The 288358-nt window shown below is 46.5% G+C and overlaps 1 protein-coding gene across 2 annotated transcripts; it reads left to right on the top strand.

The window, feature by feature from the left end:
* The first annotated feature begins 17954 nt into the window (after positions 1-17954).
* Positions 17955-212665, top strand: PDE6D (phosphodiesterase 6D). 2 transcript variants are annotated; one of them, XM_069617551.1, is made up of 5 exons: positions 17955-18923; positions 146091-146179; positions 168057-168182; positions 200561-200666; positions 210794-212665. In XM_069617551.1, exons 1-5 carry the CDS (start codon positions 18874-18876, stop codon positions 210873-210875), a joined length of 453 nt encoding a protein of 150 aa, XP_069473652.1. In that variant the 5' UTR covers positions 17955-18873; the 3' UTR covers positions 210876-212665. The 2 variants fall into 2 exon arrangements, with proteins under 2 accessions (XP_069473652.1, XP_069473653.1); XM_069617552.1 differs by lacking the exon at positions 17955-18923 and adding an exon at positions 145128-145199.
* The last annotated feature ends 75693 nt before the right edge of the window (positions 212666-288358 follow it).

Raw genomic sequence — 288358 nt, forward strand, 5'->3', positions numbered from 1 at the left:
GCAATAATGGGGCAGATCCTGGCTGGAGAAGGCCACACGCTTGAGCGGCGCGGATATTATTAAATAATCCGCCGCGTGTTGCCTTCAAGACGCACGCTCGTGCTGCGGCTAGGGACTCGTGACATACCTGGTGTCAGGCAGGCCTCTCAGACCTAGTCAGGCGGTCTCTGTGGGCCTCGTCTGTGCTGCTGGCTGCTTCGGGGCGGGGGAGAGGGCTCCTGCCCTCTTCCCTGGGCAGAAGATGTGGAGTGCGGAGGCACGGGCACCCAACAGGCCTTAGTGTGGCCTTTGTGAGGGCCGGCGAATCCGCCTGCCGGCGGATGCTCGTTCGAGCTAAGAGGCGGTCTCAGCCTCGTTTTGGCGCCGCGCTGCGCCCGGCATGGAGAGGTCAGGCAGGCCTCTCAGACCTAGTCAGGCGGTCTCTGTGGGCCTCGTCTGTGCTGCTGGCTGCTTCGGGGCGGGGGAGAGGGCTCCTGCCCTCTTCCCTGGGCAGAAGATGTGGAGTGCGGAGGCACGGGCACCCAACAGGCCTTAGTGTGGCCTTTGTGAGGGCCGGCGAATCCGCCTGCCGGCGGATGCTCGTTCGAGCTAAGAGGCGGTCTCAGCCTCGTTTTGGCGCCGCGCTGCGCCCGGCATGGAGAGGTCAGGCAGGCCTCTCAGACCTAGTCAGGCGGTCTCTGTGGGCCTCGTCTGTGCTGCTGGCTGCTTCGGGGCGGGGGAGAGGGCTCCTGCCCTCTTCCCTGGGCAGAAGATGTGGAGTGCGGAGGCACGGGCACCCAACAGGCCTTAGTGTGGCCTTTGTGAGGGCCGGCGAATCCGCCTGCCGGCGGATGCTCGTTCGAGCTAAGAGGCGGTCTCAGCCTCGTTTTGGCGCCGCGCTGCGCCCGGCATGGAGAGGTCAGGCAGGCCTCTCAGACCTAGTCAGGCGGTCTCTGTGGGCCTCGTCTGTGCTGCTGGCTGCTTCGGGGCGGGGGAGAGGGCTCCTGCCCTCTTCCCTGGGCAGAAGATGTGGAGTGCGGAGGCACGGGCACCCAACAGGCCTTAGTGTGGCCTTTGTGAGGGCCGGCGAAATCCGCCTGCCGGCGGATGCTCGTTCGAGCTAAGAGGCGGTCTCAGCCTCGTTTTGGCGCCGCGCTGCGCCCGGCATGGAGAGGTCAGGCAGGCCTCTCAGACCTAGTCAGGTGGTCTCTGTGGGCCTCGTCTGTGCTGCTGGCTGCTTCGGGGCGGGGGAGAGGGCTCCTGCCCTCTTCCCTGGGCAGAAGATGTGGAGTGCGGAGGCACGGGCACCCAACAGGCCTTAGTGTGGCCTTTGTGAGGGCCGGCGAATCCGCCTGCCGGCGGATGCTCGTTCGAGCTAAGAGGCGGTCTCAGCCTCGTTTTGGCGCCGCGCTGCGCCCGGCATGGAGAGGTCAGGCAGGCCTCTCAGACCTAGTCAGGCGGTCTCTGTGGGCCTCGTCTGTGCTGCTGGCTGCTTCGGGGCGGGGGAGAGGGCTCCTGCCCTCTTCCCTGGGCAGAAGATGTGAAGTTGTTCTTATTTTGTTTGTCTCTATTATCCATTGACCGATTGGTATGTATATATGTATCAAGATCACCCCTGTTATTACTACTATTATTTGTCTGATTGACACCATCGATATGTTTGCGTTTGATTTATGCTATTGCCTTAATATTGAATGCCCAACCCCTGAAGTCGGCCTTTGTCCGAAATGCATCAGCACACATTGTTGGGATATTTACCTTCTGGATGCCTATTGCCTTTTCGTGCAATTAAATAATTGAAAATCCCTTTTTGAACTTCATCTCTCTTTGAAAATCTAAGGAACATGATTTGAGTATACAAATACCATTGGCAGCTTTTCTATAAGAGCACAGCGCGAGTATACCTTGAAATGGAATTCCTTCTGTTCTCTTTCTTCTGTCTTAGTGTTAATGCCATGCCTTCCTTACATGTGCTGTCAGGAGTGGGATGTGAGTCAATTGAAACTAATTAGGGAATCCTAAAATTCCAGAGCCTCAGATCCATCTGTAAGACTTACCAGCCTTTTCAAGCCACCATTTTCTCAGCACTGCAGTTACTCTCTTCAGAGCTGCATCGGATTAGGTCAGACTGGTACTTAGCTGGTACTTTGTGCCAGCTACTGCTTATGTAGGAGAGCCACTTCCTGCTTGAACTCTATGTTCTTAAAGCACAGTAGCACACAAATGCACAAATTGGATAAACACACGTCCTCTCTGCCAAAAAGCTGGGTCAGACTGGTACTTAGCCGGTGCTTCAACCAAAACTAAGGATAACGTCGGAATGTCTGTCAAAACCAAATAGTCCACTGTCCTATGTCCCAAACCTAGTTCCGTCCCTTACACTTCAAAAGAAACCTATAAAGTAGACTACAGCCTGCTTATAACATGATGACTCCCTCCAGTAGGATGTTTTAGGCAGTTCATAAATGATGGGAGAATATCCTTCTTCCCCTAGCCATTACTATGCATTTTTATATTGTTTCCCACAGATGGAGCAGAGCTATCTTTCTCTATCCAGACCTTCTCAGATGTCAAAGTTCCAAGTTTCAAAACAAGATTGGGATGGTGTCTCCCTTTCCCAAACCTTTATCAGGATCCCTTCCAACAGCCTTATTATTGTTCAACTTTCTGCCAAAGGATATATCTTCCTTCCGCTTGTCTTCTCACGACTTGTGCCAAAGGATCTCTTTCTGTTCCCCTGGACTTCTCGTGACTTGTGCCAAAGGATCTCTTTCTGTTCCCCTGGACTTCTCGTGACTTGTGCCAAAGGATCTCATTCGATTACCCTCGACTTCTCTTCTCGTTATGTGGGTCCCAGACCCCCTTCTCAGCTCTGCAATGTGTATTACTTAAGCCCGGTTCATTAACCTGTCAGGCGTTATCTTGCATGTACAACTCTCTTGGTCTCTCAAGGATCCGGTCCCATGCCCCTCTTTCAACTTTGTAATGTCTCTTGTTTAAGCCCGGTTCACTATCCTGCCAGGCGTTATCTCGCATGTGCAACTCTCTCAGTTTCTCAGTGTTCGAGTCCCAGAACCCTCTCTCAGTTTTATAGTATCTCTTAAATAGGTCTGGTTCACTATCCTACCAGGTCTCCCTTCGAGTCTTTTGGGGTACTCTTTCACCAAATGTATTGCCAAGTGGTCTTTCTGTTTGGTCCCACTAGGACGAGGAAGATGATTCTGCACTTCCTCCCAACCACCACGTCTGAGGTTTTGCAGTGCCGTCCTGGTCTGCCTCTGCATACCTTTCCACTTGGTCCGCAAGGTTTCCAGTCCACTGCAAACCCTGTGCCCTTCTGTCGTTTCCCCATGGCTTTCGCGGTCGTCCTTCGGCTTTCAGCGGCTTGATCATGCTGGTTTCTCCCCGCACGGCGGATCTTGCCTGGACCTCTCGGGTGGCTGCCTTTCTGCTACTGGATGTCGTTGGATTCCCCCGCTTTCAGGTAAGCCGTGGCTCTTTCCTGCTTTCTGTTCCCGTCTTCCTACTCCAGGTGTTAGGGTCTGCAGCACGTCCTCTCCGTACGGCTTCACTCCGCAACACGATGCTCCACTGGTGCAGGACTGACATTGAGGAGGGTCCTTTGTTCGTTTTTATGGCAGATTGATTTTCTAGCTTCAAGCAGCTAGTATGTTCGTACCAGTTCCACGTAGGGCTTTTCATCACCCTGCTCTTCCTCGTGTCAGTAATTTTGGAGCTATTGTCATGATGCCTACCTCTAAGGAGCCAGGTCCGACCCAGCAACCCCAGAGGCAGGCATCATTCCCCCCAGGAAAGTGCCAGCGGGCCCAAGCTGGCGCCCTTTGGACACAGTCCTGGCGCCTTAGGCGCCAGGCTCATGTTGGACCCCTGTCCTGGCGCCTTAGGCGCCAGGCTCATAAAGCTAGACAAGTGTTCAAGTGTTTTAATGTGCACTTACCTGATGCAGACCATGCTGCTACATCCAGGCCCTCTTGAGGCCTGAATGGAACTACTTTACCTGTGGGACTACTTCCCCCTGGGTGTGGTCGGGGAAGGATACATACCTGATCGGTGGAAGAATACATACCTGGAACTTCTTCCAAAGCTATTTAAACCACGCCCGATCAGCAACTCACGCTTCGCGTTGTTCTGCTCCTCACAGCTGGACGCTCACCGTGTCAGCTCCTGCATCTGGACTTCAGCCACACCTGTCAGCATCCTGGGTCACCTGCTAAGTTAGAATTGGAGAGAAAGAAGACCTTACCTGCTAAAGCTGCATCACTGAGACATCACTCCGACAATCCTGAAAGGGAAGACATCATTTTAAAAGCATTTCGCTTCGATCGCTGCAGCGCTGTATTTCACTCACCTTTCCTGGGCACCTCCATCTTCAGCAGCGATCATCCGGATCCGCAGCCACTTCCCAGAGCCTAGAGAGAAAAAGACAAGAACACAAGGTGAGAGAAGGAAGGGAATAGGAAAAGCTCAGTTTCCTTCTAAGACTTACCTGTTGGGTCATTCCCATTTCATTTCGGGTCCTGCCGCTTCCTGGCATTCCGGACCCCGGCCCCTATGGGGAAAAAAGACAAAGACATTGAATGAGCGAATGCAAAGACATTACCCGAACGCTCATCCAGAACTTACCTGTCATTTACTGGAACTGCACGTTTCACTTCGGGTCAGCGCCATATCTCTGGCATTCCGAACCCCGGCCCCTAAGGGGAAAAAGACATAAGCATTAGCGCTTGCTGCAATAAGACAATGAACATTATTATTAAGCTTGAACTTTTGAACTTGCTACAGAACTCTTACAGCGCCTTACCTGAATAGTCAAGCTTATTTGAACTCCCATCAAACCTCAATCCAGTGAAGTAACTGGGTTTCAAAGCGTCCCTGCATCAGAAGCAGGATGGAGAACTCATCCTTCCAGACCCTAAGGTGAGACTTCACGGGGAATCGAGGAAGGGTATCGCGGAGGGTTGGAAGGGAGTGGGAGGCTTGAGCATTATTCCGTCAGTGGGTAATACTCCCTTTTCACGCACAGGGGAATATTCCTGCGAGCCAGAGAGTCCATCTTCAGAGCCCTGCGCTTCACCATAGAAGAAGCATCAGCACTCGAAGCCAGACATGCGCCTCCGTGGGAATCAGGTGAGCGTGACAGCTATCCATACTCACTCTTCCCTCACTCTTGCTCGTCACAGTATTATCTGCCTGACATACATAGTTGCTATGTATGAGGAAATTAGTAGAAGAAAGAGGAGACAAAGAGGGTGGGGGTGCTTGGGCCCTATTCATATGATTGGGTGAATAATTTCTGGCAGCATAATGGTCTACATACTGTATTCGCCCTTGATAGTCTTCACTTCTCCTACAGAGGGTGTCACCTCCCATGGGATCATGTCATGATCCCTGCTTCCAAGGGGTCAGGACTTGCCCCACGACCTTGGAAGCAGGCCCATAACTCTGATCCCAGGAACCAGCCAGTCCCGATTGGGACCTTTTGGACCTTGTCCTGGCGTCAGTGGCGCCAGGCTCATGATGGTGACCGGTCCCGGCACTGGAAGCGCCGGGCTCATATCTCATATTAGGTAAGAGTGCTTGGTGGACCTACCTGTAGCAGACCATGCTGCTTACTTACCAGCTAACTGGTCTCCTGATCCTTTTCTGCCTGGGACTACTTTTCTGTCTGGGTGGAGCAGGAGCCACTCCCTGGAAGCAGAACACAGGAACTCTTCTAGAAATCTGGAACTCTTTTCTTACCTGGGTGGGGCCGTGGAAGAAGACGCCTAAGCACTACGGAAGGCTATTTAAATCACACCCGATTGGTTTCACGTGCTTCGCGTTATTCTGCATCTGCAGCAGGACGCTCACCGTGTCAGCTCCAGGAAACCTCCAGCTCCAGATCCTGTGAATACGAAATAACCTGCTGGGATCCAACCTTCAGTCTTCTTCAGTCTTCTGCAGCTCCTGCAAGATAAGGGCACAGGTTAGGCTAAAGCAAAGGCAGCAAATCTACTTACCTAATCCAACGGCAGCATCCGAAGCGCCTTTTTCTGCCTTTCTCTTCCGGCATCCGACATCTGCAAAGAGAAAGAACATCGGTCAGTAATATTTAACTACAGAGCCTGCTTACCTGTGTTACGCTCATACCAACTCAGCTCGCGCTGCATTCCGGCACCTGCAAGGCAAGATACTTCGGTTAGTAACGCTTAGTTACAAGACTGCTCACCTGTGTTACGTTTGCTTCCAATCTGTTCGCGCGGCTCCTCGGCACCTGCAAAGACAAAAGAGACATTACGGTGCATTCTACAGCGCTAGAACAGTCTTTCTACTTACGTGCCATTAGAAGGATAATCTTCATCGCCACAGCATCTGAAAAGGGAAAAGACATAGACTTTAAACCTTAAGACTTTTGAAAGAGAAGAGAACAATCTAAAAGGAACTTTATTACTTACAAGGCACGCTCGTGCATTAACGGCGTCTTCGCTCTCAGCAAATCCTCTGCTATCAAGAGGCAGAGCTCGCATCCAGTGAAGCAACTGGACCCAGCGCCCCTGCACAGGACGCAGGATGGAGAGCCCGGCAATTACCTATATAAGACATCTCACTCTCCAGCTTAAACTGTCGGTGGGAAGGGGGCCCAGTCCGGGAGCAAAACGAACCCTGCGCCTAACACTGAAGACAGTATCCTCGCCAGATCAAGACCTGCGCCTCCGGGGGAACCAGGTGAGCGTTACAGAACGCGAAGCCTTACCACATAATTCCCGCCCAGGCGCAATGGAAACCTCAGACACAGACCAGTTGGCCCAATTACTCGGGGAGTTGAGGGCGGAAGTACACGCTGCACGTCAGGAAACAAATGCCCTAAGGAGGGAGTTAGTGGTCTCCAAAGAGCGAACAGACGATTTGGCTAGACAATTGCTGCAAGCCCAAGCTGGACAAACTCCTCTACCAACCCCAAGTGGGGGCCACGCTCCTCCAGCTTCCTCGAATCCGGTGCAAATCAATCTACCAGGAAATATACCTTTGGCTCCGCCCGAACGCTTTTCAGGTGATCCGAAAAGGTTTGCTGTGTTCTTCAATCAATGTCGCTTGCACTTTTTGTGCAGACCCGCCGCTTTTCCAACGGACCAGGCTAAAGTGGCCTTCGTGCTCTCTTATCTCAGTGGCAGTGCCGCAGATTGGTCTGTTCCTTTAGTGTCTCAAGATGACCCCATTCTCCATAACTTCCAGGACTTCCAAGCCAGTATGGAGAAACTGTTCGCAAGGCACTATCAGGGACAGGCCTTGGACAATGAACTTCTTTCACTACGACAGGGCAATCAAGATCTTCTGATTTATATTGCATCATTTAACAGACTAGTGGTGGAAACCGGATGGCCGGAGGATAAGAGGATCACACTGTTTTACAGAGGTCTGCGTGGGGAATTAAAAGACGTTCTGGCTCAAGTGGTAAATCCTCCACAAGACTGTTCCGAATATATCGATCTGGTAGTGCAATTGGATCATCGTCTACAGAATCAGAAAGCCGATCGATCCAGATTTGAAACCCGACTTTTTTCAAGGCCACAAAGTTCTACGAAAGGAACTGATTCTGTGGAACCCATGCAAATAGGGGGTGTAAAAGGACCTTTAACCCAAAAGGAGAGAGAAAGGAGGAGACAACTGCAATTATGCCTCTATTGCGGAAACTCAGGGCACTTTCTTCGAGATTGTCCAGTGAAGCCCAAGAAGAAGATAGTAGGGGCGTCTGATAAAGGTACCGAGAATTCTGAGCCGGGAAACGACCTCGCCTGGCAAGTGTAGAGGTCCGCTTGCCGAGCGTGAAAACCAGTTCTTTGACCTCGCATTTCATCATGCCCATGGTCCTCGTGAGTCCTGAACAACCTAATCGTATGCATGCCATTAAAGCATACATTGATAGTGGCGCAATCGGGAATTACTTGGACTGTGAACTGGCCGCCAGGATGAATCTATCTCTTTGTCCAAAGACGGTGAAAGACGTCATTACCACCGTGGATGGGACGGAAATAGCTTCCGGACCCGTAACTCACACCACCATGGAAGTAACGTTAGTAAGCCAAGATGGGCATCAAGAGAAGATCGTGTTTGATGTGATCAAGGCCCCGCACTTTCAAGTCATCTTGGGAGTTCCTTGGTTGGAGAAACACAATCCTCAAATTGATTGGCGAGCAAAGACAATCTGGTTTCCAGAATGCGCTTCTACCTGCTACCTTCAGCCCTCCACCAAACTAGCTGCAACTGTTTCTGAGAGTCCACAACTACCTCCTGAATACCAGGAATTCCAAGATGTCTTTCGGAAAGACCAAGCTAATTCTTTGCCTCCCCACAGATCATACGACTGTCAGATAGACCTGATTCCCGGATCCACTCCTCCGTGCAGTCGGATTTATGCCCTTACTGAACCTGAAAATCTCCACCTAAGGCAATATTTGGACCAGTACCTGGCTAATGGATTCATCCGTCCTTCGAAGTCCCCGGCATCCTCAGCTCTGTTCTTCGTACCAAAAAAGGAGGGAGACTTAAGAACGTGTATAGACTACCGTGCCCTGAACCAGATTACAATTAAGAACAGGTATCCATTGCCATTGATCCCAGAACTACTTGACCAAGTCAAAAACGCCTGCATATATACTAAGTTGGATCTCAGAGGAGCCTACCATTTGGTGCGAATAAAGGAGGGCGATGAATGGAAGACGGCCTTTCGTACCAAGTATGGACTGTTCGAGTATCAAGTGATGCCTTTCGGGTTGTGTAACGCACCGGCCGCATTCCAGTTCTTTATGAATGACGTGCTCCGTGAACTCATTGATGTGTGTGTAGTTGTATATATTGACGACATTCTGGTTTATTCGTCTTCTGAGGCAGAACACCAAAAACACGTCACCGCAGTACTGGAGAGGCTCCGCAAACACAAACTTTTTGCAAAATTAGAGAAGTGCGTCTTTCATGTCACGGAGGTCGAATTTTTGGGATTTATTTTGTCACCTAACGGAGTTCACATGGACTCGAGGAAAGTAGACGCAATCATCAAGTGGCCCTCACCAACATCTGTAAAAGGGGTTCAAAGTATGTTGGGCTTCGCCAACTTCTATCGCAGGTTTATTCCAGACTTCTCTCGAGTAGTCCAACCCATTACAGCTCTCCTCAGAAAAAACAAACGTTTTGAATGGTCTACCGAGGCAGAACAAGCCTTTCAGGAGCTAAAGACTAAATTTACCTCCGCCCCGATTTTAAAACATCCCCGCCCAGAACTACCTTACATCGTCGAGACCGATGCCTCCAGCCTTGCTATGGGAGCAGTGCTTTCACAAAGAGATCCAGAAACCAACCAGTTGCACCCCGTGGCATTTTGGTCTCGCAAATTATCAGCCCCAGAAATCAATTACACCATTACCGATAAGGAACTGTTGGCTATTAAGTCCGCCTTTAAGGCCTGGCGGCATTATCTCCTAGGAGCCCGACACACAGTCACTGTCATTACTGACCATCGTAATCTACAGTATCTTAAATCAGCCAAAGCTCAATCCTCCAGAAAACTTCGCTGGGCATTATTTTTTGCCAAATTTGATTTTATAATCACCTTCCGACCAGGCAATAAGAATGGTAAAGCGGATGCCCTCTCTCGAATTGGAGTAGATGAACACATGGTTAACCCTGAGCTCGTACCTATTATTCCTGAACAAAGAATCCTGGGTCTGATCGGCATGCAATCCATTAAAGAAATTGAAGCCCAGGTTAAACAACTTGTAACTCCAACAGACATACAAAAATGGCAGCTTCGGGGGGAAGACTTCACAGTAAAGAATGACTTATTATACTTCAAGGAACGACTTTATCTACCCTGTACCAGCTTACAAAATCAAGTCATCTCTTGTTATCACAACTCCTTAATGGAAGGACACCCCGGTATGGCCAAGACCTCGGAAAAGGTCAAGCGTCACTTTTGGTGGCCATCTTGGAGAAAAGACATCAGAAACTTTGTCATGTCCTGTGGAGTGTGCGCCCAGAACAAGAGTCCTAAGGAAAAACCAGCAGGCCTCTTACAACCAATTGAAATCCCACCTCATCCCTGGCATACCCTTTCCATGGACTTTATCACCGACTTACCTCCCTGTTCCGGATACAATACAATCCTGGTAATCGTAGACTTATTTTCAAAAATGGCACATTTCATCCCACTAAAGGGGTTACCGTCAGCAGCAATCCTGGCTCGAGAATTTCTTGAAAACATCGTTCGGTTGCATGGCTTTCCTTCAGTTTTAATCTCAGACAGAGGAAGTCAATTCATCTCCCACTTCTGGCGGAGTTTCTGTCGGTTGGCTCAAATTGATGTGAGGCTTTCCACCAGTCACCACCCACAAACCGATGGTCAGACCGAAAGGACCAATCAGACTTTGGAACAGTACCTACGCTGCATGCTGCAACAGACAGGAGGAACTTGGAAGGACATCCTTTGGATAGCCGAGTACGCTTACAATAACTCAGTCCACTCTGGAACCGGAAAGACCCCGTTTTTTCTTTTGTATGGTAATCATCCTCGAACCTCTAACCTGGATCCACCTCAGGATCTTGGAACACCAGCAGTTGACCACCTACATTCAACCATCACCCAAGCCTTCAAGGAAGCTACTACCCACCTTCAAAGGGCCAAGGAACAATACAAGAAAGGAGCAGATCAACATCGAAAGGAAGCCCCTCAATACCAAATAGGAGATCAAGTCTGGTTATCCACCAAATATTTACCCCTAAAGGGACCACGCACCTTTAACCCAAGATACCTAGGACCCTACTCTGTCACTGCCATAATAAATCCAGTAGCGGTCAAGTTGGATTTACCCCCTCGCATGAAAATGCACCCAGTCTTCCATGTTTCACTACTAAAACCTGTTCAACCAGAAACCCGATTGACTAAATCTCCTGAACCTATCCTAGTCGACGGAGAACTTGAGTTTGAAATCAAAAATATCCTGGATTCCAACATCTCCAAATCAAAACTACACTACCTGATTGACTGGAAAGGCTACGGCCCCCAAGAAAGATCTTGGGAACCTGCAGAACATGTACATGCACCCCGACTAATCAAGAAATTTCATCGGACATTTCCTAACAAACCAAGACCTCCGGAGAAGTCAACCTTGGAAGGGGCCTTGAGGGGGGGTGCTGTCATGATCCCTGCTTCCAAGGGGTCAGGACTTGCCCCACGACCTTGGAAGCAGGCCCATAACTCTGATCCCAGGAACCAGCCAGTCCCGATTGGGACCTTTTGGACCTTGTCCTGGCGTCAGTGGCGCCAGGCTCATGATGGTGACCGGTCCCGGCACTGGAAGCGCCGGGCTCATATCTCATATTAGGTAAGAGTGCTTGGTCGACCTACCTGTAGCAGACCATGCTGCTTACTTACCAGCTAACTGGTCTCCTGATCCTTTTCTGCCTGGGACTACTTTTCTGTCTGGGTGGAGCAGGAGCCACTCCCTGGAAGCAGAACACAGGAACTCTTCTAGAAATCTGGAACTCTTTTCTTACCTGGGTGGGGCCGTGGAAGAAGACGCCTAAGCACTACGGAAGGCTATTTAAATCACACCCGATTGGTTTCACGTGCTTCGCGTTATTCTGCATCTGAAGCAGGACGCTCACCGTGTCAGCTCCAGGAAACCTCCAGCTCCAGATCCTGTGAATACGAAATAACCTGCTGGGATCCAACCTTCAGTCTTCTTCAGTCTTCTGCAGCTCCTGCAAGATAAGGGCACAGGTTAGGCTAAAGCAAAGGCAGCGAATCTACTTACCTAATCCAACGGCAGCATCCGAAGCGCCTTTTTCTGCCTTTCTCTTCCGGCATCCGACATCTGCAAAGAGAAAGAACATCGGTCAGTAATATTTAACTACAGAGCCTGCTTACCTGTGTTACGCTCATACCAACTCAGCTCGCGCTGCATTCCGGCACCTGCAAGGCAAGATACTTCGGTTAGTAACGCTTAGTTACAAGACTGCTCACCTGTGTTACGTTTGCTTCCAATCTGTTCGCGCGGCTCCTCGGCACCTGCAAAGACAAAAGAGACATTACGGTGCATTCTACAGCGCTAGAACAGTCTTTCTACTTACGTGCCATTAGAAGGATAATCTTCATCGCCACAGCATCTGAAAAGGGAAAAGACATAGACTTTAAACCTTAAGACTTTTGAAAGAGAAGAGAACAATCTAAAAGGAACTTTATTACTTACAAGGCACGCTCGTGCATTAACGGCGTCTTCGCTCTCAGCAAATCCTCTGCTATCAAGAGGCAGAGCTCGCATCCAGTGAAGCAACTGGACCCAGCGCCCTTGCACAGGACGCAGGATGGAGAGCCCGGCAATTACCTATATAAGACATCTCACTCTCCAGCTTAAACTGTCGGTGGGAAGGGGGCCCAGTCCGGGAGCAAAACGAACCCTGCGCCTAACACTGAAGACAGTATCCTCGCCAGAACAAGACCTGCGCCTCCGGGGGAACCAGGTGAGCGTTACAGATCATCCCACTGAGTAGCAGCCCCAGGGGCACTATCAGGTAGCGGCCTCACCTTCCTGGCCCCATGGGAAGGGTCCCGCTCGTTGGGATAAGTGACGATATCGAGAGATTGATGACTGTCAGGATCCTACTCCTCTGCCAACCAGCACTGCTACATGCACACATTCAGAGACTCACTTGCAAAGTTAAAATCTGCAAACTGCCTCTGAATGTATTTACTTGTTTTACCACTGCAGTATTGGTCCAACCTAATTGCATGTTCCATTCTGACTTAAACCAGCAGATGCATTCTGGGACATGTATGCTGTCCAAAAGGCAGAGGGCTGGAGGAGACATACTAAATACATTTGTTTGCAGCAAGCTACTGAGAGCTGGAGAGAACCTGATTGCATTCACCTGTTCCAAGCTACTGCAGGCTAGGCTGCAGAGAGCTGAAGAGCCCTTAATTAGAAACCACTGCTGCAGGCTACTGAAGCCAGGGCTGGGCTTAATTGAACACAGCTGCCAGAGTCTGCAATCAGCTCCACCCTGCTGGCCTACTGGCTGGGAGGGTCTTTATAAGCTCACTTTGAACAGAAGCAGTTGTCAGTCAATTTCTTCCACTGGGAGTTTGTTCTTGTGCTCCTGTTACCAGCTTTTTTTTTTTTACCTTTCCTGGAAATCCTCTTTTGGCTTTTGAATCCTGTTGCTGTTGATGCCTGCAGCTCCCTCTCCAGTCTGCTGCTGCCTTTTGCCCTGCTCCTCTGGGCTCCTGCCTGATGGCTCTGCCACACTCCGCTGCCTTCTGCCCTGCTCCTCTGGACTTTCCTGACTGGCAGCCCTGTCGCACTGCGCTGCCTTCTGCCCTGCTTCTCTGGATTTCCCTGCCTGGCAGTCCTGGCTCACTCCTCTGCCTTCCGCCCTGCTCCTCTGGGCCTCCCGCCTGGCAATCCTGGCGCACTCTGCTGCCTTCTACCCTGCTCCTCTGGGCTTCCCTGCCTGGCAGTCCTGCCGCACTCTGCTGCCTTCTGCCCTGCTCCTCTGGATTTCCCTGCCTGGCAGTTCTGCCCTGTTCTTCTGGGCTCCTTGCCTTGCAAGCTACCTGTTTTAGCTTCTGATATCTTTTTGTCTAGCTTTTCTCTCTTCCTTGTCCAAACTCAGTCTGTTGAAGTTTTCCTGTTTGTTTCTCGCTTACAATATTTCCTGACTTCAGTCCTTAGTTCTAGTGTCTGTATCCTATCCTGTCCGGTATCAGGTAATATTTTCGCCAGCAAAAATATCGCCGTACATATGGTCGTCGGGAACGGCCGTAGGCGATATTTTTGGTGGCGAAAATATTAGGTGCGGGGGTGTCCCCCGCACATAAAAAAATGATGCGGGGGTTGCAGAGGTGTCCCCCGCAGGGACCATGTGTTATTTTCGCCGCAAAAATATGGCGATATTTTTGCATCGCGATATTTATGCGGCGAAAATATCACATGGAACCTCCTGTCCTGTACCTGGTTATTTCTTTCAATGCCGCTTTCTACTTGTATTACATCTTGGTCCACTGTGGTGCCTCCTCTTGAATCCATTTTACAGTGTGACCGTGGGTTGGTCTCCGTTCAGATCAGATAAGGGAAAGACTTCTGTTGCCTTCACCTAGTCCGTTGAAGTCGTACCTGCCTCAGTGTATGCTCTTCAATTTTACCCTTGCACTGAGTACAACAGTTTTACCCTTGCACTGAGTACAACAGTTTCCTTGGCACGCCTAAGTCATGACGCTGCTGTATGACTGCTGTTAAGAGTAACCTGCTGGTACCTATCCCAAGGGCTTTCCTTAATCCCTCGAGACCCCTTATCATATTCCAGTACACCCTTATTTCTGATCAATCAGTGTTGCCCAGTGTACTTGCTTGTCTTTCATTTTTCTCTCTTTGTTTACAGCCAGCTTCTGCTCCTGCAATTCCTGTGAATATCTGTTTCAACAGCTTGGTATGTACCCTTTTTCTGTTCTGTGCTAGCATTGCCTCCGGAATCTCCCCTAATCTACGTGCATACCGTGAGAGATAGCCTCTACCCTGTGCTCTCTGCCCAGACTTGTGACAATGAAATCCGAGAACATTAATTTTATACAGCTTTCTGAATTTCCTCTCTCCCAGCCACCATAACGCAGGGCAAGTATCTGGCATTCCAGTTTCATCCGACAAAGCACAGCACAGTGAGAAAATTATTTTATCATACACTTTATGCAAGAGTTAAATACTGATTTCGAGCCCAGTCTTTAGAAATTTGACCACACATATTCTCATTTCTACCTGATACAAACATGTTTTATTTCAGAGCTGGCATGAAAATTGTGCAAATCATTTCAAACAGGATAATATATAAATGCTTATGTTAAGCAAAAAGAGTACAACTGAAGGTCCATTTTTACCCTTATGGATACAAAACTGCAAGTATAAGCCTGCAAAGTAATGCCATCTTAAATATATCTCTATGAATTTCACAACTACTTTCAGGGCTTAGACCCACAACATCAAAAACTATGCGACAGTCATAGTTTGACTTTCAGCTCTTTATTGTCTATGATGTAGGAAACATGTGCAATTACACAAAAGAAGAAACCCCTTTTTTGTTGACGTGAAACCCGAAGACAAGACAGAAATAAGCTCCTAGCAAAAACACTCAGATCTTCATTGAAATCTGCTGCTGGTAACACAACATATGTGGAAAGGATTAGCAGGCTCTGCTTTGCATGATTTCTGTCAACATTACTCCCACAGGCAGACATCTCTGACTCCTGCATGACCCCATGAAGCAGTTAAGGAAGATTCCAGGCAGTCCCAAGGGAGCAAGGCTCTGTGCTGGGGGCAGGATAAGCCGGACAGACACCGCCCATTCCTACCCAGAGAAGGCATTCTTTTTTCCTTATTTCTGCATGAGCAGGTGGGGCACAACTAGTATTTTGTCAGCTAGGGGCTCCAAAACAGAGTCAAACTTGAGCCAGCCACTTCGTTCTGATCCCTTCTGAACTTAGCCTGGCTCACACATCTCTACTGGTGCCTCTGAAAGGACCAATTTGCTGGGCTAGGTTCATTGGCATGACAAGATCATGGATTTTGACTGACACATCCCTGTGCTTATATGCTTTTCAGGGGCACCAGTATAGCTTTCCAGTTTTCTGAAGAGATTCGCGGGTGCTCTAAGTGGGAGACTGGTGGTCAGGGTTGGGGGGGGGGGTGAAAATGAGCTTTACTTGGCGTATACTGCTTCTACTTCTTCAGTGATAATTATTTGCAGGTGCTCTTGTAATGCTGCTGTATTGATTCTCGTCTGCTGATGCAATGGAACTGTCTGGAAGACATGATGACATGCTGGATTGGGGTTAAGTAACTCAACAACCAATAGAATGACTCTGCGTGACCTAAAATCATGCCAGATGGTGCATCTTATTCACAGAATGTTTTTGTGCTTTTTTGCAAAGATATACTGGATCATACATAGGCACTGCTGTCAAAAGTATCACTTTAAACTATGCTCTTCTCGACAGAATGTGCACATCCTTTGTTTTGCTGATGTCACCCCGAGTGGCAAAAACAAAGAGGTGATAGCTGGAAGGTTTATAATGAATCTTAACCTCTGGCATTGCTCTGGGCAACCCTCTAGACCATTGTTATTTGCCTGCCAATCCATTACAGAAGGGGAAAGACCATATGCAAATCAGGCCTGGTACCACCCCAAAAGGGGCAGCCTAACCAGAACTGCTAGGTCACATACCTTCTACACGAGACCACAAACATCCCCAAACTTGTTTCAGCCTTGTTGGACCACATAATTGAGGTGTAGCTTGGGTCTCTAGGTCCAGCAGGCACAGGAACCATGTTTGGGCATGCGCGTCCCACTCTGGGTGACAAAGCAAAAAAAAAAAAGGTGATGGCTGGAAGGTTTAGAATAAATCTTAACCTCTGGCATTGCCAGAGGCGTTGCTAGGGGGGGGGCAGAGGGGGCTAAAGCCCCGGGTCTTTTGGTTGTAGCCATGGATAGAAGCTCGGGCTACAACCAAAAGGCTATAGCTAGACCGAGTCCTGCCATTAGCTTAGCCTGTGATCTTTTCCCGACCTTGCAACACCCCTGCTCTGGGCTACCCTCCAGACTATCGTTCTTCGCCTGCCAAGCCATTACAGAATCGGAAAGACCAAATGCAAATCAGGCTTGGTCCGACCCGTAAAGGGGCAGTCCAGCCCAAAGGGCTAGGTCTTGTTTTGCTTAAGTCACCCCGAGTGGGACAAGTATGCCCAGACGTGGGTCCCGAGTCTGCCGGGCCTAGAGACCCAAGCTTCTCCTCACTGATGACGCCCAACAAGGCTGAAACATGTCTGGGGATGCTTGTGGTCTCGTGCAGAAGGGATGTGACCATTCAATACGGACTGGACTGCCCCTTTCAGGGTAGGACCAAGCCTGAATTGCATATGGTCTTTCCCTTTTTGTAATGGCTTGGCACGCGTGGAACGATGGTCTCGAGGGTTGACCAGAGCAATGCCAGTGGTTAAGGTAAGACCGCTCATTCTCAGTCCTTCAGTGGGTGCTTTCAGACTTAAAGGAGAGGGTTAACTGTGTGTAACATTAAAGCTGCGCTAGAATAGTCTCATTAAGATGTGTAAAGAAGTTAGATGCCCCCACACAAAGTTTGCCCCTCCTCCACCACTTCTGAAGTTAGCGTCTCTCCCAACATTTTAACGGTTAGCCCTCCTCCCACGAAATGTATGTTTTTTTGCGCTCCTCTGCTGTGGTGTGATTTGGTCACTGGGACACAGCCGTGCAGGAAAGACGTTTGTTTACAGAGCACTTCAACACCATGGCTGGCCCAAAAACTGCTAAAATAATGTGTGAAGCTACGCGTTATAGTACTTTAGACACCCACGCGCCAAACCATGAATGTATATTAATAAATGAAATGACTATTCTGATGATTAAACAAACTTCCTGAAGACGTCTGCCTTTACCGCCGCAGCTAATGTTACAGACGTTTCTATGTGAGATCACGTTGCTAGGGTCAGGGTGCTTTCCTTGGTGACGCTTCTGAACACAACCGTCTCTGAACCCCAGCCCCGCATTTGCCCAATCCTGTCTCGGCCTTAATCCGATAGCATTATTCGGGGCAATACTATGGGCCGTACCTTCGATCAGTCAAGTAGGAGGCGGGATTTTGGGGATTCCTCAGACGGGCCCATTTGCGGTGTTTGGCCAATCATATACGACCTCTTTCACTGAGCCGCCAGTTCAGCCTGCGGATATCCTAGTCTGTTTTTTCGTTGCTTGTACATCATTGTCCGCTGTAAGTGTCCGTCAAGAAGAAGGCGGGATAAGTGAGACACAGAAAGTTGGGTATGTTCTGTCAATCCGTGCAGGCAGATCAACGATTGGTGTTTCTTTCCATCCGTCATTCGGAATGGAATATTGATTGGTTGTGGTGTCAGACCTTTAGGGGCGGGCTTATCGAAGCCAAAGTTTGGTTGTATGGTGCGAAGTGTCAGCCGTTGGCTTGTGTGCTGCCAGGGCCGGCGAGAATCAGTCTGTCAGCGGCTGACACCGGAGTGAATCTCCGCCCCGTGGATCTGCATCATCCACCCTGTGGCTCTTCTGTGAGTGGGAGCAGATCTGGGCCTCCCACTGACAACGGGGACCCGGAGCACCCCGCTCTGCTGGCAGGCAGCCTTCCACCTTAAGCTCCCGTCGGCTGAAGCTGCTTCTGCTGACCGGCACCCCCCACCCCCAATGCTGCCACTCTGACCCGACTCCTCCTAAGCGGCCCACTTCAGGTTCCCCCTCCCTCCTTTGCTGAGCGGCACCGCACCCCAGCTGTCAAGCAGAGACCCTCCCTTGCTCATCCGCCACCCTTCCTGGCAGGTGGGCTTCCACCACTTCTGGTGGCCACCTCTTTCATTCGTGCTGCCAGCTAGACCCCCAGTGCTGGTAGGTGTCCTTCGCTCACCTTGCATACTCCACCCCAATCCTCTCTATCCACCCAGGCAGCCCTGCCGGCTCTACCCCTGCCCCCTCCCTTTCATTGCTGTCCCCTGCAGCCCCTAACCCTACACACAATCAGTGCTGTCCCCTTCCTGGATATCACTCTGGCCTACCATTTACCCCCCCTTTCTCCCTAATGACAGTTGGTTTTGCGACACCCAGTACCCTTCTTGCTGTTTATTGGCACTGAAGCCCCCCTTCCCCCTCCTTGCAGGCAACTCTGAGCCCCCTCGCCACCCCTTCCCGGCTGTCCTGCACTTCGCCTTCCAGCTGCCTGTGAGTCAGCCCTGGACCCACCCTTCCTGTACACACCCTGACTGCTGGTACTTTGTCTCGGGAAGTGACCGAGGAAGTGCCACCCCGGCCCCCTCCCCTCGTGAAATGTCATCCAAGGACGAGAGAGCCACGGAGATCCTGAAGGGCTTCAAACTGTATCCCTCTGCAGAAGTAAAGTGAAAGGGTGCAGCAGTGGCCGAAGCCCGGGAGCATGTCGGAGGTGATGGGTTATGTAAAGGAATGGGGGAACTATAAGGACACTGCATAGCAGAGATGTTGTGCTGGGGGGTAAACAGCAGTGACACATTATGGGCCAAGTGATGGGTTGGGCATGAAATGGTGGCGATATAATCACTCCATGGCAGGGATGAATGATGAGGGAAGAAATTGGCTGAACATAGAGACACTGCTTGTCAAATGTAATGGGTTTGGACGTGGAGTTGTGGAGGCATACGAATATTATGCTTTGAGGGTAACTATTGGCTCCATGTCCACAGACACCATGTTTCTAGTCTTGGGCTTCCACTTAACAAGACTAGCATTGGTTTCCTCCGATTGGACTAAAGAACCAGATTATGAGTGTTTGTAGACAGAAAGCCCATAACTGGTAAATGGTGTACCATTTATGGATGGGAGGACAGGGTCGTTGTTGCTACCGTGGATTCTACAGTGGTTGTGGAAAGTGTCAGTTTAAATGTGGTAGCACTGCTTACTATGGAAGGAGCGATGCTGGGAGCAGCGTGGCAAGCAGATGTTGCAGGTATTTGGTGCTTGATCCTTGGTCGGGCGCAGTCTGGCCATTAAAGGGATCTGGCATTCGTCATGTGGGCCAGCAGCATTAATAGCTCAAAGACTGGTCTCTTGCTAGTATGGAGCAGCTTCCCTGCATGTGATCACCACTACCCCACGTGCCTTTTCAAACCAATGGCTGCTTCAACAGAGTCAAACAATTTAAAATCGCAGTGTAACTAAAGAAACTGTGACACTTTCTTCACCCCCCTCCTTCCCACAGTCATCTGTGTAAACGCAGCTGCAACTCCCCATATTACTTGGAAAACAGATGACTTTCAGTGTTTTAAGTTTTGTTCCTGAGGTTTGCGCTTAGCTGCAGATAACCTTTGCAAGTTTAGCAAAGGCCAAATCTGTTTTTTTTTTTTTTTCCCGCGGGTTGAGAAAACATGTACCATTAAAGACACCAGTGCTGTGAAGCATGGCAAGTAGTACTATATAAAACAAACTATTTTCAGGTATGTTAATTTTGACTACTGCCTTATTCAAAGCAAAAGTGTTTCTGAGCGAACATCAATCCATTAACTGATGACTTCCATGCTCGTAATCTCGAACTGGGTTAGAGTCAATTACTGCCTGGGCTGTTGGTGCACTCCCAGTATTGCAAATGCTGCTGCTACTAGTGCTCCTTAGTAGTCGGTGGTCCACAGGGGCGCTTTTGCGGTGCAAGTGTTTTTACTCCTTTCTTTGGAAGTTGGGAGTAAAAAGTAGTTCTCATGTTCACAATGGGTATTTTCAGGCAAATAAAAAATACATTTTATTTTTTAAAAACAGGTGTTTGTAACATATTTTTTTGGGTTCCCGGTAAATACCGTGCGTATTTCTATTTGGCATTTATAGAGTGCTGTACAAAAAAAGTTACAGTACAATAAAAATGAAGATTGATTCAATTAAGATTTTCAAGGAGAGAATTGGGACTGGAGAAGATGGTTACGTAGAGAAAGTACGGAAGGAAGAGTAAGAAGTACTAGAATGTAGGGGGAAAATTAGAGTTCCAAAGGGTCAAGAAGAGAAGACAAATGGAATTGGGATCGGGGATATGTGCAAGAAATAGACAAGATGGAGGATATGTGCAAGAAATAGACAAGAAAGGAAAACAAAAGGGTAAACGAAAAAGTCAGAAACCAAGAAAGGACAGAGAACCAGAAAGCAATTGGTTAGCCAATGGAACCATCAATGTAAAATCAATGAAATATTAAACATAAATTACAGTAATAATTAACACAGCAAGAGCATTTTCTAGCTACAGGGACATCACATTGTGTACAGAAAATGAAATTCAACCGTAGACCTCCAGGAACCTGTTCCAAATGTCCCAGAATTTCTCAATATCATCCGCATTCTTGTAAATTGCATTCTCATAAATTGAAACAGTCAAAAGTTCATCCACCCAATCATCAATGTTAAAGGAGCCGTTCGACTTCCATGATCTCAATATCATCCTCTTAGCGATCACACTGGCACAGAGTATCCAAGTCGCCTGCCCAAACGAGATATCATCAATCATTGACACGTCCCCCTATAATCAGCAAGGTAGCTGAGAGGGGCATCGTACAACTCAAAACCAGACCCAATCTCTCACAAATGTACTCCCAAAATTTCTTCGTTTTAGGACTAACCATATCACATGACTGAGGGATCCTCTAGCACCCTTGCACTTCCAACAGAGTTCATTGTCCATGAGTTGTCTCTTAAAAAACCTGACTGGCGTCCAGTAGGACCTAAAAGAGCAGTTTCGTTTGAGATGCTCTAAGACTCCAATCCAGACTTACCAATTGGGTATTCTCACAGCAGCGCAGCCATATTTCTTTCATTTGCAGAATTGGTTTTTATATGCGCTGTTGATTGTTTGCCTAGATAGTGTATTCATGTGCTAACTTGCGTTGTTTGTATATTGTAATGTTGGAATTAAAATTTAAACCAGAAAGAAAGGTGAAAGGGAGAGGGCTTTGAGTGGTTCAGAGGTCGAAGGTGATTATGATGGGTGTTAAGACGGCATGTCATTATTATAGGCATGGCCGACAGCTCAAAGGGAGCTTTATTATATACCTTTTAGCTGTATTCCCTTGGCCAGCCCTCCTTTTCTTTCCAACAAGGTTCATGTTCTATAAAACCCAGCGTATTCTTCCACTGGGTCAGAGGTAAAAGGTGATTAAGATGGGAATTGTTGTAGAGGTGATGGTCATAGGGTCTGAGGTGGAAAGTGTATTTACGAGCAGCAGGATTGGACTGTTGATACATCTGGAATGTGGGTATATTGTGTTCACAGGTGGACAATGATTGTCTTGGTAGAGAGTGAAAAGTGGTGTTGATTATTCTCGCAGCTAAACATTTTTTGGCCGTGCTGGGATCCCACTTAAGTGCTGGGATTATTTGGTGGTGTTTTTGGAGGCTGAAGGGTGGGGGGGGTGAAGTTGTAGCAGATTTGATAGTTGATAGGGTTCATTGGGATACGCATGGAAATGAGTTTTTGGCAATCGAACTTTAGCGGCTCGAAAATGAATTGGTGGTGGACTAGAATGAAGAATTCCAAGGACTAAACCAAATGGTGAGTGTTCTTGGTCGGAAGGTGGTGCTTCTGTGGAATTACTTTGGAGAAAATTAACTTTGGCAGGTGTGCAAAGAAAAAGGTATCCTTTGCAAGTTTATCCATGCTTTGCTCTTCACCATTGCAGCATCATGCACGGCACACATCTCCCACTTGCCTTCCACGGACAACCTGCAGATGTCGCCTACATCTAAGTACTTCCAATCCTCACACTTCACCCAGGCTGGATTCTGTAGTAAAGATATCACCTGCATCAAAAGGTGGGTCCACCCCTTAACTCAATTGGCCTTGAAAAAGACTTGGGTTGAAACGCGCGTCGGCTGTGTAGCGAGATACCATGTCAAAAACTTGTCATTCATTTCTACAATGATGTTTTCTTTGGTGCGAACTAACCAAAAATAAACAAATTAATGACTATGACCTGACTGGACCATATAATTGATCAAATCGCTCAACAGCGACCATTGGACCACCATACTCTACCAGCGCCCAACTGATCCAGAGTTTGTCATGCCCACAATTCTTACAAATAAATGGGAACCCCGGAGTTGGTTCCTCGACAAACCAGGATCCAGGCTGCTGGTCAGATACGGAAACAAGAAAGGAGGAGGCGCGCAGGAGAAAGGAAGTCCCGCCACGATCAACTCCACCCTTGCTAAAACTACAATCCTAATATACATTTTGTTCAATGCCAACACATTTCAGACAAGTGCTTTCTCAAGGCAACATGTCATTTTTGAATTGACACAAAAATGACATCTCATGTGACCTATGGTGGGGATGAGGTTTTATAGTTCTGTTGGGAAGTGCAATGTGGCGTGACACACGCTGGCATTGTATAGTGCAATGTGTATGCATTCACAAATCTGTTTGTTTTTAAAAAAACTATTTCTAAGAACTTTGGCCATCGGGATTGAGTTCCCTGCCTGACAGACCCATCCATAAGGGCATCCGATTTCTAGGGTTACTGAGATGTTTTCCTTTCATAATCCTTTGTCCAGCCAAATCCACACTATTCTGCATAGAAATCAGACGTCTCTCTGACTTTATGGCCGTTTATGTCCCAGCTACTATTCGGAGTAAATGCTCCCTTTTACTATTCTAGAGCCAATGTGCCACGTTCATAAGCATTTGTGAAATGTGTAATGCAAGACCTTTTTATATTGATTTTTCTAGCATAGTAATTAACAAAATTCACGTCTGCATAAGTTTACCTTTCTTCTTGTGACACTGCGACTTGGTGCATTGCGACCGTATTAGTGCGAAATAACAACCAGCGTCCTAGTATTTTTTTTAATGTACAGGAAATCTACTGTCCGCAACAGGAATCTTAAGAGCACACATACTCCTCCTCAAGGAAACGGAAATCAGCAAGAAGGAGTCTTATATGATTTAAAAGCAGGGGATGAATTGTAGTTAGTACCTGCAACTAAAGGGCGTTTTAGACTTTTGGAGCAACACTTAAAAGACCTCCCGTTCCAAGATTAGATAGTGTCTTAATACTATTGCAGAATAATTGCTTGCTGTTTTTGGTGTAATTCAGTTACTTGGGGCCTAAATCGTGCACCACTTCATAAGCCACCGTGGTTGGCTTCTGCATTTTACAATTAGTTGGTGTAGGTCACAGATACAATTATAGCCCACATCTGAGTAATACCTTTCTGGTGTGAGTCTTTGTGCAAAATGTACCATATTTCAGAGGTGTTTTAGGTATGCCCCTTCAGCGATATTTTCTGCATTAGTTGGTGTCTAAAAGTTCAACCTTTTGACCATTGATGGTAAAGTGAAGTCAACTAATCATTTATTTCTTGTTACTGACTGTTTTATACCTCCCCGTTTGCTCCCTGTTTTTTTCGGGGGGGGGGGTGAAAAAAAAAGATGGTGACCAAAGTATACAAATGCTCTGAAAAATCAACTCTCCCTTGAAGTTTCTTGAATTTCTTTGATGGTCCAGGGTTCGAAATTGAGAGGAGATGGGAGCTATTTAGCTCCTGCTTTTGACTTAGAAGACCTTGGTTAGCTTGACGCCAATAGCTACAAGGCGCTGCTTTTGGTTCCCCCGGCAACTGATGCAACACCAACTCTGCATTTGTGACAATATGTAAATAAGCATTGGGACACATCTACACAACATTTAAAGCATAAGGTACATAAATAATGGACAAAGTGATATGTTTGCATCTCATGCATAAGTTATATTTGAGAAATGTTACGTTCTAGCTCTAGGTTCCCTCAAGGTAGCTCCTGGTCACCGGTTAATGCTGACTACCATAGGAGCTGCTTTTAGCTCCTTCTTATCAAATCTTAATTTCGATCCATGTAGTCTTCTGCTGAATTACGTCTGTGCACCTTTCTCTATATCTGATTGGCTGTGACAGATGCAAACAGAACGTTTGATAAGCGTCCAGTAGGAAGGAATTTCGAGGCAACATGTCCCCCCCACCCCCCAGTCTGACTGCTCTGACCTCCCTAAGACTTGCCCATCACTTGACTGTAAGCCTGTGCTGGGGCCAACGCATGAATTTGGAAAGTTGAGTAACCTTTCGTGGTACCAGGTAACTCCTTCGCTGTGTCAACAGGTGGGGAGCTATATAAAAAAAAAATGGAGTGCCACATCCCTACCCCCCACCCCCCACCCCAACCACCTCTGCAATGTGCATTCCCATAAAAACATTTTTATTTGATTTATTCAAACCTTTAAAAAACAAGATAAAGAAAATCACAAGTTTCAATGGGAAACGCACTTTTTTCCCATCCCACACTTTCCCGCCATCAAGTCCCAGCGCTTAAAATTTTAGAGTGTGTAGCATTTCCAGCTTCACAAGGAATAAGTTCTTTCCCAGTTTTTAACACCGCTCAGAGCTCACTTGCTCCGCGTTTAAGCATTGTTTTAGAAGACGCAGAAAAGTTGTTAGAGCAAATAAAGCTGATTTATTGCTTTCCACCAATCTTCAGCAGAGTTTGATGTTTATTGATCACAGGGCCAAAAATGTTTGTTCTTTGGGGCTGAAATGCGGGACAGGATAGCGTTAAGTGTTTTAATATCTCCTTAGTGGCTCCACAGAAGCAACATGTGAGATCTAAGTCTGCAAACTGATTTTAGGAGCTTAGGTGTTCCTTAGTTGCCAGCACATTGAGCCTAAATTGCATATATAGTGATCTAGCTTGTTGGTCTGGAAAGCGAGTTAAGTATGCTTGGAGCTGGCCATACACTCTTGCTTCACCAGGTACCTCATTCATTAATTTTGATTTTGATTTTAGGTCACGTGTTAATCCAGTCCGATCTCCAAAGCTTCCTCTTGGCCAAATCTGGATTTTCAATCAAGTTTGTAGAGTAATTTCATGAACTTTCATCACTTCGTGACATAGGGCGTTCCATTTGAAAGGGATAGTATACTCCTTTGCCGTCTCTAGCCCATGCAATATTTGACCTTGCAGCATTGGGACCTTTAACACTGCTTTTCTGAACAAGTTTAACCGGTTCCAGCGTACTCTTGCTTGGATTGAAATGAGGCCCAGTTCTTAACGTATGCAGACCGTTGAGGTTCCCTAAGCAGGTGTAACACTCGGGTCCAAAATATGTTTTCGAGTGAGTTCCACAACTCGTGAGAGCAACCAAAGGCCTTTTCTCCACCGTAAATCAATGCTGGCACCACCTTTTGTTGAAAGAAGAGGACAGTTGACTGCAATGAAAATTTCCCATATTTTTTGTTAATCATTGCGGCTTGGCATGCCAGCTGTCGACATTTGCTCTTCGTGACCTCAGCCCAAGGGGCATCATTTCTGCTGGCACTAATCCTCATACCTAATATGTAGCATCTTTTACAGTCTTGAGGGGCTCTTTGTCAAGGCGCTAGTTGAATTTTCTTCTTTTGCCACTGTTCCCTGTCAGTTTCTCCAGGACCAATATTTCACATTTTTGTTTGTTGATGCAAAGACCGTTAGATGTTATATAGGTTTCGAGGATTGCAAGTTTGCGCTGAAGCCCGATGGGTCATAGAATGAGGTAATCCGCATGAACAAGATAGTCAATATGGGAACCATGAAATTTGGGAGGAAATGTGGCAGCTCCATTGAATATATCATTGACATCAGCTATGAACACATTGAAAATGATGGCTGCCAAAGGGCAGCCTTGTTTCACACGTGTGTGTGCTAATTGGAGCAGATAACGTGCCTTTGAAGTCTAGTCTGATCCTTATGGAGGTGTCTGAGTGTAGCTCCCTGATTGCATCCAACAGACTGAGAGTGCAGTTCCACTTGCTCAATTTTTCCCACATCAGATCTCTGTTGATGCTATCAAAAGCCTGGGAAAGATCAATTAGAGCCCGGTAGACCTTGATGTGTGTTCTTATCGCTCCCATCTTTAGCAGATTCAACAGTAACAGGTTAAGTCCACAGCCAACTCCCTTTACAAACCCTGCTTGTCTTGGGTCAACATGATTGGTTTCCGTAGACCATTTTAAGAGTTTCTGTTGTAGGAGAGTGGCGTAGACCTTTCCTAACACGTCGAAGCGCTATAGGTCTATAGTTTTTCTGATTGGTTCTGTCACCCTTTTTGAAAATGGGGACCACCACAGCACTCTTCCACGATTTTGGGGTGGCACAACTCTTGACAATTCTGTCAAATAGGATTACACAGAAATCTGCCCACAGGTCTGGGTTACGTTTGATGGTATAGTTCGTTAGACTGTCTGGGCCAGGAGCTCGAGAATCGCTCGTTGATTGCTTGTAAGATGTCTTCTCTCTGAAACATCAGATCCCAAGAAGTCAAAACCGGAGCTTTCCATTCCTTGATCGCTGCATCCTTGCAGAAAAGGTTAGTGTAGAACAACACCCACTCGGCTTCAGGGACTAAGTTAGCATGTAAAGCATGTTTGGGTGCATCAGTCTCCAGTAGTCATAGGAGTTTTTATTTTCCATTTTTGACAGCATGAGTTCTGAGTTATTTTATAGCATCGGTTGTGCGCTTTGATCCAGTTCTTATATTTCTGTTTGATCATTCAGGCAGGACTTGGGTCCTTCCTCTCCAATATCATTTTCTCTACTTGTGGCGTCCCCCAGGGTTCTAACCTTTCTCCTTGGCTGTTCAACCAATACCTGGCACTCCTTGCCCACCGCATCGCTGCTCTCTGTCCCAATTTTCAGTGCTATGCGGATGATGCCCAGCTCATTTTCAGGTTACCCTCGGCCTCCTCCTCTCCTTCCCTCATCTCTGACTGTCTGCTATCCAGGAATGTTGTGCCGCCAATGACCTCTGCCTTAATACCAGCAAGACCGAGATTCTACTCATCGGCACACCCTCTCCCTCTTTCCCTTCAACTCTCTGGCCGGCCTCTCTTGGCCCTCTTCCTGCTCCCACCTGCAAGGCTAAAAACCTCGGGTCCTCTTCGACTCCACACTCTCCTTCTCTCCTCACATCTCCGACCTCATTCTTTTGCAGTCTTGAAAGGTGGTGTTATCGAGTCCACTCTTTCTCTTTCTTTCTCGGACCAAGAGCATAACTAGATGTGGTCATGAGCTGTGTGTTTTCCGCTCTGACCAGAAGCGCACTACTCCAGAGATGAGCAAGTAATTCACGAAACGCTCATGGACGACTTGGGGAGTACCTGCCATCTAAAGACTCACACTTTCGGATGTACAGGCTTGGCTGGTATTCTGCGGTAGCCCTTTCTGCCCTTAGCTTGCAATGAGGATTGTAGCTGTCCGGAGCTCTGCTACCACTTCATACTACTGGGTCAAGTGAAGGGCAACAAAGCTTAAAGTACAGGCGTTTGCTTGATCATCTTCCACCATTATTGTTCTTTCTACATTATTATTTTTAGCTGTTTTCGCGCTACTTCCCTAACTGCAAAAGCTCAGGCTAATAGTTTAGACCACGGCACATTCTAGTTCAGTAGTAGACTTAATGGAATAACACAGTAAAGGCTCTGATTGGGCAGTTTGGTTGCCAGTTGCAGTGATTAAGAAGACCATGCTCCCATGGGGTGGCTGATGGTCGTTGTACATGGTGTAGACATGGTATGTGTTGAATAGGGTGTGTTTGTGGCTTTCCAAAAGTTCTTTTTTTTTTTTCTTTTTTCAGAGCTATTTTATGATCGGGACCGAGAAGGTCGGAAGACTAGATCACCATGCAGTATGTGGTGGTCAGAAGGCACCGATGTAAATGTGATATTTTCATATGGTGTCTTTAGTGAGTGGACAATAGAGATTCCTGAAAGTGGACCCGTGCTTTGTGAGCAGTCTCTAGCAAGCTAGCTAAATATCTTTAAAAGGTATCAATTTAAATAATTTCAATGAAATTGGATGTTCTGGAAACTGCATGTGTATCTTTTCTGTGTTTTTACTAATCAGAAACAATACTCTTGCTTATCTATTTTTGTGGACACACTTCACATTCATGTAGTGATTAATCGGGTCACACAATATGGTTGCTTCAAACTTGTTGGGAGTGCACAGTGCAACATGTGCGCTCTCCACTAGCCATTGACTAGTGATAATTGACTCTTGGCGAGTAAGAAATGGTGTGCTGTATGTGTCGAATTGAGGTGGTGAGTGACTTTTTATGGCTGGCTAGTAGCTTGCAACTTGAAACTTACTCCTGTGTTCTAGTATAGTGCCCCCTTTATTTCAATGTTTTCTTTTTTTGCTGCCTTTTTATTGAAATGTAGTAACACGCTTGTCACAGCCTTACTTTTTAGCAGCACTGCAAAGGAAGATTACTGGCGACGGAGGAGTTGAATGTGAGCTTTGTAAGCTTAAGAACTTGAGAAGATGAGGGGATAGCAGACTAGTACAGGAGGCTGAAAGCTGTGAATATAACAGGAACAGTGAGGTAAATGACGACACTGTTTGGGAGAAATTAAAGGGATGGTCTAGTAAAAAATTTTATTTAAAAAATAGATAGGCCACATAAAAAAAAATACTAGCATTCTCCGTTTTAAAACTTCCTATGTAAAATTTTGAGCTATTTAAGCTCAAAATTCAAAAAAGCAAGCACAGGGGCGCAGCCATTTTGTGAAATGGAGGCCCTCCTGTGCTGGCTTTTGCTTTTGCGGCACTAATGAAGGAAAAGCCAGCCAGCTGTAGTAAACAAAGGCTACCGCTGGGTGGCTTTCCCTTCATTAGTGCTGTAGGCGGAGGACGGGGACCGGAGACCAGAGCAGGAAAGCTGCAGCTGAATCTCGGTAAGTGCTATTTATTTTTTTTACAAAAAATAAGCACTAGCTGCAGTTTTTTTTTTCTAAGTTTTCCGGGCTGGAGGAGCCCGGAAAACTTAGAAATAAAACCGCAGCTTTAAAAACGTATTTATGTTTGCGGTCGCTTTTGAAGCGACCGCAAACATAAATACAACGTTATTGTGTTGGAAAACGCTGCGGTTTTTCTTTCCAAGTTTTTCAGGCTCCTCCGGCTTGGAGGAGCCTGAGAAACTTGGAAAGAAAAAACGCAGCGTTTTCCAACACAACCGCGTGGTTTCTGCCTGAATCTGCTTTTCCATTTGGGGCTCTCGGGCTCCTCCAAGCCGGAGGAGCCTGAGAAACTTGGAAAGTCCACGAAAATCATTAGCCCTGTAGACTGTGTGGACACTGGGCGCATCAGTGCTTTGTGCTAGTATATAAACCATCCTCTGTGTAGCTCTGCACATTGGCACTAGAGTTGTTTCACTTGATCCTTCACCTGCCTTCTGCATATGCCACTAGACTCAAGCAGGTAGGACAGATTCTTCATTCAATCTGAAGTATTCAGAGCAATGGGTGTGAGATTTCTCAGGTCTATCCTCGATTTGTGACACCACCCATGAAAGCATTCCTCCGTCTCAACTCGCATGACAAGGGTCCTAATGCGCTCTGACCTGGGGGAAATGGTAATGATGGGGCTGTGGTGAGGTGGTGGTCCAGCCCATATTTGTGCCGATATGTATTTTAACGTTGTCATTTTCAAAAGGTTTTCGTGCCACTATCTTGGTAAATGAACATGTATTGCAAGAATCAAGAAAGAAAACAGCACCCACTGAATGCTGTCCTGTTAGGATTACACGGTCAGTGGTGACTCCAACATCAGACCTTTATAATACACCAGGCAGATGAGAAACACAATGACATGGGCTTTCAGACCTCACATGAGTGACTTTTCTCCCTTTTTAATGGGATAAAGCATTATCAAAACAAAGTTTTATGACTGATCTCAGCAAGGGGTCATGATGCCCATGCCGTGTGGTTCCAAAATAATGCAGGTCGAGGCTGATTTTCAAAGCGATGAGCTGGTGACTGAGCAGCAAGCTCATTGCTCAAAATGTGCATTCCAGCACTTCCACTAGTCCCTCTTTCATTCAAGGCGATCAACGAGTGAACACCATGAAAGGCCAAATCTGCAGCCGCCTTGGATTCCTGGAGGATCAGCTAAAAATGTGCAGAGACAAGTTTCAAAATGCTGACAATTTGACGTTTTTAAGAAAATATTTGTTAAGATTAGTTAACTCTACCTGCTATACAGCGATAACCATGATATACCGTCATTTGGCAAGAAGGTTATCGTACCGCCATAAAAACAATACCGTGACACCCCTACTCTTGAATAGGGGGTATTGGACCCCAGAGAGGATGTACAAATGGGGAATGATTTATTATATGGCGTGTTAGGGTTGTAAACAAAACTGCACTTTGAAATATGTTCTTGGGTTGCCCTAAGGTACATGATTTCTGGCGTGATATTGCAGATGTGCTGACCAGGGTGCTAGAGGTGCATTTGGAATATGACTTTGACACTCTGATTTTGGGGAAGATGTTTTCATGGACGTCTTCCCCCGCAAAAGTGTCTGTGCTTTAGGGATTTGTTAGTTGCTTAAAAAAATATTCTGCGAGAATGGAAGTCTGCAATCTCTCAGCTAGATCAGTATGGCTGCAGGAGATGTATGCTCTGTCCTATGTTTAGAGGGCCTCATTGAAACAGAAAACGTGTAAAATCTTTGATTTGGGGTCGTTTTTTACATCGGGATTAACTATTTTTGGGGGGTTTGTGTGGGATTAAGGTGCTGGGATGGGATTTATTTCTTTTCTCCTTTTACTTTTTCTTCCCTCGTTCATTTTCTATTACTGGGTTGCATCATCTGTTATTACATTGTTATTGATTGTTTAAGATGCTTTGTATGATTTTGAATAAACTGCTATTAAAAAAAAAAGAGCTTGAGAGACTGGTAAGGACTGTCCTGTAAAGGAAGGTCGCTGTGTCTCTTGGGCTTGAAGAAATCGATCAGGTCTGTTATTACCATGTAAATGCAGCTTTATATGACATGTATAATGTCAGGGTGAGCTGTTTGGTTTCTAATTCTTTGGTGGGGGAAGCTGCAGGGTGTGGTCGAGATTTCTCTAAAGGAACGTTAAGAGAAGTGAGTTTCTGTCATTGAACGACTGTGGCATGGAATTGACTTTAATTTTTAATTGTCGGTAATGACTTGGTTGCAGTGCTTTGGACGGGCGTCTTTTGGGGCTAGGCCATTGTGGTAACTAGAAATTATAAATGTTGCTTCAGAGTTGGTGTTGTGCATGGTAACGAGAAGACTTAAGTAAGCCCCCTTTTGTGAGTGCACACTTGTAGTGGGTTAAACGAGATCAGGATTGGGATTTACGTTCGTTGATGGCATCTTTGTCTGGCAATAAGCTAACTGGCCTGTTAAATTGGTGGTCTCCAGTGGCTCCAGGTAATTCTAAGGAGAGGGAGGGATCCTGTGGTTGGATATTGCCTGGTTCACATGGCCAGCTTTCTTGAGTAGGCCTTTTCTGCAGTGTCTCAGTTCCACGCTTGCCCCTCTTTCTCGCATTGGAAGTTTTGGCCAATATCTTTTTTTGAAAGCATTGAGAATTTGTATCTTTCAGATTGCTTTTTCCTAAACTCGTAAGATATTTGTTTGACTTGTTGTTGTTCATTTTTTTAAAAAAATGTTTTTTTTTTTGGGGGGGGGGGGGTTATTTCTCATGAATAGTTAGTTCTATGCTGAGGAGTTTTGGTTACTGCCCCCAACGCCCTTTTGGGTTAGTCTCAATGTAGAAAATCTCTTAAGCACATGAATAATGCGTCTGCTTTAAATGAAGCAGATCTAGGATTGGAGTTGGGAGGAGGTCTTGCTTTTCACTCTGTGGATTTTATGACTGAGGTTTTGAAGTAGTTGGAATGGCTGAGGAAGGAAAGACTGGGAGTTTGGCCCCTGTATCTTAGTTTCTATATCTGTATTCGAGAAAAGGCTGCTTGTTACTACATGTGGTAGCGGGTGAACTGCCCCAAGCTTCTTGAGGAAAAATATGGCCATCACGCAAGTCTGCATGCAGGCGTTTTTCCGTTTTGGGGCCTGGACTTGCGATCAACTAGGTTGCTTCGTACTGTCTTTAGTTTTGCACTTGGCAACCTCATGATCCTAGGCAAACATATGGACGACCCTACTTTTATTGTACAACATGATGGGTTACCTTTACACAAAAGCCACAATATAAGAGAGGGGTGGAGTAGAATGCTTTATGTCTGAAAGTATGAATGCTAAGAGGCCAGGCCCGTCTCCTAATTATTTGACTTTTGGCATTCTTTCCTCGCCATTCTACACACTAGAACATTTTCTGATGAGATGCTCTGGTCTGGGGGGGGGCGGAGGGGGCGGGCGGGAGGGGGTGATTGTCATGCAGGCGCAAATCTAATAGACTTCACTTCCATTTGAATCCATTAGAATGCCATCTGCAAGTGTCATTTGCAGGCAGCACTTGGCTCTACAGAGGAAAGGTGATGCTTGCCTGCTTGTGCTCTTGACCTTTGCCCTCCGCCTGTGGTGAATGTTTCAGATTGCATGCAGGGGAACCCGGCGGCAGGTAAGACCTAACGTTGGTGGGCCTCTGCACGGAATTAGCATTTTTTTTTCCGAATGACCCCGTTGTGATTTCATGGACCACTTGCAGCGACATCTTTGACGACTCACTACATTTATATATTGGTGGTGTTGCCTTTTTGTAATCATTAAAGAGTGGCATGTTACTCTTCACCTGATGCTGGGATCTGGAAAGGTGATCTTGGCTACCGAAGCGTGTGCCAATTGGTGTAGCAGACCGTTTGTTTTGTGTTGGCTAAACACCATGTGGCAATTTTAACCAAGGGTTGCCACACATTTCTTTCTCTAATGCATAATTCTCTGATTGTATGTAGCCCGACATGCAGATGGGCTGCTTCTAAGCACTGTAATATTCCATGTTCTTATAACCCACTCGCGTTACCTACTTTATCGACCTCGGGAGGAGAGGACACAGGCTGAGCCAGCCATGATCAGGGCGTTTAACCCTTTTGCATGTTATCTTGTTGCTGAGACAAGTACGCTGCAGTTAACGCTATTCATCCGGCCATCAGTTGTGAGAAATCATCAAAGTTCTAATCCAAAAATCTAAAGAGCTGTAGATTGAGACCCTTGCATTATATGAAACAGACTTCATATTTATAAAAGCTTATGATTTTCTCAAGTGTTCCCCTTACTCTCACTCGAAGGCACAGGCCTATCGTGAATGCTCTTATTTTCCATGGAGGACAACGGACTCCGAAGGGGGCGGGGGACAAATGGTTTGACTCATTTTCTAACTAGTCAGGGCCACAAACCAGATTTAATATACGAGTATTTACTCCCTATAAGTTTTGGTCTTGTTGGTAAAACGAGTTTGTAACGTGTAAACCTAATTCCCATTGGGGATTTAAAAAAAAAGTTATTCCTAAAATGTAGGCATCCATATTAACTTAATTATTGATGCAATTTAAAAAAAAAATGTTTGATCTTCAATTTCTTTTCAGATTAGGTATTGAATAATCCTGGGGGGTGGCTTTAACTCTTATTGTGCGCAGGGTTCGCTTTGGCATGATGCCAAGACTATTCCCTCTTCTCTGCACTATAACCTAGAACGGGGATGTGTTGGATCGCTTTCTTGGTGAATGGGATATGTCTCATCTGCAGTACTGTTCTACTCAGAATTGCTTCACGTATACTTGGCTTAGAGGGGGAGAACATCAAGGATACTTTAAAAAAAATGTTTTTTATCTCTACTGAACTTAGGCCCAAATGTGGGTACCTGAATCATATAGATCTGACTTGGGTGATCATCTAATTCTGTCATTTTCCCTGACTCTTCCCTTTCCCACCTTTTTGATCTCAGACCCAACCCTGTCAGTCTATCGGTGGCTAGGGGTGGGCGTGCCCTTAAATGGAGCCAAAGGACTGTGGTGAAATTGAGTCACCTTTTGACTCTCGAACTTCAGCATAAACGCCTTCAATTTGGGCGTGGGGTCAGACTGTCTTAATGCACTCTATGAAATTATCATGTGTTGCGTAAAAAGTTATCCGAGAGTATTCCACTGCTCCTGGTGAGAACTTGAGGTATTTTCCAGACAACAAAATTCTGCTTTCAAAGAAAAATGCAAAAATCTGGCTGCTCTAAAAAAGCAGAGACTATGTTTAGCAGATTATACTGCTACTAGGAAAACTTTTTGCCAATCGCATAATAACCTAGTTAAATCACTCGTGATTGAATCAAAGTTACGTACTCATCAGTCCACACTTTGTCAACTTTGCGATGGCAGGGAAAATCCATTTTGGGCCACCATCAATCGCACCTTGGGCCAAAACGGGCAGGGCACTGATTCTCCAATAGAGGAACAATCCTGGGTAGATTTCTATGTGAAGAAATATTCTATGCGGATTGTTCTAAAGATGCCCATGATTCAGTTTTGGGACCGTTAGTTCAGGACCGTGCCCTTGGGCTGTAGCTTATGTAATGTGGGCCATTGGTAGACTTAAGCCATCTCGTGCTCCGGGCCTGACGGAATGCCTCATTTAGTATAGAAAGATGCTTACAGATCTGGTCGGGGCTTCTGAAGCCCATGTTCGATCAAATGTATCCCAACCACGTAATTCCTGCCTCCTGGGCCCAATCAATCATTAGCCCTATTTTCAAAAAGGGTGATGCTCAGGACCCTAACAACTACAGGCCGATTGCCCTCATTGATGCTACTAGCAAGGTCTTTGCTATATTGCTTCTGAGGCCCCTCAACCAATTTATCAAACGGTCCAACCATCTGAGCAGATTAGGGTGGGGTTTTGGCCCGACCTCCTTTAATGCCACCATCATGGCACATTTACACCTTCCTATCCGCCATATTCAAGTTGGGGAACTTGGGCCATATCCTGGCCTCCCTGGCTATGTCCAGCGCTTTCGACTGTGTGGTCAGATCTATGTTGTGGTCAAAACTCCTCTGTATGAATGTCCCCCGAAAGTTAGTGCAACTACTTGCTCTTCTTCATACAGATACTACTTTGCAAGTACGTCTGACCAAAGAGGGGTCGCTGTTGGCGCCGGTCAAATTATATGTGGGTCTCAAACAGGGATGTACATTGGCCCTCATTTTATTTAATCTATATGGAAGGGCTGTGGCAGGGGCCATCTATTTCACCAGCACGGCTGGGCATTCTTAAGCTGGAGTGGCTAGCTTTTGCTGATGACTTCATACTTGTTGACAGAAGGCTGGGAGCCTCCAATGCAAGATGAAACTGTTCTTTAGATTTGCACTAGCCAACAATCTTTCCCCAAATGGATCTAAATCCAATAATGTTTTTTTTAACTCCCTTCTTTTTCGGGGAGAGTTGCTTACATAATACGTGTCTGGTATGTCTGTTATCCGTAGGGCTAACTGTGTTGCCATGTCACTTTTTGGTCTGAGAGAGTCCTGATTTTGAACCTATGTCACCTGAAACCAGAGTTCACCTTAGTCGCTAAACCATAGCTGTTTAACATGGTATGGGTTTGTTGGCTTCTACAACAAGCATTTCCATTTCTCACAGCTGCTGTCTCTAAAGGGTCAATGGGGAACTATAGGACGTCTATGGGAGTCCCAGCCATACCAGCCTTGCCACATGATCCAGTCAATCTGACCCTAAATTGGAATGTATGTTAATGGTAAAGGTTTTTATACCGCAAACTGGTGCCGCTTGTGTGGTCTGCAGGTGATCAGGCGGATCTGTAATGGAGGGTAGGTGGTTAGTTGGGTTGAGCGGGAAAAGAGCAAGCAAGCTGTGATGTGCTGTTGGCAGCTTTAGTTCGGAAACACGGTTCACTGAGCATAAATGTGGAAGTTGGCCAACATGTGCTGTTGTGCGAGATTGTGTGGTTTGTTTTGTTGTGGTGCTGTGAAGTTGTGCAGACTGGTGCTGTAGAGGTCTGGTTGTGTTAAATCCAGAGTTTGAGAGGTGTATGCAAAATGGGGGCACAACAGCAAATGCAGTAACGCCCAGATTCGGGACACCTGGACAGAGGGAGAAATACCTAGAATGGGGACCAAGAGTTAATTAAATGATACTTAACGGTTGCAGTGATCAGGCTATTACTAGCTAGCAAACCTTGATAAGATATGTTATGTAGGTGAGGGGTGCGGCAGGGCTTTCCAGACTACAGCAATTGCTGTATTCCCCAACTGGACCACTCTTATCTTGTCAGTTGCTGCTGGTTGACGGCAGAAGGCTTCCCTGGCAAACACGGACTGGAGCTCCCCCTTTGCATCGAGGCCCTTAGCCGAGGGCTTCCTGGGCAGTGCTTCCCTGGGAGTGTCCTAAGGGGATCTCTGGGTCCAATCACAGGCTGAGGGAGGTGAAAGGAAGGGAGACCAACCAAAGGGTGGGGAGGGGGACTGGCAAAATGGAAGAAAGAAAGAGGAAAACAAAAAATACACAGAAATGGTGTAGGACGTGTCAACTTTAAAAACCTAACAAACACAAATGAAGCTGAAGAAAAGAAAACATGGACGTGCAGGGGGAGAGGAGGCATGGGTTACTTACCTGGCTCCCGAGCTAAAGGTGGGCATTCTGGGAGCCTAACATTCGCAGTAGCACGGTCCCAGGCCAATGGGGTGGGGTGGGGGGAGGAGGGGTGCCAAGGGGCAGGGGAAACGAGCGCAGGAGCATTAAAAAAGGAAGAATAAATTGGGAGCGTCTCCGCTCACCTGCACTCCTGGATGGAAATGTGGGTACCAAGACATATATTGGTTCAGTACCAGTGTTCATTGTGTGGCCTCTACCAATAAAGCACCATGCTGAACAATGGGCATATTCATAGGTAACCATACTATTCAGTGTGGCAAAAGGGGCAGCCCTGGTTCTAAAATGATGGAGCTGTAGGAACTGAGGTGTAAGAAGGGATAGGCGTAGACTTGCAAATGTGGTCAGTTTCGGGAGCTGGCATATTGGTAATCCGGCTTTGACTTGTGCTTGTTCTTCCACTGCCAGTCAATAGAGAAGCTTCATGGTATGGGAAGATTGATCACTTTCTTTTAGTCTACTTAAGTACATTTTGGAAGGGCCCTTATTCAGGACCTTAAAGTAATCTGTTTAATCAAATGAACAGGGTAGGCTTTGGTTGGGTATTTTAAAGAAAATGTTTTTTGAGCTCTTCAAGAAATCTTGAAACGAGATCTAGATAATGGAACTACTGTGACGTGAGAACAAAACTACAGATTGATATCTGAGGTCATGGCCGCTCTTAGGTTGACATTCCTCATCCTTATCCACTAGCAGCACTAATCCAATCATTTGGACTGATCTGCTACAATTATGCTGAAGAAATACAAAAAAACATACAGTGGGAAAAAAAAGTTGGATGCTTATCACTTTGGGGAAAAGGGAAGTCCCACCCATATCTCGAAGATAAGACGGAGACATTTGAGGAGAACAAACGTGTGAAGCCAAGAAGCCCAAACCCAAATAAGAAACTGCACCCTGGAAATTAGGGGTTCGGGGGGGGGGGGAGTTGTAATTGGAACTACTATAAAAGAGAGAAGAGTGTAATGGAGATTCAGGAACCCTTCAGTAGGGAGAAAATTAACCTAAATGGACTTGAGCTGACATGGAAGAATAAGGACCAAGGAAGCCAGTCGGCCAACATACTTTTATTCGACATCAAAATCTTCAAGTCAGTACATACAGTGTCTGTGACACTATAAGAATACAACACATAAAATCATCCCAGTCGACCGTAGTCATTTGGCATTTCTATTTTGGCAACAGCAGAAAACATGTATATTAAACAACTTTAAAATACAACCCAAGGAGGAGAGACTTACTTGCAGCCTCTATGCTTTACAGTGGGCTCAATTATATTAAGTGCTTTTTAGTTAACATCCAAGATCTGTGAGTATATCTAGCCACTGCAAAGACTACAACTTGCTTAGTACTTTGTTTTAGGAATCTCATTGCTGATATAGTGTCTCCCAATCCCGCTTCTCTCAGCACAGGCTTTAGATGCACTTTCCTCAACTGTTCAGTTGTCTTGCATAACAACATAACATTGGGCCTCATTACAAGTCCGGCGGTAAAACTGCCTGGTTGCCGCCGGACTCGTATTACCATTCCGCCTCCGTGACTCCCGGAAATACCAGGGCATTACGACCATGGTATCCCGCGAATTCCGGAGGCGGAATTCGGTAAATCCCCCATCTCGTGATCGTGCTGGTGTTTCCACGTCCGCCTGCAGGTGGGCGGTGTTAAACCCGCCAGGTCAGACTTGGCGAGAACATCACCTCTCGCCTGCAGGACTCGGGATCGGGCAGTCCGGAATTAACAGTGGCGGCGGGTTTACCGCCACTGTTATTTCCGGACCGCCCGACCTGTAATGAGGCCCATAGTGTCATTGTTTGTTTCTACTTCTCCCCCGCATAGTGTACACTTATCAGAATTCGATTATTTCTTTTTAAACGTGAAACTTTCCACTTGAGGGATCCCCAGTCTCACTTGCATATAGAGACTTTTCTCATGGGGGTTAGGGGGGGCTAGATATAGGTTTGATAAGATTTCCTACCTGGGGACCTAAGCTTAAGGTAAGCTGGACCTACTCTTGCCTTCCTCGCGCTCCCCACCAATTGATTCCTTGCTTTTTCAATTGCACATAGCCTTTGCTCCTTGCTAATACACGGCAACTGGTTTTGGGGGTTCTCCCATAGGTTAACACCACCTAGTTCCCAGAGCGTTTTCTTTACATGACGATCCCACTGTACGGATTTCCCTCCCCCAAGGACATTACATGGGTCAGAGCTTCTCTATATTTCAGCAGGCCCTCTTGATTCCAGAGTCTTAACCAGAAGAGAACTGGGCCTAGTGCAGCAAGAGAAGCCACTGGGGTTACCTCTAGCTCCAGAAACAGCAATGCAGTGGGTCTGCTTATGGGCAAAACGACAACTTTCTTTCAGGAATTTAGCCTCGTTAAAAGACTGTTTTTCTAAATTCCCATGCCCCAAGGAAGCACAAGGCCCCTAAAAGAACTGGAAAACTTACAGTGGATAAAGAGACTATTTGCAAATGGTCTACTGAGTAGGAGGGGAGAGAAGAAACGTGTGACAAAACACGATCACCAGGAGAAGGGAGTCTTTCTCCTGACCTTTTTAGTTATAATGGTGGTAGGGTCAGATATCTTGGATGAGGCTGGTGACTGATTTTTGTTTTTGGACATTCATCCTGACTGACGAGCACTGTAGCTAGAAAGATAGGCAGGGAACACCCCATAGTTATAGGGAGAGAGGCCTTATTTTACTTTCAATAAACTTCACATTAAGAACATGCCTTTACCACGCCTGTGTCCTCCTGATCCTCCAAGTGAGACAATGGACTGCGGAATGAGATGATCCCATTTGTTAGGCAACGTTTGTGTGCAGTGTCCTTTGGGACCACTACACACAACTAGGACTACAGGTGTAAGCAAAACCAACCTTTGGTACAAGTCAGTACTACAGTTTTGTGGTAGCGCTGCTGAACAGTCAGGTTTATCTCAAGAGGGAATGTGAGCTGTAAGGGTGTTACACAGAGGTCTATAATTAAAAGTATTCAAATAGACTCTTATACTCAAGGTTTCTTGGTAAAACACTGAATTATTTCAGTCATTTATAAAACATTCACTAGAAGGAGGCAATCTATATCGCACAAAAATATACTTCAATACTTCACAAGATTTGGTTCTGAGGCATTTAAACTAATTTTAAGGAGGAGCAAAATGGCATTTAGAGCGTTAGAAGTAGGAGCAAAAAGGCATAAGTTAATAAAATATATATTAAAGTTACTCTAAAACAGTGCAAATAGTTCGAGTTCACCAGAGGAGTTGATTCAATGCAACAGGTTAGGCTCGGTTCTGGAAGTTAAACGGAAAAGTCTTTGCCAAAGTTCTCGGAAGTAGTTTGTAAAAGAAAGATTCATATGTCTGGTCACAAGCTGACTAGGCCTGCAAGTTGCCAAAGTTTCACAAACTTTCGCAGTGAGAGGTAAGCTTTCTCGGTTGGGTTTTCATAGTACCTTAAAATGAAGAAAAAGATGCAGCTGAACACGTCTGTTCCTGCAGATCTCGTTGTTCATGAGCCTCAGTCGTGGGGACAAGAGGGAGGATGTTTGGGTCTCCTGCACTGCACTGGGACTGGTCAAAAAGCTGGCAAAGGCAAATCTTGGATTCCGGTAGCTGTAGTGAAGCACACCAACTGGTGTTCTTCTTCCTGGCTATTTGGTTTCCTGCAGCACTCTGAGGAAAATACAAGCAGCTCTGAGAATGGTATCCATGTGGCTTACGAGTTGATTGGTCCCACCAACTCAACGGGAAAAGGGCTTCTCTGTCAAGATGAACTTGGCAATTCGGACCTGCAGCAGGGCTTCACTGGGCAAACCAACAGTCCAGGAGTTGCAGCAGCCATCCTCTTCCAGCTCGTCTTCGGTTCTTTCGTTCCAGTGGTCAACTCTGCAGCCAGCCAATCACGCCAGAGTGCGTTTGGGTCTCCTGCGAGACTAAGCACAGGGAGTTTTGGGCACCTCCCTCACTTCCTGCCCCCACCCCCACCCCCTCCCAGACACTTGGGCACCAGAGGCGATCTTCAGTCCTGAAGCCTGCCAAAGGCGTAGGAACAAAGGGACCAAACCTGGTTTGGCGCACAGAGACAAACTCTAGAAGGACCTTTCCAAAAAGAAATGGCGAAAAAGGAAGACCGGGACCTGTTTAAACAAAGGAGGCTCAGATGCCATATTGAAAAACTTGGCTCCCGCGATTTAACGCTACCAGTGTTTGCGGTCGGGAAAAACCATGGTATTTTGTTGTAAAACCACTGCCATCAGCCATTTGAGAGGACAGGGTAGCATTTGACTGCTACATGAGCTTCTAGACGGGGGATACTAGGTAAGAGAGGCGTTGCTACAGGGGGCTTGGAGGGCTATAGCCCCGGGTCTTTTGGTTGTAGCCCCTGATAGAATCTCAGGAGCTACAACCAAAAGGCAAGCTAGCCCCGAGTCCCGACAGTCCCAACATTAGCGTAGCCCCAGATCTTTTCGAGACCTAGCAACACCCTTGCTAGGTAACCCCTCCAGCACTCTATTGTAAGATACTGTGTGCTGGGTCTAGGGATTTGGAAACGCTAGTAAAGTCAATTTCACTTTACTTTATCTGGGAAACAGTAGTTTATCTCAGAGAAGGTATTAAAACATTGGGACAGCCTAAAAGGCTTCCCTTGTGTCACTGCACTTGGTGTGCTGTGTGACACATATGAAAAGAGGATGCCTATGGAGTTGTCTAAAACTCCATATTCTAAGAACACAAGAGTAAAACGCACATCAAAATACATGAGAGAGTGGGGAAAAAAGGTTAACACTCTCTCAGATAATAAAATCAAGTCCCCTAAGGTGAAGGGGAATTGGCACATTCATGTGAATTCTGCCATATGTGTAAAAGTGTCTATAAAGGCTGACCATAAGTCTCTTAATGCAACTACGTCGCAGTCTAATGGTAACTATTATTTAACATCCGCGTTCATTCACATCTTTATCAATCAACATATTATATGTTCATGGAATTGTTATGATTTACCTACCATATGAAACTGACATTTGAGGAGGATGTATACTGTTATGTCACTGCTACAAAGACTTTTTGTGCAGGTTGGCGAAGTTATTTTTTTTAAATCAATTTATTGGTTTTACAACAATCAAAATTAAACAAAAAACCAGCAGTGCTTATCATACTTTAGCATCTTGTAAATATTGTTAAGTATCTGCTGCTTACCCTTTACCCTCCCAACTCGAGCCTACTCCACTTTTGCATTCTGCTTTTCCTTCTTCTAGGGGAATCTCCCCTTCCGTATTCTCAACAGATTCCTGGTCGCTTAAGCAGTCCTGGGTGGACCCATACAATGGGGCCACTAAGTGTTTCCAGGCCGTCATGGTTTCTGCTTCCTCCTCCCCTCCCTTACTACCCGCCTCAGGCCACACTGCTGTTTCAGCTTCGGCCCTTTTCTGAAGGTCTCTCCACCAGTCTTCTACCCTCGGTCTGTTGCATGCCTTCCACCCCATGGCAATTCTGTGCTTGGCAAGTAAATGTATGCCGAGTCCTTGAGTTTGCTCACATGTTTCAATTGGTGCGGTCTAGGGAACACCCCCTGCCATTCATCACGCACTGATACAACATTTATCTTGATTCCCTTCTCATTAAGCCGGTGGGCTACTTCTCCCCAGAACTTCCCAATTTCTGGACATGCCCAAAACGTGTGTAATACCTGCGTTTTATTCCCTGCATTTGGGGGCGCGTTTATCGTTCGGCGTTCTTAAACCGCGCTATCCTCTTGGGGGCGGGGGGGTCATGTATGCTCTGTGGGTTACATATAGCTGTACTTGTTGTAGCCTCGCGTTCCTAGACACTTTTTTATGGTACCCTTGAGCCCGTTGCCATAGCCCGTCACTCATGGGCTCCCCGACTTCTTCCCAGTCTTGTCTTAAGTGGCCCACTTCCTTTCCCACCCTGGACACCAATAGCTCATAGATTCTAGAAATCTCATGCCCTTTATCTGCTATATCCTATATCGTTTCTATGGCCCCGTCAGGTTGATCTTCTAGCGTTATTTCAGACCATGTCTCTCTGATCCGCCGTACCATTCTAGTATAAATAATATATTGCCCCACGTGTAGACCTGTTTCCTCCGCCAACACCCCAAATTCTTTTATCTCCCCATCCTGCCATGTTTCTCCCACTGTTGTGATCCCCACAGGTTCCCAGTGGCCACAAATCGTCTTCCTGAGTTGCCCGTCTCCTCCGGTCAATGCCACGAGCGGCACTTGCAGAGAACACAGGGTTGGGTTCTCCATGACCTGACGGGCTTTGCGCCAAATCTTCCATCCCAACATCAACATCCTCTTGCACTCTTTCAACTCTGGTTTGGGCAGCCATATCTCTTCTTTCAGAAAAAAAACTGGACACACTGCGATCTCAACAGTCTGGACTCTGAGGTCGAGTCTTCCGTTAACCATTTGGCCACGTATTGCAGTTGCCTGGCCAGGTAATAGATCTCAGAATTCGGTGGTTTTATACCCCCCTTTATCATACTTGTTCTGCAACTTCCATAGGGCAATTCTGTTCCTAGTTCCATGCCAAAGAAAGCCCCTGCATATGCTCTGGAGTTTGACAAAAAATCGCTTTGGTATCATATGTGGTATGTACCCAAAAAAATGTAGTAGTCTGGGTAGTACAACCATCTTCAACAGCACCCCCCTTCCCATCATGGCCAAGGGGAGCTTAGTCCAGAACCTCAGGCTATTTTCAATGTTCACTACCGCTTTCTCAGTGTTGTGTTTGCTCCACCGTGTGATAAATGTCTGTCCCCAGGTATCAAAGTGTTTGTCTCCCATGGTATTTGTAAGACTGGCAGTTGTTCCTGCGGGACACCTACATACCTCCCAGGGGGAATATACACGATAAACTGCAATTGCAGATAGCAACGCAAATCGCTCCATTATTTCTAGAATGTATTGGAGGTTTTCCTCGTTGTCTTAAGTACAGTAACATGTCGTCTGCATATAACGAAATTAAGTGCGGTCCCCCTTTGTGTAGATCCTGACTACCTCCTATTGCTGTATCAAGTATCTCGCCAGGGGTTCCAATGCTAGGGTATACAACGTCGGAGACCACAGGCATACTTGTCTGGTACCCCTACTGAGTTGCCACCTCTCTGAAATGATCGCACCTGTAATTTCACCCACTTTAAGGTTCCCGGGCCCCATCCCATATTTTATCAGAGCTGCCATCAGCCATTTGACGGAGTCAAAGGCCTTCACTGCATCAAGTGATACAATTGCAATCTCGCTTGAGTCTCCTTCCGTGTGCTCTATGACCCGGTGAAGTCGTCTAAGGTTGTCTGATATGCTTCTGCACGGGACATATCCGGACTGATCTGCTTATGACTCGTCTCATTCTATTTGCCAACACTGCCGCAAGTATATTGCTGTCTTGGTTCAGCATCGACAGCGGTCTATACGATCCGCAGTCCATGCTTGGCTTATTGGGTTTGGGGAGTGGGATAATGATCGCCTCTTTTAGGGATTCTGGTAACGTCCCTGTTTTAAATGCCTCATTTAACATTGCAAGCAGTGGGGGGGGGGGGGCACTTCATTCCTATACATTTTGTAAAACTCACTGGGGAGTCCATCAGCTCCCAGGGTCGTGCTGGTGGGTAGTTGCTCAACCACTGCTTCTAGTTCTTCTAATGTGATTGGGGCATCTAGGTCCTCTCGCTATTCAGCGCTTATTTTTGGCAGGCCAATGTCCTCCAGTGTGTCCATTATCTCCCTACTCTCGCTCCCTCCTTCGTCCCCGTACAATCGTTTATAAAATTCAAGGAACTCTCCGTTCGTGCCCTCTTGGGTATCCAATATTTTCCCCCCACTACTGCTCTCACCGTTGGTCTGGGGGTGTCACTTTTATACAACCATGCTAGCATTCTCCCCGGATTGCCTCTCCTCCTCCCCCCCCGCATGCTGCCTCTCTATGTATTTCTTATACTTGAGATTGCACAATCTCTCCCAGTGCCCTGCACATTCCTGCTGCAGTTGGCTTATGGTTTCAGCATCCTCCCCGGAGTTGCCTCCTTTGCCCAACACTGTCTCTAGTTTTGTCTCTGCCTTCTGCAGTTCCCTTAGTATACCTCCCTGCAGCCCTTTGGATTTGGCAATAGCTGATCCTCTCATTACCACTTTAAACACTCCGGCCAATTCAACACTCCCAGTGTTTTCAAAGTATTCTATAATTTCTTCTCTCAGGTCCTCCCTGAACACTGTCTTTCAATGCTTCAGCTCTGAGTCGCCACGTTGGGATCCTAGCCATTGGAGGCAGCTATTGCCATGTTAAAACCAATGGTGAGTGGTTCGAGAGGACCCTCGCCTTGTACTGTTTGCACTATTTCCGCCATCATCTCCTGTGTGGCAAACATATAGTCTAACCTCGTGTACAAGTTTTGTGGGGCAGAGTAATGCGAATACTGTCTATCGTGTGAATGGTGTAATCGCCACATATCCTCTAGCCGGAGGTCTGGTAACAGGGTCTTTAGGGCTTTGGCAGCAGGGGTGGGTTTGTCTGACCTGTCTACCCTTGGGTCTAATGTACAATTAGTCTCTTCCCCCATATCACTGCCCTCACCCCAGGTACGGGCACATTTTTCTGTTTAGGGTCTTGAAGTAACCCACTGTGTCCTAGTTCGGGGCATATGTATTGATAATGCATATTTCTTTTTCTACCAGCCCCTGTATTGCCACCATCCTCCCGACCGCATCTACTGTGGTCTGTAGCAGTTGGAAGGGGACATGTGGTGCTACCCAAGTGATCACCCCTCTGGCATAGGCCGAGTACGTTGCACCAATGATGGTCCCCTTCCATTTCCTCTGAATCACCTCTTGTTTCTCTTGCGTGAGGTATGTTTCCTGTATTAGGGCAATATCTGCCTTCTTAAGTACATCATAATCTTGTTCCTTTTCAGTTAACTGTTGAGCCCCCTGACATTCCTGGTAATTATCTTAAGGTCCCCCATATTTCAGCCATATCCAGTCCCCTACATTGTCCTTCCCCATCACCTGCCTTAAGCGCGGGGGTGCATGTGTGTAAGCTTGTTTCCCAACAAATAAACTACACCTAACAAATAACACTGCAACTCCCCAACTCCCCTCCCACCCTCCTGCCCTTCCCGTCCCCAACTGTTGACCAGCTCCATCCCTGGATCTCGGGCGATCCCGCATTTAGTCGTATCCCGGCTTACCGATACTAGGAACTCAGCAGGAGGCTACCACACTATCGGTAGCCTATCTAAACTAACTTCTGGGGTGTGAGAGTGAGTCCACTGTGTCTCCCGCATACATGCCTCATATTACATGTGCTCAAATTCTTCTACCCAAAACCTGGCTATTTTCCAGTTTATGTGCACTATACTATACTATATTCTAGTCCCAATGTCCTAGTTATACAGCACCTCAGCCTATGGAGCCACCATTTCACTTCTCTGTGCCGTCCTCCTTCTGCGTGTCTGTCCCGGGGGGGGGGGCAGTTCTGTACCTCCAGCCACTCCAGTCTCTTCCTCTGCTCCTGGAGAGTATAGTCTGCGATTATTGGCCTGGCGGGGGTGCTCGGGGGCTCCAGGCAGAGGTTTCCTCGTCCAGGCCCTGCGCTCTCCCCATAGCAAACCCTTGGTTGAGTGCCCCACCCTCTATTTCCTGCAGTAGCATGGTCTCAATGTAGTCCATGGGGTTAGGTCCTTCTCCTTCAGGGAGCCCCACGATGCGTATGTTTCTTCAGGCCCGTCCTTCCTCTGCTCTGTTTTCCAGGTTACTCACTTGCTGCCGCATGTATGTGGCTCTCCTAGGCATGTGACGTGCAGGCAGCTGTGTTTGAGCTTGCTTCCTACTCCAGTTCGCCTGTGCGTCCCGCTATTTTCTTCACGTCTTGTCTCAGTAGATTGACATCCTCTTGTACCGCTCCCATTTTAAGGTCCAATGATGCTTTGATTTCGCCCATAGCTGCCTCCAGTTTGGTTTCCCATGCAATTTTCAGGTCCGCAATCGCATCCAGGATTTGTTGATCATTTTGCGCGGGTACAGCGTCCGTTTGCAGGTTCCTGTCCTTGTTTCTGGCTCCATTGGATGATTGAGGTGTTTTTGCGAATTCATCCATTGTCGGTTGTTTCCCTTTTTTGTTTTGGGTAACTTGGACGCCATCCTAGCACCTCCCAGTGTCTGCTCACCATTATTGGGGCTAGTCTCTCAGGCCCTCCTTCCAGTCTCAGCCGTATTGTGCGCTGGTCTATTGGAGTCTGTCACCAGGAACAGCCGGATGCAGGATGCGTATTCAGATATTAGTGCTACGACAGAGGCACTGGTTTAGATGTATTGGCCCAGGATCCGCAGTGTCTAGCTGTGCCTCCCACCAGTTATATGCTTCAGGTCGCCGTTTAGACTTGCAAGGCGTGCAAGAACCTGATGGACTCTTCCAACTGCAGTGCTGTTTGGTGTGCTTGGCATGCACCGAGTAGCTTTATAGGGGTCTGTCCCGTGCCCCCTCTCTGGTCCGCTTGCTTCTGTTGCCCACTGTGCCCCATAGTATATTGGCCTCGCAGGGGGCTGTGTGTTCGTCTGTGGCGATATATCGGCCCCAGTTAGTCACGCAAGGAGACACTGCCATGATGTCCATGTGACTTGCAGCACTCTTGCATCACCATGCACCCAATTCCACTGGCAGGTCACTTGGGCAGTGTTGTCTGTTTGCACCTGTCCCCGTTGTTTGGGAGTCCCTATTAGCCCCCTCCACTTTGCTTCGGCACCCAATGCAGGGGCTGGGAACGCTGCATCGTAGGGTTATTAACTTGTGCCAGCCTTCACGGGTCTATCTCCATTGTGTTATTGTACCAGCCGGTGGTGTGCTTGTATCGAGTATCCCTCCACTTCTGGTCTGCTCTTGCGAACGTCTCGTCAGTTTCCCTGCCTTCAGAGCTTGATTTTGCTTCCAGTTGCAGTGTAGCAAGTCTGTGTGAGCCTTCCTTGTATCTCTCTGATGTGGGCGGACTATGTCCCTTTCTGAATGTGAAAGGCTTCGCTTTTCCGTGACTGCGGTTACCATGTTAATTGAATATTCTCTTGTATCTCAGATCACACCGTCTCTGCCCTCTTCGCTTGCGCTCATACAACGCTTCAGGCTCAATCCTTTGTTCTCATATGGAGGCCATTTTATATCTTCCTCTGTAGAATCTCGTGCAGCTCTCCACACTGCATCTATGTCGATGTCTCACAAATCACCTCCATAGTATGATCATGTCCTTCCTCTCCTATTGCCACAGCAGAAGTGTTGGTCGTATAACAGTGGCATCAGTTTCAGCACCAGAGTGCTCAAGGATATTGCAGGATCAGCAGGAGACACTAAGGGACACGTCCTATCCCATGGCTCCTTGGCCACGCCCCCCAGGTTGGCAAAGTTGACCTATTGAATCCTGTGAACAGTTTGCTTTTCATGCCTGCAGATTACTTTGCCTATTAGAGCCATGTGATAAAGCACACACATGACTAGCACTTTTACCTGAGCGACATATCTGCGATCACAAACGTTCTGTCTGATTCTGAAACTAAAACCGTGTCTCGCCCAATAGAACAAAAGTGCTGTGAAGGTATCCCTCTGAATTCAATGTAGCATGTAAGCGCAGGGCATTTAGTGTACCTTCTAAAGCATTCCAATAACAGCCTGCGGACCAGTCTGTCACAGGAGGCATTAATAATCCACAGAAACTGGTAGACGGTCCCAAGAGTTTTTATTATGCAAAGGACTGGTTTGGTGTTCTTTCTGTGCTGTAAATACCCCTTGTTGGCCTTCTCTAAAATGCGGCTGTCAATACAACAAACTCATCATCTCCGTTAGAGATATCCCTCCAGCCTAAGGGCTGAGGTGGTGTTAAATCTACATATTGTTGTAGAACTCTCTTGGTTGTCCTCAGAATCCTTTCTAATAGACTGGGAAAGCACCAGACTAAAACAGCCCATGTAGTGGTTGCGGCCCACACATTTTTCAACACCACGCTGACTTTGGGACCACTTAATTGGGTCTTTGAGCCTGGAAAAATGGTTCACCAAGTCTCGACCATTATGTGTTGCATAGTGCATCCAACAAGGCCTCCGTATGGGGAGGGAAAAAGATAGAAACGTATCTTGTGTCTCGAAGACTAGTCAGCCTCTCCTAAACGTTCCAGCTCCATCAAGTTCCCCTCATTTTACAAATCGGTAGTTGAAGAAAGAGGAGTCTGATTCAATTGTATTGGGAGGCCAAAGCTTTGGGTGGTTGGGACAGTCTCTATCCCGCCCTGTCCAGGGCAAATCTCGTGATGGTAGAATTGGGGTTTGGGGGAGTCTAGAGGAGACTGGGTGGGGGCGTATTGAGGGATTCTATTGATTTTAAATGGCGTAGTAAACCTGCAAAAACGGAATAATTGACATCATTATGCTGACTGGACAAGACTGGTAAAGCTCAGCAGGTGTGATACTCCTTTCCTTGTTGTAGGATTGTTGGAGGTAAAAATGCCTTTATAAAGGTATATTGCATCCAAGATTGTTTACTTCCAGTTTTTTTAGAGTTGTTTTTAATTCATAGTGTTAAAGGAGTACATAAACTATATTTTATCATGTCCTTTTGGGTTCATGTGTTTTTTTTTTTAATTTTTAAATGGTCTTTTCTTCTCAAATCAAACGTACACACGGAGGAGTGGGGTGGCGGGGGGGGTGAAGCATAGTCAGCAACTGACAGGCCGGTATTACCCCAAATTGTTTGTTTACAATTGTTCGAATGAACAATTTGACAGATTTTAAGGGTCACGATTGACCTTTTCACAATTGACCATATACATGGTTTTGGGGGCGGGGATTGCGCTGGGTGTGGGTTGCGTGGGGGGGGGGGGGTTCCGCCCCGAATATGTTACAATTGAATTTCACAATTGGGTCAATTGTGAAAAGGTCAATTGTAATTCAATCAATTGTAAAACAAATAATTTGTATACAACCGACAGGCCATCCCAAAAAAGCATTGGGATACATCTGTCAAAAATCTCCTTCTGGTTGGTTACCGGTCCACTAAATCTTTGACTGATTTGCCTTCATGTATTGAGTTTGTGTCCTTGCAAGCACCTCCCTTGTTTGGTGTGGTTTGCCACCCGAATTTCTTATCATAATCTGGTTTGATATTTGCATCCTTCAATCTTTCAAGAAGAGGTCATGGTTCTCTGTGTCGAGGCATGTGGTTGCAGATGACTTGTCATTTCTCGTACATACGGGAAGGACCATTATTGCACCGTATGAGTGGGCACGCCATGTGGGTTGCCTGGAGTACAACACATCTGGAGAGCTACTGAATGCCTGACCATCATCTTGAAGGTTGCTTGGCGCATTACTTTCAGCTGTGGAATATGGCAATAGATTTGGATTGCGGGCCTGGTTTATCCCCTTGCACGCTATAATCTCGAACACTGACCCTGCAAGCTCTTCAGCTTTACCCATGCTGATATAGTGCTAATTGGAATGTAAGTGCTTTTGAATCTTGATCCTTTCCTTAAGATGCCGTTTTGCTCAAAACCATGCTACGTTTTGCATGATTCCTCAAGTGTTTAGTTAAAATGCTGTCATACTAGCTGCCACCATTCAAGTGACCTAACCTTGAATCACACAAGATTGTGACTCCAGTACAGATGTACACGTAGTACAGCATCGCAAAAGTGTTGAGTGTGCACCTCCTCACAAGCTGTCAGCAAATGCATGCTGTGCTTTGGGCCGGATATCCTGGTTTGTTTGCTGCTTTTTATTACCTGGCAGTTGTCCCACTGCTGGATTTCACGTTAGGGTTTACGTGGGCACCTGTGTGACTCATGTACTGGCACGGTGTCTAATGTGGCGTATCCGTCTCAATGAGAGTAGGATGTTTGTTTCTGTGCCTGGGAGCACGAAAACCACACTTTTTTTTTTTTTTTTTTTTTTTTTTTTTTTTTTTTTTTTTTGCTTGCCCTTAATCTTAATGAATGACAAAATCTCCGAATTGTGCTTGTGGGCACTGTATGGCAGTATACATTGGGAGCTGTTTGGGAGGGGAACATGCCTGCATACACTTTATCGGTCCTTCCACTAAAGTAATACACAGTTCTAATTTGAAACAGCTGGTAGTGCGACCCATAATAAACATTTCCAGTGTTATTTCCAGCTTTATCATATGTTGTATCCTTGCCACTGATCATCCGAGCATGCAGCAGCCGTGAAGTTTGGTTACTTGCATGTTTCCGTTTATACGACATGGGAGGCATTAAGGGGTGGGAAGGGTAAAGTGATCAATAACGTGGACCGAGGTGTGGGAAACTCCATGCATGAAAGACTAGGCTTCAATGAAGTGAAAATATACAGGCCATTGTCATTGGTGAAACCAGCTCCTGCCTTGGACTTTGAAAGCTATTACAGGAGTACGTTTATCTTTACCAGGAGCTAAATGACGCTCGGTCAGCGCGCCTCCATGTCGATCCCTGCCTTCACATGATGGCTGGCGCGAGTGTGCGTCAGGTCACACGAGGTTATATGTGTGACCATGTTAACAAAAGAGGGCGCATGGCTCCCAGCGTGCGCCAGTGCAGTCGGAAGCAGCAGTCTGAGGCTCCCATGTATTATTTCCTGAATTAATGCGGGAGGGAAGAGATTTTTGCAGAGCCCAGCATGCCGCCCGGCAGCGCTGGTGAGCGCATCCACGAGCGGCCTCTTCGCAGTGCGCGATATAAGGTTGGGCCCGCACTGATGACTCCGGCAATGTCCCGCAGATGTGCGCATCCGGAGCCCCCGTGTGCATTTTGGCACGCTGTGTCTCGCGTGCAAGACCCTGCTGGGTCAGGGCTTCCCGAACAACCACCGACAAGGCCTACGTTCGTGCACATGCTGCAGGAGGTCCTGTTTTACATAACGCTGAATGGAAGGTGCTTGTGAAGCTGAGGCATGCCGCTAGTCCACCACTGAAGGCAGGCAGTGCTCTTGAGTGGCAGGCTACTGGTGTACCAGTCTTTTCTTGTCACAGCCCCCCTCACAAAGGATGTTTGTGCAGTGTGGCTCAGGCTCTCGGGGGTGTGTGCTGTAGCACCTTGAAGTGTTTTGTGTGCTAGATCGGACACCAGGTCAGTGTTTCTTTTGGCTTGTTTAACACAGCAATGCCACAGTACGCATACTTTTGTGGCCATTGATCTATAGATGTTTCATACACTAGCTGCACCCAGCGTTAAGAGATTTTGGTTACCCTGTTACAAATACTGCATTATGTATGTTTTACATATAGACCCAACATCGAATTTGAACAATGAAAATCCCCAAATGAGTGATCGTGGAGAAATCATGCCTCCCTTTGCCTCATGCCTCCCTCTGTGCCTCAGTTCTTCTATCTGGCTGAAACGAGTGCACCTGGAAACACGGGTACTAGATGCATCTGAAAAATCGAAGGTAGTTTGCCATTACATCCTGTGATGTCATCACAGGGTCAAGGGTTGTATGATGTCACTTATGCTACCCCTGGCATTTTGGTGAAATGATGTCCCTGCTTGTAAGCAGTTCTGTGAAGTAGCAACTGTATTAAATATTCTCCCGCCACCCCCTACCGCCCTCTACCTCCTCTTCCCCCTATTTAATGCACAGTACTTGTCCCGGAAGTTGTGCAGAAATAGTCTGACTCCTGGGGTGGATCACTGAGCTGATCTGTTCACTGTGACCTAGATCATCTTAGCACCTGCTGATCAGTATCTTCGATATCCGTGAGCGTGACGAGAAAATTCACTTCAAAGGACACTGAAGGAATGGTTATCCACCAGATGTGCTTACTCCTCCTCGCCGTACTCGACCCATCCAACACTATGTCATCTTGCTAGGAAGGGACCGCTGAAGGATACCTGTTGCTGCTGCTGCTGCTGCAGGTGGGGGTGTGAGGAAGGAACTGACTTGTCTCTTTTGTGCTCTGGTGTTGAAACATGGTAATTGGCCAGTTGGAAATGAATGGGTGGCTGACAGGAATTCTTTAACTGACAATACTCCTCACCTGCTGAGCAAATCCTAAAAAAAATGTTCTATCTTTGGAGTATCTTCTTTGCCGGAGTTCTTGGCAGGGACACTCCATGGCTTTGTTTTCCTCTTTTTGTTGCTGGGCCGGCAAACTACGTGTTTCCTTGCCGGAGCTGCTGTATCCGACAGGTCTGACCGTGCCGGATGCATCAGTCAAGGTAAGCAAACCTGTCACCGAAGCACCGGCACCATTAACGACGACAGTGCCGGTGCCTCAGTGTCCCCATTTCCATAGAGTCCTGTTGGACTCTATGGAAATGGGCATTTACAAATTTACCGGCTCCGGACTTCCCGGCCGCCAGAATCATAATGAGCCGGTGGTACCGGGAAGTCGGGTGCCAGTAAATATTTACATACGGCGGCAAACCCGCCAGTATCACCAGCGGGGTTACCACAGGGCCCGTAATGAGGCCCTATATATCTACATCTTCTACCCCGACAACCTGCACTTTCTTGTTTTCACATTCACAACGGAATGAATGCTAAAGCCCACAATTTTTCCTGAGGGAAGACCTTCTTGGTATGAAGCAAAAATGACATGTTCTAAGCAAAAATTGCTTCTTCTGACGAGTTTAGCCATGACTCGCAAATGTCATGCATTAGATGCATGGATAATTTCTGTTTTCCGTGCGTGGCATGTGGTTAAACTCCTTGACAAATAAGAACCAGAGGAAATATGATGCTGAATGATATAATCTTTTACGATTGTTAGGGTAATTCTTCTTTCATTTGTATTTATTGTGTATTTATAAAGCACCAATACATCAAATGGTGTTTCAAGGTGCCACAAGACCAAAAGGGGGGGTGGAGGGACAGGAAAAAAAACAAATTGGCCCTACTAAGTCATGTCAGGCAGATTGTGCATACAAGTGTATGATTGGAGGAGGAGAGGGAGGAGGGAGGAGGGAGGAGGGAGGAGGGAGGAGGGAGGAGGGAGGAGGGAGGAGGGAGGAGGGAGGAGGGAGGAGGGAGGCTAGGCAAGTGCCAGTGGATGCATGGAGTGAGGACCACAAGCTAAGTGAGGATGGGGGTGGACCAGCTTCGGTAGGGATGCAAATCCCGCCAAGCTAGTCAGGGTAAGGGAGGATTCCTGGGAGGGCAAGTGCAGGTTGGGGGGGGGGTGTTTAAGGTCGGGGATTCTGGGGTGGAGTGGACGAAGAGCAAGATCTACCACCCCCTCCCTTCCCCACCACCCACTCTCGGCTTGGAAAAGCATCTAATCTGCATAGAGGTGGAGCTAGAATACCGGAGGGTTCTAGCAGGGGGGTATTTGGGGAGAGGGAGTTGGATGTAGGTATGTAGCAGGGCCCCAGGCCTCAGGCCCCCCAAAGCCTCGCAAATAATGCAGAGGGTCGTGAACTTCATCCTTGCAGCCCGTGGAGAAGTTTTGGTGCTGGAGAGATAGTGTCTGGAATTGAGGCCAAGGAAAGTCTTGCAGTCCTATTCTGGATTAGCTGAAGGGGGTGGGGGGAGGATGAAAGTAGTTTGAGGAAGAGACTGCTGAAGTAGTCCATCTTAGAGAGGACCAGATCTCTGGAGACATTGAGTTTCTGAGGGAAGGTGAGGAAAGGGAGAATGCCTCTGAGGAGGTGCAGCTGAAAGTGGGCCTTCTTGGGAAGGCCTGCATTGTGAGGAGAGAAGGAGAGGGGAGTCGATGACGCCAAGGATTTTTGCCTCATGAGTGCGGGGCGGGGCAGGAACTCATGGTGGGCGGCCAGAGAGTAGAAGGAAAGGAGGGAGCAACAGAAGGATCTCCGTCTTACTGGCATTAAGGCAGAGCTTGTTAGCAGTGCACAATGCCTGAATAACAATCGGACAGTCAGGAACGACTGAGAAAGTGGAGGGAAGTTTGAAGGAGAGCTGCATGCCTTTCCGCATAGCACTGGAAGTGAGGAGAGAAGGTGGCGATCGGGAGGCCAAAGGGGTAAGGTAGATGTGTGGCTTGAGCTAATTGTAGGCCAATCATAACCTGAGCTAAACAGAAGGCCTCATCTGACCCAGTGCATGGGATGGAATGATGTCCTGTTCGGCCCGGGACTAGCTACCTTTGGCAACGGATGGCCCCAATAGGTTCAGTAGCTACAGTAGATTTGCTTGAAATTTAGCTTCTGCAGCTCAGTTGCAACTCGGTGATTTCCCTTTAGCCTTGCTCATTTTAGTCTTTATAGACTGGCTGTGGGTAAAGTAATTGAATATCTGCCAGAATTAGGATCTCTGACGGAACCCTGACCTGATTGTGGGGGGGGGGTACGGGAGATATATGCAAGTTCATCCCATATTTATAGGCCTCTGTTGGTCGTCTTAATGCAGTTTATTTTTATATATATCTAGATGCTCCCAGCTACATAGCTAGCAAGTTCAAGTGTCCCTGTTTAAGAAGGGATGTAGATAAGACCCTTCTAATGGGCTAAACGCCTTAAGTGATCGCTCCTTGAAATGGAGTAAAGTAATGATAGGTTGAATCAATGGGTGGAGGAAAACTAGTTCGGATTCTGACCAAAATCCTAATGCTACTAATAATGTTTAAACTACTGATTAATTTATTGAATCAGTATTACTGGCTCGAGGGGTAATTCATACCGTGTATTTCTTTTATTTTTGGGGGGGTGGGCAAGGGGGTCTGCTGTTTGATTATTTACAGAGTTCATAGTTGGACAGTGTGGAAGTTGCTAGTTGAGATGGTGGGGTGGGGTGGGGTTCTGTTCATTTTCTTGACACATAGTCCAACTATACACTGAAATTAAGGCCTTTGTGACCAGTACAAAGATGGGGAAAAGTACAGAAACATTTTCCATAGATTGCGATTTACGACAGAGGTGTGTGTTTGTGAGAAGAACCATGCTACTATTTAATCACTTCTTTAATAACCCAGACTGTAGGTTCTCAGTGATCACTTCAGTGTCTCCCTCTATCCCCCCTAGCAGGAAGTAGATTAATACTGTCAGAAATCTGAAGGTTTCTCACCCGCTAGTTCCCGTGGATCTGTCATCCAGGTGGCCAGGACACTGCCATCGCTTTTGGATCCAGTTCAGGCGGTGGACCAGTGTGGGAGGATCACCTGGGTAAGGGGTCTTCGGGGAGTGGAAGTGGGACTCAAACTCCCCCACCCCCTTCCCAACAGGAACACTTTCTACGGACCGCTCACTGTGAGAGAAAACGAACTAACACCTGAGCTGTATACCCGACATGTCCCAGTACAATGGTAAGGCAATTACTGATCATTACAGACACCTGACTTCCATTACACTTCCCCACACGGATAAAAGACGAAGCACAAAAGCACACTCTGAGAGGGGCAAAGCACACAAGGAAGCAGCAGTTCTAAGATGGCAGTTTAGGCGCAAGACAAGACCGAAGAGAATTGAAAGGAGGGAAGTGCCCATGACCTTTTCATCGAAAGACCGTTCCTTTCATGAACCTTCGAGAATAGGAAACGTAAGACCAGGAATCAAAGCTGAAGAATCTTGAATTGTGTGTCTGAGCTACCCAGGGTATCCAGCATCGATAGTCAAGGCGGGGAGAATAGTTTGCCGCAGTGGTACTGTCTTTGGCTCCTACAACAAAGCAGCGCCAGTAAAGACGGCACAGCAGGTGTGTTGGGGAGACTGATACCAGAGCGGTCAGTGCTGAAGCCACCAACCTTGTATAATAAACGCTGAAGAGAACAGTGTATGTGGCAAGTGACACAAATTAAACAGGAGTGATTGAACTTTGAAGCCAAGATAGGATACCAAAGTCGGAGTGGTCCGGTATCGCGTGGGTACTCTTTAGAAAGTCTGTTGGGTATCCAGCTGAAGGATGGCAATTGTGAAAGTGATCAAGAAATTGTGTAAGGTGGTCCTGCAACGGGTCAAGTGAAACCATGTGCACATTCGAAAGTCTCCAATATTTGGTGAAAAAGTATGTATATGAAGTTGGTCAAAGCATGGCAGAGGGAGATCAGCTAAAAGCTTTTGATTAAAGCAAGTTTGTGTTTAAGAATTCCAATTGAAATTGGTTTGAACCCGGTGGAGGAAGACTAATTGTGTGTAGAGGGATCCGAGTACGGCTGAGGGGGGATCCAGGGTGAACCGTGAGTCTCCTAAGAATGTCCTATTCTGTGAACATTGTATATAGCGTATCTGAGCCCGGATGAAGGGAATCCACAGTGAATAGTGAATCGCTGGAGAAATTGAGTACTTGTGAGAATCGAAAGGAACTTTTTTGTTGGTTTCGTCAGACCCTCTGGATCAAGAGACTTTGAGAGGCAAAGTGAGGCCCGAATGCTAATGTTTGAACTGTATCCTCATGCTAGAAAAGCCGGAGACTGTGCTAAGCTCGAGTGCCCCGCCTTATCCCATGCTGAAAACGTGGGGAAGGGAGGCCAATGGCCTGAACATCCTGACTTATCATTTTACTTCTTTCTTTTTCGAAACCTTGTATCCCACACTTTGTATTTAGCTGTATGGATTGGCATTAGGCAAATCAGATAAGATGAACAGCTCTTTGTGGGCTATTTGGGTCACAAATTGGGACAGGCTGTAACCAAGCAAACAATTTCCCGATGGATTCTCTTATGAATTTATGAACGCTATGGTTTGGCGGGCAAAGAGCTGCCCGATGGTTTGTGGGCGCATTCTACCCGCGTAGTGGCTGCTTCTTCGGCTCGTCAGCGTGGGGTGCCTATAGAAGACCTATGCAATGCTGCAAATTGGTGGTCTTTGCACACTTTTAGCAAGCATTACTGCCCGGATTCTGCATTACTGCCTGTATTTTGTCTGAGTCGGGGGGGGGGGGGGCGGCTAAATTCAGCAATGCTGTGCTTCACAGCATAAGCCAACCATGAATTCTCGGATTCCCACCGCTTACAAGATACTGCTTTGCCAGTCCATCAAAGATGAGGAATCCGTAGGAGGACGCAATTCATTAGAAGAACAAATGACTTACCCCTGGTAATCTTCTTTATGCTGAATTTTTCCTCCCACAAATTCCTCATCGCCCTTCCAGCCTACTGCTGTAATTAGCGAGTAGTTCTACATCTCCCTCTCTTTCAATGTCTGGTTAGTAACCGTTGAGACGGCTGAGCATGGGAGGGGGGAAAACATGAACAGAGGCAAGGGGGTGCCACATGAGCTACTTGTACTTCTGTCTATGTCACGGCCGAGAACAGGACAGAGTCCGTCGAGGGCCACACGTCGACTACGCAGAGCACCCTCTACTATGAACGTGTTTTCCGCTGCAAGCAGACTTACGAATATATCAAAGTTGAGCAATTTGTGGGAGGAACATCAGTATAAAAACCATTACCAGGGGTATGTAATTTGTTTTTCTGAAGGTGTCGGGTTTATGAATGCACACATGGGTAACGGGATAAGTCAACCATTAGTGCATTTATTCCCTCTGTTTCTTGCACATGGTTCTGATATTTACTGATGTTGTGTTCATAATAACCAAGCCCTGAAACACATAAGACTGTTCGTTTGTTTTTTGTTTTATGTTTATTGAAATATTTGAGCAGTACAATTGATATTGACTAAAATAGCATTATATTAAAGCACGTGAAATGGAATGTAGCAATTTATTTGCAAATTCATCTTAGTGGAAATTACGTTTATAAAAATGGATCAATGTAATGGAACAAGTGACAAGACGATAAACGGGGAAGACGCGTTAGGAGAGTTGACACAAATGTGAACGCATATTCCAGAAAATTCATGGTGGTTTGGGGACATTGGAATTGGCACCAAAATGTTTAACGCCAGTTGATGCAGCATTATGATTAATAAATTCAATATAAGGAGTCAATCTGCCATGCAATTTGATTATTAAATTATTAAGCTTCGTAATACCAGATTCGGTGAGTAGAACACGTTAAATGCCACCAATGTTCAATATGTAATCCCTGAGCCTTTTTCCAGTAATTGGTAATCATTTGTAACAATAGGGTAATAAATAAGTGATGAATCGATAATTGTATCAGGTGTACCGGAAGGATAAAGGGTCATCTTTGGTAAAATCTTCCATGCATGTTCCCAAAATTATTGAATACATTTGCATTAATAAAAACATTTTTTAAAAGATGCTCCAGTGCTATTGCATGACCGGCAGGTATCTGAGTGAGGATGCATTTTAGATATTCTATGAAGAGTAAACCGGGCTCTATGCATCATAACGAACATGGATTGAGTCAATTAGTAGCCATGCTTATTCTTAAAATTCTACACCATACTTTTTCCCAAAGATCTACCGATCTGTCAAGGACCAAGTATGAGCTAAATGCAGCTTCTAGGTATCCAGCATTAACCTGGCCAGGAGCTACCACTGGGGAATGAGCAGCTAGTCCAAAGCATTTTGCAAATCTAGCTTCCACATAAAATGCAAACATATCATTGTCCATGTTTTTCTTGTAACGCCTTGAAGAACTCCCTCGAACTTCAGAGAATAACTATTCCTGTAGAAAAGATTACAACGAAACCCTCCTTAATTAGTGTTCCCTAAATAAATCTAACTCTAATAAAAACAAGAAGGGAATTAGTTAAACCAACACCAGAAAAAGCTCACCTTAAATTCTTTTTTAGTGAACTCTCCATCCTGCATTCATACAGGGGCGCATGTCCCGAAGAGATGGTGTCGTGTGGATGCAAGGTAATAATTCTTATAGAATGACAAAGGGCAACGAATGGCAGGGGGGCAGGGGGGGGGGGGGGGGGAACACCCTTCATAGCAATGCCTAATATGAAATTTAACTGTGGAAGAAAAGAAAATCAATTCAGATGGTTCCTAATGAGGAAGCAACTAAAAAGTAACTGTTAAAATCAGGCAGGTGAGGCAAATAAACCGTCACAAGAAACCACTCTGTTCTGAGAGAAATCCTCAATACACTAACCTAATAGAAAACAAACTAAAAATGGTTACCAGCTGTGTGTATAAGTACAGTGTGAAATAAAAGGCCTGCCTCAGCAATGGGAGTAATCACAGGGGGGGGGGGGAATAGAGCGCTATACTTGCAAGCTGAGGCAAATGGAATTGCAAAGTGACACAAAACTACCTCAGTCAATGAATGTAACACAGAAACGCGGTGTGCTAACTCGCACAGCTGAGGTAATAGGTAAATGCACAATAAAAGGAAATGAAAACAAGTCTGTTGCTAATAATTCACTCGCAATGAAGTTCCAACTAAACCTGATTAAACATGGGAAAAACCCCGAAAAGGTACTTGCGTGAAGAAAAGCAGAACTTCTTACGGACTTCTGAGGAGGGGAACACTGGAAATTAACACTTGGAGATGGGAAGTGGAAAAGGGAACAGAAACTAACGGGCTATAATCAGACTATGGACGGAGGAGAAATAATCAAGGACAGGACTGAAAAAACTATCAAAAAAGGGCTGGAGACTCTGACTAGAATTCTGTGGCGACCGCGGTGAGCGTCCGTACTGCAAGGCAGTCAGCAACGCGAAGCGCAAGTCTCCCCAGGAAACGAGTACTTGTAACAAAGGTTGCTCAAAGACTAGACCTGCAAGATTAGTTCCTGGTTGGCACCACTAGGCGGCCATTAAGGAAACACGAATTTCACATGTCTTCCTATATGGATCTAATTGGAAACTAGACTCCCTCCCAATAACAGAGCGATATTAACCCTTAAGGAACCATTGGCTTAATCAGAAAACTGGCTAGGAATCATGACAGTTCTATGCTTTAAATGTATAGCTGTGTCCTGATATGGCTTTAACGCCCTGGAGGTGTTGTGCGGAGGGTATGGGGCGGGGACTGGACATGACCAGTAACGACGCCCAAGCAATAGTGGGTCCTTAGCTTGAGTTGTGGGGCGTCGGTGGCCATGTCAGCCAGCCAGGCCGTGAAAGCCATTCGCACCCCGGGGTTAATCCGGTGGGCAATTTGTTTTTTTTTTACACCCTCTGGCTGAGAGAGGACATTTTAAAAAGATTGCCTGCGCCATGGGGAAAAGGGACCAAGTCCCTTTTCCATTTCAATGATGGCGGATGGGATCTGAAGGAGAGCAGTGTCACTCACTTGATTTAAGATGGAGCGGTGAGGTAAGCTGATATCTCTTGAGTTTCAGCCAGGTAAATCAAGCCTGGGTTTTCCTAAACCCAGGCCTCCTCAACTTGAGAGAGCTCTTTTCTATGATACGCCCCTCTGCTGTGTATACTTAAGCAGACGGAGGAGTAAATCAAATAAGAGTGGGAGCACACACACCGCTGTGGCACCAGGCTGAAAGGAAAAAAAAGAAAGAGGTCAATTGGTGGTATGATTCCTTTTCGAATTCCTGACTATGATATCCATCTATCTAAGCACCAGAGTCCCTGTCCAGCACCCCCCACAACCCTCCCACCCCTCTGGAATTGACGATTGGCTGCACACTGGTTTCCTATGGACAGAGACAATGACACCAGATTATTCTAACCTATGAAGCTAAGGTAGTTTAAACTATCTAAGACCGGAAGAACTAAAGACTTACCAAAGTACATAAGGCTTGACCAATGATCAATGAAAGGAGAGTAGTTGATTAACCAAAAACGATAAAATAACAAAAAAGGAAAGTTAGTAGGGTAATTTTAACCCGGGCGGCATGAGGGACGCACTAGAGCCGGGAAGGTGCACGGTTCAGCAGAGCGTCTCTTGGTGCACTAGGATCGAGAAAGGATAGCAAACGACTGTGGATCCGTATTGACAAATGCTTTAGTTCAAGCTTGTGTCGGCAAGGTCCAGAACCGGGTATGCATTGAAAAGAGCTCCATCAGCAAAATAAGCAGGAGACTATGCGGTGGTAGAAGGAAGGTAGTCCTGCACCTGCATGCAGGTTTTAGCATTGTTAAAGGTGCGTGCTGTGTTGTGACTAGTGTTGGAGCAAGGCTCTGGTGAAGTGATTGTCGACACAATGGCATTTGTAACTGTATTCCCCCAGACAAGGAGATATAGGCTGTCCGAGTGGATGATCAGATTTGAAACATCGAAATCCACTTGGTACCTGGGAAGAGGCTCCGGTGTCAGCTCCGGTGTCCGTTAATGCAGGCAGAGGTCGGCAAAGGCAGATCAAAGTACTAACAAAACGACAAGCAATGGGAGCCCGTGGAGAGTAGGCAAGATCATGCAAAGACACAGAATAATACAGGTGATTAGCTACAAACGGAAGCAGCGTTTCCTGGTTTGGCGTGGCTTTTACGGCTTACCTGAAGGCAGAGTCTGCTAAGGCCAACCGCTGCCATGATCACATGACGTGTTCTACGTGCGGGAACCATGGCAACGGGTCTCTGCACTGAAGGATGCCGTGGCTTTTCTGAATGGCAATTGCCAGCACTTGAAGGGGGCAGCTGCACAGCGAATGCCACAAAAAAACGGAGGGGTTACACAGGGCTTCGAAGTCCGACCTCGGGTTGGGACCCTGAGCCATAACAAGAAGGGACTGGAGCTCAACGCTCTGGTCCCGCAGGTAAGTGGGGAGGTGAGGAGGGGGTGTGGACACAGTCGGACTGTCCTATAGGGAAATGGAGCAATGCCTGAACCAAAAAACGCAAAATGCTAGTGTAGGCTCTTCTTTAAAATGTATTCATTTTTTTTTTGGTCTAGGTGGCCCACTTTGTTGGCCCATGTGGGCAAGGTTGAGAAGTTACTTAACCATGCCGCTAGTCGTTTTAACAATGTTACTGAATAAATATTCTTTAAAATGCACAATTTGCATCGCATTTTATCACAATACCCTTCCCTTGGGTACTACTCAAAACGGTCTTTCACAAAAGTAAAGAATTGCCAGTTGAAGCTCTGGGACACATTTTCATTGGTGCATGAGACAGTTTTATGTCCCAGTCCGAGCCTCTCCACAATAAAAAAATAAAATAAAAATGCACCACCTGTAGAAGGGCCTCTGGTGGCTGGAACAGCGGGCGGATAATGTATATTCTCGCCTGCTGTTCCAGCCATCTGCTGAGCCATTACCTTTCCCCGGGTGCGAATGTTTATTTTATACACCCATTCGCATAGTTGTGTGTGTGCCATAAGTTGGTCTGGGGAGCCAAAAGTAGCTCCTTGTAGCTGTTGGTAGCAAGCTAACCAAGCTCTTCTAGACTAAAAGGGTGTTTCCGTTGCCTGATATCCCTGTATTACTAGGATATTAAGGCGTCAGAAAGGGCAGTAAATCACAATTCATGAAGGGTATTGCTGGCAGTTTTTTGCCAGTGGGGGCCTGGTTTGCCTCCAGTTCTAAGCTGGTGGAAAATCAGTGACCCCCCCTCTATTCCCCCCAAAATCTCCCGAACGGCTAACTTATTTGCCGGGTTGGGAAAAGTGGCGGTCATGGAATTACCTATCTATTTTGTAAAAGTATGGGCAAATGGGCAAATCATATTTTTTTTTTTATAGATGTATAATGCTTTTGTTAAGCTATTAAGTCTTAATCGGCTACCCTTAGCAGGGAACTCAATCGGTTGGTCCAGAACAGACTTTCTTCTTGCTAGTCAAACGAGAGGCCTGTTGAGACTAACGTGCACCTTTTTTAATGCAGATGTTATTGGATGCACAGGAAAAGCTACACGTATGCCTTCAAAATGTGTGCTTTCCACTAGGCATCAGCTTGTGATAATTGACTAATAAGACCTGATGTTTATTTGGTATTTGTATAGTGCCTACAGCCATTGTCATGGCCTTGAAGCATTATGGGGTGGAAGGCCCTTCAGAAGACTGTAGTCTGTGCAAACATGAAAATAAACAGTATTACATTGCATGTGAACAGTAATTAGAATATAGGTGATAATTCGATTGCTAGCAGAGATTACTGGTTTGAAGACATTATAAAAGCTATGCCAAACAGCGTATTCTGGTGCAGAGAGGACCGCTATGTCAGTGACTGAAAGCTGGACTGAATTTATTGTGGGACTCCTCATTCTGTGGGTTGTGGAATAAGCGGATGTATGCTCTTGCATCTGTTCCTTGCACTGAAGTCCTATTAAAACCAAATATTAACAAAGGCAAAGGTTTTGGCTTTTGTGCGAGTATTGTATGGGTATTTAGTAATGTAAGTGGTCTGGTATAGGGCCCATCTGCTACTAAGGGTGGCCTCACTGCTCTTAATTCTGTAAGAAAAAGGGGTGTGGGATGGGAGGGGTGATTTATTCGTGGGACAGGCCGCTTTGAAACCTGTGATGTTGATGGGTCTGTTTCCTGAGTGCCAATCTGTTTTCTATGGGTTTGGTGGAGAAACCTGTGAGTATTTGTTAGCCATAGAGAAGAGGCCACGATCTGATGTAATACAGCGCTTTGGGTCTGTTTAGCCGCTGATGTGTGACGGTGCTAAAGAGTTTGGTTATGGCTTGGTTAGTGTTGATGTGCTGACAGCTTGGCCTGTGGTGGCTTTCTGTGGGGAGCTTTGTGTGTGTAGTGTTATGTGGAGAATTGAGGGGGGGGAAACTGACTTTATGCCTGGCTAGAACCTTGCAACCTGGCATGTTTACCCCTGCCACATCATTTCATTGCTTCTCTTATATGTTAGGTTGCCTACTGTTCATTTTGTTAGGCCATCATAAATTGGTGGGCTGGATCTTGGATCGCTTTTTGAGATGCAGCGATAATTGAATATTTTAGCTGCCAGTTCGTTAGCGCAGTATGAGCAATCGCATCTCTTCCAAATTACACTAATTGTTTTGTATGTTTTGTTTCTTTGATTATATGTATTAACTATTTATGAATGGACCTGTTTATTGAATTTATTTGAATAACCATTTACTTAACTACTTCTCCCTTTTACGAACCAGTTTGACCATGCAGTTGTCTGCGTTTTTTCAAAGGATGTTTGCGATTGGAATGATTCACAAATGGAATTAAAATGTCTTCCAAGTTGTCGTTTGTTGATCATCTGCTGCCAAATGTTGCAGTTTAATCTGATAAATATTCATTTGTGGGCAACCTTCGCCAGTTCAGTGGTTATCCAGTGAACATATTGATGGGGGTGGGGGAATGCCTTCAGCATCAGTATTTGCAGCATTCATTTTCTGTGCCAAGAATATCCAGAAGATACTCCTGAATATTCTTGGACTGACATCGAATTAGTATAACCACTTGTATGTGGGAGTACTCTTTCTCTGTGATTAAACTGCATAATTGGAGGATAGCACCCTCCGAGGAGCCAAGAATGAGACACACAGAGGACTCCTTGTTTTTGGTTATACACTTTACTTATATTCAAATCAAGAAGAGGTTGGAAAATGCTTCACTATACCTAATTTAGGAGCTATTTCCCTACCTCAACCGCAAACTGAGCGGTCTGTCCTTTGTCAAAATGTCCAAAGCAAAATATGTCCTGTGCCGTAATCCTATTCTTGCTCTCCCACTCGAGACTATATCCTTTACACCTTAAAGTGTTCAAATCCCACATAAAGGTATGATTCAAACCAAAAAGTGCCAAATGGGTAATCCTCACAGTTCCAGGGAATGGCTCCTTGCCCCAGATTCCTTCTGCCAATATGCCAAAAGTTCAAACGAAGACTAACCAGGTTCCTTGTAATTCAAGAGGAACACTCCCTCCTTTTGGTACACCCAGACCTCCACGGTATGGTTCCCCTTCCCAGGCTTTCTTCTTCCTCGAAAATGAGTGGAAGGGGAAGAAATAGTGACCCGAGGAGAGGCTGAGGGCAAATGTGTGGAAAGCAGCTGCTGAGCTGCTCAGAAAGCGACCTCGGCCTGCGATCTGAGCAAGCTGATTGGTTGACTCCCCTGCCTTGGCTGCTAATGGCTATTGTAGCATAAACCCCCAGACAGTATTTGCAGTAGGTTTGAGTGACCTTTTTTGGGCTGGGTAGCCATTAGTCGGCCTTGTAACCTTGCTCTATTCATTGTTGCGTGCCGGCATTAGGTAGATGGCTGTGTGGATTTATCGTTGGTAAGCCTCTCCCCTGCCCCCACCTCTCGAATCTTTTTCCTGATCTGTATTGCATGAACTGTCCTTTTTAAAGCTTCTGTTTTGTGCTGTCACACAATGCGTTTCCGTTTCCTTTTGACTAGAGGCTGGCACCAAACATATTTTCTGTCACAGCTGTCAAAGATTGCTCGTTTAGAGCAATTACACATGTTTGTAAGGAGACTTTCCCGCAGATTACCTCTACAAAAAATGTATATTATGTGTATACTTTTTTGGGCTGGGGGTGGGGGGGCTGCTGCATCTTTGTTTTGTTCTAATCGGAGTTCCCCTGCGTCTCTTTTGTTTAAAAAAAAATAAAAAAATAAAAATAAAGCACGTGAGTAGTTACTCATGAGATGATCGACTTATTCATGCATTTTCGGAGAGTTTGTGTGCATCAATCTTAGTCATTTGAGTTTGTTTGCAAACCGTGCTGGACAATGATCACCAGACACAAAAGCTCCACATATATCCACGGATTAAGTGAAGCACAGACTGTCCCAGAACCTGTCCTTCACATGCACACTCGATCAGCAGGGATGGAGCTGCAAGGGAAACTGAATCCTCAGGCATACAGCCAATGTGCAATGGTTCAAATGCACCACCCTCCCCACATGTGCATATGAGAACGCAGCAGTGCAATGTTCCATCAACATGCTAAATGCACAACACTGTGTGATCATACAAGCTCCACTCAGATGTCACAGGCGGTCTTAATTTTCTTGAGTCACATAGATGGCTGAAGGTTTTTTATTAAGAGGCCTTTACAATTGAATCCATGCTTTTGAGAATGCTGTTAGAATTGACTAATGGCGGTTTCCAACTTGTCCCTCCCGTGGGCTCTGTGACGGGTCAGAAGAACACAGCCTCTGGTTTTCCATCTCACTTTAGTTATTTATTAAATGAAAGGTGAAAACTAACTTTCCTTAAGCTAGGGCATTCCCTACCTAGCAAACTAGGGTGCTCGTCGATGATAGTCCAAATCAAAATTAAAGTCCACTGTCCAAAACTCGGCTATGCTTGCCCAACCACTAATTTAATAAATAAGAGACCAGAGAATTACTCCTTTCTCCCGTGTGGCGGCTTTCTTATCCAACTCTGTTGAATAGCACAGCCACAGGTAGTTCTTGGCAATTGCAACTATTAAATCATACAATTCTGATGAGTTGTTCAAGCTTTCAACTGTCTTTCCTTCCACAAGACCTTTTTTCCTTTCTTGTCATTTAAACAAAAGATCCTCTCTCTATTCAATGTCCACTTCTTTCTGTGAGTGGGAGATGTTCGAAGACTCCAAAATTGATTTGTTTGCCTTTCATTCACTCCCAGTCTGGTATCTTGACGGGGGCTAATATGAGCCCTCCAGCAATAATGTTTTTAGTCTCCTCATGTACCCTTGACACTTTGTACTGCCTGGGATGAGCGTGAGCATTCCAGTAATGATATTCGCTCTGCTTATATACTCCTGACAGTTCGTCTTCACTGGGGTGAGTTTCAGCCTTCTTGTAACGATTCTCGCTCTCTTCATTTAGTTTTAATGCTTCGTCTTACCAGGGACACGTATGTGTGTTCCAGTAATATTTCTCGCTCTCTTCATATATTCGTGCAACTTTATCTTTACTGGGACGAGTATGAGTATCCCCGTTATCTACGATGCCTCGCCAGTTCTCCCTGTTACCTGGCTTATGCAGGGATAACATTACTGGGCTCTTCCATATGCTGTGACTCTGTCAGGATGGTTCCTGTTTTCTTCATCTCCCTGTCGGTCTGCACACTCTGCAATACCTTGGGCGAAACAGCATCCGCGCAGTTCAGGGACCTCACAATCCATGCAATGCGGTCACGCCATCAATAATTGGTCTTAAATTCGTGACGCCGTGTGACAACTTCAGTCTTCTGCATCCTCTCTCTCTTCCCTCCAGCTCCATGTGTCGGAGGTTTCACTTTGGCTTCTCTGTCTGTTCGAACACAGAGCATCCAAGATACTCTGTTTGCTCCATCCAGCTGCTTCAAGTTTCCCTGGCTCTCTCCTCTTAGGTCTCTGCCTCCTAGAGTTATGACGTGGCCGTGGGAATTCCCTGCCATAGTGTCAGTCCTTCTTTTGTGTTTCGGTTGCTCTGTACTCCTATAAAATAATCTGAGGCTTGTGGAATCTGCTTAGACCACATGCTGTGCATAGGCCGACATCTAGTGGAAGCTGCGGAGTATTACAGTTTGTTTTTTGAAACTCGAAAATGGGCGTCGACACAGGGCGTGCCAGTAATACTATCCCTAGTGTGACGTCCACTGTACCCATGATCCCTCACGCGTCTAGGACCCTCAGATTGTTTTTTTCCGCCATACTGGTTGGAAGCATCCTGCGGAGCTCCCTGGCCTCATGCTGGTACAACCTACTGTCCCAGCACCAAGGTCAGACAGTACATCCTCAACCCAACTCAATGAACCTGGCAGCATGGCTCCTGAGGTCATAGTTTGGGCATCTCAATTTACCGCAGAGATGTATGGACATCCTAAAGGAATCTAGGAAGCCAAATACGAGGTATTGCTACTTTGACAAATGGAAGAGATTCGTTATCTGGTGCCAGAATAAGCAAATCAACCCAGTTGATTGCACTCCTTCCACTATAGTCACCTACATGCTCCACCTGCTGGACGCAGGGTTGGTATTTAATTCACTGAAGGTACACCTGGCAGCTCTGTCAGCGTACACCACCTCGCATAACAAAGTATTGTGGTGGAAAGTACCAGTGGTTAAAGCCTTCATGGAAGGAGTAAAGATACTTCACCCTCCAATTTCTAACCCACCACCAGGATGGGACCTTAATGTAGTGCTTGCTAAACTCATGGGCCCTCCTTTGAACCCATGCATAAAGCTAGTCTCAAACACCTGACATATAAAACTGCCTTCTTGGTAGCCATTACGTCTATAAGAAGGGTTAGTGAAATTCAGGCTCTGTCAGTGCAGGACCCTTTCTTTACTGTCCATAAGGATAAACTGGTTTTACGAACACACCCTAGGTTCTCACCTAAGTTTATTTCCAAATATCACGTGAACCAGTCCATCGAGCTTTCGGCTTTCTTCCAAGAACCACAAAGCTCGGCTGAGGTGAAACTACACACCCTAGATGTGCGTAGGGCGGTCCTATACTATGTAAACAAAGCCAGACCGCTGAGGAAAACAGTCCAACTGTATTTCTCCGTAGCTACAGGCAAAGAGGGAGATTGCGTCTCTAAAGGTACCATCTCTAAGTGGATTATAAACTGTATCCAGCTGTGTTACTCCCTATCTGAAAAAACTCTGCCTTTCACGCCAAGAGCACAGGCATTGGGGCCACTCTGGCTTTTATTACAAATGTACCCCTTGACACCATTTGCAAAGCAGCTTCCTGGAGCACTATTCGCACTTTTTCTCAGCACTACTGCATTGACGCCCATTCCAAGAGATATACTCAAGTGGGACAAGCGGTTCTAAGACATTTATTTGCTCATGACCCTTCTCACATCCCACCTCCTTCTTCTAACACTGCTCGCTAATCTATGCACAGCATGTGATCTAAGCAGATTCCACAAGCCTCAAAAGGGATACATTACTCACCGTAATCGTATTTCTGATGCTTGTATCTGCTTAGATGCACATGCGACCCACCCTTCCTCCCCTGAGAGAAGGCGCATGGATGCTTGTAGTCTTATCTTTCTATCTGCTTGGATAATCTGTACTCGCCCTACTAGTCATGCTACCTCATGTCAGAAAAAATACAATCTGAGGGTTCTAGACGCGTGAGGGATCAGGGATCATGGGTACAGTGAGGGATCATGGGTACAGTGGACGTCACACTGGGGATAGTATTACTGGCATGCCCTGTGTTGACGCCCATTTTCGAGTTTCGAAAAACAACTAATACTCTGCAGCTTCCACTAGATGTCGGCCTATGCACAGAATGTGAATCTAAGCAGATACAAGCATCAGAAATATGATTACGGTGAGTAATGTAATATATATATATATATGACCAGAGAGCTTGCCAATCCTTACCGCTATACTACAAAAGAGTGTGGGATAATGTTCACAAGAAAAAGTGCTCACAAAAAGTCGGGATGTTATGGCCAGGGTCTCCCTTCCTGACGTTTGAAGCACAGGCCAAGACGGGACTCTCTCTCTCTCGCTGCACACTTCGAGCGCAGTTCCTTTTCCTTGCTATCCGTGCATTCTGTGCCTAAGTCTCTTTATGTAAAGTCACTTGCTTCAGAGGGCCTGGTGTATCATAAACAAAATAAAAGTTCCTTCTATCAATCTTCACATTGGGGGATTACTCTTCACCCGTGGATCCCCCTCAGCCGGGCTCTGATCCCTTTCACAACGTCGGCCTCCCTCAATTGGGCTAAGTCCAAGAACTCGCTGTGGACATCCCTCAGTCGAGTTCACGTTTGTCACCACAGTGTAATTCACTTTGCTTTTCAATTCATCATTGTGTACTACTTGGGAGTCTCAATGTCTTAGGGCTACCTTCCTTTTTTTCAGGTCCCCCTCGTCCGGGCTCAGACCGTCTTTCTCCTCCTTCCCAAAACACTTTTCAATTCACATAAGGTCGTCCAAAGGGCGGTCACGTCTCACTTGGTCACTCTGTGATTCTTTTCAATTCATCACAATTTATAAGGTGCTCCCCTCCGTAACAGTTCATTCCACAACGTGTCAAAGACTTTCGACTGTACAAGGGGTTTTAGATTGACCTTGTATGACCACTTTGGCCTCTCACACTGGCCTCCCCCTAGAACCTCTGGTTCTTGTAGTTTTCTCAGTTCAACATATTCTCCTTGTTCAGGAGTGGGGCATTTGTTAGATTCTTTCGAATGAGTGGCCACTTGGCGCCGGACCACTCTAACCCTGATATCTTGTTTGTTCACAAAAGCCTTTGTCTATTATTTTTTCTTTACGCAAAATGTTGCTACTGCAACCTTGAGCTTAATACAGTCCAGGCCATTATCAGTTTCTTCGGACTCAACGGCTGTGCTGAACTCGCTGGCTTTTCTTAGCTGGAGTCAAGGACGGTGCCATGGAAGCAAGCACTTTTACCCGCCTTGGTTATCAGTGCGGGAGGGGAGGTCCTTGTGTACCATTGACATCTGTCACACCAATCGCCATCTGCGATTCCTGGGATTATGCTTATTTTATCAAAGACTTTGGGGGTCTGGGTTGAAAAGTGCAGGGCAACACCCTCCTTGTCTTTTCGGTTTCCACCACCTTTCTCCTTTGCTTGAACTGCTGTCCGGAAATAGCTGCTTCCTCGTGCGTTCGGCCTTGCTCAAAGTGTGCTTTCGTGCTCCGCCTTTTATCCCTGTGGGAAAGGGCCGCCGGATGTGTAGTTATCGTAACTGACTCTGCCTGACCCTGGTGTTGGAACATGTCAGGTAAACGGCTCTGGTGTTAGTCCATTGTCTTTCGTGGTGTGAGAAAGTGTTTATGTAGAAAAAGGGTGGGGGTAGAATTTCTGAATATCCTACGGGGTAGGATGGGGAAAAGGTGTTATAAGGAAGGGGGTACTGCATCTTGCCCTTCAGGGTTCCGCTACCCGAAGACTCCCATCCAGGTGATCCTCCGGAACTGTATCCAATAGCGATGGCAGTGTCCTGGCCACCTTGATGACCTATCACCAGGGACTAGCAAGTGAGACACCTTCAGGTTTCTCACACTTGGCAGGCAATCCCATATTCTAATATGTTCTTCCATTAGATGTTACAGAAGATTTTGATGACCTGTTGGTTAGGGAGCTCTTTGTTATAATGGGAGTTCTTGACCCCAGAGGGGGAGTCAGCCCCCCTCCACCCCCCCGGTGATGTCCTGATTGCCTCTACTGTTAAGCAGGGTATTGCATAGTGGGCTCACTTCCCTAGCCTCACAGGCTCCCCACTCCCCCTGGAGGTGAAGCGTCAGAAATCCATGACTCGTCAGAGCTCCCTCCATCCTAGTCCAAGCTTTGATTAGCGCGAATCCTAGAGATTGGTGAACGCTGTGCTGTCTCCAGTCTAGCCTCTCTACAAGGAAAGGCGTAAAGACCAATGCCTTATCCAAATCCCTCCCCTTTCTTATGGGTGTCCTGCGCTAACAATCTCCCAAGAATGGTCTCTGATGATCTGATCGGTGCCTGCCAGGTGCATATTTTTATTTTTTTATTCTTTCCCTTTCTCTCTTATCGTGGCTTCTGTGACAGCACCCCCCCTCCCTGTGAGGCTAGGGAGGTGAGCCTGCTCCGCAATACCCTCCCTAGGGGTCGAGACAAGTGGGCCCTCATCAGGAGACTCCCCCTTTAGGGACAAGGACTCCTGTTCCTGTGAAGAACTCACTTTACCAGTAACCCTAATGGCCTACATGGGACTGTCGAGTCTTGTCAAAAATAAAGACTGCGTTGAAGATTATGCCGAAGAATATTATTCTTCAGGAAGAGAAGAAACCATCTCTTTAATGGAAACTGACCACTGAGATGAGTAGACCGAGGAGAGAAAAGGGAGATGGAGCAATACGCCTCTACACAGGGGAAGACCCCTGCTGACCTCAGCCTGGGAAGAGGGTGAGCAGTCTTGGGACACAGAACCCACGAAATCTCAATGTGCTGTTAGGCAAGTGAGCAAACGCTGAACTGTCAGTGTACTCGAGGGCTGGAGAGGAGACGAATCGATGGTGGCGTGACCCTGGAAGAGTCTGCGTGGGCAGCGGACCCATGCAATAGCGCTGAGACAATCGGAACGACCACCACTGAAGTTGATGTGGCTCCCTAGTGAAGGACCGAAGATAATGGATGAAGTATGAGGACCACAGGCGGGAGAGGCCAAAAACGGTGGTTCGCAAATGCAGCGAAGAGCAGAAACTGCTACCAGATCTTTAAGAAGCTTGGAGGGAACTGGGTAGGCACGGGAAGGATGACTATGAAAGCAAAACATAATGAATTACTCGTCCCAGTTAGAGTTTAGTAAATCTGAGCTATGATAAATAAGTGTAATATCCCTACCACTCAGTGAAGGATAATGGGATATCAAAGAATGACCTGTGTCAAAGGTGAACAGTGATCATTTATGTAAAGCAACAAGTGTATTACCTGGAAGGTGGGGGCGCAGGAAGGTAGAAATACAGTACTTTGAAGCTGAACTTCAGTGAAATAAAGAACAAAGGAATAACGAGAGGGACTCGAATGAAAGAGAAACCTTATAAATGCAAATATTAGAGATCCTCAACGAGGTGAACAACCCATGAAATATAAAACCTTTTGACTCCATATACAAGCCGCTCAGCCCGCTAGTTAAGCTGGTGCTGTGAAATGAATGGAGGAGCCTCTCCTATTGTATATAGTCACCAAGTCCTTCCGGGCAACGCAAAAAATACTTGGGTTTAATAGATTATTTTCATACTTGAATCACCAAACCATGACAGATTAAAACGCTCATTGAGCAAAATCTGCCACGCGTTCCACCCCCAATGTAGCTCCACCCCCACCGTGGCTTCGTCAGGCTATTATTTTGATTAGCAAGCTTTCTATTTAAACAGCGTGTTGTCGAGTGCATATTGACACAAATCAAACCTATAAATAACCTGTCATATTTCTGAGTCTCGGGAGGATAGCTCAAGGGGCAACGTGCTCGCCTTGGAACCAAGACGGTACGGAGCGAAGGGTCTGCGCTTAGAAACCTCTGGGTATTGAGCGCGTTATAAATAACCTATCATATTATAGAAAAGGGACTGGTACATTGCACTGGTTCCTGCAAATAACTTGAGTGCAATTTTAAACTAATGCTTGTTAGACACATTTCGTTCAGTGCTGATGATCAGCTGTTCGTCAACAAATATTACACAGTCCACTTCATACACCGTGAGTAACGCGAACAATAAAATATTCTTAACGCTTTGACGTGCAATATAATGCTAAACATTTCTAAAATACTAGGTGAACCATAGTAAAAAGCCCAATATGGTTCCCGGAAAGCACTCAAAAGCAGCAAACGAGGTGCTAATCTGACCATTCTTATTTATCGGTCTGTACAACTATATTTCTACTCAATTCTTAGCATACGGTCCCCGCCCGACATAGAAGATTTGAAAACCCTCAGATTACACAGAAAAATCCACTAACTTCAAAGCACAAGTCTGCAGATATGCAGCGTATCAATACTGTCCAAAAAGCTACCTGGATACATTAATGTTAGAAATATGGCCATAAGCTCTAGGTGGCCATTTTCAGTAGCAGCTGCATGTCACTGTCGGTCATCACACAGGTTTGCAGCTAAAATCCACATAATCATTGGAAAAATACCAAGTTCATTTCAAAACAGTAACTGGGATAATGTAGCAATACTGGCCTATAAACAAACTAAAGTGCAAGACTGTTATAAATTATTAAAGGCCATGGCCCTAAACGTATTGTCACAAATGCAGCAACTGCACAATAAATGTCTATCTGTATATATTGTCAACATCAAAAGTGTGCAACAGACAAAAATAACTACAGATGTTTCAAACCGTTTAGGGTACATAGATGTAAACAGACGCAGCTAAAATCACGAAGCTGCCCTTCATACATAAACTGCTAATGCCCCGCTAAAAACAGCATAATACTAAAGCAATAGAAAAGTGCTGACCAATACACCTACTAGAGTGCAAGAATGTAGGATGCATGGCCATGAAATTTAAAAGGTCACACATAGGACCACTGCACAAATAAATGTTCTATATTCTCAGCATCAAAGATGTGCAAAAAACAATAGCAGCTAATATTCAAACAAGTGCATTGGTGTAAGAAAACAACCTTCCATACACTGTGGTGTCACAGCCTCCATAAAGTGCTAATACATCGCTTAAACCAACATACTATTTGAAAAAGCAACGGCTACAATTCAGAGCAGCACATAAAACTGCATTCAAGTATATGATGGATATATAATCGGCACTATTAGACCTGTGAACCGGATTCCTACACAATACCCGTTAAATACATAGAAATGGTTCCTTCTATTGCTTAGCATGTCAATTCTTCATCACTTGATCAAAAAGCCACAATTCGAAGAAAACTGAAAAGGCCACTTATAGAAAAGCATGTAGTTCATTCTCCACATTATGGTCGCCTATGTGTGTCCTCGGTCTGTTGCACTTAACACCAATTGTAAACCGTGTGGAAAATTCACTTTTTGGAAAAACGAAACTAATTGCGAGGTATCCAGGATAACCCCCGATCTCACAACAAAGGAGGTTTGGGCTTCACCTCAAAACACATCCTGTGACCTGGCAGAAAGCAAGGAAGATATTGTAAACAACCAACAGAGCTTAGCAAGGACGGTTCCAATCCTAGGGTCCCATCACAAACTGGTATATGAGCTAAACCCAAAAATGTCATGATCTCCACAATGTTTTTCAGAAAAGTGCTTTGCCGGAGGATATGCCTCATCATGATTCTTGATTGCATGATGATGCCGTAGTATCCTAAGTTTAAGACTGCAAATAGTAGAGCAAATGTAAGCCAATTTGCATGGGAAAAACATAAGATACACAACACATTTGGTCATGCTTGATTTTGCATTAGATTCTTTGATTATATTTAAATTCCGAAGTACAGATTACCAGTTTGCATTCCCCACAACTATAAAAGCCACTCATTCTATGATGTTGTGTAAGCCAATTAGACATGAATTGCTCATCTTCAGGGCCACACATTTTTTTTATTTTTTATTTTTTTTTATTTAATATTCATGGCTTTCGAAAAAGTTACTAGGGCATGAGATCCAACCACCTTAACAATATCTCAATCAGATTGTAATACAGCCCAATGTTTCTGTAGCATCTTATTTACATTGCTGGCCTTTGTGCTATATTTGGTCATAAATCTGATAGATTCTCCATTTTCTATTTTCCAAGTTTTAGATCCCTTGAGTAAATCAGTACGACTGAGCTTCTGTACTTTATCAAAAGCTTGAGTAATAACCTTTTTGGAGTAACCCCTGTTAAAATGGTTACTCGTTTTACGTGATTTCTGCAGAAAGTCAACTTCCCTTGAGCAATGTTGCTTCCCTCTAATGAACTCTCCAAATAGTATACTCTTAATGAGAGATTGGAGATGAAAACTCCTGGAATATAGTATAATGTTAATACAGGTGGTTTCCTTGTATAATCTGCTCTCCAACGTAACATTTATTATTTCGAAACAAACCTCTAAGAATTCAAGTCTTTGAGAATTGATGGTTATAGTAAGTTCTAAATTCAAATTGTTCAAGAATATTCAGACAACTTATTTGCAGTTCCTCCCTAAATTAAAAAACGGGTCCTTGATATGCCTGAACCATACATCATCCAAATATTTATCCTGTTCTGAATTCCAAGCTATACATTCTTCCCACCAGCCTAGAAACACATTTTCATAGGTGGGGGCCACACGTGAGCCCATGGCGGTACCTTTATTATTTTATTTTGTGTCTATGTAGCTTGTCTTCAAACCAGAACATATTGTTGCTTAAGAAAAATGTAAGAGATCAATAACTAGTTTATTTAGTTTTTGGAAGCTCACAGAGCTTTGCTTTAGAAAAGATTCACACGCTTGAATACCTGCTTGCTGATCAATGCGGGTGTAGAGAGAAACCAAATTCAAAGACACAAGACTATAATGTGATGCTCAATGAAACCCTTCCAGCTTTTTCAACAGATCAGGGGTATAACGTAAGTAGGAATTGAGATCTAATACAAATGGATATAGCGACTGGTCAAGGTATTTAGAAGCTGATTCGTACAGGCAACCCGTCGAAGAAACAATGGGATGTGCCAGTGGATCAGTAAGACTCTTGTGTACCTTTGGCAGTAGATACAGAATTGCTGTTACAAGATAATATCTCAAAAACAGAATGTCCTCATCTGAGACCCTGTTCAAACCAATGTGTGAATTTGCAATTGTACCATTCCTGGTCCTGTAATATTATCTCAGGAATGATCATCTCATAGCATTCGTCATCTCTTGACTGTCTCAATGCTTCCTTCAGATACAGGGATTTCTGCCATGCAACAATCCCTCCCCTTTTATCAGCAGATCTGATAACTGTTTTCATCACTTTGTAAGCTTTTGAGGGCAAGTATTGCAGATGACTCAAATTGGACTCGGGATGAAAATGCCCAGACAATGGATCAGGACCAATTCTTCAAAAATATCAATCGCACTTGGTGCCAATACGGGGCACAATTTTGATTGCACTTGCAGGTCTACGTTATTAGTAAGGTCCGTTGGAATATCAAAGTGTGAGGCTATTTGTACGGTTTTGTCCAAAATGACTGAATAAAAAATACTGAATGCATGATTTGGCCGAATTTCCACCGTTCAAAAAATCTGACGGCTGATAAAATGTTCACCCAAATCACGCATTCGGTGCTGGTGGCTGCGGGTGTGTCCCCCGCACTCTTGCTCACTATATTGTGAGTGGGAGTTGCGGGGGACACCACAAAAGCTGTCCCGGGAAAGAAAAGAAAAAAGGAAAGGACCCTGCGGCGCCGGTTACTAATCATGGAAGTGAAAGGTAACGGGCGTTGCAGGGACACAGTGAGACAGAACGTAAGGTAAGTATGGGCTTGGGGGTGTAGGTAGGGGTTTGGGCAAATCCAGTAATATTCAGGGGAGAAAAGACCAAAGATTTTCGAAAGAATTCTCTTCGGTCTTTTCTCCCTCGAACTTTTCTGATTAGGTATTTCAACCCCAAACCATTTCTACACCTCTGAGTTTGTCCCCTAAATCGATATGCTGCTCAAGGGCTTTTAGACATACAAGGGAGTGCACCTCATTAACACTAAGATGTTGAATCTCTCTATTGATATCTGAAGCCTTGAAGGTAACTTTAGTATTATAGAATTTGAGTTTTAGTTTACGTATGAATTTAAACATGTAAATACGTGTATTGATATAATTGAAAGTACTCTTTGGACAGAAGGAAAGGCTCAAACCCATGGAATATATTCGTATCTCAGAAAGAAAGGAAAGACTTGCCAAAAGTGAGAGATAAACTCTCTACAGTGGAAAAGGAACTGTTGGAATTGATAAAGAACTGCCAAAGAAATTGACATATATCCAGAGAATCGGGGCTGAAGGCACGATGCAGGAGAAGGGAGTCCTTCTGCCTTTATTTTGTTAAGCGAAGTGATGAGGCCAGATTAGTTTGTACGATATAGGGATTATTTTTTTGGACATTGAGAAACGGACAACTGTCGAGCACCTTTAGTTATTCTTTAGGTGGGGAACACACCATAGCTATAGGGATAGCTAGCCCTTGCTGACTCATTTAATCTAACCTCCTGAGAATGTCCTGGAACGGTCCACGTCCTCCTTCTGACCCATCACACCTCCTGATCACTCTTCTCGACAATCTTGACTTCCTAATCGTAACTCTCTCCACTCTGTCTCCCCCTCCTCCTGTTAAGCTACTTCCGTCCACCCTCCGCACTCACAGCTACACTCTTTGTACTTGGTACCACTGTTGCACACAATACCTCACCCGCGCTCCTATCCAGGTTCTCCAGACTCTTCAGCATTCTGCTCCACATGCAGTCCTCCACCTGGTCTCTCGTTCCACATCCCCACACTGACCTCACCTGACCACCTTTTACTGTTATGCTTGTTTTTTATAATTGTGATATCCTTCCCCTGCCTATTGGTTCTGTATTTCACCTGACTCTATGTCCCAATCCCTTGCTATCTTTTCCCCCAGGAATGTGTCGTTGTAGTACAGCCCTACGTAAGCCTCCCTTAACCCCACCTCTTTTCGGTTCATGGCACTTCAAACGGTCTTACTTTATCTTTTCGATCTGTATTTGGCGTTTCTCTTTTCCTCAGCTACGGTAAGTAACAATTGGCTCTTTTTTTCTACCAGCGCTGGAGTATGTTGGTTAGGAAGTCTTGGGTGTAATAGTAAAGAGACAGAGTTTGGCACATTCCAATGTCCCTTTTTGGATTACTAACCTACGGATAGTTTAGGGACATCTTTGGAAGCCCCTAAGGGAGTTTAGAGGGCGAATGCATCTTTCCTTCGGATCTTCACTCTCACCATAAAACGGAACTTGGACAGAAGCAGGGAGAGACACACTGACTCACTCAGACTCTTGGACTGTCTTTGAGAGTTAGTGTTTTGAGCCATCATGACATAATACAGAGAACTCTGGCCTGAATGAGGGTTCCAGCCATTGGATGATACGGTACCATAATGAACAGTCAAGGGACATGCAGTGATGTTCAGTTACTGAGGCCCTCCCTTCTCCCTGCTCTGGGGTACGATCGACTCTGGCATACGCTTTGGTAGGCTGCCTTCTAAGGTCCTTGGCTCACTCTATGCCCAGATGACCCCCCCGCCCACCCCAACCAGGTTCAAGCCCCTGACCCTGCCACACAGATGAAACGGCACTGGATAGTCCGTTCTTTAAGTAGGATGCGAAAACGAAGGGAGGGGTTCTAACAAGATCGCATACCTAAAGATGGGTGGACGCCTGCTCCAAATGGTGCATCATGAGACCCTGTGAACATGTATTTTGGCCCAATCAGCACAGGGTCAGGTAGCTTTGTCATCCACTCAATGTCTTCTATACAAATCTCTCTGCCTCAGTATGTAATTTAAATTGCTCTGTAAATTAATCTCTCTCACTTGGTGTATAAACAATTACATTTGTTTATTTCTGATGCACTAGAATCTTTGCGTATTGAAGCGCTGAAGGATCACATCAAGCACATTTGAGGAAAAGAAAAAACAATAGATGACATTCATAAAAGTGAAGCTCTAGGGAAAATTAATGCAGGCAAGGGAATAGACTTAAATCGGAAAAAACAGTGACAGAACTCTTGATACAATTTACACGCCAAGTCGGTTAGCTTGGGCATGCCATCAGTAGATCTTAAAATCTCGTTACAGTGTACTGATCGAATATCAGGAGTTGAAATGGAGGCTGCATAGTCAGATTTTCAGAATTTTATTTTGTGTCCACAGTGAAACCTGGAATTGTATCCGATTGGTGGTCTACTAAGGTAGAAGTCTTAATAGGGTTATTATTACCAGTTGGGGTCAGTGGCATCCATGCAATTGACCAATTGTTGAGCGTCACATTGTGTTGGTTATGTACAGTAACGCCTTACTATTATATTAGTATTGAAACTGAAAGAGCATCACCCTTAGTTATAACCAAATCAATGGCAGATGTTAGCTTGTCAAGTTCACCTGTTCTTCTACCATTGGCAATACAGTAAAGAGGCGAGTGGTTGGACTCTCTTACAAGTTGGTGGAATTTGGGAAAGATATTGCCGGTACTACAGGCACCTCGGAAGCCTCTTTGATTGACATGAGGCGACTTAATTAGAGTTGGTGCTGCAGCCACTCTTTAGATGGGACAAGCCATAAGACAGCTACAGTGGGTGTGCAATCTAGATGAATCCTAAAGGGAGTAGGGCCTAGTGGTGCAATGCCCCAGCCGCTGGATCTTTGTTCCACTACTTCCCTTTGACTGTTGTGCAGCAAGGTATGTGGAAGTTCCTCACTTCTTAGGAATATAGCATATAACGGATCTGGCACCGTATTACATTTAAGGATGCTGCTGTCTGAGGGACCATTATTCTTGTTTCTTGACCCTCTTCAATCTGCATTTTTGTTCCTCCATAGTCCTGGCTTGGGCATTTAAGGCTTCTTGGGAAGACAGTGAGAACAGGATTGCCATCAGCTGCAGACTCCACTTTAGGAGTCTGTTGCAACATGTTACCGATGTTCTGTTTGCTAGAAAGAATTCTCAGCAGTTTACTAAAATACGTTCTTTCCCTTTCAACCATCCTATTGACTTGAAAGTGACCGACTGTGCACCAGACTTTAATGCAGGGGGCGGAGCTGAGGAGAGGTCAAAGACTAGGAGTGGCAAGAACAGAAGTCTTCCCTCTTGAGGCACCTCTACATATTTTTCATGTGGTGTTCATATCATTGTTGTGGGATAACGCCTGCTATTAAACAGAAGGTAGATCATCCAGCTTTATAATGCCAGAGTGCAAATGGTGTAAAGTGGTCTTGTGCCAGAGCTACAATAGTAAAGAAATTGCAGGTAACAGCCAGTCCAACAATGGGCCATAAGCCATCCGTTTTTTTACTTCTTAAAACTCATGGGAATGCGTGCCATTAACAGGGTCCAAACTACAGCAAACGGAGCCATAACCGGAGCTAGGTGCGGGCGTCAAGGCAAGGATGATCGGCCACATCAACTGGCAACAGTCGAGATAACAGCAGGCGGCACTCCCAATCTGCTGTCTGCATTTGCAGGTGGCAAAGCAACTGCCCACAATAGCTGCCTCGACGAATAACCAGAGTGATTATGCCCGAGACATTCACTATCAGTCCGAGGGGTGCGGCAGGATGTCTTCCAAGTTATATATAAGCTGCCTATGGCATAATGCTAACGGCAACACCAGCGTCTTCCAGTGCGGGACAAGCTACACCTGCCCTGAGCGCTCTTTTTGCTGCCTCTAGCTACAATCGACCACGAAAGCAAGCCATGTGCAGTTGGCCGCTTCTGTCTCTCTGTGCAGTAAAAAAACGTATTTTTATTGATTTACAAAATAAGAAACCAACATTTCAACCCCCCCGAACCACCACCCCCAGTTCCTTCGCCATAGCGCCGTCGATCCTTTGTGTTGATCTTTTCCACCACAGGTGGGCCCTCAGTGGAGGTCCAGAAGTTTTAGTCTCTGCGGGCACCATTGTGCCCTGAAGTCCCCTTTTTAATAAGGTAAGAGTTTCTCCCCATTCAGCCGCAAAGTTCTCGAGGTTGTATTGACTGCACAAGTAGCCCATTCCATAGCCACCAACTCCCATAGCTTCCTCAGCCAGTCCTGCTCTGTTGGAATAAGGGGCCCCTTCCACTTTTGCGCCATGAGGGCCATTGCCACCAGCGTGAATATGGCCTTAGCCTTTCCCCGTCCCCTCGCTTCCCTCCCCTCTTCTGTACCTTGCATGCCCATCAGTATCATCCTAGGATCTTAGCCTGTCCCCTCCCCGAACACCTGGTCCTGCGCTCGTTTGATTTCACTCCAAGAGGGCTTAATCTTGGGGCATTCCCACCAGATGTGGGCAGCTGTACCCCCTTCCCCCACAACCTCTCCAGCAGTCCTTGGGCACCGCCGTGTACACCGCATGTAGTCGGGCTGGGGTGTAGTGCCAGCCAAAGATGTACTTGTACCAGGCCTCTTGTAATTGAGTCGCTCTCGCCATCTTCGGTATCCTCCTCCATCGCCTTTCGCATCCCTCCCTCGCTATTCTAAGCCCCGGTAACTGTTCCCAGTTTTTCATGTACGCCCAGTTCACCTTTGGGGCGTCATTCTCTAGGAGTTTATAGAGGTCCGAGATTAGACCATTGGTCTCTGCGTATGTCAGGAGGAATCGTTCAAACATTGTTGTAGTATGCGTGGCCGCCTTCCTGATGATTGTGTTCAGGACCCAATGCCTAATCTGAATGAGTCTCTCTCCTTCACCAATGCCGAAGTCCCACTTGCACTCTTGGAATGTTTTCATCTCCCTAATTTTCCTGCAACCCCCCCCTCTCTCCCAGTTACCAAATCCCCCTTTTTCCATCCCCAGTGTAAAATCCCTGTTATTGTAAGATCGGGGTGAATAGGGAGGGATACATTGTGACCCCCAGTCTTTTCTCTATCCCATTTCAGATATCCGCAAGAACCTTTGTAATGGCACCAAGGTATAGGTGCGGTGGCCTGTGGTGTCATGGAAGCCAGAGGACTCCCCTAGGTGGTGCTGGACTGCCCTGTCCATTTGTACCCACTGTTTATCTTCTGCTCTTGTGAACCACTCCCAAATAACCCTTAGGTGTGTGGGTTCATAGTATTGGTGGACGTTTGGTAAGGCCAGTACTCCCCCGCCCCCTCCCTCTTTGGAGCCTGCAATAGGCGTCAGGCCAGGCGCGGCCTCATGCCTTACTATTACGAGTTCCTTAAAATTCGATGGGACAGGCAGTGGGATAGCTTGAAACAGGTAGAGCAACCTAGGAAGGGTAACCATTTTAGGTGCTGCCCCTCTCCCCAACCAGGAAATTCTTAGCGCGCTCCATTTCTGGAGGTCTTTCTTTATTACTTTCCACATGGGGATGTAGTTAGCTGCGTACCACCCCACTAGAGAGGGGGTAATTTTAACCCCCAGGTATTTTATCCCCCCCAGGGCTCCACTTAAATGGGGAGCTCGTTTTCAGTTCCACTGCTGCTTTGTCTCCTAGTGTGAGGTTCAGAAGTTCTGATTTCTGTAAATTGACCCGTAGACCTGAGACCTCCCCAAATTTCATCAGAATATCTGTGCTTGCCTTGATCGACTCCACCTGGTCAGCTAGAGTAAGGAGCATGTCGTCGGCGAACGCCGCTACCCTATGCTGCCTTCGCCTGAACGGTAAACCCTGGATTTTCTCAGCCCCCCCACCCTTATCGCCTGGAGAAGAGGCTCCAGGTATATTGCATAAAGCCGGCAGGAGAGCGGGCATCCCTGCTAGTTCCCTGCCGTAAATGTATTGGGTTTGATGTTATCCCATTGACCAGGAGTCGTGAGGAGGGGTTTTTATAGTTGGCCTGGACCATTGTGATGTATGCTTCCCCTAGGCCTATTCTCTCCATGACTTTGAACAGAAATGACCACCCCACCCGGTCGAATGTTTTCTCTGCATCCAATGCCAAGAGGACTGCCAGAGTAGCCGTCTTCTGCGGTTTTTCTACTAGATAGACTACGGACAACATTAGGCGGGTGGCCCGTCTCCCCATCACAAACCCTGCTTGATCCTGGTGGATCAATGAGGGAAGGTGTCCCTCTAGTCTTTTCGCCAATATTTTAGTATAAATCTTCGTGTCTGTATTAGTGCGATGGGCCTGTACGATTTGCAATCTTCCGGGTCATTCCCTAGCTTGTGGATTAGTGTGATTTTGGCCTCCTCCATTGTCAGTGTTATGCAGCCTGTTTCTCTGAATGTGTTGAATAGTTGTGTTAGTAGGGGGTTAGTATGTGGCAGTAGGTCTTGTATAATGCCGCTGGGTACCCATCTGGGCCGGGGGCCTTGTTGCGGGGTAGCGTCGAAATGGTAACCCTCACCTCGTCCTCTGTAATCTCCCGACCCAATTCCCCTCGGTACTCCCGGGGTAGTCTGGGAAGGGGCAAGGCTTCCAGGAAGTTATTCTGTGTTTGGGACGGTGGGTTTTGGGACGAGTACATTGTCTCATAGTATCTAGCTAGGCGTTCCTTGATTTCATCCGTCCAAGTAAGTCAGTTACCTCCCTCATCCCTCATGGCCGTTATTATGCTTTGCTCTCTTGCCCCTCTTATAAGGCACGCCTCCTGAGGTGTCAGCGACCTTTATCTTTTCTCAACAGATGGGTCTCCTGTAAGGCGAGAACATCTGCGGCATGGGCCTTGGTGAACTGCTCTAATTTGGTCTCAATTTGGTTTGAGGGGGGGTATTGAGCACCTCACATTATGCGTTAACCATCTGAACCTGGGTCAGCCCCCTGTCTCCCATTTCGCCCTTGCCCTGTTCTCTGAGCTTCCTCCAGGATGTGATTTAATTATTAATAATTTTATTTTTCCTCTTGAAGTACTGTCTCCCACCTGTCCTGTTCCTCCTATCTTACTCGAGTAACTGCTCTCCCTCCCCCATCCCCCCCTCACACCCCCTTGTCCCAACTGCGGAGTGTGTCCGCCTGCCCTCCCCTCTAATCCCCCCCACCCCCTTCCCCGGGTGCATCTGCCCTCATTTGTTCCAACCTGTTTTCTACTCCCCAACCCCCTTCACCCCTCAGTTTCCCCCCCCCTTCCCCAGGCCCATTGCTAAACCAAAAAATGCAAATAAGGTAGCAGGCGCCCCTTTCTCGAAAGAACACGGCATGATAACCTGTTCAGTGGTTATTAACCACTGAGAGTTTGCAGCCATCTGCTTTTTGCTCACTGTACCTTTCACAGATGGGAAATATCCGTTTGCATATCAGTGTTTGTCCCACCCACATGGGCAGTCCAGCACCCAAATGCTATAGCAATTCCTCTCTGAACAACCATTTCTAAACCCATTTACCCACCACCCCTCATGAATATCTTGTTGTGTTTGTCACCTGGTGCTGTTTCCCGCTCGGCTTCCTGATTCCCTCCTGACCTCTGGGGGCCCTCTCAGTGTGGCTCTTCGTCTGCGTCTTTCTCCTGCAGTCGTCCACTCCCAAGGTCTGTATCTTGCCCCACACCCCAGTGAATCTGGGGCCTCATTTCCTGCTCTCCCCCCCCCCCCTTTCATCCTCAAGGTCCAGGCACATTCTGTCTGCCGCTTCCTGGGGCGTCGTCGCCAGTCTTTGAGCTCCCTCCCATTCGAGCAGCAGCCCAAAGGGGAAAGTCCACTTCTCCAGCATGGGGTCTGGCATGGATTCACATGCTCATGAATATTCCCTGTCATCAGGCTGGGAATCCTCGGTAAAGAAAAAATCAGTATCGGTTTTGTTTCTGATCTGTCTTTCTTAGTAGTAACCAATCACTGATCTCTGGTCATACTCCCCCCCCCCCCCCCCCCCCCCCAGCCAATGACTTCCCTCTCCCTAAGCCCCTCCCCTGGCAGCCATCCTCAGATTTTTACCGCACGTTCAAGTGCTGGGAGTCCTCGTGCTTTAGCTCTCGAGCTTTTACTGCGTTTTTGCGCTTTTTCACGAGCTTTTCTCATTTTTTCGGTTTAATCGAGCCTCAAGCTCCACCGTTTCCACTTCCGATAACGGGGACCCGTTTCGGAATTCTTCTACGCCCCTCAAGGGTGAAGTTTTTGTCGAGTTGCTTCTCAGAGGTTCCAGAAGATCTGAGGCCTACCTCAGCGGACATGGCCCAGGACAAGGGAAGCTTGACTCCCGGATCCAAGCTGTTCAGGAGCTGCCTGGGATGCGGATTGCAAAATATTTTCAAGGAGGACGAGCACTCGAGATGTCTCTACTGCCTTCATGAGGACAAGACGCACTTGGAGAAGGACTGTGCGTTCTGCAAGAACCTGTCTGCCCCCCCCCCAAAGCGAAGGCCCAGGATGCACCGAAGGTGGTATAGGCCTCTATCGAGGTTGTCGCACCGGCCCTGGCGAAGCCGGCAGAGACTACGCCAGTGGAGGCGGCCTCGGGGCCCAGAGTTTCCCTGCCACCGCGGAGGGAATCCTCTTTCCAGCCCATCGTTAAGACCCCTGTGAAGACCCCGTTGGAAAAAGAGGCGGGGAGGCGGTGGCCATTACGGACTCGGATTCAGCCTCCGAGGACGATCTGGTGGAAACCGTGAAAGGCCTCAGAGAGGTTCGATTCCAGGGGAAGGTTCCTGCTGATGTGATCGAAGATGGCGACGACGAGGGCCCAGTGGAGCAGCCATCCCGCCCGTCGCAGCAATTGCCCGAGCCCCAGGATAGCTCGGCGGCCATTTTGTTGGCAATCCAATCCTTATGTACTGAGATAAGGACGAGGTTACCACGGACCCCGACGGAGGATCCAGAACCAGGACTGTTGGGAAGCCCTCCGAACAAGCGTAGGAGAGTCCACCCCGCACCGCCCTTCGTGCCCACGAGGCCTGTGGACCCCTCATCCCCCCTCGGCGGACCCTCGGGATGATACGGCAACAGATACAGCGACGGGGACAGATGGTGGCGATGATACAACGGCCATTCCTTCAACACCCTCCCCCCCGCCCTCGGCCCTCTCCACCGAAATTGGCTCTTTCCACGCCATGATGGGGCATCCAAGCTCTTCCAGCTCTGCCCTGAGGAACAGAAAAAGGAAGGCTTTCTATACCAACGACGGGAGACCAAGAGAAAGACGGTCCTCGCGGTACCATTGCTCGACGACATCTGGGACGAGGGGTTGGCTATCCTGAAGAACCCTTCCACGACACCCGCCAAAAGGGACGGGTACGAGAAGAAGTACCGGGTCCCCGATGCCGCCTCCTTGTGCCTCAGGGCCCAGCCTACGCCAGACTCGGTCGTCTCGGCAGCGGCCAAGAAGAAAGCAGCGGGTGCGGCGGCTTCAACTTCCACTTCCCCACCGGACAGCGAGGGCAAGAAATTGGACTCCATGGGACGACGAGTCATCTCGTCGGCGGCGACGATGATTAAGGCGGCCAATGCCTTAGCGATTGTGGCCCGTTACAACAGGGAGATTTGGTTCAAGATAGCTCCCCTGCTAGACTTCCTACCGGACGACAAGAGGGCCGAGGCCCTACATATTCTGCAGGAAGGTGAGGTGGTGTCGGATCACGCCATAACGGTGGCAACGGACATTGCCGATACCGGATTTCGCCAGCTGGGCAATGGGGTTTGCCTTCGACGAGGATGGCTCAAGGCGACGGACTTTCACCATGACGTCCAGACCAGAGTGTTGGACATGCCGTTCGACGGCAACAACCTGTTTGGGAAGACAGTGGATGAGTCCCTCCAGGCCATCAAGACAGACACAGAGACAGCTGGAGTCCTTCAGCAACGGCAGCCCTTTCGGAGCTCCGGAGGCAGACAGGGAGCCTCCAAGGGATCCATCGGTGGCTCTTCTATGTACCGCCAGGCGGCCCACTCATCGTCCCAGGAGGCCTACAGAGGCTGCGGCAAGCAAGGAGGGTCTCGCCACCGTCGTCAAGGAGGCAAGGCCTCTTCCAAGCAGGACTGAACCGGGCGTAGCGTCGCGGGGGGCCCCACCGAAGCACCCCAGTGGGAGGCCAGCTGACGAAGTTCGTCAGCGTGTGGGAGTCCATCTCCACCGACCGTTGGGTGCGGGACACCCTGGCCCCCCCGACACTCGCTAGAATTTCAAAAGAAGTGTCCTTGCATTCCTCCCGTGGCCAGCAAGCGGAATCACGTCCCTCAACTGCTGTTGGAGGTAAGGGCGATGCTCAAGAAAGGTGCCATTGAGCTTGTCCCCAAGAGGCTCCGGGGCTCCGGAGTATACTCAGGGTACTTCCTCGTCAGAAAGAAGACAGGCGGTTGGCGCCCCATCCTGGACCGGTTAAACAAGTACATCAAGGCACAGAAATTCAGGATGGTCACCCTCCAGCATGGGCTGGGACAGCTGGAGGAGGGCGACTTCCTGTCGTCGTTGGACCTGGAGGATGCTTACTTCCACATCCCCATTCTAAAAGGAAACAGAGTTCCTCAGACTCGTAGTCCAGGGGCGTCACTACCAATTCAGAGCCCTGCCGTTCGGATTAAAGTCGGCACGCAGGGTGTTCACCAAGTGCCTCGCCTCGCACCAGTGGCGGCGCAGTTGCACCTGCAGGGGATCCACGTCTACCCCTACCTGGACGACTGGCTAATCTGCGCAAGGTCAGGAGAACTCGCCGTCGAACACACGGCGAGGACCGTCCGCCTGCTCATGGAACTGGGATTCGCCATCAACTGCCCCAAATCCCACCTGGTTCCGTCGCAGGTGGCACTGTTTCTGGGAGCGAAGCTCGATACAATGGAGCGATTGGCATCTCCGTCGGAAGAAAGGACGAAGGCCATTTTGGGCAAGGTGCAGCGCCTGCTAGCCACGGATGTGGCCAGGGTGAGGTCCATCAAGTCCCTCCTCGGGATGATGTCCTCATGCATCTACCTTGTGCCCCTTTGCAGACTTCGGATGCGTCCGCTACAAGAGTTCCTCGACGCCCGCTGGATTCAAGCGGCGGGCAGCTTCGAAGACAGGATCCTGCTCGACGAGGAGTTCGTCGGGCGATTCTATGGTGGGGTACCCATGTGTACCCTCACGGCAGGCACGGAGTTTCAGACGACGGACGCCTCCCTGGAGGAATGGGGGGAGCCCACACCGGAGATCTCCACGCAAGAGGCCTCTGGCTCCCGGAGGAGAGGTTTCTCCATATCAACATCCTGGAGCTACGAGCCGTGTTCTGGGCGCTCAAATCGTTCCTTCCGTCCCTCAAGGACAAAGTGGTGAGGATCTTCACAGGTTCGCACAGCCGAGGAGCATGGGCGATGCTTTCTCGTTCTCTTGGGACGGCCTGTTCCTGTACGCGCTCCCTCCGTTGCCGTTGCTGCTCCGTCTCATCAAACAGCTCAAGTGGTCCAGGTTCAGGATGATCCTCGTTGCACCGGCGTGGCCGAGACGGATCTGGTTCCCGGACCTTCTGGACTTGTCAGCGTCCCCACCTATCAAGCTGGCGACGACGTGGATCTTCTCTCCAGAGAAGGAGGCGCCATTCTTCATCACGACCCGGAGTCGCTGAACTTGCAGGCTTCACTCCTGCAGCACTAGAGTTTGAAGGATACGATATCCCGGCTGACTGCAGAGAGGTTCTTGCAAAAGCCAGGGCGTCCTCAACTCAAGTGCTATGGACATAAGTGGAAGAGGTTCTCTGTCTGGTGCCGTGCACAGAAGATTAACCCTCTGCGGGTTACGGCCCCTCAAGTATTGCCGTACCTACTGTCGCTGGCAAAAGCTGGACTGGCTCACGCTTCCATCATACATCTGGCTTCCATCTCCCGATACACCAGAACTACAGGACGGGCGTCCTTGTGGTCTCATCGCCTGGTGAAGGAATTTATGAAGGGACTATTCCGATCGTTCCCACGGGTGAAGGCCCCTGCCCCGGCGTGGGAGCTCAACGTGGTGCTGACCAGGCTCATGGGGTTGGGGGGGGGCCCATTCGAGCCTATGCATTCGGCGCCGCGTGGAAGACAGCATTTCTCGTGGCCATCACCTCCGCACCACGAGTGGGAGAGATCCAGGCCTTATCTTGCAAGCCTCCATACTTGACTTTTCACGACACAAGGGTGGTGCTGAGGACGCACCCCTCCTTTTATGCCCAAGGTACCGTCGGACTTCCACCTCAACGAGCCCTTGGTGTTGCCAGTTTCTTTCCCTTCGTCGCAGGCCGAGAGGACTCTGCACTCGCTGGACGTAGATAGTGCGGTCCACGTAGAACTTCAGCGCTCTAAGTTTTCGGAAGTCATCCCAGCTGTTTGTGAACTTTGGACCTGTGAATCAAGGGAAGGCTCTCTCGAAGGCTTCAATTTCCAGATGGCTCTCCGGCTGCATCATGCACTGTCACCGGTTGGCAAACTGACCGCTGCCCAGCCGTCCGAGAGCCCATTCGACTAGAGCGATCGCTGCTACCACGGCGTTCCTGTCTGGTGTACCCCTGCTGGACATCTGTTATGTGGAGGTCGTCGCACACCTTCACAAGATTCTACTGCGTAGATCGGGACTCCAGGGAGGAGTCTAGGGTCGGCCAAGCAGTGCTGCGCAACCTGTTCGCTTAAGGTGAGCCTGGTGAGGAGATAAGAGATTCTTAATGTTGAGTTGTTGTATTGCTTAATGTTGAGCCTGTTGCCACCTCCCGTGGTTGTGCATGTGTATACTTCTATGCATTCTTATATTCATGAGCATGTGAATCCATGCCAGACCCCATGCTGGAGAAGGAACAAGTTACTTACCTGTAACTGTTGTTCTCCAGCATGGGTCTGGCATGGATTCACATGCGAACCCTCCCACCTACCCCTCTACGGCTCTTCACTTGGTCATACTGCCACTTTACGTGCTACCAAATCTGAGGATGGCTGCCAGGGGAGGGGCAGTCATTGGCTGGGGGCAGTATGACCCAGAGATCAGTGATTGGTTACTACTAAGAAAGACAGATCAGAAACGAAACTGATACTGGTTTATTCTTTACCGAGGATGCCCAGCCTGACGACGGGGAATATTCATGAGCATGTGAATCCATGCCAGACCCATGCTGGAGAACAACAGTTACATGTAAGTAACTTGTTCCTTGTATTTGATCCACTTTCTATGAGTTCCTTCACCACAGGGCCCATGTTCCTTTTTGCTAGCGTGCCATTTGCCAGGTCCTGGAACTGGAAAAGGAATATTGTTTGTCCTTTTTTTGATAACTGGTTCCTGCTGTCTGGCCACCCGCAGAACGGCTTCCTTCTGCCCATATCTTGCAAAGGCGGCCAGAACGTTTTGGGGCCTTGCGCTCGGACCCTTAGCGGTTCCGCCCACTCTGTGGCTCCTGTCCAGTACAATCTTACCAGGGTCCCCTTCGCTGCACTTCCTCTTTCAGCTCCCTATTTGACACCGATTCCGGTAGTGATTTGATCCTTATATTGACTCTGCAGGATCTATTTTCAAGATCCTCTTCTGCCTCCATGTCGCAGTGTCCAACCGGTCTATGGTCTCACTATTCACTGTCGTGTCCTTTTCTGTTTCCTGGAGACCTCTTTCGAGCAGGTCTGTCCTTTCTCCTAACTGGGCCACCTCTTGTCTGATCTCTCCCAGGCCCGTGTTGAGGTCAGACCGCATCAGTTGAAACCGATCCTGGAAAGTCTTTGTTAAGGTTTCTCTTAAGGTTTGCATCTCTCTCTCTGAGATACTGTGTCGTCTGCTTTGTGGATTCTGCTCCTTCTGGTGCTCCTTGTTACCCTTGTTTGGTTCTCTGGTCTCCCTGGTGGTCCAGATGGTGGGGAGGGCTCCTTGGGGGTAGCCTGTGTGTTGGCCAGCCCTTGTCGTTTTGCCCTTTGCCTTAGTCATCTATGTTCTTCGTAACTCCCTCTGTGCCAGTGTGCTCCCGCCTGTCCGGGGTCTGGGTTTCACCATTCCATCACAAAATTTCAGTGGTTTAGTCCTTGATTTATGCCTCCTTTGGGGGCTGTGCTGGGTGCTGTAGAGGGTCTGGGGCTCCACACCCCGGGACTTGCCGGCCCTGCTATTTAGTATCCTCTGATTGCTTCTGCGCCTCCGGCAGGGGAAGGGTCTGTTCTGCCCTGCAGCGGTGCGCTCTGCCGTTTGCGGCTCGTTAGTTGGGTGCTTGGGACCTCGGCACCTGGTCCTTCCTGCAGGCCACCTTGTGTTTCCCGTTCATCAGCCCCCTTTCACTCCTGTGGCTCTGACTGGGGGTTTAGCTTGTAGTTTGCGGTGCGTTTAGGACGGCCAATGGTTCCCCTCTTTTTCTTGTCCATGGGTTGCGCCGGCTTCAGCAATCATGTCCTCTGTGCAGCCTCCAGGGTGCTTCAATGTCGCCGGGTGGATCCAGTTAAGGCGTCGGGACGGCTGTTCACTGGGGCCTGTCCCCTTTATCTTTCCTGCCTTCCCACGGTGCGCTCCCTTGGTGTTGGTGGGAACCGGTCCCCGGTGGTGTCAGCCCACACCCCCAGTGCGTGGGGTGGTGTTCTCTGCCTTGCCCCCTGCAGTAATCACTGGGGCAGCACGCCCGTTCCCTCCGCTGCTCGGTCCGGCCCTCTCCCCTGGTTACTGCTCTCCGTGCCCGGGACTCACTGCACCAGGGCTCCTCCTCACGTTTGCTCCAGCGCAGTATCCTGCTGGTACCAGTGGTTTACTCCTGCTCACTGGCATCTCTCCAATCCCCAGTCTGTGTTCTGGGGTGTTGCTGCGGTTACCCGAGAGGCAGCCCGCAGCCGCTTCCCGCCCTCTGTCTTCTGAGGTGGCTCCGCTGGGTTGTTCTCTTCGCTGCCCGTTGTGGGGTGGGGTTGTTCTCTTCGCCCCCACGCTCCACCTTGCTACCTTCCTCCCAGGCAGATTTGTCGGGCCCACACTGGTGCTCCCCACGGCGGGCTGCTCGCGTACCCCTAGTCCTTTCCTGCTCTCAAGTGGTTTTGGAATGAGGTCGCTTGGCTGGCTCCTGTTTGGCGCCCAATACTCCACCTGTTTCCAGCGTGGCCGCTTCTCCACTCAGGGGATCGCTTCTTGTTTGGGATCGCTCTTCGTCACGGCAGGTCTCCCGATGCCTGCTTTGCTCTCTGCCTCCTGGGGGGTGGTGCGACTGCCAGATCAGACCTAAGAGCCCGGGAGCAGCCGTCGGCACGCCTACTCCATGCCGGCAGCCATCTTGGACTGCCTTTACTTATTTTTTATTTATTTATTTATTTTTTTTAATGTTCCTGTAGCTTTGTTGAAATGCAGTCCATGCTGTGGTGTGCCTGCTTTCTTTTTGTGTGATGAAGCTTGATGTGATGGCTTCACTTGCCCAGTTTGGTACTTACTGTAGCTTACAGCTGAGAAATCTATCTTGTCCTAGAAGTGTAATCCCTCGCAATATCAAACCTTTGGTGCTGTCGAGGGCGATTCTAGAAAGAAAAAACGGATATTTGTTATTGAAAAGAATGTATTCACCGTGATTAGCTGTTATGACCGTACATCAAAGAGCCTTAATACAGGGACAATTTAAAATGCTTTCCTCCTCTTTGTAGCTTGTGATGACGTGTGCTTGTCCTCTAGGTGCATGAAGATGAAGGACATTTTGAAAAATACCTACACGGTTTCCTCTGCCACGCTTGGTGGAATTTGCAATTCCTTTATGTGAATTGGACTTTTCCTGTCTAAGAAGGTGCACGTTGATTGAAAGGCACCCACTGTGTAAAGTGCTCGTTTGTACTCTAGATGTGTGGACTTTTTTTGAGTCGATCCGGATTAGCTCCGAGCTTCTCATCCCATTTTGCTAGAAGTTGGGATAATCTTCCAGTGCCAGCACTGTGATATAAGATGGGAGCATGTCTCTGCTGCTGGCAATCTGGCGCTAAAGAGAGTGTCTACTGTGGCGGGTTAGAAGTACGCAGACACTATGAAGACATTGTCAACAAGATGTATTAAATATTAAGACATAACTACCTATAGCCAGTCCGATATAAGTAACCACAGTGCTAGTCGGTTGTCCGGAAATGTCCAAATCAAAAGGAAGTCTGGTGTCCAAAAAAACGAACCTCATCTGACCCTACTACTTTTCAGAACAAATGAAGGCTAGGAGAATGACTCCCTTCTCCTGGTGAAGCAGGCTTCTGCTTTACTTTAGAGTTCTTTTTAACATTCTTTCAAATGGCCTCTTGCCACCTTTTGAACCAGGACTTGCAATTCATGAACAATGTCTTTGACTCTTCCCTTATCTTGTGGGATTATTTTCCTGGGGTTCTTTTGTGAAGTTTGGTTGATCCTTATATCTGCATGGTTTGTCTGTGTATGACCTTGTATGATATCTTCTATTTGCTGGGCTATCCCTTCAGGATTATGTTCCCTTCTTAGTTTAGAATGATCTTGGTCTTCAATTTTCTTAAACTTCTCTTTGTATTTGAAGAGTCTTTTGTTTCCACTAATCTCCAATTGATCCCCCTTGAGGGTGGGATCTTCTCCCCTTTTGCCAGGGTTTCAAACGTCTCAACTGAAAATATAGATGGTCTTTTGAACAGTCTTAAAGAAGAACGTGTCTTTTACATAAGCATGTGGGGGTGGGAGAGCTCCCAGTCAATCAGGAGGCTCGGAACAGGGGGCCTTAACTTGATGTTAAGGCTGCCATCTTCCTCCGTCAGGATTCTGGTAAGTGCGTCCCTACATGCTCTTATTACCTTCTCCACCCTAATTTCCAGCCCACCACCAATGACCACATCCCTCGCCTGGCTAAACCCCTTCCCCACTTACCTTGCACTCACTTGTCCCTCGCTCGCGCCGGGAACACTCGGTGTTCGAGGAGCAAATCTGCTCTGGCAATGGCTGCCATAGAAAGGGAGAAGGGACTGTCTGTAGTTCCCTTTTCCATAATCTGTGGTGGTGCTCTTGGTTTGTAGTTTTTTTATTTTTTACTTGAGAACCGTGCCATTTCTCAGCATAAAAAAAAACAATGAGCATCCCGGTAAGCATGCCGGGTTGCTATTAACAATAAACCCCTCCTGGCGGTGGTGCTGAACCGGCACAGTTGATGCCCAGTGTAACGTTCAACATCTCACTTCACTCTGGCTTCTAACCTGGCCCGGTAAAGCCCCCGCCCCATTGGGGTTTATTGCCTAATAGATTTCATGTGGTCATTGAGACATGGACCATGTATGCTTTACAATAGTCACTCAAGATCAAAAAAGTAGATGGAAGGAATGGGGAGAGGTTGTCATGATTTTTAGAGTGCCTTTTAAATGCACAGTATCATCTAATTGACCTTTTTCTTGTGTATTGTAATGAATCTGGAGTAAGACGCAGACTCAGGGGTGTCATGGTGGTTGGCAAAGACTTTATTAACCAATGTAAAAAGTGTGTTGGAGAAAATCCTATCTCGCCCTAACTCGTAAGGGGCGGGGTTTCCCTGCCTCAACAAAACAAAATGGTGTCTGTGTCAGAATGTCCAAACCAAGTTCCCCATCATGTGTCCAAATCCTAAACTGACCCCTACATGCTAAGCTCCATAAAGGGAAAGGCCTCTCAGCTGGTCACTCACAGCTCTTTTTCAAAGTTCCAACATAAAGTTCCAAAGAAAGGTGATGAAAAGAAAGTTCGACAAGTCTCACAGGGGTGGGCTTCCTGTGACTTTTCCCAGATTTGTACAATTCACAATCTCAAGGGGTATGACTCTTCACTTGAGCTTTTGCAGGTTTTTACAGGTTCAAGAAGCGACTCCACTTAGCCTCTTGATAGGACATGGGGGAAATGATTCCCTGGTCACAATACATTCCAATTACAGTTCCAGGTGATTGACTCCCTTCCCTTGGATTCCACGCACTCCAGAAAGTTCAACAAGCGTGAGCACCAAACCCTCCTCTGTCAGTATGGTACACACGCCTATGCTTTCAATGATTTATATCAACACAATTGGGTGCAGGTCCAAGACTGGAAACCATTATGCTTGGTGTACTCTCCAGCCAAGGCTTTCTATTAATGAACAAACTTTCCTTCTCTCTCAAAAACAGTTCCAAGATTTGATAGCTGCTTCTTTTATACATTGCATACTTGACCCGTTCATCTGCGTCTGTTTCTCTCAACAAATGTCTTGACATCCCAGCTTCGCTGTTCGGGCTCACCAAGTTCACACAATTCTGTTTTAATGGTATGTGATGCATGCCCCGAAGCGCCCTGGAGTAACAACTTCCTTCAATGGGCTCCCCGGCTTTACTCAGCAGCTTCGGTGTCCTTCACGGTCCTCTTTTCTCCCAGCATCTTGCCTCCTTATCTGACTGGCATCCTGTCGGCTCGCCAGATTCTGATATGCCTCGGCGTTCACTCCGCAGCTTTGCCTGCTCGAGTCATTCACACTGGAAACCACCCGTCTCACAGCTTGTGACTGCAAGATTTTTCTCGTTCCACACTGTAGCTTGCTTCCATTGAATTGAATTTCACGACTCGCGTCAGGAGAAGAGAGACTCATTTCTTCCACACTTGTTGTTTTTGAATGACCCCACAACTATCATTCTCCCAACAACTAGAGTGTGGGCTTCATTACGACCCTGGCGCTAATGGTTTAACGGCGCCGTAAAGAGCGTCGGCGCTGTTAAACCATTAGTGCCTGATTACAAGGTCCCTTAGCGGGTTGGAGGCTTTAACGCATGCTTTTTGCAGGCGTTAAAATCCAACCCGGTAAGGGACCTTGGAGCTAATTACGGCAACCGTAATTTACGGTGCCGTAATTGGCGCCTTCCCCATCCCCATTATGCCCTATGGGAATGGGGAAGGGCAAATGGTGAATGGGGAATTACCGCCCCCGCCAACCTTGTGATGGGGCGGTAAATAGCACCATAGCCCAGCGCCTGGGTCGTAATGAGGCCCTGTGTCTCTTGCTTCTCAGCCTCAGCAATCTTCATCGTTCTAGTCCTCTTCCTCGTCTCAGTATTGTCAGACATTTTCAAATACTGATATTTGATTGAATTGTCCATTTTATATAGCGCACCTGCCCCTCGGGTATCTGGGCTCATTACGTAGGCTACATTGTACAGGTAACAGTGGATGGTTACAGCATAGTGAGTTATGTGTGATACAAAGACAATCATATGGGATTATATATAAGCATACAGGCTAGATGCATCATATATAGAGGTAGTAATGTAAGCATATATACATTATAAGTACAGTAAAATAGGTAAGAGATTGACAGTTAAATAAGACTAGCAAGAGGGAACAGACATTTATCGAGTCTCCTGAGTAGTAAGCCAGTTTTTTACATTTGTCCTGAATCTGGAGGATGACGGGTCTGCTCTTAGAGCTATGTGTAGGGAGTTGCACAGTTTTGATTTTTAAGACTGGGAAACTTCTGCTGCCTCCTGATATATGTAGATTACATCTGGGGACTCTTGAGACAATGTAGTTGTGCAGATCTGGTAGGTCGGTCTGAATGGCTTTCGATAAATTTAAATGTCAGGTATTTGGGTACTGAATTGGACAGGCACTTAGGGGTGAGAGTCAGAGTTTTGAACATGATTCTGTTCTTGACTGATAGCCAACGGGAATTGCATCTGGTTTCAGATATGTGATGGGATCTCTGTATGTTGAGGGCGAATCGAAGTGTATCATTTTGCAGTATTTGTAGTTTTATAAAAAAAAAAAGGTTTTGCTTGTTAGTTCCTACGTATAGTGCATTGCAGTAATCCAATTTGGATAATGAGCACCCTTGCTAACATAAAGCAACTTCCTGTTTATAGGAAAGGCCTGCAGGCATTTATTAGTTTAAAAGTATAAGCTGTGGCAGAGGCTGTTGCATTCACTTTTCTGGTCAAGGATGAATCAAGATAGAACCCAAGTGTCTTGACTTCCTTGGACACCTGTATGTTGATGCCGTCAATGTTAAAAGAATTAAACTTGATGTCTAGTTTATTTAGTCTGGCTTGGGAGCCAGTAAGAAGTAATTCGGTCTTCTCATCATTAAGGCAGAGGCTGTGTGGCCATCCATGCCTGACTGGTGAGGTAGATTGTGTTCAATAGTTTTGTATCAAGGTCGTAGTCCCCAGTGATGGTGATGAGGACTTGGGCGGCATCTGTATAGTTAGTGTAGGTGACACCGAAGTGGTCGAGATCATTGAACACAGGATTGGTGAAAATATTGTACAATGTCGGTGAAACGCAAGTCCCTTGTGGTACTGCGCAAGTCACTGGTGCTGGATAAGCCGATGTGTGAGAATATTTATTTATTTGTATTTGTAGAGCGCACTACAGCCCACAGGCATCGCAGCGCTATAGCAGTACTCAAAGAAGGCTCGCTTAAGGGTTACAGTGAAGCCGCCCAGGTAGATAGACTTAGTGACGGTACAATGCATGGTATAGGGTTACATACATATTTAGATCATGGTACATTGCGGGGATTGCGGTTGCACAATGCAAGTCATACAAAGAGACTGGTTTTGATGGCCTTGCGGAAGGCCGCATGGGAGTCAATAGTCCTAATGTGAGGGAGGAGTGAATTCCAGTGGGTGGCTGCCATAGTTGGGGAAACTGGTACCGCCAGCCCGGGCTTTGCGTGTTCTAGGAATAGCAATCAAGTTGGAGTAGGGGGTTCTGGTAGGCCTGGAGGAAGGGGGTTTAGAGATTCTCTGTGCCAGGTAGGGGGGGTGCCTGTTCATGAAGGCACTTGTGTGTCAGGGCAAGGGTTTTGAATATGATCCTTTCTTTGACTGGTAGCCAGTGGGCCTGCCTTCTAAGTGCAGAAATATGATCCCTACGCGAGAGTCCAGTAGCGGCCCTGAGCGCATTGTTCTGTACAATTTGTAGTTTAGCAAGATTCTTTGCTGAGGTGCCTACCAGGAGGGCATTACAGTAGTCCAATCTGGATCCGATTATGGCCCTGGCAATGGTAAGGCAATTTTGTTGTGACAGGAAGGGTCTTATTGTGTTGATGAGTTTGGAGTGGTAAGCAGAGGTGGATGCAATGGCGTTGACCTGTCTGTCCATAGATAGGTTAGGTTCCAGGTATACACCAAGTGTTTTAATTGATTGTGAGACAGTGATAGGGATGTCATCAATGGTGAAGGAGGAGTATAGTTGGTCAAGTTTGTTCAGGGTGGAGGGGGAGCCTACCAGTAGAAGCTCGGTCTTCTCACTGTTGAGACAGAACCAGTTTTCTGCCATCCAGGATTGGATAGTCGCATAGATGGAGCTGAGGGTGTTAGTGTCAGATTGGTAATCACCCGTGAGGGGGATGAGCACCTGGGTGTCATCTGCATAGTTTGTATATGAGATTCCCAGGGCATCCAGGATTTTGAATAGTGGCCTGGTGAAGAGGTTGTATAGAGTGGGGGCAAGAATACTCTTGTTCTAGTCTCAAGGAAGGATTGTATCCAGGCCATAGAAGGCCATCTCATCGCACTTGTTATGAAGACATTTCAAGAAAACGATGACCGTTCCCTACGAGCGCACCAAACAACAAGATAATTTCAAGAACTAGTAGAAGAACAGCGACACAGCAAATTGAACATTTAAAGACACCATATACTGTCAATTTGGGAACCCCCCACCCACAAAAAAACGAAGTAATGGAATACATTAATTTGAATTGAACTCTATGTTAAACAAACTAGCCATCACACCCCTGAAGAACCGTTATATTGAGTCAACGGGGAAACGCGTGTCAGGATCTGGCTAGCAGGGTGAAATCAAGGACAAACTGTGAACTAATGACCATCAAGTAAAGCTGTATACCATATGATCACGAATATGAGAAAGAGAAATTGAATTAAGTCAATTCAATTAAGTGAAAAATTTGGTAATTTACAATACAGAACTTGGATAAAAATCAAACTTGTTTTTCATATTTTTTAAATATTTATTTTTATGAGTGAGCGCGTAGCATATCTGGATCCAGTATTCTCTTCACACATTTATATTGCCCTTCAGTCTTTGGGGCAGTGATCCGGAAATCGCAGCCATCATTGAAACAACTTGGAGCTTAATCTAGGAGCAGCGCATGGAACAGTGTATAAGACTGTACCAAAAATATTTTTGACATTGTATCCAGGCCGTAGCTTTGGCTGAGAAATGAGTTAAGGTGATTGCACAAGACTTCATGACTGACGAGGTCGAAGGCGGCTGATAAATCTAACAGAAGGAGGGTTATGTTACCTTTGTCCTTTTGGTCGTCTATTTCAGTTATCAGGTCTATTATGGCAGTTTCCGTGTTGTTTCTAGGTCTGAATCCAGATTGCTGCAGGCCCAGAAGATTGTTAGTTTTTAGGTGTGCCTGTATTTGTAGATGGGTGGCCCTTTCTAAAGTGTATAGCAAGAATGGCACTGTGGTGATGGGTCTGTAATTCGAGGGAATATCCGGGTCGAGGTTGGGTTTCTTTAACAGTCAAAGGACCCAAGCATCCTTCATATTAGTTGGGACTGTGCTTGTTTCAAATGAGATATTTATAAATGTGGTAATGGAAGGTGCACGTTCTCTCGCTGCCTCTTTGATGATGTTTGCAGGGCATATGTCGCCCAGCCATCTTGATGGTTTGAGGCTTAATATTATGTTTTCAACTTCCTTAGTGGACAGAGGAGTGAATTTGAATAGGCTGCATGGTTTAACAGTTGAAGGCTTATGTAAGACTGGTTCGCAGGGTATCTCGACGATCTATAAATTCATCGAAGTGGAATCCAACTCAATGTATTTATTGAAAGTAATTTCCATCGAAATGCACTTTTCATTGGATTTCCATTTGGGTTGGGGGGGCTGCCCTTTTGGGTTTGGGGGGATCCCCTCCACCCACCAATAAAGAAAATGTTAAATGAAGCTGGCCAGTGCCGAAATACTTTAGATTTCAGGTCTGGACAGCTCCATGTTACGTTTTAACAGGGAAAATAAATGCATCGGAAGGCTCTTTTACATTTAAAAGTACATATCCATCGAAACCTGTCCATTCCTATATTCGATAGACAAGTTTCGATGGATATGTACTTTTAAATGTAAAAGATAGCATTTAAATGAATTTTCTTCGCTGGTTTTACTTTTCAGTGGTTCTTTTTTCGATGAAAAGACTATAAACCGTTCGGAGGCGATGCAGAGTTTTTTTTCTTTTCAATTTTTGTTTGGAGCAGCGATATTTTATCCAGTAGAGCTGCTTGTATTTTAGTGCACCAGGTCTTGTCTTTGGAGCAGGCTTCATTAGGGGATGTGCACGACTCACTATCTCTAGGATAGTGACTAACTCTCTAGTGCCTGATTTAGCATTGATGATTCTGTTATTCTTGGAGGATGGATGACTTATAGCAGCTGGCGGCTTTTAAGAATGTCTTTGTTAGGGGCTGAAGGGTGGTTTTTCCATGCGGAGTCAGCTTTTCTGTTATTACGTAACGTTTTGAGGCTAGGGGTGAACCACGAGTTTAGGTGAGTCCGAGGCTTAGCTTTCAATGGAGCAATTGTGTCGATGGCTTGACGGAGTGTTAGGTTGTATAGTTCTACAAATGTCAAAGTCGATGTCAGTTTGGTGACCCTGGAAATAAATTTAACTTCCCCAATTACGCTTTCAGAGAACCCACATGTGAAAGTCGCAAATAGAAACTTCAAAGGAATCGGTCCTGAGCAGTTAAAACCGTGCCTGCGTCAGATTCAGGAATCCTTTTCAGTAGATGACTGTGAACACATGTTAGCTAAATATACCAAATCCATACAAGAGATGATCGATAAATATGCACCTCTTAAAAATAAGTTGGTAAGGGAAAACAGCTGTAAAGCAAAATGGTATAACGAACACACAAATGCCCTCAAACAACTCAAACGCGCCAAAGAACGAGTATGGCTTAAGTCCCACACTTCGGAGGACAGAGAGAATTGGAAATGCGCTGATCTAGCGTATCGGAAGGCAATCAGGGACGCTAAGTCCAATTACTACAATAAGGAAATTGAGGCAGCCCCAAATTCGACCAAAACACTTTTTGACATTCTTAAAGATATGGAAAAGCCTAAAATCCTCTCCCCCCTCACATCCCCACGAAAGAGGATTGCGAAAGGGTCCAAGAGGGATTTGCAGCTAAAATAACCAAAGCCAGGAACAACATAATCCTGGCCAGAGACAACATCAGCATAGAGTCCCCTGTTAGGGATAAACCCATATCAGTAGAAAGGGAAAGTTTGTTTCGTAGAGGTTTCAGAGGAAGAGCTATGCAGGGTAATGTCAGGCATGAAACCCACCTCTTGCGCTGAAAATATCTTCCCCACGAAGATCATTCTGGAAAATAAAGAACTCTTCGCCCCTGTACTGACAAGGCTAGTCAATGCCTCATTTTTAGAAGGGGTAGTCCCTAAGGACTTAAAAAAAGTGACCATTACGCCGCTTGTCAAAAAGGCAGGCTTGGATCCTAAGGACCCTAATAACCTCCGTCCGATTACAAATTCCAATTTTATCCTAAAAATTCTTGATAAAATTGCCACTAATCAGCTGCAGAAACATGTGTTATCTGCAGACGTGTTACACGACCAACAATCTGGCTTCAGAGCGGCGCACAGCACTGAATCTGCCATGCTTGACCTACAGACGCATATGTTAGAATTGACAGAGAAAGCTAAGACGGGGTTACTTATGCTGCTGGACCTCAGCGCTGCCTTCGACTTAGTAGACCATCAATTGTTACAATCAGCACTGGATAAACTTGTAGGGTGCTCAACAAAAGCACAGGCCTGGTTGGTAAGACAAGATGGCAAGAATACATTGGGGTGAAAACGTTTCCGAAGCAACCCCGATTCTATTTGGAGTTCCCCAAGGCGCTAGTTTGTCCCCTCTCCTTTTTAATCTTTACATAAGAAGTTTATGCTCGCTGTTAGAAAACATTGGCGTGATCTTCACCAATTACGCGGACGATACGCAGCTAATTTTTGGGTTAACTGGAGACCATGCAGTGGACAGCGCCATGATCGAGAAAATATATAATATCATTGACAACTGGATGCAGAGGCACTGGATGTGCTTAAACAACACGAAGACGGAATTAATGATATTCAGATCCAATCAGGCCAGATCCAAGTTGGAGCCCCAATACAAGACATTCCGTATCAAAGATGCTGTCATTCCAGTGGTACCCAAGGAAAAAACCTTGGGCATGATGGTTGAAGCCTCATTAGGATCAGGAGCACAGGTTAGTTACCTATATAAAAACAACCTGTACTACCTGCGTCTCCTGAGAGCTATTAGACCATACATTAACGAGATCAACGCAACCTCGGTAGCCAGAGCTATCTTGCTATCACGCCTGGACTACGGAAATGCGCTGTTATTAGGAGCCTCAAAAAAGCAGTTAGCCAAATGTCAAGTTATGCAAAATGATGCAGTTCGCATCATTAAAAAGAAAAAAAAAGGGACCACATATCAAATAGCAGGAAGGAACTACATTGGCTCAGACTAGAGGACAGAGTCAAGTTCAAAGCACTGACGATTGTCCACAGATGCCTATTCAGAAAAGCGCCAGCCTACTTCAAGAAGCATTTTTCTTGGTATGTCCCCCGAAGAGGCCTAAGATCGGCAGATACAGGCCTCTTAAACATTCCAGAAGCCAAGCGGGCAACGGGAAGGGGCAAGTCCTTCCCCTTCAAGGCAATCAAATATTGGAATGAGCTCCCTGCGCATTTAAGACAAACAAGAAAACTACGCCAGTTTTAGAAAAGCACTGAAAACGAGACTTTTTCAATAGCGAGGATATTTTTAGATGGTCAGTCACCTAGCGGTTGATAAATTACGAAAACCGAATGTTAATACCAACACATAGCCATTTTAGCATTCAGCTTTGCCAGATAAGGGATCCGAGGCACAAGAAGAAAACTTGCACACAAAAAAGTAAAAATAAAAAATGGAGTGATAAAGCCATACCTACAACTTGAGTCTCCCAATTGCACAGCCAATGGGTTAAGCCGTTGGCCACATCTCTTCCCAATTGCTGCGGTGCTCCCGACAGACTTATTGAAGGCCTTTGAAAGCATGGCTATTCCATACCATTACCCAGTCTTTAAACAGACCATTTGTTGGAAAAATATTTCTAGTACACCCTGAAATGGGGAATTTATGTAAGCTTGCAATGACAAGGCCATACAGCAGAACACCCAAAGACTGCTGAAGATTTGGGATCGGTGTGTTGCCATCTGAAATTTAACCCGATGTACTGCAAGCCATGCAGCAATGGGTCTTATGCCGTATACTGGGAATAAAGGCAATGTTTCCACTCGTCAATACTCTTGATCCAGTCTCTGTCCCCATGGGAGCTCCAGGCGGAACAGAGTGTCGTCAGCTAGCTGAGACATCCCATGAGGATTTCAGCATGTTGCCGAAATCGCACAGATGCGTGGTAAATAAAACAAAGGAACATGCAGCTCCCTAGGGTATCCCAGAAGAGCCTGCAGCTTCACCAGGAGCAACCCTGAAAAAAGAAACCAAACTCTTCAGAGATTGGCTCGATATCCTGGAAACCGTTATGATGTAGCAGGGATCGGAATAAGGATTCGAGTAACAGGAGCTGAAAGCGGCGTGCCGCAGTAAGCAGAGGCTACCTCTGAGGAACCAGGAGCTGTTATAAAGCATCCAACTAACTTGTATATAAAATACGAACTATATATTTGTCAGTTACATATCGCCAATTTTGCTTTAAATATCTTCTAGATGTGTTATAATGTTCATTTATATGCATTCACAAATGGACAGATTTGATGACACGCATGTATGTTTGCGTAGCCGTGTTAGTCTTTAGGAGCCTAATATAGCTCCTGGTGGCTGTTGATGTCAAGACAACCAGGAGCTAAATGGCTCCGAGCTATTTCGAGCCCTGATGTAGATAACTAGAATCTGGTGGTCAAGGGTGTCGCATGCAGCAAACAAGTGGAACATGCAAAGGCACAGAACTACATTTATTTCTAATTTAAAAAAGGACCACAGGTGCTGCCTTCTCCACACGAGTTAATGGGTGAAATGTTGACTTCAAGGAATGAAGAATTCCAGAGTTTAAGAAAATCCAACTGCTCTAAAGTTCCTCAACACATTGTTCTTCACCAACTGGTCTAATATGCAATGTCAATGAGGGGGGCACGCAGTTCATTTACAGCAGACATATTGGTATCATTGGTAGAGTGGATGGGCTATCGACCGGGCCCTGCTCTAACGCCTGGGTGCGTGGGCGACGACACCAAAGACTTATTCACACGGAGATATAAAGTGCCTTATGGTGAACGTTCTGCCCATCAGATTCTTGCAGGATTTCGAACCACAACCAAGATACCTAACTCCACAAAGGGAAAGTTTGGACCAGCAAACTCCATAGAGAAGTGGTATCTCACATAAACGATACTGGGACAGTAAACTACAAAAGTCCTTGTCAATGTCCAATAACTGCCTCTCCCGGAAGTATCTGCTATTTAGAGGGAGTGGAGGTTGAAGCAACTTTAGGTGTCAAATTCTGTAGAATGTAGACAACCAACGTGAAGGAACATGCCGGATCATCCAGGAGCACCCCAGCCCAACCACACCAGGTGTTCAGAATAACCTAACCATATATGTAACTCCCATTCAAATGAATGTTGTGGTGCTGACGTAAAAACATGTTACAGATTGGACTCTTGAAGATTGGACTTCAGCTCTTTGGAGTAGGTATTTTAATGGGGTACTGGACCACTCTACCTCGAGACAGACCAATATAAATCACGGGGGACAACTTGAGTAAAACAGAAAAGTCAGATCCATTAATAACGAAGGCAGAGATTCCTTGTAGTACATATAAAGCACACATGTTTGAAGCGCAAAGGAATACGATTCATAACTAGCTGCAAGAGAAGTTGTGAACTCAGTTCTCATGAGGATGTGAAGCCATGAGTCCAAAATATGTTCAGGTTTTTTTCAGAATATGGGAAGCGGTGTGATCCCAAAACCGAGTGGTTAACAGTTCAGGATCCACAGTAACGTAGGCCGCATTTCAAAGAAAAATCAATCAAAAACCGGCCACAGTACACAGCTGAAGGTAGGAGCCACTAACATTGACCAGAAACCAAGCCAACGGCAAAAAGGAGTGATTTAGTGCAGAAAGGGCTTGCCCAGCCCCACTATGGAGCACCAAACCTTCAACTAAACGGAGTAGGGCTTGCTTTTTCTCAAGTACTGTATCCATTGTAGTTTGGAGAAAGAATTGTTGAAAGACAGACTACCCCTCTCTTTTAGTCTTATATGGATTGCATCAAACAATTTTTCTCAACAAGGCGACAACCTAAACAATGATCCAGATAGGTTGCCCTTAACTCTCACTTGAGATCCATATAAGACTAAAAGAGAGGGGTAGTCTATCTGTCTTTCAACAATTTTTTCTCCATAGATTGTCCCTTCCTTCAGATTAGACCCCCGTTAACAAAAAATAGGGATTACCCATTAATTAAAACCTCCATTGTTGTTTGGCCATACAAAATTAGGGTCGTTCCTCTGCAGAATTGGCCCTCTTACAAACGGAAGGTTACCAAAAGTGCCCAGAATGATTTTCATGATTAGTGACACTTATAATTGCCCAATGAATAATTAAGTTAAATCAATTAGTGGAGTTTCTTGAAAACAAACCAACATTACAAATTACATTTCAATCGTGCCCATCATTGCGCTTGCTGTAAGACATCCCTATCATGTACACTTCAAAAATAAATCAAGCATTGACAGCAAACTGATCAGTAGTGTTATCATTACAGCATGTACAGCGAATACGCGACTTGGGTCAAATGAATGGTCACATAAACCGAACCTTCATTGGAATCACTCCGTTACCTGCTCTGCTTGTGCTAACTATCTGCTCGTCCTCCTTCCCAAATATGTAAGAATGCCTTTACACTGCAGGCTGGGGACCGAAAGCCTGTCCAAAAGGAATGCTGTTGCTTTACATTCTTGGTTCTGACTGTGAGGATCCCTCCACCCCAGTCTATGTGTGGGTCGTCGCCGCAGCTGCATGCAAGGTTCTAGAGCAGCATACAGTGCTATATAGGGGTGGGGCGGTGGCCTGGAGGGAGTTGGGTGATTTATGCCACGAATACCTGCTATGCTTGAGGGACCTCCTACTCCTGTTGCCCTCTTTACCCCTTTCCACTGGAAATCTGTCCCCGCAATATTTGTGTTGCAGCGGCCAAATTACCCTTGAACCTCTTCTGTCTCTCGAAGGAAACACTTCCTCTACACAGCACAGCCCCACATCTCCCTTGCTGTACTTAATGTGGGTTTAACCTGAGCAATCTATGTACCTATCATGTATGTACTGTAAATTACGTGTCTGTGTTTGCTGTCTCTAATCTGCTACCATTCCCTTCTCGTCTCTACCAACTGCATCATGTATCCTTCCATTTGTAGTAAAGCATACTGCGAAAGGACTGCTATTGCCTTTGCTGTACTCCTTTGCTGTGTTTCTGGTCACATCATTACTCTTTGAGAATAAATAAATAAATATATCTAACAACAAAAGATCCTTCCTTGATGACCATTTTGATTCCAGACACTTTTATAACTCTACTACCGTTTCCAACTCTTCCTGCCCAGCCAAAAGACTGGATTGGCTTCCTGCTGAGTAAGGCCACCCAACCGCTGCTCTTTTCCCCACCTATCCTCTAACCCCCTCTGGCCCTTTTGAATATGTTGCTGTTCAGTTGGCCCAACCATCATCCTCAACTATGCCCCCTGTCAATCTGTTCATGCTTTCCTGATCTTGACACTCTTCTGAAATGTACATCTACTGAATTCACACAGTTCTAAGAACTTCCAACCCTATCTGGCACTCCCCATCTCCAGCTTGACTACTGCAACAGCTGTGGGATCAACAAAAACCTGAATATCTGATTCCTGGGCTACTGGTCTTTTTATTCTATACCCGAAAGGGTCTCCAATAGGGCATTTCTCCCCCTTGGTTCTAAGAGGGAAATAGTTAAACAGTGATGGACGTTTGGATTTAGTACTTGGTGATAAAGGTTTAAGACTGTTCCCTAATCTTTAAAGGGCCACAGTCCTGTGTCGTTCTCGCACAGGGCTGTATGTATCCATGACCCTGGGTTAAGCAATCGCGCAGTCCACGGCTTCTTTTTACTTCGCCAGGACGCGTATTTCTTGTTTGTGGCACTATGGTATTGGTTAGCTTGGGTAGCATGACTGCTGCATAGGCACTTCTGGATTCACCAATACTGCATGCCACCCTTAGTTTGCTTAACGTGGGAGGGGAGGGCCAGGCATCAGGCCCTTATTCAACCATGGATCCACAGAGTACTTTCTCGCTTTCCCTCCTAGTGGGTTCGATTGCCCCTGGCAGTTTTGCTATTGGTCTGCATGTGCTGTACTACTTTGGCCTTGGGCTGCCACCTGCTCCACAGCCATTGAAGCACCTATGTGGCTCAGCTAGGCCGTAGCACGGTACTCCCGCCCTGGTTTTAACCCCCACCCTCTTTCCGTTCATGTGTTTGTTTCACCGGTCAGACGACAGCTTTAATAACTTTAATGATCATGTTCTTGTGACCATCAGCTTTAAGCGGAAAGACACATTGCCTGCCCTAGTCTGCCACATCAATTCCCCAAACATTTTGCGCTTCAGTACATTATTTATGACCCAAGAGCTGGGACAAATCACATCTGTTTCTCCTTCATTTGACTGTATTTCCATCAAGCTCTCATGCCTTTTGCCTCCATGAAGTTTTTCATGCCGGTTGCACAGACGCACTTTATCCCTCCAATGATTTCTCGAGGCAATGCCAACTTTTCTCTTTTTTTTCAATGCCATTAATGGCAAAACAAACGTAACACAACGCCTATCCTATTCATCCCCCTGTGTTTACTTTGAAATTAATAATATGCACATACCTACGGTTTAAGAAGTAGATTTGCCTTAAGAAGTAGATTTGCCGCTATGGCCATTTAATGACATCGGTTGTCCACGAGTCCTACATTTCCTCAGATCATATAAAGTTTGATATAAGGTTCGGCATTTGTCTGAACCATATAATTAGCGTCAGTGCAGGGAACTCTGGAGTTTTCCCAGTGGAGCTCAGCACGATGGGCCTTTTTTGTGTGGGCACTCTGGGTTTCTCCTCCCTCGCTCCAATGCATCCCACCTTCCATCCATCTCTCCTCATCCCTTTTGGGTAAAGCATTCTCACTATTAACACATGTTATGTCAAGTTGTTATGTTTAACTATTGCTGCAATCCCTTTACAGTCTACAGGGACAAACGACAAAATTCACTATTGGAACCCGTTTGTTCCATACTCTTGGGTAGGACCCTGTCCATCCCTATTTTTTGGAGTGGTTGTGTTTTGTCACAGTGTGTTATGGGGCCACTTTGAAATACTTTCCAGGGCCACTTTTTTGGTTCTCTGTCCACCCCTGATTGACCATAAACCAATCCTCCCGAGTTTATTTCTCTGACACTGCCCTGTCCTTCTAAAAATCCCAGCAAATGTTATTGTCCAGAGTAACACGAATTAACATGGATTACCTATTTCAATCTTTATAATCACTAGTAGTTATTTACTTTACAGATGGGATGCTTTAATAACTGTTAATTTGGTCCACACTGTTTGAATTCATGGGCACTTATATTTATCAAAACATTAATGTTAAGATTCCTTTTATTATTAATGTATTGTAAACTAAATGTGTTTAATCTCTAAACCTGAATACAGAATGTGTACGGATAATTCGGTTCCTGGTAATGGCTATTACTCCTACGTCCCGTCCCCTTTCCTCCATACTTATGGGACATCTCTCCGTCCTGTGGGACGGGACCGGAGCACTTTGTAAAAAGCATCCACATTTTTTTCAAAAATGTGTCCCTCTTTCCTGCACGGGGCCCGGCACGCGGCCGTAACCCCGCCCACCTTGGCTGCGCCCCGCGCTTCGCCCATCAGTCCTTTTCTCTGCACGATTGGGGCCGGACGCACTTGCATCCTCGGAAGATTTTCTTCCCTTTTTCCCCTCTCTGGCTCTCGCTAGTGTTCGTTTACTAGTCTGTCTGTCTTTTTTACACTAGATTTTCCAGACTGTTTGTGTCACCGTCGCTTCGCGAGGGCAGATCCCCATCCTCTTTGTTTAGAGTGTTTGGGTCTGGAACACCGTTAGGACTCCTGTTTTTACTGTGACTCCCTTTCGGTCCGGGCACTTCAACATCGGTTAGAGCGGTGGCAGGTGGTGTTCGGACGAACTCCTCCTTCGCATTTTCAGGCGTTCATCGAAGAGAAGAAAAAATGCCCAGTAAGTTCTTTACTTTTCAGAGCACCCCGGCCGGGGGATACCTTTCCGGGTTCCTCTCGAGCCGGGAGGGGCGTTGATCGCTCTGTTACCGGGGTTCGCCCTGAGGTGCCTGTCGGGCCTAATAATTCTAACAGAGTTTTCTCCGAGGGTCTCTGTAAGGGGCCTGTGAACACCGGAGTACGCTCCAAGGCCCCTCCTGTGGGGGCTGTTTGTAGACCCAGTTCTACTGAATCGTGGGGTACCGGAGCTTGCTCTGAGGCCGCTCTTTCGGCTTCCCTCAAAAACAAAACCGGGGTGCGCCCGGAGGTCTTGGCTGTGCTTGAGGTTACCGAACGGATGTTCGAGGCCCGTGCAGATAAGGCTTCTACCGGGCCTAGGTCCGAGGTCCCTCGTACAGAGGCTAAGGATACCAACAGTTCTGAGGGGCCGGGCAAGGCCCTGTCGGTGACGGCGCACCGTTCCCGCTCTTGTGGTGACACCAGATCTCTTGAGGGGGCAAAGAATAAAGTTTCTTCTTTTACCGGCAGTGCCGAGGCCCTTCCTTTGAAGGCTCAGTTGGTGGTTGGTATGTCGCAGAAACATTCCAGGCCTCATGGTACCGGCTCTGCCGAGGTTCCTTACGTTAAGGCTAAAATTAGGACCCCAGACCCATCGACGGGGACCCCTGCCTCACGTGCTGCAGTTCCCCCTCAGATGAGGACAAAATGGCGCCCGTTCCCGCCACGACGGCCATTTTAGGAACTACCCCTACAACTACGCCATTGGCCCCTGTTGTAGGGTTCGGTCCTTTGGTGAACCTAAGGTCCCTTGTGCGCTTCCTTACCGGCCGGTTTATGATTGGAACGCCCGGATGCCTCTTCCGCACAATGTTTTGTTGCCCGCGGGGGCGGCTCCCTTGATTTATGTGGATTCGTCGGTGGAGGGGCCGGTGTGGCACCCTTCTCCGTTACGTCCCTGGATTTGTCCACCTCATGAGAGGCCTCCTCAGGTTCCGAAATAATCTCCTGAGGATGCTTTTTTCAGTAAATTTCAAGCGCTTATGCGCACCGACCCCATGAGGGAATATTTCAAAGGGCTTTTCAAGGAGATATGTCCACCCGCGCCTCCAGCTCCACCCGTTCAGACGGTGGTTCCTCCGGCGCCTCCCTTGCCCGTGGTGCCTCCCTCTGCGCTTCCGCCTGTGCCACCATTGTCCCCAGTGGACAAGGCAGTGCCTGACACGGCTCAGCAGGATCCTGACCAGTCAGATGACCCTCAAGGCGATCAGGACAACGAGGACCTTCCCCGCTCTATCAGAGCTTTCCATGACCGGGTGCTGGATATGATGAGTTTCTTAGATGTTCCGGTGCCCGAGGCACCTGCTCCGCAGGAGGGCGTGCTTTCTGGGGCGTTCACCTTTTTTCCTTTGGAGCATACTGGCGTGTTCTTGCAGAAGGACGTTCTGGCCGAGGTCCGTAGAGTTTGGGAAAAGCCACACTCGGGACTTTTTGTCAATAAAAAGATTGACGCGAGGTACAGGCTACATTCTTCGGAAGAAGTGGCCTTGTCGTCTTGTCCGCCTCCCTCCTCCACAGTGGTGGCTGCGGCTACGTTGCAATCCAGACCTGCAGCATCCTCCTCCGCGACGGCTACTCGGGTCTTGGAAAAAGAGGACAAACTCCTGGACTCCCTAGGGAGGATAATCTTTGCCAATTCGGCCTTGCAGCTCCGGCAGGCCAATGCAGAATTGATTCTGGCGGGAGCTAACATGCAGATGTGGAGAGGTCTATCGGAGTTTGAGGAGCACATTCCGGTCGAGAAGTTGGAGGATTTCAGAGGAGGCCTTTCCAATGCCAGGGTCTTGGCCCAGGATCTCCTGGAGCCTGCGGCTCATCACGTAGATGCCTCGGCTCGGGTCCGATGCTTGGGGTTGATACTTCGCGGCAAGCGTGGCTGCATGCCACTAAGCTTTCGAAGGAGGTGCAAGACAAGGTTCTGGACCTTCCATTTGATGGTAAGGAGCTTTTTCACTCTTCCACGGATGTAGAGCTCACCAAAGACAGCACTCAGACGGCCAAATCATTGTCTGTTCTGGTTAAAGCTCCCTTCAAGGCTCAAAGGCCGTTGTCGCAAGGACGACCTTCCTCTGGTTTTAGGGGCTTCCTCGACCGCAAATGTCGCAGAGTGGATACTCCTCCAGGGAATAACCGCCGTAGACAACCGCGTACGCAGTATTTCTCCCGCTCCTCATCAGGTTCAGGTGGCACCGCCACCGATAAACCTGCCAAATGAGGGTTTCCTACTAAGCCCTTGTCTGTTGGCAGCAGCGGGCAACTTCCAGTCTCTCCTGCAGCTCCTGTTCCATCTTGGGCTGTCGGTGAACTGGCGGAAGTCCTCCATGACGGTCTCACAGTACCTGACTTTCCTGGGTTTTCGTTGGAACACGATAGACTGCCGAGTGTATCTGACCGGGGACAGAATGGTGGATCTGTTGGCCACGTGTCAGATGTTTACTCAGTCGGAGAGCATGTCGGCCTGGTGGTTCCAGAGGCTTCTGGGCCTCATGGCCTCGTGTGTACTGGCTCTTCCTCTTGCTCGTCTCAAAATGAGACAGACCCAGATGGCTCTTCGGAGTTCCTGGCGTCAGGCTGTGGACCCGGATTCCAAGCGAGCGGATAAAGATTATGGATTCCATGAGAGTGGACCTGGACTGGTGGTCATCTCTCAGCAACCTGTCAGTGGGCGCGGGGGTTCCAGGACCCAGCCCCCATGGTGACGATCACGACAGACTCCTCCCTTTTCGGGTGGGGTGCGACGTTAGATCTTCAGGTCTCGGACCTCTGGTCACCTCAGGACAAGCTCCTGCACATAAATCATTTGGAGCTTCTGGCAATTTTTCTGGTGCTCAAGGCGTTCAGACCTCTCATTGTCAACAAGGTGGTCCGCATAAGAACGGACAATGCAGTGTCAATGTATTACATAAACAAGCAAGGGGGAACAAAGTCTCCCCCTCTCGTGGATCTATCCATCCAGATTTGGGAGTGGGCCATGCTTCATGGGGTCTGGCTGCTTGCAGTGCACATCCCGGGCCGGCTCAAGGTCACCGCGGATGCCCTCAGCTAGCGGACAATGGTCAGCTACGAGTGGGAGTTGAAGGCGGAGATCCTCTCGTGGATTTTCTCGCGGATTTTCTCGCGTTGGGGCACACCGGAGGTGGACCTCTTTGCCACGGCGGTAAACAAGAAGCTTCCTCAGTACGCCTCCAGAGGGGGGCTGGGAGCCTCCTCTCTGGGGGACGCACTCGAGATTCCATGGCACAACATGAGAGCTTGCGCCTTCCTGCCTCTTCCCCCTAGTTCATCGAGCAATTTGGAAGTTGAAGCGCTCTGTCAACTGTTCTCTTCTACTGATAGCTCCGTGGTGGCCGGCCAGGTTTTGGTTCTCAAAACTTCAACACCTGTCGGTGTGTCCGCCATCAGGTTACCAGTAACTCCCGATCTTCTTCACCAAGGGGAACAGCAGATGTGGCACCCCTCCCCACAATCGCTCAACTTGGCGGCATGGTGCCTGAGTTCACAGCTCTAGAGCCTTTGGGTTTGTCTGCGGATAACATGCGCATTATCCAGGCAGCCAGGAAACCCTCGACCAGATCCCAATACAAGAGTAAATGGCTCAGGTTCTGTCATTGGTGTTTGGAGAAAGAATTGGACCCGAGGGTGGCGACGATTGACACGGTGCTGTCCTTCGTATCCTCCCTAGCAGAGTCAGGGGTTCATGTCCTGTCTTGCAGGACTTCTCTCAGCGATTTCCGCTTACCTCTCTACAGACCGGTGTTCTTATTCTTTAACTAACCCGGTGGTGAAGAGACATTTTGCTGGCTTGACACGCATCTACCCTCCGGTTCGTAGTCTGCACCCGCCTTGGGACCTAAATGTAGTCCTGACGGCGCTGTGCCATAAACCCTTTGAGCCAATGGCTACGGTTGACCTCAAGTATGTGTCCTGGAAAGTGTCCTTTCTGGTAGCCGTTACGTCAGCGAGGAAAGTGAGTGAGCTCCAGGCATTGTCGGTGGAGCATCCTTTCTTGGTCTTTCACAAGGACAAGGTAGTCCTTCGGACGAACCCAGCTTTCCTACCAAAGGTAGTGACCGAATTCCATCTGAGATCAGTCGATTTCCCTTCCGGTCTTTTTTCCAAACCCTGCCTCGGAGGCGGAAAGGGTTCTACACTGCCTGGATGTCTGAAGAGCTCTTAAGTTCTACCTGGACAGGACTTCCGAGCTTCAGAACTCTTGCCAACTGTTTGTGACCTTCGGTAAACCTCAGGGCAGGCCGGCGTCTAAGGCATCCATTTCCAGATGGATTGCAGCCTGTATCACGGAATCTTTCACCGTCCAAAAGCTAAAACCTCCTAAGGGTATCCATGCACATCAGGTGCGAGGCAAGGCAGCCGTGGTTGCTTTTCAGAAGTATGTTTCCTGGGAGTCCATCGCTAAAGCGGCTACTTGGGCCTCCCCATCTGCTTTCTGTAAGCATTACTGCCTCGATATGAGCTCTAGAGCTGACGCTCAGTTCGGCCAGGCTGTGCTGAAGAACCTGTTTCAGTAAGGGGTACTTCCATCCACCCATAGTTCCTGTAAGGAGTGCTTGGGAATCTCCCATAAGTATGGAGGAAAGGGGACGGGACGTAGGAGTATTACCAGGTTACTCACCGTAGTGACCACCTTACTCCTAGCCCATAGTCCCCTTTCCTCCATACACCCGCCGTCCCCTCTAATAAGGTTCCTCTGTTATTGCTAATGGGTCTTTACCCTGCGATAGAAAAAGACTGATGGGCGATGCGTGGGGCGGAGCCAAGGGGGGCGGGGTTACGGCTGCATGCCGGGCCCCGCGCAGGAAAGGGAGGAGGGACACGTTTTTGAAAAAATGTGGATGCTTTTTACAAAGTGCTCCGGTCCCGTCCCACAGGACGGAGAGATGTCCCATAAGTATGGAGGAAAGGGGACTATGGACTAGAAGTAAGGTGGTCACTACGGTGAGTAACCTGGTAAATACGCAGAGTGTGCATGTGTTATCCTTTTAATAGTAGTCTTTCTTTTATGTTGAAAATATTGGACGGAAATATTGGTATCCAGTGGTAAGGAATACAATTACAGAGAATACGATAACGGAGAAACAAAAACCGAGAAACATCGAACTTTTTAAAAATAAATATGGGGCTAGGGGTAAAACGGGTGGGAATGAGGTTGGGGGTTGTTTATGCACATAGAGAAACAGGGGTTTGCCCCCTCCAAAACAAAGCGTTTTTACTGAAAAAGTATTGTTGTGTATTCTCTGTAATAGCATGGAACTGGAAATATTCTGCAAGGGGCCTCTCATTCTCCATGTACTTTCATGATAAATAGTATTATTTTTTTCCCCCTAAAGTTTATCATTAAGATGGGCTTTATGGCCCAAACACATGGTAATGCTTCAATTAAAGCTCCTGTCACGACTAAAAGCAATCTAATTCAATTAAAATCCACTGATTTCTATGTTGGATTGTACAATTCTTTTTCATGAAAATATTCGAATCCATAGTAGTCCTCATTGTTCAGTCTTCATTGGGGTTCCACTTCAACTCATGATCGTGTGACTAAATGGCTTTTATACTCGTGTGATGTCTGCTGTAAGAAAAAAACATGTTTACACCGGAGCAGATCTATTCCTTATTTCTTGTTCCACCATATTTGAAATACGTTCCTGTTATATTAATCAAACTTTTATAGTTAATCACCAGGTTTCCTGTTCGAAGTTAAATATTTTTTGAAGTGTGTATAGCCCTTCATATTTTATCAGGTTTTTTCCTAATTTTTCTTTGCTTTTCAAGCGGATTGTGGTGAATTATTGTTCATAAACATGGGGCTGATGTGTGCTTGTGGCGGCTTTGCGCTGCACCACTAACTCTTTGTCAAAGCGCAGATAAATATCCATATTTACGCAATCCACATGCCCTTGTGTGTTGTCGTAATCAGTTTACTGCAGCTATTTTTGCTGCCGTTTCCAGGCTTGCGTCCCATTGTTTAGTATGTTTTGTGTGCATTCTTATTTGGTTGCTTCAGGAATGTCGGTTGTCCTCCTTGTGGGGGCATCGACGAGAGCTGTGGGCCGTTACCAGCCATGTGCTCACCCCTGCCGTTGGGGTGAAAGCCATTCACACCCTGGGGAGATTCACTGCTTGCGCAGTCATCTCCCAAGGGAAGGAAAAACATGATCAAAGAAGGCCGCCGCCATGGGGGAAAGGGACTAAGTCCCTTTTCCATTTCAATGGCAGCGACTGGGATCGAACGGACAGCAGAGGGGCTGGGCAGGCAACAGGGAGAGGCTCTATGTTGCCTCCCCACATTAAAAAATGTAATGGCGTCAGGGCCTCTGGTGGCTGGAACATATTCCATGGCATGTATATTCGAATGGTTTGTCCTCCCACGTATTCCTCATCTTTGATATTTGATGTCCAGATTCAGCTGCTTCAGAATTGTTTTTGGCAGAGGTCGCTCTGCATCAATGCAGTTGACTTGATGTCCGTCAAGGGCCTCTGTCTCGAGGATGATGTTATCAAAGGCATATATAGCACACGTAGTGCACGTTGGCTTCAGTTCCATTTTTCCATGTAAGCCATTGCTTCGAGAAATACGGCGTGCTTAATTTTTTACTTCGCATTAGGTCTTTGTCGACACCAACTACCCCGAAGACCGGTTCAAGAAGTGTTGAGATTGTGATTCGAAAATGTTAACTGACCCACACTGTATGTCTATGGTGTCTCAGGGTGGAACTTAAGACCTCTGCCTGCTCCAAGTGCCAGTCTATGACCGGAAAGGCCCTGAAGGAGCAAAAGGGGACATTGGTGGTAGGTAGAAACGCCAAAAATCTACACTGACCAAAAAAACCTGACCAGTGAGTCGAGAGGAGACTCTACTCGGAGGAAGAAAGTTAAGAGATCGAGGAGTGGCTCCACCACTCCTTATTGTCGTCTAGGAAGTAGAAAAATAAGCACCAAAGGTCACCTTCAACTTCGTCAGACACCTTCCCGAGCGGGTATCTTGCGCCACTAAAAACTCCACACCTGCTGAATGGGAAGTATTTCGAGCGGAAATGCTGAAAATATTTCAGCAACAAAAACTCAAGCCATGGTTCTTCTGCGCCTTCCAAAGAAGCCGGTAAGCAAAGGGCTTGAGCAAATCCTACACGCCCTCGAGCCCGGGACGATGGCCTGATCATCATCAAGAGCCACCGAGGCCAGTTCATCGAAGGATCCTTCGAGCCGAATACATAAACATAAGTTGAGGTAGTTGACCTCATTGACGCCTGCTGCACCCTTAACGCCAGCTGTACCGTTGACGCCAACCGTGCCATATAAACCTATGGCACCCACTAAGTCAAAAAAGATTTCGACTCCTCGAGCATCAAATCCACAGTTTATCAAACCCTTGAAAACCTATACCTGAAACAGATGTTCCTTTTCCAAGGAAGAATATTTTAAGTCGCTCACCTGAATATATGAGGAGAATGAACCTTCAGACAATGATGCATATTTTGGTCTCCAATTTGGTACATTCAATGTGCCTGAAAGCTTTATTTCTGAAGACGGCCAGTGTTGTAGACATCTCACCTGAGCTGGATTTTGGAATACTTGAGGCATGGGAGCACGCTGATGCTTCATAGAGGAAGCTAATGTCCATGGTAGTAGACTATATGGGGTGGAGTAGGCCTCCCCTACCATTTGAACAGGATGATCTGACGGACATCAAGGATAAGGGTCCACAGATGGATCCTATACTGCCTTTTCATATTGCTCTCCAAAAAATGGTGGCAGCGAATTGGGAGATGCCAGAAACTAATCCGGCATTGAACAAAAATCTGACCAAAAAATACTGCCCTTCCAGTAGTGACCCAGACTACCTGTCGAAACACCCCACTGCAGAGAGTCTGGTGGCACAGGCAGCGACCAAAAACTTCCAAGCAGGCAGCTTATCCTACCATCCTTCCAGATGGGGATGACAAGAGAGTAGATGGATGGGCAAGGAAAGTATTGTCTGCAGAGAGTTTGGCGCTCTCATCCGCCAACTCCACATGTGCCATTGCAAAATTATCATTCACTCTATGGGACTGCATTTCCATGGCGGCAGAGCACATTCCTGAGGGGGAAGAAAGAGACGAGTTCTTGGCTATTGTTGGAGACAGTAAAGAAGACGTGCGATTCTCTTCAGTTGGGTCTGGATTCTGCTGACTGCATCAGCAGAGCCATGGCTACCAGCATCGTAATACGCAGATTTGTGTGGTTGCGGAAGTCTGGTTTTGCACCAGATGTGCAATCCAGAATCCTCAACATGCCCTTTGACGGGTCTCACCTTTTTGACATCAAGGCTGATGAAAGCCTTGGAGTTGCAGACAACCTTGGAAGGGTAGATCTTTTTGGTACTATTCCTCAGTTGGAAGAGCGAGAAGATGGTTCCCTTGTGGTGGTCGAGGGTGCAGTGCAAAGCCCGCTCAAGCAGGGGCATCTTTACCATCAGCCACCTCAAAACCTCTCGTGGGTCTTGAGTCACAGATCACCAGGGGGAGGCAGACTGTCTCAGCATCTGGAAGAATGGCGAGACGTTACTTGGGATGCTTGGGCATTGGAAACCATAGCCCACGGGTACTACCTTTCTTTCATTCAGAGACCTCCGAGCAATCCACCGGGGAGCCACTTTTTGAGGATTCCAGATCCGCTCCATGTGCAGGAAATTCTAACTCTGCTAGAAAAAGGAGCTATAGAAGTGGTGCCTGCAGCAGAGAGAAACAATATGATAGGGATGATATTCTCCATATTTCCTAATACCCCAAAAGGACAGAGGACTGAGACCCATCTTGGACTTGAGCTATTGGACAAGTTGAAGATGGTCACGTTTTCTCAGATCCTTCAAGCCCCCCCAACTCCAGGATTGGATGGTGTTATTGGACCTTCAGGGTGCTTATTTTCATGTGCCAATCCATCTCGAGTACAGAAAATACCTGAGGTTCGCCACTGGCGGTTCTCGTCAGTTTAGAGTCCTGCCATTCACGCGAACTTCCGTCCTAAGGGTTTTCACCGAACTGATGGCCGTGGTGGCAGCGAGTCTCGAGGGGGGGGGGGTCACGTCTACCCCCTACCTGAACGATTGGCTATCAGGGCGTGTTCTCCCGAACAAGTCCTAAATCATCTCAGCGTGACCTGCCACACTCTTCACAGACTGGGCTTCTCCCTCAATTACAAGACGTTCCATATGACATGACACCTTCTGAAAAGCTCCAGTTCATCAGGGCTGTACTGGATACATCCTTGGAAAAGAGCATGCCACCCGAGGTGAGGGCTCTAGACATTCTGCAGATGGTCACCAAGTTTCATAGTGCCCAGCATCTCCCAGCCTTCGATTTATTTATTTGAGGTTGCTCGGCCTCATGGCATCCTGCATTTTTCTGGTGCCAGAGGCCCGCCTGAGAAGTTCCTTTCAATGGGCCCTGAGAACACAACGGGCCCAGCTCTCAGGAAACATGTCGGACCTACTTCAGGTTCCAAGCAGGGTTGCATGGGGTCTTCTGTGGTGGACCTGTGAGGACAATATTCTGAAGGGAGAACCCTTTTGGCAACCGTGGCCGTAGTGACCAATGCCTCACTCACGGGTGGGGAGCCCACATCGACTATCTGACAGCGGTTGTTGGTCTCCACCGGAGTCCAAATTCCATATCAGTCTTTTGGAGCTGAGGGCAATCAGACTAGCGCTGAAGGCCTTTCTGCCTTCTGTGCAGGGAAAGCATGTCCTGATGACTGACAAAACAGTGGCCATGTACTACCTCAACAAGAGGTGTAGGGTCACTATCACTGTGCAGAGAGGCAATGCAGGTCTGGTACTCCGCAGTTCACCTAGCCAGAGAAGAGAACAAAGCAGCGGACACTCTGAGCAGGCAGAGCAATCTCCCACGAGTGTGAACTAGCTCAGGAAGTCCTTCAAGAGATCTTCACCCTTTGGTGAACCCCCTCAAGTGGATCTGCTTGCGACCAGTGTCAACCGGAAGTGCGAACTGTATTGCTCCAGGGAATTTACCCCCAGGAGCACTAGGAGACGCGTTCGTAGAGGACTGGGAGTTTCCACTCCTGTACTCATTTCCTCTAGTCCCTGTCATTCCTCACTTGATCGGGAGGTTGAAAAGGTTCAGGAAATGCATGATCCTAATTGCCCCAGATTGGGCCAGGAGGATGTGGTAGCCGGACCTTCTGGATAGATCTATCTGCCCTCCAATACGTCTTCCAATAAGAGAGGACCGTCTCTCGAGGGACCACGGTCCGGTTCCCCATCCAGAGGTCAAGACATTCAGCCTTCTTGCATGGTTTCTGAAAGGCCGAGATGCAAGGATTGGGACTTCCCGGGTGACATAATGGAGATTTTGCTTTTGGCCAGAAGGCCAGCAACAAAGTCCTTGTAGCGTTGCCGTTGGAACACATTCTGCAACTGGTGCAAAGACATCAATGCCCTTTTCTGTGCAAAACACTGGAGTTGTTATCCTTTCTACTATCCTTAGCCAATCTGGGCTCCAGGCTGGAACTATTGAAGGCTATTTAGCGGTGCTATCCATCTTTAAGCGCTCGTCAGAAGAATGTTCATTTTTCAAAATTCCACTGGTGATTTTCTAAAGGGGCTCACCCCTCATCTCCCTTCCAGGTTTCAGTTTGGGACCTTAATCTGGTACTAAAATGTCTGTGTGCACAATCTGAACCTTTACTCATTTCCATTAAGGTTGTTAACTTTTAAAACCATTTGCTTGGTAAATTTAACCTCGGCCCCTAGCGTGAGTTAATTCCAGGCACTTTCATCCAAGCCACCCTTTACTATCTTCCATAAGGATAGGGTTGTTCTAAGGGTTAAGCCTTCATTTTTACCCAAAATCATTTCTGATTTTCACATAGGGCAGGACATTTTTTGCCTTCGTTCTATCCTTCACTTCATCCTGGCAAAGAGGAGGAGAGATTACATAGGCTGGACCCATGCAGAGCTCTGAGCTTTTATATATCTAGGCTATCAAAACTTGGTATTGATTATCAGCTTGTCACTGGTTATACAGGCCACAAGATGCGTCAGGCTGTTAATAAACACTTTATCCAGGTGGATCATTCTGGCAATTTAATATAGGAATGCTACAGACTGGAAGGCATAATCCTACTGAAGGATTAAGGGCCCATTCCACCAGGGGCATGGCTCCCTCTACGACCCTCCAAAGGGGTGTACCGATTAAAAATGTGTGAGGCAGTGATATGGTCTACTATTCACACGTACGCAAAACATTACTGCCTTGAGTCTTCCTTCAGTCAGGATAGAAGCTTTTGGGAAAGTTGTCCTGCATTCAGTACATGAAAACCAAAAAATAAATTCTTACTCCCTCCACCAAATCTAATACTGCTTTGGGAGTCTTATCAAAGATGAGGAATACGTGGGAGCACACAATCCATTTGAAGAATAAGTTACTTACCCCTGGTAACCTTCTTTAGACTGGATGTTCCTCCCAACCTACCCCACAGTAGAATTTCCCATGCTATTACAGCTTTCGGTCCTTCGAAGTTGAGTATGGTTAATCCCGTGGTTATGCAGGTATTTCTACTATAAGAAAGACAGAACAGAAGTCAACGGGCGCTGCGCATGCTATATATGCCTTTTGATGACATCATCCTCAAGACGGAGGCCCTCGAAGGACATGGTCGACTGCATCGATACACAGCGCCCTCTGCCAAAAACTTTTTTCTGGAGCAGCTGAAGCTGGATATCTAATATCAAAGATGAGGAATACGTGGAAGGAACATCCACTCAAAAGAACGTTCCCAGAGGTAAGTGGCTTGTTTTTCTCATCCGCTGAGAAAGTGTGATCTGCCTGCAGTAACATTTGAGAGAAGTTATTTTCTTGTGTGGATAAAATTGTATTTTGTGAAATAATACAGGAGTCATTGGATCTCTTGAATTTTAAATGCTTTTCCCAGGGTTGCATTGCCAGCTGTCACGCAGTTGTGAAGTGGTCTAATGAGAGTTGTGACTCCAAAATGTGGACAGCATTTAAACACTACAGTTCCAAAGGCATTTCGGAACCAGGTGTTCAAGTGAGCGTCCCCTCTGCTGTGTTTCATTCATTCCTGTTTCCCATTTGAATTGGCTTTTATGCCGACTTGGTGCAATTGTGATAGTATATATGCCCTGTCTCAGGAAGACTGGGCATTGCCTAGCTGAACCTGTTAACCGGCTGTATTCTTGTCGTGTAGTTTGTTTCGCACATTTTTATGTTGTGCTTACTTTTTACCCCACTCCCCCTCCAAGTGGCATTGAGCTGCGAGCTCTAAGCAATTCCAAATGTGTGGCTTGTTTAAATTCCAACTCCGAGCACATGGCATAGAACTGGGTGGTGTGTTGCAAGCGTGTAGCTCTAAAACTTCACATTGGTTGGTAGTTTGCATTCACTGCAGAGCTTGGGTAGGATATTGTTTGTGTGCTCGTCTGGCCCACGGCCTTGTATGCTCGAGGGATACCGTGTTTTTCTCTTTTGAAATCCCTGTGTGCAACGAGGATGCAAGGCAGGTAAATAACCGACTGTACCGATGCATGTTGGATCTTTACCAGATTATGTGCGTGTGAGCATATGATGATGATTTATTTAAGCATTCCTTGTTTGTCTCCTTCCTATCTCCCTTCCAAATCCTCTTAATTACAGTAGTCTAATACTTCTGTGTTGGTGGGGGATCTCCTTCAGCAAAGAATGGTTCTTTTCAGCAGACCATCTAGACTCTGCCTTACTTATGGGTTTGGCTTTGTGCTCTTGTGTGGGTCCTGCTAAGCTACAGTATGATGTATCTAATAATATAGCTCGTCATGGTGTTGAGGTTATTGTATGATACAGGGTTTGCAGCATTATGGTATATTTTGACAGATTTCTAGATTTCTCATTGGTGCACCAACTGGGCACTCTGTCTTGTCTGCGTGCAAATGAAGATCGGCCACATAGATTGACGGAAGTCACTGAAATTGACCCCATGCTGATCATACGTGTCTGAGGTATATGTGGTTAGGCCAGGGTGTGATAGACTTACTATTAAATTCACAGTATGCTTACATTGTCAAAGTTGCTCAGTTGCTGGTGCCTGAACAAGCCTTGATAATTAAATGGTCAGACTAACCACAGGTTAAATTATTGAAGCAACTGGACCCATGAGTTGTGAATCCCACCGGTGCAAGATATAAATCGTTTAAGTTGGGCTGCTCAAAACCTGTTGATGACTTGGTACTCTTGCAAGCATTTGGCTGCAGATCACTCGGATCAGGGTTCTTTTCTCTTTGGAACGAACACCAACCCAGTGATACTGCACTTGATGCGTGTGGTTGCAGGGTGGTGGTGTTGGTTGTCAGCTGCTAGTGAAGGTTGCAGGTCCCCCCCACCTTGTCGCCTCCTGTAAGCCTGTGTAGCGCTCCAGTTGGAATATCTGGTGTCTGACGGTGAAAAGGGATACGCTGAAAATAACTACCAGTTGCGAACCCAGAGTTTGCACCTGACACAGCATGGCATAGTTTGACAGTGCATAAGCTAGTCTAGCGTGGTAATGAGGTGTGGAAAGGGAGAGCTATGGGGATCGAGCATAACCACGAATAGGAAGCATTGAGTCATAAAAAGACAATTCCTGGATTCCTCACCACGCTCTTCTCTGTCTGCTGACATCTCCCTTTTTTACTCATGTTCATGCTGATTTTCCCATCCTCCCTCCTCGACTTGATGATGTGACTACTTCTTTGCAGAACTACAGGGATGAGTAGTGAATAACCCGCCTACTCAGCCACACACTACTAAACCAGCAGTGATCACAATCATAATGGTGAAACAGGCACAGCCTGAAAGGCATGCCTCCTTCGCCTTGTGTGGTGGTGCAGGCTTTATCTTCAGGCAGGAGTGTTAGTTGAGAACAGTAGCAACCCAAACAAGCATAGTCCAAGAATATTGATATCCAATCAAGGTTCTATACAAATTTGACTTTTAATCATACAACAAAATGGTAACGACTAATCTGTACCCACCACTTTAAAAACACAGAATGTAGTCTTTTGTGAAAAGGCAGCAGTCTGTGCCAATCTTGTGCCTGAACAGCCCTGCTCCTTTACCCAATGTCACTCTACAAAGGATTTGTCTGTAAGAATATGGTGTAGAAGAGGGGTGGGCGAGCTTAAGTCACCATGGTCTCAAAAAGTGAACCGGAAGTCCAGGGCCTCTTCATAGAAACGTAGTTCTTGTGTTTGGGCCTCAACGTAATGGAGATGGCCTTTTCGGTGTCAAAACATGGCTTCTGGGTGCTTTCGGTGCTGAACAGGGCTTGAGTCGAGTTGCGCAGCGGCAGTGATTCTGTGCTGCTCGGGAGCTGCAGCGTTGGCTTACGGGTTGAAGACACTGTGAATGGCAGGTGGTGTCAGGGTTAGCAATGCTGGAAAACTGATGGGAAGCAGGGACTTTCTGAAGGCGAGCAGGCTCGGCTGGCTCAAAAGAGCACATGGGCACTGAGTCAGCAGGAAGCTTAAGGGACCAGGCTGCAGTGTAGAGATGGGGACGGTAGAAAACTCGGTGTGTCTCAGATGTGGAGACTGGAGCTTTGGCATTGAACCAACTCGAGATGTGGAGATGCTTGGGTGTTTAGATCGGAGAGTATGCCAGAGATTCCCGTGCAGCAGCTTGGACAGCATCAAAGGTGCCTACGGTGGCTCGGACATGCAAGAAAAGCCAGGGATCCTTTCCTCAAATCTGGGGTTGTTGGGAGTTCAAATCCAGGGGCTCCAGGACAAGTGGTCCTTTGAACTCCCACTCTAGGCATTCTGGCTGGCACATAACGAGCCTTCACCTCCAGCAGTGATGTGGGGGGGGTCTATGATCCACTCCATCCAACAGAGGCTTTGGTCCAACAGCAGGTTGCTAATGCCACTGCTCCCTGGGAATAGTTTGGGGACAGAGTTCTCCTGCATTAGATGCCTTCTGGTTTTGTTTCTCTGGCAGAGGACTTTGAAGCAGCCAGTACTTCCAACAGAAGTCCAATTAACCTTGTACTCTCTAAAAATAGGCAAATGCACCCAAATATAACAATGGGGAGTAAAAATACTCCCAACAGAAAACTGGAAACCGACACGTAGAACCTGGTGCCCCAGCTTTCACCCACACAGCTTCATGGATACCCTTGGACCAGTAGTGCACGTAGTACCACAGGAAGAAACCCTATTATTATTATTACTGCCTGTTTGGAAGAAGTAAACCTGTATTATTTAATGTGCATGAATAACTAAGTGCAATGAAATTACAACATTCCCATATTCCAGTTTTAAACTATTTTTGCATGCTTATAAAATACTCCCTTTGTGAATTGGGCTTACATATTATAGGGAGTAAAATACTGGTGCTCCTTTCCTTTTCGAAACCAAAATGTCAGTTGATTGGCCCAAAGCAAGCCTGTTTTTAAGGGTCCAATCCCAGTTGTTGTAATAAGTGCTATTTGCCGTTTGACATCAAACCCAGAGTAACTTGCCCGCAGGAAATGGGGGTAGAAGGGAGGGCACAGCACGATAAAGAAGTGAGCTCTAACAGAAATCAAGATGGTGGGTGGGGGGGGCCCCTTCTCTGTGTCTGCCTTCCCTTTTTGGCTACTCTAACTTGGATCCCTTCCCATGTCTGCTGACTGCAGTGGTCATCACCCTGTTGTGAAGGAGGCTTTTGTTAGGTCAGTGTCTGCCTTTCAAGCACAGTTCCCAGGATATTTTCTGGGGATGCTCTTGTGCCCTGGGGGTAGTGGGGTGTTGCCCTTTCTACAGCAAAATCAAAGGGGAAGTATCATGGTTATTGTTTCACATGGCTGTAACTGAGACATTCGGATCAGACACCAGTTCACATCATTCCTGTCCTAGCTGGCCCTACTCGGAGAGCTGACGCTATTGTGATTTGAAACTGCTGTGGTTGTATAATGCTTTGGCCTTTTCAGTCACCATGCTGTTACTAGCATGGCTTCTATTTAAAGATGTATGTGCCAACAGACTGAACTAAACTTTAATATTTGTATGCCTTGGAGGTGCAGAAGATTAAAAAGCCACCTATGCCTGCAGGAACCTTTCCCCAGCAGCACTCAGGAATGCACATGTAACCTTTGCACCTGCCCTGCGCCCCTACAAAGCAAGGGGCTCGGAGCCGCCTGTAGGGTGTCGCAGCAATGGCTCATCTGTGCATTGTATGGAGTTGTGGGGTCTGATTAGCAGAACTCCCTTTCAGCAACAGAGGTACCTGCATCATTTTGTGTGACTAAAAATCAAAAAGGCTTTGGCTAGTTCACCCTCACCGCATGGCTGTTCGTCTGCTCTCCCTCTCCCATAATACCCCTCCCGCCCCAACTCTTGGCCAAACTGCAGAAAAGACAATATGATGGCAGATTAGAGTATATTATAGTAATAGTCTTTGTTTTCTACTAGAAATAATTAAAATGCACCATTCAGCAGAAAAATGATTCGTTAAATAAAATGTATTCTTAAATATTTTTGCAGCAGCTCTGTTTGTTCTAGCACTGTGCCAACATTTTTAGGGGCCCCAGTCCTATTTTGAGATATCCCAGTGCCTTGCAATACAATGGTTTTACTTTTTCCCACTTGCGCTCAATGGGAAGGAAATCGGTGCTTATCTGTGGGTAATGCCCATCGTTATAACCACATGTTTTTGTTTCCTCTTGTCTAATGTTTGAGATAATGGTGGCATGCCCCCAACGGCCGCCCGCCTTCAGATCTTTTCTGTTACGGTTCTGCATTTAGGTGCAGTGAATAAGACTGAAAGGGAAACCTGCACGTGGAACAGTATAGCACGCTGTGAACGAATATACTGTTTCACTTGTGTGTTATAACTCCTTTTGTGTGGTCCTGTGGAGTTGGACCCGCTGAGAACACATTTCGGGCTGGAGCTCTCCACGTGCAGGCCACTAAGTAATAGAAGCGTATCGTTTCTCCAAGGATGCATCATTCAGGGGGCAACCCGGTTTAAAAAAAGGTTAAGGCAATTGATTGATTTAAAGTACCTTGCGGCAGACTAGATGAAGTACAACATTTCTCCTTTGCCCAAAATTGACACCCCCTGAAGAAGTTTAGGCCAGAAGGCAACATGGGGCCATTGGAGCTGAAAACTAAGTTGGCGATAGACGGTGAACAGACTGTAGATTTGATGTTTTCACCAATAAGGGAGATTTGCTACACACCCTGGTGTTTGTGAATTGCAGCAACACATGTCTAAACTTAGTGTCTGGACTCCATTGATAGCCATGCAGCAATTTATGCACAGGTTTTATGCATGTCGATAGCCTGTATTTTGTCACAAATTGTATGTTGGACAAGGAACATGTCCAGGTATATGCCATTGGAGATGCACTTTCTCTTACCTTGATTCCTGCTGTCCTCCTCCTCCTTGATCTTTCCTCTGCTTTCGAGAGGCTCAACCATGCCATCATGATCAATCTATTCCGTGAGAACCTGGGCATCACGGATGTGGCCCTGGGGTGGCTGACCTTCTTCCTCTTGGACTTCCCCTCCCAGGTCCAACTTGGTCCCTTTCTCTCTGCCACCTCTCTACCTGTGGCATTCCACAGGGCTCTATCCTCTCACCCTGGTTTTTCAACCTCTACTTGGCACTCTTGGACCACCTGATCTCTACCTTCTCCTTTCAATGGTATGCGGATGACACTTCGCTTTCCTTCAGGCTTCCCTCAGCCTCCTCTCCTTTCTCGCTCATTCTGGACTGTCTAGCTGCGATTCAGGTCTGGTGCCCCTCCCACTGATCTCTGCCTTAATGCCAGTAAGATGCAGATCCTTCTCATTGGGACCCCTGCCCCTTTCCCCTCTCACTCTGGCTGACCGTCTTGGGCCCTCTTCCATCGCCTTCCTGCGAGGCAAAAAACCTTGGTGTCCTCTTCGACTCCACACTCTTTCTCTCCTCACATCTCGGACATCGCCAAGAATTCCTGCTACCAGCTCGACCCCCTCAAAGGGACTCTGCCCTTTCTCACTTTCCCCCAGAAGCTCACGGTCTCCAGAGCCCTGGTTATCTCTAGGCTGGACTACTGCAAAATCTGCCTTACTCTACTCGCTGCCCTCAAACTAATTCAGAACAGGACTGCAAGACTTATCCTTGGCCTCAAGCCCAAGGACCCTATCTCTCCAGCACTGAAATCGCTCCACTGGCGCCTGGTGGCTGCAAGGATCAAGTTCAAGACCCTCTTCCTTGTCCACAAGGCTTTCTGGGGACGGAGCCCACACTTCATCCAATGCTCTCTTCCAAAATACCTTCCTCCTCAAGCCCTTCGCTCAGCTACCTGCAACTCTCTAAGGGTTAGACGCTTCTCCAGGCAGAGAGTGGGGAGTAGATCTCACTCCTTTGCAGTTGTCTCCCTCTGGAACGGCCTCCCTGCCCCTCCCAAACATGAGCCGCACCACCTGAAGTTCCGGAAGCAGCTCAAAGCTTTCCTCTTCTCCTCTGCTTTCTCCCTCTCCCTCCCTGTTGACCTACCCGTCTTCTGTACTGACAGGTTGCTTGGCTACTCTGTCTCACTGGGTACTGGGCTCTTTCTTGATCAGTCACCCTTGCACTGCCTGCGGGCCTACCGCTCACTTGGGGGCTGTACCCTACAGTCCCTTTTTCTCCTTGCACTAAATGGAGCTGCGCTGCCGTGGCTGCACTTAACAGCATTGCTGCCCTGTTTCCCCTCCCCTCTCCCATGCACCCCCCTCCTCCCTTTCCCCTTGCACGTCTCGTTCTTGCACGAATCAGAATGACACAGGGCCCAGTAAGATTGTTTGTCTTGTCCTCCCTGTCTTCCCTCCCTTGTCTTGTTGCGCCTAGAAACACGTATGTACAGGCCCGTTATATATGACTTCTTTTCCTTTTTACAGAAAAATAAATATTTGTATGTAGTTTGTACAATTGGAATCTTGATTATACATAATGAAATATTAGTTTTTTCCAATCTAATATTAAAGAAAAAAATATTGTTTCAAAACGGATTTTTTTTAAATTATTATTTTTTTTTTTTTTCTCACACTAGGGATTTTGAATGCTGAGATGTAGTTTAGGCATAGAATAATACGATTGAGGATCCTTGTTTTTTTTTTTAATTATCTTTAGTACTCCAACGACCCTCAATTCCACGACAGTTTGGGGTGACCTCATGTGTGATGGAATTCTTTGTTGAGCTAGATATGATGACTGGGACTTGTCGAATGCGATGTGAAGAAACGGGGCTCCCTTCCCCCACTTTTGGTTGGCAAATAACCGAGTTCTTGAGCGTTTTGTCAAAGTTTGCAAGATCTATGTCCTGTGACTTTCCATTTTGTAATGAGCTGTGTTGCTATTTTAAAAATGTGAGTGGTGGTAGTTCATAGTCTACAAAACCGTGAATGGTGCAAACGTTTTCATCCATGTTTTTCTTTATGGTATTTCCAGTACTAGGCGGCTGTCTTCCACGAGAGCCTTGCATGCTGGCGGCAGTATTCTACCATGAAGTTAGTCTGTGGGTTCTCGCCACTGCCCTGATCCTCTTGAAGGAATCCACTATCCAGGCTTTGTTGGCAGTGGCATAGTGGGGGTCCTGAGGAAGGACCCAGTGGTGCACTAGCCTACAGGGATCTCTGGAGATTTGCCCACGGGCCCCTTGGTTTACTGCTCCTGTTACTGTCCGCGTCCTTCCATCTCTCCTCATCCCTGAAGTAAAGAATTCGTTATAAATCTTCCAGTATATGCCTAACTCTTGATGTCCGTTTTTTCCCCTTACATTTTTTTTATCTTTCTATATGGACAAGTGTGCTTTAAATTAACAAAGGCACAACTGCTTTACTGTTCGATCCCAACTACCTCTCGCTATCTGCCACCTTCAAACCACAGCCTGAGACGCGCTCCGCAAAGTCAGGTTGTGTGTATGTATTAATAGCGAGTTCACAAAGCCAGTGGTCTGGAATTCATTCCCCACCCACCTCAGCACCGAAACATCCTTCCCGAAGTTTAAGAAACAACTCAAAACCTGGCTGTTAAATTAATACTAGCAATGTAAGTGCAACACAGACTGTTGTATTGCTAAACCATCTTATGACTGCACTCGCATGCAACTACCCCAATATGACTAAGATGATTGTAACACAATATGCTTGACAAAGATGTATGTATGCTGTGATGCCCAAGGGTTTGGGCGTGTAACCAAATGTAATAAATAAAGCCTTGCTTGATAAAAAATAGAGCACCATCAATGTGCAAGGCCGGTGAATATCTGAGCGGCCCATATTCGAAAATAGAGATCCCCTCCATGCATCTCATATTCTGCAAAGTTTAGACTATTGTAGCTCTTGTGTTTAGAAAACGTTTGTCTCTTACGTCGAGAGGAGACGGGATACACTTTTTTTCAATGGCACTGTGGCAATGACCGTGCTCGCCACCTGTTGGGATTTAACTGCGAATTTCCAGGCTGGTGGGTCTTGATGCTCTCGCAGAGGATTATTGAAAGAAGGATTAAGACCTTTCAAAGGCCACTGGTGAGCACCATTTATCATCCCTAGTTCCCGGAAAATCGCCCACAAGCTCTCCATTTTTCCACTGCAGCACCTAATAGGCTAATGTTTCCTCTCCTCCCCACTCTTGTCACTAGGCCACTTCAGCTGGCTGCCCTTTTTGTGGATCGCCCTCCCTGCCTCTGTTTGACATAGCCAAGCTCATGAACTGCCGTAATGTGCATTTCACTGTATCACAGGTCTCCTGCTACTTCAGTGTGTTCACAGGACTTACTGCAGAAACCCGAAGGAGAACTTCAAATCCCAGAGACTCTGGGGAGAAGCAGAGCGTACACCGCTAGGGTGCCTAGCCTAACTGGGTCTGCCCTAAATCGACCTATTTGGTGCCAGCAGAATGTATTGTGGATGGGTAGAGGTGGGGCTCCCAGTTCCTTGGGATGCTACTTAAGATTGGCCAGGATATTCCCTCTCAACCCTTGTCTTTTAAGCCCAGTATAATCCTAAATTAAGTCTAAGCAATGACTACTTGCTGAGTTTACTAGCTGCAACTTGAGACCTTGCCTTGTCCAAGATCTGCTTTCTGAGCATTCCTAAAGTACTGTCTCCTGGCTCACAGAGGGGCTGGTTTCTAACCGGTCATGGAACACTGACATGGCAGACACCGAAAAAAACTGTTTGGTCATCAGTTTGTTTGCTCCTAATTTGGATTGCTGGTGCTGCCCTGCAAAATGTGGCGAGGGGCTGCTGATCTTCCCATCACCCATTGAGATGGGCAGGCTTTGTGGCAAACTGAGGACCGTGAAGCCCCTTTTTACTACCATCCTACTGGGGACATTTAGGAATTATTCCCCCAGTTAACAGTACAAGAATACACGGCTCAGGTTTCTTAACAGACCACATCATAAGAGTCAGTGTTCTGATGAGCCTCTTCCTGGTATTGCCATGAATGAGTGTTTGCGACCAGTGCTGACCACACTGCCTTTTGAGTCCATTGGCTTCTTCTGTGGCTGGCTGCAGCTCAGTGTACCCTTTTTGTTTTTAGTGTCTTGAAGTCTGATCAATTGTTTTTCTTATTCCAGCGTTTTAAAGTTTTCCAAGTTGTGCACAGGATTGTACTAAAGGTCCAGCTCTGTATAAAATATATATCTATATCTTGGGCATCATTTTGTTGAGGTGGTTTTACAATCTCACATGAGAGGGTTTTCCTTCTCCGACAAAGGTATAAACTACTCTACTTACATACACAAGTATGCAGGCAGAGTTCTCGGACATGGAACCAAAGGATTACCCGCCAGCTTGAATATACCACACCCAACCTACCTGGCGAGCAAGTGCTTTCAATATGTAGCCGCACCATGGTCCGTAATCCACCCTGTTGGCATGCCGCAGCAGCGGCACAATCAATCACGGCCTTTTTGTATGTCCCTGGTTTGATCACAGCAGATAGTCCTGGAAATGTTTTCTTGTACCCCTGAAAAAAACAATAGATTGCTTTCTCCGCCCATTATGCGATTGGAGATCGATTTACTAAATGCCATGGAAATGTCCCATCTTCTAAACCACTCAGCGGTAATGGAGTACGCAGTCGATTCCGAAGAGAGAACTCTTTCCTGCCTCAAGGTCGCTGCACAACGCCTTGTATGAAACCAATACCAGTGCTCGCATATTGGTAGGTTGGTTGGAAGAATGGCCTTTCGTTTAGGGGTGGAGGGGGTTGGTTCCTCCTCCCCCCACCTCCTTTGGGATGGTGGTGCTATATTGCAAAGGTAATCTGTAGCATTTATTGAGTGAAGGCAGGAAGCTGGGACGACCAGACCAATAAAGGTTCGTTGTATACACTCCCTCTGGGAGGCTGATCAGCATTGCGGGAATGAATGCTTGGGGCGCAGAGAGCAGCTGGTGTCTTGCCTGTAATAGGTATGTGTCTGTAGTTAACTGGATGACGTTCCAGTCCTTTCTTTCCTGGAATTCAATAAGCCACTGGGTTCATGAAATAGGTGACCGAGACCAGTCGGCCAGATTGGTCGAGAACGCTCTGGGCTATTTCATGTACTCTTCTCGATACAGAAGACTGTGCCACCTTTGGCCACTCTATAGCAGTCAGAATGAATTGAAGGGCCTAACTCGGGAATGGGACAATCCTTTAGGAGTGAGAATGCCCTAGACTTACCTTTTTGAGTCGACAGTGCATTTGTCATGTGACGTGCATCCCAGAAAGCCGCTGCTGCTTTCAGATCGTAACCGGCAGTGCCGTGCAGGCACGAGGCCTCGGGACACCCCAGGCTGCCCATTGTGTGAACATTCGTGGTCAAGCAGTAACAGGTGGCCGTAGGGCGCTGGGGAGAGAAGCCAGCAAGGTTCCCTCGGTGCTGAAAATAGGACTCAACCAGAGTTCTAGGCCTCCCGAAGATGTGCATTATGAACTGCCAAAAGTATCGAAGGCCAGGGTGAGCCTCGCTGCTGAAGTCTGTGTGCACTTTGCATGTTCCAAACCCTGAATGGCCAATTCGGCTCTTCATCCTTCCAAGGTCGATTTTTAAAGGAGTACCAACCATGATTGGGTAATATTTGTATACAAAAATGTTCTATTGGCAAAAGTGCTGTATAAACAACACTCATTATTATTTCGCCTCAAATGGAAGGTGGCAGGTAACTTTGCCCAACACATCACTATCTTCTGACCTCCGACAGCAACCTTCAGCTTGTAATCGCCAGCAGAGCCAACTCGCATTGTCGTCCTTCCCACATAGGTTCAATTGAACACACAATCGAGTTGTTTATTGGTAACACCGTGCTACACGGGAGTTAGAAGACCTGCGGCAGGCACCAGCAAAGCCAACCATTTTGGCTTTTGTCTAGGCATGGTCAATTTAGGTGTTTATATCGCAAGGCATTTGCCAGGCACTACCATAATGCTATTACCTGGCCATAAAATGGTACCTTGGCATATGGTAGCTATGCCTTACAACTGCCTTTCTAATTTCTAGGCACAAGCCAAAACTGTTCACTTTTCCATACTTCTTTTTAGCCGTTCTTGGTGCAAGGAACACACACAAAGAAGCTGTGGGAGGACCTTTTAATAAACTCTATGGGTGAACCTGGAATGAAATGTGGAGTAGAATTGTTTTTAAGGTGTGCGAGTATTGGAGGGGCAAGGGGGGGTTTGTCTTTGTCCTGTCTCTTGTCTTGTTGTGTCTTTGCTCATAGTTAACTTCTGGGCTATAAAAAAAGTGTCTGAAGGCACCATTGATTAAGACATGTTTATTACATGAGTAGTGCATTTAAAGTTGCACTTAAGCCAATAACTCTCAAAGGACTACCTTGAAATAACACTGGCAGGCACTGCAACACCAAGTTTGATGTTACTGCTTGGAAACGCTAACTCAAAGAGATCCTAGGGGGATGTGTTTCGGGCGGTGCAGGAAGAGGGTGGGAATGGCCATAGGGATTAGCAACGCCATGAAGAGTCAATGGTTGGATAAATGACCAAAAACCCACAAGCTGTGTACCCCTTCTCGCATCCCATCTCACTCCTAGCTGTACTCCAGTGCAATCGTTTTGGCTTAGCCACCCAGTAGCCACATCTAATGAAGTCCTGCGTGTCACTCCATTAGGTGTTCTGCCGGGTAACTATAGTGTTCGTGCAGTTGCTCTCAGTGCTCTACTGATGCTACTATCTCCCACTTTCCTGTGGTAATGTAAACTGTTGGGAAGGTGTACTGCACTCATTACCACAGTCGTTTCCTGGCTCTGAGGTTTGTCCAGGTGATATTCCATCTTGTGCTCATGCCTGTGCTGCAAACATTGGTCGGTGGTGGGAAGATGTGGGGGCTGGGTGAGAGGGAGTTGGAGAAAGTGGGAGCATGAAGCAATGAAGCACACATTAGAAGTTGGATGAGAAAAGGCAGCGAGTTGGGTGTTTAAGGTTCCGTGCCCGTGAACTGCACTTCTCTGGTTTGAGCAAGGTATTGGAAGTGCAGAAAATGTGGGTGTAGGGCTGAGATACCGATGTGGTGAGCAGTGTACTCTCTAGCTGGCAGCTCTGCTACTACAAGTTCACTGATCCAAAGCTTTCATTTCTATTGGCTGGTTGGGTGCCCAGTGCCTTAGTAAATGTCACCAATAACCTACCCAATCGAGACTTTAGAAGATCTGTTAGTTATGCCATGTGTCGTTCTGACGGGCGGAACAGCCTGGCATTTTACACTGCAGCCACTTTGTAAATGCAGCTCTCGGCTGCAGAATGGCTCCTCTTGGCTGGTGCTGCCGGGACGCCATAGATGGGTCTTCTTCCTCTAAAAAGGAGACCCTTTCTTGACCAATGCGGCATGTGTTTGGGAACCTGCCTTTCAGCTACTTGCAGTGCCCAGCCTTCATGCTTCTTTAACAGGTAGTTTTATTACGTACTTTGTGCATGTCCGTCTTCCTCTCTGCTGATGCCCCCCCACACGACGAGGAAGGCTAATTGTATTTGCTGTAAGAAAATTAAAATGGAACAATCGCCAACTCTTGCAATGGCAATTTTTGCCACTTAAAGGAAGCGTTCATTGCTGTTCAACTTTAAAATGTGCACTGCGAGGGTGACTTTTCGCCTTTGAAATGAAGTTTGGGAGGATGGGCGGGTTGCTCTGCTGAAATCAAAGCATGTTTGGGGAGTTGGGAGGAGGGCTGGTGCTGTTGCTGTTTCATTGGCTTTAGCCTCCAGGTGAATTTTTAAGCCAGAAACAGAATGTGCAGTTTTTTGGGGGTTAGAGGAGGGGCAATCAGAAAATAGTGCGCTTTTAAGATAATGACTCTGCCCTGAACCTTAAGATTAAAAGCGCTGTCTTTCTTCATTGACCTTCATCTGCTGTGCGGGGGCACTTTAAGGATTATGCAGCGCCAGTTGAAGGGTTGTGTATGAAGTGAAGTCGTCAGGTTAGCTTCTTGGGGGTTGGGGGGTGTCGGTGTACCGCCAAAGTGTTGCTTTCCTGTTGAGGTAGAACTGGCGCTGTGTACATCTTGAACCCATGGTAAGTGTAAGAGCCACCCTAGCGGTCCTATGAAAGGACCTGGCCCTTTTTTTTTTATTTTTTTTTTTAGCAGGGGGACCAGAGGACGAAGGGTAACGGAGCAGAACGGACACCAGATAAAGGCCTCCAGCCATCGCAAGAGTGTGAGATTTGGGGGGGTAAGCGGATTAATGTGAAAGTGGGCGCATAATTAAACCTAAGGGAAGGAGGTGGACCTTAATAAAAAGTGATTTGCCTCCATGGCTCTTGCAAATAGTGCTTGCTTTTGTTTATCGTGTGCCAGTCACCCCCGCCTTGGTTCAAAGCATCGCTACTTTTATACTTTTACAGAAAGTAGTGTATTGCACCCCCATCAGGGGTACACTGACCTTAGTGTGCGGAGGAGAGGGTGAAGAGTGAAACGTAGGTGAAGGGTAGGGATGGAGGCCGTGGTAATTTGCATTCCTGAGGCATCAGTGAAGTGATCAGACTAGCGCGGATCGGGAAAGGGGCAATCTTATGCACTGTGAGGGTATTTGCAACACGTTAAAGGAATATTGAAATCGGTCAGTAATGGGTTGAATGATGGGCTTGAGTTTTGCTTCAGTTTACGCTTAAAGTATGGAGGCCTGTTTGATGGGTGTTACTGTAACTTGTCCATCGTCGGACTGGGCCATGAACTTGTCTCGGGCACCAATAAAAAGAAAGTGGCCCATGCCAATTCGTTCCTTTTGTGACACTGTTTGAATAGTACCCGAGGGGGAATCTTTTGATAAAATGTGATGCAAATTGTGCTATTTAAAACATATTTATTCAGCAACACTGGTCAAAACTATTAGCCGCATAGTGAAGTAACTCATCAAAGTGGCCCACATTGACCAAAAAAGTGGCCCACATTGACCAAAAAAGTGGCCCACTTTGACCCAAAAAAGTGGCCCAGACCAGCATTGTGCATTTTTGGTTCTGCCATTGGCCAATTGCCCCATAGGCCAGCCCAAGCGGGTCACAGTCGCAGATTGGGGGGGAGGGGGGACTGGGATTGACCAGCAAGATGTGAGAAGTGAATGGAGCCCAAAATGTACTATGCTGTGGGTACGAGAGGGAGAAGAGGAACTGGAAGTATAGACCACCCTCTCACAGTGCAACACCTTGATAGCCACATGCGGGAACCGGGTGTGATTGGGATTTACTTCATTATTTCACCCCATTGTCAAATTTGTGTTGCTGTAGTTTTGAAGGTTCTTCCAAAATATACGAAAGGGCATATGTTTTGGCCTTGTGGGCATTCTTTGACCATCCGGTCGTTTTTCAAATAATCCTAAAAGGATTTCATAGAAGGATAATAGAAACTTGAACCATGTCATTGTGCCTTGCTCGATTTTGCCCGTGCAAAAATGTAATCCACTGAGATCTGGATTTTAGTTTGGCATGTTGGACCCCAGCCTGCGTGCCAGACTTTGGGATGTACCTCTTGTGACAAGTGAGGGGGGAGTATGGTTTGACACAGTCTGAAAATGCAGATCTATCCTCGTTGATTATGCAAATGTTGAACATTGTGTCCGCCTTCATTAGTGCACTTTGCTGTTAGGGAGTGACTAATTTTTTAACCTCTAAAATGAAAACGTCAGCTTAGAGTGTTGTACGTCACTGTTATACTTTTCTGGAAACCTGTAACGTCCCAGAAAACACATTTTTTGGCGGTCCTCTGCCCGATTTAGGTTTTCGGTTGGTTTCATACGTTTCTGCGTGTAACTTGTATAACCATTCGCCTCTCCGTGTGTAGTATTATCTCTGCTATGCTCTTCAAATACGTAAATACCTTCTGATCCGGCGCCATGGCCGACCTCCTCCTCCTCCCCCTGCTGCTGCTGAGGAGATAAAATACACTAATTTTAGTCCCGCTCTCTCGAGGGCCAGGCTAAAGGCAGCTTACGCCAATTAACACATTAGAGCCGGCTTCGCCTATTGGCTGGTTTTGCGAGAGTTCTTCAGCAAGAGCACTTAGTTATATCGAGCGGCTTTGCTCGTAGAGGCACTCGGCCCAAGCTTAGCACAGCAGGCTGCTTCTGCATGCGAGTATTTTGAAGTGTGTGTGGCCTGGGCAAGCAGACGCACTGCCAGAGGAAGACGCACCACAGCGTTCACTTTGACCCCAGCAAAATCAGTTTGGCATCCTAAAGTTCAACCAAAGATCTGCACTAACGTGAAGCGGAGTATCCGAGTCTGGGTTGCGCCCGGGCATGCTGGCATTACGTCTAGCCACGTGCCAGAACACCAGTTTGTTCTAACCATCTGGCGACCAGTAACCACGCGATGACCTCTTTACATTCATTTCTCCACATGAGGAAGCACTTGATGGCACCTTTTATCCTTTGTGGTTGTGTCGTAAGCAGGGGCGCCGAGTACCCCCCGACCCCCGGCAGAATGAAGCCGGGCTGAGCCCTCCCTCGCCCACCCCAAACCCCCCCCCTCCACCCCCCCCCCCCCCCCAAGGCCGGAGAGAAGAGACGCAGTATGGGTGGCCCTCTGTTCCATCCATACTGTGTCTCTCTGGCGGCCCAGGTGGAAGCGGGGTAAAAAACGATGTTTAAAAATTGAGGGACGGATGCAAAGCAAGAAGCTCTTGTTTTGCACCTGTCCCTCAATTTCTAAAAATCGTTTTGGTTTGGGTATACTTCTACATCTGTGCACAGTCTCATTTGCCTTCTCCCTGCCACCTCCCTTCGCAGATGCAATGCAAGAGGGGTGCACGGATGTAGAGGTACACCCAACCCAAAACGATTTTTAGAAATGGAGGCACATGCAAAGCAAGTCTGTCCCTCAATTTCTAAAAATCTTTTTGGGTTGGGTGTATTTGTACATCTGTGCACCCCTCTTGCATTGCATCTGCGAAGGGAGGTGGCAGGGAGAAGGCAAATGAGACTGTTTGCATGTCTCTGAGGGTGTACGTAGTGAGGGTGAATGCTATGCTATGGGCGGGGAACAGAGGCGTTGAGGGAGGTAACTCCCCTGAATTCTAAGGACGGTAACAGTGTGGGAGAGGGTGGGAGTGTGGGGTGAGGTGGGATCACCTTCATGGCGGGGATGGGGGATCAGTAGAATGTGATAATTCGGCCTTTTGAAGACCACACATTGGCTGAAATAAATCTGGCTTTTTTGTATTTGTTCTTCAAAATGCAGAATTATCACATAGAACCCAGTATGAATCTTGCCATACTGTTGCCGTTGTTCAGTGTAATAGCATTCAGTGTGACAGTACTTGCAGGGCCTAATGGTGCAGAGCTAAGGGGCTTCTATATTTTTGAAGAGACAGTAACAGCACTTCTCAGCAGGGCTGTGTAATCTATTTTCTACTAGAGCTGCCATATTTGAAATGGAGCAATGCTGGTATTCCTCAGTTAGCTCTCTAAACATGGCTTCTATAATTGTAATACTATGCTTTTGTTGAGGCAAAGCTAGTTTATCTTAGTGGGGCTGCTATAATTTTGATGGGACAACATCAGCACTTCTCAGTTGAGCTGCTTCACTCTTATTGACAAGGCCCCAGCACTTATCAGCACATTTATTTATTTTAATTTTAAATTGGTTATTTATAAAGCACATAATACCCCAAGGTTTCTAAGCGCGGACCGAGGGATGAAACCTGTGTTGCGCGGACCGAGTGATGGAACCTGTTGTTGCTCCATGTCGCCTTGCTTCCAAGGCGAGCACGTTGCCCCTGAGCTATCCTCCCGAGACTCTGAAGATCTGAAGTAGATTTAATGATACAAAACCAGAACTATTGAGCAAGTTTAACATCTTCATCAGAATAACTGAACACTGTGTTATACAAGTGCTAATGTATTTAATGGGATAGAATTACTCAGAATGTAGCAGCACTATTCAATAACCCAAAGTGCTTAAGTATGGTTAATGTGAAAATACCATACTTAACACTGTTGGGACAGTACTGCCACTTCTGACAGAGGCTTCTACACCTTTTATGGGGGAGCACTGATCCAGGCCACTGGACAGCTTCACTTTTAATGGCACTTCTCAATAGGGCTGCTATACTTCAATAGGAAATGACCAACACTACCCCACAGGGAATTGCATACTCTTGATGCCAACGAAGCAGCACTTCCACCCCCCACAGCTGCTTTATTTTTAACGGCACAGTGCGTGTACTTCTCAGCCACTCTGCTTTACATTTATTGTCATTTCACAAAAGGACTGCAACACTATACCATTGTGTTCTGTATGTTGAGTGCTTCTTCTCCACCAATGTGGGTTCATGGCACTCTCCCAGTGTCTAAATAGTAGACCTGGCTAAGTTCAATTAGCAACAGGCATGTCCCAAGCTGCCTGCTGTCCATAAGCTCCCGCTCAGGATGTTGGAAGCCGTGATGGGGCAAGAGATAGAAGGCTGGAGCCTGTAGGATAGCAGAATCAGCAGGGTCTTAAAACCTGCTCACTCATGCTGCAGTGAGGGGCCATGGGGCAAAATGAGCCTGATCCCACATACAGAGGGTTGTTACCCCTTTATCTCTCCTAAATGAAAGAATGAGCTCTCTCAGACACAAGTTATCACCCCTGCACACACAATGAATGAAAATGGTATGGATCTATAGATCGAGAAAACTGGAGCGAGAATTCAGAGTGTTTTAACAGAAATATATTTGCTTTCCCAGATGGGAGATTGACTCCATTAATATGCATGGGGTCACTGAGATGACCAAGAGTGAAACTGTACGCTCACTTGTGAGTACCAGCAACGGGTATACTATGCTCCAAGGAGTGAGGTGCCCACTCAATATATCACACTGTTTAAAGGTGTGAGACCCATCATGAATGCTTGCCCAAAGAGCCTTGGCCAGAGTTTCGCACTGACGAAGTGAGCATGTGATCTGGGGTCTGCAGCCCACACACGCGCATGGGATTCCCATGCACCCACTTGTGAGATTTGCATCAAATTAATGAGATTGTGCTCCAAGGTATGAGGCACATGCACAGTCTTTGCTCTGAGGTTTGACACACTCACAGGATGGGATGGCATTTCGTTCTCCCATCCTAGTTTTGTTGCTCTGCCTTTTGAGGGCTGCTACAACCTGGATGATTATAGAGGGGTGGAGTAGGGGCAGTGTTGGCCTACTGGAATGCAACTGGAAGGCTTAAACCTCCTTCTTACTTGACTTTAGTATATACAGTACATGCTAGCCAATGTTTCCACTGTTCTGCGCCCCCCCCCCTCCCCAAGTTGGCGACTACATGCAAATGCGGTCATATAACTGCTGGTGATGTCACTTCCTATATTTTGGCCCTCCCCCCCGGGAAATTCATAAGTCGGCTCCCCTGGTCGTAAGGAGGGGTAACCCTGACCGTTTGCCCACCACAGTGGCAGTGTAATTGAGCTTTGTAGACCCAGTCAAAGGGCTGTTGCAGGCGTTATTTGCCCCAACGGCCAAAGTAAAGGGCTTGGGTGGACGGAAACCAAAAGTGGCCCTGGAAACTTTTTTGGAAGTGGGCGCATATTACACTGTATTTTTTGTATGTTTGAGAATGTATGTTGATGAATGATTGAGTTGTTCATTGCAGTAATGTGTCTGGTTATCTGCAATGTGTTTAAATTCTGTTCTTCCTGCAACCTTTATGTAATTTAGAGTGTTAATACATGATTGAATAATGTTTGTAAATCACAGGTTGATAAATAATATTTTTGATACGCATCAGCAGAATAGAGTCCTCTGGACATATTTTCAGCATATACTGGCATGATCATACTCTGGTCCAGAGTGTAGGGGTCGCCCTGCGTCTTTCAGTACAGTAGCATATTACTGTGCCAGCGAACCAAACAATCTAAATACTGTTTGGTTGGTTCTCGCACAAGAACATTTGGGAAAACAAAATGTGCACGTTGTGAATTTTGAAGCACGTTTACCCTATATAGGGATTTGTGAGATAACATTTGTTAAGAGTTGGGCGTAACCTACTATAAGCATTTTATAGCATAGGGATGGGGGGAGGGAATAAGAAGTGATGAATAGAAAGGGGCCGGATGAAATGGGTAAGAGAAACAGGAAACCAGGGTACCCACACAAGAGGACCATGATGCACAGTCCTACTGGGAAATCTACAGAGTTCCCTGTAGGCAAGTCCACAAGGCCAAAGCCCAGCGAGGACGTTCGTTGAGTTTTTCTGGCTCATGACAGTGGGTATGGGCAGTGATCCGAGTATAAGAAGCTGTTTTAACCCCTCATATGTGCACCCCAAAATGGTAGTTTGGCACGGGTGAGGGAGTCTTTAAGAGTGAAGAGAAAGTGAACCTTTGCATTAATAATACTCGTTCCTGGGCTGCCTTGATTTGCATTTGCACAATAGCATGGTTAAGCGTGGTTAAAATCTATTTTGCACATTGAATTTAAATTCAGGACCCTGATGACACTGCATGAATAATGCACTGCGTTTGTGGAATTTTTGGGGGTATGATATGCATAGTTGGAAGGTCGCTGGATAAGTGGTGTACGTGAGTGTTAACTAGAAGCCATGCATGCTACCCCGTGCTGATGTGACTTGAGTGAGCAGAGGAAACTCTGGAAAAGTCTGGGACTGAGGGGAAGCTGTGGCATGGATCACAGCGTTCTGTGATGTACATAACTCCGTGGGGGGAGATTAGGGAATGTGGTGTCGTAAAGAATCTAAGGGTATACCAGTTTGCATATCTAGATTATTATAAACCTTGAATGTGGCTGCAAATATGACAAAGTTTATATCCCTTCCCTATGTGTTGTACCTGCTCTTAATGAGATGGAATCCCGATTGATTAGCAAGGGCTCCAGTACATTACAAGCTGGTATGCCACAGGTAGTTGTATCCCAGGGTCACTGCTGCACACACACAGCCTGACCATAGGGTATCAATATCCACAGATGTGGGTTGGCCAGCAGTAGGTGTAGGAAACTGAGGATCAGCAGTGCCGCCGGCTTGACCCAGAGAGCAGGAGTCGCTATGAAGTGGATGCGGGCATTTAGTGGAAGTGACTCCTAATGGCGGAGGCAAGGGAGGCGTTGATAAGTGGGAACTTGTATAACAGGGCTATACGTGTCTGTGTATCCCAGTACCCATTACATGAACGTGCCAGTGAAAAGCTTAACAACTCAGGATTGTTGCAGTTTTCTACTAGACGTGCATAGTGACACAGAGGTCAAAAAGCCATAGAGCCCTCCATCTGGTATTTGCCAATAAAGAGACAATAGAGTGGATTGTGGTATGCCAAATGCACGGTAACCCAGCTTTAATTGCAATGTAAAACTGGGGGGAAAAAACAAGATGAACAGCCAAGTTCTCACTCCAAGATTGTTCTCCACATCGCAACAGGAAACAGCAGGTTTTATAGCCATTTTGATGTCAGTTACGAAAACCTATTGCTCCTGGCTATTGGCTCCATCTACAGAGCTACATGTATAATTCTAGATGTCCAAAAATGATTGGACAATCCTTTATCTAAGATCCCACCCATAAACCATCTTGTACAAATGTGCTAAATCATCATGCTTGACCATTATTGGTAACCTCTAAATTACTGCTCCGGTGGAACAGGACATGTTTATCGGTTCACATGCGGTCACACTCCATGAACTGGCTGCATGATGACATGCTTTATGTAGATGGGAGGAAAATACAAGTGTATCGCCTTTATTCTTAATTAAATAAAACCACCCATGCTATCTCTGCCATTATGTTGCAGAGTCTCAAGGACCTGTTCTTGCAACAGTAACCGCGTCATCGTGTTCTTGACACGTTTATGAATATCTATTTTGTGAGTCATGCTACTTCCACCCTGTTAAGATTTCATCGCGACAGTAAGTTGTCTTTTTAGGCTCATTGCGTTTCTCTGTCACGCTGAGACATTAATCTGCCAACTACTTATGAAACTTCCTGGGATGTTCAGTTCATCTCATAGACGTCAAATAGTCTGCCATTTTGTCGCAACTTCATTTACCTTGACGGTTGGATGCACACAATGGTATCTTGTTCCACCATGTAACCCTCCCCTACAGAGTCTTTTGGGCCTTCACATTCCTTGGAGGCATCTACCATCTAGCTGGCCACAGCATTTTCCTGAGTTAAATGTATTTGTTCAAATAGCATGCTTAACTGGGTCCTCTCTAAAAGCTGCAGTGTTTAATTCTCTGCTCTGTTTGGTGCAGTTTTAAAATGGCAACTGTTTGCCACGTGGTTTTCCTCAGCAGGACACATTTGCCTGCTATTTACCGATTTCCTGGTGCATGCATGTCGCATTATATTTCTCCCTGTGGGTATCGGCAACGTTATCTGCCTATAGTTGTCCTGCCCTACTTTTGTAGTGAGCCCACATCTATCCTGTGTTCATGCCTTCCTGTTACCTAATCTATTCTATTTTAAAACACACTAATTGTGCAAGCTAATGCCTTCTCTTTTCCCTACTTCGCTAGCGAAAATAACTATCCTTTGTGCCAGCTGCATTTCCAGGAGCATTTACAGTGTAGTTTCAAAGGTCCTTTCTTGTCTTATAATTTTATTTCTTCTGTGGAAGGGAGGGGGGCAGAGCCTGCAATAATTGCACCACTACAATAGTAAAACTCTTGGGAGCCAATGCCCATCAGACCAAGATGCAAAGGTCAGGAGGATGTCCGCAGGCACATTGCAGCAGCTATATGCTCTATTTTTGTTCTGGGGCCCTCTTCTGCCAGGCCCGTACAGATGTTGAAACCTGGTGAGTGAATTCCATGTTTCAGCAAGCCCGCTCTCAAAGACCAGGAACTGATTGGCAGTGCCACATGATGTTTGTCATAACCTTGCACTGCAGCTAAATCGGCAAAATAACCAAGGGTATGTGGGCACCTCTGAGGCGCAGAGAATGGTTAGGTTTCATCTGGACATGTTCTTTGAAATGAGTATGTTTTACTAGGGAAAAGGTGTAGCTCCATGATAGCTGTAGGCTGCAGGTGTTAAGGTTGCGTCTTGGGATCCGCCATATGTGGAATTTTGCCTATAAAGAAGGCAATATAAGATCAATAAATCTGGTCCAATTTAATCGTCATTTTATTAATAATGTGACCACCTTTACTTGCTGTGGATTTAATCGACACAGGTTTTGCGCTGAAAATGCACTTCAGGAAAGAGTGTAAGAGCCTTGTTGCATAACAAAATGTAAACACAGATTACAGTATTAACACTTTGAGTGGGGGACTTTTTCCCCCCAGGAGGGGCATTGGAGCAGAGAGCCCCACTGCCCATTACCCCCCCCCACAAATAAGGGTTACATCGGAATTTTCACAAACATTCCGGAAGGCAACCTCTTTAAGTTTGTGTCTGGCGGCCACTGAGTGATAGGCTTCAGAAGATTGTCCTGAGGAATATTCATGAGGTCTTTGAATCCATACTGTAATCTGCATATAGACATGTAAACGAAAAGTTCTTTGTCCCAAGCAGATGCATTGTCCGCTCAATGCATGTTGACCTAATTATTTACTGGCCATTTGCTGTTTGTGCCCCACATGCCTGCTAACCGCGGATTTGGTTGGAGTATGTCTGTCGAAATTCTTGGTGCCTTTGACTAGATAGATGGCTGGAAACTGAAACCGTTGCAACATAGCTTTCCAGCACTACAAAATGAAACTCCAACAAAAAACATTGTATGCTGTTAAATATTTCCCTTTTATATCTAAATAACGAAACCGTTTTTACTTGGGCTGCTGCTAATCTGCAAATCCTCCTTTTTGTCTATTTGAATAGGTTTATGTTGTAGAAACCATGGCGTTGCATCGCAAGACACGTATTCTAGAAACAGTTCTACTCGCCATTGATTCTGCACTTCATGGTAAATGTTACAAATAATTGACTATTTGACACTGTTGCAGTGAATCATGCCGCTGGTTTTCTCCTTATAAAAGCACCCTCATCTGGTGTCATTTGATAAAAATGTGCTCTTGTTTCAGTAATCCTATGAGGGAGTCACTTACAGGAACTATTTCCCACGTTGTGTTTAAAATTCCCCGCGCAAAACATGTTTGTGTGTTCTGTAAAATCTTACTAGCTTGAAGGTGGCGAGTAATATTTTTATGGATTGCAAAAAGTACCTGAGATTGAAGTGGTCGGTTAGTACCAAAAGTAGTTAGAATTAGTCAACTGCTGGCAGGAGCTTCTATCAATTTTAAGTGTTGCACAAAGTTCATACAGTGTGGTTGAATCACTTTCTGCTGAGCTTTACATCAAATGTGTAGCCACCATATTTGCTTTTGAACTTGTCGGGGGGAGTGTATAGGAAACCTTTTTAGAATGTGTATTTTGCTATTGGCTGTTAAGGGAATAGGTCTCATATGCTAACAAAATTTGTTTGGGGACTATCCATTAATTTGGGGTATTTTGACTTAAATATTTCTGTAATGGAATCTTGTTTGGCTCACCCTCATCCCTTTTTGCACCTAATTTTTACTCGTGATGTTTGTCCTGTTTTCTTGTTTTTGTGGGTTTGTGTATAGTTGTGTTTGGGGACAAGTGTCTAAAGCGGGGTTGGGCTATTCTGTATTGCAACAATCGGATGTTTTGATTTGCTGTGTTCTGCTTTTGCTTTTGCAAGCTTTCTCATTGGATTACTTAGTTACCCTCCATTTTGTTTTTTACTTGTATTATATTTTGTTAACACTGTTGTATACTGCTTGCATTTGATTCAAACATGGAATGCCAATTTCCTTAACCAATTGCCAACCAGAAACTGGATGAACCTTCGGGATGCAGAAACCGGGAAGATTCTATGGCAAGGAACAGAAGATCTCTCGGTCCCAGGAGTGGAACACGAAGGTACTGTGAAATATTGCAAATTGGGTAAATGTGAGCGTGGCAGGTAAAAGGTGATCGTCCTTATTTTGTGCTTTTTCAGATCTTATTTCTTGAAAGTAGGTTTTGGGGGTCCATCAATGAAGTAAACGCATTACATATGGGAAAATAAGCAGCTTAGGTGGGAATATCCCTTCAGAGCTTCCTTGGATCTGATATCATTGGGGTCAACTAGTTCATCAGGGTCAATGCAAGCTTACTGTTAGGCCATTGAAGGTTAGATCCATGATGTTGGATGGATCAAAGGCGAAAGCCTGCAGCAGTGTTGCCTTTCTTGATTTGTGACGATGTCATGAAACAACTTTTTGTAATTAACAGTCCTTTTGGGCACTGCTTCCTGATCCTGTTTCAAGGAGTCCTTGGTTGTCAAGATGGTCTAAGGCAGTTCCTGTTATGCTGGTTGAAAATTGAGGATCTTCAGACCCCAGGATGATTCACATGTGCTTGGCTAGCTGCTGTTGTGGGTCATGGATTTCCTCAACGGGCCCTCCCGGAAGATCTGGGCCCTTTTGGTGCTGTGGTGAAGCACCATTTCATGTAATGATTATACAAGGCAGGCGGTGCGCAGCAGTGTGCAGTTTTGATAGCCTGGGAGTCTGTGGAGTCTTTTCTGAGTCTTTCTACTGTTTCTACCGTACCTGGAGGGGTCACCTTTATAGCCTACACCTGGCGCTGTGTGCAGTTTTGCTGCTTGCCTCATCAGACATTGCGTCACCTTGTTGACCCTGTTGATCTGCTTTACTGTTCGATTATTGAACTGTAAGTACTTTCGAGCCTTACTGAACCATTCGTTTTGCTGCCTCCAGTCCTTGGGTGCAAGCGTCTTTGGCTCTTGCACGGAAAAAAGGGTGGATTACAATCAGATTTCATTTGTTGCGATGCTGAAGCGAGTTCTAGCAGTGCCGTAGCAGCACGCCAAGTGAAGTAGGCTGCTTTCAAAAAAATAGCACAATGTATAATCCGGTTGTGCTCGTTACCTCACTTCCTGAGCCTACCTTTGAGGAAGATCAGGACTGACCTTTATTAGATATGCCAGCAAAAAATAATGGACATGACACTCGAGCATGCCCCCACAGGACAGTTATGCTGGAGGTCGGAGGGGGTCTTGCTAAGGGTGCTGTAGCTAATCCGAAAATTACCGATTTTTAGTCATTTTAAAGATGCGAAAGATGTGACTCTTGTTGGAAACATCAAAACTAATTTTAATAAAGACCTTACAGAGGCACTATCAATATCTCTTTCGTGCTTGAGATCAAAAACATAAGTTGTCAAGGCTCTTACGAATACTACATCTTTAACATCAGACACTGCCACTGTGGCGACCCAGGGGAACGTTGTTGCCTCTTCTTAACCAACTATTACTTCTAGTACTTTGCTGATTGGTTCACAGCAAGAGGGATTTCATTCTATGGAGGAGGCTGTTAGAAATTCGCTTAATGCGATGAGCGAAGTGAGCTCGACTCTTGTTGGTATAGTTCTTGCTCCTGCCATTACTTTGCCACGGTTGCCATTGTTGATCTGGTTAAGTTATGCTTTGGAGATAGTAGAGGCGACCAATTCGAACGAAATACCCTTAATTGTTAGGGGGGTCATCTACTATGGATGACCAACATCCTGTTTCGCTCAAATGGCTTATCACCGCCCTCTGATCATTCATCGGTCTTGCTTGTTCTGGCTAATGAGAGCAGTTCCTCTGCAGTTGTGTTAAACATCTTAGAGGCAGGGTTAACAGAGCCGTCAACAAAATGCGAGGCAATTGTGAGTACGCTGGATTTTCAAGGTACCCAACTCACTAATTGATGGACTCGGTCGACACTCTTCTTGACCAATTTAGTATACAGCGATCATCCCTGGCAGAAGTCCAGTCCCTTATTTCCTCTTCAACTGTTTTATCCCCTGAACAGTTATCCCAGAATACGCCCTTGATTTGTTTGTTGCAAGAAAGCAGACTGGAAGCTCCTGCTGAAGCCTCTGTTGGCCAGCCATTTGTGACTGGTAAGCGAAGGTGTCAGCGGAAGCATATAAACCAGTCTCTGATGGAGACCCTTGCAACCAAAAGGAAAAGAACGAGAAAAGCGATTGAGGTCACTGACACAATGGGCAAGGTGCCTGCTGTTTTATACCCCATTTTTGAATATTCTCACACTAGTGATTCTCTGCAAAATGCAACGCGAGGGACCTTTCGGTCCTCTAACTGTGCAAATTATTCTGGGGAGACTGACGTAATCTTGTCCTCGTACACTGACTCTGACCTTCACTGGTTTGCTCCCTCTCTGGGTTCACCATCAAGAAGCTTGATCCTTAATCTGCAAAGGAAGCCTCTGACTCAGTAGCTTATAACAGCATTGCCCAAAGTGAACGGTAAAAGGGTTAATTTTTCTAATGCTCATTTGTCAAGGTCTCATCCCCCCCCCCCCCCCCCCCCCCCCCCCTCCCCTAAAACGCTTGTAGGGGAACTTGACTATATCATCAACCTGGAATTTCTGTTTGGTACCCAACCGGACATTGCAATAACCACTGCTAATGCCTTTGCTCAGACTGACTGGGGAGTTGTAGCTTGTGACATTGGACCAGTTGCCACCATTCCACAGCCTGCGGTCGCTCCTTTGTCTATTGTGAGATGCGACCTCCCGGGACAAGCCCATCCTGAGTGGAGTACTGTCCTAGCAGTGACTACTTCAAGTCGCAAAGTTAATTCTAAAGCTCTTAAATACAGAGCCTTTTATGCAACAGTAGTGGCCTGGTTTTAAATCGTGCTTGTCTATTGGATTTATTTCATAGCATTATTCCATTACGATGCATACAAAGTAGCGATATAAAATGTGTTGATTTGTGAGCATGCTCATTATGCTACATCAGTGGTATTCATCTTTTAAAAAAAAAAATATCTTTTTTTTTTTTTAACCAGCACCTTAAAATACGGTTTGGAACACGCTGATCTTTTTAACCAATTGAGTTATGAGTGTACAGCAATCAAGACAGAGTATGGCAAGAGATGTTGCTCATTATATTTGGGTGGGAAGAACGATGCTGCCCACCTATGCAGTGGTAATTCCGTTACTGCCCCAAGCTTGCCATTTGGAGCTGGGACAGACAATGAAACATGGGGGCTGGGGGGGCGGACAGAAACTCACTGGGCCTGGTTGGCCAAGCTGGTTGCACTGCAGGATTTTAGCATCTAGCATGGTGTCCCTTGTTCAAATTAGTAGCCGGAATACTCTTTGGCACCTTCACTTGTGGACGATGGCTTGGTTGGGCAAATTCGATAATACTCTGAGATGGAACTTCAGGAGACTTGGCTCACATACCCGATAGTGTTAGACTGTTGGCACTTGCTTCAGAAATTGGCTATCCAGGGTTCCTGTGGGCGGCCTAAAGGAGGACTGCTGTTTGGTGTTAAGAAACCTCTGTATTTGTTTGAACTTTGAACTCTCCCAATATAGTAGTGGGTAAAATCATCTTTCCCGTTGATTGTAGGAAGTAATGAGATAATCGTTGCCAATTTATATGACCCACCTTATAGGCTACCACATGGTGTAGTACTATTGGAAATGGAGGCTTTGGTTGATAACTTAATGGGACGTCTTCTGTGTTTTTTGTTTGGAGACTAACTCTAATCCCAAGGGAACTCAATCTTTCCGATCGGGCTGTTACTCACCTTTCTATTTTGGTGGACGGGGACTTGCTCTCACGCTCCTGTAAGAGGAGGGGACTTGAGTGAGCAAGTATTCTCTGGTCCTCTGGGTACTCCATGACTAATGGAGCGTTACGATCAGATTCTCCCCCTCTCCAACCGCCCCTCCAATATACCCATATTGAATTCCCGTAACATCTTATGGCTAATGCTCCTTCTCTGGATTTTGATATGGGCATAACGCATTGGCTAGAAAGTGACCACCTGTCTCGTCATGAGTTTTGACTGTCCTAGTGCCACCTGTGCCCATAATTTCGACCAGGGTATTGAGGCTCGGGCCCGCTTTGAACCTTATCTCTTGGAATGACCTATGGTCAGCAGAGGTCACGGCTTGTTTGCAGGTAGCACTGATTTCTTACATTGAATGTAGCGTGGAAAGGGTGCTTGAAACTACCCCCATTTCATCGTACAATGCCATAAGGGACTTTGGGGATTTCATTGCTGCAATTATCTCAACGACTTTTGTTAAGAGAAACACTAGTGCTAGACTGACTGCTAAGATCCCCCATAAACGTCAGTTTGGTGGGTTCATTGTTACCAGGAGGAGGGAAATGCATATCACCCTTTGTGAGTTATCTGGATTAGTTCTGGACTCTGCTGAATATGCTTTGCAGGTTAATTTGGTGAAAAAAAAACACCTACTGCAAATGGTTGAGAAACCATAGATATCACTCGGAGTGCCTACGTTGGCGATCCTTGGTAGGATTTGCATTAGCCAATGCGACTCAACAATTTTGGAGAGTCTTCGAGGGCTACTCATGATATTATTGGTGTCCCGGAACCTGTATGGACTGAATACATTTCCAAAACTCTGGGGAATGGGGTTAATGAAACCTAACCCAAATATTTCTCAGGCCAAATGGGACCTATTCTAAAGGTCTTTCTCATCTCTTGAAACAGATTAAGGGAAGCAAATCGAGTGCCCTGGGACCTGATGGCATTTGTAGCTCGGTGATTAAATCGTAGGCTATTCATTGGGCTATTACTCTCGACTGGCTCTTTCATTGGATTGGAGAATTGCAGCTTGCCCCTCCTTCGTGGCATGATAGTTTTGTAGTTCCCATCTGGAAAAAGGTTAACCACGCAGACCCTAGTAACTATCGCCTGTTAGCGATGTTAGATGCCTCGTCAAAGATCTTTTCCTGTTTATTGTTAAATGAATTATGCAGAAGGCTCTACATTTATTCAGCTAAATCAGACAGGCTTCTAGAAGGGACTTGGCAAGACCACCAATTGCATTGCCCTGTTGACGGTCATCCAGCAAGCTTGGAGTGTTTGACGGAGGCCAGTCTTTGTGGCATTTATTGACTACAGTGCAGCCTTCAACTCAGATTATGCCTGGGCCTGTTCGTATTAACAATCTGATTGGAATGTTCTAGCTGGCTTGCTTTGAATGATTATCTCTCTCCATAATAACACTACAGTCAAGATCCAGTTCTACGAATCGGGTAGGACGTCAACTTGGATCCACAATCAGCAGGGATTGAAGCATCCTTGCACCCCTCCTTTTCAACCTGCACTTGGCAGATATGGGAGCAGCATTGAGTAATCCAACATCGGTTGCCCTGAAACTCCCGCTTTAGCAGATGGGCTATGCCGATGACATTGTGCTGTTAGTTCACCCCGGCTGGTCTACAGACATCCCTAAACCAGCTTAAAAACATTCTCTAACTCTTTAGCCATTAATATAAACAAAACTAAGAAGATTATGCACCTCCTGCCGCCCCTGCAACGTACATACTAGAGTCTGGAGGGGAACAGTGAATATAAACATCTCAGCACTTTACTTGACTGTAAGCTACTTGGCTCTCGACATTTAGAACACCTTAAGTTAAAATGTTCTCAAGTTATAGGAAGCCTGAATAAATTGGCCCGTAAGGGAGGGGGGGCGATTCCGTGGGCGTATTGGCACAATTTATATTCGGCAAATCTTCTCCCGATTCTCATGTGTGGTACAGAAAGCTGGTCTTTTGGTAATATCATTGAACCATCTAAGCTGCAGTCTGCGTTGTTGAAGAATCTGTTTCAATTCCCGGGACTCACTCCAGTGGAAATGATTTACCTTGAATTTGGTATGGTTTCTTGTGTGGCGAGATTCCTGCTCTTGCATTAACACCTATTGGAATTTGCCCAATGCGCCAGATGAAAGCTGAAGTCATCTTATTTTTGAAGCATCTTGGACCAAGGCTGCTTTCATGCAAGATAGTACCTTGGCTAATATCTCTGTTACTGATATATGGTATGCTGCGGACCCGGGCAGCCTATTGAGCTACCAATTTCAGCGTCCTAAAGCGGTCTTGGGAACCATTGTACTGCCATTCTACCGTGAATTGCAAATTCCGGAAACGTACTACTAAGAGCAACGGTGCCTCATTCCTTGACTAGATTTTGACTAGGGAGTGAGCCCCGAACTATATTCAACAGTTTGTGGTTAACTCCTTGGTTTGGGACTACCTGAGGCTAAAAAGGAGTGTGGTCAAGACATTTGAAATTATTGGAGCCTGGATTATTATGTCAGACTCCTCGTTTTGGCCGCTTGTGCGGGGACAACCAACTCGAATCTGTTAAACATCTATTAACGAGTTGTGACGCACTAGCAGCACTGAGGTTGATTGCTGTCAAGGCCGCTGGATCTGATTCTGTTGTTGAGAGGTGTGGTGGTCCCTGGTCATGAATGATAATAATGAACCTTGTTTTTTTGTCACGATCATGTGGAGAAAGATGCTATCGATTCTGGAGGATATTCATGTGTTACTGAGGGCTTGGAAGGTTGTGGGAATGAGGGACTGGCGGATGAAGGGTGGGGGAACTGAGGGATTTGTGGCGAGGTTGTTTTCTTTTGTGTGTGGTGATGAAAGGTTGTCTAGTTATGTATAACTGTGTAAAGAATCTGCAGGCTTATTTCTCGGGTCATGACGCTTCACCGCGTTTACAGGAAAGAACCTGCTGGTAGACCTGCATGCCGAATTTGAGGATGGCATATACCCTGCAATAACTGCAGCTTCTTTAAATGAACTCCAAGTGTTTCACATGCCAACTGACCAAAGTGGGCAGCTGAGGATGGTTACTCTGAGGGAGATGGTCCTCCTCAACAGACTTTGGTCTCTTTGCAGGTGGGATATGACAGCGGACCAGTGTCCTCCAGAGGAATTGGTTCTGCCATTGAGTTTGTCTGAGGCAAGAATGCAAGTGCATTACTGAAACTAACACCACCTTTTTCTGCCGAGGAACAAAGATCGAGAGATCTGTGATCCACATTTCAATCCGTGAGGCTTCATATGAAAGCCTTTTAGTTGTTGGAACCTCTGCTTTCTAGCCATCCAACTGTTTGTTGTGGTTCATATTCCCAATTTTTTAAATTTTCTTTTAGACTTTGCTAACATAGGTAATGGACAGAGTGCACCCCACATCGTTTATTTTCAACAGGGAAATGCTGAACCATAGCATGCTTTGTACTGGGCAACAGGATTACAGCCTTCTTCCAAGGAGTTGCATGAGATTGTGTTTCCAGACTTGGAGCCACACGTAGAACATGTCTTCTGTGTGTCGTTTTGGAATTTGACTGCCAAACATCAATGTGTCTATGTCTTAATCCCATTTCCCAAAATTGAGACATTGCTCCTTTTTAAAAGGACCTATTTAGTACTTTGCCTTTGTTTCCAGATTAAAACCCAATAGCCTGTGCTTGTTGGCTTTTGTCAACCAATTGGATGCATGCAAGCGAAGGAGATCGTCTTTTTACGCAAATGAGTTGTATTTCGCTAAGTTGTTAAAGTGGCTTGATACAGCGAACTGACCGCATTTATTTCAAGGGTGCTCTGGAGCACTGTGATTGACTGGTGGCGGTGCATCTGGTAGCCCGTAAGTGTAAATTGTCTCTTTTTTTCCTTTGCTAGAGGTTGTGGACTGGGATAGAGCGAAACTGTACACACCGAACACATCCGTTTACAGTGCTAATCCTACAGATAAGCTACAGAAGGGCTTCATGCGTTAATCGAAATGCACTCCTAGTGACCCCTGGCATTTACAGAAACACCCAGTCACTTCCACTAGACTGCGTCACCTGCAGCAGTCTGCAATGGAGTATTTTACAAACGAGCGAGCCGATTGTAGATAGGGTTGGGAATGTGGAGTAGATGGCACCTTCACTGTCCTTGGTAACCTCTTATGACCAACGTCATAGACCCTAACCCACACAGAGTATACGGCTCTGCTGGAGCTTATCTTGCCCTTCTGTGTTAGGAGGCTCACTAAGAATCAGCCTCGCCAGGGTCACAGTCATGGGGGACCCACCTGTAACTGTATATAAAGTCTATCAACACTGGTGGGCTAGTAGCCCTAGCAATAGTCCATCACAATTCTTGCCTGGAGATCCGGTGCCCACTGGGGGGGGTTAATGTAATGTGTCTCCTTAAATGGTGCTCTGGTCACTTAATGTTCAGTCTGTGCCTTGAACGTAATACTGTAGTACGGCTTTGGTTCAGTCTACTTGATCCAGTCCCCAGCCCTGCATTCTTTCCCAATCCTAGCAAATGCATTCTATCCCAGCAAGAGTTTACTAGTGAAGAAAACAGTAGGGTACTCTACCACCTTCCTTGTAATCCTGGCTGTAGACTGCCCTTTTAACTTTCTCATAACTTTTTGTCCAATTTATGAAAGCACTAGGTCTGGGTTTCACAGTACAGTAACAGGACAGCGCAAGAAAAGCATATGGTTCTCTATAGAACATCTTTTTGACTTCTTGCACTTCAGAGTGCCAGCAAACCGTAAACCAAGTCACTGCTCCTTATAGCTTGCATTTGCCAGAACCTTCTCACTTGGGGCTGATTTAATGATTGGGGCATTTCTAAAATGGCCACCACCCTTGGTAGCAGCGAGCTTCGGTATGCCCTGGCCCTCCACATGACCAATTTACTCCCCCCCCCCCCCCCCCCTACTCTCCAGGATCTACTGTTTTTCAGAGTGATCACCAAAGGGCTTTACTAAGCTGCCCCTTTCTGTATTTCAGCATGCTACCATGAAAGAATGGGGCCGCAATGCCTGTGTCCGCATCATGGAGAGATTCATGTACCCTCTCTAGAGTTGCAAAAGGGGAAGCTAAAATCTTCTGAAACCTACTCAAGGCCCTTGCCGGACAGGCCTGGCATTGTAACCGATCACACCGTAGTCCTACAGTACAATTTAGCACCTTAACTTTGTCATGATGGCCGTGTGTGACGCCCGTAGGGTTCTAAGGCATACTAACTCGAAATAAGGGAGAGTAGAATACGATTGGCTGGGTGGGTCAACTGGAAGTGTATCAAAGGCTTAACTACAAGAATACAGATCCTTAACTAAATGTGTTCAACTGTTCCAGACTGGGATAAGGGCTCCCTGCTCCATTCTTCTGCGTGCACTGCTTCTCACTCTACTCTACTCTACTCTGATATCCTACACTTCTGCAGAGTGTTGGGCTCTTTTATAGGACTCTTGATTCATTTGATTAGTTCAGGGAATAACCAATCGGAATGTTCATGGTTGTTCTCGTTTCCCAGGACATGATTGATTATTCCCTTCTTTTCACTTGCTTCCTTTCGGGTGATTTCCAAACACTCCTTGTGTTGGTGTGTCTACTCATTGTTTTGTTGGTAATTGAAACTTATTAGAGAATATTCTGCACCGGCCTAACGGCGTCAAAAGCATGTCTGGCAGAAGGCAAATGTCAACCCGTGAGCTTGCGCAGCTCTGCACTGAGCATCTCCTGGTCTTTGTGCTCTGTGGGGGGGTAGGGGTGGCAGGATAGGCTTTTCCCTTCTCTTTTCAAGCTCCCCGAAAGGCCTCACTGATCCATGCTACGGTCCCCATTGATGAGCATAGTCTACACCAGGGATGTCCAACTCCAGGCCTCGAGTGCCAGATCCATGCTGGCTTTCCAGGATACCCCTCATTGATATTCATGATATAAATTTGCATACATCGATTCTAAATGTGTGATCATTTTTCCTCATGAATATTATTGACGGATATCCTGAAAATCCATCAGGATTCTGGCCCTCAAGGTCCAGCTACTCCAACTGTAAAGTGCTGGGTCGCTTGCCTTCTCTGCACCTCTTTCGTGGGCTTCTTCCTAGGTGCTATTTCTTGATGTCAGTCTTCTCGAAGGGTGCTCATTTGTTTACGAGTCATTTGAACCCTTTGATGCAGGGTTGTGCTTTCCAAGTAGCCAAATCCTAGACTTTTAAAAAGATGGACGCCCAACTGTGCATGTCAAGATCCATGGGTAGGGATATGGCTATGGGTAGGCCAGTTATGTCGGTGGTGGAGACTGTGCTACGTGGAGGGACTCTGCAAACTCCCCCTTTTACTGCCACCAGTACCACACCATGCTGTGAGCCCATCTAGACCCCAAAGGAGGGATGGCTAATGTGTATTTGTCGCTTAGATGACTGAATTACATTACTTCATATGGTTAAACCGTTGCTATGTAGACTGGCTACCATGCAGACATTGATATTATATTTGTATCGCGCTCATACACAACTGTTTCAGAGTGCGACGAGGCAAGGGAGGGGAACAAGGGAGAACAAAAGCGATCTTACTAGGCCCAATGACATTGAGAACGAACGCGCACGTGCATGGGAGAGGGTTATGTGCAAGGGAGGGGCAGCGGTGGAAAGTCCTGAGCAAAAATGTAAGTAAATAACAAAAACACACGGTGGTAGTGCAGCCAGCAAGTGGCAGGTGCTAGAAATAAGGCAACAGACGGGGTGTGTCTGAATAAGTTCAGAAAGGGGGGGGGGTGTAGGGTTACATATGCAGACCCCAGTGCAGGGGATTGCCCGGTGGCAGTGCGGGTGGGTGGCAGGGTGAGCTGGTACTTGGGCCCTAAAGAACAGGGTGAACAGGTGCACTATGCCGAGACAGAACAGATCAACAGGGTAGAGGAGGAGAGAAGGCAGAAGCAAAGAGGAAGGTCTTGAGGTGCTTCCAGAACCAGAGATGATTCTCCTCAAATTTCAGAGTGGCAGGGAGGCCCCAGCCAAAGACTGAGATCTACCCCCCCCCCCCCCCCCCCCAGCTTGTTTCTTAGAAAAACGACTGAACCTGAGGGAGTTGGAGGTGGAGCAGCGAAAGGCTTGGGACGGAAGTTATTTACAGAGGGAGAGCTGAAGGTATTTTGGACCCATGCCCCAGAAGCCTTATGGGCAATGCAAAGGGTCTTGAATGTAATCCTTGCATCCACTGGGAGCCAGTGAAGAGATTTCATGGCTGGAGAGATACGATCCCAGGGCTTGAGGCCAAGGACAAGTCTTGCAGTCCTGTTCTGGATAAGTTGCAAAGGGCGGAGAGCAGAAGCAGGTAGATTTAGAGAGGCTGTTGCAATAGTCCAACCATGAGAGAACTAGGGCTCGAGAGACTGAGCTTCTTGGGGAAGGAAGGGAAAGGCAGAGTACCTCTGAGAAGGAAGGAATGTGTGGAGTCAAAGATTACCCCAAGGGTCTTGGCCTTACTGGTGGGGGCAGGAGGAGGGCTAAGGGAGGCTGGCCAGAGAGTGACAGGGAAAGGATGGAGAAGGTGTGTCGATGAGGAGGATCTCAGTCTTGCTGGCATTCAGGCTGAGATCATTGGCGGCAAACATTCCTGAATGGCAGATAGGCAGTCGGAGATGAGAGAAGAAGAGGTAGCCGAGGGAAGCCTGAAGAGTGTCATCCGCATAGCACTAGAAATTGGAGCAGAAAATGGCAGTGCTGTGGGCAAGAGTTGCCAGGCATAGGTTGCAGAGTGGCAGGGATTGCCAGGGTGAGAGGTTGAACCCCTGGCTATCACTGCAGGTAGAGAGGGAGATGAGGAAAGGAAGGACCCAAGTTGGACCTGGGATGGTCGATCGGAGAGGAAAGAGGTCAACCAGGCCACAGCCTGATCGGTGATGCCCATATTGTCAGACGGTGGAGCAGGATGGTATGCTTGACCGCGTCGAAGGCAGAAGAGAGATCGAGTAGGATGAGGACCGAGGGAATGTTAGTCCAGGTTGGAGAGCAAATCTTCACAGATGTTCCGGAGAGCAGTTTCCGTGCTTCTGCCACCTCTAGAGCCAGACAGATGGTCGTGGAGACAACCAACAGAATCAGAGAGGAGGTTAAGCTGAGAGATGGCCAGCTTTTCCAGGAGTTTGCCCAGAAAAGGAGGAATGGAAATTGGGTGATAGTTAGCCGGGCAAGAAGGATCAGCTGTGGTTTTCTTGAAGAGGATGCACAAGAGTGCTCTAGAGGGGAGGGGAGGAGAGGGGGAAGGCTCCTGAGGCAGAGTAGAGGTTGCCAAAAACTGCATCAGTAACTGAGGACATACAACTGTAGACTACTTGGGCAAAGAAGTCAACCTTCTGAACATATCCATTATAACACTGACTACATCCAGTCTTGGACAGCAGGGTACTGCTTCTCCTAGTCGCCTTTCCTCCAGATTCAGGGATGGTGGACCGGAGAAGACCTCTGTCCAGTATTAAAATGTTTTATGTATGGGTCTTCACGTGCCACACGATCTGATGGCCCTGATCTTTTTGAGGCATTCCTTCTGGGCACAATACCGTGTGATTTGCACCCTTAGAGCTAGATCTGGACACCATAGTCCAATCACTGATGAAGACCTCCTTAGAACAACCCAGCCTATGGGACAAGTTTGGAAAGGAATGTAAAAAAGCAATGTATACATCCACTTGATTTCATATACAATGATTGGTCTGGGCACAGAAACTCTGGGCAGTGACATCACGCTCAACCAAAACATCATGGGGGCTTCTGCCTCTAGTTCACAAGGGGCTGACTCTGGTTTTCCGAACTCGAGAGTCTACTGCCTCTGTCTCATTACCGTCTGTAACCACAAACGGACAGCTTAGTTGCTTGGTCCTTAAACTGCCATTTGCCCATCTGGGATTGTCTGCCGTGACAATATGCCATTAGTTAGTTAACCAGAATGTACACAATTAGGTGTGCTATGTGAGAAAAAGACATGTGCCCATTTAGTACTGTGATATTAGCACTTTTTCGGCGTTATTCAAATGGCTGGAAAGCAGTACCAACACATTTTGCTCTCATTCAGTCACTGCAGCCTGGGCAAACCGAGCAATAGCACAGTGTTCAAGTGGACCTGTTTGTAGCCAGAGGGGACTACTGAAATACAGATCACAAGTAATTATGTAGCCTAAACCAGTGGTAAATGTCCTAGAGGGACTCTTACCTGCCTCATGTTGGACTCCCGCATAGTCTTCTCTAGGCCACAAATCATTTTTACCTTTTTGTCTTCAGTGGACCTTCAACTGGAAACCTGGATAACTATTTTATTGGCCGTCTCCTCCACCAGACGGATAAGTGAACTAATTCCCTGAACTATACATCCTTTGATAAAGCCAAGGTCCGAGCTATGAAATACTGTTTTCTTCTAAAAGTCTATTCCAATGTTCACACAGATGGGAACTGTGCCTTTGTTCCCAGTGAACCCTCTGATTGGATGTTGGGCTGGCAGACTGACCGTACAATCCTTCAGAGCTGCATGGATGGTGTCCTGCAGTTTGGAAGCAATCAAGATGCAGGCGTTTACCACACCAACATCTTTCACTGCCATGTGGTATGGGTTAAAGTGGGCACTGTGACTTTTCTGATGTTTGTGCCGAATGCTGATGCTGTTGATGTTATGGCTACTACCTCGGCTTAAACATTTTCTTTTTGTGTGCAAATGTTAGTGTCCGTGTCCGCTCAAGAGGGTATCCAGTCATTGTATTGCAAACAAAACAGAGTGGTACATTTCAGAGCGGACAATAACACAGAAAAACAGTGTAAACATTAATTAAAGGGTAGTGGTTTAAGTGGTTAAAATGGGTCAGGATGGGGTTTGGGGTGGTGTTAAAAGGTAAAATAAATAGGAGGCCTGGGGGGGAGCCCCCCCAAATTGAAAAAAAAGAATCTGTTTTTCGTTGTGTTGTCAGCCATGAAATGCACCACTCTGTAATTGTTTGCGGAAAGATCACGTATACGGTCAAGAGTTGATGCACAGGTGACCCTTGGAAACTCCTTCAGTTAAAAGGGGCATCCATACCAATCCCTCTGGAAATTCTTATGCTTTGTAATCTCCCAGTGGAGTACTAATGGACCATTTGACACAAAGTCTTATCAGAGCGATTCCTTTGTGTGTTTTTCTTGAATCCTTCTGATTCAACAGTGTTGCAGAATTTCAAGTAGGTCACAGATGTCCCAAATAATTCCTATAGCGGTGTATTTGTCTTGCCAAATACGTTCTTAGGATTTCTTTTTATCGAACAACCGGTTTCAGATGAGTGTTAAAATTATGGATTTGTTTTCACCTCCTCGGGTGAGTCACTGCTCAGCTGGTGAGCATGGTTTCTGAATGTTAGTTTAAGCACAATACGTTTAGGTTGAAAATGGTCGTTCATTGTGCTGCCAGCTAAAGCATTGGTTAGGGAAAATATTCAAAAGCAAGTAGTCTAGACTTTGCCACAGGCTCTTCAGAAACCAATGAATCACTTGCAAGCATCATTCGATGGTATTCTCATACTCCTCTTACATGGCAGACGCAGGGTTCTTATTAATATGGGTGAATGTTATTTTTTGACACAAAAAAAGGAGTCGAGAGATTGTTTCTGATTAATTATATCTTCAACCTCCCTTTTTAGATCTCCAATTCCAGATTAGGATTTGAACCTCTGGCATTGTGTGATCTAGATTTGGTCACAGCATTTCTGATGGCCATCACTTCTGCCAGAAACATCTGGACACTTCAGACTTTGTCACTCAAAACACCTACTCTATTTTCCACAAAGATTAGGTAGTCCTCTGTACACTTCTTTTTTTACTCTTCAACAGTGCTCCATCTGTAAAAGAAAAGTGTTGGGGCTCGAATATTTTCGAACAGACCCATGACACGTCAGGATGGGCAGCTCCCTGCCCACTGTTGCCACCACCCATGGCTGCTCCCCATGCTGTCAACATAGATGGGGTTAATGCTGCAATTCCTGGCTTTTTGTGGTTGGCGGATGTACTCGGTCACTACGACAGATGTGGGATTTACAAATACCAGTCGACATATTGTGAGAAACCCTAGGGTATTCTCACTTCTACTTCCTTTGGGTCCTCTTCTCAGGTGGCCTGGGAAAGGCCATGGCTCTTGGATCCTACCCCTGGGGGTGGACATGCTTGTGCTAGGCGCAGTACTCGGGAGTTCCTTTTAAGGAAGAATCCTCTATTCCAAGAGGAGTTATGGGATATTATTAACCATGTCCCATTGGCCAAGAAAAGGATGCGAGATACCTCCAGTCCAGATATACCAGTAAAAAGGCAAAAAGGGACGCATGTAAAACTAGCGAGACGTGGTATCCGCCTTGTTTTACTAACCACCAACCCTTCCCTAACCTTCGTGGGCTGTTGCACGCTCCCCTTATTTCGCCATAGTTGGCACTTAACAGTACTGGGACGAAGAAGCAGCAACTACGAGCAATGAAGTCTGTGCTCTTTACCACTATAGTACTGGGAGGAAGAAGATGTTTGCTAAGAGCAGTGAAGGTCAGGCATGTCTCTTTAATTGTGCTCGGTCAGGGCTGATTGGTCCTCCACACCGGCAGCCAGTGAAGGGGCTGAAGGTGTATAAATGGGGCCCAGGACAGCAGCAAAGGGGAGTGACGGGAGAAGGGCAAGGAGGCTGGTGCATGCAGCAGAGAACCCTACTGGAGCAGGATGCCGGTACCACAGAGTCAGTCCCTGAAAGCGTAGTGTGGTGCTCGGACTCCCTGGAGCAGACTGAAAAAAGTGAAGGGAGCCGTCTGGGAGGGCTACCCCTTTCGTTTCTGCTCGACGTGCTTGTTCCCTCATGTGTAGGGGGACCACCACAGGAGTGTCTGTGGGGCAGGAGCTGGAGCCCTGACACTGAAAGCAGAGGGCTCTGTGATCCGTGCTGCAGCACAAACTATTAAAGCAACTTTATTTTCGGGTGAATGAGAAACCCGGTGCGTGCCTGTGTAAACTTTATTATTTGCTGAATATTTAGTATCGGAGTGGTTGCATGCTTTGGATTAGCACGTTTTCGGAAGTCTCTGATCCTTGCATTGTCAATTACCTGTGAGAATCCAGAAGGTGTCTCACCCACTAGTCCCCGGGGATCTGTCATCCAGGTGGCCAGGACACAGTCATCGCAGTCATTGCTTTTGGATCCAGTTCCTGGGGCCGAACCAGTGCAGGAGGATCACCTAGGAGAGGGGTCTTCGGGGAGTGGGACGCCGGATGGTGAGATGCGGTATCCCCTTCCCTATAACAACTTTACCCCATCCTATTGTTTCGGATATGTAGGAACTCCCCCCTCTCCCCCCTTTCCAACATGAACACTTTCACCAGGACAGCCCGCTATGGGGAAAAAACGGAACACCCGAGCAGTGTATCTGAAATGTACCAATGCATTGGTCAGGCGAGGTCAGGCAACTACTGACCATTACTCCCGCATCACTAATCAAGGAGGGGAGAAGCAGCATCCACTGAGGTACTGCCCTTGGCTCCAAGAACAAAGCTACATCAGTGAAATCAACACAGTCGGTGAGATGAGGAGACCGATGCAAGACAGGTCTGTGTTGAAGTCATGGTCATGAAGTCTGGCACAGGCATGCAGGGGTTGCATGCACAGGAGACCTGGGTGGACACTGTCCTGGCACCTTTGGCGCCAGGCTCATGAACAAAAGTAAACAAGAACATACATTTAACACCAAAAAGCTTTTATTATGGACATAGCACTTCAGATGCATTGACCTTGAACATTCCATCCATTAAGCAGCCCCAAGTTCATTCTCTGAGTGGGAGGGTGTGGCTGGTAAGCCGGCCCTAATGGGCGTGCCCACGACCTCGGCTATATAAGCTGCCCCGATCATCAAGACAGACGCGTCGCGTTATTCTGCACTTGCAAGCAGCGTAATGCTCACTGTCGCTTGCGGTCAGACTTACCTTTTGAAGATCCTGCTTCCTGCCAGCATACTTACCAACTGGGGGAAGCTGTTCTTAGGTGTACATCACTTCGGTGAACCAAGTATTTATCTTTGCAATTTCTGGAATGCCGAAATCTTCATCTTGGCACCGCAGCACGACATGCTCCATCGTCGACAACAGTGCCTGCAAGGAAAAAACAGAAGACCAGGTTAGACCTGAAAAAACAGTCACTTTAAAGTTGCGCTTCGCCATACTTCACGCTTTCCTTAAACCATCACTTACCTACTGTTGAACATCGCGGTAGCATCCATCTTCCATCCGGACGCGTCTCGCGTCTCACAGCTGCATTGAGGCCGCATTTCCATCTAAGGGAAGAAAACAGAAGAGAGACATTGTGGGCATAAATAGGAGCAACATATAAAGACATTAAACAGAACGAACAGCATCACAAGAGCTCAAGAAAGACTTACCAATCATAAGGAGAAGCATCGTCGCAGCCGGACTGGACTAATTCTTATCAGGATCAGTGAAAGGAACTAGATCCCGTTCGACACGCCCATGCCAGAAGTAACAGGACGGAGAGCTTATCTTCCATAATTCACAGGTGAGCTTTATGGGTTGGCGTATGCTCCCAGAAACCGTACTTTGGGGTTAAGGGTTCGAGAGGTACAACAATCACAGATTGGCGCACTCACACACTCTTATCTCCACGCAGGAGCTGTATCACCACATACCACTGGTCACAGCTTTTCTACTGAGGGAGAGGCCTGAAGGGGGTGATTCCAGTTCAGGGAGGGCTGCAACCGTGCCCCAACACCTCCGCAGAGACCAGGTGAGCGTAACAATTGAAGCCAAGGTTGCAAGCAGCAAAATTGTATGGCGAGCGCTAGAAGGAACATTGTTAAAACACATGTGATAAAAGACGTGAGTAAAGTGTAACTGCTGATGTGTGTTTGTCAAAGGTATCGTATCGTGTTTTTCAAAGTTCGGAGTGGTCCCGCACGTGGGTGCTCAATCGAAGGTCTCTGTAAGGTATCCAGCGGAGGAGTGGCAGAAGTGAAAGTTAAAGGGTTGTATCAAGAAGTGAATAGAGAATTATTAATCTAAGTGTTCCTGCAACGGGTCAAGCAAAATCCTGCTCACAATCGAAAGTCATATATATATATATATATATATATATATATATATATATATATATATATATATATATATATATATATATATATATATATATATATATATATATATATATATATATATATATATATATATATTTTATAGCAAAGAAAGATTGGAAAATGAGAGAAATTTGGTCAGGAGGCAGACCAATAGAAGGTTTTGTGGTAGTGGGTCTGAGCCTGCCAGAGGAGGACCCGGGGTGAGAAGTGAATCACCAGAGAAGTTGTGCATATGTGAATCCTAAGGAGAATTAACTTTGAATGTTTGTCACATCAGGTCCTCTGAAATAAGACTTTGAATGGCAAAGAGACTTTGGCACAGAAGGCCCTGATACTGAGATTTTGAACTGCATCCTTGTGCTAGAAAAGCCAGATTATGTGCTAAGTAGTGTGCTGCCTTGTCCCGTACTGAAAACGTGTCGAAGGGAAGCTAACGTCTCAACTATCCTGACCTATTGATTTTCTTTTATATAACATTATTTTCCACACAATTTGTATTTAGATGTAAGGATTGGTACTAGGTTTTTAGCATAGGCCCTTTTATTTTGACAAGACGCCACTAGGACTGCGTTATTATTTGATGGTCGTAGCTTGCTCCTATCTTTAGATTTAGGATTAGATGGGCATTTTTCAAACCCAGTTGAAGTTCAATAAACACCCTTGAACTGTGATCACTTGTGCCTGTCTTCACTGTTGGATACCATGCCTTCCTTGCATACCAAACAGATGGGAATACTTTGTATCGTATTGGCCGCATGTGTCAAACACGTTTTTGAAGGTCTCCGAACACTGAGCCATTCAGTTAAAGAGAAATAAATACCTATTGAACTACAGATAAGGTGGAAATGAACCATAAGGAAGACTTATAATTATTTAATACCAAACTGAATTAAAACCTTGCTAACAGAGTTAAAATATTTAGAACTCAAAAGGGGAAAGGAACTTCAAATCCAAGCAAACCATTGTGGGTTTGAAGTGCTAAAATGAATAGAACTCTAAACAAACCACAGTATGCTTAATTCTAATCTGACTTTAAAGAACTTTCCAACAAAAGATATTGAAGCCTGATTTACAGTGAAATTTTCAACCGGTGTGAAAGCTGCAAATTGTCTCAACAAAATTAACTGAACTGTGGCCAAAGCTTGCTTTGTCTTCTCAATTTTAACTGTAACTTGGAACTTGGAGAAGGGAACCCCCGAGTAGTGACTTGTGGGACAGGAGGAGGCAGGAAACCCCAAGACCTGATGATTAAGACTATTGCATCATAAGTCCAAGAAAGGGACTTTTCAGACTTTTCTTTGTGGAACTGTTTTATACTTGGGGAAGGGAGCTGAAAGGCAGCTGCGAGCTGGAAGAAGCTCAGAACTTTGTGTTGAGCACTGTTTTTTCTTTTTGGTTGTTGACATCCCTACACATTGTACAGATATAGTTGCGAGGGCAAGTATAGGGTTTGGACACAGACGGATTTGTTAATTGAACTCTGTCTCCGACTTTCCTTAGTTTAATTTAGGTAGGGAAAACCCCACATTAGCATAGGGCAAGTTAGAACTTTTTGCATTCTGACAAGTTAATAAAATTGGTTGTTTGAATTTGAAATCTGTTGTCTGTGCCCTTCTTAATGATGCCTTCACAATACACACAATATCCTACTTCTCCAGCATGGGGTGTGGCATAGATTCACATGCACGTGATCCCCTGTCGTCAGGCCAGGAATCCTGACTGGGAAGATTAATGAGCATGCAAATCCATGCCACACCCATGCTCGAGAACAGTCACAGGTAAGTAACTTGTTCCTCGTTGTGTCTTGACATGAGACAGTGTGTCTTTAAAAACAATCCTCATTCACATTTTTTTCTGATTCTATAGGTGTTTTTTACGTCACTGGCAGTTACAATGAAAAAGTTGCCAAAACGCCACATCATAATCAAACGCAGCCTGCGACAATTGCCGGGGCTCAGAAAGAAGTGCCAGGGCTGTGCCCTGGCAAACGCCTCCACAAATTAAGCACTGCTCTTAAGCTTTTGTTCCAATTTCACTTTAATCAATAAGTTTCCAATATTTTAACAGGCTGCCCATTTTTTCAGTTTAAGAGTTGCATCATAACGCAAATGGTTCCAGATGTATTAAAATGTACATGGTTGGGTGGGGGCACAGGTGGACGTTGTGGCGCAAAATCAATCAGAAAATGGAATCCCCTTTTTGTAACATCTGGTGCACTTACTCCTGGGAATAATGCACTGAAGGTTACCATTGTTAGGTGGCTAGTCTTCAGTATTTCTTCGCCTTCACAGTCATTCCACTAGGTCAAAGACCTAATACTAATGTAGATCTTTTCAGGGCGTCTACATGGGTCACTCCTGGCTGCGCCAACTAGTAAGGATGCTGTGCTTGTCATGGACTCCCTATGGCACCCTTTTTGCTGGAACCGCGGTCTGCATATTTTCTCTCCACCCAACTTCGTGGTCTATGAAATTTGACTTCTAGCCAGTTGAGACAGCAAAGTTCTACAGTTGCCAGAAAAGCATATTTTTTGTCTTTATATTTGCTCATTGATGGTGTATTTTTGGAACATGAGGTGTTGCTGTCCTGCTCTTTTCTAGCTGGCACCAAGAAGTGACCTGCAGGAAGGATGTGGAGAGCAAAGAAAAGGTGCATGTAGGTGTAGCCTGCATGGGGTGTGATGCAGACTGGTATGCCTAATCTTGTAAGATCTGTAGAACTTGAGGGACAGTTCTGTGCTCTGACTGCAAAAGTAGTTTGCACAGTGCATTGTATTGTTCCGTTCATTCTATATTTTAGCGAAATCCGCATCGTTTCCTTCGTTTCCTGGAGCACCGGGAAGGGCACCTACTTTGTGTGCGTGTATGTGTGTTTGGGGATTTGACCTGCTTCGCACATAACGTGCAATACCAACCCACCACGAATCCCTGCTAGGCAGTGATCTGCCTTTGTCTTCTGCAATTAAGCATGGGTTGCTGCAGGCAAAGCTGAATGTACAGGTAATGGGAAAGGGTGTATGTATTTAATTCTTGTGCAGGCCCCTAAAAGGGGCGAATGGTGGGTGATTGAAAGGGGGAGGGTGCATAAAGCTGCATGTTGTGGGGGAAATGCACAGAAACCAATGGCGGTCGTATCAATGGATTTTTCTTTCACCGTTTTGCATATGAACTGACTTCCAGCTTTCATGTTCTCCCCTTATTGGTCTGCCTGAGTGCTCCATTCTCTGAGGATCACTGCAATGCTGTTAGTGTTGTGACAAATTCTTGGATGTCGTCATTTCTCCCCAGGGGAGGAGCCCCTTCCCATGAGGCCAGGGAGGTGAGGCCACTACCAGATAGTCCCCCTGGGGGGTGGTACAGCAGGATGTCATGGGGAGAGACTCGCCCTCTGGAGACAGGGACGGCTATCCAAGGAAAACTCTGTATTCCAACCCTATAAAACTTTACACTTTTGAGTTGAACTGAACTTTGAATTCTTGTTGACGTTTCAATTTAGAACTTGCTCCATACTCTGGAAAAGGATTGAGACCGGGGAAGGGAGTTATTCCCGCACGTAAAGATCCCAACTACAATTTAACTTTGATCCACTGTCCAGAAGAAGGGAGTCATTCTTCTGGACCCAGAAAACCACTATCCCTTTAGTTTAGTTACTTTAGTAAGGGACAGAAACAGCATTTGACACAGGATGGTGGACTCTTGATTTACTTAAACATCCTGACCTGAATCCTTAGTACTTTGGTTGAGGTTGGGAAACGCTTTCATTTTTGATTAATAAACGTTTATGACAACAACCTTGCCATCTGTGTCGGTCTCCTCCTTCTGCACCCTTAGTGTATAAAAAGGGAAAAAATGATGACTGGTAGTAAGCACCATATATCTTAGTGACCTATGGAGTCACACATTCCCCACGTATTCCATCTGATACCTACTCGTAATCGGTTTGTGGCGCACGCTAGAAAACTGCCTTCTCAGTGTATTGTGCAACCTTGTGAAACTGTATTTTTCTTTTTTTGCTAGCCCGCGTCCCGAAGAAAATTCTGAAGTGCAAGGCTGTGTCCAGGGAGTTGAACTTTTCATCGGCAGAGCAGATGGAAAAATTCCGCCTGGAACAAAAAGTGTATTTCAAGGGACAATGTCTAGAAGGTAAAACCTATTTCAAGAGATTTTCCAGGACAGTAAGTTTTGGGATGGGGTCTGTCGGATCTGCCTTACATTGTCTTTATTGACCCTGGCACTTTCCATGCACCACTGTATATCTCACATTTATAATCATGGCTTCCTTTTTTCAATATCGGTTTATGGGAGGGTCCATGTGGCTAGCAGCGACTCTAAAAGGAGCTGTGAGGAACTGTTCTCTCCTAAAGGGTCCGGGATGCTTTGAGTCAGCTTTCACCTTTCGTGTTATGTGCAAATGTTAGTGGGCTTGCATTACCAAATTGCCAAGTGAATTCATTCAATTAAGCAAAGACAGTAAGGAATTTCTTTTCAAATTTCATTTGTTCTACTTTTTTGTTAATTTAAATGAAGCGCACAAACCCTTAACGCTATTGACTTGCATTGGTCTATGAATTGTATTTTCTTTTTTAACCATACTGATGTCTGCACATTGTGGCCAGCCCCCTGCACCACCCATTTTTGTAGATTTGTCATGGTTCTCTCACATCTGTGCAGCAAAGGAGACGAGAGGGTTACTGTGGCCCTGTATTGTTCCATGGCTAGGGTGCCTTTTACTCCAACTCCTACCACATTATAGCACAACCAGCCACATTTCTCTGAACTGATTGCCACCACACCACTAGCTTCCCCTCCTGGAGAATGTAAAGATCGGTCTGTAATTATCCTTCGCTGACTGTCACATTGAAAACCTCCAAATCAGACTGCCTTTGCCTACCAAGTCAACCTGTAACCCAAACTATTAAGTGAGTTCATCCCAAACCATGTTGGCATCCCAAGGTTACAGAGATGTGTATTCGAAAGACCTTTCCACCAAAACAGACAACTTTGCAAAATTAGAGCCATCAGTGAACAGGAGGAAGAGGCCCTCCTACCTGGTGATCTTCCTGATCAACGTAGAAAATAATTTGTCATTGAGAATTTTCGTCGTAGTTTCTTCCTTTCCATATTGTATACACCTTTTCCCCGAAGCTATGGCTTCTTCCACCCATTATTCTTGAGCACTCTGGTTAAACATCCCTGTTTATTTATTGGCTGCTTTTTCCAACTTTGAAAGTAGCAAGGATACTGACTTTGATGAGCAGGGAGCCATGCCAAAAAAACGGTTTCGCTAGATGGCCGTACACCACTTAAGATCAAGAGGCAACTCTAGCTTCATTTCAAAGTTTATACGCCCCCCCCCCCATCCCATGCAACCACCTGAGGGGCTTATGGTGACAGCACACATTATTCTCAAAGGGGGGAGGCATCCTCGGAGTCCTTCTCCAAGGAGAGTGTTGCTCCGCTCAAAGATCTACTTCACCAGCAGAAATGCATGTTGCCATTTCCTCTGCGTTCAGATCCTCCCCAGCTTCACAGGGATGCTGAAGTACTTATTCAGGGTGAGACCATTACTTCAGAGACATGGGTGTTAAGCATCATCCTTTAAGGTTATCCGTTGGTGTTTACATACATACCCCCTCTGACGATTGTCCATAATGCACCAAAACCTCCACATGGAGAAAGTCGGTCTCCTCTTTAAGAATGCATTTGAGGGAGGGGTAAAAAAGAATGTGACAAGTGGTTCTAGGGAAGGAGAGAAATTGGTGGTTCTTTTCCAGATACTTTGTATTCAGTGGAGCCGGTATTAAGTGGAGGGGTGTGAGTAATAATTTCCTAGATTTCAGCATTCATGACCATTCATAACTGAGAGGAAATTAAAATGTCAATGTCCGTCCTTCCTCCCAGTATGCCGTATTTGTGCTTCAGATCTTCAAGACACCTTGGTCTACTTTCTGATTGATGCACATCACAGGAAGGAAGCATTTCTTGTACACCGAGGCACGTGACCTTCTAGTTGAAGGTGCTGCTATTTGGTATCAAATTGCCTCTCGGTACTCACTATGTGCATGCTACCAGTAGTGGCCCATCTGAGAAGAAGGGACATTCACGTTTCCAATTACTTTTGACAGTTGCCTGATAAAGGCAGATTTGCTACTAGCAGCAGTGGTCTCTTGATGACACAAACATGTCCCTAGGATTATCAGACAACCTGGAAAAGTCATGCTTTGAGCGTGACCAAGCTTTTCACTTTCAAAGAGGCTCTTTGATTCCTTAGTCACACTGTGAAACCACAAGATGACGAGGTCAAACTCTAATTTCAAGAGCACCCTAGTTCCCACTTTTGCAGTAATGCAGAAGACTCCTGAGTTAATCATTTTGCATTGCTTGCAATCCTACACACTGGCTCCTCAGGAGAGCTCTTCAACAGCAGCTGGGTGTTTATGCTTGTGTGTTGTCTGGTTAACCCACCCAGCCATCGAGTTAATTAGGGGTCTCTGCCAACTCTGCTATTTCCCTTTGTGGCGAATCATCAGAAGGACACAAACTCACTGAGGGCACGATACCAAGTGTTATATTAAAATAAAGGGGTAATGTGTGACTTTCCCTAAACAGTGTTCCCTAATTGTTATTAATGAAGGTGCTTATTAGTCAGCCGTGCAAAGTCCAAAGGGAATAAATCTGCTCTACAAAGCTATCCTTACTGATCCTACCACTATAAAAAAAAAAATAACTACAGTCAGGAGAATTACTTTCTTCTCCTGAGGATACGTCTAATACCAGTCTTTAGTACCAACAGTCTTGTCTTGACTTTATGAACCAGAATTCTTCACTTCCTTGGTTGGGTTGTTGGGCTTTCTTTAATACATAATCCGCAAATAGTCTCTTGTGACTTCTTGGACTAAGGTCTTCACTTCCTTGGGTTTTCTCTCCTCGGAGATCCTTCCCTGGGATCTTATTAATTCTCCTTTCTTGGTTGCAGCTCTCTGAGCTTGGTTGTACTTTACTTGCAGTGTAATTCAATTGCTTACTTTTCAGTAGGTTCCTTGCCATCTCTGGTTTTCTCTTCAAAACTATATTTACTTTGTATAATGGGCCAAATTATTTCCCGTTTTTCCCCAGGGTATTCTTATCTTATTTTCTCTTCTCTCATTATTCATTTGTTCAGCAGTTCTTTCTCTAGAATCACAATATTTGAATGTTCTTTGGTTCACATTTAAGTCGGTTTCATATTTGCCACTGGGGTGAGTAAACTCTGCGATATCGTCTTTCGAGCTTCCTGTTCTCTGCATTACATTTGCTTTGACAGGCGTACGTCTTCGAAACTCGCAAGTTTCCTGATTTCTTTCCCTGTCAGAAAACCACATGCGTAAGCTGGAGGAGGCCCCACGCAGCGTCCATACTGTCTTCATCTCGTTCTCTTGCGTCACTCTTGCGTGCAGCTTTATCCACACTCGTCTGAGTGCATTGGACCTTCTGATTTAAAGAGACCAGATTTGTTTCCATAAGAGTACCATATCTATTATGAATTTCCTCATCCCAGTACTGAACTGATACTGTTATTGTGGATTCTTCTCAGTCCTGATAACTCATCAGATTTGGTATATCAAAACGCTTCATGTAGTCCACAATATGTGCGGCCTGCGGGAGTATCTCACAGGAACGGGAGTCCTTGTCCCCAAAGGGGAGGGAGGGGGAAAGGGGAGTCTCCTGGTGAGGTCCCACTTGCCTTTACCCCTACAGAGAGTATTGCGCAGCGGGCTCCCCTCCCAGGCCTCACAGGAAGGGGCTCCCCCTTGGGGAGAAGGGACAAATTCTCTTGATTCGTCACTGTCCACCAGGTCTTTCTTTGCATCAGGTGTTGCCATAATGATACAACATGGAGATATATCACAGGTGGCAGACCAACCCCACCCTCTTATGTTAGTGGGGCAAGCAGCAAGGTACAGAGTTTAGCCGCCTGCTAGCCAATGTGCTTCCCAGAGGATGGATGGAGATCCCACAGGCTTGCCATCCCTTCTGAGGTGCGGTACCAATCCTCCACGAATATTCTTGTTTTCAAACTCCAGCTGGGAATATAGCTTTAAAACCTCTTCAGATCATGCGGAGACAGCTCATAGTATAAAATGGGAGTCTGCAACCAAGTGTTTAGCATCTTGGCTGACACGCAGAGCCTGTGGACTATTAACAGGAACATGTTCTGAGTTTACCCACAGAGGAGAAAGATCTGAGTGACCGTTGACTACGTTGTCTACGTAGCAGCAGTACATGACCAGAGTCTGGGAATACACTGAATGTTGTGAAACTGGGAACAGCTACTGGCAAGAATCTAATTTGCAATGCTGCAGAACTGATAGATGCAAGTAGTCGGGCTATACCAATGTTGGGGGTGGCAGGGGTGAGTTGTGTGTTAAGTGTTTGAGGGAATTAAGGGTAACACTGTGAAAATCCTGGTACATGACGCAACACTAGCGATCCCAAGGTGCAACACAAATAAACGCAGCATTAAGACACTATAAAAGCAGCTTGGTAAACCCAGCAGAGCTAGCAACAGACCAGGAGAAAGGCTGACTCCTTGCAGATCCCTGCCAACAAAATGGCCTGCCACTTGGTACAAGGTGGGTACTTTCCTGGTATCTTTGCTTGCTACTCATAGCATATACCAGAGTGGGAAGCGCTTCAGGAGGTCTATAAGAGACGTGTAGATTGAATGCTGAGCAAACTTGAATGCTGAAACTGTGAAACCAGAGTTCTGCGACAGCTTGATTTGAATACTGAGAAGCCAGTGATCAGGGGGAAGACCTGTATTTGAATATTGAGAAACTAGAAGTGCACGAGATCTGAATACTGGGGGAAATGGAGGTCTTGGGGACCAGACTCTTGAAAGTGGAAAACCAGAGGTGGGAGAGACTTGTCCAAAATCTAACAGCCACATGGTCTGGAAAAGACATACCTGGTATTATGGAGTACCAAACCTTTGTCACTAAAGGAATGCCCTGCACAAAGAAGACAAGGCTGAGGCGAAGCTGGAATGTGGAGTCTGAACCCAGACGTCTCAGAGGGTGGAAGGTGCATAATTAAAGCAGAACAACTGAACAGGGGTCAAGACTGAGTAACACATGGTGAACTTTCTTTTTATGTTGTAGACTACGTTTGGGAGTTTCTGAGCTTGTCTGATGGCCGAAACCTGAGATTTGTTTAGTGTTTTTTAGTTTAGGATCGTAGGTAGGATCAGGGCTTGTTAAGACTAAGGTTTTGGGTCTTTCTGATGGCTGAATTTTTGGGATTTGATTTGTAGGATAGGGTGTCCTTGGTGGACCAAGGCTAAATTTAGTCTAGGTTTACTTTTTAACGTTGAAGCTCTGCTGGGGGTCCGGAATTGCACACTTTGTGTTTTATCATTGATACTCTTTCATTATGAACTCCCTGATTGTGCAAACGTATATCCACTTCAAAGAAGATTAATCAAGATTGTCATGAAGCAACGTGCAATTCGTATAACAAAACAGGATATTCGTCTTGAAAAAGTGTTGGGATGGGTGGACTCATCGGCTAAAGGGTCTAGCTATGGGAACCCTGAACCTGTGAGAATTCCATAATCTTAGATGCTCTCCATGCAACCATGCTTCTGGCTTTAAACTTAGTCTCAGGGATGTATCTCTCCAATTGCTCTTTGGCACTCCATCCTAAGGATACAGCGCCCTGCTCACTCTTCCTCGACTATCGCTTACCAACAGGTGTTTGCCTCCTATTGCTCGAGGGTACTTGGCAGGCATAGATGCAACTTCCAGCCACGGGCGACTCTCCTAGCCCAGTAGCAATACCTTGTACCACATTCCCTGTAGCATGTATCTCTTCCCGCTTGCTTAGGATTTTTGTTAGGCTGTGATATTGCTATCCAACAGTCACGGGTTGCCCTCTTGGCCCGATCTCTTGGACTACCTGTTCTGAAGGCAGGTAGCACAGTTCACAACAAGCTCTTCGCCCCCTCCCCCCCACCCCCTCTCTCCCATTACTCCTCTCTCCCATTACTCCTCTCTTTTTCTGGGTTATAGCGCTAGGCTTGTCATCTGGCCTCTGTCCGAATCTGGCCCTTGCCTTTTAGCTCCTTCTCTCCTGTTTGCTTTTAGGTTTGTAACCAGGTCAGCAATAACTGCTTCTGAGCTTTGGCACTATATTTATAGTGCCGCTGGTTGCCTTGATTACTTGGTAATAGAGGCTGGGAAGCCAAAGCATTTGTACAGCTGACCCATGGCACCTAATGAAAATGAATGTTGGCCTAAACAATCTCCTTGCTTGGCAAATGTACTTTAAATATTTCAACACAAAACAACAAAACTGGGAATGTTATTTCCCACAGACCCTTGCGCTGGTAATTGTGCACAACTTATAACTGGTTTAAACCATCTGTCTTTCACCAGGCACAGGTAGGAGCAACATGCAGCACCCATGCGTCCTGGATGGTGGGAGATTGAAGAATTTGTGGCAGTTGGAAAGCCTCCATTTTGCCCAAGACTAGTGACCTCCGACCACCTAATTCACCAACTAAGTAGTACATAGAGATCCCACGGCCTCTGCTCATCTCCTAGGAGGAGAGTAACAAGTGCCACAGCAGGCTCTTTAAACAGTAATGGAAAAGGCCCCAGTAAAACCCCTTGTTCACTGAACAGTGTAGTAGATCTATTTCACTTTTTTCTGTTAGCAGATCAACATGGCTTATAAGTGACAAAGCAATGTTCAGCCTGTGGTGTGCACATCATAAATGGTAAATACTTGTAATAGCTTTTAGAGCAATTACTGTAGTTTAATACTCTACATTTGTGTGGGTAATTGTGTAGTGCACAAGTGATCCCAATTATGGCTGAAATAGGAAATCTGACTAATTTAAATGGAATGATTTGCCCAGGATGCATTGCTTGGTCACCAATGGAAGCCAGGTTTTCTAGTTGCACAGTTTACAATTTTGTAGATTTCAGACCACAAATGCCCCATTGCGACTTTAGTTTAGCCCCAACAAGCAATTCCTTACTGAAAAACAACAAGTTGATTGAATGCAGTTCTTTAAACTGTCGATAGTGAGCAGTGCAAATATAATAGATGATGAGGTGATGCTTGGCTTCAGATAGGTTTTTACAAAGGGAGCCTAGCGAGCCAGGCATTGTGGACCTTTTTAACTTTTCCCTAAAAAAAAAAAAAAAAGAAGAAAAAAATGTAAAAATGCTGTCATGGCCATTTTCCCTGCGTTGCCTATCTTGCTTTGGCCACTAATGCTAAGGGTGTTAATGTGTGTCCCCATATCTCCCTGTTGGCAATTACTGTTGATTAAACATGGCATGGCGGTGACCAAGGGCTTAAGAAGCTGATCAGTAAGACTCCAAAATAGGGAATATGGTGTTCGGGCTTCGCAGCTCTCCTGTGTGGGGATTCACTCTTCTAGGGTCTCGGTGGTGGCTTACTGCTGTTTGGCAGAGCAGTGGGTGACTTTCCTATGGCAGTCAGGATAGGAGCATAATCCATCGGCTCTGCTCAATTACAAAGCTGTATTTCCTATCAATGACAACAATGGCTCTCCTGTTAGGCAACCTATGGGTGACTGCCAGCATAGCAACTCGCTAATGGATTGAAGGAAGACTAGTAGCAGGGCTCTCTCCCACCCATATACATAAGGATTTGAGTCTGTTTCAGTTGTCATCACTTTACTGACTAAGGAACATGAGGGTCACAAGATGGGTTGCCATCGCTCTGAAATGCTGGGGTGGATGGGGGCCTTCACCTTTTGGATGAAGCTATAGTTGCAGTTCTTTGCCAGTATCTCTTGTAGCTGGTTGGGGTGCATGATTGCTCCCTGCTGGATCGAGCAGTGTTGGAATAGTGAAGCTGCACTTCTTGTCTATAAAGGACCTGTACCGGGGATGGAGGTGCAGTGAATTCATTCCCTTTACACCGAGGGACTTGCAAGTAGAGGGCACTGAGAAATTCCAAATATGCAGCCTCCAGGTAGCTCTTCACTTGCTCCCCAGACGACATCTGAACCCCAAAAGAGTAATGTTTAATGTCGCGATTGTTAAAGGGCATGGGCACCACCACTGCAGGCTCAAGTACCAGTGTATTCCCTGGAAACTTTAGTTAAAACTTGCGCTACCTAGTGGATCGAGTCACGGAAGGCACCACAAGCTTTCCATGCCTATTTGGGTTTCTGTCCCATATGCCGTACTTTAGCCAGTCGTTTCTCTCGAAGCCATTGTTGATGGGCTTTAGTGAAGTCCTAGATTCTGACTGGATGCAAGATTTTTATGCTCTCATTAGGGAGGTCATGCCTAATATGAGTGATGGCGGCCTTACACTCCATGATAAAGCCTGCTTCTTTACCCGCCCATTCGGGTTATCCTTGCCTCTGGTCTGAGACCCGGCCTTGTGATGTTTGTCATAGGCCGATCTGGTTGAAATGGATCCCAACAGAAACCCAGATGCTGCATTGGAGGCGGATGGGGATGCCTTGTCTTTGTTGGAAGAGATCATAGCATCAAGAACAAGCCCTGTGGTCACTGCAGTGGGATGGTGGCTCCATTCTTTTTTACCCTGAAAGCAGAAAAGGTGGGTACCCTTATCCAAGCATGTGGTGTAAGGAGGGTGGGGTTGGACATTTTGAAGAAGCCTGCCTCCAGAAGCTAGAGATCAAGTGTATGCTACTTGAGCCCTGCGATCCAAGCTCCTCCCCAGTCTTGCATGGGGATTGCGGCCATCCAAAAGGGCAAGAGCCTTCTGCACCAATTCTAAATACCTCGACAAGAAAGGGGAACACAAATGGACAATATTGGCAGAAAGGTTTAGCAGAACTCCTTCCTTCACTTATGATAGGTGAAGGCGGACACTGCCTCAGCTTGCTCTAATAACCACATGTGAATGAACTTCCTGTAATTCTGCCTGCCTTGCCACCTGAAGGGCAGACTGACTTTGTAACTCTGATCAATGAGGAAAACAAAAGTTACATTGCCCCTTATGGGGACACAACCTTCACAGGCGCGAACATTGGAGTAAATGCACAATGATAAGTCTACGTATACGTACCTCCTCCAGGAAACACATGACAACATTTTGGACCTGGTCTTTGAGGTGAAGGAGCTGTTCAGCACTGGGATTGGTGAACCACTGGGTAAATATAAATGCCATGTCCCATTGAGTCTTCCTACGGGAGTGATGCTGGCCCACCAGATAACCCCCATTCCGCTACCACCCCTCCCACCTCCCCAGTCTGCCTGCCAAACAGTCTCTGAACTGATATAACTACCTAGATGGCAAACCCAAAGGTAAAGGGGAAGTGGAGAAAATAAAAAACGCAGATCTTCTCTGGCACCGGACGCCCTCATGAACTGGACTGGATGACGGTGTCTGTGAGAATCTAAAAGATAATGACAACTGGTTACTAACTGCTCTGCCATAATTCCTTTATAGTTCCCATACATCGTACCACCTCTTCCCTCAGTAACTGCTGTCTATGCTCTTTAGCTGATTGGCTCTTGTTTATTTGTTGCTGTTGAATTTAGAAAGTGTTTAGTCCTTTAAACACTTTTCTTTCTTTGAATTCCTAATTCAAAAGCCTTCTTCCTTGAGTCTTGAGAGCACTTGCATTTACTCTGCCTCTATTGTTCAGTTCAATTCCTGCTCTCCCAGATGGTTGCTAAATTACCGGTTCCATGTGTTAATATCCCCACAAAAATATCGGCATACTAAAATATCACCATATTTTTGCGTCGATATTGAGGCATGCCACCTGCGGGGGACACCCCACAACCCCTGCATTATTTTTAAAGGAGTGGGGGGACAACCCCACAACCCCTGCTCCGAAAAATTATCACCCCCAAAAATATTGCCTATGGGCGTTCCAGACAACCATATATACAGCAATAATTTGGATGGGGATAATATGTAGTGATACCAAATTACCTGCTGCGGGTTGCGTTCGGTAATTATACTATGTCTTCAATTCACTAGTTACCCTATTGTCCGGCTCGTTGACTTTTTCACGTTTAAACACTACCAGCAGACGCTGCTTCTACTGCTCTTCCGCGATCCACTAGCCGATGCTAGTTAACTCCTCTCATGTGTCCTCCTTGCCGCTATCGATGTGCTGTAATCCTTTTGGGCAACCTTTAACCTCCAGCTGATTCGCTGTGTCGCAGGAAACTGTTGCATACGGCTTTCAATCTCTCCTCAGGAAACGGCACAACACGTGTGGCAGGCTCCTCACGTTATTAGGTTATTTCCTCTAACGCTGCCCGACAAGGTATGTGTAGAGGATTAAAACATACAAAATACTCAAACTGTTAAAGCTGTTATTATTTGGGGTTAGTAACTGGGATTAATATCCCAGCGTCGCCACCGCCTCAGACTGCGTATGTGGTTAATACATTACACGCAACCTAAACGAAAACAAACTCCTTTTCGCACACGCTTGTGCTCGCAAACGCCAGCTGACTTTTCCTTGCTTTCACATTTAGCTTTCCAATATTTACAACATAACATTTCTCTATAATGGTTCATGATACTTCTACTTGGAAACTTCAGTGCTAATTTACTTAAATTACTTTAGTTTCAACAAAAAAAACCTGGCTTTCTTTTTCTGTGGTTTCTGTTTCTGCTCCTTAAGTCGCTTGTGCTTCTCTGTGGGTTTTTCTGGTTTCTCGCTGGCCTTTCTTCTGAAATACTGAGTTTCTATGTAAATATATAACTTATTTACAGAACTATAGAAACTGCAACCTGCTCCTTGGGAAACTAGAATGAAAGGCAGTTTATTACTCCAAGAAGAATTCCAAACTACCTCACAATCAGGCACAGCCAATCACTGCTGCAGAGACTGACTTCCATCTTGCCCTGGGGAAACAAAGGCTTCCTGAAAGCCACATTAAGGAAGATTATTTCATAAACCAATTCAGTGAACATCGGAAACCAGACTCATTCCCCAACACAGGCTCAAGGGAACTACAGATCATAACTCACACACCTCCAGTTAAAATGTGTTAGTAAAATACTACAGTGTGGAAACCTGAATGAGTCTATAAGGTGTGTACTGTAATAAGGGAACCTGACCATGCACTGTGGAACCCTGACAGATCAATGAGGAAAACAAGTTACATTGCCCTTGTGGGGACACTGTCACAAGTCTCTCCCCTTCTCACCTGTTTTTCCTGTTTGCTTGCAACCTTCTTTGATGATTTCTTTCGCACGGTCCGGGATTTGTATAAGCCCGTGTGTTGGTCTTCGGGTTCCAGCGTGAGGATAGCAATCCAACTCCAGGAGACGTTCAGATGTCCAGGACGGGAACCAGGAAAGAACAATGTCCAAGCTCGGAGGCACGGAACGCTGTGACCAGAGTGCAGGCGAAAAAACAGGAAGAAGCTCGAAGATGAGTTCGAGAAAAGGAAGGAGGATTTAAGGAACCGGGAAATTAGGATTCGGAAGAAAGCCCCGCGCGAACTCCGGCAACACACGTCCAACTACAGCGAGCGGTAGCGTTGAGACGCGCAGAGCTGCAGGGGCGTGTCTGTTTAGTAGAACGTTGAGCTTGGCGCGCAAAGACTGGCAAGCTATGTTCCGTATCAAGCGGCCATGTTGGGAGGATCAAAGCATTCAGTCCTCTATGGGTCAGGGACCACGAAGTCCAGAATGGACGCAGGCGACGGTTCATGACACACAACCTTCACGGGCGCGAACAATGGAGTACATGCACAATGATAGGTCTACGTACCTCCTCCAGGAAACGCATGACAAGATTTTGGACCTGGTCTTTGAGGTGAAGGAGCTGTTCAGCACTGGGATTGGTGAACCACTGGACAAATATAAATGTCATGCGTTACACCTGGTCCTTGTGGGCATCCTGGAGAATGATGCTGCGTTTGACCAGTGCCATTTTTCCTTCTAACATGGCGCCTTCCACTTCTGCAGGGAAGTGTTCGGTGCGCTCCACCCTTTCCAGCAGCACCCGAATGCTAGCTCCTGCTTCCGGCTTTCATGAAATATACTCTGGTTGCAGGAAAAGCACTTTGTGTCTCAACGCTCGGTATTAGTGTACCTTGCTCAGCGCTTTGTGAGTATCTCTGTTCTTGTTCCTGGCTCTAGCAGTTACTTTCCTTCCTTGTTCCTATTTTCTGCTCTTGGCCCTCTTTCTGGCTACGCTCTTCTTACGCCTTGTGTACTTGTCAATCCCTTCAGCTCATATTGGAATTCAGCCTGTTGTAATTTTTCTGGAAACCACGGATTGCCAAAGTGATGGGCATCTGCCTTGCCTCATCCGCAGTTACACAGAAGGAAGACCCTGCCTACTGCGGATGGCGAGATACAACCTTTACAGGCTCCCTGCCCGCCACTCTGTGGGAAGTTTTTCCCCTGATTTACTGGCTTTCCACTACGGAAGTCACCCGGTCTGGGTTATAGCCTCTCGGGTAGGGTGCCGTCCAGAGTCGCACCCTTAACCTGCACAACGCCTGTTCTAACAGTGCTCCCGTCAAGGATCATCAACAAGCAAGTCTTCGCAAAAGTCCCAGGTGAGCTTAATGCTTGAATCTGACAAAACCCGTTCTACCAAAGCCATGTCCCTGGGCATAACATCCAATACTATGGGCAATTTGGTCCGAGGCCAGGCAGAGTAGCCAGTTGTAGGGCAGGGCCATAAACCACTGAAGAGACAAAAGGTAAGCAAAGCAATGTGTATTGTTTTGATTGTCACATGTAATTGTTCTCTACATGGTCTTTGTCTACATTCACGTGAGTGGAACTGTGGCTCTGCAGAAGATGGAAAGACTATTGGAAGAACAGGGAGGTTGTGCCTTACTGGAGCAGAGAGCAGTCCTGGGCAGATGGAGAGGATTTACAACGAGAGCAAAATGAAGCCAACGATCGGAAACCGGTGGAAAGAAAACAGAAGGGCGAGCAAGCCGTATGAGACAGATGGGGAGACATTTGTGTCCGGTCAGAGACCTACGGCCTTCTGGTTTTCTGTAGTTTTACCCAGATGGGGTCGACCAGAGCTTCTTGTAGCAGCACCCACGTGGTGCCGGTCCCCCTTTACAGCTGGTCTCCCCTTTACACTTTTACAGTACTTTGAACTTTCTCAACTTTGCGACTTTCATTCCCCATAGCCCGGTTCACCATAGCCCGGTCCTTATCTGCTTTCTCCTCGACTCACCGGCTTTGATGACCCGTTTGGCTTTCTTCTTCGCTGGAGTCCAGGCCGGAACCACGGTAGCAGGAGTTTACCTTGCTCCCGCTTATCAACGTCGATGCGCTCTGTGTACCGTTGACATGTTGCCGCACACTTGGGCTATTGTCCTCGGGTCTTCCGATTCCCTCTGTGGAGGTTTCGCGGGACTGCGTCGGAAAGGGCAAGATCATGTCCCTCCTTGTCAGCTTCTCGATATTCACCGCCTTTCTCCTCCTCTTGAACTGCCCGACCTGTGTAGCTGTCTCGTTGTGCGCTCTGCCTTGCTCGTACTGTGATTACCTGCTCCACCTTTTATCACTGTGGGGAAAGGAAGGGACCATCAGCTGGATGTGAGTCTGATCCATTGCCTGACTGTACCTGACCAGTGTGTTGGGACATGTCAAGTAATCGGCTCTGGTGTTAGTCCGGTCTCTAGTGTGACGTGCAAAAGTGTTTGTGTTGGAAAAGGGGGAAAGAGGGTAGTGGTTTTGAATGTCCTACGTGGTAGGATGGGGAAAAGGTGTTGAAAAAACGGGATACCGCTTCTCACCCCTCGGTCTCCCCGAGGACCCCTCCCCCCCCCCACCCCCCCTTTTCCAGGGGATCCTCCCTCACTGGTCCACCCCCAGGAACTGGATGCGATAGCGATGGCCGTGTCCTGGCCACCTGGATGACAGATCCCTATGGACTAGCCAGGGAGACACCTTTGTTTCTCACATGCCCTTCCTCCATGCGATGTAGCCACATTTGCTTCACAGGGGAACCGGGAAAGAAAATCCATGTTTCCCTGGTCTTTTCCCTTCCGATGTTCCACTGTTTAACAATAGGGCTGTAGGTATAGAAACCATTGCATGAGCCAAGGGTTGGACTCTTTACATTGACTAATCCAAACTAAGGGTCAGTGGTCGGTAGCCAGTGTGAACCTTCGACCCAATAGGTAATATCTAAGATGGATAATGTCTCACTTGATGACTAGGGCCTCTAATTCTACCAGAGTGTTTTTTTTTTTTTTGATGTGGGAATAACTTGCGACTGGTGTATAGTATGGGGTGTTCTAGTCCTTCGCAAATCTGGGACCGTACGGCTCCTAACCCTGTAAGAGAGGCGTCTGTCTGAAGCAAACTCTTTCGAGAAGTCGACTACCCTTAGGATTGGGTTTTGGCATAATGTCTGCTTTAAGATGTTATAGCATATCTTTTCATTGTTCAAATGGAGTTTGAGGTTCAGCATATTTAAGTTTATCTAGTAGCCGGGCTGTTTTATCTGAATAGTTTGGGATAAACCTATGGTAATATCCTATCAGACCAAGGAAAGTCCCGTTATCTCTTTTGGTTTTGGGAGCTGGAGTATCCATGACAGCCTTTGCCCTTTTCATGTTGGCATTGTACATTCCCATTCACCATGAAAAAGCCAAGGTATTTCTGGCTGATTGGTCCAATCTGTATTTAGCTGGATAAGCAGTTCGGCATGCATTCCTTAGAACTTTCATGATGGTATAAAGATGGAACAGATGGTCCTCCCAGGTTTTACTATAAATGACAATATTGTCAATGTAAGCTCCACAAAAATCAGAATAGGGCTTTAGGATGCTATCCATAAGGCGTTGGAATGTAGCTGGTGCACTGTGTAGGCTGAAAGGGAGGACTTTAAACTGGAATAATCCCAGGGGCGTTGAAAATAGTTTTTTCCTGATCGGGCCCATATACAGGGACTTGCCAGTACCCCTTGGTTAAATCTAGGGTGGATAGAAAGGTGGCTTTTCCGAGTTCATCAATTAGATTATCGATGCGTGGCATGTATTAGACATCAAAGTCTGATATAGCATTAACTTGACGGAGGTCTATGCAGAATCTCCTGGAGCGGCTGTAACGCTCACCTGGTTTCCGTGGGGGCTTTGGGGCATGGTTGGAGCCCTCCCTTGATCTGGTTCCTCAGAATCACCTGCGACTCAGTAGATGAATGTTGCCCCTGTGTGAAGAGGAGAGGCAATGAGAACGGAGTGGGAACCCCGAGACTCCCCCCAGCCCTTTCGTGCCAGAATATGGTGGGCAAGCACTTTCCCATAGACGCTCACCTGTAGTTTTGTAATGTTGAGCTATCTGTCCTGCTTTTCCTAGCAGGGGCGCATAGAATGGGCCGAGTTAACTTCACTGGCCCGTGGGAAGGTTGATCCAGACCAGCTACGACCAATCCAAGTATGAGGTAAGTCTTTAGTATGATTATAGTTTGGTCAGAATGACTGTATTCAGTCTAGTGGTAATTCTTGCAATGTCTCATGTATATATTCGGCCGTTTGAGCGCATATAAATTCTAAGTGGTTTGTTCTTTTCCCTCATAGGTGCAGGCCGATGATGAAGAATGGTGTCCGGCCCTTCAATGAAGATTCGTGGTTGCAGGAGGGCGTCTCCGGCTCCGACCGTGGTGGAATGTTGGCTCGGAAGAAGACTCGACTCAGGCCGTAATGGAATGGAGGTAAGAAGAAGAGTCCGGCACAGGCCACAACGAGTTGCAGGTAAGAGGCGCGCTCAGCGATTCAGCAGCTGGGGCGCTAGCGATGAAGAGGCTGGCAACAGGTAAGGTGTGCGCTTAGCAATGTAGCGGCTGGCACCAGGTAAGGTGTGCGCTTAGCGATGTAGCGGCTGGCGACAGGTAAGAGGCGCGCTCAGCAATTTGGAGGCTGCTAGTAGGTAAAATGCGAGCTCAGCGATGTAGAGGCTGGTAACAAATGGAGCGACTCGCAGCAGGTAAGACGCGTCCGCAGCGACGGAGTAGCTGGAGAGAAGATGCTCGCGGAGTTGAGGCGGAAAACTGCTGGTAAGAAGCGTTCCCAAGAAATCTCAAAGATGAGGCTGTAATCCAGCGAGGCACAGGTAGGTACAGCGGAGAGCGTTAACGCTGCTTGGAAGCAGAATAATGCGAAGCGAGGGCACGTGGATGGGCTGGCCTTCTATAGGCTGGTTCAGGCCCCTCCCATAGCTCTGCCTACAAACTCCACCTTGTCCTTCTTTGGCCTTGTAGCACGTGCCTTCCAGTTCTGTTCCTTGGGCCACGCCTGGCCCAGTTGCACACGCCCTAGGACTAGAGTGTGCAGAGCACACTTTAAAATGAGCCTGGCGCCCGAGGCGCCAGGACTGGGTCCAATGGGACCCTGGAGATGAGGAAGGACTGGCCCCATGACCAGTGGCCATGACAGCGGCCTGGTTTAGAGACCAACACAATGGGAGAGGACCATGGACTTGAGGAGGACTCAATGATATTAGCCTTCAACATCTTGACTTCCTCCATCACTATCGTTTTTCATGCCTCGGTTAGATGATAGGGTTTTAAATTAACTACTTTGCCTTTAGGGGTTCGTATATAATAATTTTTTTTTTAACTCTACCGGGTTTTTCTGAGAATACATCAGGGAATGAGACCATTACATCTTTCAGATCTTCTCGTTGTTGGGTAGATAACTTGAAAGGAATTAAATCAAATTTATCTATATCTTCGGGAACCAGGTAGTATTTTGGCATGGGTGGCTGACTGGTTCTCCTTCCACTCTTTTAAGAGATTGATATAATATAAGTGGACTTTCTGTCGCGTTGGGCTATCTTATACATACACGTTCCAATTCGTTCTGTTACCTCGTAAGGTCTATGCCACTTGGAAACAATTTGTTCTCTGAGGTGGGTAAAAGGACTAGTACTTTCTGTCCAATAGTGTAGGAATTTAAATTTACTTTATTATAATTAGCAATTTTTTTGGTCTTTTGGCCTTTACCATATGAGTAAAAACTAAGTCCCGAACCAACTTCATGTGTACTCTCATTCTAGTGGCGGTTTGTGATATTGGAATGGGAGCCTCGTCTCGTTCTTCCCAGGTTTCCTGGAGCATGTCCAAGACATCTTTCGGTTCTCTTCCATGGAGTAACTCAAAGGGAGAGAAACCTGTGGGGGGAGGCCAGGGGGGGGGGGGTCTTCCTCACTGCAAATAGTGCCCATGGGTTACAATCCCAGTCTTTCCCTTCCTTGTCTACCAGTTTCTGTGGAATTAGTTTCAAGGTCTTATTGAATCTCTATACTAGACCATCGGTTTGAGGATGGTACACTGAAGTTCGCAGGGTGGTGAAGTGGAGTAGCTCTTTGACTTCAGCCATAAGCTTACTAACTGATCAAAGTATTTCTTAAGGAAAACCATCCCTGGAGAAATACGGTGGAAGTTGTTTTACGATCAACTGATGGGTATTTCGCATAGGGAAAGCCTCTGGCTGTCAGGTTGCATAATCTATGATCACCAGGACATACTTGTTACCCAATTTAGATGTTTCTAGAGGTCCTATTATGTCCATACCGATTCTAGAAAAGGGGACTTCTATGATCGGCGGCAGGTACTGGGATGTGCAGGCTGGTCTTCTGACATATTTCACAGGTTTGTATGGAAGTTTTTATATCAGCATAGATACCTGTACAGTAAAACCTTCCACTAATATGTGCCTGGGCTTTAACGTGTCCCAGATGCCCTTCTGTGGAATGGGAATGTGTGCTCTCTAGCACAACATTTTGGGTGGCTTTTAGGTATTACTAGTTGGGTCTTCATAAAACCATCTGGGGAGGGTCCTCTTTGGTGAAGTAACACAGGTTTGTAGAAGAAAAAAAGGGCTTCCCTTCGCCATGGCTTCCTCTTCTGGAATTGCTTGCAAAAAAAGCCTCAGCGAAGGCTGGCTCATTTTGCTGGGCATAGGCTAGGTCAGGATAGATGGTGGGTTCTTCTCCCTTCCTGTCTTCAATTTATCAGCTTCGCCAAAGTATGTTACCTCTTTCTTTTTTATCTGGTTTGCTTTCTTTAAACTGAGGGAACAAAGCTTTTTCCAAAATTCCCTGTGCAAAGACTTCTATCTCGAACTTCCATGCTAAGCCAGATTTTGGGGCTAATCGTATGTAACACCCAGGAGGGGATATCAAAACCAGGTCCATAGGATACATTCCTAATTTCCCTGGTGGTATAATGGCTTCCCTACTGCTACAGATATCAAACCCGATTGATGCCTTTGTGGCAATTGACGGGTTAGAGGCTCTGAATAAGTTTCTGAAATTGTAGGGTTCCCCAATTTGTTTCAATTGAGTAACATCCCATTTAGGACACCATATGTGAGGAACTCATGGTGGCAACAATTAAGACGGGCATAAGTGATCATAGTTCAATGGTGTTAATTGAACAATAAATGCAGGGTGGAAAAACGCCTAATCAAACCCTAAATCTAATATGGGAACAAGTGTCGACCACCAAATGAAAATAAGGCAGTCCTTGTGGCGTTGTGTCAAATAAAAAGGGCCTATTCTAAGAAACCTATTGCCAAACCTTACAACTAATACAAAAGGGGTGTGGGCTAGATCTCAAGGAAGGAAAGAAAGCGGTGTTCTCATATTATATGTCAGGATGCGGCAGCTTGGGTCGCCCTTCCCCACGTTTTGAGCACAGGGTAAGGTGGGATTCTGGAGCACAGCACAGTTCTCAAGCTTTCCCCAGCACGAGACAACAGTTTGAGTTTCAACTTCTCAGAAGCCTCAACTGCCAAGTCTCTTCAACAAAAAGTCTCTTGCCTTCGAGGGTCAGTATAATAACAAATGCAAAGTTCGTCTTTACGTTTTCTTTGGGTGATGGCTTCACCCCTGGATCTCGCTCGGGCGCTGACCAGGCACAAATCGTATTCCAGAAAACATTTTACAGTTCCTTTTCTTACAACTCTTAATGCTTTTTTAAACGGTTCCAGTGGACATCCCTCGGGCGGGTTCACCCTTGTCAACGCACTGTTTCTTGGAACATTAGACTTGCCCCCTTCTCGTCAACATCCCTTGGTCTGATTCACTCTTGCCAACCTCACATTCGTTTGCAGGATTCACTTCCTTTCCTTTCTCATATGCCAGGATTCACTTCCCTAGCTTTCTCAAGTTTGCAGATCAAAGGCTTTCGACTGTACAGGGATTTTGCTTGAACTCTTGTATGACCACTTTGACCTAACTTGGCAGCTCTCGTACAGCTTTCTGGTTTCTGTAGTTTTACTCAGATGGGGGTCGACGAGGGTTTCTTGGAGCAGCACCCCCTCTGCAGGTGGTCTCCCCTTTACACTTTTACAATTCTTTAAACTTTCTCAACTTTGGCAGTTTATGTCTTTCATTCACCACAGCCTGGTCTTGATCGACTTTCCCGTCGACTCACTGGCTGTGATGAACTGCTTGGCTTTCTTATTCGCTGGAGTCGAGGCCGGTATCACAGTAGCAGGAGTTTCTCTCTTATCGTCGACACGCTCTGTATACCGTTGACATCTGTTGCAGCACACATGGGCTGTTGTCCTCGGTCTTCTGATTCCCTCTGCAGAGGTTTCGCGGTCTGCATCGGAAAGGGCAAGGTAGTGTCCCTCCTTGACAGCCTCTTCATATTAGCCACCTTTCTCCTCCTCTTGAACTGCCAGACCTGTGTAGCTGTCTCGCCGTGCGGTCTGCCCTACTTGTACTGTGCTCTCATAATCCACTTTTTATCCCTGTGGGAAGGGAAAGGGCCGTTGGGTGTGTGAGATTCTGATCAATAACCTGACTTTGCCCGACACTTGTGTTAGGACATGTCTGGTAAACGGCTCTGGTGTTAGTCCGTTCTCTAGTGTGTTGTGCAAAAGCGTTTGTATCAGAAAAGGGGGTGGCTTAGTTATTTTGAATGTCCTACGTGTTAGGATGGGGAAAAGGTTTTGAAAGAAGGGGGATACTGCGTCTCACCCGTTGGTGTCCCACTCTCCGAGGACCCCCCTCCAGGTGATTCTACCTCACTGATCCACCCCCAGGACCTGGATCCAATACCGATGGCTGTGTCCTGGCCACCTGGATGACATATCCCCATGGACTAGCCAGGGAGACACCTTAAGGTTCCTCACAGTGGGCACATAACCAAGCAATACTTAAAATTGTGTGTCCTTCCTCTTCTCCAGCATGGGGTCTGGCATGGATTCACATGCTCATGAATATTCCCCGTCGTCAGGCTGGGAATCCTTGGTAAAGAAAAATCAGTATCAGTTTAGTTTCTGATCTGTCTTTCGTAGTAGTAACCAATCACTGATCTCTGCGTCATACTGACCACAGCCAATGACTGCCACCTCCCTAAGCCCCGCCTCTGGCAGCCATCTTCAGATATTTACCGCACGTTCAAGTGTTGGGAGTCCTCGTGCTTAGCTCTCGAGCTTTTGCTGCGTGTTTCGCGCTTTTTCAGGTGAATTTTCACATTCTTTCGGTTAATCGAGCCTCAAGCTCCACCGTTTCTACTTCCGTTAACGGGTACCCGTTGCGGGATTTTCCTACGCCCCTCAAGGGTGAAGATTTCATCGAATCAACCTCTTGGAGGATTCCAGAAGATTTGCGGCCTACTTCGAGATGGCCCAGGACGCGAGTTCGTCACCCGGACCCAAGCTGTTTTACAGCTGCCCTGGATGCGGGCTGCAGAATGTGTTTAAGGAGGATGAACATTCGCGATGCCTCTACTGTCTTCATGGGGACAAGACTCATGTAGAGAAGGACTGCCAGTTCTGCAAGAACTTGTCGGAGCTGACCATGAGGGACCGTCAATCCCGTCTCACCAGCTGGTTGGAGAAGGGCTCAACGGGTGAGAAGAAAGGGTCCGAGCGGGCTTCTAAGTCCTATGGGGGCCCAACACCAGGCCAAGCGCCGCTAGTCCGCTGGCTTCGGGAGCGCTGAAAGGTCGGGCTCTTCGGTCGCCAGGCAGGGCGCACCTTCCCCGGCACCGTCAACCACGAGCCAGCGCTCCGGTTCGGGGAAGAGGAAGTCCGAGACCCCTGGTAAGCTTCGGGAGAAGCCCTGTCTGATCTCGGGGGAGCGAGGCGTCGCCCCTCCCCCTAAGGAGAAGGCCCAGGACGCACCTAAGGTGGTGAAGGCCCCTACCCAGCAGGCAAAGGCCTCTATCGAGGTGATCGATGCGACTCTGGCCAAGCCGGCAGAGACCCCGCCAGCGGAGGCTGCCTCCGGGACTAGAGTTTCCCTGCCGCCAAGGAGGGAATCCTCTTTTCAGCCCATCGTCATGGCCCCCGTGATGGAAAAAGGGGGGGGGGCACGATAGCCTCCTCGAGCTCGGAGTCAGCCTCGGAGGGGGAACTGACTGAGGAATCTCGAAGTCCAATTCGAGAAGGTTCGATCCCGCAAGGAAGATCCTCGGGAGATAACCGAGGAAGACGACGATGGCGAGGAAGAGCAGCCTTCCCTTCCGGCGCAGCCGGAACCTAGGCCTCAGGATAGCTCGGCGGCCATTTTGTTTGCGATCCAGTCCTTCTGCTCCGAGATAAGGACGAGATTACCACGGCCCAGGCCAGAGGACCCGCAACCTGGCCCGTCGGGAAGTCCTCAGAACAAACGACGGAGGACCCAACCCTCTCCTCCGCTCGCCCCCGTAAGGCCTGCAGTTCCCTCCTCATCCTCCCACGTGTCGGGAGATGACAGTGCGGTGGGGTCGACGAGGGGTTCTGAGGGCGACGACGGAACGGGTCTCCCGTCGCATGGGCCTCTCCGCCCGACGAGATTGGCTCATTCCACGCCATGATCGCCAGGGCGTCCGAATTGTTCCAGCTCTGCCTGGAGGAGCAGAAGAAGGAAGGTTTCCTCTATCAGCGCCGGGAGGCCAAGAGGAAGACTGTCATCGCGGTGCCTCTAATCGATGACATCTGGGAGGAGGGCCTGTCGGTACTCAAGAACCCCTCCACGGCACCAGCCAAACGGGACCGGTACGAGAAGAAGTACCGGGTCCCCGAGACCGCTCCCCTGTGCCTCAGGGCCCAGCCAACGCCAGACTCGGTCGTCTCGGCGGCGAAGAAGAAAGCGGCGGGGTCAGGAGCCTCAACGTCGAATTCCCCTCCGGACGGCGAGGGAAAGAAGTTGGACGCCATCGGGCGACGGGTCATTTCGTCGGCGGCGACGACGATCAAAGCGGCCAACGCCCTGGCGATCGTGGCCCGTTACGACAGGGAGCTCTGGTTTAAGCTGGCCCCCATATTGGACTACCTACCGGACGACAAGAGGTCCGAGGCCCTGGAAATACTTCAAGAAGGCGAGGTGGCGTCTGACCACGCCGTAACGGTGGCAACCGATATTGCCGATACCCGGTTCCGCCTACTGGGCTACGGAGTTTGCCTACGACGACGGGGTTGGCTCCGGGCGACCGACTTCCGTCAGGACGTCCAGACCAGGGTGTTGGACATGCCGTTCGACGGCAGCAACTTGTTCAGGAAGACGGTGGACAAATCCCTCCAAGCCATAAAGACGGACACAGAGACGGCCCGCGCCTTAGGAGCCCTTCAGCAATGACGGCTCTTTCGGAGCTACGGAGGCAGACAGGGGGCCTCCAAGGGATCCAGCGGTGGCTCGTCCTACCGCCAGGCTGCACGCTCCTCGTCTCAGGAGGCCTACAGGGGTCGCGGCAAGCAGGGAGCGCCTCGCCGCCGTCGGCAAGGTGGCCAGGGCGGCAAGGCCACCACCTCCAAGCAGGACTGAACCGGCCGTGGCCTCGGGCCCCCACTGAAGCACCCCGGTGGGAGACCGGCTGACTAAGTTTGTCGGCGTGTGGAAGTCCATCTCCACTGACCGTTGGGTGTTGGATACCCTGGCAGGAGGGGACACTATCGAATTCCTGAAGAAGTGCCCTCACGTTCCACCTGTGGCCAGGAAAGAAAATCACGTCCCGCAACTGCTGTTGGAAGTACGGGCGATGCTCAGGAAAGGCGCCATCGAGCTCGTCCCGAAGAGGCTCCGGGGTGTACTCAAGGTACTTCCTCGTCAGGAAGAAGACGGGCGGCTGGCATCCCATCCTGGACCTTCGTCGTTTGAACAAATACATCAGGTCACAAAAGTTCAGGATGGTCACCCTCCAGCACGTGCTGGGACAGCTGGAGGAAGGCGACTTTCTATCGTCGCTGGACCTGGAGGATGCATACTTCCGCGTTCCCATCCTCAGAAGTCACCGAAAGTTCCTCAGGTTCGTCGTCCAGGGACGCCACTACCAATTCAGAGCACTGCCGTTCGGATTGAAGTCAGCCCCCAGGGTCTTTACCAAGTGCCTTGCACCTGTGGCGGCGCGGCTGCGCCTGCAGGGGATTCACATCTACCCCCACCTGGACGACTGGCTCATCCGCTCACGGACGAGGGAACTCGCCGTCGAACACACTGCGAGGACAGTCCAGCTACTCACAGCCCTGGGATTCGCCATAAATTACCCAAAGTCCCACCTGGTGCCGTCGCAGGTGGCCCTGTTTCTGGGAGTGAAGCTCGATACAGTGAGGTGCCTTGCGGCACCGTCGGAAGAACGGACGAAGACCATTCTGGGCAAAGTGCAGCGCCTGCTAGCCACGGACTTGGGCAGGGTGAGGTCCATCAAGTCCCTCCTGGGGATGATGTCCTCTTGCATCTACCTGGTGCGCCTCTGCAGACTACGGATGCGCCCTCTTCAAGAATTTCTCGACGCCCGTTGGATGCAGGCGACGGGCACCTTCGAAGACAGGGTTCCCCTCAACGAGGTGTTCCGGCGGGCGATTCAGTGGTGGGGCGTTCGAGCGCACCTCACGGCGGGCAAGGACTTTCAGATGCCGGCGTACCAGGAGACTGACGACGGACGCTTCCCTGGAAGGTTGGGGCGCCCACACCGGAGATCTCCACGCAAGAGGCCTCTGGCTCCCGGAGGAGAAGCTCCTGCACATCAACATCCTGGAACTCCGAGCCGTGTTCTGGGCTCTCAAATCGTTCCTCCCGTCGCTCAAGGGCAAGGTGGTGCGGATCTTCACGGACAACACCACGACAATGCTTTACATACGGAAGCAGGGAGGTACCAGATTCCCCAGCCCTATCCAGGGAAGCGCAGGATCTGTGGCACTGGGCGGTCGCCCAGGGGATGTTCCTGGTTCCCTTCCACCTGGCAGGAGAAAGAAACACCATCGCCGACTCGCTCAGCAGGGAGCTGCGCGCGTGTCACGAGTGGGAGCTGCGCCAGGATCAGGTGGATCAACTCTTCCGACGATGGGGCAAACCCCAAATCGACCTGTTCGCAACAGCGACGAACTCGAAGTGCCAGAGGTTCGCCAGCAGGTTTCCCCAGCCGAGAAGCATGGGCGATGCGTTCTCGTTCCCCTGGGACGGCCTATATCTGTATGCGTTCCCTCCGTTGCCGTTGCTGCTTCGACTCATCAACCAGCTCAAGAGGTCCCGGTGCAGGATGATCCTCGTCGCACCGGCGTGGCTGAGGCAGATCTGGTTCCCGGACCTTCTGGATTTGTCAACGTCCCCATCCATCAAGCTGTCCGCGGACGCGGATCTTCTCTCCAGAGAAGGTGGCGCCATCTTCCACCACGACCCGGCGTCGCTGAACCTGCAGGCTTGGCTCCTGCAGCGCTAGAGTTTGGAGGGTACGATATACCGGCCGACTGCAGAGAGGTTCTTGCAAAGGCCAGGGCGTCCTCGACTCTCAAATGCTACGGTCACAAGTGGAAGAGGTTCTCTATCTCACAGAAGATCAACCCCCTACGGATTTCGGCCCCTCAAGTGCTGCCGTACCTGCTATCGCTGGCAAAGGCTGGGCTAGCCCATGCCTCCATTAAGATTCATCTGGCGGCGATCTCCAGATATACCAGAACCACAGGACGGACGTCCCTGTGGTCCCGACTGGTAAAAGAGTTTATGAAAGGACTGTTCCGGTCGTTCCCGCCGGTGAAGGCCCCGGCCCCGGCGTGGGAACTTAACGTGGTGCTGACCAGGCTCATGGGGCCCCCATTCGAGCCGATGCACTCCGCACCGATGAAGTTTGTGTCGTGGAAGACTGCATTCCTGGTGGCCATTACCTCCGCACGACGAGTGGGAGAGATCCAGGCCCTATCCTGCAAAGCACCGTACTTGACTTTCCATGCCTCGAGGGTGGTGCTTAGGACGCACCCCTCCTTTATGCCCATGGTGCCGTCGGACTTCCATCTTAACGAGCCCCTGGTGTTACCTGTTTTCTTCCCGTCTCCTTCGTCGCCGGCCGAGAGGACTTTGCACTCGCTGGATGTGGCTAGAGCGCTGAAGTTCTACGTGGGCCGCACGAAGAGTTTTCGGAGGACATCACAGCCGTTTGAACTTTGGACCTGTGAATCAAGGGAAGGCTCTCTCGAAGTCTTCTATTTCCAGATGGCTCTCCGGTTGCATCATGCACTGCCACCGGTTGGCTAACCGACCGCTACCAGGCCGTCCGAGAGCCCATTCGACCAGAGCGATCGCTGCTACTACGGCGTTCCTATCTGGTGTGCCCCTGCTGGACATCTGCAGGGCTGCTACGTGGAGGTCGACGCACACCTTCACGAGATTCTACTGCGTAGATCGGGATTCCAGGGCGCAGTCCAGGGTCGGCCAAGCAGTGCTGCGCAACCTGTTCGCTTAAGGTGAGCCTGGTGAGGAGGTAAGAGATGCTTAATGTTGAGTTGTTGTATTGCTTAATGTTGAGCCTTTTTGCCACCTCCCGTGGTTGTGCATGTGTGTACTGCTATGTATTCTTATATTCATGAGCATGTGAATCCATGCCAGACCCCATGCTGGAGAAAGGAACAAGTTACTTACCTGTAACTGTTGTTCTCCAGCATGGGTCTGGCATGGATTCACATGCGAACCCTCCCGCCTACCCCTCTGCGGCTCTTCACTTGGTCATACTGCCACTTCACGTGCTACCAAATCTGAAGATGGCTGCCAGAGGCGGGGCTTAGGGCGATGGCAGTCATTGGCTGTGGTCAGTATGACGCAGAGATCAGTGATTGGTTACTACTACGAAAGACAGTTCAGAAACGAAACTGATACTGATTTTTCTTTACCGAGGATTCCCAGCCTGACGACGGGGAATATTCATGAGCATGTGAATCAATGCTGGAGAACAACAGTTACAGGTAAGTAACTTGTTCCATGTCATTCCTCACTATCTGTACTCTAATGCAATAGTTTCGGCTTATAGGTTGTGCAAACAACACCTAATAGCCCAGATGAATACAAATGGAGGGCCCCGACTACTGAGCAAAACCGCACTTCGAATAACAAATCAGAAAAGCAAGTGAGAACAGTTGCCAGAGAAGCACCGTTGAGTGTTGGGCAGAAGGGAAAAGGCCCTGCGTTCTGGTAACTGTAGTAAGGTTTTCCAAAACGAACACCATCAGCCTTTGAGGTTTGTGCCCAAAAAAAGCAGCACATTGTTGCATCCCGGGCTGCAGGAAGGCCCCCAGTGATTCAACAGTACAGCTGAGCATTAGGATCCTAAGAGAAAATCCATTGCACTCTGGAGCCTGAAGTGGAGGTTCGCAAGCATGCGACTGCAGTTGAACATTGGTATCAGAAGTGAGGTGAATATTGCCGTAAACAGAGAGTTTAGTATGGAGATCAAAAGGCCTGACTGCTTTCATCCTGGAACCTTAAGTGACATGACATTTTCACAGTCCAGGGTGCAGCTGGATAGAAAGCAAAGCTGTATAGCAAATAGTGTTGAACTGATTTTTTTTTTTTTACTCAAAAGTGCCAAAAATCAAACGCTTGAAATGGATCGAATTAGTCTAGGAGGGTTCCACGTGATAAGATTTGTGATGAAGAATCTGAAAATAGCTGCTCTGTGTGGAGCTATGGAAGACTCTCTTCCTCATTGTTCTAGACCAGTGGTAATCAAACTTTTACATACCGAGCCCCAGTCCCCATTGAGTCAAATAAATTGTTTGAGCCCCTCAACCTGGGTTGGCTCCCAAAGGGGGCCCCAAAGAATGCCCAGGGGAGCCCCAGGTGCTTTAAAATATAAGCAGATTGTCTATGGCTTATATTTTCTATTAAATGCAGCCGCCTTAATCCTTTTAGCCAGTTCCCCCGTTTGAAGACCACTGGTCTAGACTGTAGACAAAAAGGACCTAAATGAGATTGGGAGTCTACAAAAGTGAGCTTTCTAGAGTTTGTCTGCAGTGTGTTACAATGGAATTTTGTATAATATACCAGGGCGTTCTGAGACTGACAATTGGGAATATTCAAGTAATATTCAAGTATGTGCATTCGAAAGGCCCAATGCTGGAGATGTGGAGGTTCCCAAATCTGCAATAGGGAAATTGAACACTCTGGAAGCCGCCCAAAACCCCAGGAAACAAAAGCATGGTTTGCCTCCAATCTTTCCACCCAGCAAAATAACAGCTGCATGTGGTGACCAAAGGCTCCCACAAAACCCAAGATGCCAGTTGGATTCATTTTACCTGACCTTCCATGGACATGACGGGAGGTAGAGGCTGCGCTGGAACCCCCAGGGCCAGTAAAGGTCAAAAGAAAGGAAGAGGTACTAGAGCAGGATTGTTGTTAGTTGGTGAGTAGTCATCTGGAGCAAGAGGAGTTGAGGACTGAGCTGCTGCGTTGAGACTGATGAAGACTGTTGACTACCAATCCATCGCTGCATGTTTTGTAGAAGCAGTAAAACCGGCTCTTTCGCATCCTGTCCAGCTGCCGTGGACATCCATGTAGAGACATGTTGGCCTATATTGCTGCCATTTTGTGCACAGAAATTTGGGGGGAAAATGACTTCCGTGCTAAAGGCTTACTTTGATTGGCTAATAAAGCCATTTTCTCCTGTGAAAAGGTCACTCCTTTGTGGGAATCGAACACGCTCTGTTTGAGTTTATGTCCACATGCACCATCAAACCCCTCACCTGCATAATCTTTCTGGTCCCCATCACTTTGCAAGATGAGTAATTGAACTGCAGGCCCTAATCTTGAGATTCTGTACACAATTCCACAAACACGTGGCTCCTTCCTGCCGAAAAATAGTCACATTTTCTCTTTAATCAAAAAGTAGTTTACTTTGCTTTCCAAATCCATCCTTCTCAGGTGTCGATGTCTGCATTTCTTTCTGAAGGCTCTACAATTATACATCGACTTGGCTAAAGAATTCAGTGTCTAAGTCAGTTGGTAACATGAAATTATAGGTTATTTATAATGCGCTTAATACCCAGAGGTTTCTAAGCACAGAAGCGATCGAACCTGTGTTGCTCCGTGTCGTCTTGGTTCCAAGGCGAGCACGTTGCCGCCAAGCTATCCTCCCTAGCCTCTCGGTGGGAAAGCAGCATTCCAAAGCCTTTCTGGACTGTAATTTGTATCCTGTGGGCATGCAAAATGTCGACTTTAGCTTCTCTGGCAGAGATTGATGCGCATGCTCTAATGTAACGGCTAAGGCAGCATTAGTGGCACTATAACAGCAAATGCCCCTGGATGAAGAGCCGCAACTTGCGCTATGAAACATGGGGAAAGAATGTCCATGCCTGGAGGAATGCCTATGCCTTTAGTAAAAAGCAATCCTGTAAGCTTATTTGCAAATGGGACAAGCAGTCTTGAGTAACCTAGTCCAAAAGGTTTAGTCTTCTCAGTTAAAGAATAATGTATTTCTGCTAAAGTCTGTTCATAATAGCAGGCAGATCTATGAAAGAAGCAGTATTCCCTTATCTGTGGATATCCCACATGGGCTTGTTAGTGATACCTATGCTGGATATCCTGCCATGCCATACATTGCTGCATATTGTTAAGCGACTTCAATTCAGCACTCCAACTAAGTCAGTGCCTAGTCTGGGATGCCCAAGGGAAGCCCTTAATTATATATTTTTATGACAAGTTCATAGATCTGGATGATAAACCCTTGTATAACGCTCCTCTCTTTGAATCCCCCTGACCTCACTGAGCCAAGAAGTAGGTTTGTTTTGCAAATTAAAAGATTTATTGAAAAATTAAACAAGATATATATCACACTTTTATAAATAATATTTGATAGCACACTGATGAAGATAATGTTGATCAACAATGGGTAATATTACACTAGCACACATTTAATTACTTAGGAGTTGGTATAGAGAGGATAAAGTAGCTGAGAATGCTTTTATGGGTTCAAGGAAATGCAATAATGGAAAAGAATGCAGCACAGAAATAACTGAGATGGTTTCCACAAGAGATAATATGATCACTTTTTCTTTTGATCTTTTGACAATTCACTCCCCCCCCCCCCCTATGCAATTTAAGGAGATGGAAGGAGAGCACACAATTTTCAGGAATACAATCAAATGCAATACCAATTCAGTCCCCCCCCCCCCCCCAGCAAGCTTAGAGCAACAGGGATGATTTTAAAAACACAGGCAAAAATACTTTAAATGTGATTTGCAAAGAAGTGAAAATATGCTAAAAATGATTTTAATTCCCTATAGGAGATTCAGGGTAGGTGATAGCTACTTAAGATTGGTTCAGGTCAACACTATCAGTGATTCATGAGGGATTATCGGGTTGAAAACGGATTTCAGCAGTTGCAAGCAAAAGACAGCGATTTTTGACAGATGGAGAAATTTGACTCAAATTCAATTCGCTGCACTTTTTCCGAGTGTGTCAAGCGCGATTACGGAAAAACTATAAGGATTAGAAAGTCGGTTTAGGGCTTGTTGGAAAGCTGAGGATCCTAGCTTTAAAATGAAAGTTGCATCTCATTCCTCACACGCAGTTCAAAAGATACAGACGATTTTGTGGAGGTAGATTTTCAGAAATTAAATGATTCAGAATGGCAAATGACACTTTCACAGGTTTGAAATCACAGAATGAACACACGATTTCTATGATGCAGTTCTAAATCGGTGGAAATGGTTTGAATTCGATTATTTTAAACTAAGAGATTGGTTTTGCACAGTTCTGGCTGAGTACTCACATTATAAATTTGAAATAGGCCGTCAAGGTCTGGTCAGGTTTGGACTGGACTCCTGGCGGGTGGTTCTGAAGTCACAACTGTCTGGTCTGGTCTGGGTCTGGCACTTGGCACTGCACGGCGGTCTGGTCTGGGTCTTCTGGAACTGCGGTTCTCGATACAGCTCTGCTTTCTGGGTCCAGAGATGGTTCTGGCACAGGGTTCTAGCCAGAATCCAACAGCTCGCCCGGCTGTTGAATAGTTTGCAAAAGATTTTGAGGCCTCTCTGCTACAAAGTTCTGGAATCTGGAGTCTGGTTTTCTAAGTTCTGGTCTTTGGATATTGTCTGGATTTGAAGTCGTCCGGCAAAGTGCTTCGCAAGAAAACGGAAGAGCAGTCCCTACCTGGGTTTCAGTGGTCCTTTTTATGTCTTTTGAAAGTGGGTGGGAAGGCTGACTTTCTATGCCCAACCCTCTAAAGATCCTGATAGGTTCAAGGATTTTCTGTGCTCTCACTGGAGAACAGAGTTGTGAGTCAGAGTGATGCTACCATTTTACAATCTATTGAAGAAACGCCTCTTTGCTTTTACTGAGAAAATCAATTTTACCCAAAACACATTTCCCAGATACGCAAGTTGTTGAAAATACATGTACACATGATGGATGAATTAAGACAGGTCTCTGATAAAGCCCCATGTTCCTGCGAGCTTGGGTTCAGAACATTTTACGCTTTTTAGTAGCATTTGCAACATTGGTTTTTCCTCAAAATTTACACGGAGGTACACCCCCTCCCTGAGCACATTACAGTAAGTTTTCAATTATCTAGTGTAAGCACAGTGTCTGCAATGTTAATCAATAGCGGGGTTCGGTCTTAGAGCGTCACACAGAGTGGAGTTTAGTTTCAAATTGTAGGTACATTTTTCATATTAAGAATCTCCAAATTGTACATTTCTGTCAGCTTAATACAATATTATATAAGCGATTTAATAAAACATACATTTGGTGCAATATGAAATCCACAACCCAGTCTGGCCCGCCTCTAGCTGACTGAGTCAGATGTCGCATGCTTTCCTGCCAGAGCAACTGTTGACAATTACACCTCAAATCAGCATATTCTATTCAGCTGAAAGAATCCATTGTCTCTTTTTCCTGCCAGCAGAGCCCCAGTCCAGGCTGCAGGAAACTGTCCTCCCCTCCTAATTTACTTGTCAAGGCAATATCCTGTACTGTTGGTGGTAAGAGCAGGTGTCTAGGCTCCCCATGGACAGAGGCTTCTTGACTTTTTAATTGAATCAGACTGTCTTCTTGTGAGGAGTTCTGGGAAGAGTAGGTGTCAAGAATTCTCATTGATCAGCAAGGCTTTGAAGTTTCCAGCTAACTCGGGTTCCTTTTTCAGCTCCTGAAATACCGGTCTCCTTACTGCACCCATTTTTGGGAGCTGTCTTGAATTGATACATTTCAAAGAAAGGGATTTTACTTGATAGCATTTACTAACAGTGTATTGCTATAGATTCTGCAGTAGAGTAATTTTGTGTCCATGAGTTTAGCAATTTTTGACATCAATTAAAACGGATTTTGAACAGATGGTCTCCTGTATTAACTATCTTGCAATGTTTGAAATCGGCATTTGGAGCTTGCACTCAGAGAAACAAAGGTGATTTCAAAGCGCTTTTTGAGCTAACGGGCACTGCTGTTGTTCCTTTGGCACCACGTTTCACTCATGGCGCTTCTGGCCCATCACGCTCGCACTGGTGGGTGGCAGGTCAGGCGACCATTTTGGTGTGCGCAAAACTGCACGGTTTTCCTGGATTCTGGTGAAAATGTGGGCTTTTTCGGCCATCTTGGATTTTCTAAACCCACAGTAACAAATGTTGTAGCATAATAGTTCAAACATGGGTCAAGACACCTGACAATATCATCATCCCTCCCAACCCCCCACACCCCCAACAGCACTCTCCCCTCAGCGTGTGACCATATCAAGGTGATGACCAGGGATGAAGCTTCAACACCTGTCCACCCGATAATTGACTGTGTCCTAACCTGCTCCCCGCCCCACTCTGCACCATTGATTACTAAGGAATGCTTAGAAAGGTGATTTCAATGGGCACCTTTCAAATGAGCCTACCAAAGATGACTGACAGTTATCGTAGGGCCACCCCACAGTATGGGGGGGGAAGCGTAGTGTCACCACATAACTGTCTTGTGATTCCTATCATAGGTTTCATTCATTTCTAGTTTTAGAGTTGGAGAAGTAATCTTAAACATAAGTTCTGTACTTATTTGTCATTCATTTTTTTAATGTTATTTACTATTTTCATACCAAATATGCATGCTACGATTGTTTCTGGTTTGTAAACCATTGGTGTAGCTGCTGTTGTTGTCTCATAGTTTGCCCTTGTTAGTTGATCAAGGTTGCACAGTTAAACCAGTATATGAATAATCACCCCATTCCATGTTTTACTTTGTTTCAGTATAGTCCCAACATTGCAAAAGAAACCAGTTTCATTTTGCTCAGACTGCCCATGGTTGAACCGCTTGGATTGGAGGCTTCTCGGGGTGCCTAGTTGTGCAGAATTGTAGGCTGTGTTCTTAATCTACTCAATCCTGTTTTGCTTTCCTTTTTATAGAGTGGTTCTTTGAGTTTGGCTTTGTGATCCCCAATTCCATGAACACCTGGCAGTCCTTGATAGAAGCAGCACCAGAATCTCAGATGATGCCAGCCAATATTTTAACGTAAGTATAGAGCAGTTTAAAAACATGTCTGTTGAATTGGTCCAAAACCTGCTCTAATCATGCAGTGTACTCTTCTGATCTTAAAGTTCACGCTCAAATGATATTAAGTTGTTATCACAATTTATATCAGCGGTTAATCTGTTTTAGACGTGCCTGATTATTTGCCGGCGAGGGAACTTTGTCGAGAGAGGTAATGATTCACACTGGGTTTCATGTTGAAATTGGGAGCAGTGGTCTTCTGCAGTCACAGCCAACAGCCTCCCATTGGATTACTAGAGTTTCATTCTCGTTTGTTCGTTTTGTATGGTACGGCTTAATCGCTAATCAAGAGGTGATGGTTGGAAGGTTTTTAATTGATCTTAACCTCTGGCATTGCTCTGGGCAACCCTCGAGACTATAGTTCTTCGTCTGCGAAGCCATTACAAAAAGGGGAAACGCCATATGCAAATCGGACTTGGTTCCACCCCAAAAGGGGTAGTGCAGCCCGAACTGCTTGGTCACACCCCTTCTGCGTGAGACCACGAACATCCCCGGACATGTTTCGGCATTGTTGGGCTTCATCAGTGAGGAGTAGCCTGGGTCTCTAGGCCCAGCAGGCACGGCACCCACATCTGTGCATACCTATCCCACTCTTGGTGACCAAGCAAAACAAGAGGTGATGGCTGGAAGGTTTCTAATTAATCTTAACCTCTGGCATTGCGCTTGGCAACTCTCCAGACCATCTTTCATCACCTGCCAAGCCATTCAGAAAAGGCCAAAAACAATATACAAATCAGGCTTGGTACGGCTTCGCAGGCGAAGAACGATGGTCTGGAAGGTTGCCCAGAGCAATGCCAGAGGTTAAGATTAATTCTAAACCTTCCAGCCATCACGTCTTTTGTTTTACAGCTTAATCGCTCCCACAAAATATCTAATTGAGGGGAATTGGGCCTGGGCATCTTCTACGTCAACTGGGTCCTTATACAGCAGCGATTGTCTAGAACATGCTGCCAATGCCACTGGCTCTCCTTCCATATTGCTTGGGAAATACCAGCATCTGCATGCAATGTTGGAAAACCTTCTCTAAAAGGTGACCGCTTAAAAGCATTCACTGGGCTGTACATGCTTGTGTCCCTCTACTCATCCCTTCACACTACCAGCGTGATAGTAGCCATTCCTTCTCACTTAAGGGCAGTAAAATTGAGAGACCATCTACAAAGAGTTTGTTCATGAAATCAAGATTTAGAGGAGGCTGTGTAAGCACTAGATCACACACCTTTGCCTCATGTTCTACTGGACTATTTTTGTAATGCAGATGGGTTATTCCACTTCTCTGTGGCCATGTACAAGCTTGGCGCATCCTTGAGCAGATCAGGTTTCATCCAAAAAGACAAATCTTGTAACCGTGCATATGTGTATGCCGCAAAAGTCCTGGTTTACTACAGTTACAGATATCCAAATAACTGTCACGCACACTATGATGTGCAAAGCATTTTATTAGCTGATCGCATGCTGGAATTTATCCAGCTTCCTCTGGCGGTATCCAATAACCCAGACCAGTGTCTGCAATTCCTCAAACTTTGGTGATAGTCCAATCTAATCTGTGCCACAGGCGCCCAAAAAAGTACATTTTGAACACCTGCCTGATTCAGAAATGGAGCCGAACTAAACTTCACCACTAGAGTTTTGTTTTCTTTTTATTGCTAAGATTGTGCAAAACCAGGATGTATAGCCTCTCTAATCCAGCCTCTTCAGGCTTTGTCGAGGTTTGCTCCAGCTCTACTAACTGAACTTCATTTGAGCATGGGAGCATCTTATTGAACAGTCCCTTGGTTAAATTGAGGTTTTCTAGCTTTTTACCTCCTGAGGTTGCTAGGGTGTTACATTTCTGGTTACCCCTACTTGCTGTGTCCTTTCCTACATATTTATGGGATGCCATCACCAGTGTGTGGATGGGAAGGGTAGGGAGTGGTGTATGATGCAGAGCGTGAGTGCATATACGCCACACCCACTGCACATGACCTCCCTAGTCATGCTTCCCATCGCCCTGGCCAGTCCTTTTCTCTGCACAGACTGGGCTGGCCCACAGCAGCTATGCTCTTCAGAGCCTACGCTTTTTTATTTTTAAGTGTCCTCTCGTGCTTGGGCCAAAGCACTTATTTTAAGCATCGCACCCTGTGCAGGCAATGTTTTTCCACTTCTAAATTACATTACATATACTTATAGTGCGTTAGGCCGGACCATGACCTTTCTTCCTTTTGACTTTGGAAGGACCTGTTTCATTGGTCTTCTCCAGCTTATTTCAAGAACTTTGTACAAAGCAAAATGGTGAGTTTCCTATATTTGGGTTGCTCCAACCTGGCAATGCATTTCCAGTTTTGCTCGATTGGGAGGGTGTCCATGAAAGGTTCCCTTTGTGTCTGCAGGCAATTCACACCTGGCTTTACCCCGGATGTGCCCCTTGCACCCACACTCAGGTTTTGCACCAAAGGGAATGAACAGTGGGTGCCAGCTTGTGGACGATTAACTCCACCAAACTGATGTACACATCCAGTCTAAGACCTCTGCTTCAGTCTACAGGGATCATTCCATTCTTTAAATTCCCTCAGGAATGTGACTGTGATCCACGCTCCATTGCAAGTACATACCGCCCACAAAGATCTTGCTCCAATCGAGAAAAGAACCTGGAAATTCTTCAACACAGCAGAATCCAACACCATAGTGGAATCCACAAAAACACATCACACTCTCCTGGAAACACGGAAGGGAAGGGAAGGGAAGGGAAAATAAATAAATGGGGCTCCCTCAAGGAGGACTTTTCCCCCAGAGAGAACTGTCCCTGGTAATAACAGTGTGAACTAGGTACAGGAAACTCGGGCAGAACGGCGGAACCAGAACCAAGTCTTGTCTGTCTGAAAAGTGTAGAGATGAAGATGGGTTAAGGTGTGCAAGAAACACTCCCTTCCCAATCGTGGAACAATTTTTGCCTGAGCGGATGAATGGCAGGGAAATGAGAGCACATGTAGGTTCGAGTCCAGTGGTCACAGAAATATACAGTCCAAAGACGAGGAAACCGCTTGTCGGAAGGTGAGATGCAAAAATAAGAAACTACAAAAAAAGAGAAACTGCAAAGACCTGTCCAAATGTCACGAGGGCGCACTAAGGGGAAATGATCCACAAAGGGAATGAATCAACAAATTTTAGGATACGCCCTTAGTCCCTGTTCTGTCCCTGATTTTGTTTTTGTCCAGGTTCTGCCCATGAATCACTAATTTCTTCCATGGTCTACACACCCTGTAATGGGGGGGGGGGGGTATATACATGGACAGGAAAGCTTTGGTTGTCCATGGTATCAAGGTGAAACGAAGTTGTGCATGTTAAATGTATGGCCATTACAGTTTACATGGGGTTACATTATGCATACGCATTTTGAACTTTGGTTAATTGTGTGTTAGGTCTTTTGTACAGAACATCCTTTCTTGTCTATTACTTGCACAGAAAGAAGCTAATTATATTCCCACAAAATTGTCTGGACTCTTCGAAGCATGGAAGTGTTTCACTGCAGTATCCCCTTCATCGCTTCTAAGGTTTTGTCAGATTGCAATTGGAAGCAGAAGATTTGCCCCCCCCCTCCTTCTTTTTTTCTTTTTCAGCCTACGCCTCTGTGAAAAACCTGAAGGTGTCTCACCCGCTAGTCCCCGGGGGATCTGTCATCCAGGAGGCCAGGACACGGCCATCGCTATTGGAACCAGTTCCTGGGGGTGGACCAGTGCGGAAGGATCACCTGGACGAGGGGGTCCTTGGGGAGTAGAAGTGGGACACGGAGGGTGAGACGCGGTATCCTCTTCCTAATAACACACCTTGACCCCCCCCTCCCCCCCCCCCCCCCCCCCCACCTCCATCTCCACTTTCTGGTCAAACACTTTCTCGTGGGCAGTTCACTGTGAGCGACAACGGACTAACACCCAAGCCGCATACCTGACATGTCCCAACACAAGGATCTGGCAATTACTGATAATTACACACACCTGACTTCCATTACACCTTTCCACATGGATAAATGGCAGAGCACGAAAGCTCGCTCTGAGCAAGGCAAAACACACAAAGAAGCAGCAGTTCTGAGATGGTAGTTTAAACTAAGGAGAAAGGCGGCGAGACCAGAGAGGGCTGCAAGGAAGGAACTACCCTTGACCTTTTCAGAGAAGAGCCACGACTTTCAAGAGGCCTTGAGGAAAAGAAACATAAGACCAGGAATTACATCTGAAGAATGGTGCAGTGTGTTGAAGGTACACAGGACCCTGCCGCATTGATAACCAAGGCGGGGAGAAGCGATTGTCGCTGTGGTACTGTCCTTGGCTCTGAGAATAAAGCAGCTAGTGAATTCAGCACAGCTGCTGAGTCGGAGAGACTGATGGTAGAACCAACTCTGTTACGATCAAGGTTGCAAGCGGCACCATTGTATGAGGAACGATAACTCGTATGTGATTGAACTTTATGAAACCGAATAGGTACCACATACAGAGTGGTCCGGCGCCACGTGGGTGCTCATTGGAAGGTCTCTGTTTGGTATCCAACTGAGCATGTGAGAATTAGTGAACTGTAACATCGAAGTGGTCCTGCAGTGCGTCAAGCCAAACCCTGTGCACATTCGAAAGTCTTCGATAGCTAATACGAACTGTAATTGTTCCGAGCCTGGCTAAGGGAGACTTGATTGTGAAATGGGGATATGAGCTTGACTGAGGGGGATCCTGGGTGAACCGTGAGTCAACTGAGCAGGAATTGTGGAAGGAAAAGGGATCTGGGCCCGCTGAGGGGGATCCAGGATGAAGAGAGGATCGCCCTATTTGAATACTTGGAAATTAACTTTTTGTTTGCTTGATTCATTAGGCCCTCTGAAGTAAGAGACTTTTGTTAACTTGAGAGACTTGGGCGTAGAAGTCCCTGATGTTTGTAATGGAACTGTGTCCTCGTGCCAACGAAGCTCCAGTATGCTATGCTTGAATGGGCTGCCTTGTCCTGTGCTGAAAACGTGGGGAAGGGAGGCCAACGGCCTGAGCATCCTGACTTATCATTTTGTGAACACTTCTTTCTTTTTCATGAAAATTACCCCACACTATTTGTAACTTAGCGGTAAGGATTGGCAATAGTTTGTTTTCGTATAGGCCCCTTTATTTGACAAGACTCCACGGACTGCATTATTATTTGATGGTCGTAGCTTGCTCCCATCTTTGATTTAGGTTTAGATGGGAGTTAATCGCACCCTTGATGAAGTTCAATAAACACCCTTGAACTGTGGTCACTTGTCTGTCTTACTTTGATACCATGCCTGCCTTACACCTCCTACATGCCGGGCATAAGTACAGGATGCAAGCAATTTTCCAGGGCTTTCTTGTTTCATTTGGAAAGAGAAACCCATTCAGGTCTTCAGCCATCTTTCTGTCACTTGCGATGAATCTTCTTCTGGCAGTAGGGCAACTCCAACTACGGTTGCCCTTTCATATTACTGAGAGTGCAGAAATATTTCCAGTTCCTCACACGTCCGGCTCATTCCACCACAGCAAAGACTGCATCTGTGTCTTTTGAAAGGCGCACATACCCAAACTGTAGATTTTAAAGGCTGTAATGTGGACTGCTCCTCTTACTTTTATATAAAGATTAATAATTGAAAGAATCGTACAACAGTGGTCCTTTTTAATCAGGAAGCTTTACCCAACCTTTTTGTTTTTCTTTCTAGTTGGCCTATTCTGTCTCTTCCCTCATCTGCCTTTTGGCTGTAATTTGGTTCCTACCTGTTGGAAAGGATAGTAAAATAAAAATGTGCTTCATTTTATTCCTAATTCTAGCATTCCCTCGATCACCACACCCATCCGAACTTCTACTTGGCGTCTGTGCTGTTCTTCATGCAGAAATTGTATCGCTATGATTGTAAAGCGCTCTGTTGCTTCCCAAAGATAGGTTTGCACTCAAATACCCTAATAATAATAGGGTAACATTTAATCTTCATAGTCAAAGGAAGCTTTAGTTTGGAGATGAAAATCCAACATGAAGAATTGCAATGGGGTACACTTGCAACATTAAATCTTCTAATTTTTATATAAGCTCTGGGTGATTTTTGCATTTGGGATTTTGCACCCGAACTTTGCAAATGGTGCTTACTTGGGTATTGCTAGCAGCCGCTGGGATGATCACTAGCAACTGTCACAGAGTTGGTTTCAGAGGCACTGAACACCCTTCATTTGCTCCCGGGTGGGACAATGGATAACCTTGATTTGTTTGTCGCACATAAAGCGGTCTATTAGTTGCCATGTAAATTCCTGAGAGCTAAGATTGTCCATGATGTTTCAAATCGTCCCTTTCACACAAAGGGCCCTGTTGCTAAAGCCAGTTATGTTTCACAGAAGGAGTGTGAGCAGCAGAAGCTTTACAGTTTCCAGCAATCAATAATTGGGATAAATGTCTGGTGGCTCTGAAAATAATTGGTGATCATTTAGCTTTCATAAAGCAACTTGGAAATTTTAGAATTGCCTACATTGGAAGCTATACATGTACATATGAGTTGTTGATTGCCTTCTTCAGAGCTGAGAGGCCAGCTGGCGTTTGACCCGCTTTCCAAAGTGTTAACCGAACCCCTCCCTGTGGAAGTGCATCTATTCAAATTAAATCTGTGAGATTCATATACTAGAGATTCATGATCTTCTACATTCCATCATGTTTGCAAAGAACCAAGATATTGCACATCCCATCTTTTGCACACCTAGTCATCCGATTGCATCTGTGTGAGTTACATGAGGAAGAATTTGGTTGTAGAGGAGGATCTTCCTTTGCTTAAAAACCGAGATTGTACAACTTCAATAGAATGCAGTTGATCACCACAATACATCGACCAATTAAAAATAAATACTGATCCTGAGCTTCCCAACTCTATATACGCGACCATAATCTAAAAACAGTAGTCTTCAGGTTATGCGCGGCAGACACTTTGCAAAGCTGCAAAAGCTGTCTGGTCATTAAGCATGATCAAGTAGAATAAGCTGGTCTCCTAGAGACCCCACTTTGCACTTTCCTCTGATGTACTTGTGAGATGCAGTATTATACTGGGGGAGGAGAGGAGGGCACGATCCCCAAGACCTTTGTAGGTTGTACCACATCTCTCTCTTCCTCCCAATGAAGCTCCCTTACTAGAATCCAACCACCCCTACACCTCCGGTAAACCAATTAAGAGCCCAAACCTTGTTACAGTAGGAAACCACCTCTCTCAGAATCCTTGTTTGCCTGTTTTTCTACCCGAATACTCCCTATGTCCCTCTGATTATTCTTTCCCGAACACCCAGTCTACTTTGATAAAAATAAAACACTACCATTCCCACAATTACCTCTGTTCTTTTCACAATAATAATCCCGATCATTCCCGTTTGTTTCACAAACCCTACCAATCTCACCCTTCTGAGTTTACCAACCCCCCTAATACGAGGGTTATAATTCCATATAACACCTTTTCCTCATCCAGCTCAGCAGGATATTTAGAAACTCAAACCTCTCCTCCCCCCCCCCTTTTTCAACAAAAACACTTTCCCATAGTGTGAAAAACAGTCTAACATAGCCGTTTACCTGACATGTCCCAACACAATGGTCAGGCAAAGTCAGGCAATTGACCCGAACCACACAACTGACAGCCCTTTCTTTTCCCCACAGGGATAAAAGGTGGAGGACGAGAGCACACGAGGAGCAAGGCAGACCGCATGACGAGACGGCTATCCCAGGGTGGCAGTTCAAGAGGAGGAAAAAGGGAGCGATAACCGAAGGGATGGCGAGGAGAGAAACAACCTTGCCCTTTCCAAGCCTCAATGGAAGGAATCATAAGTCTGCGAACAATAGCCAGCGTGTGTTGCAGCAGATGCCAACGGAACACTGAGCCCTCCTACGCTGATAATCTAGACCAGGAGAGACGCTTGCTATCGTGGTACTGTTCTTGACTCCAGATAAAAAGAAAGCCAAGCGGTTCATCACAGCTGGTGAGTTGAAGGGAGAACCGATAAGAAATCGAACTGTGTTGAACGAAAGTTGCAAAAGACAAGTTAAGGGAAGTTCAAATAACTGTTAAAGTTTTAGCGGAAAAACCAGCTGCAGAAGGGTCCGGCACCACGCGGGTGCTCAACGAGAGACTCTGGTTGATTACCTGTTTTGTTGAAACTACCAATACCAGAAGGCCTTAGGAGAGCTGCAAGGAAGAGGTCAACGTGTTCATACAGGGGTATAGCAGAATCCCCTGTAGTCAAAAGTATTTGACCCGCATGTGATTGGAAAGCTAACGCAGATGAATCCTGCATGGTGAGAAAGAGAAAGAACTGTATGAATGGGAAGAGTGAACCCGACGGAGGGATGGCCACAGTTAACTGTTTTTAAAGACCTTAAGATTTGTGAATGCCATAAGAGAAATTGATTTGGGAAAAGCCGTAGTGACCTCGACAGGCAAATATCCAAGAAGGGTCTGAGCCCGGAAGAGGAGGATCCAGGGGTGAAAAGCCATCACCGAACATACATAAAGCCGCTGTTAACCCGACAGAGAGGCAAACATTTGAGAAGGTTCTGAGCCCGGAAGATGGGGGAGGGGGGGTCCAAGGGTGACAAGCCATCACCCACCAAGATGTGAATGTGAAAGATAAAATTGTTTGAATGCAGGCCATAGTGAACCAGACAAAGGGAGGCTGAGATTTGAGAGGGGTCTGCGCTCGGAAGAGGGAGACCCAGGAGTGAAGAACAATCACCCAAGTGCAATCAGAAAATAACTTTTATTCATTATTTTGAACCTATCGGGTCCTCGGAAGCAAGAAACTTAACCACCGAAGGTCCTGTATTGCTATGGACTTTTTTTGGGATCTGAGCCCGGAAGAGAGGGATCCAGGGGTGAAAAGTCATCACCCAACGTGTATACGGAAAGGACATTTTCTTTGTTATTTTGAACACATCTGGTCCTTGGAGGCAAGAGACTTTTTGTAGAAAAGAGACTTAACCACCGCCTAATAACGGAACTGTAAGATGGTGCTGGGAAAGCTCGAGCGTGTTCTGTGCTCCGGAGTCCCGCCTTGTCCCGTGCTCAAACAGTGGGGAAGGCAGACCCCCAGCTACCACATCCTGACTTGTCATTTGTGAAATCTTTCTTTCTTGTGAACCCTATCCCACACTCTTTTTGTATTTAGTTGTAAGGTTTGGCAATTTTTTTTATTTTTTATTTTTTTGTATAAGCCCTTTTATTTGACAAGACGCCACTAGGACTGCCTTATTATTATTATTTCATGGTCGTAGCTTGCTCCCATTTTAGATTAAGCATTTTTCCTACATATACAGTTTAATAAATCCCTTTGAACTGTGATCACTTTTGTCTGTCTTTACTGTTGTCCCCATGAGTTCGCTACAGTGCCCTTGTAGGATTCAATAGATCAGAAGCAAAAGACCGCATACTGCAAAATAGCCACCTGGGCCACGCCTCGTTCCTTTTGCAAGAACTATTCTCTTGACTTTAGTTGATGAACGATGCCCCCTTTGGGCTAGCTGTTTTGAAGAATCCTTTTTGACATTAAACTTCCAGCCACCCTTTTTTTGCCCTTGAAGGATGTTTTATAATCTCCCAAGACTATATGGAGGAAGGGGAATGGTTATAAAAGTGTGTAAAGGTTACTCACCGTAGGGACAACAGTACTCTAATCCATTATGCCCCTTCGTTCATGTTCCCTCCTACCTACCCTGCTAAAAGTCTCCAAGTACGACTTGAGACTGACTGTTGGACGGGGCATGCGGCAGAGATGCTGCACAGTGGTGGGGCTAGAGTGCACCTGCGCTTGCTGGAAAGTTCAATCGGGTGCTGCTTTGCAGCGATTTTCGGTGCTGTCCATATTTTGTTGTGTACTAGCCAGGAGTATGAACGAAAGGGGACTATGGACTAAGAGTATTGTTGTCACTATTGTGAGTAACCTTTTGTGTTTTCCTCCAAGGGTATCCTTCCTCGCACCCTCCTACATTCATTAGGGACCCACTGCTCCTTTCTGCCTTTGGAGGAACGATTTGCACAGGTGAACTGAAAAAAAAATGAAATTGTTTGCTATTTTGATGTTTTCTAACTCTTTATCTCCTTTGTTTCCTTCTTCTTTTAGTGGTAACGTCATCATAGAAACTAAGTTCTTCGATGACGACCTGCTCGTAAGCACTTCCAGAGTGAGACTTTTCTACGTTTGAAGGCAAAGATTTTTTTTTCTCCCAGTTTGGTTTATTTTTTATTTTTGCAGCTGTAGCTTTTCCTCCATTATAAAGACACAAACCCTTGACTCTCCCTCAAAAGACGCTAACCAGACCCCTTCTGGGACGAGTCTTGGCCTTGAATATTGAGTATTCTGCTTCCACCAGTGAAACTCAACTGAGAAGAGGAGACCTAAGTGAGAGCAACCGATGTCTAGGCGAAGGGAGGAAAAACCAGAGAACCCAGTTTGCTTTTTATTTTTGTAACTATGGGCACATGCATGCCCACAAAGACTTATGTAAATTATTCCAGCGTCACCCTTTTTACTTACATGGACCTAGGCACTTTGCTTCCGATTCCCACTGGTACCACAGACGCACACACACATTTTAAACACATGCACTGTGGGGATGTGGCAATAACAAAATATTAAGAGGTAGCATTAGAATCAACCATCCACTACTCAAGAAATGCAAGGGATCTTCCTATGGGAATTTTGACTTCGCTACCACAACATTGTATTTTTTTTTGTTGTTGTTGTTTTTTTAAATGGTCTGGAAGTGTATATCAAGTCACCTAGATAGAATGGGGAAACTCGCCGTACATGGCTAATGCCAGAACATTGCGATACCTCATGTAACGTAACGGCAATTGAAGAAAAGGTAGGTTTCGATAGTGAACCTATTTGGTCAAATGGGTAATTGTTCAGCTTAAGTACATTAACCTCATCTTGCCATTGGCCGTGAGAAGTAGACCATGTACATGTTTAAAGATGACCAGGGCAATAGGAGTGGTGTGGGGGGTGTGGGGGGTGGGGGGGGCGGCGCAATGTGTAGACACATCCAAAGATAATGGTGCTTACTGAGCAATTAGTGTGGAACCCCCTCCCCCCCCCCCCCCTTAATTGCTGCATCTAGAACAGAAGTGTGGTGGTACACTGTCAAATTATATGCTGCATTAGGTAGAAACGTGGGGTAGAAAATTCAGCAAGTCATAAAGAAGTTGCTTCAGGCCCAGAGGAGGATCCAAGCTTCAACACATTGCCTTTGATAATGTGTTTGGGACCCACCATCTGTGACCAACATTGGAGGTGGGCTGGGTGCAAATGCAGTAATAGATGGAGAGAAATGTCAGTCTACTTTGGTGCCTGGCCTAATGGGCCAGAATCCAGTATGAGGTGCCCTCGTACCTAAAAAATAAATATGTGCTTTTCCTAAAGGGAAGAGGGCACCTGGACCAACAAGTCTCATCTATTCATATTATACAATACATGATTTATTGGTGACATTGGATATTTAGCACGGCTAAGAGTAGATAGAACACCTGTTAAGGTGACACTTGTGGCCCTATTTTAGGTCGGAGGGATGCAACTGTGCCTTCGGTGTAAGGGACTGGTATTGCAGAGTGTTCCTTTAAATGCCGGCTAACCTGTTTCTAGATTGGGGAGGAAGTTTTCCCATGATCAGAGACTTGGCACTTTCATCTTCTCATTCTTTGGTATGTGTGAGCCGACCTCAGAGTCAAGACCATCCCCATTGCTATGCTTGTGAACACGTATGACACTATTCACTTGCCATTCCCCATACGCTCATCCTCATTCACACACAAGCGTTTCCAAACCCAAAAGTTCTTTCTTTCGGTACATTTCAGTATCTTCACCATATATTTTTGTTTCCTTGTTATGTCTTTTTGCACACAATACATTCCCTATTGTTTATAAAAACAAAAGCCTCTAATTAGACTGTGTGCTATTACCTTATATAATAAAAAATACATTTGTGAATTTCAATCTTGTCTACCTGATTGGAAATGCTTTAGCTCATATCCTTCTTGGAGCTGATCAAGTAGCTGCCTTTCTGTGGTCCATTTGGAATGTGGGTGATCGAGCTGTGAATGGTATATCGCAGACGTGATTGGTGCTAGACACGAAATCCACTTTTTCATAAAAAAAGAAGCTTCTCAGAAGAACAGCCGAGATAGTTTTCAATCAAGAATTGCAATACTTAAGCAAAGAATCTTTATAATAGGGGCCGAGCTGGTAGAACTCACTGCATCCAGCAAATTGGCTCAGAGACCTCATTCAATTGTGATTGTAACCTTTAAAATGTGGATTTGCAATCTTGAATAGAACTCACACTAAATGGATTTGTTGTAATTTAGACCATCAAGCATGATATGGCACTGTTCTGCCCCAAGCACGTGAGTTAATCACATAACCCATGTGTTGGCAAACACTAAATGCAGAGTTAATGTTGGAAATGGAGTGAATGGACAGCCAGCAAATATACACTGCAGTATTGCTGATAAACACAGAATAAAAGAGAACCTGCATTATGCATGTATTTGGACAAGATGCTCAAGGTAAGTGGGTAGGCTTTTTTTCGCCTGCAGGGTGCAGGACATTACAATAGCACTACCTCCGAATCTTACTTCACCAACCTTCGCTGGTTCCAAGCAGTGTTCTACATTCAGCTTGGAACTGGTGATATCACAACTTTAGTACAACAACAAAAATGAAATAAAATGTGAACGTAAAATATAACTAGAATTGATATCAGTAATAAAAAAAAGAATGCAGAGTGACAAGCATATACAATATGCAGAATTATTCTCATATCAGAATAGTTAAACCTAAAATGTTCATACCGTTCTACCTACTTATAGGTTCACACAATCTTGATGCCTTTTATTGAATCCTCTCTAAATCTCACTCGTCTCACACCCCCGTTTAACTTCTGCACACTTTGCTTCTCACCACCTTCATCCAACATCTCCTGACTCTTCCTCAAACATTACTTGTCTAACCCCTCTTTTAAGGTGCTAGTCTTCCCATCGACAACACTTCACTACCACAATAACACTGTTACTTATCGCAGTAATCTTCTTTGGCCCAAGATACTTGTTACCTTAACATTGATGTCCCATTCTGGGATTCAATATTAACATGGATTTCCCCCACTGACCCCGCTCTCTTCACTATTGGTTAGGTCTGAGGGTGACCGGGAGGCCATTCCAGAGAGAGGCTCCTGCCAAAGGAGATCTACCGCCCACTTTCTGCTTGGAGAAAAGTCTGATCTGCAGAGAGTTGGAGCTAGAGGATCGAAGAAATCTAGCAGGAAGGTATTGTCATGATTCCTGCCCCATATGTCCCCAGCCCTCCAAGATGTCAGGCTGGAGCCAGGCCATCATCGCCTACATGGCCCTCAAGGGCCTCTCCATCCCTCCAAAGACCCACTTGGAGTCAGACTTGGCGCTTGTGGCACCAGACTCACTCACTCCCATAGGATAACATTGGGGATTGGACTTGTAGTGCATTGATGGGGACAAGATGGATGCCCCCTCATATTTTGGTTCCCAGAACTGCATGTGCAGTCTAGTCTTTTGGGTGTGGTTCAGCCCAGAGACTATTTAAGCCACGCCCAGGCTGAGAAACATGCTTTGTGTTTTCTGCAGCGTGACACTCGCCGTGTTCGGATCGGTCTCCAGTAGGCCTGCATCTTTCTTTTGCGCTCAACTCCTACAAGAACACAGTTAGGAACAGCCTTACCTTGCGGCGCTTCTGCCCATCAGTCATCACTCGTTCTGTTCTGCGGGCATCTACGCCGCTTTGTAAGGTAAAAGAACAGAAAAAAGGCATTAGTAATCATTCAGCAAATCTTAGCTTATTTTTAAAGACTGTACGAGCTTCAAACGCTTACCTGAATCCCAGCCGCTCTAGGTGCAACTATGTCTCCGGAACTTCTCATCCATCTGCAAGAGTGAAAAGACACTCCAGGTTAGCGTGGAAACATCTAGAGGCACCGCATACCGCGCTTACTCACTGCATTTCTTCTTCATAACCGGCATCCACGCTGAAAACGTTGCGGCACCTAAAAGACACAGAAAAAGAACTCTGTTCAATACAAATGCAAAAGGGTCTCATCGCGCTCTCACTCACCTTCAGCGCTACTCGTCTCAGCAGCACGTCGTCATCCCCGGATGCCGGCCATCATCGAAGGAAGGAAAGGAACGAAGTTAGAGAACTGTTCAAAAGACTCCCTTACCTGTCGGACTCTTGCCAGTGAAGTAACTAGGCAGCAATGAGCCAGCATCAACCCACGCGCCACTGTGCTGAAAGCAGGATGGAGAGCACACTTTTCAAGAAAACAAGACCCAGTCTCCACTCGAGTAGACTCCAGGGAAGGGTTCGAGGTCGTAAGAGGTCAGAACAGGCTGAGTGACGTCCCCGTGGATACCAGGTGAGCGTTGCAGGTATTTATAGAGAGAAAGATGGATGTAGCGAAATCCTAGGCCCCAGACAGCCTTGTGGGTGGTGCAAAGGGTCTTGAATTTGATCCTTGCAGTCACTGGGAGCCATTGGAGATATTTTAGGGCTAAAAGGATGTGGTCCCTGGGTTTGATGCCAAGGATAAGTCTTGCAGCCCTATTCTGGAATAGTTGAAGAGGCTGAAGGGAGGAAAGAGGCAGATTGCGGAAGCAGCTGTTGAGTAGTCCGGCTTAGAGAGAACCAGAGCTCTGTAGACCGTGAGCTTCGGGATGAAGGCGAGGAAAGGGAGAATGCCTCTGACGAGGTGGTGCTGAAAGTTGGACTTCTTGGCAAGGTCTGTGATGTGTACAGAGAGGAGAGGGCCATCGAAGATGACCTCAAGGTTTTTTTGCCTCATAGGAGGTGGGGTGGAGGCTCATGGAGGTTGGCCAGAGAGTGGGAGGGGAAATGGGGAGCAGGCGTCCCAATGAGGAGGATATCTGTTTTACTGGTATTAAGGCAGAGATTGTTAGCAAAGCACCACGTCTGAATAGCAGTTAGGCAGTTGGGTATGAGAGAGGAAGAAGAGGAGGTAGAGGATGGAAGCTTCAAGGAGAGCTGTGTGAATCGGCATAATGCTGGAAACGAGAAGAGGAAGTGAGCCAGAGGGGCAAGGTAGATATTGAAGAGCCATGATAGGATAGAGCCCTGAGGGACGCTGCATGTAGAGTGAGGTGGAGGAGATGAAAGGGCCCAGTTGCACTTGGGAGGATCGGTTTGAAAGGAAGGTCAGCCACGCCAATGCCCCGTCTGTGTTGCCTAGGATATCAGATGATTTATGAGGATGGCATGATTGACTTGTCAAAGGCAGAGGAAAGATTGAGAAGCATCCGAACAGTGGAGAGTTTGAATCCAGATTTGAGAGCAGTTTCCGTGCCACTGGATGCTCTGAAGCCAGAATGGTGAACGTGTAAGCAGCCATCCTATTCTGTGTGGTGGGTCAGTTGGGGGATGACCAACATTTCCAGTTTTCCCAAGAAAGAGGTGATCGAGATAGGGCATTAGTTAGCCGGGCAAGAAGGGTCAGCAGATGGCTTTTTTCAGGTGAGGGTGCACAAGAGTGTTTGAGGTGTTGTGGGAAAGATCCAGTGGCAAAGGAGTTGTTACAGACGTCAGCCAAGGAAGGGGTGATAGAGAGGATATGGTGTCCTTGATAGTTATGGAAGAGCAGGGGAGCACCTGTTTGGAGGAGACTTTCATAGATCAGACCACACTAGAGACCTCATTCGATGCAATGGCAGAGAAGGAGGAGAGTATGGAGAAGGGCGGGGGGGTGACAAAAGGAGACAAGAGAAGAGGGGGTGGAGATTGGAGTAGATGAGTGAGGACAGGATGTCCTGAGTTTTGTTGGAGGCAAATGCAGTGCAGAGGGCCAGTGAGGGAAGAGGAGAGGAGGAAAATACAGTAGGATTGGCAAGTTCCTTGCAGATTTTGAAAAGTTCAGCCGTGTTATTGGTGGCTCCAGTGATGAGGGCTTGGACATGAGCCCTCTTCTTGGAGCAGGTGGAGAGACAACATTGCAATTGTAGCAGGCAAGGCCAGTTTGTCAGAGGGTGTACTTGAGGCCTGCCACTTCAGCTCAGCAGCTTTGCACTTGGTTTCAGATCTGCCAAGTCGTCATACCAAGAGCTGCACTTGGAGGCAGGCTTCATGCAGATCCTCATGACCGGGGCAAGGATGTTCAGAGCGTTGAAGTTGGAGAGATGGAGATTAGCCAGTGCTGAGTCGGTAGGAGAGTCAAAGGCAGGGGTGGGAGCAGGGCTGTAGGTTGTGGCGAATGCAGCAACTCACACACACTTCATCAGTCGAATGACTGAGAAGTAGACTGGCACTGCGGGCAGAGGCATTGTCTGTGGGCCAGGGATCCTGAGGTGGGAGGAGATAAGAGAGTGGTCAAACCAGGAGAGAAGTGTGCCAAGAGTACTTCCCACTTGATACCACCATTAATGGGTGAGAAAGAGAAAGGGGAGAGAACAGAGACCATATGGGGAGTCCATAGGACAGGAGAAGGAACGACAAAGAGAATATCAGTGATGGTTTGCCTCGAGGATGCATTGACGTAGGTGTCTGCTATGAGCAGATCGTGGTTGGAGACCAGGAGAGCCTTCTTAAATTGGTTCCATCCAGGCTTCGAGAGAGAGAGAGGGAGGGAGGATAGGTGATGGAGAAGCAGTTCGAATAGATAAGGGAGATGGGTAGCACCATAGGGATGGTGGGGGTGGTGGGGGGGTCGAATAAGAAAAGATGCACCAGTGAGTGAGGGTGACAGAACTGCACAGCGCGTGACAAGACTCACCAGGTGGCCTAGCAGCCAAACGGGAAAAGAAGAAACGGGTACTATAAACAAGAATCCAGTGAGGGCAGTAGAGTTAGAAGTACAAGATTTGACGGTTCAAACATACATGAGGAATGCCACAGCAGGGCAACACATTTAACATACCCTGACGAGGTATTTGAAAAGAAGCAGGGAAAGAAACAGTCGCATGGTGCGAGCAGCAGGTAAAAGGGTGCCTAGATTTGAGTTACACAACAGCCACTGACACACAGAACAGCGTGAAATGTCCAGATGCAGAAATCATAAAGCATAGTAAAATGCCCTAATTCAGAAATCATGAAACCTAGTAAAATGCCCACATTAAAAATCATTAAGCACAGTAAAATGCCCTGAGCCAGGGAGAACAAAACGCAGTCAACTGATGAGGTACAAGAGTTAGGAGACACATTAAGTTCTCAAAAGGTTTAGATTGAGTCGTAAAGTAGAAGGGAAAGACTTCTGAAGGGATTAGTCTAGTCAGTGCTGCCAGGCAGGAGGCAAGGGGGACGAATGGGCCTTTGTGCTGTTTTGCTGGCGCTAACAGAGCGCAAACGGAGACATAGAAGGTGACAGGAAGCAACGTTCACCTTATGATCAACGAGCCAGAACGCCACACTTAGAAGCAGCAAACAACAAGCAGGGAGACTGGGAACAGCGTTGTGCGGTCTCTGCCAGACAGGCCAGACATAGTCATTTGTCGGGGGCTGGCTCGGCCTGCCCGCTCCCCGGAATGGCCTTTTAGAAGAGGCGAAGGCCAATCGCAGCTTTCATTGGGCTGGGAAACTAGGCACTCCTGTGGGAAAAATGGCAGCGACCATGTTGTTGATGGCAGGCCTCACTGTATTTGAATAGCCCAACTGGGCTGAAAGGCTACTTGCAGGTGGCACAGATGATGCACCTGGCCTGGCCCACAAGTCAAGGTTGCAGACAGCACAACTGGGCAAATTAGGGCAAAAGATGTAGTGCATCATCAAGGTCAATGAAAATTGAAGAGGACATCAGAGTACTAAGTTCTGAGCCCAAATGGGCTTACCTAAAAGGGCTGAATCTCGTGGAGCAATGAATCTGCCTCACGGCCTGTTGCTCCTTATAGGGGCTAGAAAAAGAGGAAATGGAGTCAAAAGGCTACCCTGACCCAAGACGGGAAAGGAGGTCACAACATTTGCAGCGAAGCTAGGTAATGGCTAGCTTATTAAGACAAACACCATTAAAGACGGCGAGAGTATCAAGAAAAAACAAGTTTATTTAACACGAACACGATAAACATATTTTCAGAAAACGAGACATATTTTCAAAAAGGGTGCTATTGCATTCAGGATGTGCAACCGTGAGCACATAAAATTCTGCTATTTCGTGGGTTAGTAGGCAGAGTGAAAACTTAGTACATATATTGCTTGGAATCACAATACGATCGTTTTGTGATTCCAAGCAATATATGTACTAAGTTTTCACTCTGCCTACTAACCCACGAAATAGCAGAATTTTATGTGCTCACGGTTGCACATCCTGAATGCAATAGCACCCTTTTTGAAAATATGTCTCGTTTTCTGAAAATATGTTTATCGTGTTAGTGTTAAATAAACTTGTTTTTTCTTGATACTCTCGCCGTCTTTAATGGTGTTTGTCTTAATAAGCTAGCCATTACCTAGCTTCGCTGCAAATGTTGTGACCTCCTTTCCCGTCTTGGGTCAGGGTAGCCTTTTGACTCCATTTCCTCTTTTTCTAGTATACCCACCCTCAGGAGTCAGGCCCCCTTCACAAAAAAGAGGGTTCCGCCCAATTTTTTTCTCTCATCCTTATAGGGGCTGCCTGCATATGCAGCCACCGAGAGAGTGATGCCCACTCTCTTCTGGATATGCAGGCGCTGGAGCCGGTTCCTCAGACAGACTGGGGCTCTGGCTTCTACTCCAGGATTTTTCTGGTACCCAAGAACAATCAGGCTTGTCTGCGGGTAGTCCTGGAACTATCATGTTTTTAACGCACATGAACACTTCTTGAAATCCACTTTTTCAGCGTGGAGACTGATTATTGTTCGGGTACCATTTGATGTGTGACCTCAATGAACAGTTCTTACAAGAGGGCCCTCCTAGTGTATGTGGGCTTCTATCATTAGGAGTGGGGTGTGCGGATCTTCTGCCCTCTGAGGAGAAGAAATGCATATCTGCAAAGTCAACAAATGGGTGGAAGACAATACAGAGGCAATAGATCTGGTCTGTCTAACAATTCCAGTATGAGCGCGGACGATGACTTGAGGGCACAATAACAGCAACAACAGATGGCCCCAACAACTACAGCATGCCAATTCCGGAACAATCGGGGACAAGGGCGAGGCACCACCAACGTTAGTTTTTTAGGCCAACAAGTAAACCAACGAGGGAGACCGCGCTGGCAACCCTTCTCCTCAAAGACAACCGGCAGTCGCCGAAAAGGATTCCAACAACCGAACTTTCATTAGTCATGAATCTATCATCTCATGTACTTACAGAAGCAGAAAGGATTGTCCTGGAGAAGGGACTCTCCTTCGTACCAACTGCCTGATATGACCCGTTTCAGACAAGAATCAAGATAACACAATTAATTTGGAAAATAAGACTCGAGCAATTATTTAATGATGCCGTAGAAACAGATATGGGGAAGTTTTACAGACCTCCGTCCAGCCTCACAATTCTTCCCACCTACTGAAAGTAATACCCCCAAGTGCAACACTTTTGAACGTCCTTTTATGCACTACCCAATGTACATAAGGGGATAACACCTATACCTGGCAGGTCCATAGTGTCAGGTGTTCAATTCTGGAACCCCTGTCCCAATATGTGAACAGATTTCTACGCGATAGAATCCCAAAGATGACATCCTAAGACTCAACGGCCATATTGAACTTGCTCACCACCCTAACTTTTGACCAAACCAATCAATGGATGGTCATGATGGATATTGAGGCATCCTACACTAGCATCCGGTGGAGACAGTAGAAATGGGAAGAAGAATCCTGATCAACGACTCAAGAATAACACCAGGACATGCAGGCTTCATTACTGAACTTGCAGAAATAGCTCTAACTAGAAACTTTTTCATTCTTGATAACGCATACTTCCAGCAGATCTCCGGAACAGCAATGGGCACAAAAATCTCTGAACATTTTGAAAACAAATTTGTATATGCCAATACAAACCCCTGTCGGGACAAGATAAAGGTGTGGAAAAGATATATCGACGACGTCCTTATGATATATCAGGGGACAAAAGAGGAACTGACATCATTCCATCGGTGGCTGAACAACTGCAATTGCCATTAAAAATTCACCATTGATGCCAATAGGACAGAGACACACTTCTTAGATCTCCAGATTACCAGTCAAGGAGAAGAATTACTGGCCTGTGTCTACAAAAAAAGACACTGATAGAAATTCATTATTGCAATACAACAGTTACCATCCAAAAGCCTTGATGGATAATCTTCCTTTTGGCCAATTTCGTCGGTACTGCAGGACGTGTACGAGACTAGAAGACTTTAAAGAACAATCTGGGGCACTCAAGAAACAACTGATAAAAAGAGGCTACCCAAAAAGAATCATCAATGATGCATGCAAATGGAAAAGAAATATACCAAGGGAAATCACGCTCCAGCAACACACAAAAGATCAAAAGAGAGAAGAAATAACGGTGGTAATGAGCTACTCCCCAGTGTTCGATGCCATCAAAAAAGAAATCAAAAAACTTTGGCCCATTTTGAACACAGGTTCCAGCACCTTGGCCCAACCATCTTTTGCCATCAAAGACGCAGAAATTTAAGAGATGGCTTGGTGCACACTTTGAAGGAACAAGGCGACAATGAGGCGGAGAACACAATCTGGGGAGAACATAAACCGATGGGACATACTCCGTGTGGGGGATGCTCCATGCGTGCACAAACCTCAAGGAGCAAGACTATTGAGATAGGATGGACCACACCGTGGCAACAAAGAAGTTTTAACCAATTGCAAATCCAAAGGGGTAGTCTACATCACATGCCCATGTACCCACCGGTATATGGGCATGACAGCGAGGTATGTGAAGAAGAGACTCATTGAGTATGTCATGCATTCGAACCAAAAAACTGACGGCCCCACTTGTCAGTCAATTTGTCAAAAATTGACAAATGCTCCTCAAACGAGAACAACTTTGGATTTTCAGACTCGACGCAGTAAGAAATTGTACCAGAACATAGAAAATGTTGAAACAACGAAGTCTGGAGGAACAGTACATCTTAAGAGGGATAATGTGGATGCCTCACATATGTGGAACCTTCTCCTCTGTGCTAACCAGTGCCAGTGCTAAGTAAAATCTCCATGACTCCAACCCGACACCAAAATATCCTGGTGCTCCCATCAAATTAACACCAGCACAGCACTGATCACGAGGGGAGAGGGCTCACACAAGTGCATTGAATGTGTTGATGTTATCCCATGGCATGACAATAAGGCCGTAACACTGCAAAAAAGAATACTAGACTTTATGAAATACAACCAGTGAAACGTCACTAGACGAGCCATATTGAATATTTGGAGTGACTGGAACCATCAGACACGGCCCCATGCAATGCATGCCTCTTTAGTAACCTGCTATCGTGCTGTTAAAAAAGAGCATACTTTATGATATTATTGACTGTCCTAGCCCCAGTAAACATCATATCATGTGGTGCCCACAATATATGTAGGGGAAAAAGGACATTCCAAAATGGCCACCGCTAAAAACGAGGCTTATTAACAGCAAAAGCGGACTACGTAAAAGCGTCCATGTTGCTGGGCAACCGTTGTAAGACGCACAGAGCGACAGGCCTGGCGTCCCACGGTCAGATGAGCACAGGCTGCCGGAGATACCTGGTGAGTGGCGGTCCCTTAATGCAATTAAACCCTTGAAACGATCGTGCGTCCTCAGCAAGACGCTTTCTGTACTCTGCCCATGATCGGGAGCTGCGGCAAGCCCCTTCAGCTGCCGCGATCGCGTATGTAACTGTGTCTACCGGTAACCTCCAGTAACTATTCAGTCATGACATGGGTGGCCGGGCACACATTAGTGCACCGGCCGCCGGTGACCAATTCGCACGGCCATTAACAACACAGCAGTGCGCGCACAATCGAGTGCGGTGCTGAATATAGACAGCCCGTGTCCTCGGCGTGCGCGTGCCATTCAGCCATGCAAAATCCCAGCCAGTTGGGCCAATAGCCCCAACTGAATGCAGTCATGAATATGAAGTGAGCTCGCAGCAGCCACTGAGGGCATGTCCTGACACACCTTTACATTGTGTCTTACAGGTTCCCACAAATGCACCACCCCAGCCGCATATAATAGAAACCTGGCTGACAGCATCTGACCAACAGAGCTGCAACAAGGTAATAACCCGCACCAGGTGCCAAAAAAGAGTCTCTAGTTGCCAAGAAAAGACTTTTCAGATACAATTTTTAATTTTCATGTAATCTAATTCAGAAAATAATCACAAATATCTCATTAATATAATTGACTAAATAACTAACGATGACCTCATGATTATAAAAACCTACTTTGGTTTCCTCTCTCTTAGGTAGATGGGATGACGGCCTCCCCGATTCCTCCCAATCCTTGATCTCATCGAGACAAGTACAAAATCACGGTCCTGAAGAAGATAACTCACAATCATCGAAACCGGTCGACCATTTTTTTAACAAGGATATCCCAAGAAATTAACCAGGGATACCCTGTGAACAAGATTATACAACATCTTGTGAAAGAAGCTCTTTCTCTTAAATCCTTTCTTTTAACAATCACCAAGTGATCCATGACTGGGGGACCACAAACTTCTTACGAAGGTCAATAAAAGAAAAGGTCCCACGACCCATGAAAACAGTTCCTCTTTGAAATGTGGCCCCAAGCTCCTCTGAGACACAAACTTCTAGCCCTACTCCTCAATGGGCAGAAGATCCGCACACCCCACTCCTAAGGATAGAAGCCCACATACACTGTGAATCTCAAACATCAAATGGTACCCGACCAATAATCCGTCTTCATGCTGAAAAAGTGGATTTCAAGAAGTGTTCATGTATTGGGGGCATACCCATGCCCGGGGGCGCAACCCTGTATGCTACATTAAATTTAAAGGGGAAGCTCAATTTTCCGCTTTCAAAGGTTGCGGTACCGTCCCCATGGTGGGGACGCCCACAAGGATGGAGGAAAGGGTACTAACGACTATGAGTACTCTAGTCACTACAGTGATTAACTTTAATAATGCCGACCCCTGTTTCAGCGTGCCCTCAGAGGTGTTGATTTGATTGCAGAATCCCTCACAAACCTTTGATAGTACTCAGCTAATCCCAGAAAAGATCTCTTCTGTTGCTCATCTACAGGGGCAGGGGCAGGTGCATTCTTGATGGCATCCACTAAGCTCAATTTGTGGCTAATCCCCTTTGCCGACACCCTATGACCCAGGTACTCAACTTCATCTACACATTTCACATTTGTTCCTTTTTTACAGTCAACCCACCCACCTTAAGTTTCTCTAATACATTCTTCAAAACTTTATCATGTTCCGATTCCAAGATGGTGGCCGGCAAAGGACGCGTGTAGGTGTCTCTCCCCACCAGGCTGTGCCAGAAAACAATAAAGCATCTGTGTGAAGTGAATTCACCCGCAAACTTATAGACCAAGGATAGAGGCGAGCGACCCCAGGCCGTGAGGAGTTCAGGTGTAAGCTGATCATCCGGTTGCGAAATCGTGAAATGGTGAAGTGCGGTGTATGCGACACGACTCTACGCTAGTATCAGGGCGGCGATATAACTGGCACCTCAGCAAAGCAGGCGGTCTCCCCATGATATACTGTGGCAACAGGGAGGAATAGAGGAACGTGTGCCCGAGAGTGAAGCAGCAGAACAAGCTGTGGGAGTTCCACAACCAAGTAAGGGCGGGTGGGCACTACGATGTACAGCCCGCGGCACACATTCTAACACTGAGGCTACCCCGCTTCCAGCTGCAGAATGCTGCAGACCCTAGCAGCAGCGTGAGCGCGGAGAAACAGGAGACCGGCTATACATGAGCCTCATGGGCCTCGGCCACAACCCGAGAGACAAGCCTACCCCATTCCCCTCCACTGCAGTAAACCTTGAAACAAGTGTGTGGCCATATCCCAAGAGGGGGGAGCCATTAGGTGTTAAGCACTCAAAACAAGAAAAAAGGGGAAATAAAACTCAACAGAAGAGCTATCTGGAGACTGATCTCCTGGTGCTGGAGGAGGAGGGAATTAAAAACTACACCACTGGCACATTAATAAAGCAAGGGGCCGTCACCAGAAACATTGTGTCGCCCAGGTGAACAAGGGGTCGTGGGAGGCTGAGTAGCACGGGCATCATCAGTGGGACAACATATATCAAATCCAGGACGAAGCAGTGGCTCCAATGCAGAAACCCCCACTCCCAGACTAAGCATTCCAAGAGCATCAAACAACTGTGGAGTCAGGACTGCGCAATGCCTATTAGCAGTGTGGAGGCCAGTCAAGATCCACTGGCCCAGGAACATCGAGCAGAGAGGACAGTGGCTATGAGCAAGGAGGACATGCAAGGTTGGTTTGAGGAATTTCAAAACAATTCCTAACCTCCTTTCAGGAACAATTCCAAACCTTAAAAGAGGACATGAAACAATCACACCAGGAAGTAAAATTAGAAAGCTGGAGGGGTGGACGGATACCTTGGAAAGTGTAGTCCAACACATGACAGAAGATGCACAAAAGACTGATGAAGCGGTGGAACACCTGTCCCGCCTCTCTAGCAACCTAGAAATCCAATGGGAGGACTTGGAAAATCGGTCACAGAGGTCCAACATTTGGATCAAAAACCTCAGATGAACAGTGGCTGACAAAGACTTGGGCAATAAGATCCAACAACTATTTGCTGAAGTACTGGCGGAAGACCCGAAAAAGACTGTCGCAATTGATAGACTGCACAGAGTGGGCTCAAGGAGAATGGCAGCACCGGGATTGCGCCAGAGTGATGTACTAGTGGCAGTGACTTTATATGGACATGAGGAACAGATCTTGAGAATGGCGAGAACAGCAGGGCAGCTACGGATCAATGGGGAGGAGGTGCAGCTGTATGAGGACCTTGCACAAACCACACTCCAGAAAAGAAGAATGCCCCTGTAGTAAAATTCTTAGCAAAGAACCAGGTCCGATACAAATGGACATTTCCATTCCACATGGGAAGTGCGTTGGTATAGAATCACGATGTGTTAGGAAGGTGAACTGATTTTCAACACCCAACAAGATGACGAAGAAGACTGCAGGGCAACACGACCGGGAGTGAAGGGCTTCGGAAAGTCAGGAGGCTGGAAGGTGATGGCGAAAAAAGGTAGAGGGGAACTTAAGACATGACTAAAGGGGGCTGCTATGGCCCATAAAGATAAGAGTTGGAAGTCAAATTGAGGCATGTAGATGGAGGTGAAGCTACCCGAAAAGGGGGGTAAAACTCGCACACGATCAAGACAGGATGGGGCCCGAGGGGCAGTGGATGGGGGTGGACTTGGAATCCAGAGTGGGGTTTAGAAGTCCTCACAAACTTTGTTCTGAGGTTGATTGAGGGCCAGGCGTGGGGGACACGTCGTCCAAGGTGTCCTAGGAACCTGGGCCCTCCTCAGGCAGAAAGGGGAGGGGGGGACGAGTTAGGATGTGAAGTTGTTTGTTGTGGTAGGGGAATAAGGGACAGGGGAGGGATTAGTAGTGGAGGGTGGCGCTGGTGTAGACTCCATGATCACGGGATAAAAGACCTAGACTATGGCTAAGGATAGGACGATATCCCTAAAAGTTCTGACATACAATGTGAGAGGTCTGAACACTCCCATTAAGAGGAAAAAGTAGAACAGTTGGTCCGGTGGATGAAGGTGGACATCTCAATCTATCAGGAGACCCACATAACAAAGGCAGATAAAAAAACACAGCTGAGAATTAGAGGAGAAACGCAACCTACCAGGCAAATGTAAGGGAAAAAAAGGCATGAGTCCTGATGGCGTTACAAGATAGACTTGATGCACGAGCGCAGAACTACTTGGCAGATAAAGAAGGGCACTACCTCTTCAAATGTTGCCATTGGGAATCGGAAGCGAACGTTGGTGTCAGCCTATGCTCCAAACACGTGTCAGGATGGATTCATAAGGGGGATCCTTGTAACCCTAGAAGAATTCGCGACTGGGGAAATTATACTAGCTGGGGCCCTAAATATAGCCTGGGATCCCCGGGTAGACAGAAGTTTCAAAGCACAACAGGAGGAACAGGCTCCCTCAAAGGGCCTGAAAAAGAAAATTGAGATGCTAGCACTTCACGATGTATGGAGGGCCATAAGAGGTCGACCACAGGGATTCACATACTACTCACATGTCCACACCTCCCAGTCTAGGATCGATTTTATATATGGGCTTCTACTAGCTTGGTAGGGAAGGTGAAAGATATTGTCTTGGGCTATATCTCCCTTTTGGGTTAACGCCCAAATTATGGCAACGTTTACTTTGGGACAAGCAGGAGGGGGGTTGTGTAACTGGAGATTCCCCACAGATCTCTTGCAGTATCAGGTTATAGCGGACTCCATCAAAAATAAGATTGAATAATATTTTTCAGGGCACGCGCCACAAGATATAGTGTGGGATGCCTTTAAGGCAGTATTTCGGGGATACCTAATAGCTATGAAAGCGAATCTGGATAAACAAAGGCGCAGGTGGGAAGAGGAGTTAGAGGGAAATCTGAAAGACATACAAGCAGAAATGTCAAAGAACCCAAATAGGAAATTAAGACTAGCTCTTAGGCATGTGCAAGGACAATTGAAGACGCTGTGAAATCGAAAGGCGGGTAAAGCACTCCTAAACCACTATTACTACATAAAGGTGGACAAGCTCTTGGCAAGGCAACTGCAGGGAAAAAGGGCACAACAGAACGATTGAGACTGCGGGATAGCCAAGGCCAAGGTCAGGAGAGCACCACAAATGAGGAAATGGGGAGATTTTAAGGGACTATTACCAGACCCTATACACATCAGACAATCCTATCATGGACTTACAAAAGGAGTACTTGGAGAAACGTACTCTTCCCCCAGAACTGTGAAGAAGATAGAGTGATGCTAGAGGTTGATATACGGGTGGAAGAAGTAAAAAAAAACAATAAAAAAACCTTCCAAGGAATGGCGCACCGGGCCCGATGGATAGCTGGATAGCTTTTATAAAATAAAATACTGGGATATTCTTGCCTCAGAGTAACAAATCTATTTAATTCCTTCAAAGCCAAAGGCAATATAATTAGATCGATGAATGAGGCTAAATTGGTTATGTTCCCCAAGCGAGGGAAGGACCTGTTCCTTCCAGGCTTGTATAGAACAATCGCCTTAATACATTTGGACGCAAAATTGTGCACGAAAGTACTGGCTGCAAGGCTCTCGCATTTACTTCTAACTCCCATAGCCCCAGCCCAATCGGCACTCATACAAGCTAGGCAAACATCTGATAACACGTGTAGGGTGTGCCACCTGATAGAAAAAGCAGAACTGACTCAGACACCAGCAGTACTCGTGTCATTAGACGCAGAGTAAGATTTTGACAGGGTAGAGTGGTTGCAGCTCTTCAGCACAATGGAACGGATGGGGTTTGGGACAAGCTTTTTACGAATGGTAAAAGCCAATTATAAACAATGCACCAAATAAAGCTGAAGGAGGTATTACATACTTGGGGATCATACTGACATCATTTTGAGCCAAATGTATAGAGCAAACTACCCGAAGCTTCTGGAACAAATAAAAATAGACCTTATGAAATGGAACCCGTTAAAGATATCATGGTGGGGGCGAATGGTAGCAATTAAAATGATAGTACTTCCGAAACTTCTTTGACTTCCAAGCCATACCTATCAATACCAAAAACAGTCTTCAGTTCCCTAAACAAATTACAAGGGGCTTACATATGGAAACGAAAACCTCAAAGAGTATCAATGTCTACACTGACAGCATTGAGGAGTCAGGGTGGACTGGCACTCCCACATTTCCGCAGGTATTATAAATCTGCACAATTACGGGTGATAAAGGAATGGGTAGCACACTCCCTCAGCACATATGGATCCGTCAAGACAGGGCGGTAGCGGGGTCCCCTCTCGCCGGCTTACTGTGGCTAGAGGACAACACAGGCATCCAAATATCAAAATAAGTGAGGTGGTGGGAGTAGGGGCTGAGGTGTGGGATAGAGCGATCAAAAGAGGAGCCTTAATGACACACCCCTCCCCATTTCATCCAATGTTCGGGTACCCGGATTTTCAACCAGAGATGGGGCAAACAACACATAACAAATGGGTGAAGGCAGGGTGTTGCATGGTCGGGGATATGTACCAGGTGCAAAACATAATGACATTTCAGGAATGCAAACAGACCATAGGGATAACATACAAGGATGAATTTAAGTATAACCAACTGAAGCACTGGGTCAGTCCTCCCCTCCCCCGCTCCCATAATAGAAGCAGCCACAAGGCCATTGGCACACTTTGAGGTATACATGATAACAGATACAGGCTCAAGGAAATTAGTCTCAAACCTTTACAGCTTCTTGAACGATCATGGGGAAGAAGTCCAATGGAATTTTATGAAAAAATGGGGAAAAAACACCGGGGGAGACTATCACAAGGAAACGGTGGGAATGTGTGTGGGGAATGGTCCCAATGTTGACACGCTCAGTACAGGTGAGGGAGATGTGGCAAAAGGTACTACTTCAATGGCATTATACACCTGAAAGGCTCCATGCAATGTTTCCACTAATCCTCGACAAATGCTGGCGGGGTGCACCATGAAGGGGGGTTGGAAGCATATCTGGTGGAGCTGTCCAACTCTACAGTAATTCTGGGGGAGGTGAGGAATCGGGTGGGGAAAATGGTACAAGGAGCAGACCAACTTTGGGAAAGGGTTTGGATCGCTGGGTTGTGGGAACCAGGCCCGGGCAAATGCCCTCTACCACAAAAAAGGGGATTTACGATCCATGTAATAGCTACATGGCTAATATTGCCCAACAATGGAAGCAGAATTCACTGCTCACGATCTGCGAATGGCTGCAGAAAGTGTGGCAATTTGTGCCCCTGGAATGGGTAACCTATACACTTCAAGGATCACCATATGATTTTCAGACAGATAGGGGGCAAATCCTACCTTATCTACAAAGTGATTCTATGATGCAGTGTCCACACAACACCAGACTATTGGACATTTTATAGACTATTGACACTGCAAAGAACAGAAATCTACATCACTAAGGGGAGGGGAGAGCGGGGAAGGGGGATTATTGTATGTAGAAATATATGATGCTAGAAAACTAATAAAAACATGTTTGATAAAATATTAAAAGTATACATTTCTGTTAAATAAAAATGTGATAATGTTCCTCCTTTGTAGCTGCATACAATAATGCATCATCCTGGAATACCACAGTGTTTGGCACCCCTTCAGTTACTCTGTACATCACCCTTTGCAACACTGCTGCAGCCGACGCCAGTCTGAATGGCATCCTACAAAATGTAAATCCTCCTTCTGGCGTTATGAACAATGTTAAATGCTGACACTCCAGTAAAAGTGGACCCTGGTGATAAGCAGCTGAGAGATCCATCACTGTAAAAAACCTAGCCTTGCCGAAGTTAGTCAATACCTCCGATACATTGGACAATGGGTGTCTGCCCACCCAAATGCTATTGTTCAAATCCCTAAAATCTACACAAACCTAAGTTTGACGTTATTCTTGGTGACCAGGACTACAGGAGATAGCCATTCTGACATCTCTATTCTTTGTTATTCCCTTCTGTAGCATGGTATCAAGTTCTTACTTTGAGAATTCCCTCATGTGGTGAGGTACATATCTCACTTTGTGTACTACTGGGCTTGCATCATCCTTGAGGCAGATATGTGAAAAATCCTTTAGTTCTCCCTACTCTTCTAAAAATATTTCTGGGTACTGTAAGGGTGCAGATGTAAGGCTCGGACACGTAGGTGGCACAATGTTGGTTTTAAACTTTGTATTAACCATATAAAATGGTTTTGAAAACGGCTCCTCTGTTCCTAAAGCTAAGAGGGGTTTCCCTGTCTCAAAGAAATCTAAGGAAAACGTCAGGATATCAAACAGTCTGTCATGTCCCAAAACCCTACTTCTGACCCCAACACTAATACCCTAAATCTAATATGCAAGGGGGTTTCTTCTCAACTTAAAGTGATAAGGATAGTTCTTGGCAACAGAAAAGTTACCAATGTCTCAGGTGATAAAAATAACAAAAGAAATGTTCCACAAGGTATTACTCCAATGATTAGAGATTTGCTCCTATGCCCTGGATTACTTTTGATTCTACTTTAGGAGTCTGTCTCCTCCTTTATGTAGTTTCCTTTCCTTCTCAACCCCTTGGGTACCAGGCCCTGAACCTTCTTGAATGAACTTCTCTGTATTCTTAGATTCTCATATGGGTGTGGGTCCCAAACTCACAATGCAGGGTTTCAATAACTTAGTTTACTCTCCTGCCAGGCATATGCTTCTTTCTCCAATGTCTCTGTTTCTCCCTGAGTTCCAAACCCTCCTATACTTTGGCTCTCATATGGGTGTGGGTCCCAGACTCTTAAATTGTGTCCTGCCACTGTTCCCCCAGCTTCCTCCTGGACCTCCAGCACCTCTCGGTCTGCTCACATACCTGTTTCTGTGGTTTGTGTCTTCCGCGCACCAGTGCTTCCCTCTAAGGCTCTGGCAGCGGTCAGGCGTTCTCTGCGGTTGGCGACTTCCCTGCTGGTCAATTTGCATTCGGGTTCCTCTTCATGTTGGCGGTCTCTCTGCCAGTCTCTTCTCCCTTCACGGGAAGGGGTGTTGCTTTCCAGCGGCTTGCCAGACTTGGCGGCGTCCAGGGGTTTGTTTGGGCAGCAAGCAAAGTAGCTCCTTTCTCTTGGACTACCTTTGTGCTCCTGTTCACCTATGTGCATGGCGTATCCTGCTGCAGTCCCCTGTTTTCCGGGTTGGCATCTCCCGGGCTTCCTCGTCAGAGGATGGATCTCCCCATGTTGGTTTCCCACTGTTTTGTATGTCCTTGAACCAATCAAATGCATTGAGAGACTAGACTGTTCACTTTGGTTCTCCAGAATGATCTCCATACTCCTGGTCATCTTCACAGTATTTGGAAGGGAGTAATATAGAAGGCAATTGGTATTTTCAGTGCCACTAGTCTGGTCTAACATATTAAGTTGATTAATTTTACAATAGCGGACATTGGCACTGCTGGGGAAGAGGGGAAGGAGAGTTTCTCTTGGGAAAGAGGGAGGGTCTAACAAGGCAGTGGTATGCAGCTTCTCTGGGAATGGTCATCCCTAATACTGTAAGGGGCTTCCTCTACCATGTGACCCCCTCCTCCCCCAAGTCCCTGGGGCACCACCCCAGGGGAATTATTGTACTGTGGGCACCCCGCACAGGGCCCATGGGAAAGGTATCCCCTTAAGGGAAAAGGGACTACATCCACACATCCCATCTATCCTCTACATCTGCCATAGTGATCAGTTCCGTCGATCTTGCCTGTATGCCAGTGCCCAACTCCGCCTGCTCATCCCATCCCAGGAAGAAAGATCATGTATTAGCCACATATATCTGTGCCAGGCACTTCTTTCCTTTGTACCCTATTTCTGCCTCGAATGTTCCTGATAGTTATTATTTATTTATTTATTTGCATTTTTAAAGTGCTCACACAGCCTGCGGGCATCAAGGTGCTTTTAGAGGAATTGTTTTTTTTTTGTTGCTTAATTGTTGTTTTTTTTGTCTTAGTTGCATATTTATAACGCACTTAAATGAGGTTTCTAAGCGCGGACCCTGTGTTGCTTTGTGGCGTCTTGCTTCCAAGACGAACACGTTGGCGCAGCTATCCTCCCGGGACTATGCTCCACCAACTCAATTTCCTAGTGCTTCCAGATATGTTTTAGCTGATATTAACGTCCATGAAGATCCACTGTCCACTTTAATTGACACAAGCCTGTCATTCACCATGAAACTGTCCATTGGACCTTTTTTCCTCTCCTGTTAACGCCATTATTTCAAATACGTGCCTCTTTTGTTTCTGTACATTGTTCTGTACTTCCTCTTCATGCTTCTCATTAGTAGCAATCCGTTCTACATTGTTGACTGACATCTCCTTGCACATTTGTGCAAAATGGCCTGTTCTTTTACATTTGAGACAAGCTGCCTTCCCCGCTGGACAAAATTGATTTGTCAATATGTCTGTTGCTCCCACAATTGAAGGATTTCACCTCCTTTGCTCCCTCAAAATTGCTCCTGGTGGAACTTTTAAGAGCACATACAGTTGTGCTTTCATGCTAGTTATTCTCGCCACTCATGTGCTGTATATATTTGGCCGTTTGTTCTACACCCCTCACCACTTCCACAGCCTTCTCAAGTGTCCTGCCCTTCATTCAGTAAGAGCTCTTCCTGGACCCTCAGCTTATTCGTGCACCTCACTAGTTGATCTCTTATGAGCGAAGAGGTTAGAGATCCAAAGTCATGACTCAATGTCCTAAGGGCGGCGGGTTAGTTCTCTAGTGGCTCAGGGTGCTCCTGTGCCCTCTGAAAGAACGTGTGCCTCTCAAAGGTTGTTTTCTTGGCCTCAAAGTGATGTTGCAGCTTCTTTACGGCCTTGCACAACTCGTCTACCTCTCCCTCCCCCTCCCCCTCCTCATCACTGCGCCCACCCTGCAACTGTTTGTGCCGTTGCCAGGAAAACAGGGCAGCAGTGGGAGGATGTGGGGCACAAGGTGAGCCGAGTGGCAGCACAACGTTCCACACTGAGTCCGCCCGTCCTTCACACCGCCCCTGACAATGCTAGGCAAGCAACGGGATGCAGGTGACTGCCGTCCCTCTCGCAGCACCCATCTTGTTGCGACTTATTGGGACAGGACGCTCAAGGTAAGTGCGTCTGCTTTGTTCACCTGCAGGGTGCAGGGCATTACAACAGCACCGCCTCCAACTATATCTTCACTAACCACCACAGTTCCAAGCTGTGTGTTCTACATTCCGCTTGCAACTAGTAGCATGCCAAAGGAAAAAGTAGACTGTTTATATAATTAGACGATAATTGCCATGTTGGCTGGCTGTAACAAACTACCTAATATAAGCATTTAACAAGGGCTGTATGCCATTACCAGCTGGTACAGCCTGCCGATGGCCTCCATTAGCACATGTGCACCTGTGCGATCATGGTGCTGGAGTGCAGACGTACTTGGGCCAGATGAGTACACCCTGCTTCTGGCTCTGGGATGATTGCAGGAGAGGAGCGTCATAGGCACATGAAGAGCATAGGACGGCAATTAAAGGGTGCAAAGACGATAAGGGCAGTATTTGTGATTAGTGACATGGTGGGAGTGTGGTGAGATAGTCTCCAGACAATGGAGCTGGGCATGAACATATGTTAAAGGTATTTGTACCGTGCACCGTCACCATCGAAGTGGTCCCCAGGTGCTCTGGCAGATCTGAAAAGGAGGGTGAAAAGGAGAGTGGAAAAAGGAGGTTTGATGGCGGGTTAGTAGGGTATAGTTGGGAAAAGGAAAGTGAGCTTTATGATGTGTTAGCAGCTTCAGTTCAGTTTGCACAGTTCGCCTGACTTAAGCGTGGTTAACGGGCCTGTGTGAACTCCCATGTGCTGTTGTGCCGGATTATGTCTTCTTAGTTTGTTGTTGCATTGTGGTGCAGTGTGTGTGGATTGCTTGTTTTCTGTATGAGAGTTGTATGAGGGAAGTTGAGAGTCGGGTTAGCTTTTTTTGTTATATTAAATTTTTCGATCTCTCTCCCTCTCTTACCTCTTTGTCTTTGCCTTTCTGTGCTCTCTCATCCTGGGTCGGTGACGTTTGTTGGAAGGTTAGGGAGGGACCAGAATCGCCTAAGTGTGGGGATCTTACCTAGGTTTCTTCTGTGGGATAGCAGTTTTTGCTTTTCCTTTTTTTCTTTCCTCTTGCTCCCTCTTTTACTTCTATATCCTTTTTTTTTGTGCTCCCTCATCCTGGGTCGGAAATGTTTAGGTTAGAGGACTCTGGTCCCTCCCGTCCCGTGCAGAAATTGAACCCATCTAGGTTTTTCTGTGGGTAAGCGTTATGTGGGGTGGGTGGTCATTAATCAAAAACTACATAGATTGAATAGATTTGAATTAATATACTTTTTATTGAAGTACTTGTTTCCAGTTTTATCTTGATTCTATTAAACACATGATACTTTCTCCTGTTTTTATTACACCAGTTAAAGTACATTTCTATAATGTTTTGCTGCTTGATCTTTAAATAAATATACTTAATAGTCCCAGGGACAATTCAGTAGTTTCCCCAGTCTAACATGTGACTGTACAAACTAATCAGGGCCTCCCTCCTGCTGTCATGTTTCTTCCACGTGAGAGCCATTGTTAAGTCTTTAATAAAGAGGAAACCATTGTTTAAACTTGTACTCCTCTGAACTCCTAGCCTAGACCACCCCATTGATTGTTCTGACCTGGGAACATGAGGGTTCTAGGGCAACACTGGATCACATCTATGTGTCCAAAGGCCTACTGGCACTGGTGTCATCATTTGAGGTGACAAATATGGTCAACAGTGATCACATGTTAATTAACTCATGGGAAACATCAACAGCTACAAGGTAAAATAAATGGAAACCCTGATTGAACTTGCCAATGGTGGCATGAGACTGAGATTAACATCTACCTCGATAAAACAAATCACAGAACAATACCAAACCTTAAAATATGGGAACAAAAGCCTTCCTGGAGTAGTAAAGGCTGACTACTGTCATTTGCTTGTCCCATATCAACAACCATGGAAAAATCAAAAACTGAACACAAAGCAACATCTTCATAAAAATAACTCATTCCTGGTTGAAAAAGATTATGGATAAGCGACGAAAAAATAAGAGCAAAAGCTTGCCCATCCACAAAAAACATGGAGATAGTCAAACAATCTTCAAATGCATATAAAAACTGGATAAAATCCTATAAAATATCGCTATACCAAGAAGACGCAGAAAACCTGCTGAGAACTCTTTGTGGGCAACAAGCCAAGGACTTCTGGTCACTAATAGCCTCATCTACAAAAACCACTCAAGACGCACTTTCAAATAAATTTGGGAAAAAAAATGGGTGGCTCATTTTACAAACCTCTTTCAGAAACCTTTGATCGTTCCAAACAACGTCCCGCCACATCGTCAAAATTGCGCGACGTCGAGCATGACAAAGCCTCGATTCAACAAAAAATCTCCAAATTAAAAAATTCGAGAGCGCTCGGACCTGACAGGATTTCAAACCCGGACCTGAAAAAAAAAAAATCCCAAAGCCTGGTCACACCTCGTTGCAGAAATATTCAACACCTGCGTGCAGTCCCACTCAATTCCAGACTCATGGAAAACTGCAAACGTGGTGCCCATCTACAAAAAAAGGCTACAAAGGGAACCCAGGCAACTATCGTCCAATGGCCCTGTTGGACGTCCTTGGAAAAACTCTTTGGGTCCATACTATTGGACAAATTTCAAGACTGGGTGAAATCCTCAGTGTATGGACCCCTTTCAATCGGTATTCGTAAAGAACTTGGGAACCTCGGCAAGCATCATGCTTTTAAGTACGTTAAAAGCAAAAGTACTGGAGGGGAGCCAACAAGTTTTTCTTGTGTTTGTATATCTAACCCAGGCGTTCGACCGGGTCAACCGGGAAAAACTGTGGGCTAAGCTAAGAAACTGGAAGTACCCCTCTACAATTTTGGATCCCATCAAGGAGCTGTACACCAGAGCATCCATGAGAATACAGCTCAGTGGCGCTGGTCTTCTTTCTGACGTAATTGCGACCTTTAGAGATGTAAAAAAAGGGTGCGTCTTGGCTCCAGCACTGTATAATTCATACATGGGTGACTTTATGGTTAAAGAAAAAACCATCAGATCGTTTCCTCCAAAAATGGGAAAAGAGAAAGTTATCCGTATGCTCTACGCAGATGATATCATCCTGCTCGATCAGACTGCTATTGGCCTCCAGCATAAACTTACAAACTTGGTTTGCTTGTATATCTGAAAGAGAACGACCTAGAATTCAGGCAAAACCAAAATAATGGTGTATGAGAGAACGGTCAAGAGAAATGAAAAAAATAAATAGCACATTGCAGGAGAGCTCTTAGAGAAAGTCAAGAGCTTCAAATACTTTTGTGTAACAGCGAACGGGAGCCCCAAGGAGACACCAATGCATGAAACTCTCTGTGCAAAAACCAAGTGCCTGACGACACAAACAAAGATCTTGGACAAAAAATGTGGTTGTTTTTCTCTAAAGCCGGCGATCCATTTTTATAAAGCCAAAGCGGTACCATCAATTACTTGCGGCACGGAAGCTATGCCCTCCGTCCCTGAAAACATCTGGATAAAGCTTGAGGGATACTTTTGGAGGAAATATTTAAACCTACCTCCTTCCACTCCTATGGCCTCAATCCGGAGAGAACTGTGCCTGGTGTCTCTTAAGGGCACGGTAGACCTAAACAGCCTGATGCTGTTTAGAAAGATCTGAGTCCCCAGACAAAAAATCTTCGAGATCATCCATGACGAAATGGACAGCGGTAAAAACAAAATGCTGTCCCACTGGGGGAGAAAGAACCTGATATTATTGGATCAGATTGGAAGTACAGAGGACGAACTCGAAAACAACCCAACGAAAACCAAAAAACGTCTTAAAGAGTGGGATTGGATCCAAACACTAGAGACCACCTCTAAGAACAAGCTAATTACCCATTTACCATTAAACACACAAAAACTGAATACACCAATTGAATACTTGGCAACATTTCCAGACAGGAACATAAGGACAACGTTCTTGAGAGCACGGCTAAACTTACTGAAAACCAATGAGATCTTGGCAGTCGGAGGAAGCTCAAACCAGAACACCTGTTGATACTGTGATTGTAAAGACAAAGTGGAAATGAGAAGACATCTGTTACGTTCCTGCCCAGGTACATCCTCTAAGAGAACCACTTATATGGGTCACCTTTTCAAAGATGCACGGGCCCTCGAAGAGGAGTTCTGGTGGAACCACCTGATGATTGGCCAAAGCACAAGACTTGCAATCGCAGTCGGGCAATTTTCTCAGAACATTGGTTTAGAGACAGTGGGAGCTAGCAAAAAATTGTGGAAACTGGGAAAGATCAGTTAAACCCGGCAATCGATCATAGCAGGACGAGTCGGGAGGATTCGATGAACCAACAAACCTGCATTGTTATCGAACTTTTAAAGTAACTTAAATACAGGAAAATGAGGAATTTTCAAACCTGTCTTGGAAAAATTGTTGAAACAATTGAGTCAAGTTAAAATAAAAAATAAAAAATAAATTGTCCTTTTGACTACCTCTGGCAGCTGCACTTCTACTCCTGTGACAACAGACTGCAAGGTTAGGTGTAGTGTACATTCACGACTACTTTAAATTTCAGGACAACAAGCTACCGCACACTCCTTATCTGCCATGAGTCTTATACCAGTGCATTTTCCTATTCCTCAAAACCCTGGCTATCATCACTTGAAACATTTTACCTACATCAAATTAGCATCATGCGCTTGCATGAATAGACTACATTGCAACTAATGTACACATAACTTAAAGCAGTGTGTGTGGAGTAGTGATGCTTCTGTATCTTCAATACAATCCAGACTTGCGTATACATTATTTCTGAAAAATCTTCATTCTGTGGCAAGATGGGAGCCAAGCATTTTGCTGATTTTAAAGCTTACTTACTAACGGCCTTGAAAGAGCCTCTTAAACCTAGCCCTTTTCGGCCACGCTGTTTTACAGTTGCTGCCTGCAACACAGTCAATCGCAAAGTTCTTGTGCGCTTGATCTGCGGTTTATTTGTTGGCGGTCTGCAGTGCGTACTGCTCCGCGGCCCTGCTGTTCACCGCCAGTTCTCTCCCTTGTATGTTTTGCGTGTTCCCTCCTCCACGGCAACCTGTTTGGGACTCTGTAGCCCTGTAAGAAAGGGAAAATGACACTAGCGAGAACAGGGCACTGCAGGTATGGGGTGATAACGGGTGTTACTTGACAGGTGCAGGCAGGCACATGTAGAAGGGACAGAAAATGGGGTCTTCCCAACTCCCTTATTCCCCCCCCCCCCCCTACAGCCCCCCACTGCAACGCTAAGCCAATATCCCCACCATCCACATTGTCTTAATGGAAAATACCCGGCTACCTGATGGGAACAGTTTTGGAAAAGAGATTTTTGGTGGCTGAGACAGAGCTAACTGGCAAGAAGAGTATGGCCTTGTGGAAAGCCTCACAGGTCTGGATCCCTGTCCTCGACTGCACACGAAGGCACCAGATGTCAGCAATTTCCCTCCTTTGAGGAAGTCCCTTGGGCTGCCAGCTCTGTTCCATTACTGACAACGTCTTGACCTGGTGAGCTGTGACACCTTTAAACAGTAAAAACAAAAAGAACTGGAGCGGCAGAGTCACACTACCTGGTCCCCTGGAGCTTGTAGGCAGTTTGGTGACACGTGACCTTGCACCGATTGCTCCGAGAGGGGAGTGGAGCGCTTTGGGGTGATCTGAGTGGAGTGACCACTTCAGGGACTTGAGATGACCTGGCTGTCTTAAGGCTAATGCTCAAGCGAAGCTATATCCTTATCACAAGTATGTTTATATGTGTTATTACTTAAGCAAGTTGGGGAAATTGAAAGTGCACACGACCATTTCTTTATATTGCTGTGCAAACTGTACCTTTCGCAGGCTGTATCTGCACTTGAGTTTCAGTTTCCTCTTCCTAGTTACCTTGCCCTCTGGTTCCCCTGTTGAGTTGTGGATTGAAGACTGTTTCTACCTGGCCAGGAATAACAATAGCTACTCTCAATTCCTTCATTGAAAAGCAGGCTGTGAAAGGTATTCTGGGAGTTGTGCACTATGTTGTCCAGTCTTTCTTTTTACCCCATGTAGGACTACAGCTACAAGGTGTAATTGCTGTGAATATCCGGCACTCGCTGGGAAGAGAGACTGCAGAGAGGAAGGAAGCAACAGGAAGCCACGCCTTTCAAACTGGCACTTAGAGACGTTCCATCCAACACAGTTACACACTTTAACAGTGTCTTTGTTCATAGAGGCCACAATTACAATAAACTGGAGGACCCGTGTGCAAAAAGGGGGCAAGGCTTAAAGCCTGTTTATACTTTCTGACTATTGTAACCCAACGCATGGGTCACTGTGGGTTGTTCGGGTGAGGTCAAGGGAGGAGAAGGCAGACCAACAGACCAGGCCAAGGAAGGATGGTGCATCAGAGCTAGAGGAGACTTGGAAAGAGCATGTTCAAGTTGAGGTGTTTGTTGGGGCGAGAAAGTGGTACATTGGTGTGAGAGTGCTTGTATGGTGAGTGAAGAAGTTGACTGAGTTAGAATAGTGGGTGTGTATATGAGAGTGAGTATATCTGGTGAGAGTGAAAGGGGGTGACAGGAAGGTTTGGGGTGAGCATAGTAGAAGTGTCAAGGGGAGCATGTGAGAACAGGGCAGAGTAGTAGGTGATGAAAAAACATAGAAGGAAGAGAAAGGTAGCAAGAGACATGAGGAGAGTGGGGGAACCGGAGAGTAGAAAGAAGGAAAATAGAGGGACCGGGCAAGGACCTAAAGGGCATGAGTGGGGAGGAGTGGAGCTTGGCCACTTAGAAGGTACCTATTCCAATTATAGACTATTGTCATTCGGAGGAAACACTGGAAAGGATCCACCTAGGTAAGATGTTTGCCTTTCGGCCATTACCAAGAGTCCGTAAGCTATAGATAGTAGGGGTTACCGATCCCTAGTGACTACCCTGGGAAGTAGGGATGCCTGCCATAGGGAGGGAAAACCCCACAGGAGGCGAGCAAAAGGGGGACTGCCCTTCTCAAAAAACCTTCATTATAACCCTTGAACCTTATTTGAGAGTTGGTGTGTGCTTGAGGCCATCTGTGACAGTTATCCAGAAATGCTGAGCTCTTTAAAGGACCTGTGTAAAGTTATGTACTTATTTAACCTTGTTTCTCTTATGGTTATAATAAAAAAACAGAAACCCGAAAATGTTTAATGCACCATTCTGCGTGAGTGTGTTTGAGTCACAGGTTCACGGTCTCTTGCTCAACTGTTACTTGGAGAGCGTTTGTCTTGGAAGCAAGACAACGCGTAGCAACACGGGTTCAAATCCCCCTCGCTTAGAAACTGGTCCCCGGTATTAAGTGCGTTATAAAAGAACAATTATAATTAAGATTGGAGACACTCCACTTAATACAAACGAGGGTTTCTGATTCATCAGAAGGATTTGTGTGGTACAGCATATTGGACAATAGAACTTCTCCTGTGCAGTAGCAGTGCCACAGCACATCCCACTCACCATCTCTAGACCACACGCAAACCCACGTTTACAATAGCGTCCCAGTCCTCCTGCGAGAATGTCGTGGGCATGAGGCCTTTGAATTGCAAAGGTTTGACAAAAAAACTATGAACAGGACTCCCCTGAATGTCTTTTGCACTCAGGGATTGCCTGACAGAACGATCCATTCTTGTGCAAATAATGCTAGCCCGCCCCACCACCCACTGGTGACACTGTTGCTGCTCCTATTAAATTTACCTGTGGCTCTGGCTGGCTTCCAGGCTCGACCTCTGCATCCTCTGGTAGGGAAGAGCAGGTCAATTTTCTGTTCTTGTCAATATTACATGGATACTCTATTTGTTTGGAATAGTCTATCCCGCAAGTAGAGGCTGGCAAAGCAACCTCTGCCTCACCCGGCCCTAGTGAAAATCTTGCAGGAGAAGATGCACTTTGGCAAGTGTAGCTGTCCCCGCAAATGTGTACTTCTCTTTAGCAAAGGTTCTCCAGAAGGCAGTCCATTCACCATTGGCCCACCGCATTTGAGGTTATATACCCCAGCTCCGCATGTATCTTTGAGCATTCAGTTGTACTTCCGTGCAATGTTGCATTTGCAATGCCAGAAAGCATAGCGTGCGTGGGCTGATCCTGCTCGCTCCTTATGGTCCATGAACACTCTGGTGTCAATTGCTCTCTCTGCAAGTTCCAATATCTGCCATGTCTAGAAGCTTGTCGTGGCATGAGCATCAGGCTCTGTTTACCTTTTTCCTGGGGTCTTTAACAGTCTTGCATAAAAAGGTGAGCATCTTTGCCCCTCATTCTAATGGATTCTTTCCTCCCACCTATCCCAGCATAACTGTTCTCTGGAAATGTTTGTGCCGCCAAGGGGTGCAGTGCAGCTCCTTGTCAGCTCTGCCCGACGCCTCTAGGCAGGATGTGATGTTGGGGCCAGTACATATAGCGATGCCACGCCTCGTGACCACACTTCCTTTTTAGCTGCGCACTCTGTTCGCTGATCGGAACACGCTCATAGAGCTTTCCTGCTTTTTCAAATTAAGCCATGACTGCTCTATCCAAGACCTTCAAGGGCTTCAATCTTTGTGCAAACTGCAGCCGACAAATGTAGGTCTCGGATCCACACCGCATTTTCTTATATTGCTTGGGGGAGGAGCATGACACCCAAGAGTACGGGTCATGCCAATCCATGCACCCGAAGGACCTATGGGAGAGGGCAGTGAAGATCTTCACTTCTGAAGGTGAAAGGTGAGGCATCGTAGTCTCAGTTGAGGTCACACAGCATGGTGCAACGCTCTGCAAAAGGAAAAGAACAAGAAGCCACATCGGAAGAGGTCCCGCTCCCATAAGTGAGTACTTATGCCGTCATTCGTCTTCAAAGAAGAAGAGCCACCGCTCCAGGGAATCAAAGCGTCGGGGGCAGGTACCTTTTCCTATCCAGTCCTCCACACCAGAGGAATGGGAGTACTTCCACCTGAAGATGTTGAACATCTTTGCCAAGATTCTGGTTACTCTGGCCTCAGCACCTGTGCCGCAGGCGCCATTGGCTCTGGTTATAGCGCTGCTGGGGAACTAAGGACTCAAACCTGGACCAGACGGAGATAGAGGTCTCTTGTACTGACGGGCCCTGTGACTCCATGGGAATACCTTCCACTCCCTAGAGACACCTTCATGTCAAGGATGTATGACTGCTGATGAGGAGGGCAAGCAGGCCGCTTTTCGGCTTGAACCTATTCGTTCTAGGGCAATGAGGGAATTCCATGAAGAATTCTACTGGGAAGGTGAGGATATGCTGAGCCTAGCAGAGGACCTGCAATTGTTGCCAGCTCCCACCGCAGGAAAGCCTCACGCAGTGTTCCAGCACTTGATGGCTGAGGTGGCCAGTACTCTGGGACTATCTGCTCTGTCCAGGTGCAAGACTCAGTGCGAACTTTGCAATATTCTGGACGATGCCCCCAAAAAAGTGATGCTCATGCCCTTCAATGAGGCAGTGCAGTAGCCTGTATTGGAGGTGTGGGAGAAGCATGCCTCTGTTGCAGAATGGACGGGGATCTGGCAGGGAAACACAGTCCCACTCTGTTGGATCCGGCTTTTCTTTCCTCCGCTGCTTCGCCTGAGAGCTTGGTGGTCCAGGCTGCAACAGCAAGTCTGAAGACTTCTCCCTTCCACTGCACAGGAAAAGTAAGAGGTTCGTCACATGGGGCAAGAAGGTGCTTGCGTCGAGCAGTCTTGCACTGGGGACAGTGAACGCCTCTTGTGCGCCAGTCATCCAGATAGGGAAAGACATGGATGTTCTCCCTTCTGAGGCGAGCTGCCACAACTGCTAGCAGCTTGTTGAAAAATCTGAGAGCCGAAGAAAGACCAAACGGCAGGACCTTGAACTAGTAATGGTGTCGACCCACCTCGAACCCCCGGTATTTCCTGTGCTTTCGATGAATCAACACATGGAAGTAGGCATCCTGAAGATCCTGGGAAACCTACCTGTTGATATAGTATCAGAACACCTTCTCTGCACATGCACTCTATCGCACAGCCTGGGCTTTTCCCTGAACTTCAAAAAATCTCAGGTTGCACCATCTCAGAGCCTCTGATTTATCTGTGCAGTCTTGGACACTCGCCCGGGCAGAGCCTTCCCGTCCAAGGATACAGTGGTGAACATCTTTTGGATGGTCAAAGTCCTCCAAGCCCAAGTCTCAGCCTCTACCTTCCTGCACCTTCTGGGCCTCATGGCCTCCTGCAGCCTAGTGGTGCCCAAGGCAAAGCTGTGCATAAGATCGCTTCTGGGACTTATCGGTTGCCAATGGTTGCAGTTTCAGGGCCACATGTCAGACTCCTTGCAGGTCTCGGATCAAATGGCTCAGGAGCTTGCTTGGTGAGCCATTCGAGATCACTTGCTGGAACGTGCGTTAATTCACCAACCTTGGTCCCAAGTGCCCGTGGTCATGGACGCATCTGAATGGTTGGGGTGCTTACTTGTCAGACCTTTCAGTGGGCAAGCTGGTCTCTCGTGGAGTCTCGAGAACACATCAACTTTCTCCCCTCTGTCAAACGCAACACTGTGCTAATCATGACGGAAAAACAGAGTGGCCATGCACTACCTCAACAAATGAGGTGGTGTGAGGTCCTTGCCTCTGAGCAGAGAAGCAATGCGACTATGGTTCTGGGCTCTGGCGAACAGTGTCTCTCTGACAGTGGCTGATCTGGCTGGACGACAGAATGTCACAGTGGATGCCTTGAGCAGAGAGACTTCGGTCTCCCACGAGTGGGAGCTCTGTCAGGAAGTTATTGGTGTGATCGTCTCCTGTTGGGAAATTCTTGAAGCAGACTTCTTTGCTTTTATTGTCAACAGGAAGTGTAAGTTCTTCTGCTGGAGAGATTGTCCTCATCAGGGAGCTCTTGGGGACGCACTGACGGGCCAGTGGACTTTCAACCTCCTTTATGCGTTCCTACCGAACCCTGTCCTTCTGCTGGTTCTCAGGAGATTGCACCTGTACGGAACCATGATGATCCTGATCACCCGAGACTGGGTGCAGAGAACGTGGTGTGCAAAATTGCAGGACGTGTCCATCTGTCCTCCCTGGTGCCTTCCAAAGAGTACATTTGCTCTCCCATTTGGAGGAGCAGGTCCTCTACCGAACCTCAGCAGTCTGGCCCTTCATGCTTGGCTACTGAGAGGTTATGATGATATGATTATTTAGAACGCGCCCGTACACAAGTGTTTCAGATGCAAGGAGTGGGACATGTCAGAAGACTTCCTCAATGTGCTCCTTTCAGCTCGGAGGCCCGCTACAAAAACTATTTATGCCTGCAGGCAGCGTAAATGTTTGATTTTATGCCGGGAGAGTGATGATAGTCCTTTATCCTGTCCCCTACCCCCTGTGTTGGATTTTCAGTTACCTTTGGCCCAGGCAGACTTACTGATTGGCACTGTAAAGGTTACCTCGCTGCTATTCCGATATTCAAGAGGTCCCTGGAACAGGGCTAGTTTTTCACAATCCCCACTGTTAAGCATTTCTTGAGGGGTTTGTGACCAGTTTCCTCCTGCCTTCGTTTGAGTCACTTAATTCCTGTTGTATGTGACTGGATTTAGCTTCTGGATTATCCGGAAAGACCCATTAACCTAGGACTGAACTTATTTCTCCCTTGAAGCTTTGTGGTTAGTAGATTGCCAAACCTGATCTTCCTTCTGATAATGAGGAGCAACTCTGAGATTTGTCATCAAATTTCTTGTGCTGTTGTTTACTAACCTGTAACACTTGAAGTGCCCTCTAAAGAGTTTCCTTCATCTTTAACCTGGTCTCCACATCAGGTTCTTGAGAATCCTCAAACTATTGCCCTAAAAAATGAGGATGATCTCCCTGATTTAAAAAATAGATAAATAAAAAAAGACATAGATGTGAACGCTTAACTGAATTGTTATAGCAGAATTCCACTAACCAGACCAAATCCACCCAACCCTTACCAGACTTAAGACTGCACCGTAAGTGCCACACTCACCTGTGTCTCTGCAGGAGCGATGGACGAGCCTCCCTTGACCCCGAGTCTTCACTTCCCCGTTTCACCCAGAGGAATACCTTGATCTTTAGTAGGGTGTGCACTCCATCCTGCATTTGCAGGGGCGCGATTCACTCATGTGATTGTTGCCAATGTCTGTAGGCTGAGTTCAGATGCCAAACGCTGTTTTATGCCTTCACAGCGAGGCCGTGAGTTCAAGGCGCCAGTTTCTTCACTGGCTAGAAAGTCCTTCCCACAAGTGAACGTAGCGCGGAAAATGTTGAGTGTCCAAAATTGTCCATATTGTCTTTGCCGGTATTTTTGTGGGTAAGTAGCACTGCGTGTAGAAGCTAGCTGCTGGTAGGTTTGTACAGCACCTTCAATTCGAGCGCGCCTGGTAATGTCTCTCCCCTTCCCCTGCAGGAGAAATTATGTGGTATTAGCGCCTCGAATCCGGGTTCAGTGCTACTGGAGACTTGGTGGTTAGGTAAGTTTGCACGGAGGGTTTTGGTAAGTATGCACCGCGTAGAGAGAGAGAGCACAGTGAAATAAGTGTCTGCGTTATTGGAGTGAGCGCAGTGAATAATGTCTCTTCTTTCTTACAGGGGTTTGTGCACTCGTGCAACTAACCTGGATTACAGCATCGCGGGAAGATTCGGTGAGTATGCGCAGCGTTACTGATGTGCGTGTGTTAACGCTGTTCTGCTTTGTTCTTACAGGTGCCGGTGTAGAAGTCCCCTCTTGACTGGAGATAGTTGCGGCGTGGAGTAAGAAACAGGTAAGCTGAATGATCCAGAGCGGGTAAGCAGAAGTAGGATGATCCGGAGCAGGTAAGCAGAAACCGGATGATCCAAAGCAGATAAGCAGATGCTGGCTGATCCAGAGCACAGCAAGTGTGTTGCTGATACAGCTCACAGTAAGCAACACGAAGCACTGGACGAATCTTGGGTGTGGCTTATATAGCCAGCCACACCCAAACACTAGAGAGCTCATGAGTTATCATGCACTTCCTGTTTGGCAACAGGAAGTGGTAACCAGGAAGTTACTACACACACTAGGAAGGAATGAAAGGAGGTATTTGTTATGGGTTCTTTGTGTGCCTATGCCAGGCCTGCCAAGCCTCCACCCAGCTTGCCCCAACTACCTGCCTGATACCCATGACAGTAAGTACTTTTCCAATTCCTGATTGGTTCGCTCAGTCTGCGCATTGGTTTGAGGATGGTAACCTGAAGATACATTCACCTCGATTCCTAGTTTGTTGAAGGCCTGCCAGAAATTAGAAATGACTTGAGGTGCCATATCTGAAATTATTTTGGTGGTGACCCATGAATACCACACTCTGCAGGAAACTGTTAACTTGTCTGCCATCATTGACCCTTCGATCAGAATAATATGTCCTGTCTTGGTTAACAATTCCACCATCTTAGTAGTTGTAGAACATCCTTTAGCCAAAGATAATTCTTTTATAAAGTCCATACATGGTGTATTGCAAGGCTGAGGTGGCATTTCCAACCGACATAGCAATCCAGACGACTTTTGTGTTTCACATTTTGCTCGAGCGCAAGTCTCTCATAATTCAAAGTATTTTCACTCATAGTTGGCCACCCCACATCTCTCGTCAACAATTACAGCATCTTACGACAACTAGGGTGACCAGCAAGTTTCACTGACTATCATTCAAGGCTGCTTGTTTTAACCCTATAGTTGGCAAATACAATCTTGCATCTGCACACGGAAGCCCACCCTTCACGGTTGTCACAGGATCTAGTGCTGCACATTCTTGCATCTGTTCCTTCATTTTATTTCTTGGAGCCACCTCTTGGTCGCATTGGATCCTCCCACAAAAAAAAAAAAAAATTGGGTGGATTAGTGGTTCTATGCTCATTTTTTTTCAATCTTCTCACTCCCTGTATGCTAACGCAATAAGGCAACTGTTTTGCCATTTAAACATCCTAGTTTTAATGTGATGAATCATACTTCGCAAAAAATAAGGACCAACGCGGTTGATGTGGAGCAATAGTGTTTGCCAATCATAAAAAAAAAAGATGTCGTTGATCTTTAAGAACAGTCACTGGATGTCTAGCACCAAGTAAATAATGTCTCCATTCCAAAAAGACTGCTTTTATGGCCAATAACTCACAATCGTAGATGGTGTAATTTACCTCTGTTGGACAGTTTCTTCAAAAAAAGCATAACAGAATTGGGCCAGTACAGAAATTCTCCTTCAGTTTAAGAAACTACGCTTTTGCTTCTGACGTCCAATAGAAACATGCTCCTTTCTTTAGCAGTTGAGTAATGGGTGCTACTTGACCAGAGACATATTTTTATAAACCTCAGATAAAAGTTGGAAAATCCCTGAAAGCTTTGAATGTCTTTTACACAATGATAGTTGGCCATTGCATAACTACCTAAACTTTGTGATTTATCTATTTCCAAACCTTGCAGAGAGATAAAACAACTCTGAAACTCTAGCACCTTGGTGTGGAACTTACTCTTTTCCAACATGGCATACAAATGATTATCGTTCAACTTCTGCAGCACGAATCATACATGTTGTTGATGTTCTAAATCACGAGAACAAATCGGGATATCATTGATGTAGACTACTAAAAAATAAGCTCCTGTAGAGTGTAATAAAGAACTAAAAGGCTGCTGGAGCGTTACACAATCCAAAAGGCATCACCTGGTACTCAAACAAACCATACTTGGTTCTGAATACAGGCTTCCACTTTTCCATTTCTTGCATCGGACTAAGTGGTAAGCTCCCTACAGGTCTAACTTTTAGAATATCTTTGCTCCTTGGATTTGATCCAACATCACTGTGATTAAAGGCAACAGCAATGGTTCTTGATGGTAATCTTATTAATGGCTCTGTAATCGATGCATGTTCTCGAAGACCAGACCCTCTTTGGCACACACAATTGAGGTGAACTTCCTGGGGACTGTGAGTGCTGAATAAACCTTTTTTGCAAGTTCTCATCCAGGTGTTGTTTAAAAAAATAATTGTTCCTTTTTAGTGAGTGTATATCGTACTGCAGGGTATAGGTGCACCTACTTCCAGTTCAATCTCGCAATAATAAGAGCAATGTGGTGGAAGCCCTTCTGCCTCCATCTCATCAAACACCTCCCAGAAATCCAGATAACCTCTCCACACACTGCCCCAATGACTTGTATGTTTTCGGCAACAGCTGCCAGGCTGGCTGCTGCAAAACCTTCCCGGGACGCAGATTCTTCTTTGGGTCTTCCTTGACAACACACTTTCCTGCAGAGTGTGGATCTAAACTCCAAAGTCCTTTTTCCCCAATCTACTCGTGTGTTTGGTGGGTCAGTCAGGGAATACCCAAGATCATTCAAAGTTGTGGGACATCAATCAGTTCAACAGGGATCTCTTCCCAATGCCCCCTTGCATTTGGCCCTGGGGATAATTGTGTGAAATCTACAGCCTTCAACTGCTCTCTTCTCTTTCTTAACCCAGGGTATACTCACTGACCTCACTAAAGCCGAATCCAAAATGTTACCGGTAGCTCTTCAATCTAGCTTGATTAGTCCTGAACAGATTAAATTCCCTGTTAAATAGGATACATTCAACGCCAAATGTGGTACTGCCTCTTGAATTGTTGGCTTCTCGCTGAGTTGCCCTATTGCTAGGTAATGAAATCCTACTCGTGCAGCGTGGACTATCCTAAACAAACTGTCCTTTTTCCATAATGTAAACCGAGATTGGTTTTTCACTGCTTTTCTTTCTCGTTCCTAGAGAGAGGAGGATGGGGTAAAGAAGTGGGAGCTTTCACTAAACTAACCTGAGGCCACTCAATTCTACTTACGTTCTCCAAACTGTGGAGAGCTGACAGCACCATGTCGACCACTTTTGAGTGTGAGGTTCTGATGTTGGGCATTTTGCCCTTTTTGAGATATGCCTGTCAAGGGCTTCTGATATACTCAAGGTCGCGGTGTGTGAGCAGTGTGTCTGGTGGAGAACTGGTGGACAGACCGCTGTGCTTTTGCTCCGTGAGGATTGTTTGTGCAGTCCGCTTTCTACAGCTACTGAAGGTTTTTAGCCTCCATCTACATAATCACTGCGCATGCGCGGTGTGCGAGCAGTGTGTCTGGTGTCTGGAGTCGGGAGAAGCGGTAAGTGGGTCCTACCCCCTTTGGCTTCTTCTCTGGTGCAACGATTCACAACAGTACTGTTTAAATCACTCTACTCACACACCCGAGAATAATCCGAGAATAATCTGCTCAGGTTGTGTATGAAAATTACCCCAACATCCCAGCTCTTCTTACCTCGGACTCAGCTCCTTCTATTTTCTTCCGCATTGCGAATCTCTGGTCCTTGTTCTGCGGGACTCTCGGTACTCTCGGGACTTGCTATCTCTGAGATGGCGCCGCCTACTCCGTCCGAGGCAACCCTCGAGAAACGGTGGCTCCGAAGCGATACCGTGTTAAATGAATTTGGGGGAGAGGGTCTCTTGCCGTCTGTATTCCCGATCGTTTCTGCGGACGACTCGGAAATGAGCCCAACTGTGGCTGACCCATTAAAGAACACAGCGGCTCAAAAATCCTCATTAAATCAAAAATTGGCAACAAAACGCCGGCAAACAACTTTATTATTTTGTACTCAACCAGGTGATGGTGACGAAACAGGCCAAGCACCGGGGGTAGAGTGGATACATCGGTCCAGTGGGGACCTCCGCCCTCCGTGGAAACCTGGGCGTCTGATGGTGATGGCGAAGGTAAAAATCCAATGGCCAACAAGGGAACAGCGCCAGCGATTGAGCAAACAGATTTCCAGACCCCCACCTGTTCCACCGTATCGACGAGTGGTCTCTTGCCTGAAGCTGTTGGAGGACCGCTTCGGCAGGAGCCTGAACGGCGGGGGATGGAAAATGTGCCCCTCGCATCAGAAGACGTCCTGTTACATCCATCACAAAACCCCCTACTGTGGAAAATGGGGCAGAAGAACAAAAAAATCGAGACAGCCAGGATCAGGTACTTCCCCGAGCCAATGTCCAAACGACAGCACTGATCCATAGAAGTTTCAATCTACCAAGTGTAAATCAAACACTGCCTTTTTCACCCGACCAACTCCCCTGATATCGTCCTCCCTTAAAGAATACTTTCTCAACCACCATAAAAGGAAACTAGATCACGATTAGGAGCTCTCCATGCAGAGATCTTGGAGGCGTTACAAGATCCCTTGCCTGCAAGCAAAGCCCGAAAGACTGACCAAAGTTTCCCAAGGCCAGATCCAAAAGTGAAGGCACCAGTCCTAAAGGAAACGATCGCTGAAGATATGTCAAATACACCAGTCCAGGACCTTCGTGCAGAGATGCCCCACATTTGTCGGCTCCTTCAAGCCCTCATAGTAGCAGTGAGAGGTCACCTAGGATCGAAGCAAAGAAAACTGTAGCGGCACCCCAGATCCAGGGGGTAGCTAGTCCTCCAGTGTCAAACACTCCATTAGGAGACCGGAGTTTTACAAACTCCTTAGCGGGACAAATAGAAGACAGACACGCATGGACTAAAGCCCATATACAAGAACCTTCACGCCACTCCAAAGGACACCAAGCAGAGGAAGAATTTCGTGCACAAGACTCATTGTCCACAGATAGAAGAAGTATAAGACAGAGTCCCTGTCTATACCGGCGAAAAGAATCTCCACACGCCGGTCTCTAGTAGAAGACTTAGTGAAATATCAGCACCAGTTCAGAAGGACTCCCCCAGTAACAAAATAGATCTGCTACAAATAATGTCAACATTGGCAATTGCCTTAAATCCCTTTGCTAAACTCTACAAGTCCATCAATGAAGCTCTCAAAGAAAACACCTCTATGTCATCTGCAATGCTGGCAAAGCTGACCTTCATTGAAGGCTTCATAACAGTCCTGGACACAAAAACTACGCTATCACAGGTGACCATGGAGGCTAAAATTGCCAAATTGGAAGACCAACTTACGAAAAGGCACCATGTCACTCAAGTTACATCATCTTCAATCTCTATTGGGTCCCAGACTAGCGAAGGGCCTCTCCACAAGGACTTGGCACCCATCTTTGGAGCAAAGCCATCGCGGAATTCGTCTGCAATATCTGAGTCTAGGACCTCAAAAGAGCGAACAGAGCTGGAGTCGCTAAAAATTAAACCAACTAAAACTCAAATTCAACAAATCAAACATGCATCGATATCTGGAGCAAAGCAAACAGAAGAAAAGTCATCCCATCCACTGTTGGTTCTAGGCGCCGGAACAAAAGGAAAGGAGCAAGAAGAGGCTAAAGTAAGGATGACTGAACGCTCCCAAACTATTCCACCTGTTAAACCAGATCATCAGCTCTTGCCTACATCTCCAAAAACGATTGAGGAATTTCAGGAAAATAGCGATCTAATGAACCTGTCTCAGCACTATGACAATTTAGAAGATTCCCAAATCATAGTCATATCACCCCAACCAGAAGCCAAATCCACTTCAGCAGCTGTAAATAAAACCATCTTATCGAACGACCCCGAAGAAGTTGAGGACGATAAAGAAGTGCCCATACTGAGGCGTGGGCGAGTTGAGGTTGTTGAGGTCCAAATGGAACCTAAAAGAAATCACAAAATGAGCCCTGGAGATCAAAGACAAAATAGGCCACCGATCTCAGAAAAGAAAAATGATCAACGTGAGGTCGCCCAGAGGTCTTCGAAGTACGTAGAAAACTCATGGCCGTCAAAAGGATCCAAGAAACTTGACGAAAAACTTGCAGGAACTACAATCTTTAAACTTGAACAAACGTCATCTAAAGAAGGGTATATGGTCTTGAACAGAAAAACGGTTCTTAAAACCCTAGCAAAAATTAAGAAATTACAACATCTGACGACTAACGATGTTAAGTTGGTAGAACCTTATCATCGGGACCATAGAGCAAAAGCATTCATCCATATAAGAAACAAAGCTCTAGCAGAAATCCCTTCAGAAGTTTCTAAAGATCTACACAAATTAGGATTTAATTTTTTCTCAGTAACCAAACAGGCACGAAAACAGCCAGAAAAAGAAACTCGGAAAAGGGTCTCTCCGACAAGGGCCCATTACATCTCAAGAACTGAAGCACTGTATAACCAAAATCGCTGGAAAGACACCACGAGGAGCAGAATCACTAGGCATCAGTTACCGTGTAATGGCCACGAACACTCCGACTGGAGAAGAGAAGACTCAAAGTTCGAATCCTCATCAAATTGGGAAAATACCGGGCAGAGTCTGCATCATCAAAACCATTATAAAACTACGCGGAGCCCAACAGATAGAAACAACTCTATAGACAAACTGGACGAATTTACGAAAAATCAAAAGTGCCAGGAGAAGCCAAAAGTCTCAGAAGGACCATGGAAGTGGTTGGCGGATACGTTTTATTTGATCCCACAAGAAATAGCAGCGAACACAAAGCCCTCTAGAGCTTCCAATGTCTAGAGTGAAACTGGCCCCTAAATCGGCCAAAAAAGATCTGGTTATGGCATCATGGAACACAAGAGGCTTCAATCACCTGACTCGCCGAGCGACATAAATTTAGGGAGTTTCGATATCCTGTGTTTACAGGAAACTTGGTTAACAGAGCCACCGACATTAGATGGATTTGCAATAGAACTCTCTCCAGCCTGTAGGTCACTAATGGGAAGACCATCCTCGGGCCTTCTAACGGCTATTCGCATAGGCTCAGGGATCACGCCAAAAACCTAAATCATTGAAGCCTATGGTATGCTCGGCACCCTAACTTCATGGCAGCGCTACGACCCAGTGCAGGATGTATGGATCATTTCAGACTTTGCGATAATAAACATGTATTGGAACCCGGAGAGAACATCATTAAAAAAAAATCGCAACTCAGTGGCTGAAGCCATCGATACCATTGCCATAAAGCCAGACAGATCCCGACATCCTGGACAGAAGCGGTACTGGTCCCTATTTTTAAAAAAGGGTCCAGAGAAAACCCATCCAACTATAGACCCATTGCACTGTTGGACATTTTGGGGAAAATATTCGCGACTTTATTACTCACGCACTTTCAGAAGTGGGCAAGAGCTTCACCTGCAGTTGATATTTTCCAGACTGGTTTCCAAAAGGGCACAGGGACGGCGATAAACATCTTAATTCTAAACATCATTAAAGCAAGGGTGAAATCAGGTGCCCCTAAAGTTCATCTGGCTCTGGTCGACCTATCGAAGGCCTTCGACATGGTGGATCGTGAGAAACTCTGGGAAAAATTGAGAACCTGGAAATGCCCGACTCTAATATTGGATCCAATCATGGCCCTACACACTCAAACTTCCATGCGTGTCCGCCTGAGCCAGCAAGGCCACCTGTCAAACAAAATTCTCACAAAACGTGGGGTCAAGCAAGGTTGCCCCCTGGCACCGGCTCTGTTTATTGCCTTTATAGGCGACTTCCAGTACACTGAAGAGAAAATTCGCTCATTCCCGCCAAGTGTGGGACTGTCTAAAGTATCCAGGTTATGGTACGCGGATGACCTGATCCTGATGGACCAGACAAAAATAGGTTTACAACAGCAATTATCAGACCTCTCCACCTACATGAAAGAAAACAACTTAGAAATTAACACTCAGAAAACAAAAATCCTGCTCTTTACCAAATCGACAGTCGACCGCAAAACCCCATCGGTCTGGTTCCTGGAAAACAACAAATTGGAAGTGGTGAATGAATATAAATATCTTGGGGTGTGGATAGATAATTCCCTGAAAGAAAACACCACTACGAAGGCCCTGTGGGATAAAACAAGAAACCTGACAGCCCAACTAAAAGCTGTAGATAAAAAATTTGGAAAGTTTTCGTGGACACCAGCTCTTCACTTCTACAAGTGAGCGCAAATCTAACCCTTCCTGAAGAACTGTGGCTAAAATTGGAAGGTTTTGTGTGGAAGACGGTGCTGGGCCACCCAAAGTCAGCCCCCACGGCGGCGATTCGACGGGACCTTGGTTTTACGTCTCTTGTATCAACAGTGGAGCAAGGGGCACTCCAACTCTTTAGAAAAACTCTTTTGCCAGACGGTCTTCCCATCTTCCAGGTGGTAGCAGAAGAAATTCAAAGAGGGGGGTGTAAACCTCTAACTGACTGGGTCAAGAAACAGAAAGACAAACTGGAAGAGATAGCCTGCACGGAAGAACTCTTAATCTGAAATCCTGGCAGAGTGAAAGAAAAAATAGTGCAGCAAGGTTGGATCTTGACAAATGAAAAAATTCTGTCATATAAACTATTGAAAGATCTTCCGCCTGGACACAATAAACCAAAAACTCTGCTGAAATATTGCGAAAGATTTCCGGAAAAAGGTCTGAGAAGAACATTCATGCAAGCTTGGTTAAATACCCTACATATAAGGGAAATTTGGGGCATTAGATCTCAATCTGCAATAGCCTCATGTTGTCTATGTGAGAACCCAGATCAGCTTGAAACGGTGAGACACCTCCTGACGTCCTGTCCAGCAATGTCTACAGAAAGAGAGGCGTACTTGGCACTGCTATTATCCCATCCATCGGTACTTAGTGAAGAGACGGGTTGGTGTCGGCTCATTTCTGGTGATTCAGCTAGATGGTCGAGGGCCGCAGCCAAACTATTAGATATTGCCTTGAAAAGAGCCAACCCGGAAAACTTTAAACGTCAAACGGTCATTGATCAGTCTGACGATAACAGCAGGGAAATTGACTTTTGAAAGAAAGAAACTGAAAGCGGTGTCCTAAGTACCCTAATCAGAACTTTTTAGTAAGAATGCTAAAAGACTTTTTGTAAAAATCGTTTATTGATTAAATGCAAATTAAAAAAATAGGATATATTCAAGGCCAAATGTGGTACTGCCTCTTGAATTATTGCTAGGTAATGAAATCCTACTAGTGCAACGTGGACTATCCTAAACAAACTCTCCTTTTTCCACAATGTAAACCGAGATCGGTTTTTCACTGCTTTTCTTTCTCCTTCCTAGAGAGAGGAGGATGGGGTAAAGAAGTGGGAGCTTTCACTAAACTAACCTGAGGCCACTCAATTCTACTTGCGTTCTCCAAACTGTGGAGAGCTGACAGCACCATGTCGACCACTTTTGAGTGTGAGGGACTGATGTTGGGCATTTTGCCCTTTTTGAGATATGCCTGTCAGTGGGTTCTGATATACTCAAGGTCATTGCCATTTGGGTTGGAAGTGTTTAAAGGTATTTGCCTTTACAGGCAGTTGCACTATCCATGGTACCTGTCTGCTAAGTCACTCTATTGGGTGCTTTATTGCTTCTCATGTGCACCCCCAAATCATTGAAGCACATTTGGATGGGGCCTGTCAGCTCTACAACCTCCTTAATGGTCTTCTTTAAAGGTGCCCGATCAGTGATGGGGGAAATCGGTGGACCAGACAAACTCAGCAATGTAAGATTAAAGCAATTTATTAGGGAACCTTTACATTGAGTGGGCAATATAATGAATCTGGTAGGCATAAAGTGCGACAAATGTCTGGATAACTTCAGTGGTTGTCATGGGTACCAGGCAGGTAGTCGGGGCGAGCTGGGTGGAGGCTTGGCAGGCCTGGCATAGGCACACAAAAAACCCATAGCAGATACCTTCTTTTAATTTCTTCCTGGTGTTTGTAGTAACTTTCTGGTTACCACTTCATGTTGCCAAACACGAAGTGCATGACAATTCATGAGCTCTCTGGTGTTCGGGTGTGGCTGGCTATATAAGCCACACCCAAGATTTTTCCAGTGCTTCGTGTAGCTTACTGTGAGCTGCATCAGCAACACACTCGCCGTGCTCCAGATCAACCTGCTTCTGCTTACCTGCTCCGGATCAACCCACATGCTTTCTCCACGCTGCAGCTTTCTCCGGTCAAGAGGGGAATCCTACACCAGCACCTGTAAGCACAAAGAAAAACTGCATTAGCATGCGCACTTCAATAACGCTGCACATACTCACCGAATCTTCCTGCTACGCTGGAATCCAGGTCCGCGCTCAAAGTCCTGCAAAAGAAAGAAGAGACATTCATTGCGCTCGCTCCAATAATGCTGAGACATTTTTCACTGCGCTCTCTCCAATAACGCGGTGCATACTTACCAAAGCCTCTGTGCATACTTACCAGACCACCGAGTCTTCAGAAGCGCTGAACCCAGACTCGAGGTGCTAGCACTCCATATTCCACTCCTGCAAGGGAAAGGAGAGACATTACCAGGTGCGCTCGGACCTATGACGCAGCGCATACCTACCAGCGGCTGACTTCTACACGCAGCGCTACTCACCCAAAAATACCTTGGCAAAATAAAGACAATACGGACAATTCCGGACACTCAACAACCACCACGCTCACTTTGTGTAAAGGACTTCCTAGCTAGTGAAGAAACTGGCACATAGAACACTCTGCCTCACTGTGAAGGCATATAACAGTGTGTGGCATCAGAACTCAGCCAACAGACATTGGCATCATCCCTACAAGTGAATTGCGCCCCTGCGAATGCAGGATGGAGTGCACACCTTACTAAAAATAAAGGTAAGCCCTTAATGGACATCACAACACACAGAAAGTGAAGGGAAGGGCCCAGGGGAATCACATGAATTCAGGTCTAAGTGTACATCTTGTATTTGACAGGAGTTCCTCCGGGTGAAACAGGGGAACTGAAAACTCTGGGTCAAAGGAGGCTCATCCATCGCTCCTGCAGAGACACAGGTGAGTGTGACAGAACACAAAGCCATCCTTAATACCTCTGCCCAAGTGATGGAAACCTCTGAGGTAGACCAGCTTTCCCTATTGTTAGGCGAACTATGGCCCGAGGTGCATGCAGCCCGCTCTGAAACAAACTCCTCAAGGCGCGAACGGGTAGTCAACAGGGACAAAACAGATGACTTGGCAAGACAGGTCTTACAGACCCAAGCTGGTCTAGCACCCCTACCAGGCGGAGTCCCTCAGGGGCAGCCTACCGTGGCACCAGTAGTCGCACCCGTTCAGGTATTGCTTCCAGGCAACATCCCTTTAGCACCCTCGGAACGCTTCTCTGGGGATCCCAAGAAATTTGGAGCATTCATGAATCAATGCCGCCTACACTTCATATGCAAACCAGACTCTTTTCAGAACGACCAAGCTAAAGTAGCTTTCGTCCTCTCCTATTTAGGAGGGCACGTGGCAGATTGGTCTGTCCCGTTAGTGCTTAGGGACGCCCCCTTACTTAGAAATTACCCAGGTTTTCAGCGTGAACTGGAAAAACTATTTGCCCATCGGACTCGAGGTCAGCCCTTGGATGATGAGCTACTCTCTCTGCGACAGGGAGGTCAGGATCTTATTTCGTATTTTGCCACATTCAATCGTCTAATGGCCAAATCAGGTTGGCCAGAAGAGAAACTAATAACGTTATTTTATCGAGGACTGAGAGGAGAATTAAAAGATGTCTTGGCACAAGTAGTTAATCCTCCCGAAGATTGTAGTGAATACATTGATCTAACTATGCAACTAGACCACCGGTTACAGGATCGCAAGGCTGATCGAACCACATCAGAACATAGACCAGTGTATGTCCGACCGAAAGAAGTGTCCAATCGACAGGCCTCCGAAACACACTCAGAGCCCATGCAATTGGGTGTCCTCAGGGGACCAGTCACCAAAGCAGAGAGAGAACGGAGGCGTCAGGAAAAACTTTGCTTTTATTGCGGCCAATCTGGTCACTTCCTCCAGAACTGCACAGTTAAAACTCCACGGAAGACAATGGGGGTACTAGATAACACAAAGGAAGACACTGAAGAGGAAAGCTCCAATGCCCGGCAGATGTAGAGATCGGTCTGTCGAGCCAGGAACAGAGCACTCAGATCTCACATTTCAGTATTCCTGCGGTTCTGCTAGATCCTTCACAGCTCACCCGAATGCATGCCCTCAAGGCCTTCATAGACAGTGGGGCTATTGAGAACTACTTGGACATAAACACCGCAAAGACCTTGGGATTGGCAATCCACCGTAAGGAGACCGTAGAAAGTGTGACAGCTGTGGATGGCACACAACTCCTTTCGGGACCAGTAACACAGTGTACTTCCACTCTCGCCTTAATCTATCAAGATGGCCATAGAGAAAGTATTAGATTCGACCTGATCGCTGCACCCCAATTCCAGCTTATTCTTGGGATACTGTGGCTAGAGACGCACAACCCAAAGATAGATTGGCGATCTCGAACCTTACTCTTTTCCACTGAATGCGCCTCTTGCTATGACAAAGGGATCCAAAGAAGCCCATTGTTAGCTTCACAGGAAAAGATAGCAAGTTTAGGCTTGGTGGCCACCTTACCAGTGGAATACCAGGAGTTCCAGGATGTGTTCGCGAAGGAGCAAGCTAATACACTGCCACCACATCGAGTTTATGACTGCCAGATCGATCTGCTACCAGGGGCATAAGTACCGTGCAGCCGCATTTATGCATTAACCGAGGAAGAAAACACTCATCTACGGACCTACTTGGACCAATACCTGGCCAAAGGTTTCATTAGGCCATCTAAGTCACCAGCCGCCTCCCCACTTTTCTTCATACCGAAGAAAGAGGGGGATTTATGAACGTGTATTGATTACAGGGCCCTAAATCAAGTCACCATAAAAAATAAGTATGCATTACCTCTGATACCAGTACTCATAGACCAGGTGAGATAAGCGAAGATTTTCACAAAGTTAGACTTACGTGGCGCATATCACCTAGTATGCATGAAGAAAGGGGACAAGTGGCACAGGAGAGGAAGTCTTCAATGCCCCTAACCCGGTGGAGATCATACCGAGCCATAACATTCTCGGCTTCTGCATTGGCCCATCTCTGTTAAACACCCAGCAATAAAAGAAAATGTCTGAAAAAGACCTACTGGCTTGGGACACGAAGGGAGATCAGTTCACCATTCAAGACAAACTACCATATTACCAAAAACGTATTACGTTCCAACTAAGGATCTACAACAAGCAATTATATCAGACTACCATGACTCGCTGTTAGAAGCCCATCCCGGTATGGCTAAAACCATGAAGAAAGTAAGCAAATCTTATTGGTGGCCAACTTTGCGAGAGGATGTTGCTACCTACATAGGCACCTGTGAGGTGTTTGCACAATACAAGACATCCAGGCAAAAACCAGCTGGCCTCCTTCAGCCAATCACCATTCCACCAGCGCCCTGGCACACAGTATCAATGGACTTTGTCACTGACTTACCTCCTAGCTCAGGTTATAATACCATCCTCGTAGTAGTTGACCTCTTCTCCAAAATGGCCCATTTCATAGCTCTGAAAGGTATTCCCTCAGCTCTGACTCTGGCGCAGGTTTTTCTAGACCGAATCGTCAAGTTACGCAGATTCCCCACCGTAATCGTTTCTGACAGAGGCAGCCAATTTGTATCTCATTTTTGGAAGAAGTGTTGTGCCCTGGCAAGAGTAGAAATTCGTCTGTCTTCAAGTCACCATCCTCAAACAGACGGCCAAACCGAGCACACGAACCAGACCATGCAACAGTATTTGCGCTGTCTATTACACCAAACAAGCCAAAGCTGGACAAAAATACTATGGATGGCAGAGTATGCCTACAACAATTCATCACACTCATCAACCCAAGCAACACTGTTCTTTACTATATATGGTTGAAACCCCAGAACATCTGTCTTTGACCCGCCAGAAAACATTGAGATGCCCGCGGTAAAGAATCTGCATGCCAGCATCATGAAAGCAGCCGGAGAGGCCAGCAAGAACCTACAGCAAGCCAAAGAAACACAGAAAAAAAAACGCAGATCGCCATCGACGGAAGGCCCCAGATTATCAAGTGGAAGACTCGGTCTGGCTGGCATCTAGACACATTGCTTTAAATGGTCCTAAAAAATGTCAGCCTAGATACATCGGCCCATATACAATTGAGACAGTGATCAATCCAGCAGCCATGAGACTGGCGTTATCTCAACATATGCGTATACATCCCGTATTTCATGTGTCACTATTAAAACCAGCACACCCAGGAACCCGAACTTCCACACCTCCCGCACCCATACAAGTGGGTGAAGAAACACCAGCATATGAGGTTTACCAGTTTTGTCCCTGTTGACTACCAGTTCGCGCCTTGAAGTGTCTGTCTCAGAGCGGGCTGCATGCACCTCAGGCCATAGGTCGCCTAACAATAGGGAAAGCTAGTCTACCTCAGAGGTTTCCATCGCTTGGGCAGAGGTATTAAGGATGGCTTTGTGTTCTGTCACACTCACCTGTGTCTCTGCAGGAGCTATGGATGAGCCTCCTTTGACCCAGAGTTCTCAGTCCTCAAGAACATATTAGATTCCAAACTAGTACGAAAGACCCTATATTACTTGATTAACACGAAGGGGTATGGACCCCAGGAAAGATCATGGGAACCCAGCACACACGTGCATGCCCCCCGATTGGTGAAAAGATTCCATCGGGACTATCCTGATAAACCAAAACCCACACACACACCATTGGGAGGGGTCTTGGAGGGGAAGACTGTCACGGGTACCAGGCAGGTAATCGTGGTGAGCTGGGTGGAGGCTTGGCAGGCCTGGCATAGGCACACAAAAAACCCATAGCAGATACCTTCTTTTAATGTCTTCCTGGTGTTTGTAGTATCTTCCTGGTTACCACTGCCTGTTGCCAAACAGGAAGTGCATGACAATTCATGAGCTCTCTAGTGTTCGGGTGTGGCTGGCTATATAAGCCACACCCAAGATTTTTCCAGTGCTTCGTGTTGCTTACTCCGAGCTGCATCAGCAACACACTCGCCGTGCTCCCGATCAACCTGCTTCTGCTTACCTGCTCCGGATCATCCTGCTTTTGCTTACCTGCTCCAGATCATTCTGCTTCTGCTTACCTGCTCCGGATCAACCCACGTGCTTTCTCCACGCCGCAGCTTTCTCCGGTCAAGAGGGGAATCCTACACCGGCACCTGCAAGCACAAAGAAGAACTGCATTAACGTGCGCACTTTAATAACGCTGCACATACTCACCGAATCTTCCTGCTACGCTGGAATCCAGGTCCGCGCTCTAAGTCCTGAAAAAGAAAGAGGAGACATTATTCATTGCGCTCGCTCCAATAGCGCTGAGACATTTTTCACTGCGCTCTCTCCAATAACGCGGTGCAAACTTACCAAAGCCTCTGTGCATACTTACCAGACCACCGAGTCTTCAGAAGCGCTGAACCCAGACTCGAGGCGCTAGCACTCCATAATCCACTCCTGCAAGGGAAAGGAGAGACAATACTAGGTGCGCTCAAACCTATGACGTAGCGCATTCCTACCAGCGGCTGACTTCTACACGCAGCGCTACTCACCCAAAAATACCTTGGCAAAATAAAGACAATACAGACAATTCCGGACACTCAACAACCACCGCGCAACGTTCACTTTGTGGAAAGGACTTCCTAGCTAGTGAAGAAACTGGCATATAGAACACTCTGCCTCGCTGTGAAGGCATATAACAGTGTGTGGCATAAGAACTCAGCCAACAGACATTGGCATCATCCATACAAGTGAATCGCGCCCCTGCGAATGCAGGTTGGAGTGCACACCCTATTAAAAATCAAGGTAAGCCCATAGGGGACATCACAACACACAAAGTGAAGGGAAGGGCCCAGGGGAATCAGGTGAATTCAGGTCTAAGTGTACATCTTGTATGTGACAGGTTTTCCTCTGGGTGAAACAGGGGAAGTGAGAACTCGGGGTCAAAGGAGGCTCATCCATCGCTCCTGCAGAGACACAGGTGAGTGTGACAGTGGTGGTGACTACCTGGAAATTCAGGGGAAACTAATCTTAGAATGGCATTCCTTCAGCCTTGTGAGGTTCCAGGGTTCACGTTCTGGAGAGATGACAACATATGGTCTTTCACAGCATCTCTGGAATTTTCAATCTAGGATCTTCTAACGAGGCACAATCCATCCCTTGCCAAAGCTAACACCTTTATGGGATATGTAAGAAATAAGATGTCTAAGAACCCTTTAGCAATGGATAGCTTGGCTTCTGCCCCAAACCTCTTTTCATCCTCTTTGGGAAAAACAGCCTCCTAAGGCCACGTTGAGCGGGTGAACCAATCAGGAAGGAGCATCCGAGCAGCCTGCAGAGTTTCATGGAGGAGAGCGAAACATTCGGAGACAGAATGTCAGAAGTGGTGCTGCACCCAGAGGTCTGCACTGGTAGAGTGCAATGCAGCCCGACAGGTGAGTAACCAGAGCCATTTGGGGTGGCAACCCGAGTGACAACAGAGGACCTCACCGTACCGAGGCAGAGCCTGGTAGGAACCACCCACAAGCTCCCCCACCAAACCAGCGTGAATCAGGGGGTGACACCCACCACTGTAGAGTCCAGTTTAGGAGTCGTGTAAGCGGCTCTGTGGCGAGACGAGAGGCAGTCTGCCTACATAGCCTTCCCAGGGAGCACTGCTCATCAGATACTGGGGCTTCTGAAGAACTGATGGCAAAGTCAGAGGAAGGAGTCCCAGAGTGGGGCGGAAGAAGGAGAAAAGAACCCAGAGTGGAGAAAGAGGAAGCATACCCCAGAGAAAGGGAGTGAGCAGGGCAAAAGCCCCAAAACCCGAAACGACTGAGAACATCCCAGAGTGGGGAGTAATGGGAAGAGCCCCATAATGGGGAGTGAGATGGGTAAGCCCCAGTTTGAAGAGAGAAACCGGACGAAGCCCAGGTGTGTGGGAGAAATAGAGAAGCCTAGAGTTGGGAAAGAAACTGAAATGCTCCAGAGCGGGGGAAAAACAGAGAAGCCAAAGTGTGGGGACAGAGAGAGAGTGAACCCCAAAGTGGGGAAAGAAGGAAGGAACCCAGGGTGGAGAGTAAGGAGAGGATCTCCAGAGTAGGGGGAAGACTGAAAGGACCCAGATTACATGGGGAAACAAAACAGAGGAGTGTCCCTGAAGGGAGCGAAACTGTGAGAAACCACCCAATTTTCAAAAGGACCAGAGAAACATGGCTGGAACTATAGGTACACAAACTGTTTTTGGCTGAACATAGGTGCAAGCCTATGGTAAAGCAACACAAGGATGGGGGATGCCGGAAGCCAGCAGCCATAATTTTCCCTTGGGCAAGCCCCAAAAGTAGCTCTTTGTGGTTCTATATTTTCTATTAAGCAGTAGGGAGAGAACGCAAGTGCGAATAGGATTCTGGACAGAGGACTTCATTTATGTTTCAGCTTCTTGACACACTGACAAACAACCCTTTTGCCTTCATTTATATAGAGTAGGGATTAGTATCCCAGAGTTAGGGAAGGAGTAGCTCTTTTTGAATCTCCTGATTCTGACCTGCCACAGTGTGTCTCTCTTTCTTTCTGTGTTTCTCTCTTTTTGTATCTGTGTTTCTCTCTGTCTCTTTCTGTGTGTCTGTTTCTATCTCGCCCTCTGTCTCTAGTGCTCTCTCTGTATTTCTCTCTGGGTGTGCGTCCTGAACTGTCGGTACCTCACTGTGTCTCATTTGGTATCTCTTCAATTTTCCTGGCGCCCCTTATGTAATCACCTTTTTGATGTGCACTCCAAATTTCACGTATCCTTTCCATCTTCTTCCCTCCTTTTGACGCTACTGTCTCTCTCTTCCTTCCGTCCACCTCTTTAACACAACTTTCACCATCCTGACCACCTTCATCCCTTTGGGCACTTGTTACTGTTTTACCTTCACTCATCTGGCACAACCCTCAACTGTGTTGCCTTTATCCACTGAGCACCTCATTCCCTTAAAATCTTAATTGATCTGAGCACCTCCTTCTATCCGCGAAGCACCACCCTCCTCAGAACTACTGTCACCTTCAAGACTTTCACTCATTTGGGCACCTTCTTTGCCTTTCTGACCACCACCCTACTCTGCACTACAGCCACCGTCTTTGGCCACTACTTTCCCACTTCTGTTTTTGGCTCTAGCTGTCTGGATTCAATTGTGTGGCCCTTTGGGTATCTCCTCCAACTCCCAGGTTCCAGTATTGCTCAGCCTCCTGGACCTCCCCTCCAGTCTGCTCAAACAAACTCCTGCCTTCCATCTCCCGTATGGACTTTGTTCCCTCTCCCTGGCTGAGCTATATGTGAGGGTCTGCACCTGTGTTCTGAAATTTGTGAAGGGCTGGGATTGGCTGCCTTTCCTAATTTCCGCTGAATTGGAGTGGGCCAGGTGAAGCCTTTAATAGGTCTGGCCATCCCCATGGAATCCAGGTCCCCCTTTGTTACTGCATCATTCTGCTTGGGAAGGGCACCGATCCCCCTGCTTCTCAAGCATGCAAACCTGCAGCTGGTACATTCCTAACAGTCTCTCTAACCCGTCCGAATGTTAACTCTCAGTAAATTTGCAACTTTGTTTTATATGGAGGAACACTCTGCTGGTAAAAAATCAATTAGTAAATGTGTATCCTTTGCAGATAAAACATCCGTCCAGAAAACCATGTACTGGCAATCTGTATCAGGCACGAGTATTCAGGGATCTGGGAGCATCTTAGGGCTTTAAAATGATTTCTTTTCTACTGTGGGATATTTTGCAACTGTATTGCTATACGTTATCTTGTGGGTAATGTTGCCTCTTGATGGCTTAATATGCTTTTTCTTGGGATTTTGGGTCTGGCTAGAGGACCTTTGGGCTCTTTGTTGGGGAGAGTGATTTGTAGAGGTTTTTGCTGTTATTGACCTCTGCCTTGGCATGGGGGCTCAGTGAGGTTGTCCAGGGGATACTCTTAATTCTACCTATGAGCCTACCCTCCTCTGTTTTTGGGAGGAACTAGGCCTCCATGGTCACCTCACTAAGGGTCACCATGGACAGGCAGGTTACTATGTCACAAGCTCCTGCGATGTTTTTGAAATGTGCCACTGGCAGACCTTGGCCCTCTTTCTCTGACCATTCCAGATCCAAATATCCAATTGGACTTGCCATGCTGCATTAGCTGGCTCTTGGCTGGGCACCCCTTTACCCTTTTCTCTTGATTGTTTTTTTTCTCTAGCCCACTGTCCAAGCTGTTAGCCTAATGCTCTAAACCACCTTTGCTCTGCCTGCTGTTAGTCTGGGCTTTCAATCACTTGAGGAGAAGGAGTAATCCTGCCAAGCTACGCCTATATAACCATAACGTCTCAACCACGCTTTACTTATGCAAAGTAAGTCTTTATTCGCCTATGCAGGAGAACGTAAACATAATATGTATCTGCTGCTTTGGCATCGAAGAAAGAGGACAGCAAAATGAAGAGATTTTGTGTGCAGGCAGCCCTTATTGGTATGCATGGTCACATGTCGGGACTGTTGAAACTACCGAAATGTCCCTGGAATCATGAAACTGTTGTTTATTCCAGCTTTCAGGAAATGGAGCATAATGCGTGCGGGAATATAGAATTTGGCACGCCCCTATTTTTGTTAACGGGGGTCAAATCTGTATAAAGGGGAGAGTATACAATGTATTTAAGAAAAAAACAGATTGACTCCCCCTCTCTGAATAGTCCCTTCTGTAAAACAGGGGAAGATGATGTGGGTCTACTTTGTTGGTGGGTAGATGGATCACCTGGATAGACTTAGATATTTTAACAAACAGCTTTCATTACAAGAAACAATTCTCTTTATTTATTTATTTTTCATAAAAACATTGTAAAAACATTTAAACATTTGAACCTTTGATCATCATTCACCACTTCCATCCAACATATACTTTTACAATAATGGGGTAAATTAAATTTTCTTTTCTTCAAGCATAACAATTGATGAATTATGCCTATGAGACATGGGAAAAACACATTAAATTCCCTTTTGATGTCGACATATGTTTCGCCCTTAGATGTGTACCAAACCCTCTCTTGGGTTGTCACTGGTTCAAGTATTGGGCCATCTTCAGGACATAAACAGTTTTTTCAGGAAGTTCAGTTTCGTTCCCCAGTGGTAGGTTTAATGATCTGTTGTCCATATAGTGCTACTTAGGACTTCTGATCTTGCAAACTGGTGAATTTAATTTAGACATCCAGTGTCATGTTCCCTCATTTCTGGAAATGGCGTGGATGTTTTTTTTCAGTATTATTTGGTGAACTATTCGCGCTCAGGAAGCAGGAATCCGGAAGTGACTTTCACGTCAGGTAGAGGATCATGTCGAAAACTTAAGTATTCCCTTGAAGATTTCTGCTCTGTGAACGTTTACAAGCTGGGGAAAAATGGTGAACATGTTTTCATTTTTCCCCAGCAGCGTAACGGCCACAGTAATTAGAAGGATGTGTTCTTCGTCTTTAAAAGATTGGTGAATTATTTTTTTATCGCAGCTTGTAAACATTCACAGAGCAGAAGTCTTCAAGGGAATGCTTATGTTTTCGACATGATCCTCTACCTGACGTGAAAGTCACTTCCGGATTCCTGCTTCCTGAGCGCGAATAGTTCACCAAATAATACTGAAAAAAACCCTCCACACCGTTTCCTGAAATGAGGGAACATGACACTGGATGTCTAAATTAAATTCACCAGTTTGCAAGCTCAGAAGTCCCAAGTAGCACTATATGGACAACAGATCATTAAACCTACCACTGGGGAATGAAACTGAACTTCCTGAAAAAACTGTTAATGTCCTGAACATGGCCCAATACTTGAACCAGTGACAACCCAAGAGAGGGTTTGGTACACATCTAAGGGCCGAAACATATGTCGACCTCAAAGGGAATTTAATGTGTTTTTCCCTTGTCTTATAGGAATAATTCATCAATTGTTATGCTTGAAGAAAAGCAAATTTAATTTACCCCATTATTGTAAAAGTATATGTTGGATGGAAGTGGTTAATGATGATCAAAGGATCAAATGTTTAAATGTTTTTATGAAACATAAATAAAGAGAATTGTTTCTTGTAATGAAAGCTGTTTGTTAAAATATCTTAAGTCTATCCAGATGATCCATCTACCCATCAACAAAGTAGACCCACATCATCTTACCTGCTGTACAGAAGGGACTAATCAGAAAGGGGTAGTCAATCTGTTTGTTTCTTAAATGCATAATGGGTGCAACCAGTCTTGCCGTGGAATCTCACTGCTGATCCCCACGGTTTGAAAGCTGTTCGTGAAAATCAACCTTTCTTGTTGCTAAATTTCTAAGAATGGAACCTGAATCATAAAATGTTTCTCTCTGTTCTTCATACATTTGCACCATTTAGTTAACTTCACATTTTAGCAACTTCTGGATTATATTGTGTTTGTCCTGAAGTTGCTAAGGCAGGGTTTCTTGGTTGTTCTTCTTGGCACTCTCTCAGCATTGCATACTTTGTAGCTTGACCTCCAGTTGAGGTTTGATTGATTTTATTATTTATTATGTACCTACACACAAGTGTTTCAAGGCGCAACAAGGCAAGGGAGGGGGAACAAAGGGAGGACAAGACAGCGCTCTTACTAGGCCTTGTGTCATTGAGATCGTGCAAGTGCAACAAGAAGTGCAGGGGGGAGGGTACAGGAAGAAGTGCACCCAGAGCAGCAGGGCTGAGTTAAGTGCAAGGAAGGCTGGGACTAGAAGGTTCAATCTTAAACTGGTAGTGCAAAGTTAGCCAGGCTGTAGTGCAAGCTGGGCTAGGTGGCAAGTGCCGGGGACTGGTCGGGAAGGGTGGGGGGGGCTGGTGTCCTTTAAGACTCAGAGGACACCGAGCAACATTTCAGCAGACGGAGCAGGAGCAATGGAAGGTTATCAGGAGAGCGGGAGCGAGAAAGGAGAGGAGAAAAGAGAGGTCTTGAGGAGCTTCCAGAATGTAAGGAGATCCGGCTCAAGGCAGAGAGGCAGGGAGGCCATTCCAGAGTGAGGCATCTGCAGAGGAAAGAGATCGACCCCCCCCCATTCTCTGCTTGGAAAAGTGACTCACCCGCAGATAATTAGAAGTAGACGAACAAAGGGCTCTAGGAGGAAGGCACTTAGGAAGTGAGAGTTGAAGGTAGTGGGCGCCACAGCTCCAGAAAGCCTTGTGGACGATGGAGAGGATCTTAAACTTGATCCTTGCATCCACCAGGAGCCAGTGGAGGGATTTCAGGGCTGGAGAGATGCGGTCCCTGGGCCTGAGGACAAGGATAAGTCTTGCAGTCCTGTTCTGGGTGAGTTGAAGAGGGTGAAGAGTAGAGAAAGGCAGATTGAGAAAGATACTGTTGCAGTAGTTCAGCCTAGAGAGAACCAGGGCTCTGGAGACAGTGAGCTTCTGGGGGAAGGTGGGAAAAGGGAGAATACCTCTGAGGAGGAACGGCTGGAAATGGGCCTTTTTGGCAAGATCCGTGATGTGTGGAGAGGAGAGAGTGGAGTCGAAGATGACCCCAAGGTTTTTTGCCTCACAAGAGGGTAAGGGCAGAGGGCTAAAGGAGGGCAGCCAGAGTGAGAGAGGAAAAGCGGGAGCAGGGGTCCCAATGAGAAGGTTCTCCGTCTTACTGGCGTTAAGGCAGAAATCATTAGAGGTGCACCATGCCTGAATAACAGATATTCGGGGAATAGCAAGGATGAAAGAGGAGGCCGAGGGTAGCCTGAAAGAGATCTGCATATCATACGCATAACACTATAAATTAGAGGAAAAGGTAGAGATCAGGAGGGCCAAAGGGGCCAGATAGACATTGAAGAGCCAGGGGGAGAGTATAGAGTACTGGGGAAAACCACATGTCGAGAGAAAGGACCCAAGATGAACTTGGGAAGGTTGGTTCAGGAGGAAGGTCAGCCATGCCAAAGCCTGATCTGGGATGCCAAAGGTCTTGCTGAGACAAATGATCAGGATGTTGTGGTTGACCGTGTCAAATGCAGAGAAATGGTTACGGAGTATAAGCACAGAGGGAGAGCTAGAGTCAAGATTAGAGGCAGATCTTCATGGGTGTTCGGGAGTACAGTTTCCATGCCTCTGGCTGCTCTGAAGCCAGACTGATGGTCATAGAGACAACCAACAGATTTAGCATGGAGGGTTCGCTGGGAGATAACCAACTTCTCCAGGAGTTTGCCCAGGAAAGGAGTGATGGAGATCGGGTGATAGTTTTCCAGAATGGAGGCGTCAGCAGGAGGCTTTTTTAATAGGGGGTGCAAAAGGGAGTGCTTGACAAGAAAGGGAAAAGATCCAGTGGCAAAGGAGTGGTTACAGAATTGGCTGGAAATGTCTGGAAACATCTTCAGGTGTTACAGGAGAGTGGAGAGGAGAGGAGAGGAGAGAATGAGAGGAGGGGGGCTGGCCAAGAAGGGCCTGCGAGTGGTGGAGGAAGAGGGAACAGAAGAGGAGGAGAGTACAGACAGGATGCCCTGGGTTTTAGTAGTGAAATGAGAAGCCAGAGCCGTGCAGAGGGCCTGGGTAGGTGTAGAAGAGGTAGATAGTGCAGTAGGATTGGCCGGCTCCTTGCAGATTTTGAAAAGTGTGGCCATGTTGTTAGAAGCCGCAGAGATGCAGGCTTGAATATGGACTCTCTTCTTAAAGAAGATGGAGAGTCTGTATTGTGTTTGGAGCAGATGGCAGTCCAGTCTGTCTGAGAGTACATCCGAAGCTCCCCACTTCTGCTCAGCTACTCTGCACTTGCTTTTCAGAGCGGCCAGATGGGAGTGATACCAAGAATTGCACTTGGTGGCATGCTTCAGGCGGATCTTCATAACGGGGGCAAGGATATCCAGAGTGTTAGAGATGGAAAGGTGAAGGTTGGTAAGGGCTATGTCAGCATGGGCGTTGGCCACAGGAGTAGGTGGGGGAGAGAAAGTGGAGGCAAAGGTGGCCACTGACACTTGCTTCATAGGTTCAATGACCGTGAAGGAAGGTAGCAGTGCTGGGTGGGCCTTTGTCAATGGAACAGGAAGCTTCAAGTGAGAAGAAAAAAGACAGTGGTCCACCCAGGAGAGAGGATTAGAGCGGGGGTTGTCTGAAGAGATGAGAAAATCAAGGTGTGGCTGGCAGAGTGAGCCGGAACAGAGGGTAAAATGGAGAGGTAAAGATAGTCACATAGGTTGCGAAAGAGCCCAGAGGAGTCTGGGGTGTCCAGGTGGATGTTGAGATCCCCAAAGAGGAGAAGCTGGGAGGTAGAGGAAAGGAGAGAGGAGGTGAGGTCAGCCCATTCAGTCATGAAGAGGGTGACCTGGCCAGGTGGCCTGTAGATGGTGGATAAGGGGTTCGAGAGAGGCCAGGAGAGAGAGAGCCTACAAACCAGGCATTCAAAGGAGGAATAGGTCTGAGTGGAGATGGCGGAGGCAAGGATCCACTGGGGAAAGATCAGGGCCACTCCGCCTCTGGGCCTTTTGGGCCTGGACTCGGAGAGGATCTTGTAGCCCTCAGTGATGTGTCAAAACTCATGACAGAGCTCGCCTTGAACCATGTCTCTGTAAGATAGAGAACATCCCGGTCCAGGAGTTCAAGGAGGTGGCAGATGTCAGAGGTGTGTTTGACAGCAGAGCAAGAGTTGAGAGTAGCCACGTGGAGCAGGTTGCCACTTTTGAAATACTTCCAGGGGGTGAGTACATGGGAAAGGAGTACCCATCGCAAGTGGCAGAGGAGCCAGAGAGGTGGAAGGAGGAGGCGGCAGAGTATCTATCCAGAGAGATAGTGGATGGCAAGAGAGCCAGAGAGGTGGAGGACTGAGGTGGCCGTGGAACCAGAGCGGTAGTAGATGGCATAAGAGTCAGAGCAGTAGAAGAAGGAGGTGGCAGAGGAGCCAGAGAAGTGGTAGAAGGACTAGCAGGAGAAGGAAGGAAGTTGATGAGGCGAGGGAGGCGTCTATCAAATAATAGGAGATTGGGCTGAGGGACCTGGACGTGACTGTGCTGTTTATATAGACATTTATGATGCCTCTGGAGGACTGGAAGGGGGCCAAGAGGTCCTCCCACTGGGTGCCACCACTAATGGGAGAAGAGGAGGAAGGAGAGAGAAGTGCACCCATATGAAGGGTCCATTGGTTGGGAGAAGGAACGACAGAGGAAGTCTGTGAGAGTCTGTCTGGAGGAAGCACTGACATAGGTGTCAGCGATGGGAAGGCCTGGATTGGAAACCAGGGTGTCCTTTCTGAGCTTCTTCCTTCCAGTCTTAGTGAGAAGAGTAGGATAGGAGATAGAAAAGCAGTTAGAGAAGATGTGCGTAATTGAGAGCACCATTATGGGTGTGATAGAGGCAAGGGAAAGTACAGGCGAGAGAAGAAGAGAAGGAAACACAGAGCTGTGCCCCATCGGTGCACAAGGAGGGGATTTGTGAAAAACAGGGGTGGAGGGGTAAACAGAGGGTGCAAGGGCAACAGCAGATCGCAGACAGAGACAAGTAAGCAAGGGTAGCAACAGGCAGTGAGTGGAGAAAGTGGTGGGAGCTGACTAGGCTCAGCTCAACCTAGAGAGGAAACAAGGCTTGGAGAGCAACAATAGTGATCACAACATAAGAGGGAACCTAGAGAAGAGGAGAAAGGCCTGGTGGACCCATCAAGCTGTGTGCAAGCGCACCCAGTAACATTCGCCTAGAGGGGAGATGAAGAGAATGCAAGATAAATGCAAAGAACAGTGATAGAGGTTAATGCATTCACATAGATGGGAAACATGCAGAACTAGCAGGGGAAAGCAGAGAAACAGTGATGGAGGGCAAAACAATCGCCTAGACCGGAAAAATGGGGAAGATGCAAAAGAGATGCAGAGAAACAGTTGCAAAGACGCAGAAAACCAAGTACGGCTACCCGGGAGAGGGACAGCCTAATGGATTCATAGAGACAGTGCAGGGTGAGATTTGCATTGAAATGGAAGTAAGCGCACGAGGTAGGGCAGTTTAGTAGGACACATTAATGGTTACAACCCCTGCCCGCACCCGTCTTACTTTGCAGATTACTGCTGGTAGATGGCTGTGCTGCATGCTCACACTCTGTGTTCTGATCCCTTCGTCGCAAAACACCTGCGTCACACAACACTATGGCCGTGTCATGCGAGGGCTTTGCCGCAGAGGATCCGATCCTCTGTTCTTAAAGGTTTGGATGAGTGGATGTAGCGCACATTGTTAGAGAGTGCTGATTGCTTGTTAGTGATTAGTGACTATTGCCATGCATAAATAAACATGCATTCTGTTTATTACGATTTCTGTGTCTTGTGATCTCTGTGTCTGTGTGTGTTTTCATTCTCGTTTCAGTAGTATTTACTTCAAATTTTATAAATGGCACCCAATGTGGGGTCCTCCCAATGATGATTGAGGACTCATTTGGGACTGGAGCACTGGAGGATCCCTGCTTGGCAAGTAGAATGAAGGTTCCTTGCAGCAGCTGTTACTTCTGATCCACTTGTTGGCCAAGATCGTCTCCGGCGAGCGTTTAAACCGCGTTGGTTGCAGCCGTGATGATGTTCGCATCTTTTTGGATGAAGATTACCAGGCACAGAAATCGAGTTTGAGTTTGATGGGAGATAGCGTTGACTCTCTTTGAAATGAGGTGAGCTTGCTTCAGGTTTTTGTTTGAAATGGGTATGTGCACATATTTTGACAGGCTAGAAATTATTTTATTTTTTTAAAGTTGCCTGAAACTCGCACGTGTTGTGAAGATTTGTTTGTTGAGGGAAAATGCTACAGGGTTAGAAAATGAGATAATGACTCTGTACATTAGTGGACTAAGAGCAATACGGGATAGGCTGAGAAATATGTTCGACAACTGGAAAGTGGTCCCAGAATCAGTTCACCAGTCAGTGCAAAAGAATGAGGAGATGGGGGTGACCCGGGAAAAGAAGTTACCTAGGGCAGACTCAGTTGTGATAGATACCATGTCACAAGAATGTTCCATTGACAGCTCAATGGTTCCAGATATTGCCTTGTCAGCAGGGCAACAGAAAGTTTCTGTTGGGTTTGCATGTACGCCAGAAATATGCCCTGTGTCACAGCTAGTACCTATTACTGTTGGTCCCTTTACAGAGAAACGCCACTTACAGACATCCCATTATGGAGAGAACCTCTTGGGGGTGAATGTGTTGAGAGAATTTTACACAGTGATTCATTGCAGTTCTGATGGAGCATACTTGACAATGTTCCAGCAGAGAGAGGTTTCTACACAGTATTTAACATTGCCTTTTGGTTTAGTGAGGAAATGTGAAATTGGGGAAATATCTAACAGAAAAGGTAACAGCACCATTTTACCAGCTTTTAGAAATAGTGACAATGTTTTGCCCTGCCATTTTGCAATTTATGTAGAGGACAAATTGACCATGATTTCTGCTCAAGGAGCATACTTTTCTGTGATTGATGCATTAACCAGTGCTAGAATGCCACGAGGATACACAGACAGTACTAGCATTTATAGTAGAGTGCTTAGATATCAGTGCTAGGTAGCTGGCCTTCAGTGCTCACGTCTTCAAGGCTAGAATGCAGCAATTCCCCCGACCTTTCCTCCACCTCCTCCTCCTCACCTGGTGACGTGGGTAAATCCGACTTCGAAGTTTTTGGGAGAGAGGCTTTTTCTTTTCATGCAGATAAGGTCTGCCTCGGAAAGAAGCCACCGTGACCCAGGGTCTGGAACTCACCGTGACCCCCCCTCCGTGACAGCCAGCAGGGGAAAAAGCCTTTGGCAGAAAAAAACCCTGGTTGGAATTGAGTTGGTCGCAGAAGACACTGCAGCAGAGACCGATGACCGATGAGAAGGATGCAGGCTGGTCAGGACCGGATGGTATAGCGTAGAAAGACTACAGGATACTCTGTGTGCAGCTGAGAGCAGGCAAAGGGTAAGAACCCTGGCAGGACAAACGGGGAAAAATACCCCAACGGCAGCTGAAGAGGAAGACAGATAGAAAGCGGAGCAGGGAGGCGGAATGAGGGCAGAAAAACAATACCCAAAAAATCAATGAAAGGGCTAGCGGGACAAAAATGGCAAAAGAATCCAAGCAAAAGGGGGAGGAACAGAAGCCTAGGAAAACAACACCGGCGAAAACAAATGCCCAGAGAGAACACTATGGAGCGCAAGCAATGGGGAGGAAACTATTCGTTGCAATGCGCCGAGCCGCCATAACGCTGTCTAGTAAATACTATCCGGCGGCGGCCATCTTGGAAAAAACACTAGACCGCTGCCTGCACGTAGCGAATACGTGGCGGCACGGTCTAATGGCGGCCCAACCTCCACCTCTTCCACAACCACCAGCGGTTAACAGCCGTGACATTAGAGTACAGGTTGATAGATTAGAGTTGCCAGAATATTGCACATTGTTACTAGTTGCAGCAGACTGTTGTGAAGTATGCCAGAATGGCACTATTAGTTTACTGAAGGATCTTGCAAATGCAGGACAGAAAGTTTCTTTGAATGAGTACCAGTCTTGTCAACCTGAGGACGCCTATGTAGGGCACCTCTTGTTGAAGGAGGGTATGAGAATTGCTCCAGAGAGAATACATGTTACATCAGCATTGCCATGGGATGCTTACTGTGAGAACGTTTTTGTCACACTGAAATGTGCTGCAGTCTTGGGTATTTTGAATTATGTGAAGAGATTTGTCGTGTTTGTATATGTGAAGGATGTATGTGCTTTAGCAGTTATAATCCAGGAACATGATGGGGGAGATGGATGTCCATGGGGATATTTTCCCTTTGCATTGGGACTTGTTGGCTATTTGCTTCCTGAATGTCTTAGAGCAGTAGCTACAGCAGTTGCTTCATGCACAGTAAGTGAAGGCAAGGTGCTTCACACAGTTGACATCAGCTCGAATTATGAACTTACTCTGAACTAGTACACATTGAATTGGAATGGCCAGACACTGAGATTTTAGCATTTCTGTCTGAGAGACTAGAACCGGTTTCACCTTGTATGAATTGTGAAGTGCAGTGTTTATGCAATGCAGTATAATGAGGAATGAATAGCTTTGCCTTGTTTGAAAACTGCTTACCGATATATGCCATCCCTGATACTGCACTTTTTCTTGATTTCTTGAGATACATCTGATGCGGGGAAGACTGATCCTGACTGATTGGGATACAGACTAGCCTAACAACGGAACATCCGTGCTAAGCGATGTTGCTGAGTATAGCAGCAAATCTGTGGAATGGGGGCAGGCCTCAGAGTCTGAGCATGATAACTGCTTCGCTTTGAGAAGTACAAAGTAGAAGTTGGCTTGATCCCAGGCTGACAGAGGTTGCCTGGTAGAAACCGCCTAAAATTGAGATGTTTTTCCCTGCTGTGTTTTGGAAATGGGAAATGTTATCACAAGTTCGTTATGCAAGCTGTTCGCATAAACGGTGAGAGAAAAATATGTTGATCCATGCTACACATTTGAAATATTTTCCTTTGCCTCTACACCTATGAGACTGGGTAGAGGGAGGGGTTAGGGGATGGAGAAATGCATACTGAATACGTACCCCAGTGCTTTAATTGAGAGAGGAATACTGACCCTTGTTTTGAGCAACATGAGGATCTGTTGAGATCTGCATTTTCTGAATTGTTCAGAGAATCACTCTGTGCGAGAGTGCCATGATGCAGTCTGTACCAGGGAAAGATAGGGAAAGGCCTAGAGGAGTGAGGGGAAGCTAGGAAAGTGTTGCAGCAATGGGAATTGTGCGGCACCCACAAGAAACCATTTTTTTGTTTACTCCATTTTGCCCAAAGATTCTTGCTTGAATGCAGAGAGGGGCAGGGAACAGATGATTTGAATCCCATATATGAACATCTATAGCCTATGTGAGTGAGGCTTCCTAATAGACACTGAAACTATGCCCATGTCTGGGTTGCACAGAAGTGAGGATATGGACAGTTTTGCCACAGAAATGATCTGGTCCAGGTGAGACTATTAGTCAGCTAGAGAATGAACAACATCCCAGAAAACTGTTGCCCACGTCCATATCACATGCTACACCTGCTATGCAATGCTTTGTTATATTATGTTTTCTTTTTGAGTACACGCTTGATTGAATACACATGCTTGATAGTATTCACAATGAGCACCAGGTTGATACATAGCAATCTGTATATGCATCATTTAGAAAAATGTTTTCAGGTTATTAGGATAAATGCACTAACATTATTGTCACCATTGCAGTGTTTGGAGGCATCAATTTAAGATGCTGCCTAAGTATACAATGCTACAACTTGCTTAGTTTCTATGCTATGTACATGTTTCCAGAGATCTGATACACTTACCAGCTATGTATCATGGTAAATTTGCCAAAGGTTTACCTTGTCTCACCAGGACACTACTAATAGTGTAACTATGCTTTTTCAATGGCGACTGATCCAGTATCACTATTGGAAAGTCTTATGTTTTAGTATGCCTTAGTATCTAACTACACTACTTGCTTGTTTCTTATCCATGTTTTGACTGACATCTGTCATGTTACTTACCTGATGTCCACAATACTGTCTAGTATTACTATCCTGAAATGGATTAGCGCAGTGGTATTCAAACTGTGGGTCGCGACCCCCTAGGGGTCCGCGGGTGCATCCCAGGGGGGCCCTGAGAGCTCAGCATGAAAAAAGATTTTTTTTTTTTTTTTTTTTTTTAGATTGGAAGAAATGGGCAGGGGTGGCCCACATGGGCGGGCTGAAGCATGAAACTGTCTCAGGCAACAATGAAAAAGTGGCCCACAGTTGTAAATGGATATTCATTCCTTTAGTCACAGACTGGGCCTCATTACTACTATGGCGGACCAGTAACAACGGTGCTGGTAAGCTACCGGCACCGTTGCTACCGTTCCGCCATAGTAAGAGTTGTGCTCGTGGGTGCTTGACAGCCCCCGCCAGGTCTGACCTCAGCTCGTCGGATGCACCAGCACCGTTATTAACGGTGCCGGTGCATCCGAGCTCCCCCTTCCCATTTGAGCCATATGGGGCTCAAATGGGAATGGGGATCTACCGGCACCTTCGAAAGGGCAATTATCATGTCCGCCTAACTCGGCATGACCTAGTAATTGCCCATTCGCGGGTGCCAGACCCGGATGCAACTCCAGTGGCAGCCGTGCCGGTTTTACCGGCACAGCTACCGCCAGAGTAGTTATGAAGCCCACTGTTTCAATAGTACCCAAAGGGGTGCTTTGTGTTAAAATGTAAGTAAATTGTGATATATTCAGCAACAATGGTCAACATTACTAACTGTATAGTGGCCCCTCACCCATTATGGAGGAGCTAAGGAGCCAGCCCAGTGAAACAGTGAGCACTCCCTCAGCTGCTTTATCCAGCTAATGGAGTGCTCCTGGGCTGGCTGAACTGTCAAAGGGTAACACTGTTTCCCTTTGACAGTTCAGTTTAGTTCCCCAGCCGCACATGCTCACTGAGCCATGCAAGTGCTGGGGCGTTTTGCTTCGCCAGCATTGCATAGCTCATTGGAAATGCTGGCTGGGGCACTGCATGTCTGTATGTCCGAGGGGGAGCTCCTGCGCCTCCTCACACATACGGACAGAGCAGCTGGAGCAGCACCCACACACAAGCCAATGCAGAAGGTACGTTTATGTTCATTGTTTTTATTTAAACATGTGTATGGATGCGTTATGAGTGAGTGTATGGTGATGGATGCTCATGTGAATGATAGAGTGATTGCTGTATGAATGTGCAGCGCCTTGCATATACACATAATCATGTTCATTGTGTTAGGACCAGTGGGGCCCAGGGGACAGGGATGGTATCTTTTTACCGGACATCTATCATTCAAAACCCTCTGCCTTGTCCACAAGGCTTTCTGGGGCCTCGGTCCAAAATACCTTCAGCTATTCCTCCGCAAATACCTCCCCTCTCGAGCTCTTCACTCCTCTACCTCCAACTCCCTCAGGGTCAGTCGTTTATCAAAGAAACGAGCTGGGGGTAGATCTCCGTCTTCGGCTGGGGCCTCCCTCTGGAACAGCGCCCTGCCACTCTAAAACTTGAGGAGAACCATCTTTCTTCCTGCACTTATCAGACCTACCCTGTCTGCTGCCTTAAACGTAGCACTTGCAAATTGCTGGCTGCACTACCACTGTTTGTTGCCTTTATTATTTATTTATTGTTATTTATCTGTTTCTCCTCTGCTTCGCACTTTTCACTTCTCCCCCCTTCCATGCACTTTTCCCCTCACACTTGCGCGTTCTCAATGTCACTGGGCCTAGTAAGATCGCTGTTTTATTCTCCTCTGTTCCCCTCCCTTGCCTTGTCACGCTCTGAAACACTTGTGTACGAGCGCGATAGAAATAAAATATCAATGCCTGCCCCCTGGACTCCCAGCAACAATTGCAAACTGTTTGGCTATTTACCCATATTTTGTTAAAAGTATGCTCTACAATGCAACATTTTAACCTATTATTTAAAAAAAAATTCACAGGGGGAAACCCCCCCGAACCTCCCCTTAATGCCCCTCCACTTAAAAAAGATTCACCAGCCGCCACTGGCCCTCAGACTGTGTTGGGAACGGGATGGGGGAACCGAGGGACTATGGTGGGAGCACAATGGGCGGGAACCATGGGATAGTGATGGGAGCAGAGTGGGGAGAGCCCTGGGTGTGTGATGGGGTGGGGAGAGACCAGCGACTGGGTAGGAGTGGGATGAGGGAGCCCAGCGACTTTGATGGGAGCAGGTGACGGCGCGCAATATATACTGTCCATTTGGCATTTCTGGGGGGTCCCGACCTGCCCAAATTTTGCTCAGGGGGGCCCTGGCCAAAAAAGTTTGAAGACCACTGGATTAGCGCATGCTAAAAAGGGCTGTTTGTCAATCTGCATTTATTTAGGGTTTAGTTAGCATGGGCTAATCCATTAATCCATACATGCATTCATTCATTTAGTATTAACTATGTTTAGCACTATAGTTTGTTTTGATCATAGATCGATATTTACTGAGAGCCAGGCAGAAATTCTATGCAGATATATTTAGCTTGCTATTTTGTATAGCACACATTCTGTCTTTCAAAGCGCTAAAATGTGGTCTGTTTCTTGTCCATTATGAATCCGGTTTGCTGAGCGCGAAAGAGCGCCTGAAGACAGTGTAGATGTTTTTCATAACAAATCTGTCTCTTGGCAGACTGTTAGATATAGCCTTGACTGCTTTGCTTCGTTTTCGTTCTGCAGAGAGCTTTTCTGTCTCATGAGCGAGAGACAGGAATGTTAGCACAATATGCTTTGCTGTTCTTAGAATAGAATATAGAAGAACATGTCACTGTGTCCAAGTACAGTATGATATGATATGGCATTTATAACGCGCCTATACACAAGTGTTTCAAGGCACGACGAGGCAAGGGAGGGGGAACAGGGGAGGAAAGATAACGATCCTACTAGGCCAGGTGTCATTTAGATCGTGCAAGTGCATGGGAAGGTGGAAAGGGAAAAGTGCGAGGGTGCAGGGGGAGGTTTGTGGGATAAAGGGTAAGTATAAATAATGGCCAGCAAGTGGCAAGTAACAAAGAAGAAATCCAATATGGATAGCCACGTCCCCTGCACACTTTCTAGACGGCCAAAATAGGCCTTTTGAACATTTTTTGTAAATTTTTTTGAAATGCAATATTGATAACTTTCAATCAATTCTGTAGAAAATGTCCATAAATGATTCCGTTGAAACTTTCTGTTTTATAAAAAACAATTTTTGCTTTTTATTTGTCTTTTGGTGAGCCCAACGCGTTTCGAGTATAAAAAACTCTTCATCAGGGGTGGCATTTTTCAACAAATTAAAGTCTACAAAAGAAAATACATATATACTTCAATTAGTTAGAACTTAAAACAGTTTTTACACAATTTTGAAAAACATCATATCAAACTTTTAGATCAATTTTAACAGATAAATTGTTTACAAGGCATTCAGCCTAGTCTATAGGGCAACATCCCATTTTTCAGTACTCATTTTAAATCCATCTCCCACAGGGCTACAAGCTATAGGATTTCGTCAAAAATCAACAATTAAGGTTGATATGTAAATGACCTAAGTCTAGTATGGGCATATAGTTTCTTATTAAATTTCGAATGTGGGGTAAAGTGCCTTATGTATCCATAGTTGTGGTACACAGAATTGGAGAATGTGGTATAATATTTTAAGCAACTGTGAGTATACGGAGGAAGTGATGAGAGAAACAGGCTAGGAGAGGTGGGTCAAATAGTAGCATTCGGAATGTAAAAAATGGGCAACCATCTTACCCAGGAACATATATTAGGCTCATGGAGTGGTCCAAGATTAGCAAAGCTGATCCAGGTGTCAAGCGGACACTATGTAGTGCATCTCATGGAAAGAAGACTTTGGTGAAGCCTTGATGGGTATGGATATCTAAATGGGATAATGGTATAACCAAGCGGTTATTAAATTAGCTGAGCGGAATAATAAGTGCAAACGAGAGGGTCCAGCCTCTAACTCAAAAGGAACTTACAAGTTCAGTATCCATCTGCGTCCAGGAGTAGTCCGAGTACGATCGGGAACCGCACCAGAGTGATGTATTCACTCGGCGTCCCTGTTTATATACTGAAAAGAGGATGTGAGGTCATCGCGCGCAAGGGCGTGCAACGGCACGAAAAGCGTGACGTCACCCGCGCATGCGCGCCAAGACGTAAACAAACCAAGTAAAAACGTTTTAGGGGACCTGGTTGGATTTGAGCCATAAAGGAATTATGAGTGCTAGGGATGGTCATGAAGTTGAACAGTATTTGTAAAGACTAGGTGATGTAAATCACGATCAGAGGTATGTAAAAAAAAATGAAAGAGTTAGGCACATAACGAACAATTAAAAACAATGTTATTAGTCCCATAGATTATTGGGTGTGCTTTCTGGTGTTCATCTAAATGGCAAAAAAATGTGTCTGGCAAGGGAATTATCAGAATGCAGACAGTTTAGATAAATCTAGAGAATGTCATTTACATGTCAAGGAACTTTGCTACATGTGATACAAAGAACGTAATCTATGCAATCCGCTGCCCATGTGGTATGTACTACGTAGGCAAAACAAACAGAAAGGTTAAGGCAGGTGGACAGAGCACAAATCCTGTGTGAGGACGAAAAATTGCAAATCCCCCGTGTACAGACACTTCCGAGATGAAAAACACAATGTATCACAGATGAGATTTGTGGTACTCGAAGTCCTATGACCCCTAAGTAGAGGTGGGGACCTTCCAAAACTTCTGGCCCAAGAGAACGTTTTTGGATAAACAAACTTGATTCCATGACTCCACTTGGAATCAATGAAGATTACTATTTAGGACCGTTTTTGTAAATTATCTCTGTAATACTTTGAGCCCAAACATCTCATTCCATGATAGGAGCTCAAATTTCAAATTTCAAGATTTGGCCTGACACTCCTTAAAACTTTATTCTCTTTTAGCACCTGTTTGTCTAGACAAGGGATCACCTGTACCCGGTATATGTAATATAAATGTACAGTTTACTCATGTCATGTAAACTCACAACAATTGTAATTTGGGACTAATATTGTGAAATTTGTGACTGATATTGTGTATTATATGCTACCCCATTTTCTAAACAAAAATTATACCTACAGGTACTAGTCTGTATACCTAGGATATCTATACTGTTGGCATCTCGAGATTTGTGTACATATTCTGTTTTCAAATTGACATGTAAATGACATTCTCTAGATTTATCTAAACTGTCTGCATTCTGATAATTCCCTTGCCAGACACATTTTTTTGCCATTTAGACGAACACCAGAAAGCACACCCAATAATCTATGGGACTAATAACATTGTTTTTAATTGTTCGTTATGTGCCTAACTCTTTCTTTTTTTTTTACATACCTCTGATCGTGATTTACATCACCTAGTCTTTACAAATACTGTTCAACTTCATGACCATCCCTAGCACTCATAATTCTTTTATGGCTCAAATCCAACCCGGTCCCCTAAAACGTATTTACTTGGTTTGTTTACGTCTTGGCGCGCGTGCGCGGGTGACGTCACGCTTTTCGTGACGTTGCACGCCCTTGCGCGCAATGACCTCACAGCCTCTTTTCAGTATATAAACAGGGACGCCGAGTGAATACATCACTCTGGTGCGGTTCCCGATCGTACTTGGACTACTCCTGGATGCAGATGGATACTGAACTTGTAAGTTCCTTTTGAGTTAGAGGCTGGACCCTCTCGTTTGCACTTATTATTCCGCTCAGCTAATTTAATAACCGCTTGGTTATACCATTATCCCATTTAGATATCCATACCCATCAAGGCTTCACCAAAGTCTTCTTTGCATGAGATGCACTACATAGTGTCCGCTGGACACCTGGATCAGCTTTGCTAATCTTGGACTACTCCATGAGCCTAATATATGTTCCTGGGTAAGATGGTTGCCCATTTTTTACATTCCGAATGCTACTATTTGACCCACCTCTCCTAGCCTGTTTCTCTCATCACTTCCTCCGTATACTCACAGTTGCTTAAAATATTATACCACGTTCTCCAATTCTGTGTACCACAACTATGGATACATAAGGCACTTTACCCCACATTCGAAATTTAATAAGAAACTATATGCCCATACTAGACTTAGGTCATTTACATATCAACCTTAATTGTTGATTTTTGACGAAATCCTATAGCTTGTAGCCCTGTGGGAGATGGATTTAAAATGAGTACTGAAAAATGGGATGTTGCCCTATAGACTGGGCTGACTGCCTTGTAAACAATTTATCTGTTAAAATTGATCTAAACGTTTGATATGATGTTTTTCAAAATTGTGTAAAAACTGCTTTAAGTTCTAACTAATTGAAGTATATATGTATTTTCTTTTGTAGACTTTAATTTGTTGAAAAATGCCGCCCCTGATGAAGAGTTTTTTATACTCGAAACGCGTTGGGCTCACCAAAAGACAAATAAAAAGCAAAAATTGTTTTTTATAAAACAGAAAGTTTCAACTGAATCATTTATGGACATTTTCTACAGAATTGATTGAAAGTTATCAATATTGCATTTCAAAAAAATTTACAAAAAATGTTCAAAAGGCCTATTTTGGCCGTCTAGAAAGTGTGCAGGGGACGTGGCTTTCCATATTGGATTTCTTCTTTGTTTTTTGTATATAACCAGCCTAGGTACCAAGGCTGTGTCTTTCTCCCCCGCACCTCGAATTATTTACTAAAGATTACCATTCTGTTTAAACCTAACTAAATTACATTCAAATTGGTGTGCAAGTGTACTAACCTGTGTTGGTCAGCAAGTGGCAAGTGCAAGTTAAGTGCAGGTAGGGGGACTGTAGGGGTACAGAAACAGTCTCCAAGTGCAGGGTAGCCAGTGCAGGTGAGCAACTGGCTGGGCCGGGCATGTGAGCAGAGAGGGAGGCCGTGTAACCAGTGCAGTTTCAGCCAGGAATCGGCAGGGGAGAGGAAGAGAGAAAGCAGAAGCAAAGCGGAAGGTATTGAGGTGCTTCCGGAACCGGAGATGGTTCTCCTCAAGTTTCAGGGAGGCAGGAAGGCTATTCCAGAGGGAGGCCCCTGCCGAAGAGAGAGATCTACCACCAACTCGTTGCTTGGAGAAGCGGCTGACCCTGAGGGAGTTGGAGGCGGATGAGCGAAGAGCTTGGGAAGGAAGATATTTAGGCAGAGAGAGTTGGAGGTATTTCGGCCCCAGCCCCCAGAAGGCCTTGTGGACAATGCAAAGGGTTTTGAATTTAATCCTCACAGCCACCGGGAGCCAGTGCAGAGATTTCAGTCCTGGAGAGAGACGATCCCTGGGCTTGAGGCCAAGGACAAGTCTGGCAGTCCTGTTCTGGATAAGTTGCAGAGGGTGTAGAGTAGAGGCAGGCAGATTTAGATAGAGGCTGTTACAGTAGTCCAGTCTAGAGAGAACCAGGGCTCTGGAGACAGTGAGCTTCTTGGGGAAGGTGAGGAAGGGAAGAATACCTCTGAGGAGGTGCAGGTGGTAATGGTACACGATTATGCTATTTTAAAATAATCATTTATGTAGCCATAGAATGCTGGTTGCCATAGAATGCTTTCTACCCATGTCATTGTAAAATGGACGCAGATGCCACTATGTATAAAACAGTGGATTTCAGTTCTGTCCAGGAGGGTGGGTTCAGTAGAGGAGAGTGAGAGTCAGTAATTCGGTAGAGCAGAGCATCTGGGAGGGTTGGGTTTGCTGAAGCACTCATTGCTGGAGAGTGCTGATTACTTGTTAGTGATTAGGGACTATTACCATGCATAAATAAACATGCATTATGTTTATTACGATTTCTGTGTCTTGTGATCTTTCTGTGTCTGTGTGCATTTTCATTCTTGTTTCAGTAGTATTTACTTCTAGTTTTACAGTGCTACGTATCGACTGGCCGCATCTCCTGCATCCCTGCATCGGACAACACAGCGGCCTTGTCCTGCAATGTCTTTCTTGATTCAGGCATTTCAGTGCATCAGTCTATTGCCATGGCTGGTTGGTCCCATATGTCCCAATATGGGGTTCCTTTGTTCTGTTGTACATAGATCTGTTTCTTACAACCTCTGAGGGTTAAGTGTTCTTAACACCTCAGTACCTCTCTTGTTCAAGTGCTCACCGGGTTCATCATCTCTCTGGCTCACCATGGACCCTCTTTCACCCGTGTGCAGGGCTAATGTGATGCTGAGGATTTAGTGCCATCCTTTGAGGGGCTGTAGCTCGACGGACTTCCCTCTACTTTGGAATAGGTTGTTTCTTGCTCATGTGTAATTTGATTGGTAGTGTAATGTTTGAATGTGTCCCTCATCCAGAGTAGAGTTCTAGCATATCCTCATCTGCCTCCCTTGTGCAAGACGCTGTGAGGTCAGTGGACAGCGGTAGCTTGCTGGGCTGCTACCTCGGTGAACACCTATTCCTTGGTCATGTCCTCTTGGGCAAACCAGTCTTCCTGCTGGACCTCCTTGGCTCGGAAAACATGGAGTGGGCCAGGATTTGTTCTTGCTTAGTCACAAGGGACAGACTGCATTGTGTGTACTTACTTCATGCACGTGAAATGTAAATAATACAAATCCAGATAATGTAGTGCGGAAACTTTAAAGCAGGATTGTCCAACACTGGCCCTCAAGTGCTGGGATCCGGATGGGTTTTCAGGATATCCCTCATTAATATTCATGAGGAAAAACGTGCATACATTTGGAATCATTGTATGCAAATGTATCTCATGAATATTAATGAGGGGTAGTCTGAAAACCCTATGTGGATCCATCCAGCCCTCTGTGTTTGGAGTTGGACTACCCTGCTTTAAAGCAATGCATGCAAAATACATGATTTCAGAGAATTTGGTCTGAAAGTGAGCAACGTTTAACCTTGTAACTATTAATACCTCCATTTGTGAGTGTGTCACTTGTTTGGCATGACATTCCCAATGCGGAGAATGTGGTGCCCACATTTGTACATCCTTTTATGCTAATTACGCCTTGTACTGCACAGCAAGGCGCACAGCATTTAGAGGATAACCCCTTAAATGCTAAGGATGAGTGTGTTTGTCCTGATTCAGATGTTAAATCCTGAAAGGGTGTGACTGGTTGTTGGGAGACTTGAGCCCCCACACCAGTTTCACTGGGACTCATGACTGAATGTGGTCTAGATGGGGAAGGGAGGTGGAGTTGTGCGTTTCATTTTGGTGCATTGCTCAAATGTGACTTGCTCTTAGAAATTATTTTTATTACCCAACAAAGAAGCCAATAAAAAGGATCCGAGACAGAGAAGCGCTGTTGTTCTGGCGGAAAACACTCTGACTCCGGAGAACAGCTGACTGGCATGATAAGAATTGATCATGCTTTTATTATTTACAGTAGTAGAAGTGTCTAGCTGGGATTAGGAGTGGGCCTGGAGCACAAAACCTCTTACCGTGGCAGCCGCTCGCTCTACAATGCTCACGTTTACTTGTAAATGAGTTCCTCTCTTCGATGTGGCCCTCCCCCCTCACACCACTCCACACAGGGAATTATGTGAGTGATCTGTTCCACATACCTTCCTTTCTCAACAAAACCTAGTCTTCCAACATAATGTTAATTTCAAAGTCATGATGCATGTTGGGTACATTTTGTTCCCTTCTGGGTCTGGTCCTCAGGATATCCTCAACTAATTGTTCACACAGGCTTGGATACACCATTGTACTGATTGATTTCATTATCTTTCCTTAACTCAGCTGACTGATCTGCAGTGCTTGCAATGTTGTTCTAGTTTGTGTCAGACCTGGTTTCTTGGATAGGATCTGACATTTCATGCATGGAGCCATTCTTGAAGCTTTGTGTTCCTGGGCCAATTTCTTCCTCTCGAAGAATATCTGGATGATCAGGAAGTTCTTTCCTGTACAAGGCAACTCGCTCTAGATTCCACACTCAGCTATTATCAGTGTAGATATAGCTGCTTCCCTTCTTCACAAATTCAGGGCACAAGGAGAGTTGTGGTGTGTTTTCTTTCTTATGATATAGCTTTTTTTTAGCAGTCTCCTGCGTCGGTTAGAAGCTATAGTTGCCTTGCACATGTCATTGTTTTACTGTTCTTTGAATAGATTTTGCTTCTTAATCTGCCCCAAAATGTCAACTGACACTGAGGTGTCCTCCCCGATGTCTGGGAGCCCAGGTTGGTATGACCACAGAGTATGCATTAGTTGAAAGGGAGACGCTCCAGTGATGGTGTTGGGGGTGAGCTGATGTGCTACAATGGCCTCATTCATGGTGATGTACAGGTCTTTGTGTTCTACCTCAGCAACTGCAGCCTCCCTTGAAGTAATCTATTTGCCCTTGCCACAGGACAATTGGCCTGGGAAGTAGTAAGTGGTATGAAACGTCATGTCTTCAGACAGCAATTGAATCCTGCTATTTGTCACTAGGTATTTGGGCAAACGTTTGTGATCAAATATTTGCTCAAGTGTTCGTATCATTATGCTTTTGATGTTAGGAAGAAAGTATGCCTCTATCCACTTTGATATATAGTTCACAATCGCGATACTATCCCGGTTGTTCAAAGCAGGAGTCGCTCCTTTTCTCAGGCTTTGTCTGGAGTATCCACATTTGTCAGCAGGACCTGGCTCTACTTAAGCCTTTTGTCAATGTTGATACATTTGTGACAAAGCTCTAGTATTCAGTATATTTTGGTGTCCAAGGGTGGCCACCAGTGCGTCTCTCTGACATGTGGCTTGGTAAGTGTTCCACCCAGATGTGCCCCTGATGCACTCTCTGCCTTATAGATATCCTAATTTGAAAGTGGGGAGGGGGAACAGCCTTGTCCCTTTTAAACAAGATATCCTGTGACTTGGAAAGTGGTTGATATGTGCCTATATAAGGTCTTGGTGTCAATTTTTTATAGTCTCTCTAGCATTCGGCCAAAAGTGCATTACTTTCTCTGGCGTAGTATCTGACTTCATGGCGCTGCACTGTTCTTCTATGTTGATCACTACAGTACAAACATCCACTAGGGTGGCCACTGAACTATCATCCTGTAGGAACGTTTATGCCGCTGAGATTTTCATTGCAAGTCTTGTTGCTCAGTCTGCCCGATTGTTCTTCAACCCCCGGAAGATGGATGGAGAAGGTATACTCTTGAAGCTTCGCAGCTAGTCTCCGGGTGGACCGCTTTGTTCCTCCAGGACTAAGTGTACTAGGGGCTTGTGATCCATATAAAGACTGAATCTGCTGTCCCGAATGTACTTGCAAAAATGTTCTGTGGCACATGGATAGGTTATTTCCCTTTCAATAACCAAATAGTTATTATCTGCAATTTATAAAGATTTGGAGGCAAAGGCAACTCCCCCCTTCTTCCTCATGGTCTGTCTGTGTAAAGGATGCCTCTAGTCCGTAAGCACTGGCATAGACAGTGATGCTAGTCTCCATCTTCAGATCAAAGGTTTTGAGACATGGTACATTCAATATGTCTGTTTTGACTTCTTCAGATGCCCTCTGAGTCTCAACACCGTGGAAACAATGCCTCTTTCTGGGGGACCGCTGTGATGAATTCTACGGATCCCTCACTAAACCCCTGCCTAATGTCTCCTCCCAGGTGGCCAGGGAAAGGCAGACACTTTCTGATCCTGACCTTGGGGGTGGTGTACTGCAGAAGGATCACCAGGGAGGAGACTGGGCCCAGGGTGGGGAGGGATCCCTGTGGGATGAGACACATTATGTATCCTTTAAAAGGAAGAACCTTTTAAATTTGCCAAAGCATGTAATGGCCTATTGTTGTTATAATGTATCTGAACCACCTATAAAATCTGTGGTTATGGGCACGAGTGACATAAAATCTAAACCAACCTTAAGAACAGAAAGACCATTCGAGGCACGTAAGGATACAAATCCTCC

The sequence above is a fragment of the Ambystoma mexicanum genome, chromosome 10, assembly GCF_040938575.1.
Source record: "Ambystoma mexicanum isolate Mex_15411 chromosome 10, UKY_AmexF1_1, whole genome shotgun sequence".
Taxonomy (NCBI): Eukaryota; Metazoa; Chordata; class Amphibia; order Caudata; family Ambystomatidae; genus Ambystoma; species Ambystoma mexicanum.

Excerpts from the sequence above, each read along its gene's own strand:
- PDE6D (XM_069617551.1), top strand. The coding sequence starts at position 18,874 with ATGTCATCCAAGGACGAGAGAGCCACGGAGATCCTGAAGGGCTTCAAA. Across the intron at positions 146,180-168,056 it reads CCCAGGAGTGGAACACGAAG|CCCGCGTCCCGAAGAAAATT; the intron begins GTACTGTGAAAT and ends TTTTTTTGCTAG. Across the intron at positions 200,667-210,793 it reads ATGCCAGCCAATATTTTAAC|TGGTAACGTCATCATAGAAA; the intron begins GTAAGTATAGAG and ends TTCTTCTTTTAG.